Raw genomic sequence first — 288358 nt, 5'->3', positions numbered from 1 at the left:
ACTTAAACCAAACCCTAACACTAAACCTAGACCTATTCCCAGCCCTAATTTGAGTACTAACACTAACTTTAAAACTAACACTGACCCTGACACATATCCTAAAACTCAACCTAGCTCTAATAATTGCCCTCTCCTTAAACTGAACGCTAAGAATAACCCTACCAATAATTTTAGTCCTATCCCTAACCCTAAAACAAACCAAGACCTGACTCTTATCCTAAAACAAAACCTAGCTATAACTATCACCCTAAACTTTAACCTAACCCTAACACTAAACCTAATCATAACACTAAAACTAATCTACTTTTAATCCTACTTCTTATATTAGCCGTTGCCCTAATCCTATCCCTAACCCTAACACAAATGCTAGGCCTAACCCGAGCCCTAAACATAGATTTAACCCTAACTCTAACCCTAATCATAGCCCTAAACCTAGCTCTAAACCAATCCCTTAACCTAAGCAAACCCCTAAACCTAAGGGTAACCCTAGACCTACTCCTAATCCTTAGGCTAACCAAACCCTAACTCTATTAATAGCCCTATCCCTAGCTGTCATTCTAACTCTAACCCTATCCCAAATTCTAACCCTAACCCTGACCCTTATACTGACACTACCACTAAACCTAGGTCTTATTCTAACCCTAATTCTAACCCAAAACCTATGATAATCTTATTCCTAGACCTAACCCTGAAGCTAAATCCCAGCCTAGCCATAACCATAGTTCAGAACCAAACCCTTATGCTAAACATAACCCTGAAACTAACCCTAGTTCTAACCCTCACACTAACCCTAACTCAAGAACTAATCCTAACCATAACCCTAGCCATAACCTTAACTCTAACTGCATTCATTATTCTAAACAGTACCATTATGCTAATGTAACCCTAGGCCAAATCCTAACCCTATCACTATCCCCCAAACTGTCAATTACCCTAAACGTAACCTGAACCCTAAACCTAACCTTATCATTACCCTAATCCTAACCCTAATGCTAATTTGAACCCTAACCCTAAACTCAAACCTAAACCAAATCCCAACACTGACCCTGACATTAATAATTCCCCTAGCTCTAAATCTGACTAGATATTACCTCTAAATCTGGTTAGATATTACCCAATATCTAAACCGAACCCTAAAGCTTTCCCTAACCATAACCCTAGACCTGACTTTAGCCATAGCCATAATCCTAGCCCTAACCCTAGCACAAACCCTAGTCTTATCCTAGCCCTAAACATAGCCTTAATTAAAACCCTAACTCTAAACTTAGGCCTATCCCTAACACTAACACTAGCCCTAATCTTAGCCCTAATTTAGCCCTATCCAAAACCCTAACCCTTACCCTACCCCAAAGACTAACTATAACTCTCACCATAGCCCTAACTCTAGTTATAACCCTGTACTTTACTGAAAGCCTAATCCTAGCCTGAAATGTAGGCTAGCCCTATTCGTATCCCTGGCCATAACCCTAGATCTAACCCGAACTCTAAATCTAAACCTAACAATATGCCTAAGCCTAAACCTAACCCTAGCCTTAAACTTAAGGCTAATCCTAAATATAGCCCTAACCCTAGCCCTAGCTCTAAAACTAAACCAGGCAATAGACCTAACCCTAAACCTTAATATAAACAAAACCTTAATCCTACACTTAGCCCTAACCCTAGCAATAATTTGAGTCTTAAGCCGAACCCTAAAACTAACCCTCACCCTGACTCTGACCTTAACACTAACATTAGGTCTAAACATCACCCTATCCCTGAACCTAAACCTAACACTAGACGTAGTCCTAAGCCATAACACTAAAATTAGTGGTAATCATAACCCTAGTACTTACATTACCCATAACCCTAACACTAGCAATAACTTAACTCAAATCCTAGCTCTATTCTGAGCCCTAACCCTAGTTTTAACCCTAAAACTAAACCTAAACCTATCACTAATTATAACCATAACCCTTGCTGTAACCCTAGCTCTAACCCTATCCATTACTCTAACCATAACCCTAAACGTAATGCTAACCCTAGGCCTAAACCTACCCTAGCCCTAATCTACACAGTATTCATTACCCTAAATCTAACCTGACACATAAACCTAACCCTATCATTATGCTGATCCTATCCTTAATGCTAATTCGAGTCCTAAATTTAAACCTTAACCTATCCAAAACACTAATCATAATCATGACCCTAATAATATCTTTAGCTCTAAACCTGCCCTAACCGTAAACCTAATGCTTACACAAGGCGTAACCATAAACCTAAACTTAAACTCCAACCTAGACCTGAAAATAGCCCTAACCATAATCCTAGCCCTAAACCTAGCCTTATTTCTAACCAGAACCATAACCCAAGCCCTAACCCTATTTCTAACCCTCACACTAGCACTAAAACTACCTATAACCCCATCCCTTACCATAAACCTAAGCATAACCCTAAACCTAACCCTAAATCCCACCCTAACACTAGAACTAATACTAACACTAAGCCTAGCGCTAATCCTAGCTCTAATTTAATCATATTCTAACCCTAACCCTAGCCCTAAACTATAAGTCTTATCTAGCCCTAGCCCTAGTTCTATACTGAGCCCTGTCCTAAATCTAGATATAAACCTAACTCTAAATCTAAACCTAACTCTAAATTTAACTGAAATCATTAACAAACCAAACGCTAACACTACCCCTAACCATAATGCTAATTTTAAAACTTGCCCTAACCCTGGCACTAGCCATAAAAAAAGCCATATCCCTAACCCAAACACATAAACTAAACCAAACCCAAACCTTACACCTAGCCCTAACCCTAATCTAATAATTACTCTGACCCTGAGGCTAACCCTAACACTAATCTTAGCTCTAATCATCACCCTAACTTAAATTAACCGTAACACTAGTCCTAGCCTTAATCATAACCTTAAAACTAGTCTTAATTGTAACCCTAGTTTGTATGATAGTCGTTGGCATAAACCTAGCCCTAACCCTAACAAATCCTACCCCTAATTCTATTCCTAACTCTAGCTTAAGCCCTAACCTTAACCCTGACACTAGCCCTAACCCTAACCCAAACTCAAGCCCTAACCCTAGCTCTAACCCTATCCCTTACCCTACACCAAACCCTAAACAAAATTCTTACTCTAGTCCCTAATCCTTAGCCTACATTGAACACTAACAGTATTACTTATCCTAACCCTAGCCCTCATTCTAGTTCTAACCCTAACCCTGACACTCAGCTGATCCTAAAAGTAACCCTAGGTCTAAACCTGACCCTAAACCTAAACCAAACCTAACACTAGGCCTACTGGTAACACTATACTTATACCTAAGCCTAACACTAGACTTAGGCCCAAAACTAAATCCTAAATATATCTATAAATCTAGCCTTAGACCTAAACAATCCTAGCACTAACCCTAACAGTAAACCTTAACCTAAACCAAACACTTACCCTATTCCTAGACCTAAACCTAGACCTAATTCTGGCTCTAACCCTAAACCTAACCCTATCTGGAACACTAAAACTAATCCTAAACCCAAAACTAACCCTAGGCCTAAACATAAGCATAACCCTAGCCCTATCCCTAGCCCTATTTAAGTCCTATAACAAACCAAACCCTAAGCCTAGCCCTAAAACTAACTTTCTCTCCCTCTATAGCCCTATCCCTAGCTCTAACCCTGTTTTTATTATAACCCTAATCCTAGCTATAAATCTAGAACTAACACCAGCCATATCCTTAGCCCTAGACCTTACCCTAGATCTAATCCTAACTCTAAATCTAATTCTAAACCTAAGACTAGTGTTAGGGTTAGGTTTAGAAGTAGGTTTATTTCTAGTGCTAGTCTTAGGTTTAGAGATAGATTTAGAGTTAGGATTACTACACTAGTCAAAAACCTAATGCAAATCTTAAAACTAGCCCTAACCATAGTCCTAGCCCTAAAACAAAACTGAGCCATAGCCCTAACTTTAAAGCTTAACCTAAATCAAAACCTAACTCTACACCTACCCCTAACTCTAGTCCTAATTTGAACACAAACCCTAACCCTAAAACTCCCCCTGACCTTAATTTTGACCCTAATACTAACTCTAGATCTAAATATAACCCTAATATTAAACCGAACCCTAAAACTAGAACTAGTCCTAACCGCAATCTTATAAATAGCCCAAAGAGTAACTCTATTGCACACATTGCTGTAACTCTAAACCTAGCCCGAACTCTAACCAAAATTTAGCCCTCATCTGAAACCTAACTCTAGCTTTAAAACTAAACCTAATCCTAACACTAGCCCTAACCCTACCCTAAATGTAGCCCTAACCCTAGGTCTAACCCTAGTTCAAACCCTAATCCTATTACTACTCCTAACCCTAGCCCTCATTCTAGCTCTAACCACAACTCAAACCTGAACCTTATTCTGATTCTAATGGTAACCGTAGGTCTAAACCCAACCCTAAACCTATACTGAACCCTAACACTAGCACTAGAAATAAACCTATTCCTAAACCTAACTCTAACACTAGTCCTAGACCTAAACCTAATCCTAAATCTAGCCATATATCTAGCCATAGATATAAACAAAAACCTAGCCCTAGCCCTAATAATAAACCTTAACAAAACCCAAACACTAACCCAACCCTTAGAACTAAACTTAGTGATAATCCTGGCTTTAACCATAAAGCTAACTCTAATCTGAACACTGATCCTGAACCTAACACTAACTCTAAACATCACACTAACACTAACCCTAACCCTAACACTTGACCTAGCCTTAACACTAACCCCAAAACTGGCCCTAATAATTACCCTAGTTTGTACATTAGCTGTAGCCCTAACACTAGCCCTAACTTAATCCAAAACCTGGCCGTAATCTGAGCACTAAACCTAGCTTTAACCCTAACACTAACCCTATCCATAAGCCAGTCCCTAACACTTTCCAAACCCTAGCTCTTATCCTATTTGTTACCTTAAGCCAAACCATAAACCTAATGCTAACCCTAGTCCTAACCCTAATCCATAGCCTAACCCAAATCCTAACCCTATTACTAGTCCTACCCTAGCTCTCATTCTAGCACTAACAATAACCCAAAACTTAATCCTAATCCTGAAACTTATACTGACAATATAATTAAACTTAGGTCTAAATCTGACCCTAACCCGAATCTGAACCCTAACATTAGCACTACTGGTAATCCTATACCTAAACCTAAACCTTACACTAGTGCTAGACCTAAATCGAATCCTAAATCTAGCCATAAATCTAGACTAAAACCTGAACAACAACCTTGCCCTAGCTCTAACAATCACCCTTACCATAACCCAAACAATGACCCTACCTCTACAGCTAACCCTAGTCCTAATTCTGGCACTAACCCCAACACTCACTCTAACATAAACCTAGCTCCAAATCTCACCATAACTCAAAACCTAATCCTAACACTACACCTAACCATAACCCCAACCCTAAAACTAGGCCTAATCATAACCCTAGCTCTTAACTACACTTGGTCCTAAACCTAGGCCTAAAATAACACAAAACCTAGCCCTAATCCTAGGCCTAAACCAAGCCCTAAATGTAACCCTAAACTAACAGTAGCCCTATGCCTAACCCTAAACTTCCCCTTAGACCCAAGCCTAGCTCAAAGCCTAAACTTTACCCTAAACATGACCCTAGCCCTATCCCAAACCCTAACCTAAACCTAGCCCTAATCCTACCCTTAACCATATCCCTAAACATAGCTATAATTTTATATACTACCCTAACCCTAGGCCTAATCCTAACCATAACCCTAGCCCTAACCCCAGCTCTAATCCTATCCATCACCGTAAACATAATCCTAACCCTAATTCTAACACTAGGCTAAATCCTAACACTATCACAATCTCTAAACCTATCCATTACCCTAACACTATCCTGTACTCTAATCGTCAGCCTATTCATTACCCTAACCCTAACTCTAACCCTAACGCAAATTAAAGCCCTAAACTTAAACCTTAACCTAAATTGAACCATAAGCCATACACAGACCTTAATAATACATCTAGCTCTAAACTTGACCCTTACTCTAAATCTAACCCTTACAATAGACCTAACCATAAACATAACCCTAAATCTATCCCTACCATAAACCTAGACTTAACCCTAGAAACTTACCTTAACACAAACCCTAGCTCTAAACCTTATCCTAACTAAAAACTAACCCTAACACTATACAAACCCTAAATCTACACATAACCATAACCCTAGATCTTACATTACCCATACACCCAACACTAGCCATAAAACTCACACACAACCTTGCCCTAATCCTAGCCCTAAACCTAGACCTAAGCATAACCCTAACCCTATTCCTAGTACTAACCTTAACCCTAACACTGGCCCTGGCCCAAACCCTACTCAAATTCTAATCCTTATCCTAAACATAACAATAGCCCTAACCCTCAACCTAACCCTAAACCTAGCCCTAATCCTAACTTTAAACATAGCACAAATCCTAGCACAAACTGTATCCATTACCTTAAACATAAACCTAAAACTAAAGCTTTCCCAAGCCATAACCCTAACCCTAAACCTAACCGTAGCCCTGCCTCTAACTCTAACCATGACCATAGCCCTAAACCTAGCTCAAACCCAAACACTTCTGCTAAAACTAACACTAATACTAACCCTAGGCCTATCTCTAAACTGAGCCAAAATCCTAATGTTAACACAAGCCCTAACACTAGCACTAACCCTATCCTTTACCCTAAACATAAACCAAACCCAAATGATAACCCTGGGCCTAACCTAATACTATTGCTAACACTAACACTATCTATTTCTCTAAACCTAACCTGAACCCTAAACCTAACACTATCCATTACTTTAACCCTAACCCTAAAGCTAATTTGAGCCCTGACACTAAACCTTTTCCTAAACCAAACCCTAAACCAGACCCTAACCATAATAATACACCGAGCTCTAAACCTGACATTTACCCTAAACCTAACTTTCCACTAGACCCAGCCATAAACTTAAGTTAACAATATTCCTAACCATAACACTAGACCTGACATTATCCCTAGCTCTAATCCTAGCTCTAACCATAACACAAACCCTTGCCCTTATCCTAGCACTAAACCTAGCCTTAATCCTAAACCAAACACTCACCCTATTCTTATACATAATTTAAACCATCAAACTACCCCTGAACCTAGCCATAACCTAATCCCTTCCCCTAAAACTAACCATAACCCTAACACTAACACTAACACTAATTCTAGCCCTAAACATGGGCCTAACCCTAACACTAAACATAGTGCTAATCTAGCCCTAATTTAGCCCTAACCCTAAGCAAATACCTAACTCTATCCCTAAGGATAACTCTAAATCTCAATCTAGCCTATTTCTATTTCTAAACCTGTCCATTATTGTAACCCTTACCCAGACCCTAACCCTAACACTAACACTATCCCTAAACTTAGCCCTAACCCTACATCTTACCATAACTCTAAATTATGGTTATAAACTCTAAATCTAACCCTAACCTTAAGCCTAAACCTCACATTACCACTAGCCGAACACCATCGCTAATCATTAAACTAACACTAACACTAGCCCTAGCCCCCCCGAAAAAAACAAAACAAACAAACAAAAAAAACTGAGCCATTACCCTGACCCTAAACCAAACCTAAAACAAACCCTACCCTACAACTAGCCATAACCCTAGATAAAATTCGAGTTCTAGGACTATAACTAACCCTTACACTGACTCATATCCAAACACTAACCCTAGCTCTTTATATCACCCTAACCATAAAGCAAATGCTAACACCATTCCTAGTCCAAAACCTAATCCTAATAATAACCCTAATAATAACCCTAGTTCTTACATTAGCCATAGTCCTAATCTTAGTCCTAACCCCAAAACAAAAACAGCCCTAAGCTGAGCCCTAAAACTAGATTTATCCCTAACCCTAACCATTACCTTAACCCTAAACCTAACTCTAACCCTAGCTCTAAGCCTAGCTCTAACCCTAACCCTTATCCTAAGCAAAACCCTATCCATAATGCTAACCTTAGTTCTAATTGTAATCCTTAGCCTAAATCAAACACTAATCTTATTACTAGTCCAAATCTTAGCCCTCATTCTAGCTCTAAACCTAACCCAAAACCTAACCCTAAACTTCACCTTATTCTGAACATAACAATAATTATAGGTCTAAACCTGACATTAACCCTAAACTGAACACTGAAAGTAGTCCTACCAGTAAACTTTTAACTAAACCTAACCCTAACACTACCCCTAGACCTAAACCTAATCCTAAATCTAGCAATAAATCTAGCCCTAGACCTAAACAAAAACAATAACACTAACCCCAAACCTAACCCTACTCCTGATTCTGGCTTTCACCCTAACTTTAATCTGAACACTGACCCTGACACTAACACTAAACCTAGCTCTACAAATGACTCTAAACCAAAATCTAAACCTAACACTGGAACTAGCCATAACCCTAGCCCTAAAACTAGTCCAAATTAGAACTCTATATCTTATATTGCCCATAGCACTGACCCTAGACCTAAACCTAATACAAAACCTAGCCCTAATCCAAGGCCTAAACCTACCATAAACATAACCCTAACCCTAAACCTAGCCCTAACCCAAAACCTAACCTTCACCTTAGCCCTAACCATAGCTCAAAGCCTAATCTTTGGCCTAAATATAACCCTGGACTTATCCCTAACAATAACCCTAACCTTAGCGCTAAACCTAACCCTAAACCTATACATTACCCTTATGATAACCCTTTTCCCAAAGCTAATCCTATTCCTAACTCTAACCCTATCACAAACCTTAAATCTCTCCATTACCCTAAAACTAACCTGAACCCTAAACCTAACCCTATTCATTACCCGAAACCTAACTCTAACCCTAATGCTGATTTGAGCACTATCCCTAAATCTCAACCTAATAAAAACCATAACACTGACCCTGAACTTAAAAATAACCATATCTCTAAAACTGACCCTTATCCTAAACTTAACACTTACCCTAGACTAAGACATAGACCTAATCCTAAATCTTCTCCTAAATGTAACACTAGACCTGACATTATTTCTAGCCCTAATTCTAGACCTAACCCTACAACAAACCCTAGCCCTCATCCTAGCCCTTAACCTAGCCTTAATCATAACACTAAACCTAACCCTAGCCCTAATCCTAATTCTAACCCTCACTCTACCTCTAAACCTAGCTATAACACATCCCTTACCCTAAACTTAACCCTGAACCTAGCCCTAATGCTAGGACTAAGCTGAACACTAACCCTAGTTCTAATCTTGCTCTTATTTAGCCCTATCCCTAAAACTAACCATAAGCCTAGCCCTAAGACTAACTCTAACTTTCACTTTAGCCTTAGACTTTGTTCTATCCCTATCATTTAGCATAATCCTAAATGTAGCCCTAATCCTTGCCCTATCCTAAGACCTACCCCTAACCCTAGATCTAACCCTAACTCCAAGTCTTAACCTAACCCTAAGCCTAAGCCTAACAAAAACACTGGCCCTAATCTTAATGCTAATCATATAACCTAGGATAAAGACAAAACTGAACAATACGGCCTGAGGATGTGGCTCAAGCGGTAGCAATTTGGAATGGAATGCTTGGGGTGCTGGATTCACTCCTCAGCAACAATAAAAATATAATTAAAAAAATATGTTGTGTCCACCAAAATCTAAAAACTAAAAAATATTAAAAACTCTCTCTCTCTCTCTCTCTCTCTCGAAAATATTGAGCAATAATCCTAATCTTAAACCTTATCTTAAATCAAACACTAACACTACACCTAGACCTAACCCTAGCCCTAATTCGAGTCCTAACCATAACCTTAAACTAACCTTGACCCCGAATCATATCCTAAAACTCATCCTAGGTCTAAACACCATGCTAATCTTAAACCAAATCCTAACAGTAACCCTAGCCTTAATTCGAGTCATAACCCTAACCTTAAAACTAATCCTGATGCTGACTCATATCCTAATAGTCACCCTAGCTCTAAAAATAGCCCTCACCTTAAACTGAACCCTAACAGTAATCCTAGACCTTATTTGAGTCCTAACAGTTACCCTAAAACTAACACTGTCCCTGAATCATATCCTAATACTAACCTAGCTCTAAATATCATGCTAACATTAAACCTAACCCTAACACTAGACCTACACCTACCTCTAACCTTATTTGTAACCTAGTTCTTAACTATCCATTGCCATAACATTAGCCCTAACCCTAACACAAAAATTAGCCCTAATCTGAGCCCAAAATCTAGATCATACCCTAACCATAACCCTAAATCTACTCCTAACCCTAGTTCTAAGCCTATCCCTTACTCAAAGCGAAACACAAACCCTAATGGTAACCCGAGACCTATCCCTAATCCTCAAGCTAACCAAAGCTCTAACCCTATTGATAGTCATAACCCTACCCTCACTCTAGCTCTAACCCTAATCCAAACCCTAATGTTAACCCTTAACATTATTTTGACACTACCACTAACCCTAGGTCTAAACCTGGCTGTAACCCTAAACCAAACCATAACACCAGTCCTAGACCTAAACCAAATCCTAAATCTAGCCTTAACTCTAGCCATAGACCTAAACAAAAACCTATCCCTATCCCTTAAAGTAACCCTTAAACTAACACAAACACTAACCCTACCCCTAGACCTAAACCTAGTTTAATTCTGGCTGTAACCCTAACTCTAATTCAAACCCTAAAACTGACCCTGCCTTTAAGAGTAAACCTAACTCTAAACCTCACCCTAACCAAAAATCTAAACCTAATACTAGATCTAGCCAAAATCCTAACCCTGAAACTAGCCCTAATCATAACCCTAGATCTTACAATACCCACATTCCTAACCCTAGGCCTAAACCTAACACAATAACTAGAGCTAATCTTAGGCCTAAGCATAACACTAACCCTAACCCTAACCCTAAACATGAGCTAACACTTGATTAGTCCTAACCATAGCTCAAAGCCTGACCTTTATTCCAAACATAAACATATACCTATACCTAAATATACTCCTAACACTAGCCCTAATCCTAAACTTAACCCTAGCCCTAAACCTAGCTCTAAACATACCCATTATCCTAAAACTAAATCTAAATCTATTGATAAGACTAGCCCTAACACTAACCCTAAATCTAACTAGAAAACTACCACTAGACCTATCCCTAAACCTCACACTTGCATTAGACCTAATTGTAGCTCAATCCTAACCCTTACCATAAACCTAAACATAAACATAGCCCTAACCCTAAACCTAAACCTCAATCTAACACTAACCATAACCCTATGCCTACATCTAAACATATCCATTACTAAAACCGTAACCCTACACCTAATGATGATGCTAGCCCTAATCCAATTCTTACCCTAACCTTACTCTAATCTTATCCCTAGACCGAACTCTAAACCTAACCCTCACCCTAGCCCTAACTCTAACTCAAAACCTAACCCTTATGCTAAAAATAATCCTAACACTAACCCTAGTTCTAACCCTCACCCTAACTCTAACTTAAGACTTATCCCTGACCATAACCTTAGCCCTAACCTCAGCTATAACCTTATCCATTATCCTAACCATTACCCTTACCCTAATGCTAATCCTAGGCCTAACACAAATCCTATTGCTAAAACTAACCCTATCAATTACCGTAATCCTAGCCTGAACCCTAAACAAAACCTATCATTACCATAACCCTGACCCTAATGCTTATTTGAGTCCTAACCCTAAATTCTAACCTCAACAATACACTAACCTGATCCTGACCCTAATAATCCCCCTAGCTCTAAACCTGACCCATAAACTGAAATCTAACTCTTAAACTAGACCTAGCCATAAACCTAATCCTAAAATTGTCCTCTCCTCAACCGTAACCCCACACCTGACATTAGCCCTAGCGGTAATCCTAGCCCTAACCCTAACAAAAACACCAGCCTTTATAATAGCCCTAAATCTAGATTAATCCTAACCCTAACCTGTGGTGAGCCGTTCCTATAGACCGTGGCCGCCATTAGAAGATGGCACCGGCTTCCACTGTGGCCTGTGATAAACAACTCCTTTTTTGGAGAGTTGGTATGTAATCCTTTATCACCCTATGAGAAAGCTCCACGTGGCAGCTTTGCATTGGGGCTTGAGATGCTTTATTAAGGCTGGGAGGGGCATCCGAGGGGGGAGAAGAAGAAATATCAAGAACCTGAATAAACTGCTGAAAGAAGATTCCTGAGTTGCGTCTTCCTTGCGGGCAAGGGGTCGCGACACTAACCCTATCCCTAGCTCTAACCCCAATACTAACCCTAGCCCTAATCTTAGCCCTAATTTCAACTTATCTTTAAACCTAATTATAACCCTAGACCTAAGAATAAATCTAATTCTCACACTAGCCCTATCACTAAATCTAAACCTATCCCTTAACATAATCCTAACCCTAGCCATAAACTTAGTCCTAATCTTTGCCCTAAACATAGCCCAAGCACTAACCTTAGATCATAATCTATTTCTAAATCTAACCCTGACCCAAAACCTAACACTAACCCTAACACTAGCCCTAACCCTAAAACTAATCCTAAAACTAGCCCTAATTCTAGCCCTAGCCCTAAAACAAAACCAAGCCATAAGATCTTTCCCTATCTCTTAAACTAAGACAAGCCCTATCCATACACCTACCCCTAAATGTAGCACTAATTAGAGTTTTAAGCTGAACCCTAAATCTAAACCTGACACTGACTCTGACACTAACACTAATCCTAGCTCTAAACCTCACCCTAATCATAACACTAACCCTAACACTAAATCTAGCCCTAATCTTAACCCTAAAATTAGCCCTAATCATAACCCTTGTCCTTACATTAGCAGTAATGGCAATGCTAGCATTAATTTAATGCAATTCATAGGCTATTCTGAGCCCTAACCCAAGCTTTAACCCTAACCATAACCCTAACAATAGCCCTAACCCTAATCATAACCATAACACTAGACCTAACCCTATACATTACCATAACAATAAGCCTAACCCTAATTCTAACCCTAGGCCTAAACCTAACCCTATCCCTATCCATTTCTCTAAACCTAACATAAACCCTAGTTCTAAGCCTATCATTACCAAAACCCTTACCATAATACTAATTCAATCCCTAAATTCAAGACTTAACCTATTCCAAACCCTAACATATACCTTCACCTTAATGATACCCCTAGCCCTAAACCTGATCCTAACCCTAAACCTAAACCTTACACTACACTTACCCATAATACTAACCCTAAAACTATCTTTAAACATAATTCTAGACTGGAAATTAGCCATACATCTTATCCTAGCCCTAAACATAAAACAAACCCTAGCCCTTATCCTAGCCCTAAACCTAACCTTAATCATAACCCTAATCATAACCCTAATTCTAAACATCACCCTTCTAAAACTAGAATAAAACCATCCCTTACCATAAACTAAATCCTAAATCTAACCCTGATTCTATGCTTAAACTGAAACTAACCATAGACCTAATCCTAGCCCTAATTTAGTCCTATTCCTAACCCTAACCCTAACCTTAGCCCTAAGACTAACAATAATTCTTACATTAGCCCTAACACTAGTTCTAATCCTAGCCCTTATCATAACCCTAACCCTAGCCCTAACCCTTGCCCAATCCTTTGTCCTAGCCCTAAACATAAGCCTAAACCTCATGCTAACACTAAACCTAATACTAACACTAATCATAAATCTAGCCCTAACCCTACCACTAGCAGTAATAAAAAGAGCAATACCCCTAAACCTAAACCTAACTTAAAACAAAACTTAAAAATACACCCAGACCTAACCATAGCCTTAATTCGAGTCCTAACCCTAACTTTGAAAGTATACCTGACACTGACCCATATGCTAAACTCACCCTAGCTTGAAACACCATCCTAAACTTAAATCAAAAATTAACAGTAACCCTAGCCCTTATGTGAGTCCTAACCCTAACACTGAGCCTGACTCATATCCTAAAACAAACCCTAGCTCTAAATATCACCCTAAAGTTAACACTAAAACTACCCATAACCTTAACCCTAACCCTAAAACTCACCCTAATTGTAACACCAGTTCTTATATTTGCGATTGCCCTAACCCTAGTGCTAACCCTAACACAAAACTAGCCCTAATCCAAACTCTAAACCTAACTTCAACACTAACCCTAAACTTAGCTGTAACTCTCTCCCTTACCCTAAGTGAAACAGTAAATTTAATGGTAAACCTGGATCTATCACTAATCCTTAGGCTAACGAAAATTCGAACCGTATTAATAGTCCTGACCCCAGCCCTCATTCTAGCTCTAATCCTATCCCAAACCTTTATGCTAACCCTGATCCTTATTCTGACCCTAACACAAACTCTAGGTCTAAAACTGACCCTATTCCAAGACCAAACCCCAAAACTGGCTATAACACTAACTCATACTTAAACCTAACCCTAACCTAAGCCCTAAGGCTAACTCTAACTCTGACACTATCCCTTTCCCTAATTCTAAGCCTATTCATTACCATAACCCTAAACCTAGCCCTAACCCTTGCCCTATCCTTAGTCCTAGCACTAAACATAGATCTAACCCTATCTCGAATTCTAACCCTAAACCTAATCCTAAGCCAAACACTAAAATAAGCCCTAACACTAATGCTATACATAAAACTAGCCCTAACCCGAATCCTAGCAGTAAAACAAAACTGAGTAATAGCTCTAACCATAAACATTAACTTAAACCAAACCCTAACACTACACTTAGACCTAATCATAGCATTAATTTGAATCCTAAAACTAACCTTAAGTCTAACCCTGACCCTGACTCATATCATAAAACTCACCCTAGTTCTAAACACCCTCCTAACCTTAAACTAAAACCTAAAAGTAAACCTATTCTTAATTTGAGTTCTAACCCTAACCCTGACCCTGACTCATATCCCAACACTAATCCTAGCTCTAAATATCATCATATGCTTAAACCTAACCCTAACGCTAGACCTACCCCTAACCTGAACACTAAAACTAACCATCATTGTAACCCTACTTCTTACAGTAGCTATTGCCCTATAAATAGCCCTAACCCTAACCCAAAAACTAACCCTAATTGAAGCCCTAAACCTAGATATATACCTAATCCTAACTCAGCTCTAACCCTAGCTCTAAGACTATCCCTTACCCTATGAATAACCCTAACCCTAATGGTAGCCCTAGACATATGCCTAATCCTTAGGATTACAAAATCCTAACCATATTAATAGTCCTGACCTTAGCACTCATTCTAGCTCTAACCCTAACCCTAACCCTATCCCAAACCCAAATGCTAACCCTGACACTTATCCTGACCCTAATAAAACCCTAGTTCTAAACCTGACACAAAACTTAGAGATTATCCTAGGCCTTAACCTAGCCCTAAGCATAACCCAACCCTAACCCTAGTCCTAACTCAAGCCTAACCCTCGCCTTATTCCTAACCCTAGCTCAAAACCTAACCTTTACTATAAAACTAAATCTAGAACTATCCCTGAATCTAACCCTAAACCTAATCCTAATCCTAACCTTAACACAAGACCTAACCCTTGCTCTAAACTTACACATTACCCTAACCATAACCCAAAAATAATTGTAACCCTACCCTTAACCCTAACCATCATCCTAACCCTAAACAGAAAAACTAACCTTAAACCTAGCCCTAAACTAATACTGGCTATAGCTCTAACCATAAATCAAACCCTAAACCTAAACCTAAACATAACCATAGACCTAACCCTAACCCTAAAGTTAAATCTAGCCCTGTCCCTATCCCTAAACCTACATCTAACAGTATTTTTTACCCTAACCCTAAACCTAAACTTAATTATAACCATTCCCCTAACTCTAAACCTAACCCTAAACCTACCGTAATCCTATCAAAAACATACACTAAACATAACTCTGAACCTAACCCTTGCTCTAAACCTAATCATAGCTCAGAACCTAACTCTCACACTAAATATAACCCTAATCCTAAACCTAGATCTAGCCCATACCTTAATCATAACGTAACCTTAAAACTAGGCCTAACTTAAAAGCAACACTATCCCTAATCTTAGACCTAACTTAGCCCTATCCCTAACCCTAACCCTAACCCTAGCCCTAAAACTGTCTAACTCTCTCCCTTGCCCTAAAACTAGATATAACTCTATCCCTTACTGGAACTCTAAACCTAGCCCTAAACCTAGGCCTAACCCTATCCATTTGCTGAGGCTGAGTCCTAACCATAGATCTAACCTTAACTCTAAATCTAACCCTAATGCAAAGCCTAAGCCTAAACCTAACACTAAACTGAACCCTAACCCTAATGCTACTCCTAAAATATCCCTAACTCTAGTCCTAGCCCTAATACAAAACAGAGCCATAGCCCTAACCTAACCCTTATCCTAAACCAAACCCTAACCCTACACCTAGCCTAAACCTAGCCCTAATTCGAGTTTTAAGCAGAACTCTAAAACTAACCCTAACCCTGATCCTGACACTAACACTAACCCTGGATTTAAACATCACTATAAACAAAACCCTAAACATAACACTAGACCCAGCCCTAACCCTAACCCTAAACATAAAACTAGCCCTAATTGTAACCTTAGTACTTACATTAGCAATAACCCTAACCCTAGCCCTAACTTAACCAAAAACCTAGCCTAATCTGATCCATAAACCGAGCTTTAACCCTAACTGTAAACATGACCCTAAACCTAGCATTGATAATAAACATAATCATAGCTCTAATCCTAGATCTAACCCTATCCATTACCCTAAACATAATCCTAACCCTAATGCTAACTCTAGGCCTAAACTTTATCATATCCCTAATCCTAACCCTATCCATTACCCTGAACCTAACTTGAAACCTAAACCTAACTATATCATTATTCTAATCCTAACCCTACGCTAATTCAAGCCCTAAATTTAAACCTTAACTTATCCCAAACACTAATCACGACCCTGACTCAAACAATACCCTTAGCTCTAAACCTGACCCTAACCCAAAACTTAACCCTTACACTATATCTAATCTAACCCTAAAACTATCTTTAACTGTAAAGCTGGACCTAAAAATAACCCTAGCCCTAATCCTAGCCCTAAACCTAGCTTTAATCCTAACCCAAACCATAACCCGAGGTTTAACCCTAATTCTAACACTCGCCCTAGCCCTAAACCTAGCTGTAACCCATCCCTTACCTTAAACCTAACCATAATCTTAAATATAACCATAATCTTAAACATAATCATAACCCTTGTCCTAACCCTAGGCCTAACCCTAACAATAAACTTAGCAGTAACACTAATTTAGTCCTATCCTAACCCTAAACCTAGCCTTAAGACTAACTCTAACTCTTGCCCTAAACCTATCACTAATTCTATCTTTAGCAATAGCCCAACCCTGGATCTAAATCTAACTCTAAATTTAAACCTAACTCTAAATTTAACCATAAACACAATCCTAAACCAAACCCTAACAATAGCCCTAACAATAATGCTAATCCTAAACCTTGCCTTACCCCTAGCCATAGTCTTAAAACAAAACCAAGACATATACCTAACCCTAACACTTAACTTAAACCAAATCATAAACCTACAGCTAACCCTAACCCTAACTCTAAAAATAACATTGAACCTGACACTGATCCTGACACTAATCCTAGCTCCAAACATCACCCTAACCTTAAATTAATCCTAACACCAGATCTAGCCTTAAACCCAACCCTAAAACTAGTCCTAATTGTAACCCCAGTTTGTACATTCATAGTTGTCATAACCCTAGCCCTAAACCTAACACGAATCCTACCCCTAATTCTAGTCCTAACCCTAGCTTAAACCCTAATCTTAACCTTAACACTAGTCCTAACCCTAACCCTAACCCTACCCTAAATGAAACCCTAAACCAAATGCTAACCCTAGTCCTAACCCTAAATCTTATCCTAACTTAAACACTAACAGTATTACTAGTCCTAACCCTAGCCCTCATTCTAGTTCTAACCCTAAGCCTGACCCGTATTCTGATTCTAACAGTAACTCTAGGTCTAAACCTGACCCTAAACCAAACTCTAACACTGGCCCTACCAGTAAGCCTACACCTATACCTAACCCTAACACTAGATCTAGACCAAAACCTAATCCTAAACATAGCTGTAATTCTAGCTGTAGACCTAAATGAAATCCTATCTCTAGCCCTTACAATAACCCTTAACCTAAACTAAACACTTACCCAACCACGAGACCTAACACTAGTCCTAATTCTGGTTCTAACCCTAACTCTAATCCTATCCAGAACACTGACCCTGACCCTAACATAAACATATCTCTAAACCTGACCCTAACCCAAAACCTCGTACTAACACTAGACCTAACCATAACCCTAACCCTAAGAGTAGCCCTAAACATAACCATAGCCCTAACCCTATTTTAAACCTAATCTTAACTCTAACAGTAGCCCTAACCCTAACCATAGTCCTAACTCTAGCCCTAAACCTAACACAAAATCTAGCCATAATCCTAGGCCTAAAATTAGACATAAGTATAACCCTAACCTAACCCTAGACCTAACACTAATGATAAAACTAACACTTTCCTTAGACCTGAATCCTAGCTCAAAGCCAAACGCTTACCCTAAACATTACCCTAGCCCTATCCTAAACCATAACCCTAACCCTAGCTCTTTGATAACCTGAATCCTAGCTCAAACTATAGTTCTAACCCTGTCAAATACCCTAACCCTAACCCTAAACCTAATTGTAACCCTATCCCTTACACTAAACCTAATCCTAAGACTAGCCTGAATCCATACCCTAACCCTAACTCCAACCCTAAATCTAACATCCATTACACTAAAACTAACCCTAAAAGTAATGAAATCTCTAGCCATAACCCAAACCCTAAACAAAACCATAAAGATAAACATATCCCTAGACCTAAACATAAACCTAAACCTCACTCTAGCCATTACCCTAGCTCAAACACTAATCCTTACCCTAACCTAATCATAACACTAGCACTAAACCTAACCCTTACTGTAAACCAAACCTAGTCCTATCCCTAAACCTAACTCTAATTTTAGACTTAATAAAAACAATAACCTATCACTAACCCGAGCTCTAAATCTATCCATTATACTAAACATAACCCTAACCTAATGCTAGACTTAACCCTATTGCTAAACCTATCCTATACATTACCCTAAACCTTAAATGAAACCTAAACCTAACCCTATCCATTACCCTAACCTTAAGCCTAAACCTAACACTAATTCAAGCCCTAACCCTAAACTTTGATCTAAATCAAATGCTAAACCTGACCATGTCCCCAAAAATACCCTGAACTGTAAACCTTACCCTGACCCCAAACATAGCTTTGACACTAGACCTAGCCATAACCTAACCCTAAAATTATCCTTAATCATAACCCTAGACTTGACATTAGCCCTAGTCTTAGTTCTAGCCCTGAACCTAACAGAAACCCTAGCCCTAAACCTAGCCTTAATCCTAACCTAAACTCTAACCTTAGCCCTAATCCTAATCCTAATCCTCACCCTAGCCCTGAAGCTAGCTATAACCCCACCCATTCCCCTAATAAAATAAAGATGTTGTGTCCACCGAAAACTAAAAAATAAATATTAAAAACAACTAGGTTTAGGATTAGGATTAAGGCTAGGTTTTGGGTTAGGTTAGAGCTAGATTTGAGGCTACTGCTAATGTGCAAAGTAGCATTATGATTAGAGCTAGTGATAGAGTCAGGGATAGGACTATGTCTAGTGTTAGGGTTAAATTTACTGTTACAATGATGTTTATAGCTAGGTTTAATGTTAGGGTCAGAGTCAGAGTCTAGATTAGCTTACAGGTTAGATTTAGGACTAGAATTAGAGATAAGATTAGGGCTAGGAGTAAGGTTAGGGTTATGATTTGGTTTTGTTTTAGGGCTAGGGGTAGAGTTAGGGCTAGTTTTAGGATTAGGGCTAGTGTTAGTTTAAGGTTTAGGCTTAGGTTTAGGGTTAGATTTAGAGATAGGTTTAGATCTAGGCTTTGAGCTAGGGGTAAGGATAGGGGCTAAGTTTAGGGCTAGGTATAGTGTGATAATATAGGATAGGGTTAGAACGAGGTATAACACTAGGGCGAGAGTTTGAGTTAGTCTTAGGGCTAGGGTTAGGGTTGGGTTATGGATAGGGCTAAATTAGCTAAAGCTAAAGCTAACCCTGTATTATATTAAGACTAGGGTTAGTGTTAGGGTTAGGCCTAGTTTGAGGGCTAGGGTTATGGTTAGGTTTAGGATTAGGGTAAGGGATAGGATTATAGCTACTTTTAGGACTAGGGTGAGGTTTAGATTTGGTGTTATGGTTAAGAATAGGTTTAAGATTAAGGTGACATTTATGGCTAGAATGTGGGCTAAGGTTTGTGTTAGGATTAGGACTAGGATTAGAGCTAGGGATGTCAGATCCAGGATGACAGTTAGGGAGAGTTTTAGTGTTAAGTTTATAGATAGGTCTATTTTTAGGGTCAGGTTTAAAGCAATAAATATTATTATGGTCAGAGTCAGGGTTTAGAGTTCAGGTTAGGTGTAGAGTAATGGATAGGGTTAGGGTTAAGGATAGGTTTAGGATTTGGCCTATGTTTAGGAGAAGCATTAGGGTTATCATTAGGGTACTTGATAGGGTTTGAGCTAGTGATAGGGCTAGTGTTATGCTGAGGAATAGGTCTGGGTTTAGGACTAGGTTTAGGGTTAGGACTAACGTTAGGTTTATGGTTAGCTTTAGGGTTAAAGCTAGGGTAGGGCTTTGATTAGGGCTAGGATATTCAATAGGTTAGGGCTATGGCAAATGTAAGAAATTTGTTATGATTAGGGCTAATTTTAGGGTCAATGTTAGAGCTAAGTATAGTTTTAGTGTTAGTTTATGGTTAGGGTGATGTTTAGAGCTAGGGTTAGTGTTAGTGTCATGGTCAATATTCAGTTTAGGGTAATGGTTAATGTGAAAGCCAAAATTAGAACTTGGTTAACACTAGGGGAAAGGTTAGTTTTTGGCTTTAGGCTAAGGGGTATTATTAGGGCTAGGGCTAGGTTTTTCTTTAGGTCTAGAGCTAGAGTTATGAATAGACAAGTATTAGGTTTAGGTCTAGGGCTAGTGTTAGGCTTAGGTTTAGGTATAAGATTACCAGTAGGGCTAATGTTAGGGTTCAGTTTAGGATTAGGTTCGGGTTTAGACCTATGATTAGTGTTAGTGTCAGAATAAGGGTCAGCGATAGGGTTAGGGTTAGGACTTGGGTTATGGTTAGTGCTAGAATGAGGACTAGGGTTAGGGTTTGGGTTAGGTTAAGGAATAGAATTAAAATTAGTCTTAGCATTAGGTTTAGGGTTTGGCATAGCGTAAGGGATAGGGTTAGAGCTAGGGTTAGTGCTAGGGTTAGGGTTAAAGCTAAGATTAGGGCTTGGATTAGGGCTACATTTTGTGTTAGGGTTTTGGCTAGGATTAGAGCAATGGCTAATGTAAGAACTATGGTTTTTATGGTTAGTTTTAGGGTTATGGTTAGGGGTTAAACCTCTAGTGTTAGGATTAGGTTTAAGGTTAGGGTGAAATTTAGAGATAGTGTTAGTGTTAGGTTGTCAGTGTCAAGTTTAGTTTTATGGTAAGGGTTAAAACTTGAATGAAGGCTAGTGTTACTGTAAGGGTTCAGTTTAAGGTTAGGGTGGTGTTTAGAGCTAGTGTGACTGTTAAAATATGAGTCAGAATTAGGGTTAGTATTACAGTTAAGATTAGGACTCGAATTAGGGCTAGGGTTAATTCTAGATGCAGTGTTAAGGATTGGTTTAAGTTAAGGTTTAAACTTAGGGATATTGCTTGGTTTTGTTTTACTGCAAGGGTTAGTGTTAGGTCTAGTTTTATGATTAGCATTAGGGCTAGGGCTAGTGTTAATGTTAGGCATAGGCTTAGGTTTAGGGTTAGATTTAGAGTTAGGGTTAGATCTAGGATAAGGACTAGGAATAAGGATTTGGCAATGGTTATGGCTAGGGTTAGGGCTAGGTTTAGGATTAAAGTAATGGATAAGGTTAGAAATAGGGATAGGGCTAATGTGAGATTTAGAGTTTTCTTAGGTCTAAGGTTAGGGTTAGGGTTAGGGATAGGGTTAAATTAGGGCTAGGATTAGGGCTAGGTTTAATGTTCCTCTTAGGCCTAGAGTTAGGGTTAGGGTTAGCATTAAGTTTAGGGTAAGGAATGGCATTATACCTAGGTTTATAGATAAGGTGAAGGTTAGAATTAGGTTTAGGGCTATGGTTAATGTTAGGGTAATGATGAAGGATTGGTTTGGTGCTAGGATGAGGGCTATGGTATATTTTACTGTTAGGGCTCAGATTAGGGCTTGAGATAATATCAGATCTAGGGTTATGGTTAAAGAGACTTTTAGGGTTAGGTTTATGGCAACATGAAATATAAGGTTAGGTTTAGGGTTAGTGTCAGGTTTAGAGATAGGGGTATTATTAGGGTCAAGGTCTGGGTTAGAAGTTTTGGATAGGTTAAGGTTTACTTTTAGGGCTAAAATAAGCGTTATGGTTAGTGACAGTGTAATGATAGGATGAGGTTTAGGGTTTAGGTTTGGTTTACAATAATGCATAGGTTTAGGATTAGAGATAGGGTTAGGTTTAGGCCTAGAATTATGGTTATGGCAATTGTTAGAGTTATAGATAGGGTTAGGGCTAGTGTTATGGTTTTGATTAGGGATAGGGTTAGGATTAGGGTTAGGGTTAAAGCTCGGGATATGCCTTGGATTAGGGCTAGGTTTGTGGTTAAGTTAGTGCTAGGGTCAGAGGTAAGGCTAATTTAAGTACCAGGGTTAAAATTAGGGTTAAATTTAGGGTTAAGGTTAGTGGTACGTCTAGTGTTAGGTTTAGGGTTAGGGTTAGGGTGATGTTTAGTCTAGGGTTAGTATTATGGTCAGACTCAGGGTCAGTAGTAGTCCTAGTTTTCAGCTTAAAAATAGAATTAGAGCTAAGGTTAGGGTTAGGGTTAAGAGTTTGTTTAGGTTAAGGGTTAGGGTTTGGGCTATGGCTCAGTTTTTTTTTTTTTATGGCTAGGGTTAAAGTTAGATTTAGATTTAGGGTTAGGTTTAGGGTTTAGCTTAAGGTTAGGGTTTGATTTAGAGATAAAATTAGATCTAGGATAGGGATAGAGCTAATGATAGGGCTAGGGTTAGGGCTGGGTTTAGGGGTAGGATTAAGGTTCCAGTAAGGGATAGGATTAGAACTAGGGATGGGGCTAGGCTGAGAGTTATAGTTAGTCATAGGGCTAGGGTTAGGGCTAGGGTTATGAATAGGGCTAAATTAGTGATAAAATTAGGGCTAGGGTTAGTTCTTGGGTTAAGCCTAATATTAGGTTTAGGGTTAGGATTAAGGATAGGTTTAGGGCTAGGATAAGGGCTGGGGTTTCTGTTAGGTTTAGGGTTAGGATTATGGTATGGCTAATGTCAGGTCTAAGCTTATGGTTGGGGATAGTTTTAGGATTAGTGTTATGGCTAGGTCTAGAGTAAGGGTTAAGTTTAGTGTCAAAGTCATCCTTAGAACTAGGAGATTTATTAGGGTCAGTGTCAGTGTCGGAGTTTGTTTGAGGTTAGGTTTTAAGGGTTAGGGGTTGAGTTAGCACTAGGGTGTTTGTTAGGGTAATGATAGGGTTTTGTTTAGAATTTACATTAGGTTTAGGGTAATTGAGAGGGCTAGGGCTAGCTATAGGCTAATATTAGGCCTAGGGTTCACATTAGGGTAAGGGTTTTGTTTAGTATAATGTATAGGATTAGAGCTAAGTTTAGGGTTAGCATTATGGTTAAGAATAGGTCTTGAATTAGGGTTAGGTGTAGGGTTAAAACCAGGGTTAGGCTTAGGTTTATGTTTAGCATAAGGGTTGTTTTGAGCTAGGGTTAGGGCTAGGTTGAGGGTTTGGCTTAGTGTTACTTCCATGGATAAGTTTATAGTACTCATAGGGTTATGGTTAGGATTAGAGCTAGGGATATCATTAGGGATAGGATTAGGGTTACATTAATTTATACAATTAGATGTAGATTTAGGGCTATGTTTAACATTAACTTGAGGTTTAGGCTTAAATTTAGGGCTATGGTTATGTTTAGGTTTATAGTAAGGGTTAGGGTTTGAACTAGGGTTAGGTGTACGGCAAGTGTGAGTTTTAAGGTTAGGTCTAGGGTTAATTTTCCAGTTAGGTTTAGGTATTGCAATAAGCCTAGGATTATCAATAAGTTTAGGTTTAGTTTAGAGTAATGAGTAGGTTTATATCAAGGTTTAGGGCTAGGGTTAGTGCTAGGGTTAGGGTTAGATTGAGGGATAGGTTTAGGTTTATGTTAAGAGTAATGTTTAGGCTTTGAGCTGGGATTCTCACTCAGGTGATGGTTAGGTTAGGGTTAGGGCTATAGTTAGGGTTAGGGTTATTCTTAAGGCTTGATTTAGGCCTAGGATTAGCTCTAGGTTTTGTCTTAGGTTTAGGTTTAGGGTTAGGGCTGTGGGTAATGTAAGAACTAGGGTTATGTTGAGGGCTAGTTGTAGCATTAGGGTTATGGCTAGGTCTAGTATTAGGTTTAGATTTTTGGGTAGGATCAGATTTAGAGACAGGTTTACTCTAAAGGCAGGGTCAGTGTTAGATTAGAGTTAGTGTTAGGGTTACAGCCAGAATTAGGACTATGTTTAGGTCTATGGTTAGTGTTTGAGTTGGGTTAAGGATTATAATTATTGTTAGGGCTAGAGCAAGGTTTATGTTTAGGTCTAGGGCTAGAGTTAAGGCTAGATTTAGGATTTGGTTTAGGTCTAAGGCTAGTGTTAGGATTTGGTCTAGGTTTAGGTTCAGTTTTAGACCTAGGGTTAGTGTTAGGGTCAGAATAAGGATCAGGGTTAGCATTAGGTTTTGGGATAGAGTTAGAGCTAGAATGAGGGCTAGGGTTAAGACTATTAATAGGGTTAAGATTTTGATTAGGCTAAGGATTAGAGATATATTTTGAGTTACCATTAGGGTTAGGGTTTTTCTTAGGTTAAGAGATAAACTTAGAGCTAGGTTTAATGCTATAGTTAAGGTTAGGGTTAGGGTTAAATGTATGTGTAGAGCTTGGATTACAGATAGTTTTTGTGTTAGGGTTAGGTCTAGATATGCGTATTGACTAATGCAAGACCCATGGTTACAATTAGGGTTAGTTTTAGGGTAAGGGTTAGGGGTAGGTCTAGTGTTAATTTTAGGTTTAAATTTGGGTAATATTTAGAACTAGGGTTATTGCTAGGATATGAGTCAGCACCGGGTTTAGTTTTAGGGTTAGGGTTAGGACTCAAATAAGGGCTAGGTTTACTGTTAGTGTTTGGTTTAAGGTGAGGGCTGCGTTTAGAGCTAGGGTGACTGTTAGGATATCAGTCAGTTCAGGGTCAGCTTTAAGGTTTGGGTTATGACCTGAATTAGGGCCAGGGTTACTATTAGGGTTTGGTGTAAGTTTAGGGTGGTCTTTAGAGCTAGGGTCAGTGTTAGGATATGAGTCAGAATCAGGGTAAGTTTTAAGGTTAGGGTTAGACTCGAATTAGGGCTAGGATTATGTCTAGGTGTAGTGTTAGTGTTTGGTTTATGTTAAGGTTTAGGGTTAGGGCTGTTTCTAAGGTTTGTTTTAGTCTTAGGTTTAGGTTTTGGGCTAATTATAAAATTAGCATTAGGGTTAGGGCTAGTGTTAGTGTTAGGCTTTGGGTTTGGTTTAGGGTTAGATTTGGATTCAGCATCAGATCTAGGATTAGGACTAGGTTTAACTATGGGGGAAGGTTATAGCTAGGGTTTTTGTTACAGTAACAGATAGGGTTAGAACTAGGGCTATGGCTAGGGTGAGAGTTAGAATTAGTCTTAGGCCTAGGATTTTGATTAGTTTTAGGAATAGGCCTAAGTTAGAGCTAGGATTAGGGCTAGAGTTAGTGTTCTGCTTAGGCCTAGTGTTAGGCTAGCATTATAGTTAATTATAGGATGAGGTATGGTGTTATACCTAGGTTTAGAGGTAGAGTGAGGGTTTCAATTAGGGTTAGGGCTAGTGTTATGGTTAGGGTTATGATTAAGCCTAGGTTTGGTGTTAGGTTGAGGGCTAGGGTTTGTTGTAGGGTTAGGTCTAGAATTAGGGCTAGGACTAATGTCAAGTCTAGTGATACAGTTTGGGGTAGATTTAGGGTTAGGTTTGTGTCTATGTCAAGTGGAAGTGTTAGGCTTTGGGTAAGGGTCAGGTTTAGAGCTAGGTGTATTTTTACAGTCAGGATCAGGGTTAGCATTTGTTTTAGGTTAAGATTTAGGAATAGGGCTCAAATGAACATTAGGGTAAGAGTTAGGGTTAGGGTATTTGATTGGGTTAAGTTTAGTTTTCAGGATACGTTTAGGGCAATAGAGAGATTTAGGGTTAGCAAAAGGGTTAGGGTTATGCATAGAGTTAGAATTAGGATTGGAGTTATCATAAAGACAATATATAGGGTTAGATCTATGGTTAGGGCTAGAGTTAGGTTAGGATTAGGATTAGAGTTAGGTTAGCTTTGGGGTTAGGGCTAGTAACCCTAGCTTAGGGTTTGGGTTAGGGTTTTTTAGGGTAAAGGTTAGGGTTTTGAGCTAGTTTTAGTTGTAAGACGAGGGTTAGGTTTAGTGTTATGGTCAGAGTTATATTTAAGGTTAGGGCTAGGTTTTTCATTAGGTTCAGGATTAGGTTTAGGGTAATTGATTGGGTTAGATATAAGGTTAGCTTCATGGTTAAGGTTAGGTTTAGGTTTAAGTTTAGCTTTAGGGCTACGTTTACTGTTGGTTTTAGGGTAAGAGTTAGGGTTTTAGTTAGGGTTAAGGCTATGGCAATGATTAGGTTTAGGCTTAGGTCTAGGGTTAGGTTTATGGTTTTAGTTAGGGTGTTGGTTAGGGTTCGGGATAGGGTTATCATTGGGAATAGGGTTAGAGTTAAGGTAATGGCTAAGGTTAGAGCTAGTTTTAGGTCTAGGGTTAAGGTTAAGATTAGGGCTATGGTTAGGGTTATGGTTAGCGATAGTGCTAGGGTTATGTTTAGACTAAGGGTTAGGCTTTGAGCTAGGTTTAGGACTAAGGTGAGGGTTAGGGTTGGTGGTAAAACTAGGGTTAGGGTTAGGATAAGGGTTATGCTTATGGTAGGTTTAGGCATCCATTAGGATTAGGGTTATTTAAATTTTGTGTTAGGTTAGGCCTAGGTTTAGTGCTATGTGTAATGCAAGATCCAGTGTTCTGATTAGAGCTAGTTTTAGGGTTAGGGTTAAAGCGAGGTCTTGTTTTAGTTTTAGGTTTTGGGTTAGATTCAGATTTAGAGCTAGGTTTAATGTTAGTTTCAGGGCCAGTATTCAGGTTAAAGTTAGGGTTAGGGTGAAAGCAGAATAGGAGTAGGGTTAGGTCTAGTGGTAGCGTTAGTGTTTGGTTTAGGTTAAGGGTTATAGTTAGGGCTAGCACTAAGTTTTTGTTTAGGTCAAAGGCTAGAGTAATAGCTAGATTTAGGATTAGATTTAGGTCTAGAGCTAGTGTTAGGGTTAGATTTAGATATAAGTTTCCTTTAGGGCGAGTTTCAAGTTTCCGTTTCAGTTTAAGGTAAGGTTTAGACCTATAATTAGTGTTAGGGTCAGGTTAGGGTGAGATTTTGAGTTAGGGTTCGATCTCCAATGAGGGCTAGTGTAAGGACTAGTAATAGGGTTATTGTTTAGTTTTGGCTAAGGATTAGTATTAGGACTAGAGTTAGCATTATGAATAGGGTTTGGCTTAAAGTAATGGATAGGATTAGAGCTAGGGTTAGGTCTAGGATTAGGGTTAGGTTTAGTTCTAGTTTTAGGGTTAGGATTAGGTTTAAATCTAGTGTTAGAGCTCGGATTAGGGCTATTTTTGTGTTAGAGTTCGGACTAGGGTTTGGCTAAGGCCAATGTAAGAACAAGGGTTACTATTAGTTTTAGTTTTAGGGTTAGGGTTTCTGCTACGTCTTGTGTTAGCATTAGTTTAGAGTAGGGTGATATCTAGAGCTACGACTTGTGATTGGATATGAGTCAGGGTGAGGGTTAGTTTTAGGCCTAGGACTCAAATTAGAGCTCTGGTTATGGCTAGTTATGAATAAGGGTTTGGTTTAGAGCAATGGCTCGTTTTTGTTTTAGGGCTAGGGTTTGGATTAGAGCTAGTTTTAAGATTAGAAATAGTGTTAAAGCTAGTGGTAGAATGAGGTTTAGGCTTAAGATTAGGGTTAGATTTAGAGTTATGGTTAGATCTAGGGTTAGGGCTATGGCTAGGGTTAGGGCTCAGGTTAGAGCTATTGTGAGGGTTATGATAACGAATATTGTTATAAATATAAATAAGGCTAGGGTGTGAGTTAGAGTTAGTCTTAGGGCGAGGTTTAAATGAAGGGTTAAGTTTAGGGTTTAAGTAAGGCTAGGATTAGCGCTATGATTAGTGATAGGGTTAGGCCTATGGTTAGGGCTAGGTTTAGGGTTACTTTTAGGGAAAGAGATGGGTTTATATAGCTAGGTTCAGTGCTAGGGCGAGGGGTATATTTAGGGCTAGGGCTAGGATTAGGGCTAGGGTTAGGGTTCGGGTTAGGATTAAATCTAGGTTTAGTGCTAGGATGAGGGATAGGATTTGTGTTAGATTTAGGGCTATGATTAGGGCTAGGGATAATGTCAGGTCTAGGGATATGGTTAGGGATAGTGTTGGGGATAGGTTTATGGCTAGATCTCGTGAAAGGGTTAGGTTTAGTGTAGGGGTCAGATATAGACCTAGGTTATTATTAGGGTCAGAGTATGGGTTAGGGTTTGGTTTGGGTTAAGGTTTAAGCTTAGGGTTCAAATTAGCATTCGGGTTAGATTTGGGGTTAGAGTAATGGATAGAGTTAGGTTTATACTTCAGGTTAGGTTTAGATTAATGTATAGGGTTATTATTAAGGATAGGGTTAGGGTTAGGCCTAGGGTTAACATTTGGTTTAGGATAACCAAATGAATAGGTTTAGTGCTAGTGTTAGGGCTTAGGTTAAGGTTAGGATTAGGGCTAGGGTTTGGGTTGCCCCTAGTGTTAGTGTTAGGGTTAGGTATAGGGTAAGTGTTAGGGTTTGAGCTACGATTAGGGCTAGGGCAAGGGTTAGGTTTAAAATTAGGGTTACGATTAGATTTAGGTTTAGGGTTAGGGTTAGGGTTAGGGCTAGGGCTAGGGTTAGCATTAGGGTAGGGTTATGTTTAAGGTAATGGATAAAGTTAGAGCTAGGTTTGGGCTATTTTTACACTTAGAATTAGGGGTAGGTTTAGTGTTAGGTTTAGAGCTAGGGTAATGTTTAGAGTAAGAGTTAGAGTTTGAGCTAGTGTTAGGGCTAGGGCAAGCATTAGTTTTAGGGTTTGTGATACGTTTAGGATTAGGACTAGGGTTAAGTTTACAGTTGGGGTTAGAGTAGGTTTAGGGTTAGTGCTAGTGTTATTATAATGTTTATAGTTAAGGTTAGGGTAATGGGTGGGGTTAGAGCTATGTTTAGAGCTATGTTTGGGTTATGCTTATGTTTAGGGTAATGGATATGTTTAGGTCTAGGGTGATGGTTAGGATTATGGCTAGAGTTAGGGTTAGGTTTAGGTCTAGGGTTAATGTTAGTGTTTGGTGTTGGGTAAGTGTTAGGGTTTGAGGTATGGTTAGGACTAGGGCGATGGTTAGCGTTAGTGTCAGGTCTAGGTTTAGGATTAGGGTTAAGTATAGTGCTAGGGTTATCATTAGGGTTAGGTTTGTTTTCAGCATAATGGATAGAGTTAGAGCTAGATTTAGGGCTAGGATTGTAGTTAGGATTGAGTCTAGTATTAGGTTTAGGTTTAGGGCCTGTTTTAGGGTTAGGGTTAGGTTTCGGGTAATGGTTAGGGCTAGCGTTATGGTTAGGTTTAAAATGAGGTATAGGGCTCAGTTTAGGGATAGGTTTGGTGTTAGGTTAGGGCTACAGAGAATGTAAGAACTAGAGTTGTGATTAGGGCTACTTTTAATTTTACAGTTAGGGCTAGTATTAGTTTTAGGTTTAGGTATACTTTTAGGGTGATGTTAGAGCTAGGATTAGTGTAAGGTCAGAGTCAGGCTCATGGTTATTTTTAGGGTTAGGTTAGGACTGGAATGAAGGCTAAGTTTAGGGCTAGGTGAAGGATTAGGTTTTGGGTTAGGTTAAGAGTTAGGGTTAGGGCTATGGTTCAGTTTTGTTTTAGGTCTTGAACTAGATTAGGGCTAGTTATAGGATTAGTGTTAGTGTTAGGGCTAGTGTTAGTGTGAGGTTTAGGCACAGGATTAGGGTTGGACTTAGAGTTATGGTTAGTTATAGGGTTAGGGCTAGGGCTAGTGTTAGGGCTAAGGTTAGGGCACGTGCTAGGTTTATGTTAAGGGATATGGTTAGATCTAGGAATAGGGCTAGGGTGAGATTTAGAGTTAGTCTTAGTGCTAGTGGTAGGGTTAGAGCTAAATTAGGGCTAGGATCAGATCTAGGATTAGCGTAAGGGTTAAGTCTAGAGTTAGAATTAGGGTTAGCTTTGGAGGAAGGGATGGGGTTATAGCAAGGTTCCGAACTCAGGCGAGGGATAAAATTAGATATAGGGATAGAGTTAGGGTTCGGAAAAGATCAAGGCTAGGTTTTATGGCTAGAATGAAGGCTAGCATTTGTGTTAGGTTTATGGCAAGAATTAGGGCTAGGGCTAATATCAGGTCTAGGTTTATGGTTAGGGATACTTTTCAGGTAATATTTATGGCTAAGTCTAGTTTCAGAGTTAGGTTTAGGGTGAGGTTCAATTTGAGAGGTAGTGGTATTATAATAGTAAGGGTCAGGTTTTGGGTTTGGGTTAGGTTGAGCTTTAGGGTTATGGCTCAAGCTAGCAGTAGGTTTGAGTTCGGGTTAGGGTAAAGGATAAGGTTAGGTTTCGACTTCAGGTTTGGTTTATGGCTCAGTTAGGTTTAAGGTAATGGATTTGGTTAGGGTTAGGCCTAGGGTTAGCATTAGTTTTATGGTTATCATTAGGGTAATGGATAGGGTTAAAGCTTGGATTAGAGATAGAGTTATGTTTAGGATTAGGGCTAGAGTTAGGGTTAGGGATAGGGTTAAGTCTAGTGTTAGGTTTAGGGTATGTGTTAGGGTTTGAGATAGGTTTAGTGCTAAAGATAGGGTTAGGTTTAGGATTAGGTCTAGGGTTAGGATTAGGGTTACCATTAGGGTTAAGTTAATCGACAGGTTTAGATGTGGGGTTAGGGTTAGGTTTACGTATATGACTAGGGTTAATGTTAAGTTTAGCATAATTGTTTTAGTTTGAGCTAGGGTTAGCACTACAGCAAGGGTTAGATTTATGGTTAGGTATAGAGTTAGGTTTACAATTAGCGTTTGATTAGGTTTAGGATTAGGGCTAGGGTTATCATGAAGTTTATGTTTAGGGTTATGGTAATGGGTGTGGTTAGAGCTAAGGTTAAGTCTAGTTTTAAGTTGAGGATTAGGGTAAGTGTTAGGGTTAGGGTTAGGCTTATCATTTTTTATGGTTACATTAAGGTTAAGGGTCAGGGATTGAGTAAGTGTTAGGGCTAGGTTGAGGCTTCTGGTTGGAATCAGGGCCAGGCATAGAGTTAGTGTTAGTGTTAGGGTTAGGGTTAGGTTTAGCCTTAGGTTTAGGGTTATGGTTAGGGTAATGCATAGAGTTAGAGCAAGGTTTTGGGCTATGGTTATATTTAGGATTAGGGCTAGGATTGGGGTTAGGGTTTGGGCTAGGTTTATGTTTAGGGTAAGGGCTAACATTTATGCTAGTTTTGGTGATATGGCTAGGTCGAGGATTAGGTTCAGCTTAGGTCTTGGGACAAAATTATGGTAGGTTTAGGGTTAGGGTTAAGGTTAGGACTAGGGTTATCATTAGGTTTAGGATAAGGGTTAGGGTAATGGACATGGTTAGATGTAGGTTTAAGTTTAGGTTTAGATTTAGATTTAGTTTTAGAGTTAATGTTAAGGCTACCGTTATGTTTAGGTTTATGATACGAATTATGTTTTGAGCTAGGCTTAGGGCTATGGCAAGTGTTAGTTTTAGGGTTAGGTCTATTGTTAGTTTTCTGGTTAGGGTTAGGGTTACTGTTAGGATTAAAGCTAGGGTTATCAATACAGTTAAGTGTAGGGTTGGGTAAGGTATAACTTTAGAGCTAGCTTTAGGGAGAGGGTTAAGTTTAGTGTTAGGGCTAGGGTTAGGATTTAGAGTAAGGTATAGGTCTAAGTTTAAATTTATAGTAAGGGTTAGGCTTTGAGAAAGGTTTAAAACTAAGGCTAGGGTTAGGTTTAAGGTTAGGGTAAGGGTGATGTTTAGGGTTGGGTTTATGCTTAGGGCTAGATTTAGGACTAGAATTCTCTCTAGATTTTGTGTAAGGTTAAGGCATAGAGTTAGGGCTATGGGTAATGTAAGAGCTAGGATTATGATTAGGGCTAATTTTAGTGTTAGGGTTATGGGTATGTCTAGTGTTAGGTTTAGGTTTTCAGTTAGGGTTAGGTTTAGAGATAAGTTTAGTGTTAAAAGCAGGGTCAGTGTTCAGGTTAGAGTTAGAATTAAGATTAAAGCCAGAATTTGGACTACGTTTTTGTCTAGGGGTAGGGTTAGTCTTTGTGTTAAGTTAAGTGTTATTGTTAGGTCTAAGACTAGGATTTTGTTTAGGTGTAAGTCTAGAGTTAAGTCTAGATTTAGGATTAGGTTTAGGTCTAAGGCTAGTGATAGGGTCTGGTTTAGGTATAAGTTTACTGGTAGGGCTACTGTTATGGTTGGGTCTAGCATTAGGGTCAGGTTTAAACCTAGGTTAGTGTTAGGGTCAGAATAAGGGTCAGGGTTAGGGTTAAGGTTTGGGATAGGGTTCAAGCTGGAATGAGGGCTAGCGTTAGGACTATTAATATGGTGAGAGTTCTGATTAGCTTGAGGATTAGGGATAGGTGGTGGGTTACCATTAATGTTAAGGTTTTGCTTAGGTTCAGGGATACGGTTAGAGTTAGTGTTAGGGGTAGGATTAAAGCTAGGTATAGGGCTCGGATTAGGCTTGTTTTTGTGTTAGCATTAGGTCTAGGGTTAGGGCAACAGGTAATGTAAGAACCAGGGTTACAATTAGGATTAGCTTTAGGATTAGGGTTAGGGGTAGTTCTAATGTTAGTGTTAGATTTAAGGTTAAGGTGACATTAAAAGCTAGAGTTATTTTTAGGATAGGAGTCAGGGTCAGGGTTAATGTTAGCGTTTGAGTTAGAACTCAAATTAAGTTAGGTTAACTGTTAGGGTTCTGTTTATGGTTAGCGTCATGTTTAGAGCTAGGGTGTGTGTTAGGATATGAGTCAGGATCAGGGTTAGTTTTAAGGTTAGGGTTAGGACTAATTAGGGCTAACGTTAGTTCTTGTAGTAGTTTAGAGTTTGGTTTAAATTAAAGTTTAGGGTTAGGTCTATTGCTCGGTTTTATTTTAGTCCTAGGATTAGGATTAGGACTAGTTTTACAATTAGTATTAGGGTTATGGCTAGTGTTAGTGTTAGGCTTAGACTTGGGCTTATGGTTACATTTATAGTTAGTTTACATCTAGGATTACACTAGGATTAAGGATAGGGCAAGGATTAGGGCCAGGGTTAGAGTCATGGTAAGGGATAGGTTTAGAACTAGAGATAGGGCTAGTTTGAGTGTTAGAGTTAGTGATAAGGCTAAAATTAGAGTTGGAGTTTGGGATAGGGTTAAATTAGAGCTAGGATTAGGGCTAAGATTAGTGTTTAGCTTAGGCCTAGCGATAAGGATAGACTAAGGTTTAAGTTAGGGTAAAGAATGGTTTTATAGCTAGGTTTAGATATAGGGTGAGGGTTAAAGTTAGGGTTAGGACTGGGATTGGAGTTAAGGTTATGATTAAGGCTAGATTTAGGGCTAGGACGAGGTGTAGTGTTTTTTTTAGATTCAGGCCTAGGATTAGTGCTAGGGCTAATTTCAGGTATAGCATTATGGTTAAAGATAGTTTTAGGCTTAGGCTTATGGTTACGTCTAGTGTAAGGGTTAGGTTTAGGTAAGGGTCAGGTTTAGAGCTCAGGAAATTATTAGGTTTAAGATTTGCCTTAGGTAAGGATTTAGGTTTATGGCTCAATTTAGCATTAGGGTTAGGGTTGGGGTAGAGTTAGGCTTTGTTCTAAAGTTCAGGTTTGGTTTAGGGTAATTGATACGGTTAGCGTTAGTGATAGGGCTAGGGTTAGGCTTAGGGTTAGCATTAAGGTAAGGGTTATGTTTAGTAGTTGAATGGTTAAAACTAGAGTTATGGTTAGGAATATGCCTTGAGTTAGGGTTAGAGTTAGTGTTACAACTAGGGTTAGGGTTAGGTTTAGGGTTATGTTTAGCATAAAGGTTAGGTTTTGAGCTAGGTTTAGGGCTAGGTTTAGGGTTAGGTCTAGGGATAGAATTACAGTAGGTTTATGGTTAGGATGGATTTTAGGGCTAGGATGAGTATTCGGATATAGTTCAGGTTCAGGGTTATTTTTCAGGTCATGATTAGAACTCGAATTAGGTCTAGGGTTAGATCTAGGTGTAGTGCTAAGGTTTGGTTTATGTTAAGGTTAGTGTTAGGCCTGTTGCTCAGTTTGGTTTTAGTGCTATGGTTAGGGTTAGGTCTAGTTTTATGATTAGCTTATGGTTAAAGTTAGGGTTATGGTTAGGTTTAGGATTAAGGCTTGATTTAAGGCTGGGATTAGGGCTAGGTTTTGTGTTAGCTTTAGGGCAAGAATTAGGGCTTGGACTAATGTCAAGTCTAGGTTTATAGTTAGTGATATTTTTAGAATAAGTTTTATGGCTAGGTAAAATTAAATTAAAGTGTTACATTTAGGGAAAGTGTCAGATTAAGTGTTCTGGTATTATTAGGCTTAGTGTCTGGCTTCTGGTTTGGGTTAGGTTAAGGCTTAGTGTTAAGGTTCAAATTAGCATTAAGGTTAGAATTAGGGTTAGAATAATGTATAGTGTTAGATTTTGGGTTAGGTTAGGTTTAAGGTAATGGATATGGTTAGGATTTGTGATAGGTTTAGGGTTAGGCCTAGGATAAGCAGTAAGGTTATGGTTATTGTTAGGGTAATTTATAGGGTTATACCTAGGGTTAGGGCTAGAATAATGGTTAGGATTAGGGCTAGAGTTAGGGTTAGGGTCAGTGTTAGGTGAGGGTTACACTTAGCATTAGGTTCAGGATTTGAGCTAGTATTTTTGCTATGGCTAAGATTATTTTAAGGTTTGGTCTAGGGTTATGGTCATGGTTAGTGTAATGGTTAGGGCTAGAGTAATCATTAGGGTTAGGGTAATAGGTTTAGATGTCAGGTTAAAGATAGGTTTAGGTTTAGGATACTGTTAGGTTTAGGTTTAGGTTTAGAGTTAGTATTTTAACTAGCTTAGGTTTAGGGTTAGTGTTAGCTTCACTGTTAGTTCTAGGATTAGGTTTATGTTTAGGGTTAGGGTAGGTTTAGCTTTAGGTCTAGTGTTATCATTAGGGTTAAGTTTAGGGTTAGAGAAATGGGTAAGGTTTCAGCTAGGGTTAGGACTAGGGTTAAGGTTAAGGTTAAGTATAGGGGTTATGTTTAGGGTTAAGTCTTGGGTTAGTGTTAGTTTTAGATTAAGTGTAAGGATTAGGAATTGAGCTAGATTTAGGGCTTGGCCGATGGTTAGTTTTACAGTCTGGACTAGGGTAGGGTTAGGGTTAGGTTTAGGGTTAGGGTTAGCATTAGTAACGGTTATGGTTAGTATAATGGATAGAATTAGAGCTAGGGTTTTGGCTATGGTTACAGTTAGGATTAGGGCTAGAGTTAGGGTGAGGTTTAGGGTTTGGGCTAGTGTTATATTCGGGTAAGGTTTAGGGTTTGAGCTAGGGTTAGGGCTAGAAAAAGGGTTAGGGTTAGGGTTACGGCTAGGTTTAGGGTTAGATTTATGCTTAGGGTTAGGTTTAGGGTTGTAATTAGGGCTAGGGTTATGTATACGTGTAATGTAAGAGCTAGAATTATGGTTATGTCTACAATTAGAGTTCGTCTAGTATTAGAGTTTGTTTTTTGGTTAGGATAAGATTTAGAGCTAGGATTTTTGTTAGGGTAAGTGTCAGGGTTCAGGTTAGGATTAGGTTTAGTGTTAGGTCAAGAATGAGGACTAGGGTTAGGTCTAGAGGTTGAGTTAGTGTTTGGTTTAAGTTAATGGTTATTTTTAGGACTAAGGCTAGGGTTATGGCTATATTTAGGATTAGGTTTAGGTCTAGGGCTAGTGTTATTGTTTGGTTTAGGTTTAGGGTTAATGATAAGGGCTAGTGTTAGTTTTTGGATAAGGGTTAGGGTCAGGTTTAAACCTACGTTTAGTGTTAGGGTCAGATAAGTGTCAGGGTTAGAGTTAAGGTTTGGGTTAAGTTTAGAATTAGAATGAGGGTTAGGGTTAGGACTAGTAATAGGGTTTGGTTTTGGGGTAGGCATAGATTTAGGGTTAGGACTAGGGTAGAAATAGGGTGAGGGTTTGACTAAGTGTAAGAAATAGGGTTAGAGCTAGGATTAGGACTAGGGATAGGGTTAGGGTTAGGGCCAGGGTTAGGGTTAGGGTTAAAGCTAGGGTTAGGCCTTGGACTAGAGCTACGTTTTGTGTTACGTTTAGGGCTATGGCTAATTTAATAACTGGCATTATGTTTATGGGTAGTTTTAGGGTTGGGTTTAGGGCGAGGTCTAGTGTTAGGATTAGGTTTAGGGATAGGGTGATATGTAGAGCTAGGGTTAGTGTTAAGGTCAGTGTCGGGGGTAGTAATAGTTCTAAGGTTAGGGTTATAACTCGAATTAGGGCTAGGGATAATGTTAGATTTAGGGTTAATATTTGGTTTAGGTTAAAATTTAGGGTCAGTGAAATGGCTTGGTTTTGCTTGAGAGCTAGGACTTGGGTTAGGGCTAGTTTTCAAATTAGTGTTAGCTTTAGAGCTAGTGTTAGGGTGTGGTATAGGCTTAGGGTTAGGGTTAGATTTAGAGTTAGGGTTAGAACTAGGTTTAAGGCTACAGTGAAAGTTAGGGCTAGGGTTTGAGTTATCATAAGGGATAGGGTTAGAACAAGGGATAGGGCTAGGGCGAGAATTACAATTAGTGTTAGGATTAGATTTAGGGTTAGAATTAGGGCTTAATTAGAGCTAGAATTAAAGCTAAGGTTAGTATTAAGGCTGAACCTAGATTTATGACTAGTGATAGGGTTATGGTTATGGTTAGGTATGATGTTATAGCTAGCTTTAGAACTAGGGCGAGAGTTAAAATTAGGGTTAGGTCTATGGTTAGGACTAGGTTTAGGAGTAAGGCTAAGATTAGTGCTATGATTAGGGCTATAGTTTGTTTTTGGATTAGGGATTCATTAGGGCTAGGGCTAATGCCAGGTCTAGGTTTATGGTTAGAGATAGTTTTAGGTTTAAGATTATTAGGGTTAGGGTTACGATTAGGGTTATAGATATGGTTAGGTTTAGGGTTCAGGTTAAGTTTAGGTCAGTGTGTAAGTTTAGGGTTAGATATAGGTTTAGGGTTATCCTAGGGTTAGCATTAGGGTTAGGATTAGGATTAGGGTAATGGATAGGGTTACAGCTCAGGATAGTGCTAGGTTTATGGTTAGGATTAAGACTAGGGTTAGGTTTAGGTTTTTGGTTATATCAGGGGTTAGGGTTAGGGTTAGATTTATGGTAAGGGTTATGGCTAGAATTAGGGTTATTTTTAGGGTTAAAGGTAGTGTTAGGGCTCTGATTAGGGATAGGTTTTGGATTAGGTTAGGGCTAAGTTTAGGACTACAGCCAATGTAAGAACTAGGGTTATGATTAAAAATAGTTTTAGGGTTAGGGTTAGTGGTAGGTCTACAGTTAGGTTTAGGTTTAGGTTTAATTTTTGAGTGATGTTTAGAACTAGGATTAGTTTTATGGTCAGAGTAAGGGTTTTTTTAAGTAAAGGTTTGTTTTAAGGTTAGGGATAAGACTCGAATTAGAGCTAGGTTTAGGGCTCGGTGTAGGCTTAAGGTTTGTTTTATGTTAAAGGTTAGGGTTAGGGCAATGGCTCGGTTGTTCTGTAGGGCTAGGGCTAGAGTAGGGCTAGTTTTTGGATTAGCATTAGTATCATGGCTTGTGTTAGTGAGAGGTTTAGTTTAGGGTTAGGGTTTGATATAGTGTAAGAGTTTGATATATAATTGGGGTTAGAGATAGGCTTAGGGTTAATGTAAAGGCAAGTTATAGGATTATGGTAAGGGATAGGGTTAGAACTAGAAATAGGACTAGGGCGAGAGTTAGAGTTAGTCTTCGGGCTAGGATTAGGTAAGTTTTACGGCTAAATTAGGGCTAGGATAAGGTCTAGTGTTTGTATTAAGTTTAGGCCTAGTTTAGGCTTAGGTTTAGGTTTAGGGATCGGGTTAGGTTTAGGGGATGGTATGTGGTTAGATCTAGTTTTAGGTTTAGGTAGAAAGTTAGAATTCGGTTAGGGCTAGGGTTATGGTTTGGTTTAGTAATATGGCTAAGTTTAGGGCTAGAATGAGGGCTAGGGTTTGTTTTAAGTTTATGGCAAGAATTAGGGCTAGAGCTAGTGTCAGGTCTAGGCTTACATTAGGGTTAGATTGAGGATTAGATTTATGACTAGGTCTAGTGTAAGGGTTCAGTTTAGAGTAAGGGTCAGGTTTAGAGCTAGGGGTATTATTAGGGTTAGAATTAGGTTTCAGGTTTGGTTTAGGTTAGGGTTTAGGTCTAGAGCAAGAATTAGTATTAGTGTTCGGTTAGGGTAGTGATAGGTTTAGGTTTAGGGTTCATGTTAGGTGTCGGGTAATTGATACGGTTAGAGTTAGCAAAAGGGTTAGGGTTAGGCCTAGGTTTAGCCTTAGGGTTATGATTGTGCTTAGGATAATGGATAGGGTTAGGGCTAGGCTTATGATTTGTATTAGGGCTAGAGTTGGGGTTAGGCCTAGGGTTAGAGTTAGGTTTAGGTTCAGGATATGGTTTAGAGTTTGAGCTAGGATTAGCGCTAGGTCAAGGGTTAGGTTTAGTGTTAGGTCTAGGTTATAGTTAAGTTTAGGGTCATGGTTAGTGTTAAGGTTAGGGCTAGGGTTATCATTAGGTTTAGGGTATTGGATAGGGTTTGAGGTCGTGTTAGGTTTAGGTATAGGGTTAGGTTTTGGTTTAAGTTTAGGATTAGGGATAAGCTTAGGTTTAGGTTAAGGGTAATTGTTAGGGTTTGAGCAAGGGTTAGCTCTATGTCAAGGGTTAGGTTTATGGTTATGTCTAGGGTTAGGATTAGGGTAGATTTAGGGTAAGGGCTAGGGTTATCATCAGGTTTAGGATTAGGGTTAGGGTAATGGGTAGTGTTAGAGGTAGGGTTTGAGCTAGGGTTATCCTTAAGTTTAGGGTTAGAGTTAGGGTAATATGTAGGCTTAGAGCTAGTGTTAGGGATAGGATTAAGGTTAGGATTAGGGCTAGGATTAAGTTTAGGTTTAGGTTTAGGCCATGGGTTAGTGTTAGGGTTAGGTTAAGTTTAGGGGTTAGGGATTGAGCTAGTGTTTGGACTAGGACGAGGATTAAGTTTAGAGTCAGTGTGAGGGTTAGGGCTAGGGTTAACATTAGCTTTAGGGTTAGGGTTAGGGTAGTATATAGAGTTAGAGGTAGGTTTTGGCCTATGGTGATGGCTAGTTTCAGAGTTAGTAATATGGCTAGGTCTATTGTTATGGTTATTTTTTTTGTCAGGGTAAGGTTTAGAGCTAGGGTTTGTGTTAGGGTAAGGGTCAGTGTTCAGTTTAGGGTAAGGTTTTTTGTTAGGGCCAGCATTAGGACTAGGATTTTGTCTAGGAGTAGGGTTACTGTTTGGGTGAGGTTAAGGGTTATTATTACGGCTAGGGGTAAGTTTTGTTTTAGAGCTAGGACAAGAGTTATCACAAGATAAAGGATTAAGTGTAGGTCAAGGTCTAGTGTTAGGGTAAGGTTTAGTTATAGGGTTACATGTCGTGCCAAAGTTAGGGGTTGGTTTAGGATTAGAGTCAGGTTTAGACTTATGGTTAGTGTTAGGGTCAGAATAAGGGTCAGAATTAGGATTAGGGTTTCGGATAGTGATAGAACTAGATTGAGGATTAGGTTTAGGACTAGTAATAGAGTTAGGTTTTGGGTTAGGCTAAGATTTAGGTTTAGAACTAGGGTAGCTTTAGGGTGAGAGTTTGGCTTAGGGTTAGTGCTAGTGTTAGAGCTAGGGTTAGGTTTAGGGTTAGGTATAGGGTTAGGTTTATGGTTAGGGTTAAACCTAGGGTTAGAGCTTGGTTTAGGGCTAGGCTAGGTTTTATGTTAGCTTTAAGGCTATGGCTAATGTAAGAACTAGGGTTACAATTATGGCCAGTTTTAGGGTTAGTGTTATGTCTAGGTTTAGTGTTTTCTTAGGTTTAGGGCTAGGTTTATATTTATGGTAATGGATAGCTTAGGGTTAGCAAATGTGTTAGGGTTAGGCCAAGGGTTAGCATTAGGGTTAAAATTAGGTTTAGGGTTAGGGTAATTAATAGAGTTAGAGCTAAGTTTAGGGCTTGGGTTATGATTAGTGTTAGTGTTATGGTAAGTGTTAGGTTTAGAGTTAGTGCAGGATTATAGTTAAGGTTAGGTTAGTGTAAAGGTTAGGACTTGGTTTAGGTTTAGAGTTAGGGTTAAAGCTAGTGTTGGAGCTTGCATTAGGGCTAGATTTTGGGTAACATTATGGCTAGGGTTACGGATATAGCTAAAGTAAGAACTAGGGTTTGATTCAGCCTAATTTTAAGGTTAGAGTTAGGGCTAAGTCTAGTTTTATAGTTCGGTTTAAGTTCAGGGTGATGTTTTGAGCTAAAGTTAGTGTTAGGTTCAGAGTCAGGGTCAGGGTTGTTTTTAGGGTTGGGGATATAATTTGAATTAGGAGTAGGCTTAGGGCTAGATGAAGGTTTAGGATTTGGTTTAGGTTAATTTTTAGGGTTAGTGCTATGGCTCCTTATGTTTTAGGGCTAAGGATAAAGTTAAGGGTAGTTTTACCATTAATGTTAGTGTTATTGCTAGTGATAGGGTGAGTTTAGGCTTAGGGGTACATTTAGAGTTATGGTTAATTATAGAGTTAGAACTATGGCTAGGATTAGGGCTAAGTTTAGGTCTAGTGTTTGGGTTTTGGTAAGGGATAGAGTTAGAACTAGGAATAGAGCTAGGGCGATAGTTATAGTTAGTCTTAAGACTAGGGTTAGGGTTAAGTTTATGGCTAAATTGGGGCTATGTTTAAGATTAGGTTTAGGGGAAGGGATAAAGTTATATCTAGGTTTAGGGCTATGGCGATGATTAGAATTAGGTTTAGGTCTAGGGTAAGGTTTGTGTTAGAATTAAGGCTAGATTTGGGGTTACGATGAGGGCAAGGGTTTGTGTTAGGTTTAGGGCAAGTTTTAGGGATAGGAATAATGTCATGTTTAGGGTTACAGGTAAGTTTAGTTATAGGGTTAGGTTCATGGATAGGTCTAATATTAGGTTTAGGGTAAGGGCCAGGTTAAGAGTAAGGAGTATTTTTAGTGTCAGTGTCAGGTTTTGGGTTTGTGGTCGGTTAATTATTAGCTTTAGGGCTGAAATTAGTGTTAGGGATAGAATTAGGGTTAGGTTTATGGATAGATTTATGTTTAGAATCAGGTTAAAATTAGGGTAATTGGTAGGGTTAAGGTTAGTGATAGGGTTAGGATTAGGCCTTGGGTTAGCATTTGGGTTAGGGTTATTGTTAGGGTAATGAATAGCATTAGAGTTAGGGTTAGGGCTAGGGTTTTGGTTAGGATTAGGGATAGAATTAGGGTTAGGTCTAGGGCTAGGGTTAGGTTTCCTGTTAGGTTTAGGGTACAGATAAGGTTTTGAACTAGGGTTAGTGCTAGGTTGAGGGTTAGGTTTAGGATTATGTCTACGGTTAGATTTATAGTTAAGTTTAGGTTTAGTCTTAGGGTTGGGGCTAAGGTTATATTTAGAGTTATTTTAATGGATAGGGTTACATGTTGGGTTTTGGTTAGGGGTAGTTTTAGGTTTAGGTTTAGTGTTAGGGTTAGGGCTAAAATTATCATTAGATTTAGCGTAATGGATAGGGTTAGATGTCAGGTTAGGTTTAGGGGTGGTTTTAGGTTTAGGGTTAGTGTTAGGGTTTTTGCTAGGGTTAGTGTTAGAGTAAGGGTTAGGGTTTTATCTAGGGTTAAGGCTATGATGAGGGTTAGGTTTAGGGTTAGGTCTAGGATTAGATTTACAATTAGGATTAGAACTAGGTTTATCATTAGGGTTGAGGTTCGGTTTAAGGTAATGGATAATTTTAGAGATGGTATTAGGGGTAGTGATAACATTATGATTAGGGCTAGGATTAGGATTTGGTTTATGGATAGGCTAGGTTATTTTTAGGGGTCAGGTTTGGATTTTATCTAGAGTTAGGTCTAAGGTAAGGGTTAGGGTTAACGTGAGTATTAGTCTTAAGGTAAGGGATCAGGTTAGGTTAGGGTTAGGGTTATGCTTTGTGCTAGATTTAAGCCTAGGAATAGGGCTAGATTTTGTGTTAGGTTTAGAACTAGTTTTAGTGCTATGGTAATGTAAGTGTTATGTTTATGATTATGGCTAGGTCTAGTGTTAGGTTTAGGTTTTGGTTAGGGTCAGTTTTATAGCTAGGGTTAGTGTTAGTTTCAGGGTCTGTGTTTGGATTAGGGTTATGGTTAGGGCTAGAGCCAGAATTAGGATTGGTTAGGTTTAGAGGTAAGGTTAGTGTTTGTCTTAGATTAATGTTTATCATTAGAGTTAGGGCTAGATTTTTTTTTAGGTCTTGGTTAAAGATATGTCTAGATTTAGGATTATGTTTAATCTAGGGCTAGTGTTCAGGTTAGGGTTTGATATAAGTTTATGTGTAGGGCTAGTGTTAGGGTTTGGTATAGGTTCAGGGTCAGAATAAGGATCAGGGTTAGTGTTAGGATTTGTTTTGTGGTTAAAACAAAAATGAAGGCTAGGGTTAGGACTAGTAATTGATTTAGGGTTTGGGTTAGACTAAGGATTAGCATTAGGACTAGGGTTAGCAATAGGGTTGCAGTTTTGCTAGGGTAAAGTATAAGGTTAGATCTAGGGTTAGAGATAGGTTTCAGGTTCAGGTTAGGGCTCGTGTTAGGGTTAGGTTTAGGGTGAAAGCTATGGTTAAGTATCAAATTTGGGCTAGATTTGCGTTAGCATTAGTTTTAAGGTTACGGATAATGTATTATCTAAGGTTATGATTAGAACTAGTTTTAGAATTAGGGTTAGGACCAGGTCTAGTGTTAGGTTAAGTTTTAGGTTTAGGGTGATGTTTAGAGGTAGGGTTAGTGTTAATGTAAGAGTTAGGTTTAGGGGTAGATTAGGGTTAATATTAGGACTCTAATTAGGGCTAGACTTAGGGCTAGATATAAAGTTAGGGTTTGGTTTAAGTAAAAGTTTAGGGTTAGTGTTATGGCTCAGGTTTGTTTTAGGGCTAAGCCTATATTTAGGGCTAGTTTTAGGATTAGCGTTAGGGTTAGGGCTAGTGTTAGGTTTAGGTTTAAGTGTAGAATTAGGGTTAGATTTAGAGTTAGTTTAGATCTAGGGTTAGGCCAACGTTTAAGGTTAGGACTAGGGTTATTCTAGGCTATGGCTAGGAATAAGGTTATGGTAAATGATAGGGTTAGAATTAGGGCTAGGCCTAGTGTGAGAGTTATAGTTAGTCTTAAAGGTAGGATTAGGGTTAGGTTTAGGATTAGGGCTAGGGTTAGTGTTAGGGTTATTTCTAGTGTTAAGTTTGGGGCAAGGTTTAGTTTTAGTGTTAGGTTTTGGGTTAGGTTTAGGATAAGTAATGGTGTTATGACTAGATTTAGGGCTAGGTAAAGGGTTAGAGTTAGGGTTAGGGTTATGACTAAGGCTATGTTTTGGGCTAGTATGAAGGCTAGTGTTCATGTTAGGGTTGGGTCTAGGATTAGGTCTAGGGCTAGTGTCAGGTATACAGTTAAGGTTAGAGATAGGTTGTGGATAATGTTTATGATTAGCTGTAGTGTAAGGGTTAGATTTAGGGTAAGAGTCAAGTTTATAGCTGTGTGTTTTATTAGGGTCAGTGTTTGGTTAAGGTTAAGGTTTAGGTTTAGGGCTCGAATTAGCATTAGGGTTAGAGTTAGGGTTAGGGTAATGAATAGGCTTATGATTAGGGTTCACATTAATTTTGGAGCAATGGATAGGTTTAAGGATTGCAATAGGTTTAGGTTTAAGCCTAGGGTTAGCATTAGGTTTAGGATTATGTTAGGGTAATGGATAGAATTAGAGCTAGGTTTAGGACTATGGTTATGATTAGGATTAGGGCTAGGGTTAGGGTAGTTGATATAATTAGAGCTATGGTTAGGGCTATGGTTAATGTTAGGATTAGAACTAGTGTTAAGTTAGGGTTTGGGATAGGGCTAGGGTTATGTTAAGGGTAAAGGTTAGGCTTTGAGCTAGAGTTAAGTCTAAAGCGAAGCTTAGGGTTAGGGTTAGGGCTTGGGTTAGGTTGAGGGTTACACTTAGTGCTATATTCAGACCTAAAATTAGGGCTAGGTTTTGTGTTAGTTTAGGCCTAGGGCTAGGACCATGGGTAATGTAAGAGCTAGGGTTATGATTAGGGCTAGTTTTAGGGTTCAGGTTATGGCTAGATCTAGTCTTAAGATAAGGTTTTGGTTTAAGGCAAGCTTTGGACTAGGATTATGTTAGGTTCAGGCCCAGTGTTCAGGTTAGAGTTAGTGTTTGGTTTACTGCTAGAATTAGGACTAGGGTTAGGTCTAGAGGTAGGGTTATTGTTTGGGTTAGGTTAAGGTTTATGGTTAGGGCTAGGGCTAGGTTGTTGCTCAGGTCTATGGTTAGAAATATGGATAGATTTAGGATTAGGTTTAAGTCTATGGCTAGTGTTAGGTTTAGGTATAAGTATATGATTACCAGTAGGGCTAATGTTAGCATTCGGTTTCAGGTTAGGGTCAGGTTTATACCTGCAGTTAGTGTTAGGGTCAGAATAAGTGTCAGGGTTAGGGTTTGGGTTTGGGTTAGGTTGAGATCTAGAATGAAGTTTAGGGTTAGGACTAGTAATAGGGTTAGGATTGGGGTTAGACTAAAAATTAGGGTTAGTATTAGGGTTAGAATTAGTTTTATGGTTTAGCTTAAGGTAATGGATAGGGTAAAATCTAGGGTAAGATCTAGGGTTAGGGTATAGATTAGGGCTATTTTTAGGGTTAGGATTAAAACTAGGGTTAGCGCTCGGCATAGGGCCAAGTTTTGTGTTAGGTTGGGGCTAGTGTTAGGTGTACAACTAATGTATAAACCAGGGTTATGATTAGGGCTATTTGGTGTAATTGTTACAGCTAGGTCAAGTGTTAGGGTTAGGGTTACCATTAATGTGATGTTTAGAGGTAGGGTTAGTGTTAGAGTCAGGGTCTGTATTCGGGTTATAGTTAGGGTGAGGGTTAAACCCAGAATTATCACTAGAGTTAGGTCTAAAGGTAGGGGTAGTGTTTGTGTTAGGTTAAGGTTTATTAATAGGGCTAGGGCTAGGTTTTTGTTTAGGTCTAGGGCTAGAGATATGGCTACAGTTAGGATTAGGTTTAGGTCTAGGGCTAGTTTTAGGGTTAGGTTTAGGTATAGGTTTGTTGCTAGTGGTAGTATTAGTGTTCCGTTTATGATTAGGTTAAGGTTTAGACATACATTTACCATTAGGGTCAAAATAAGTGTCAGGGTTAATTTTAGGGTTTGGTTTATGGTTAGAGCTAGAATGAGGGCTAGACTTAGGACTAGTAACAGGGTGAGGGTGTGGGTTAGGCTAAGGATTAGGGTTAGGCCTAGGGTTAGCATTAAGATTAGGGTTAGCTTAGGTTAAGGGATAGGTTTAGAGCTAGGATTAGGGCTATGTTTAGGGTTAGGGTTATGGCTAGTGTGAGGTTTAGGTTTAGGGTTAAAGCTAGGGTTAGGTCTTGCATTAAGGCTAGGTTTTGGTTAGAGTTAGGGCTAGTTTTAGAGTTATGGCCAATGTATGGTCTAGGGTTACAATTTGGGCTAGTTATAGTATTAGGGTTAGGACTAGGAGTAGTGGAAGTTTAGGTATAACGTTTAGAGCTAGGGTTAGTGTTGGGGTCAAATTCAAGTTCAGAGTAGTTTTAGGGTTAGGGTTTGGTCTCGAATTAGGGCTATGGTTAGAGCTAGGTGTAGGTTTAGGTTTTGGTTAGGTGAAGTTTTAAAGTTATGGCTATGGCTCAGTTTTGTTTTAGGTTTAGGGCTTTGGTTAGGGCTAGTTTTAGGCTTAGCATTAGGTTCAAGACTAGTGTTAGGTTTAGGTTTAGGCTTAGAGATAAAGTTAGATTTAGATTAAGGATTAAATCTAGGGTTAGGTCTAGGGCTAAGGATAGGGCTACTGTTAGGTCTTGGTTTATCCTAGGATTAGGGTTATGGTAAGGGATAAGTTTAGAACTAGGTGTAGGGCTAGGGTGAGAGTGAGAGTTAGTCTTACAGCTAAGCTTAGAATTTGGTTCGGTATAGGGCTTAATTTGGGCTTGTAATAGGGCTAGGTTTACGGTTATGTTTAGGCCTAGAGTTAGTTTTTGGCTTATGGTTATATTTAGTGTAAGCAAAGGGGTTAGAGCTAGGGCTAGGGCTAGGGTAAAGGTTAGAATTAGGCTTAGGGCTAGGGTTTCATTAGAGTTTTGATTAAGGCTAGTTTTAGGGCTAGGATGAGGGCTAGTGTTTGTGTTAGGGCTAGGGCTAGGATTAGTGTTAGGGCTAATGTCAGATCTAGGGTTATGGTTAGGGATAATTTTAAGGTTAGGTTTATGGCTATATTTAGTGTGATTGTTAGGTTTAGGGTAAGGGTCAAGTTTAGAGCTAGGGGTATTATTAGGGTCAGGGTCAGATTTAGGGTTTTGTTTAGGTTAGGGTTTAGGGTTAGGGCTTGGATTAGCTTTAGGTTTTGGGTTAGGGTAATGATAAGGTTTGGTTTAGGGTTCAGGTTAGATTTAGCATAATGGATAGGGTTAGATTTAGGACTAGGGTTAGCATTATAATTAGGGTTATGTTTATGCTAATTGATAGGATTAGAGCTAAATTTAGGGCTAGGGTTATGGGTAGGATTAGGGCTAGGGTTAGGGTTATGTTAATGGGTTTGGTTTGTGTTAAGGTTAGAGCTAGACTTACGGCTAGGGCAAATGTCAGGTCTAGGGTTATGGTTAGGTATAGTTTTAGGTTTAGGTTTATATCTAGTTCTGGATAAGGGTTAGGTTTATGGATAGGATCAGGTTTAAAGCTAGGTTTATTTTATCATGGGAATGGTCAGAGTTAGTGTTTGTGTTAAGTTAAGGTTCAGGGTTAGGGCTTGAATTAGCATTATGATTAGGTTTAGGGAAGTGATACGGTTAGGTTTAGGGTTCAGGTTAGGTTTAGGTTAATAAAATAGGTTAGGGTTAGGGATAAGTTTGGTGTTAGGCCTAGGGTTACCATTAGAGTAATGGTTATGGTTACTGTAATAGATAAGTTTAGAGCTAGTGTTACATCTAGGGTGATGTTTAGGGTTAGGGTTATGTTTAGGGTAAGGTTTGGGGCTAGGTTCTGGGTTAGTGTTTGCTTTAGTGTTAGGATTATAGCTAGGGTTAATGCTCGGATTAGGGCTTGGTTTGGGGTTTGGTTAGGGCTACGGTTAGGGCTATGGCTAAGTAAGAACTAGTGTTGCAATTAGTGCTAGTTTTAGGGTTAGGGTTATGGCTAGGTCTAGTGTTATGGTTAGGTTTATGATAGGGTGATGTTTAGACGAGGGTTATTGTTAGGGTCAGTGTCAGAGTAATGGATAGTTTATGGGTTAGGGTTAAAACTCAAATTAGGGCTAAAGTTAGTACTAGCTGTATGGTTAGGGTTTGGTTTAGGTTAAGGGTTAGGTATATAGGTTGGTTTTGTTTTAGGACTAGGGCTACTGTTACAGCTAGGTTATGGATTAGCATCAGGGTTAGGGCTAGTGTTAGGTTGAGGTATAAGCTTAGAGTTAGGGTTAGATCTAGGGTTAGGGCTAGGGCTAGGGTTTGGTTGAGGGTTAGGGTTATGGTTATGAATATAATTAGAACTAAGAATATGGCAAGGGTGAGAATTAGAGTTAGTTATAGTATTAGTTTTAGGGTTAGGGTTAGGGCTAAATTAGGGCTAGGATTAGAGCTAGGGTTAGTGTTAGGTTTAGGGCTCTATTAGGGATAGGATTAGGGTTAGAGTTAGTGGGGCTAGGATTAAGGCTAGTGTTAGTGTTAGGTTTAGGGCTAAATTAGGGTTAGTATTAAAGCTAGGGTTAGTGTTAGGGTTATACCAAGGGGTTGGGCTAGAGTTAGGGTTCGCATTGGTGTTAAGGTCCAATTTAGGGGAATGAGGGGAATGAGCTAGCTTTACGGATAAGCTGAGGGTTAGAATTAGGATTAGGCCTAGGGTTATGGTTCAGTTTAGGATTAAGGCTAGGTTTCAGGCTAGATTAAGGCTAGGGTTTCTCTTAGGGTTATGGCTAAGACAAGGTCTAGGGTTAATATCAGGTCTAGGGTTAATATTAAGGATAGCTTTAGGGTTAGGTTATGGCTAGGTCTAATGTAAGAGTTAGGTTTATATTAAAGGTCAGCTTTAGGGCTAAGGTTATTATTAGGGTCAGGTTCAGGATAAAGGTTAGCATTTGGTTTAGCTAAAGGTTTAAGATTAGAGCTCGAATTAGCATTAATGTTAGGTTTAGGTGTATCATAAAGCATAGGTTTTACTTTAGGTTTCAGTTAAGGTTATGTTAAATTAACCCTAACACTATATCTAGCCTTAACCTAACTCTAAATCGGGTTAGGTTTAGCATTAGGGTTAGGGTTATGTTTAGTGTAATGGGTAGGTTTAGAGCTAGGGTTAGAGCTAGGTTATGGTTTGGATTAAGTCTATGATTAGGGCTAGGTTTAGGGTTAGGGCTAGGGTGTGATTTGGGGTAAGTTTTAGGGTTAATGTAAGTGTTAGGTTTAGGGCTATGGTTATGGTTAAGTTAGGGTAAGGGTTAGTTTTTGAGCTAGGGTTATGGCTAGGGTGAGGGTTACTTTTAGGTTTAGGTCTAGGTTAACATTTATGATTAGAGTTAGGATTAGAGTTAGGGATAGTATTTTAATTAGGGTTAGGATTAGTATTAGGGTAATGGATATTAGAGCTAAAGTTCAGGCTAGGTTTAATTTTAGGATTAGGGCTAGGTTTAACGTAAGTGTTTAGGATAGTGTTAGGTTTATGTTTAGTGTAAAGGTTAAGCTTTGAGCTAGGGTTAGGTCTAAGGCGAGGCTTAGGTTAGGGCTAGGTTTAGGGCTAGGGTTAGGCTGAGGTTTATGCTTAGAGCTAAGTTTAGTTCTAAAATTAGGCCTAGGTTTTGTGTTTGGCTTAGAGCTAGGGTTAGGACTATGGGTAATGTAAGTGCTAGGGTTATGTTTAGGGCTAGTTTTAGGGTTAGGGTTATGGCTAGATCAAGTGTTATGTCTAGGTTTTTTGTTAGTTTCAGGTTTAAAGCTAGGTTCAGTGTTAGAATCATGGTTATTTTTTAGGATAGGTTTAGGGTTCGGGTTAGATCCAGAATTAGAACTAGGCTTATGTCTAGGGGTAGGGTAAGGGTTCAGTTTAGGTTAAATGTTATTGTTAGGGCTAGTGCTAGAATTTTGTTTAGGTCTTGCGATAGAGTTATTGCTGTATTTACATTTAGCTTTGGGTCTAGGTCTAGTGTTAGGCTTAGGTATAAGTATAGGGTTACCAGTAGGGCTAGTGTAAGGGTTTGGTTTAGAGTTAGGGTCAGGTTTATACCTAGGGTTACTGTTAGGGTCAGATGAGGGTCAGGATTAAGTTTAGAGGTGGAATGAGTGTTAGGTTTAAGACTAGTATTATGGTTAGAGTTTAAGTTAGACTAAGGATTAGGATTAGGACTAGGGTTTGCATTTGGTTTAGGGTTTGGCTTAGTGAAAGGAATAGGGTTAGAGTTAGGGTTAGGGCTAGTGTTAGGGTTAGTGTTAGTCCTAGTAATAGGGTAAAAGCTAGGGATAGGGTTTGAATTAGGTGTAGAATTCGTGTTAGGGTTAGGGCTATGGTTAGGGCAATGAGTAATGTACGAACTAGGGTTATGATTAAGCCCGATTTAGGGTTAGGTTAAGGCTAGATATAGTGTTAGGGTTAATTTAAGGTTAGGGTGATGTTTAGAGCTAGGATTAGTTTTATGGTCAGTGTCAGGATCAGTGTTAGTTTTAGAGTTAGTTTTAGGATTAGTTGTAGGGTTAGGGTTTGATTTAGGTTAAGGGTTAGGATTTTGGCTATGGCTTGGTTTTGGTTTGTGGCTAAGGCTAGGGAGATGGCACGTTTTAGGATTAGCGTTATGGTTAGGTTTAGTGTTAGGGTTTGGCTTAGGCTTATTGTTACAGTTAAATTTAGAGTTAATTTTAGATTTAGATTTAGGCTTAGATCTAGGATTAGGATTAACTCTAAGGAAAGAACTATAGCTAGGGCCAGGGCAAGAGTTAGAGTTAGTCTTATGGCTAGGTTTATGGTTAGAATAGGATTAAATAAAGTCTAGGATTAGCACTAGGCTTTGTGTTAGGCCTAGGTTTAGGGATAGGGTTAGGGTTAGGTTTAGGGTATGGTTAGTTTTTGGGTACAGGATGAGGTTATAGGTAGTTTTATTCTTTGGGTGAGGAATAGAATTAGGATTAGGGCTCGGGTTATGGTTCAGGTTAGGATTAGGCCTAGGTTTAGGGCTAGGATTATGGCTAGGGCTAATTTCAGGTCCAGTGTTAAAAATAGTTTTAGGTTAGTTTTATGGCTACATCTAGTGTAAGGGTTAGGTTTAGGGTTAGGGTCAGGTTTAGAGCTAAGGGTACTCTTAGGGTCAAGGTCGCAATTAGTGTTTTTGATAGGTTAATGATTAATTATTAGGGCTTGAATTAGCATTAGAGTTAGGATTAGGGTAACGATAGTATTAGGTTTAGGTTTCAGGACACGTTTTGTGTAATGGATATGGTTAGGATTAGGGATACGGTTAGGTTTAAGCCCAGGTTTAGCATTAGGGTTAGGGTTTGGATATGGTTAGGGTAATGGATAGGGTTAGAAATAGGTTTACGTCTAGGGTTATTGTTACAATTATTGATAGGGTTAGGCTTAGGGTTAGGGTTAAATTTAGGGTTGTGGCTAGGGTTATATTTACGATTAGTGATAGCGTTAGGATTAGGGGTAAATCTAGGGATAGTGCTCAGACTAAGGCTAGGTTTTGGGTTAAGTTAAGGCTAGGTTTAGGGTAATGAATAATGTAAGTACCAGGGTTGCGATTAGGGCTAATTTTAATGTTAGGGTTAGGGCCAGGTCTATTGTTAGGTTTAGGTATATGTTTAGGGTGATGTTTAGAGCTAAAGTTAGTTTTAAGTTCCAAGTCAGTGTCAGGGTTTGTTTTAGGGTTTGGCTTAAAACTCGAATTAGGGCTAGAGTTATGGCTAAGTGTAGGGTTAGGGCTTAGTTTACATTAAGGGTTAGGGTTAGGGCTATATCTTGGTTTTGTTTTAGGGCTAGGGTTAGTGCTATTTTTAGGATTAGCCTTAGAGTTAGGGCTAGGTTTAGGTTTAGGCTAAGGGTTGGGGTTAGATTTATAGATAGGGTTAGATCTAAAATTGCTGCTAGGGCTATGAATTGGGCTAGTGTTAGATCTATGGTTTGGACTAGTATTAGGGTTCCAGTAAAGTATAGGGTTAGTACTAGGGTTAGGACTAATGTGAGAGTTGGAGTTAGTATTTGAGCTATAGTTAGGGTTAAGGTTATGTATAGGGCAAAATTAGGTCTAAGATTAGGGCTAGGGTTAGAGAAACCTAAAACCTAACCTGAAACCTAAACCTAACACTATCTTTTCCCTAATCCTAACTCTAAAGTTAGGCCTAGGGTTATGGTTAGGGTTATAATTAAGGCTATGTTTAGGGCTAGAATAAGGGTTATGGTTTGTGTTAGGATTAGGGCTAGAATCATGGCTGGGGCTAATATGAGGTCTAGGGTTATGCTTAGGAATAGTTTTAGGGTTAGTTTTATGGCTAGGTCTAGTGTAAGAGTTAAGTATAGGGTAAGAGTGAGGTTTAGAGCTAGGGGAATTTTTAGGGTCATTGTCAGTGTTAGGGTTTGATTTAGGTTTGATTTTAGGGTTATGGCTCAAATTAGCATTAGGTTTAGGGTTAGGGTAATTATTAGATTATGTCTAGGTTTCAGGGTAGGTTTAGGGTAATTGATAAGTTTGGGGATAGTGATATGTTTAGGGTTAGGCCTAAGGTTAGCATTAGGTTAAGGTTTATGTTTAGGGTAATGATACAGTTAGACTTAAGTTTAGGGCAAGGTTTATGGTTAGGATTAGGTCTTGATTTAGGGTTAAGGTGAGAGTTAGAACTAGTGTTTGGTTAAGGTTATGTTTAGTGTAAGGTTTAGGTTCTGAGATATAATTAGGGCTAGGCTGAGAGTTATAAGGTTGTTAGCACTCTATCTAGGGCTAGGATTAGGTCTAGTAGTAGTGTTAAGGTTTGGTTTAAGTTAAGATTTTGGGTTAGGGCTAGTGCTCAGTTTTGTTTTAGTCCTAAGGTTAGGGTTAGAACTAGTGTTTGTGTTCAGTTTAGGCTTAGTGTTGGGGTTAAAGTTGGAATTAGGGTTAGATCTAGGGTTAGGGCTAGAAATAAATATAGGGTAAGGGTTATGGCTAGGTTTAGGGTTACAGTAATGTAGAGTGTTAGAATTAGGGATAGGCCTAGGGAGAGAGTTTGTCTTAGGGCTAGGGTTACAGTTAGGGTTAGGGATAGAACTAAATTAGGGCTAGGATTAGGACTAGGTTTAGTGTTTATTTTTAGCCTTGGGTTAGGGTTAGTGTCAGGGTTAGGGTTTGAATTACAGTTTAGAGTTTAGGTTCAGAGTTAGGGCAAAGTTTGGGGAAAGAGATGGCTTTATAGCTATGTTTAGAGGTAGGGTGAGGGCTATAAATAGGTTTAGGGCTGTGGTTAGAGTTGGGGTTATGATTAAATCTAGGTTTAGGGCTAGGACGAGGGCTAGGTTTTTTTTTGTTGTTGTTGTTGTTGTTTGTTTGTTTGTTTGTTTTTTTTTTTGTTTTGTTTTTTTAGTGTTAGGGCTAGGATTAGTGCTAGGGCTAATTTCAGGTCCAGTATTATGGTTGAAGATACTTTTAGGATTAGGATTATGGGTACGTCTAGTGTAAGGGTTAGGTTTATGGTTAGCCTCAGGTTTAGGTCAAGGGGTATTTTTAGCATCAAGTTCTGGGGTAGGGTTTGGGGTAGGTTAAGGTTTAAAGTTAGGGCTCAAATTAGCATTAGTGTTAGGGGTAGGGTTATGGTAAAAATAGAGTTAGAAATCAGTTTAGGGCTAGGGTTATGGTTATGATTAGGGCTAGGTTTTGGGTTAAGTTAGTTCTAGGATTAGGGTTACAGCTAATGTAAGTACTAGGGTATTATTATGGGTAATTTTAGTGTTTTAGGGCTAGGTTTACTGTTAGGTTTAGGTTTAGGGTTAGGTTAGGGTGATGTTTAGATCTCGGGTTAGTGTTATGGTCAGAGTATGGTTTAGAGTTAGTTTTCGGGTTTAGCATAAAACTCAAATTAGGGCTGGGGTTAGGACTAGTTGTAGGGTTAGGGCTTGGTTTAGGTTAAGGTTTAGAGTTAGAGCTTTGGCTCAATTTGGTTTTAGGTCTAGGGTTAAGGATAATGAAATTTTTAGGAGTAGTGTTAGGGTTAGGCTAGTCTTAGATTTAGGCCTAGGCTTCGGTTTAGGGTTAAATTTAGAATTAGGTTTTTATCTAAGGTTAGTGCTAGGGCTAAAGATAGGGCAAGGATTAGGACTAGAATTTGGAATAGGGTTAGGTTTATGGGAAGGTATAGGATTAGAATGATTGATAGGGCCAATGTGAGAGTTAAATTTATTCTTAGGGCTAGGATTAGGGTTAGGGTTAGGGATAAGGTTAAATTACGGCTAGGGTTAGTGGTAGAGGTAAGGTTAGAGCTAGTTTTAGAATTAGCGTCAGGTTTTAGGCTAGTTTTAGGCTTAGGCATCAAGATAGGTTTAGATTTAAAGTTCAGTTTTGATCTAGAGTTAAACCTAGGGCTAAGGGTAGGGCAATTGTGACAAAAAGGGTTAGGGTTAGAGTTAAGGTTACATTTAGGGTAAGGGATATGGTTTTAGCTAGGTTTAGGGCTGGGGAAAGGTTTAGTATTAGTGTTAGGGCTTAGTTAGGGTTAGGGTTATGATTAAGGCTAGGTTTATGGCTAGGATGAGGTTTAGGTTTTGTGTTAGCATTAGGGATAATACTAGGGCTAGGGCTAATGTCAGGTCTAGGGTTATACTTAGGGCAAGATTTAATGTTAGGTCCAGTGTACGAATTAGGTTTAGGATCAGATTCAGGATTATACCTAGGGTTATTTTTAAGGTCAGGATCAGGTTTAGGGTTTGGATTAGGTTAGAGTTTATGTAAAGGTAATGACAAGGTTAGTTTTAGGGTTTAGGTTTGTTTTAGTATCATGGATAGGGTTAGGTTTAGGCTTAGGGTTAACTTAAGGATTAGGGTTATTGTTAGGTCATGCATTAGTATTAGGTTTAGGATTAGTAGTAGAGATGGGGTTAGTTTTTTATTTAGTTTTTTGGATAGTGTTTGTGGTAGGATTAGTATTAGGTCTTACCTAATAGGTAAGGATAGGTTTAGGGTTGGGTTAGGTTTAGGGTTTTTTTTTTTTTGGGTTAACTATTATGTTAGGGTTAATGTTACGAATAAGTGTAGGGTTAGGGTTAGGTTTAGGTTTAGTGTTAGGGTTAGCATTAAGGTAGGGCTGAGAGTTAGGCGTAGGGTAATTTTTAGTGTTAGAGTTAGCGTTAGGTTCAAGGATAAGGTTAGTGCTTGGTTTAGGTAGAGTTAGGTAAGGTTTAGGGTTAGGGTTAGGTTTAGTTTCAAGGTTAGCATTATTGTTAGGGTTTGGGTTATGGTTAGGGTTAGTGTTAGGGTTTGGTTAGGGTTACTTTTGAGCTTAGTGTCAGAATTTATGTTAGGTTTAGGGTTAGTATTAGAGTTAGGGTTAGTTCTTGGATTATGGTTATGGTTAGGGTTAGGGTTAATGCTAATATGATTAGGGTTAGGGTTATGGTTATGGTTAGAGTTGTGGTAACGGTTAGTTTTAGGGTTAGTGTTACGTTTAGGGATAGGGTTAGGGTTAGTGTTAGGGATAGGTTTTATGTTAGATTGAGGATTAGGTTTAGGTTTAGGGTTATGGTTAGTGTTAGGGTTAAAGTTAGGGTTAGGGTTACTGTTAGGGTTAGGGTTGGTTTTTGGGTTAGTTTTAGGGTTAAGGTTAGCATTAAGTTTAGTGTTAGGGTTAAAGTTAGGTTTAATATTAGAGTTAGGGTTAGTGGTACAATTAGGGTTAGGGTTTGTGTTAGGGACTGTGTTAGGGGTAAGGTTTCTTTTAAGATTAGGGTTAGCTTAGAGTTAGGTTTAGGGTTTGGGTTAGTGTTATGGTTAGGATTTGGGTTAGGGTTTGTGTTAGGGTTAGTGTTAGGGTTAGGGTTGGAGTTCTGTTTAGTTTTAGGTTTAGGGTTATCTCTAGGGTTAGTGTAAGTGTTAGTGTTAGGGTTAGGGATAGGATTAGAATTAGGTTTAGGGGTAGTGATAGGGATAGGGGTAGTGTTATTGTTAGGTTTAGGATTAGTGTTAGTCTTAGGGTAATGTTTAGGATTTTGTTTTTCATTAGTTTTATTTTTAGGGTTAGTGTTGGTTTAGGGTTAGGGTTAGGTTAGCGATAGGTTTAGGGTTAGTTTTCATTATAGGATTCATGTGAGGGTTAAGGTTAGGGTTAGTGTTAGTGTCAGGGTTACCGTTAGGTTTAGGTAAAGTGTTAGAGTTAGGGATAGGATTAGGGTAAGTTTTATGGTTAGGATTAGAGTTACAAAATTAGTGTCATGGTTAGGGTTAGAGTTATGTTTAGGGTTAGTGTTAGGGTTGGGGTTATTTTGAGCTTTAGTTTTATGGTTAGTGATAGTGTTAGGTTTAGGGTTAGGAAAGTGTTAGTGTTAGGGTTGCGTTAGGTTTAGGGTTATGGTTTGGGTTAGGGTTTGTGTTAGGATTGGGGTTAGGGTTAGATTTAGTGTCAGATGTAGGGTTAGGGTTAAATTTAGGGTTAGTGTTAGGGTTAGCATTAGGGTTAGGTTTAGAATTAGTGTTAGGGTTAGCGTTAGGGTAAGGGTCAGTGTTAGGAGTAGGGTAACTTTTAGGGTTGGGGTTAGGGTTAGTGTTAGGGATAGGTTTAGGGATAGGGTTAGGGCTTGGTTTAGCTCAAGGTTTAGGTAAGGTTTAGGGTTAGGGTTATTTTTTAGTTTTAAGGTTAGGTTTAGTGTTAGGTTTTGAATTAGGTTTAGGGTTAGGGTTATTGTTATGGTTAGGTTAGGGTTAGTTTTAGGCTTAGTGCAAGAGTTTGTGTTAGGGTTATTGTTAGTATTAGGGTTAGTGTTACAGTTTGGATTAGGTTTAGGGATAAGTTTGGGGTTAATGCTAGTGTAAAAGTTAGGGTTAAGATTAGGTTTAGTGTTAGTGTTAGGGATAGAGTTTTGGTAAGGGTTAGGTTTAGGGTTAGTGTTTGGGTTAGGGATAGAATTAGGGTTATTGTTAGGGTTAGTGATAGGGTAAGTTTTAGGGTTAGTGTTAGGCTTAAGTTCAGTGTTAGGTTTCAGTGTAGGTTTTGGTTTAGTGATAGGTTTGGGTTTATGGTTATTGTTAGTGTTAGGGTAAAGTTAGGTTTACGGTTAGGGTTTGTGTTAGGGTTAGTGTTAGGTTAAGAGTTTGTATTCGGGTTAGGATTTGTGTTAGGGTCAGGGATAGTGTTGGGTTTTTTGTTAAATTTAGGGTTAGTTTAGTGTTAGGGATAGGATATGTGTTAGTGTTAATGTTAGGGTTAGGTTTATTCTTTCATTAAGGATTAGGGTTAGGGTTATTGTTTGTGTTAAGGTAAGGGTTATTGTCAGGGTTATGGTTAGTATTAGGTTTAGGTTTAGGTTTAGGGTTAGTGACAGGTTTAGTGTTAGTGTTAAAATTAGAGTTAGTGTTAGGGTTAATGTTAGTTTTAGGGTTAGGGTAAGTGTTAGGGTTTGGGTTAGTGTAGGTTTAGGGTTAAGGTTAGGCTAGTGATAGAATAAGGGTTAGAGTTCGATTTAGGTTTTGAGTTATTGTTATGATTAGGGTTAGTTTTAGGTTTAGGGTTAAAATTAGGTTTAGGGTTAGTGTTAGCATAAGGGTTACGGTTAGGTTTATGTATAGTGTTAGATTTAGAGATAGGTTTAGGGTTAGTGTTAGATATATGGTTAGGGTTAGGGTTATGTTTAGTGTTAAGGTTAGAGTTAGTGTTAGGGTGATGGTTAGTGATAGGGTCAGGGTTAGTTCTAGCGTTAGTTTTATTGTTAGTGTTAGGTTTAGGGTTAAGGTTAGGTAAGGGTTAGTGTTAGGTTTGGGTTATGTTCAGGGTAATGGTTTGGGTTAGAGTTTGTGTTACGATTAGGTTTAGTGTTGGGATTACAGTTAGGTTTAGGGTTATGGTTAGAGTTAGGTTTAGTGTTAGAGTTAGAATTAGGGTTAGGTTTAGAATTAGGATTAGGTTTAGCTTTAGGTTTAGGGTTAGGGTTAGGGTTAGTTTTAGGGGTAGTGTTAATGTTAGGGTTGGATTTAGGGTAAGAGTTAGGGTTAGTGTTAGGGTTAGTTCTCAGGTTAGGGTTAGGGTTAGGGTAAGGTTCAGGTTTAGCGTTAGCTTTAGGTTAAGTTTAGTGATAAGGTTTGTGATAAAGTTAGGGTGAGCTTTAGTTTTAGGGTTAGGCTAGGGTTAGTTTTAGGCTTATTGTTAGGGTTTGTGTTAGGGTTAGTGCTGGTATTAGGTTTAGGGTTAGAGTACAGATTAGGGTTAGGTTTAGGGTTAGGGTTAGTGTTAGGTTTAGTGTGAAGTTTAAGGTTCATTTTAGAGTTTAGGTTAAGTTTAGAGTTATGTTAAGGTTTAGATTTAGGGTTAGTGTTATGGTTAAAAATAAGGTTAGGTTAGTTTTAGGGTTAGGGTTAGGATTTGTGTTAAAATTAGGGTTATGTTGAGTGTTAGGTTTAGAGTTATATTTAGGGTTAGGGTTAGTTTTAGTGTTTGGATTAAAGTTAGGGTTAGGGTTATGGATAGTTTTAGGGTTAGGGATAGATTTAGGGTTAGCGTTATTCTTATGTTTAGGGCTAATATTACTGTTAAGGTTAATGTTATCTTTATGGTTAGTGTTAGGGTTAGGTTTAGGGATAGGGTTACGGATAGTGTTAGTGTTAGGATAAATGTTAGTTTTAGGATTAATTTTTAGTTTTTTTTTTTTTTTTCCTTTTTTAAATTAATTTTTATTTATATATTACAGCAAAATGCATTACAACTCATATTACACATAGAGAGCACATTTTCCATATCTCTGGTTGTATACAAAGTATATTCATACCAATTAGTGTCTTCATATATGTATTTTGGATCATAATGGCCATCACATTCCACCATCATTTCATAGAAATGATTTTATTCTATTTTAATGCTAAATAGTATTCCATTTTGTATATATACCATATTTCTTTATTCATTTATCAACTGATGGGCATCTAAATTGGTTCCACAGTTTAGCTATTGTGAATTGTGCTTCTATAAACATTGATGTGGCTCTGTCCATTTAGTATGCTGTTTTTAAGTCCTTTGAATATAGACTGAGGAGATAGATAGCTGGGTCAAATGGTGGTTCTATTCCCAATTTTTTTTTTTTTTTTTTTGGTATAGATGTGATATTTTTATTGAATATTTTCTTTTTTTTAATTTTTTTTTTATTGGTTGTTAAAAACAATATAAAGCTCTTGACATATCATAGTTCATACATTAGATTCAAGTTGGTTATGAACTCCCAATTTTACCCCAAATACAGATTGCAGAATCACATCGGTTACACATCCACATTTTTACATAATACCCTATTAGTAACTGTTGTATTCTGCTACCTTTCCTATCCTCTACCATCCCCCCTCCCTCCCCTCCCTTCTTCTCTCTGTACCCCATCCACAGTAATTCATATCTCTCCTTGTTTATTTTCCCATTCCCCTCACAACCTCTTATATGTAATTTTGTATAACAATGAGGGTCTCCCTCCATTACCATGCAATTTCCCTTTTCTCTCCCTTTCCATCCCACCTCATCTATCTGTTTAATGTTAATCATTTCTTCCTGCTCTTCCTCCCTGCTCTGTTCTTAGTTGCTCTCATTATATCAAAGAAGACATTTGGTATTTGTTTTTTAGGGATTGGCTAGCTTCACTAAGCATAATCTGCTCTAGTGCCATCCATTTCCCTTCAAATTCTATGATTTTGTCATTTTTTAGTCCTGCGTAATACTCCATGGTGTATAAATGCCACATTTTTTTTTATCCATTCATCTATTGAAGGGCATCTGGGTTGGTTGCACAGTCTAGCAATTGTGAATTGTGCTGCTATGAACATCGATGTAGCAGTATCCCTGTAGTATGCTCTTTTAAGGTCTTCGGGGAAAAGTCCAAGAAGGGCAATAGCTGGGTCAAATGGTGGTTCCATTCCCAGCTTTCCCAGGAATCTCCATACTGATTTCCAGATTGGCCGCACCAGTTTGCAGTCCCACCAGCAATGTACAAGAGTACCCTTTTCCCCACATCCTCTCCAGCACTTGTTGTTGTTTGACTTCGTAGTGGCTGCCAATCTTACTGGAGTGAGATGGTATCTTAGGGTGGTTTTGATTTGCATTTCTCTGACTGCTAGAGATGGTGAGCATTTTTTCATGTACTTGTTGATTGATTGTATGTCCTCCTCTGAGAAGTATCTGTTCAGGTCTTTGGCCCATTTGTTGATTGGGTTATTTGTTTTCTTATTGTTTAATTTTTTGAGTTCTTTGTATACTCTGGATATTAGGGCTCTATCTGAAGTGTGAGTAGTAAAAATTTGTTCCCATGATGTAGGCTCCCTATTTACCTCTTTTATTGTTTCTCTTGCTGAGAGAAAACTTTTCAGTTTAAGTAAGTCCCATTTGTTGATTTTTGTTATCAACTTTTGTGCTATGGGTGTCCTATTAAGGAATTTGGAGCCCGACCCTACAATATGTAGATTGGAGCCAACTTTTTCTTCTATCAGACGCAGAGTCTCTGATTTGATATCTAGCTCCTTGATCCACTTTGAGTTAACTTTTGTGCATGGCGAGAGGAGGGGATTCAGTTTCATTTTGTTGCATATTGATTTCCAGTTTTCCCAGCACCATTTGTTGAAGATGCTATCCTCCCTCCATTGCATGCTTTTAGCTCCTTTATCAAATATAAGATAGTTGTAGCTTTGTGGATTAGTCTCTGTGTCCTCTATTCTGTACCATTGGTCCACCCTCCTGTTTTGGTACCAGTACCATGCTGTTTTTGTCACTATTGCTCTGTAATATAGTTTTAAGTCTGGTATCGTTATACCGCCTGATTCGCACTTCCTACTTAGAATTGCTTTTGCTATTCTGGGTCTTTTATTCTTCCATATGAATTTCATGATTGCTTTATCCATTTCTACAAGAAATGCCGTTGGGATTTTGATTGGCATTGCATTAAACCTATAGAGAACTTTTGGTAATATCGCCATTTTGATGATGTTAGTTCTGCCTATCCATGAACAGGGTATATTTTTCCATCTTCTAAGATCTTCTTCTACTTCTCTTTTTAGGGTTTTGTAGTTTTCATTATATAAATCTTTCACCTCTTTTGTTAGGTTGATTCCCAAGTATTTTATTTTTTTTGAGGATATTGTGAATGGAGTGTTTTTCCTCATTTCCGTTTCAGAAGTTTTGTCGCTGATATACAGAAATGCCTTTGATTTATGCATGTTGATTTTATATCCTGCCACTTTGCTGAATTCATTTATTAGTTCTAGTAGTTTTTTTGTAGACCCTTTTGGGTCTTCTAGGTATAGAATCATGTCATCTGCAAATAGTGATAATTTAAGTTCTTCCTTTCCTATTTTTATGCCTTTAATTTCTTTCGTCTCTCTAATTGCTCTGGCCAGTGTTTCGAGAACTATATTGAATAGAAGTGGTGATAGAGGGCATCCCTGTCTTGTTCCAGATTTTAGGGGGAATGCCTTCAATTTTTCTCCATTGAGAATGATGCTAGCCTGAGGCTTAGCATAGATAGCTTTTACAATGTCGAGGTAAGTTCCTGTTATCCCTATTTTTTCTAATGTTTTGAACATAAAGGATGCTGTACTTTGTCGAATGTTTTTTCTGCGTCTATTGAGATGATCATATGGTTCTTATTTTTAAGTCTATTGATGTGGTGAATAGCATTTATTGATTTCCGTATATTGAACCATCCTTGCATCCCAGGGATGAATCCTACTTGATCATGGTGCACAATTGTTTTGATGTGCCTTTGTATCCGATTCGCCAGAATTTTATTGAGAATTTTTGCATCTAGGTTCATCAGAGATATTGGTCTGTAGTTTTCTTTCTTTGAGGTGTCTTTGTCTGGTTTTGGAATCAGGGTGATGTTGGCCTCATAGAATGAATTTGGCAGAGCTCCTTCTTTTTCTATTTCCTGAAATAACTTGAAATGTATTGGCATTAATTCTTCCTTAAAGGTTTTGTAAAACTCTGCTGTATACCCATCCGGTCCCAGGCTTTTCTTGGTTGGAAGTCTGTTGATTGCTTCTTCTATTTCATCTATTGTTATTGGTCTGTTTAAGTTGTGAGTATCCTCCTTACTCAGTCTGGGTAAATCGTATGACTTAAGGAATTTATCAATGTCTTCACTATCTTCTATTTTATTGGAATATAGGTTTTCAAAATAATTTCTAATTGTCTTCTGTATTTCTGTAGTGTCTGTTGTGATATTGCCTTTTCCATCCCGTATGTTAGTGATTTGAGTTCTCTCTCTTCTTCTCTTCGTTAGCATGGCTAAAGGTCTGTCGATCTTATTTATTTTTTCAAAGAACCAACTTTTAGTTTTGTTAATTTTTTCAATAGTTTCTTTTGTTTCAATTTCACTGATTTCCACTGTGATTTTGATTATTTCTTGCCTTCTGCTACATTTGCTGTTGTTTTGCTCTTCCTTTTCTAGGGCTTTGAGGTGAAGTGTGAGCTCATTTATTTGTTGGTTTTTCCTTTTTTTGAGGAATGACCTCCAAGCGATGAATTTCCCTCTTAAAACTGCTTTCATTGTGTCCCATAGATTCCGATATGTTGTGTCTGTATTTTCATTTATCTCTAAGAATTTTCTGATTTCTTCCTTTATGTCTTCTGTAACCCATTGATCATTCAGTAACATATTGTTCATTTTCCATGTGATGTAGGATTTTTCCTTCCTTCTTTTATCATTGATTTCCAGTTTCATTCCATTATGATCAGATAAAATGCATGGTATTATCTCCACCCCTGTATATTTACTGAGGGTTGCCCTATGGCATAATATATGGTCTATTTTTGAGGAGGATCCATGTGCTGCTGAGTAAAAAGTATATCCACTTGATGATGGTTGATATATTCTATATATGTCAGTTAAGTCTAGGTTGTTGATTGTGATATTGAGTTCTATAGTTTCTTTATTCAGCTTTTGTTTGGAGGATCTGTCCAATGGTGAGAGAGGTGTGTTGAAGTCACCCATAATTATTGTGTTGTGGTCTATTTGATTATTGAAGTTGAGGAGAATTTGTTTTATGAATGTCGCAGCACCATTATTTGGTGCATAAATATTGATAATTGTTATGTCTTGTTGGTGAATGGTTCCTTTTAACAGTATATAATGTCCTTCCTTATCCCTTTTGATTAATTTAGTCTTGAAGTCAATTTTATTCGATATGAGGATGGCCACCCCTGCTTGCTTACGAGGACCGTGTGCGTGGTATATTTTTTCCCAACCTTTCACCTTCAGCCTATGTATGTCTTTTCCAATCAGATGTGTCTCCTGGAGGCAGCATATTGTTGGATTTGTTTTTTTAATCCATGTTACCAGCCTATGTCGCTTTATTGGAGAGTTTAAGCCATTAATGTTTAGAGTTACTATTGATATATGGTTTGTACTTCCAGCCATGTTTGATTATTTATCTTCTTCTTTTTTTTTTTTTTTTTTTTTTTTTTTTTTTAATTTAGTTTGTTTCTCCATGGTTAGCTTTCCCCCCGCCCTCTGTCTTTATAGAGGCACTTCCCACTGATGGTTTTGGTTATTGTTTTTCATTTCTTCCTCGTGTAGTGTTTTGCTCAAGATGTTTGCAATGCTGGTTTTCTGGCTGCAAATTCTTTTAGCTTTTGTTTATCATGAAAGATTTTTATTTCGTTATCGTACCTGAAGCTTAATTTTGCTGGATACAGAATTCTTGGTTGGCATCCATTGTCTTTCAGTGTTTGAAATACGTTGTTCCAGGATCTTCTCGCTTTCAGCGTCTGTGATGAAAAATCCGTTGTTAACCTTATTGGTTTACCCCTGAATGTAATCTGCCTCCTTTCTCTTGTAGCTTTTAGTATTTTCTCTTTGTTCTGTATATTGGATATCTTCATAACAATGTGTCTTGGCGTTGGTCTACTGTGATTTTGTGTGCTCGGTGTCCTGTATGCATCTACAATTTGTATATCCGTTTCCTTTTTTATTTCTGGAAAGTTTTCTGTAATTATTTCTTTCAGCAGGTTACTCATTCCCTTGGTTTGAATCTCTGTACCTTCTTCTATCCCTATGACTCGTAGGTTTGGTTTCTTTATGTTATCCCATATCTCTTGGATGTTTTTCTCGTGGTTTTTAACCAGCCTTTCTGAGTTGGCTAGGCTCTTTTCAAGATGATATATTTTGTCTTCATTATCTGATGTTCTGGCTTCTACTTGCTCCACTCTGTTAGTGATACTCTCAATTGAGTTTTTAATTTGGTTTATCATTTCCTTCATTTCTAGAATTATTGTTTGTTTTTTTTTATAATCTCAATCTCCTGATAAAGATGCTTAACTTCTTTTATCTGTCTATGTAATTCATTTTCAAAGTGTTCTTTCACTGTTTGAATTTGCTGTCTCGTATCTTCTTTAAGGTTCCATTCCATCTGTCTAAGGTATTCCTTGAGTTCTTTATATGACCATTTTTCTGCTGACTCTAGGTCCTCCTGAATATTTAGGCTGTCCTTCATTGTTTGTACTACTTTTCTTCCTTGCTTTTTTATGCTGCTCATGTTTCTTCTTGTTCTGTTTGACTGCTGAGTTACTGTTTACTCTTATAGATTTATTTGATGCTTGGGAGGAAAGATATTAGAAGGGAAGGGAAGAAGTCACTAAAGAGAATGAGAGTAGGCAGGTAGAATTCAAGGAAGGGGGAATAAGAAAATTGAAAAGAAATGAAAAGACAAAAGAAACAAGAATAACAAAGATTAGATAATAAAAAAAGAAAGGAAAGATGAAAAAAAATTTTTAAGAAAAATAATAGTGATAATAAAAAATGAAAATTAAAATTTAAAAAAATAATAAAATAAAAAAAAATTTAAAAAAAGAAACATTGAAAAAAAGTTAAAGAACAACAAAAAATAAAAATTGAAAATGAAAGAAAAAGAAGAGAAAAAAAGAAAACAAAAAAGAAAAAGAAAAAAAAATGATAATAGTAATAATAAATGCAGTCCTAGAGTTCTATTAACTTCTCTTCCAGTAGGTGGAGCTGTGCCCACTGGGCCAAGCTTCTCCTCTCAATAGGTGGGAACCATTCACTTTGCAGCTGCTCTTTCTCCTAGACTGGGCGGGTCTCCAATCCTGAGTGTCTAGGGCCTTGTCTTGTGTTTCCTCAAGCCAGGCCGTGCTCACCTGTGGCGCTCACCACAATACTGGCTACACGCCAGGTCTGCTGCTCCTGGGAGCCCTGTTTTCATGAACACCTGGGCTCACTCTCCCTGTTTGCCTCCCTCAGACCCTAAGTTTGTAGAGCTTGGGGCTGAGATCCCCCAGCGAATTTGCTTGCCCTCCTGTAGCCATGCCCCCGGTAGCTGGTGCAAGAGACCTCAGTTGTCAGCACTGGTGGGAGCGGTAGCCGGGAGTTCCTCGCCGCGAGTCCCGCGCCACTCCTGATTCCCTCGGTCTGGTTATTGCGTTCACAGGAGAGCTGGGAGTGGCCCTTAATTTTTCCCTGCTTTGTGGAGAGAGATGACTAGGGGATTACACACCTGTCGCGCTGGTTTCAATGCAGTTATCTCCTCCGCCCGTGACGCCGTTTCTCTGCCATGGTGATATCCCATGCAAATGGTGACCATTTGTTCCCTTTGCAGGGTGACCAATGCAACGGGTGGGTCCTGACTGTCTCTCCCAATCCCCGTTTCAGTCCTGTGGCCACTGCCTATGAAGGCTCGGTTGGCTTTTACCTCTGTAAGTTCCTAAGGGCCGGCCAATTATTTCAGCGGGATCGTTAGTGCTGAGTCACATGAAGCAGGCGAACCGGAGCTTAATTGCTTCCGATTCGGGCTCTGTGTGTGTGTTCTGAGGGGCCCAGCCTGTACACCCCAGATCCACGTCAGCTCAGCATTGCCTAGTGATCCTGAGCAAACAGCATTTAGACAGTTTACGGCTCCCTATGCCCGCGCAGTTGAAGATGTCAGAGACTTGATCTCTCTGCGCCTGCCACCATGTTACATCTCCTCAATGCTATTCATGTTGCCCTTACAGCTTCCTGGTATAAGCAAGTTCTTGGGATTATACAAACTGCTGCTTCTGTTTCCAGTCCAGATTTCTAGAAATGAAACCCTGCCGCTGTCGCTGTCTCTGGGCCACGCTTGTCTGCGACCGTAGCAGAGCCGCCCTGGCTTCCACAGCTCTTCAGCCCTGTGCCCGGCCCCAGGGGCCCAAGTGGCTGCCGCCGCGGCTCTCCGTCCCCCTCCTCCAGAGCACGGGTCCCCTGGCAGGGGGGTGCAGAATGACCCCAGAGCAGGCTCTGCCCGAAGGTGCAGCGGCGAACAGGCCACCGAGACGCTCGAGGCTGCAGTCCAGCCTTCGGAGGACAGGGCTCGGCACGCAGCCCAGCTCCAACCTCTAGGTGCGGCTGCCGGACAGTGTATACAGAGCCATCAAGACAGCAAGCAGAAAGCAAATGGCGGCTCCCGCGGAGTGGATTTTCGGCACAGAAACCACAGCCCTGCCAACAAACCCAATCCACAAACTCTCCCTGTATAAAAAGTATTCAAAAAAAAAAAGAAAAATAAAAAAAAATGCGGGGCGCACTGAGCTTTCTTTGCCTCGGGTACTTACAATCCACTGCTGATTACACATTCAGCTTCTCCGCCCGGAGCGAAGCAGATGGGAGCAAAGTGCCCGCGGCTCTGGGCAGCCAAGCGTCTCTTTTTCGATTTCTTTGTTCTTCCTGCTCCTTGGCAAAGTGGTCCGCTACAGATTAACGGTGAAATGAGCTCTAACAGAAATCTCTATTAAAGCCGCTGCTTTGAGCACCACGCTCAGCACTTCAGCAACCCCCGTACGCAGCGGCCATCTTTTTTCTATTCTAATTTTTAGTTTATGTTTATGTTTAGGTTTAGGGTTAGTGTTACTGTTAGGTTAGGGTTAGTGTTAGGTTTAGCATTATAGTTAGGTTTAGGTACAGTGTTAGGGTTAGCATGAGGGTTAAGTTAGGGTTACTGTTAGTGGTATTTTTAGTGTTAGGATTATGGTTACGTTTAGGTTTAGTGTTAGGGTTAGTGTTATTGTTAGGGTTATGGTTAAGGATAGTGATAAGGTTAGGGTTCAGGTTAGGGTTAGTATTAAATTTAGGATTATAGTTTCATTAGAGTTAGTTTTAGGGTTAGGTTTAGGGTTAAGTTTATGGTTAGTGTAGTGTTAAATTTTGGTTTGGGTTCGGGTTAAGGTTCGGGTTAGGGTTTGTGGTAGTTCTGGTTGATGGTAGTTTTAGGGTTAGGGTTACGTTTATTGTTAGGGTTAGTGTTAGGTTTAAGGTTAGTGTTAGAGTTAGGATTTTGGTTAGGGTTAATGTTAGGTATAGGATTTGGGTTAGGTTTAGTGACAGGTTTAGTGTTAGGGTAGGATTAGTATTAGTGTTAGGGTTATGGTTAGGTTTAGGTTTAGGGTTAGTCTTAGGATTACAGTAAGTGTAGATTTAGGGTTAGGGTTAAGTTAGTCAAAGGGTTAGGGTTAGGATTCGATTTTGGTTTTGAAGTAGGGTTATGGATAGTGCTAGGGTTAGGGTTAAGATTAAGTTTAGGGTTAGTGTTAAGGTTAGGATTAGGGTTATTACTTGTGTTAGTCACAGGGTTAGGGTTAAAGTTAGTGTTAGGATTAGGGTTAGGGTCCCTCTTAGTATTAGTGTTAGTGTTAATGTTAGGGTTATGGTTAGGGTCAGTGTTAGGGTTAAGGTTAATGCTAGGTATAGTGTTTGGTTTAGGGATGGGTTTAGGTTTACTTTTAGGGTTAGGATTAGGGTTAGGGTTAGTGTTATGGTTAGGGATAAGGTGAGGATTCTTGTAAGTTTAGGGATAGTTTTATCTTTAGTTTTATGATTAGCTTTAGGGTTCGGTAATGGTTAGGTTTAGGGTTGGGTTATGTTTATGTTATGGTTTGTGTTATGGTTTTTGTTAGGTTTCGGGTGATGGTTATGTGTAAGTTTAGGGTTAGGTTTAGTGTTAGTGTTAGGGTTAGTATTAGTGTTAGTTTTAGAATTAGTGTTAGGATTACCATTATATTTAGGGTTAGGGTTATGATTTGGTTAAGTTTTAGGGTTAGTGTTAGGGTTAGGGTTAGTGTTAGGGTTAGTGTTATGGTTAGTGTTAGAGTTAGGGTTAGGGCTTGGGTTAGGGTTATATTTAGGGTTAGATTTATGGTTAGGGTTAGGTTTAAGGTTAGGATTAATGTTAAGATTTTGGTTAGGGTTATGGTTAGCATTAGTGTTAGGGTTAGGGTTAGTGCTAGGGTTAGGTTAAGGTGTGTTTTAGGCTTAGTGTTAGGGTTCCTTTTAGGGTTAGTTTTAGTATTAAGGTTTGGATAATAGTTCGGATTAGGGTTGGGTTTAGGTTTAGGTTTAGCGTTAGTGTTAGTGTTCAGTTTAGGGTTAGTGTTAGGGTTAGGGTAGGGGTTAGAGTTATGATAATGTTTAGGTTTAGGCTTAGTGTTAGGGTTAGCAATAGGGTTAGGTTTAGTGTTAGAGTTAGGGTTAATTTTTGTGTTAGAGTAACGGTTTTGGTGAGTGTTATTGTTAGGTTTAGGGTTAGGTTTATTGTTAGGTTTAGTTTTAGTGTTTCGGTTAGTGTTAGTGTTACAGTTATGTATAGTGTAAGGGTTAGGGATTGGTTTAAGGTTAGTGTTAGGCTTAGGGTTTGGGTTACTGTTATGGTTAGGGTTAGGGTTAGGTTTACTGTTCAGTTTAAGTTTAGGTTTAGAGTTAGTGATAAGTTTATGGGTATGTTTAGGGTTAGTGTTATTGATAGAGTTAGGGTTGGGGATAGGTATAGTGTTAGGGTAAGTCTTAGGATTTGTGTAAGTGTTAGGGTTAGGGTTATGGTTACGGATAGACTTAGTGTTAGGTTTAGTGTTACGGTTAGAGTTATGGTTAGTGTTAGGGTTTGTGTTAGGTTATTTTAGGGTGAGGTTTAGAGTTAAGGTTAGTGTTAGGGTTAGTGTTAGGGTTAGGGTTAGGGACAGGGTTTGTGTTCAGGTTAGAGTTAGGGTTTGTGTTTAGGATTAGGGATAGGGTTAGGGTTAAGGTTATGATTAGGGTTAGAGTTAGTGTTCGGATTAGGTTTAGGATTAGTGTTAGTGTTATGGTTAGGATAATGGTTAGTGTTAATAGTTGTGGTAGGGTTTGGGTTAGTGTTAATATCATAGTCTGGGTTAGGATTTCCGTTAGGTTTAGTGTTATGGTTAGGATTAGGGTTTATGGTAGGTTTAGATTTAGGGTTAGGATGAGAATTAAAGTTATGATTAACATTAGGTTTGGGATTAGGGTTAGGGTTAGTTTTAGAGTGGGGTTAGGGTTAGGGTTAGTGTTAGGGTTAACATTATAGTTAGGATTAGGTACAGTGTTAGGGTTAGCCTCATGGTTAGGATAGGGTTAGGGTTAGTGTTAGGTTTAGGGTTAGGGTTATTGTTAGTTTCAGTGTTAGGGCTATGGTTAGGTTTAGGTTTAGTGTTACAGTTAATGTTAGGTTTACGGTTATGGTTAGGGTTAGTAATAGGGTTAGGGTTAAGGTAAGTTTTAGTATTAGGGTTAGGGTTAGAGTTTGTGTTAGAGATACTTTAGGGTTAGGTTTAGGGTTAAGTTTATTGTTAGGGTTAATGTTAGGTTTTGGTTAGGGTTAGGTTTAGGGTTCAGGTTAGGGTTTGAGGTAGGGTTAGAGTTAGAGTTAAGTTATGTGTTAGCATTAGGGTTAAGGTTAATATTAAGTATACAAATAGGATTAGGGTTAGATTTAGGGTTAGGTTTAGTTTTATAGTAGGTTTATGGTTAGGTTTAGAGTTAGGGTCAGGGTTAGTGTTAGGTTTAGGTTTATGGTTAGGGTTAGTTTAGTGTTTGGTTTAGGGTTATCGTTAGGGTTAGAATTTTTGATAGAGTTAGGGTTGTGGTTAGTGTTAGTGTAAGGGTTAGGGTTAGGTTTAGCATAATGGTAAGTGTTAGGTTTAGGGTTAGGGATCTTGTTAGGGTTAGGGTTAGGTTTAGCATAATGGTAAGTGTTAGGTTTAGGGTTAGGGATCTTGTTAGAGTTAGGGTTAGTATTAGGGTTGAGTTAGGCTTAAGTTAGGGTTAGGGTTAGGGTAAGGCTTAGTGTTAGGGTAAGTTTTAGGGTTATGGTTAGTGTTAGGGTTAGGTTTATGGTTAGAATTATTGTTAATTTTAGGGATAGTGTTAATGTTATGTTTAGGGTTAGGTTTAGGTTTCGATTCAGGTTTAGGTTTAGGGTTAGAGTTAGGTTTTGTGTTAGGGTTAAGGTTTGGTTAGGTTTAGGTTTACAATTAAATTTATGATTAAGGTTAGAGATACAGTTAGTTTTAATGTTAGTGTTAGGGTTAGGATTAGTGTTTTTCTTAGGGAATAGGTTAGTGTTATTATTTTGTTTAGGTTTAGAGTTAGGGTTATGTTTAGTACATGGTTAGTATGAGGGTTTGTGTCAGGGTTGTGGTTAATGTTAGAGTTGGGATTACAATTAGGATAGGCTTTAGGGTTAGGGTTAGAGTTAGTTGTAGGGTTAGCATTAGGGTTAGGTTTAGGGTTAGTGTTAAATTTAACCTTAGTGTTTGGGTTAGCATTGGGTTTAAAGTTTGTGTTAGGGTTAGTGTTATGGTTAGGGTTAGTGTTGTGTTTAGGATTAGTGTTAGGTTTAGAGTTAGTGTTATGTTTAGGGTTAGGGTTAGGGTTAGGGATAGGGTTAGTGTTAGTGTTAGCATTAGGGTTAGATTTAGGGTTAGTGCTAGGGTTAGCATTCGGGCTAGATTTACTGTTAATTTTAGGGTTAGTGTTAGGATAATGGTTATTGTCAAGGTTAGGGTTATGGTTAGGTTAAGTTTAGTGTTAGTATTAGGGCTCGAGTTAGCATTAGATTTAACTTTACATTTAGGGTAAAGATATTTTCAGGTTTCTGGTTCAGGTTAGGTTTATGGTAGTGGATAGGTTAGGTTTAATGATAGTGCTAGCGTCAGGCTGAGACTTAATTAGCATTAGTGTTCACGTTAGGGTTTGGGTAAGGGATAGGGTTAGAGCTAGGGTTAGGGCTAGGGTTATGGTTAGAGTGAGCACTAGGGGTAGAGTTTGGTTTAGTTTTAGTGCAATGATTAAAGTTAGGGTTAGGTATAGGTTAATGGTTAAAGCTAATTTTAGGGTTCTAGTTAGGTTTAAAGCTAGAATTGGGTCCTGGATTAGGACTATGTTTGGGGTTACATTAGGGCTCTTCTTAGGGATATGGCTAATATAAGAACTAAGGTTAAAATTCGGGCTAGTTTTAGGGTTACATTTAAGACTGAGTCTAGTTTTAGGATTAGGTTTAGGTTTAGGGTGATATTTTTAACTAGGTTTAGAGTTAGGGTCTCAGTCAGGGTCACGTTTCATTTTATGGTTAGGGATAGGACTCTAATTAGGGTTAGGCTTAAGGCTAGATTTAGGCTTCGGATTTGGTTTAGGTTAAGGTTTAGGGTTAGGTCATATGGCTCGGTTTTTTTAGGACTAAAGTTAAAGTTAAGGGTAGTTTTATGATTAGCATTAGTGTTATTGCTACTGATAGGGTTAGTTTAGGCTAAGGAGTAAATTTAGAGTTTTGGTTATTTCTAGGGTTAGGGCTATGGCTAGTGTTAGACCTAAGATTAGGGCTAATGTTTGGATTATGGTAAAGGATAGGGTTAGAACTAGGAATAGGGCTATGGCAAGATTAGAGTTAGTCTTAGGGCTAGAATTTGGGTTAAGTTTAAGGCAAAATTAGGGCTATAAATAGGTCTAGGATTAGTGTTAGGTTTAGGCATAAGATTAGGGCTATTTTATGGTAAGGTTTAGGGGAAAAGCTGCCTGATTTATTTCCACCTCTATTTTCATTTACCCATAGGTGAGTGACAAAATGAAGTGAAACCTTAAAATACAATGTGTTCATGATAATGAACCATTGAATTGAGAAGAACATACCTTGGGAGCATGTTAAGGCTAGATAAAAGATGACTCCTGCCCAGTATCAAAGAAATTTCAACAAAACTAAATCTCACCTTAACATTATCTCTAAGCCTAGTCCTAGCCGTAACCCTAAACCTAACATTTACCTTAACCTGATTAGAGAACAATTGATCCTAGAGTTCACAGCCTTAGGGAGCCTTGTGGGGCAAGCTAACTGATGAGTCCTATGCAACATCAAACAAATCTGACCAATAATTATGGGAGGTATTTCAGTACATGCATATTTTCCTGTTTTCTCCTAACGGGCTCTCAGATTAAGTGTTTTTGCATGCTTAAGCATAAGATTACTTTTACAAGGAACATACCAGAGTCCCTACAGAGAACTGATGGAGTGTGTGAAGTTTCAAGCAGCTAGCACAAACCCTGTTTGATTTTCAACTCCATTAACTTTCTCATATAGGCCAAAATTAATTGAAATCTTAAAATACAAACTGTTACTGACAGTGAACCTGTGAACGGAGAAGGCCTAAACCTGGGGAACAGAGTAAAACTAGCTAAAAGTTAAGTCCTGCCAATATCAAAGAATTTTGAATAAAACTAACTCTAACACTAACACTAGCTCTAATCCTAGTTCTTCCCCTAATTTTAACATTTTTATGAAACTTTTCACTGTAGAATATCCAAACTTGGGCAGCCTAGTGGGGAAAGCTAAGGGATGAATGCTGTGTAGTATCAAAGAAATCTGTCCAAAAAGTTCATGGAGTATATCAGTACATGCATATTTCCCTGTTATCTCCTATGAGACTCTTGGACAAAGTTGTTTTTACATTATTCAACATAGGCCTACTGTCACAAGAACAAACCAGAGATTGCTCACAGAGAATTGATGGAGTGTGATGTTTCAAGCAGCTAGCACCAATGCTGTTTGATTTTCAGCTCCATTTTCATTTACCTGTATAGGACAAAATGAAATGAAACTTTAACATACAAACTGTTCCTTCCAGAGAACCATTGAACCTAGGAGGCCCAAACATGTGGAGTATAGAAAAGATAGGAGAAAAATGAATCCTGCCTAGTATCAAAGAAATTTGAACAAAACTAACTCTAATCCTAATACTAGCTCTAACACTAGCCCTAACACTCTCCTTAACACTATCAGGTTTGAAAAACTGTTGATCCTAGAATTTTCAAACTTAGGGATCCTAGTGGGTTAAACTATCAGAAGAATTGTATGCAGTATCAAAGCAATATGACCAAATAATTGAGGTGGTATTTCAGTTCATGCATATTTCTCCATTTTCTGCTAAAGGGCTCTCTGATAAAGTTGTTTTTGCCATCTTCATCTTAGGGCTACATTCACAAGGAACAAACCAGACAGTTACCACAGAGAACTGATTCAGTGATTGAAGTTTCAAGCAGGTAGCATCAACACGATTTGATTTCAACCTCCATTTTCAATTACCTATATATGTCAATATGAAGTGAAACCTTAAAATACAGAGTGTCCTTGTTAGTGAACCATTGAAATGAGAAAGCCCAAACCTGAGGAGCATATTAAGGCTAAGTAAAAGATGACTCTGTCCAAGTATCAAAGAAATTTGTACAAAACTTACGCTCACTCTAACACTACATTTAACCCTACCCCTAACACAAACCATACAATAACCCTAACTTGATTAGGGAACCATTGATCCTAGATGTCCCACACTTGAAGAGATTTGTGGGGCAAGCTAAATAAAAAGTCCTACTCAGTATCAAACAAATATCACAAAATGATTATGAGAGGAATTTCAGTGCGTGCATATTCCCTGCTTTCTCCTAAAGGGCTCTCTGATAAAGTTGTTTTTGCATGCTTCAGCTTAGGCCCACACTCACAACGAACATACCAGAGTGTCCCCACAAAGAAACGAGGGTGTATGTACAGTTTCAAGTAGCTAGCGTAAACCCTGTTTGATTTCCAGGTCCATTTACATTTACATGTATAGGTCAAAATGGAGTAAAATGAAAACATTAACTGTTCTGGACACCAAAATGTTGGGCCAAAATACCTAAACCTGGGAAACAGGTTAAAGATGAATCCTGGATTGTATCAAACAAATTTGAATAAAGTAACTCTAACCCTAACACTACCTCTAAACTGAGCCCTAATCCTAACCCTAAACATAACATAGCCCTATCCCTAACCCCAATTTTAACCCTAATTTTAACTGTAAACATTGCCCGAACCCTAGCTCTAACTCTATCCATTACCATAACTCTCACCTTAACCGTAATGCTAAATGTATCTCTAACCCTAACATTTACCCTAGACCTGCTCTAACCCTAACCCTCGCCCTATCTCTAAATCTAGCTCCAAACATAACACTTACCCTAAACCTAACCTTAACCCTAGGCCTAAACATAACCCTAACCCTAACAGTATTCTTAATCATAACTGTAAACGTAGCTAACCCTAGTTGTAATCCTATCTTTTACCCTAAATTTAAGGCTAACACAAATGCTAAAAAGAGGACTAAACCTAACTGTATAGGTATCCCTAAGGATATTCAAAACTGTAAACCTAACCTGAACCCTAAACATAACCATATCCTTTATTCTAAACCTAATGCTAAATTGAGCCTTAAACCTAAACCTTAACCAAAACCAATCTCTAATGCTGACCTTCACCGTATTAATACACCTAGCTCTAAATTGAACTTTACCCTAAACCTAACCCTTACAGTAAACCTATTTATAACCAAAAACTACAACTACCCTTAAATGTAATAGTAGACCTGACATAATCCTTAGTCTTAATCCTAGCACTAGCCCTAACACAAACCCTCATCCAAGCCATAAACCTAGCCTTAATCCTAACCCTCACCCTCACCGTAACCCAAGACATAATCCTAACCATAACCCTAGCCCTAAACTTAACTCTAACTGTATCCATTACTCTAAACATAACCCTTATCCTAATGCTAACCCTAAGACTAACCTTAACCCTATCACTATCTGCAAAACTATCAATTATCCTAAACATAACCTAAACCCTAATCCTAACCCTATGTTTACCCTAACCCTAAACCTAACTCTAATTTGAGCCATAATCCTAAACTCAAACGTAAACCAAGCCCGAAAACTGACCCTGACCCTAATAATTCCCCTAGCTTTCAACCTTACTCTTATCTTATACCTAATCCTTACAATAGATCTAGCCATAAAACTTTTCCTAAAACTATCCCTAACTGTAACCCTAGACCTGAAGTTAGCCCTAGCCATAATTCTATCCCTAACCCTAACACAAACTCTAGCACTTTTCCTAGCCCTAAACATAGCCTTAATTACAGTCCTAACCCAAACTCTAGGCCTATAACTGACATGAATCCTAGCCCTAACGTAGCCCTAATTTATTCCTATCCCTAATACTAGTCTTAAGACTAACTCTAAATCACACATTAGACTTTTCACTTGTTCTAATCCAATCCCTTTTCCTAAACCTAACCCTAGCACTAACCCTTGCCCTATCCTTTGCCCTAGCACTTACCTTAGACAAAACCTAACTCTAAATAGAGCTCTAATACAAAGACTAAGCTAAACCCTAACACTAGCCCAAACAAAAACACTAAACCTAAAACTAGCCCTAACCCTAGCCCTAGCCCTAAAACAAAACCTAGCTATAGCTATAACTGTAAGCCTTAACCTAAATCAAAATCTAGGTTTAAAGTTAGATTTTGATTTAAACCTAGCCCTAACCCTAGCACAAACATGAGTTGTAAGCTGAACCCTTAAACTAACCCTGAACCTGAAACTGACCCTAACACTACTAGCTCTAAATATCACCCTAACCCTAAAACTATCCCTAAAATTAACTCTAGCCCTAAAACCCTATAATCAGACCTAAACATCACCCTAATACTTAGATTAGCCCTAACCCTAACCCTATCCCTAACTTAACCCCAAACCTAGACCTAATCTTAGCTTTAAACCTAGCCCCACTCGTAACCATAAACCTAGCCCTAAACCGATCTCTAACTGTATCCATTACCATAAACAAAACCATAACCCTAATGCTAACCCTGGACATGAACCCTAATGTTAACCCAATCAATTAACCTGAACCTAAATTGAACCTAAACCTAACACTATCATTACCCTAACCCTAACACTAACACTAATTCAAGCCACAACTTTAAACCTTAACCTATCCCAAACACTAAGACTAACATTGACCCTAATAATAACCCTAGCTCTAAACTTGAACATAAACATACACCTAACCCTTAGCCTATACAAAGCCATAATCCTAACCCTAAAACTATTTTTTACCATAATTCTGGACCTGAAATTAGCCCTATCCCTAATCCTAGTCCTAAACCTAAAACAAACCTTAGGCCTCATCCTATCCCTACACCTAGATTTAATCATAACCCTAACCCTCACCCTACCCCTAACCCAAATTGTAACCCTCACCCTATCTCTATACCTAGCTATAATGCCATCTCTTACCCTAAACTTCAACCTAACACCAACCCTAACTCTAGGCTTAAGCCAAACAATAAACCTAGCCCTAATCCTAGCACTAATTTAGCCCTATCTCCAATGCTAACACTAACACTAGCCCTAAGACTCAGTATAACTCTCAGTCTATACTTTTCTCTAGTTCTAACCATATTTCTTATCATAACCCTATCCCCAGCCCTAACCCTTGCCCTACCCTTAGTCAAAGCCCTAACCCTAGATATAACCCTAACTCAAATCTAACCATAACCCTAAGCCTAAGCTTAACACTTACACTATACATAAACCTAACGCTAGGACTAAACCAAAACGAAGCAATAGCCCTAACCCTAAACTTTAACTTAAACCAAACCCGAACACTAAACCTGGACCTATCCCCAGCCCTAATTCGAGTTCTAACACTAACTTTAAAACTAAAACTGACACTGACTCATATCCTAACACTCAACCTAGCTCTAAACACTGCCCTAAACTTAAACCAAATGCTAAGAATAACCCTAACAATAATTCGAGTCCTATTCTAAACCCTAAAATGAACCCTGACCTGACTCTTATCCTAACAAAAACCCTAGCTGTAAACATCACCTGAAACTTAAACCTAACTATAACAATAAACCTAACCATAACACTAAAACTAACCTAATGTTAACCCTAATTCTTACATTAGCCGTGGCCCTAATCCTATCCCTAACCCTAACACAAACACTAGCCCTAAAACTAGATTTAACCCCAATTCTAACCCTAACCATAGCCCTAAACCTAGCTCTAAACCAATCCCTTACCATATGCAAACCCCTAAAACTAAAGGTAACTCTACAGCTATCCCTACTACTTAGGCTAACCGAAACCCTAACTCTATTTGTAGCCCTAACCCTAGCTCTCATTATAGCTCTAACCCTATCCCAAATTCTAACCCTAACCCTGACCCTTATACTGACCCTACCACTAATCCTAGGTCTCATTCTAAACCTAACTCTAACACAAAACATATGGTAATCATATACCTAGACCTAACCCTGAAGCTAACTCCAAGCCTAGCTCTAACCATAGCTCAGAACCTAACACTTACACTAAACATAACCCTAAAACTAACCCTAGTTCTAACCCTCACCCTAATCCTAACTCAAGACCTAATCCTAACCATAATGCTAGCCATAACCTTAACTCTAATTGTATCCATTACCTTAAACATTACCCTTTACGCTAATGTAACCCTAGGGCAAAAACTAACCCTATCACTATCCCCAAAACTGTGAATTACCCTAAACATAGTCTGAACCCTAAACCTAAACTTATCATTACCCTAATGCTAACCCTAATGCTAATTTGAGCCCAAACCCTAAACCCAAATCTAACCAAAGCCCAACACTGACCCTGACATTAATAATTCCCCTAGCTCTAAAACTGACTGATACCCTATACCTAACCCTTACACTAGACTTAGCCATAAACCTAACACCAAAACTATTCATAAACCTAACCCTAAAACTGACTTTAGCCCTAGCCATAATCCTAGCTGTAACCCTAGCACAAAACCTAGTCCTATTCCTAGCCCTAAACATATCCTTAATAATAACCCTAACCCTAACACTAGGCCTAAGCTTAATACTAACCCTAGCCCTAATCTTAGCTCTAATTTAGCCCTATCTATAACCCTAACCCTAACCCTACCCCAAAGACTAACTGTAACTATCAACCTAGCCCTAACTCTAGTTCTACACTTATAATTTACTGGAAGCCTAATCCTAGCCTGAACCATAGGTCTAACTCTATACCTATTCATATCCCTGGCCATAACCCTAGATCTAAACCTACCTCTAAATCTAACCCTAACAATAAGCCTAAGTGTAAACCAAACCCTAGCCCTAACGCTAGCTCTAAAACAAAACCAAGCCATAGACATAACGATAATACTTACATAAACCAAACACTAAGCGTACACCTAGCCCTAACTTAAGCAATAATTTGAGTCTTAAGCCAAACCCTAAAACTAACCCTCACCCTGGCTCTGACCTTAACACTAACCCTAAGTCTAAACATCACCCTAACCCAAAACCGAAACCCAACACTAGACCCAGTCCTACCCCCTAATATTAAAATTAGCCCTAATCATAACCCTAATACTTACATTAGCCATAACCCTAACCCTAGCCCTAAATAACTCAAATCCTAGCCCTATTCCGAGCCCTAACCCTAGCTTTAACCCTAAACCTAACTCTAACCCTATAACTAATTGTAACCATAACTCGAGCTCTAACCCCAGCTCTAACCCTATCCATTACCCTAACCATAACCCTAAACCTAATGCTAACCCTAGGCCTAAACCTAACCCTATCCATAATCTTCACCCTATCCATTACCCTAAATCTAACCTGAAACCTAAACCTAACCCTATCATTACACTGATCCTAAACTTAATGCTAATTCGAGTCCTAACTTGAAACTTTAACCTATCCAAAACACTAATCATGACCATGACCCTAATAATACCCTTAGTTCTAAACCTGACACTAACTCTAGACCTAACACTTAAAAAAGGCGGAGCCAAAAATCTAAACTTAAACTATCTTTAACAGTAAACCTAGACCTGAAATTAGCTCTAACCATAATCCTAGCCCTAAACCTAGCCTTAATCCTAACCCAAAACATAACCTGAGCCCTAATCCTAATTCTAATGCTCACGCTAGCCCTAAACCTACATATAACCCCATCCCTTACCACAAACCTAACCATAACCCTAAACCTAACCCTAACTCCCACCTTAACCCTAGGTCTAATACTAACACTAAGCCTAGCACTAATCCTAGCCCTAATTTAATTCTATCCTAACTCTAACCCTAGCCCTTAGACTAACTAGAACTCTTGCCCTAGCCCTAGCCCTAGTTCTATCCTTAGCCCTATCCTAACTCTAGATCTAAACGTAACTTTAAATCTAACTCTAAATTTAACCAAACCCTAACAATTCCCCTAACCATAATGCTAATCCTAAAACTTGCCCTAGCTCTGGCCCTAGCCATAAAACAAAACCAAGCCATATCCCTAACCCAAACCCTTAACCTAAAACAAATCCAAACCTTACACCTAGCCCTAACCATAACTCTAAAAATTACTCTGTCCCTGACGCTGACCCTAACACTAATCCTAGCTCTAATCATCACCCTAATGAAATTAATGCTAATACTAGGACTAGCCTTAACCATAACCCCAAAACTAGCCTTAATTGTAACCGTAGTTCACACGTTTTTCATTTTCATTAGCCCTAACTCTAACACAAATTCTACCCCTAATTCTAGTCTTTACCCTAGCTTAAACCATAATCTTAACCCTAACACTAGCCCTAACCCTAATCCTAACCCGGGTCCTAACCCTAGCTCTAACCCTATCCCTTACCCTAATCCAAACCCTAAAACAAATGCTTACCCTAGTCCTAACAATAATCCTTAGCCTAACTTCAACTCTAACCATATTACTAGTCAAAAACCTAGCCCTCATTCTACCTCTAAAACTAACCCTGACCCTCATCTGACCCAACAAGTAAACCAAGGGCTAAAACTGCCCCTACACCTAAATCAAAATCTAACACTAGACCTACCGGTAACCATGTATGTATACCTAAGCCTAACACTTGACTTAGACCCAAAGCTAATCCTAAGTATATTTATAACTCTAGCCCTAGACCTAAACAAAATCCTAGCACTAGCCCTAACAATAACCCTTAACCTAAACCAAACACTTACCCTACACCTAGAACTAAACCTAGTTCTAATTCGGGCTCTAACCCTAAACCTAACCCTATCCTGAACACTGATCCTGATCTTAACACTTAAACTAGTTTTAAACCTAACACTAACCCAAAACCTAGACCTAACACTACACCTAGCTATAACACTAAACCTAAAACTAGCCCCAAACATAAACCTAGATATTACATTACCCATAATCCTAACCCTAGCCCTAAACCTAACACAAAACCTAGAGATAATAGTAGGCCTAAACTTAGCTCAAAGCATAAACCTAAGCCTATCCCTAACCCTAAACCTAACTCTAAACCTAACCCTCTCCTTAGACATAACCCTAGCTCAAAGCCTAAACTTTACACTAAACATAACCCTAGACTTATCCTAAATTCTAATGCTAACCCTAGCCCTAAACCTAAAATTAACCCTAGCCCAAACTTTAGCTCTAATTATATCCATTACCCTAACCCTAACCCTAATCCTAATTAAAACCCTATCCCTAACACTAAACCTAACTCTAACCATAATCTTGAACTCAGAAGTAAACCTAAACCTAACCCTTGCACTAGCCCTAACCCTAGCTCAAACACTAACCCTTATCTTAACCTAATCATAATCTTAATCCTAAGCTAACACTTACTCTAACCCTAACACTTACCCTAAACCAAAACTTAGCTCTATCCCTAAACCTAACCCTAATCCTAGACTTAATCCAAACCATAACCTAGCACTAACCCTAGCTCTAAAACTATCTATTACACTAAACATAATCCTGACCCTAATGCTAACCCTAATCCAATCATTGAAACCTAACACATCCATTACATTAAACCTTAACTAAAACCTAAAGTAAACACTTCCATTACTTTAACTCTAAACCTAACAATAACGCTAATTCGAGCCCTAACCCCTTAACCTTAACATAAACCTAATGCTAACCCTGACACTGACCGTGACACAAATAATAATTCTAGCTCTAAAGCTGACCTTTAACATAAACCTAACCCTTACACTAGACCTAGCCATAACCTAACCCTAAAACTTTCCTTAACCATAACCCTAGACCTGATATGATCCCTAGCCCGAGTCATAGCCCTAACCCTATCAGAAAACATACCACTCATCCTAGCCCTAATCCTAGCCTTTATCCTAAACTGAACCATAACCCAGGGCCTAAACCCAATTCTAACCCTCACCCTCTCCCTAAACATAGCTATAACCCCACCCATTCTTCTAAACTTAACCCTAACTCCATTGTTAACCCTAATCCTAACCCAACACTGAGGGTTAAACCTAACACTAATCCTAGTCCTAATTCTAGCCCTAATTTAGCCCTATCACTAATCCTCACCCTAGGCCTACTCCTAATAATAAATCTAATTCTCAAACTAAACGTATCCCTAGTTCAAATCATATTATTTACCATAACTCTAAACCTAGCCCTAACCCTAGCATGAGCCCTAACTCTATACCAACCCTAACCCTAAATCTAAGCATAACTCTAAGCCTAAACTTCACTCTAACACTAGCCCTAACCCTGACACTAATTTAAAATCTAGCCTTAACCCTAGTACTAGCCCTGAAACAAAACTGAGCCATAGTCCTAACCATAACCTTTAACCTAAACCCAAACTGAACCCTACACTTAGCACTAACTTTAGCTCTAATTCAAGTCATAAACCTAACACTAAAACTAACCCTGACCCTGACACTGACCCTAAATATACTCATGCTATAAATATCACCCTAACCCTAACCCTAAAACTGGCAATAATTTTAATAGGAGTTCATACATTAGCCATAGCTCTAACTCTAGCCCTAACCAAACACCAAACCTAGCCCTTATTTGAGACTTAACCCTAGGTTTAAATTCTAACCCCAAACCTACCCCTAAACCTTACCCTAACCGTACCCAGAATCTTAACCATAACACTAGACTTATCACTAGCTCTAACCCTATCCATTATCCTAACCATAACCATAACCCTAATGGTAACCCTAGGCCAAACCCTAACCTTATCGCTAACCCTAACCTCATCCATTAACCTAAAACTAACCTGAACCCTAAACATAACACTATCATTACCCTTAGCCTAAACCTAATTCTACTATAGCCCTAATCCTAAACTTTACCTAAGCCAAACCCTAACTCTGACCCTTCCTGTAATAATATACCTAGCTAGAACCCTGAACATACCCCTAAACCTAACCCTTATACTAGACCCACCAATAAACCTAACCATAAAACTATTCTTAACATAACCATAGACCTGATATTTGCCCTAGATCTAATCCTAGCCTAACCTTAACACAAACCATAGCCCTAACCCTAACACTAACCCTAACCTTAGCCCTAATCCTATCCATAACCCTAGCCCTAAACTTAGCTCTAACCCTACCAATTACCCTAAACATAGCCCTTATTCTAATGCTAACTCTAGGCCTATATCTAAACCTATGCCTAACCGTAACCCTATCCATTATGCTAAAATTAACCTGAACCCTAAAACTTACCCTATCATTACCCTAACCAAACCCTAATGCTAATTTGAGCCCTAAACCTAAACCCTAACCTAAACAAAACACTAAACATGACCCTGACCCTAATAATACTCCTAGCTCTAAATTTGACCCTTACCTTAAATCTAACCCTTACACTAAACATAATCATAAATCTAACCCTAAAACTATCCCTAACCATAACCCTAGAACTGACATTTACCCTAACACTAATCCTAGACCTAACCAAAACACAAACCCTAGCCCTCATCCTAGCCCTTAACCTAGCCTTTATCATAACTCTAATGAAACCCTAGCCCTAAACCTAATTCTAACTTTAGTTCTAGCCCTAAACTTAGCTCTAACCCCATTATTTACACTAAACCTAAACCTAAGCCCAAAACTAACCCTAGGCCTAAACATAAACATAAACCTAGCCCTATTCCTAGCCCTAATTAAGCCCTATACCTAACCAAACACTAAGACTGTCCCTAAGACTCTCTGTCTCATCCTAGTCCTATCCCTAGCCCTAACCCTATTTTTATCATAGCCCTAATCCTAGCTATAAACCTAGAACTAAGGCTAGCCATATCCTTAGCCCTAGACTTACCTTAGATCTAACCCTAATTCTAAATCTAACTCTAAAAGTAAGACTAGTGTTAGGGTAAGGTTTAGGAATAGGTTTATTTCTATTGCTAGTTTTAGGTTTAGAGTTAGATTTAGAGTTAGAACTACTAAACTACTCCTAAACCTAATGATAATCTTAAAACTAGCCCTAACCATAGCCCTAGCCCTAAATCAAAACCAAGCTATAGCCCTAAATTTAAAGCTTAACCTAAACTAAAACCTAACTCTACACCTAGCCCTAAGCCTAGACTTAATTCGAGTCCAAACCCTTACCCTAAAACTACCCTTGACCTTAATTTTGACCCTAATACTAACCCTAGCTCTTAACATCACCCTAAGTTTAAACCTAAACCTAGATCTAGTCCTAACCACAATCTTATAACTAGCCCAAACTGTAACTCTTCTATAAATATTGGCTGTAACTCTAAATCTAGCCGTAACTCTAACTAAAATGTATCTCTAATCTGAAACCTAGCCCTAGCTTTAACACTAAACCTAATCCTAATACTAGCCTTAACCCTACCCTAAATGTCTCCCTAACCCTAGGTCTAACCCTATCCCTTACCATAAGCCAAACCTAAACCTAATATAACCCAAGTCCTAACACTAATCCTATTGCTAGTCCTAATCCTAGCCCTCATTCTAGCTCTAACCATGACTAAAACCTGACACTTATTCTGACTCTAATGGTAACTGTAGGTCTAAACCTGACACTAACCCTATACTGAACCATAACACTAGCAAAAGAAATAAATCTATTCCTAAACCTAACCCTAATCCTAAATCTAGCCATATCTCTAGACCTAGACATAAACAAAAACCTAGCCCTAGCCCTAATAATAAACCTTAACCTAACCTAAACACTAACCCTACACTTAGACTTAAACCTAGTGATAATTCTGGCTTTAACACTAAAGCTAACTCTAACCTGAACACTGACCCTGACCCTAACACTAACTCTACCTCTAAACATCATGCTAACATGAACCCTAACCCTAACACTTGACGTAGCCAAAAAACCAACCCCCAAACTGGCCCTAATCATAAAATTAGTTAGTACATTAGCTGTAGCCCTAACACTAGCCCTAACCTAACACAAAACCTGGACCTAATCCAAGCACTAACCCTAGCTTTAACCCGAACACTAATCCTAGCCATAATCCAGTCCCTATCCCTTCCCTAACCCTAGCTCTTATCCTATTTGTTACCTTAAGCCAAACCATAAATCTAAAGCTAACCCCAGTCCTAACCCTAATCCATAGCCTAACCCATATCCTAACCTTTTTAATAGTTCTAACCCTAGCCCTCATTCTAGCTCTAACCATGAACCAAACCCTAATCCTAACCCTGAAACTTATACTGACCCTAACACTAACCGTAACTCTAAACTTGACTCTAACCCGAACCCGAACCCTAACATTAGCCCTACTGGTAATCTTATACCTAAACCTAAAACTGACACTAGTCCTAGACCTCAACCTGATCCTAAATCTAGCCAGAACTCTAGCCCTAGACCTCAATAACAACCTTGCCCTAGCCCTAACAATCACCCTTCACATAACCCAAACACTAACCCTACTTCTAGACCTAAACCTAGTCCTAATTCTGGCACTAACCCCAACACTCACTTTAACATGAACACTGACCCTGACCCTAATATCAGCCTAGCTCCAAAGCTCACCCTAACGCAAAACCTAATCTTAACACTACACCTAGCTATAACCCTAAACCTAAAAGTAACCCTAAACATAACCCTAGCTCTTAACTACCAATGGCCATAACCCTAGGGCTAAAATAACACAAAACCTAGCCCTAAACCTAGGCCTAAACATAGCCCTAATTGTAACCCTAAACTAACCAAAGCCCTTCTAACCCTAACGATCCACTTAGACCTAAACCTATTTCAAAGCCTAACCTTTACCCCAAACATAACCCTAGCCCTATCCCAAACCCTAACCTAACTCTAGCCCTAATCCTACCTTTAACCATAGCCCTAACCATAGCTCTAATTCTATTCACTAAAACTAGCCTTAATCCTATTCATAACCCTAGCCCTAACCCTAGCTCTAAACCTATCTATTACCCTAACCATAATTCTAACCCTAATTCTAAATGTAGGCTTAACCCTAACACTATGACAATCTCTAAACCTATCCATTATACTAAAACTAACCAGTACCCTAATCCTAAGCCTATTCATTACCCTAACCCTAACTCTAACTCTAATGCTAATTAAAGCCCTAAACATAAATCTTAGCCTAAATTGAACTGTAAGCCATACCCTAAACTTAATAATACATCTAACTCTATACTTGACCCTTACCTAAATCTAACCCTTACACTAGACTTACCATAAACGTAACCCTAAATCTATCCCAAAACATAACCCTAGACTTAAATCTAGACACTTACAATAACACAAACCCTAGCTCTAAACTTAAAGTTAACAATATTGATAAACATAACCCTAGACCGGACATTAGGTGTAGCTCTAATCCTAGCTCTAAACAAAACACAAGCCCTAGCCCTCATCCTAGCCCTAAACCTAGCCTTAATCCTAATGCGAACACTTACCCTATTCCTATACCTAATTTTAACCCTCACCCTAGCCCTGAAACTAGCCATAACCTCATCCCTTCCCCTAAAACTAACCATAACCCTAACACTAACCCTAATTCTAGCCCTAACCATGGGCCTATCCGTAACACTAAACCTAGAACTAATCAAACCCTAATTTAGCCCTAACCCTAAGCAAATCCCTAACTCTAGCCCTAAGAATAACTCCAACTCTCAACTTGCCCTATTTCGATTTCTAAACCTGTCCATTACTGTAACCCTAACACTAGTCATAACATTTGCCCTAACGCTAGATCTAACCTAACTCTAATTTATGGTAATAAACTCTAAATCTAACCCTAAACTTAAGCCTAAACCTCACCCTATGACTAGCTGAACACTATCGCTAATCATAAAACTAAACCTAACCCTAGCCCTAGCCCTAAAACAAAACCGAGCCATTACCTTACCATAAACCTAACCTAAACCAAACCCTAACCCTACAACTAGCTGCAATCCTAGCTCAAATTCGAGTCCTAGGACTAAAACAAGATTTTACCCTGACTCATATCCAAACACTAACCCTACCTTTATATATCACCCTAACCATAAAGCAAATGCTAACACCATTCCTAGCCCAAACCTTAACCCTAAAACTAACCCTAATAATAACCCTAGTTCTTACATTAGCCTTAGTCCTATCCCTAGCCCTAACCTTAAAACAAAAATAGCCCTAATATGAGCCCTAAAACTAGATTTAACCCTAACCGTAACCCTAGATCTAAGCCTAGCTCAAACTGTATCCCTTATCCTAAGCCAAACCCAGTCCTAATCATAATCCTTAGCCTAAATAAAACACTAACTCTATTCTATTCCAAACCCTAGCCCATATTCTAGCTCTAAAGCTAACCCAAAACCTAACCCTAATCTTCACCCTTATTCTGACCATAACATTAATTATAGGTCTAAACTTGACCCTAACCCTAAACTTAACCCTGAAACTAGCCCTAGCATTAAACGTTTACCTAAACCTAACCCTAACATTACAACTAGAACTAAGCCTAATCCTAAATCTACAATAACTCTAACCCTAGACCTAAACAAAAACTTAGTCCTAGCCCTAACAATAACCCTTAACCTAAACCAAACAATAACACTATACCCAGATCTAACCCTACTTCTGATTCTGGCTTTCACCCTAACTCTAATTTGTGTGTATGTCTAGTGTAAGTGTTAGGCTTAGGGTAAGGTTCAGGTTTAGAGCTAGGTGTATTTTTAAGGTCAGGATCAGGGTTAAGGTTTGTTTAATGTTAAGGTTTAGAAATAGGGCTCAAAAGAGCATTAGGGTTAGAGTTAGTGTTAGGCTTATTGACTGGGTTAGGTTTAGGTTTCAGGGTAGGTTTAGGGCAATGGAGTTTTAGGGTTAGCAAAAAGGTTAGGGTTATGCCTAGGGTAAGCATTAGGATTAGGGTTATCATAAGGATGATATATAGGGTTAGATCTATGGTTAGGGCTAGGGTTAGATTAGTTTTGTGGTTAGGGATAGTAACCCTAGCTTAGGGTTAGGGTTAGGGTTATATTTAGTGTCAAGACTAGGTTTTGAGCTAGGGTTAGGTCTAAGATGAGCGTTAGGTTTAGTGTTATGGTCAGGGTTAAGTTTAGGGTTAGGGCTTGGGTTTTCTTTAGGTTTAGGATTAAGTTTACGGTAATAGATTGGTTTGGATGTAAGGTTAGCTTTATGGTTAAGTATAGGTTTAGGTTTAAGTTTAGTTTTAGGGCTAGGTTTACTGTTGGTTTTAGGGTAAGGGTTAGGGTTTGAATTAGGGTTAAGGCAATGGCAAGGTTTAGGTTTAGGGCTAGGTCTAGCGTTAGGTTTATGGTTTGGGTTAGGGTTTCAGTTAGGGTTGGGGATAGGGTTATCATTAAGTTTAGGGTTAGAGTTAGGGTAATGTCTAGGATTAGAGCTAGTGTTAGGTCTAGGGTTAAGTTTAGGATTAGGGCTACTATTAGGGTTATGGTTAGGGATAGTGCTAGGGTTATGTTTAGGCTAAGGGTTAGGCTTTAAGCTAGGGTTAGGACAAAGGTGAGGCTTAGGGTTAGTGTTAGGACTAGGGTTAGGGTTTGGGTGAGTGTTATGCTTAGGGTAGGTTTAGGCCTCAATTAGGGTTAGGGTTATTTAAGTTTTGTGTTAGGTTTAGGCCTATGTTAAGTGCTATATGTAATGTAAGATCAAGGGTTTTGATTAGAGCTAGTTTTAGGGTTAGGGTTACGGGTAGGTCTACTTTTAAGTTTTGGTTTTGGATTAGGGTCATGTTTAGAGCTAGGTTTAATGCTAGTGTCAGGGTTAGAGTTCAGGTTAAAGTTAGGGTTAGGGTGAAACCAGAATGGTACTAGGGTTAGGTCTATTGGTATGGTTACTGTTTGCTTTAGGATAAAGCTTATTGTTAGGGCTCACACTAAGTTATTGTTTAGGTCTAGGGCTGGAGTAATAGCTATATTTAGGATTAGGTTTAGGTCTGGGGCTAGTGTTAGGATTAGGTTTAGGTATAAGTTTACTGATAGGGCTAGTTATAGGTTTTGGTTTCGGTTTAGGGTCAGGTTTAGACCTATAATTAATGTTAGTATCAGAATAAGGATGAAGGTTAGGGTGATGATTTTGGTTAGGGTTAGTTCTAGAATGAGGGCTAGTGATAGGACTAGTAATAGTGTTATTGTTTGGGTTTGGCTAAGGATTAGGATTAGGACTAAAGTTAGAAATATGAATAGGGTTTGACTTAGGGTAATGGGTATGATTAGAGCTAGGCTTAGTGCTAGGATTAGGGTTAGGTTTAGGGTTAGTTTTACGGTTAGGGTTAGGGTTGAATCATTTGTTAGGGCTCGGATTAGGCTATTTTTGTATTAAAGTTAAGGCTAGGTTTTGGCTAATGCCAATGTAAGAACTAGGGTTATAATTACAGTTAGTTTTAGGGTTTAGGTTTCGGCTAGGTCTAGTGTTAGCATTAGTTTTAGGGTTAGGGTGATATCTAGAGCTAGGGTTTGTGTTTGGATATGACTCTTGGTGAGGATTAGTTTTAGGCCTAGGACTTGAATTAGAGCTTGGGTTATGGCTTGTTATGGGTTAGGGTTTTGTTTAGAGAAATGGTTTGGTTTTGTTTTAGGGATAGGGCTTGGATTAGGGCTAGTTTTATGATTAGCAATAGTGTTAGAGCTAGTGGTAGAATGAGGTTTAGGCTTAAGTTTAGTGTTAGATTTAGAGTTATGGTTAGTTCTAAGGTTAGCACTCTGACTAAGGTTATGGTAACGAATAGGGTTATAAATAGAAATAGGGCTAGGGTGTGAGTTAGAGTTAGTCTTAGGGCTAGGTTGAGGGGTATGGTTAAGGTTAGGGTTCAAATAGGGCCAGGATTAGCGCTTAGAACAGTGTTAGGGTTAGACCTATGGTTAGGGCTAGGGTTAGGGTTAGTTTTAGGGGAAGGGATGGAGTTATATAGTTAGGTTCAATGCTAGGGTGAGGGGTATATTTAGAGCTATGGCTAGGGTGAGGGTTTGGGTTAGGATTAAGTCTATATTTAGGGCTAGAATGAGGGTAGGGTTTGTGTTATGTTTAGGGATAGGATTAGGGCTAGGGATAATGTGAGGTCTAGGGTTATGGTTAGGGATAGTGTTAGTGATAGGTTTATGGCTAGGTCCAGTGTAAGGGTGAGGTTTAGTGTAGGGGTCAGGTATAGAGCTAGGTTATTATTAGGGTAAGAGTATGGGTTAGAGTTTGTTTTGGGTTAGGGTTTAAGATTAGGGCTCAAATATAGCATTAGGGTTAGGTGTAGGATTAGGGTTAGAATAATGGATATATTTAGGTTTATAGTTCTGGTTAGGTTTACAGTAATGTATAGGATTATTGTTAGGGATAGGGTTAGGGTTTGGCCTAGGGTTACCATTTGCTTTAGGCTTATGTTTAGAGCAATGAATTGGTTTAGTGCTACTGTTAGTGTTTAGGCTAAGGTTAGTTTTAGGCCTAGGGTTTGGGTTACTCATAGGGTTAGTGTTAGGATTCGGTTTAGGGTAAGTTTTAGGGATTGAGCTAGGGTTAGGGCTAGGTTGAGGGTTAGTGTTAGATACAGGGCTACGGTTAGGGTTATGTTTAGGGTTAGGGCTAGGGTAAGAATTAGGGTTAGGGTTATGTTTAAGGTAATGGATAAAGTTAGAGCTAGGATTTGTGCTATGGTTACACTTAGGATTAGGGATAATATTAGGGTTACGGTTAGAACTACAGTTATGTTTACAATAAGGGTTAGAGTTTGACCTAGGTTTGGGGCTAGTGCAAGCACTAGGTTGAGGGTTTGTGCTAGGGTTAGGGTTAAGGTTATGCTTAGATCCAGTTTTAGGGCTTGTATTAGGGCTAGGTTTTGTGTGAGGTTTATGGCTAGTATTAGAGCTATGGGTAATGTAAGAGCTAGGGTGATGATTATGGCTAGTTTTTTGGGTTAGGGTTATAGATATGTAGAGTGTTATGTTTAAGTTTTGGGATTGGTTAAGGTTTAGAGCTTATAGATATGTCTAGTGTTAGGTTTAATGTTTGGCTTTGAATAAGGTTTATAGAGTTAGGGCTATATTTAGGATTAAGTTTACATGTAGTGCTAGTGTGTTATGATTAGTTTTATGTTTAGATTTACTGGTAGAGCTAGTGTTAGGGTTTGGTTTAGTGGTAAGGTCAGGCTTTGACCTGGGTTAGTATTAGGGTCAGAATAGAGAGTTTCAAGTTGAGAGCTAGGGGTATTTTAATAGTCAGAGTCAGGTTTTGGGTTTGGGTTTGGTTGAGATTTAGGGTTATGGCTCAAATTAGCATTAGATTTGTTTAGGGTTAGGATAATGGATATGGTTATGTTTAGACTTCAGGTTAGGTTTAAGTCTCAGGTTAGACTTAGGGTAATAAATAGGGTTAGGGTTATGCCTATGGTTAGCATTAGGTTTATGGTTATCATTAGGGTAATGGATAGGGTTAGAGCTAGGGTTACAGCTAGGGTTATGTTTAGCATTAGGGCTAGAGTTAGGGTTAGGGTTAGGGTTAAGTCTCGGGTTAGGTTTAGGGTATGAGTTAGGGTATGAGCTAGGGTTAGTGCTAAGGATAGGGTTAGATTTAGGATTAGGTATAGGGTTAGGATTAGGGTTACCATTAGGGTTAAGGTAATGGACAGGTTAAGGTGCCAGGTTAGGGTTAGGGTTAGATTTAAGTTTAGGACTAGGTTTAGTGTTAAGTTTAGCATAATTGTTAGAGTTTGAGCTAGGTTTAGGACTATGGCAAGGGTTAGGTTTATGGTTAGGTCTAGGAATAGGTTTACAATTAGGCTTAGGCTATATTTAGGGTTAGGGCTAAGGTTTTCATGATGTTTATCGTTAGAGTTAGGGTAATGGGTGGGTTTAGAGCTAAGGTTATGTCTAGTTTTAAGTGTAAGATTAGGGCTAGGTTTAGGGTTAGGCTTATCATTGTTTTACGGTTAGGTTAAGGGTAAGGGTCATGGATTGAGTAAGTGTTAGGGCAAGGTTGAGGCTTCAGGTTACAGTCATGGCTAGGGATAGAGTTAGGGTTAGGGTTAGGTTTAGGGCTAAGTTTAGCATTAGGTTTCGGGTTATGGTTAGAGAAATGAATAGAGTTAGAGCTAGGGTTTGAGCTATGGTTACAGTTAGGATTATGGCTAGGATTGGGGTTAGGTTTTGGGCTAGGGTTATGTTTAAATTAAGGGCTAGTGTTTGAGCTAGAGTTAGTCATAGAGCTAGGTCGAGGATTAGGTTCAGCCTTAGGTCTAGGGAGAGGATTATGGTAGATTTAGGGTTACGGTTAAGGTTAGGGCTAGGGGTATCATTAGGGTTAGGATAAGGGTTAGGGTAATGGATATGGTTAGATGTAGGTTTAGGTTAGGGTTTAGGGTTAGATTTAGTTTTAGGGTTAATGTTAAGGCTACGGTTATGTTTAGGTTTATGGTACGGGTTAGGTTTTTGAGCTAGGGTTAGGGCAATTGCGAGTGTTAGTTTTAGGTTTAGGTCTTTTGTTAGTTTTCTGGTTAGTGTTAGGGTTATGGTTAGGGTTAAGGATAGGGTTATCAATAGAGTTAGGTGTAGGTTTAGGTAAGGTGTACGTTTAGAGCTAGGTTTAGGGATAGGATTAAGTTCAGGGTTAGGGCTAGGTTTAGAGTTTAGAGTATGATATAGATCTAAGTTTATATTTATGGTAAGGGTTAGTCTTTGAGTAAGGTTTAAGACTATGGCTAGGTTTAGGTTTAAGGTTAGGGTTAGGGCTAGGGTTAGTGTTGGTGTTACACTTAGGGCTATATTTAGGCCTAGAATTCACTCTAGGTTTTGTGTTAGGTTAAGGCATAGATTTAGGGCTATGGTTAATGTACAAGCTAGGGTTATGATTAGGGCTAGTTGTATGGTTAGGGCTAAGGCTATGTCTAGTGTTAGGTTTAGGGTTTTGGTTAGGGTCTAGTTTAGAGATAGGTTTAGTGTTCAAAGCAGGGTCAGTGTTCAGGTTAGATTTAGAGTTAAGTTTTCAGCCAGAATTGGGACTAGATTTATGTCTAGGGGTAGGGTTAGCCTTTCCATTAAGTTAAGGGTTATTGTTAGGGCTAAAGCTAGGTTTTTCTTTAGGTCTCGAGCTAGGGTTAATTCTAGATTTAGGATTAGGTTTAGGTCTAGGGCTAGTGATAGGGTCTGGTTTAGGTATAAGGTTACTGGTAGGGCTAGTGTTATGCTTTGGTCTAGCATTAGGGTCAGGTTTAGACCTAGGTTAGTGTTATCATCAGAATAAGTGTCAGGGTTAGGGTTAAGGTTTGGGAGAGGGTTCGAGCTAGAATGAGGGCTAGGGTTCAGACTATTAATATTGTGAGAGAGTTTATTTGGATGAAGATTAGGAACAGTTCTAAGGTTACCCTTATATTTAGGGTTTTGCATAGGGTTAGTGATAGGGATAGAGCTAGTGTTAGGGGTAGGGTTATGGTTATGGTTAGGGTTAAATCTAGGTGTAGGGCTCGGATTAGGGCTAGTTTTTTTGTTAGTGTTAGAGCTAGGGTTAGGGCAACAGGTAATGTAAGAACCAGGGTTACAATTAGGGTTAGCTTTAGGGTTAGGTTTAGGGGTAGTTCTAGTGTTAGTGTTATATTTAATATTAGGTTGATATTTAGAGCTAGATTTATTTTTAGGATAGGAGTCAGGGTCAGGGTTAGTTTTAGGGTTTGAGTTAGGACTCAAATTATCCCTAGGTTTACTGTTAGGGTTTGGTTTAATGTTAGTGTCATGTTTAGATCTAGGTTTAGTGTTAGGATATGAGTCAGGATCAGGGTTAGTTTTAAGGTGAGCGTTAGGTCTCGATTCGGGCTAGGATTAGTATTTGTAGTAGTTTACGGTTTGGTTTAAGTTAAGTTTTAGGGTTAGGTCAATTTCTCAGTTTTGTTTTAGTCCTATGGTTAGAGTTAGGGCTAGTTTTACAATTAGTATTAGGGTTAGGGCTAATGTTAGTGTTAGGCTCAGACTTAGAGTTAGGGTTACATTTATAGTTAGGATAGATCTAGGATTAGGCTAGGATTAAGAATAGGGCAAGGGTTAGGGCCAGGGTTAGAATTATTGTAAGGGATAGGTTTAGAGCTAGGTATATGGCTAGTGTGAGTGTTAGAGTTAGTGATAGGACTAAAATTAGAGTTAGGGTTTGGGATAGGGTTAAATTAGGGCTAGGATTAGGGCTAGGATTTGTGTTCAGCTTAGGCCTAGCTATAGGGATAGAGTTAGGTTTAAGTTTAGGATAAGAATGGCGTTATAGCTAGGTTTAGACGTAGGGTGAGGGTTAGAGTTAGGGTAAGGCTTGGGGTTGGGGTTAGGGTTATGATTAAGGCTAGGCTTAAGTCTAGGATGAGGGCTTGTGTTTGTATTAGGTTCAGGGCTAGGATTAGTGATAGGGCTAATATCAGGTCTAGGGTTATGTTTAAAGAAAGTTTTAGGGTTAGGCTTATGGCTACGTCTAGTGTAAGGGTTAGGTTTAGGGTAAGGGTCCTGTTTATAGCTCGGGGAATTATTAGGATTAGGATTTGGCTTATGTAATGATTAAGGTTTATGGCTCAAATTAGTATTAGGTTTAGGGTTAGTGGTATAGTTAGTGTTTGTTTTAAGGTTCAGGATTGTTTTAGGGTAATTGATACAGTTACTGTTAGGGATAGGGCTAGGGTTAGGCTTAGAGTTAGCATTAGGGTAAGGGTTATGTTTAGGGTAATTGATTGGGTTAGAGCATAGGTTAGAACTAGAGTTATGGTAACGGATATGCCTTGAGTTAAAGTTAGTGTTAGGACTAAGGTTAGGGTTAGGTTTAGGGTTATGTTTAGCATGAAAGGTTAGGTTTTGACCTAGGTTTAGGGCTAGATTTAGAGGTAGGTCTAGGGATGGGATTACGTAGGTTTAGGTTTAGGTTTAGAGTTAGGGCTAGGGTTATCATGAACATTAATGTTAGGGTTAAGGTAACAGATAGGATTAGGTTAAGTTTAGATTTGGTTTATAGTAAGAATTAGTGATAGGGTTAGGATTAGGGCTATGGTATGTTTAGGTTTATGGCGAGTTTTATGGTTTCATCTAGAGTTAGGGATATGCTGAGGTTAATTTTAGGGTTATATCTATGGTTAGTTTTCCAGTTAGGGTTAGAGTTAACATTAGGTTTCGAGCTAGGATTATCAATAAGTTTTGGTTTATGGTTAAGGTTTTGGGTAGGTTTAGAATCTACTTTTAGGGCTAGGTTAACTTTAGGATTTGGACTAGTGTTAGGGGAGAGTTAGGGATAGGTCTAGGTTTATGTTGATGGTAAGGGTTAGGTTTTGAGCTATCTTAGGACTAACGTGAGGTCTAGGTTTAGGTATATTGATAGTGTTAGGGTTAGGGTTATTCTTAGGGCTAGGTTTAGGCCTAAAATTAGCTCTATGTTTAGAGATAGTTTAAGGCCTAAGTTAGGGATTTGGGTAATGTAAGATCTAGGGTTATGATTAGGGCTAGTTTTAGAGTTAAGGTTATGGCTTGGTCTAGAATTAGGTTTAGGTTTGGTTAGTTTCAGGTGTAGAGTTAGGTTTAGTATTAAAGCCAGGATCATTGTTTGGGTTAGAGTTAAAGTTAGGGTTAAAGCCAGAATTAGGACTAGTTATAGGTAAAGGGAAGAGTTAGTGTTTGGGTTAGGGAAAGATATTTTTAGTGCTAGAACTAGGATTTTGTTTAGGGCTAGAGCTAGAATTGAGGCTAGATTTAGGATTAGGTTTAGGTATAGAGCTAGTGGTAAGGTTAGGTTTAGGTATAAGGTTACAAGTAGGCCTAGTGTTAGGGTTTGGTTAAGGTTAGGGTCAGGATTAGACCTAGGTTTTATGTTATGGTCAGAATAAGAATCAGGGTTGGGGTTTGGATTTGGGATAGCATTAGAGCTAGAATGAGATCTAGTGTTAGGACTATTAATTGGGTTAGGATTTGGTTAGCCTAAGGATTAGGGATAGGTCTAGGGTAACCATTAGGGTTAAGGTTTTCCTCAGGTTAAGGCATAGGGTTAGGGCTAGGGTTAGGATTATGGTTAGGGTTAAAGCTAGGTTTAGGGTTCAGATTAGAGCTAGTTTTTGTGTGAGGTTTAAGGCTGTGGTTAGGGCAATGGCTAATATAAGAACTAGGGTTACAATTAGGGTTAGGGGTAAGGGTATGTCAACTGTTAGGGTTAGGTTTAAGATTAGTGTGATATTTATAGCCAGGGTTAGTGTTAGGATATCAGTCAGGTCAGGGTTAATTTTAGGGTTAGTGTTAGGACTAGAATTAGGGTTAGGTTTACTTTCAGAGTTCAGTTTAATTTTAGGGTGGTGTTTAGAGCTAGGATGAGTGTTAGGATATAAGTCAGGTTCAGGGTTATTTTTAAGGTTATGATTAGGACTTGAATTAGGGCTAGGGTTAGGTCTAGGTGTAGTGCTAGTGTTTGGTTTAGTTAAGGTTAGTGTTAGGCCTGTTGCTCGGTTTTGTTTTAGTGTTATGTTTAGGATTAGGGATAGTTTAATTATTAGCTTTAGGGTTAGGGCTAGTGTTATGGTTAAATTTAGTATTAAGGCTAGATTTCAGGCAAGGATTAGGGCTATATTTTGTGTTAGGTTTAGTGCAAGAATTAGGGCTAGAAGCAATGTCAGGTCTAGTTTTATAGTTAGTGGTATTTTTAGGGTTAGGTTTATGGCTACATCAAATTAAAATGTTATGTGTAGGGAAAAGGTCAGATTAAGAGCTGGGGTATTATTAGGGTCAAATTAAGGCTTCGGGTTTCAGTTAGGTTAAGGTTTAGGTTTAAGGCTCAAATTACTATTAAGTTTAGAATTAGTGTTAGGGTAATGGATAGGGTTAGGTTTAGGGTTCAGGTTAGATTTAAGGTAATTGTAGGGTTTGTGATAGTTTTAGGGTTAGTCCTAGGTTTAGGATTAGAGTTATGTTTTTTTTAGGGTAATTTATGGGGTTAGACCCAGGGTTAGGGCTATGATAATGGTTAGGATTAGGGCTAGAAGTAGGGTTAGGGTCAGTGTTATGGTGAGGGTTACACTTAGGATTAGGTTAATGTACAGTTTAGGGTTTGAGCTATAATTTTTGCTATGGCTGAGGTTAATTTAGGGTTTGGTCTAGGTTTATGTTCATGTTTAGTGTTACAGTTAGGGCTATGGTTATCATTAAGGTTAGGGTAATAGGTTTAGATGTCAGGTTAAAGATAGGTTTAGGTTGAGGTTAGCATTAGTTTTAGGTTTAGGATTAGGGTTAGGGTTTTAGCTAGCTTAGATTTAATGTTAGGGTTATGTTCACTGTTAGTTCTAGGGTTAGGTTTATGTTTATGGTTAGATTAGGTTTAGCTTTAGGTCTAGTTTTGTCATTATGGTTACGTTTAGGCTTAGGGTATTGGGTAGGGTTCGAACTAGGGTTAGGGCTAGGGTTAAGGATAGGATTAGGGCTTGGGTTAGGGTTAGGGTTAGGCCTTGGGTTAGTGTTAGGGTTAGGTTAAGTGTAACGGTTAGGGATTGAGCTAGGTTTAGGGCTAGGGTGAGGGTTAGGGTTACATTCTGTTCTAAGGTAGGAATAGGGTTAGGTTTAGGGCTAGGGTTAGCATTAGTTCTAGGGTTATGGTTAATGTAAAATTAGAGCTAGGGTTTGGGCTATGATTACAGTTAGGATTAGAGCTAGAGTTAGGTTGATGTTTACTGTTTGGGCTAGTGTTATGTTGAGGGAAAAGTTTAGGGTTTGTGGTAGGGTTAGGGCTAGAATGAGGGTTAGGTTTAGGTTTAGGGCTAAATTTATGGTTAGGGTAATGCTTAGGGTTCGCTTTAGGGCCAGGTTTTGTGTGAGGTTTAGGGCAAGAGTTAGGTATATGGGTAATGTAAGAGCTGGAGTTATGGTTATGGCTAGATTTAGAGTTCGTCTAATGTTAGGGTTAGTTTTGGGGTTAGGATAAGGTTTAGAGCTAGTGTTTTTGTTAGGGTAAATGTCAGGGTTCAGGTTAGGATTAGGTTTATGGTTAGGTCCAGAATGAGGACTAGGGTTAGGTCTAGAGGTAGAGTTAGTGTTTGGTTTAAGTTAAGGGTTATGGCTATATTTAGGATTAGATTTAGGTCTAGGGCTAGTGTTAATATTAGGTTAGGGTTAGGGATACTGGTAGGGCTAGTGTTAGGTTTCGGATAAGGGTTAGGTTCAGGTTTAAACCTAGGTTTAGTGTTAGGGTTAGAATAAGTTTCAACATTAGTTTTACGGTTTTGTTTAGAGCTAGAATGAAGGCTCAGTTTAGGACTAGTAATAGAGTTAGGTTTGGGGTTGGACTAGGGTAGCAATAGGGTGAGGATTTGACTAAGTGTAAGAAATAGGGTTAGAGCAAGGATTATGACTAGGGATAGGGTTAAGGTTATTGACAAAGTTAGGGTTAGGATTCAAGCTAGGGTTAGGCCTTGGATTACGGCTAGGGTTTGTGTTAGGTTTTGATATATGGCTAATTTAAGAACTGGCATTATGATTATGGCTAGTTTGAGGGTTAGGTTTAGGTTGAGGTCTAGTGTTAGGATTAGGTTTAGAGATAGGGTGATGTGTAGAGCAAGGGTTAGTGTTAAGATCGGAGTCAGGGTTAGTATTCGTTCTAGGGCTGGACTTAAGGCTCAAATTAGGGCTAGGATTAGGGCTAGGTGTAGGATTAGGTTTTGGTTTAGGTTAAGATTTAGGGTCAGTGCTATGGCTCAGTATTGCTTGAGGGCTAGGACTAGGGTTACAGCTAGTTTTCAAATTAGTGTTAGGGTTAGATCTAGTTTTAGGGTGTGGTAGAGGCTTAGGGTCAGGGTTAGATTTAGAGTTAGGGTTAGATCTAGGTTTAGGGCTACAGCAAAGGTTAGCACTAGGGTTAGGACAAGGGTTTGAGTTATCACAAGGGATAAGGTTAGAACTAGGGATAGGGATAGGGCAAGAGTTAGAGTTAGTGTTAGGGTTAGATTTAGGGTTAGAATTAGGGCTTAATTAGGGTTGGATTAGAGCTAGGGTTATTATTAAGGCTGAGCCTAGGTTTATGGCTAGGGTTATGGTCATGATTATGGTTATGTATGATGTTATAGCTAGCTTTAGAACTAGGGCGAGTGTTAAAATTATGGTTAGTTCTGTGGTTAGGGTTAGGTTTACTATTCATGCAAAAATTAGGGCTAGGAATAGGGCTAGAGTTTGTTTCAGAGTTAGGGCTTCATTAGGGCTAGGGCTAATGTCACTTCTAGGGTTATGGTTAGAAATAGTTTTGGTTAAGATTATTAGGGTTAGATTAGGTTTATGGATATGGTTAGGTTTTAGCATTCAGGTTAGGTTTCGTGTAAAGTATAGGTTAAGAATTAGGAATAGGGTTAGGGTTATCCTATGGTTAGCATTAGGGTTAGGATTAGGATTATGGTAATAGGGTTATAGCTCGGGTTTGAGCTAGGTTTATGGTTAGGATTAAGGCTAGGGTTAGGGTTAGGTTTGGGGTCATGTCAAGAGTGAGGGTTAGGGTTAGGTTTAGGGTAAGAATTAGGACTAGAATTGGGGTTATGATTAGGGTTAAACAGTGTTAAGGCTCTGATTAGTTATAGGTTTTGGGTTAGGTTAGGGCTAGGATTAGGGCTATAGCCAAAGTAAGAACTAGGGTTACATTTAGAAATAGTTTTAGGGTTATGGTTAGGGCTAGGTCTAATGTTGGGTTTAGTTGTAGATTTTGAGTGATTTTTAGATCTAGGGTTAGTGTTATTGTCAGAGTCAGCATCAGGGTTTGTTTTAGGGTTAGGAATAGGTCTTGAATTAGAGCTAGCATTAGGGCTAGGTGTAGGCTTAGGATTTGGTTTATGTTAAATGTTAGGGTTTGGGCTATGGCTCTGTTGTTTTGTAGGGCTAGGGCTAGGGTAGGGCTAGTTATAGGATTAGCATTATTATTATGGCTTGTGTTAGTGAGAGGTTTAGCTTTGGGTTAGGGTTAGATTTAGAGTTAGGGTTAGATATAGGATTATGGCTAGTGCTAGTGTTAGGGCTAATGTAAAGGCAAGTGATAAGATTATGGTAAGGAATAGGTTAGAAATAGAAATAGGACTAAGGCGAGAGTTAGAGTTAGACATTGAGCTAGGGTTAGGTTAAAGTTAGCGCTAAATTAGGGCTATGATTAGGTCTAGCCTTTGTATTAGGGTTAGGCTAGTTTTAGGCTTAGATTTAGGTTTAGGGGTAGGGTTAGGTTTAGGGGAAGGGATGTGGATAGAGCTAGTTTTAGGGCTAGGTAGAAGGTTAGAATTCGGTTAGGGCTAGGGTTATGGTTTGGTTTAGTAATAAGGCTAGGTTTAGGGCTAGGATGAGGGCTAGGGTTTGTTTTAGGTATATGGCAAGAATTAGTGCTAGGGCTAGTGTCAGGTCTAGGGTTACGTTAAGGATAGATTGAGGGTTCAATTTATTGCTAGGTCTAGTGTAAGGGTTTGATTTAGGGTAAGGGTCAGGTTTAGAGCTAGAGGTATTATAGGGTTAGAGTTAGGTTTCGGGTTTGGTTTAGGTTAGTGTTTAGGTCTAGAGCTTGAATTAGCATTAGTGTTGGTTAGGGTAATGATAGGTTTAGGTTTAGGGTTCATGTTAGGTGTAGGGTAATTGATAGGGTTAGAGTTAGCAAATGGTAAGGGTTCGGCCTAGGTTTAACCTTAGGCTTATGGTTGTGCTTAGGATAATGGATAGGGTTAGGACTAGGGTTATGGTTTGTATTAGGGCTAGAGTTGGGGTTAGGCCTAGGGTTAGCATTAGGTTTAGTTTTAGGTTATGGTTTGGAGTTTGAGCTAGGATTAGCGCTAGGTTAAGGGTTAGGTTTAGGTTTAGGTCTAGGTTATAGTTATGTGTAGGGTCAAGGTTAGTTTAAAGATTAGGGCTAGGGTTATAATCAGGTTTAGGGTATTGGATAGGGTTTGAGGTCATGTTAGGTTTAAGGTTAGGGTTTGGTTTTGGCTTAAGTTTAGGATTAGGGATAAGCTTAGGGTTAGGTTTAGGGTAATGGATAGGTATTGAACAAAGGTTTGCTTTATGGCAAGGGTTAGGTTTATTGTTATGTCTAGGGTTAGGGTTATGGTAGATTTAGGGTAAGTGCTAGGGTTATCATCAGGGTTAGGGTTAGGGTAATGGGTAGGGTTAGAACTAGGGTTTGGGCTAGGGTTATCATTAAGTTTAGGGTTAGAGTTAGGGTAATATGTAGGCTTAGAGCTTGCCGCAGTCTGGCTGGGCACAAATCATGAGCCACTGAAGCAGGAACAAACTTTATTTTTAAACTGCAGGAAAACACTTCACACAGCTCCCGGGGAATCCTCCCCAAACGCCACAAGGCTTGTCCAGGAACCCCCAGCCGGAAATATCTCTCCTGGAAATCTCTCCTCCTGCACTTCCCCAACCAATGGGAACTCTCGGGGAATCCCCAGAAATCCCCAGAGAACTCCAAAATAGTGCGAGAACTCAAAAGTTGCTGCAGAGGCATATAGTAATGACTCGCCTGTCAATCAATACTGTTGGCAAAATGCCAGGGGCCATACAGACTCGCGGTGGCTCTCAGCATCTCCCCCTTTTTGTTTAATTAAACAACAAGCAATGTGGCTTAGGGACCGTGCCTGTTAGGCAGTCCAATTCAACATATGGTCCTTACCCGTCATTGGATGAACTGACCTCTAGGCGTCAGCCTCCTGTTTTAGGTTGGTACCACTGCAATTGGATCATACCCGTCACTGACTACCGGTCCAGCATACAGCCATACTTGTGGATAGGCCTTTGCACCAGTGGGGGGGTGAGGTTCTTTGCCTCACCTCTGTTGGCCCCCAAATTTTAGACCATCACTAGTAGAAGGGAGGAGGATGCAAAATGCCATGACACTAAGCCAATTGAGGGCTCCTTTAAAAAATTGTACCACCGGTGATACCATCAGCAAAAATACTCCAGCACTACCACAATTCGCTGTAGCAACAGATAGTTCACAATGCATACTAGTGATACATAGTCCAGGCAAGGTCTGCAAGCAATTCAAAGCGGAGGAATCTGTCAATAGGTCCATTTCCTCCCAAAGTAAATTGACTCCTTAATTGAGCATTACTTGTTGAGTTATTATTCTTTGATGCATCAGTTTTTACAGTTTGTTGTGATAACTATCGAAGAAGCTGTAGTTTGGTTTTATCTTTATCTTCACTGGCACTGGGATGAAGATAGGAATTCTGGCAATGATGCTAAGAAAAAAATTATGTAACATTCCAACAGGCACTAAGAAAACAATTTTTTAAACAATTTACATTATCCTGAACAGAATTATTAAATATAATGAGAAGGAAAGGTGAAAGTAAACAAACAGATCTGTTAACCTCCTTATTTGTTCACATATTAAAACAATTTTCAACAGCTGTTTACCTAATCTAAATTAAACCATTAAAATCACGTGAATAAAAAAATTCAGACCCATTTATTCATGAGCGCTCCTCATATATGATATATGGACATACGCACATACAGACATACAACACAAAACAGAAGTGTGCACACATAACATACAACACATAAGACAATAGTAAAGGCCTTGTAGCTTTACCTAGGTGAAATCTCCATTGCAATGCTTAAAAACTCCACAGTCAAAAAATAAAACTGATCAGAAAAACATTAACCTAGGTCTGTATGAGCTCAAAAATAAAATAGAACTTTATGATGTGGGAAAAGGCAAATAATAAAATAAATATTGAAAAAACATCCTGGTTAATCACTGTCACAGATGTAAGAATATCCAAACTGGAGTTCTGGATGTGAGCTGTTATGGATTTGAGTCAAATCATCTTCCTTTTGGCCTGTAGAAATTGTTTTAGTTAATCTCTCTGGAATCCAAATTGGCTGCTGTTCTCCCTGTGGAAAAACACAAACAGAACCCCAACTCCAGACAATCACTGGGTCAGGACTTTCCATTTTCCTGTTAGAATATCCTTCCAAAGTACCTTAGGCTTATGTACATTTTTTGGACACATATGCCTTTCCGCAGCACTAAGCCCTGAGGAATCCAAATTTAAAAAGTTGAGAGTGAAAAGGGTTATTTTAAGTTTATCTTTGGGTGACATATACCCCTTTCCAATTCCCTCTTTTTGCTTTAGTAAGTACATTTTAATAGTTTGATGAGCTCTTTCAACTATGCCTTGTCCCTGTGGATTGTATGGAATTCCTGTTATATGAGTAATGCCAAATGATGAGCAAAATTGTTTAAAAGAGATAGAAGTATAACCAGGACCATTATCTGTTTTTAACTGTTTTGGAATGCCCACAGTGGCAAAATTTTGTAAGCAATGAGCTATAACATCTTTAGTTTTTTCTCCGGAATGAAGGGAGCCCATCAAAAATCCGGAAGAAGTATCAACTGTAACATGCAAATATTTTAATTTTCCAAATTGTGGCAAGTGTGTGACGTCCATCTACCAAATATGGTTAGGTATCAGTCCTCTAGGATTGACTCCAAGATTAACTTGTGGAAAAAAGGTCACACAATTTTGACATTGTTTTATTATTTGTCTAGCTTGTTCCTTAGTTATTTTAAAACGCTTTTGTAAAGTATTAGCATTGACATGGAACCTTTTATGAAAATGTGTAGCTTCTTCTAGTGTAGAGAAAATATGTATGTCATGTGTAGTTTTATCTGCTAAATCGTTGCCCAAACTAAGGGCTCCAGGCAATCCTGTATGTGCTCTGATATGTCCTATAAAGAATGGATCTTTTCTGTCCCAGATTAGACTTTGTATAGCAGAAAACAAAGAGAAAACAGTAGAGGAAGAGGAAATCCTGCCAGCATCTTCAAGGGATACTATAGCATTAACTACATACTGACTATCAGAGAATAAATTAAATACAGAACCTTTAAACATCACAAAAGCTTGTAAAACTGCATTAAGCTCTACCTTTTGAGCTGATTGTTTGGGTACTAAAAATGTAAAAGTTTGATCAGGGGTAACTACTGCTGCTGTACCATTATTTGACCCATCAGTGAATACATTTGGAGCATTCATGATAGGGGTTTTTCTTGTCATTTTTGTAAAAACTACAGGATGTGAAGACCAAAAAGACAACAAAGGATTAGATGGTAAGTGATTATCAAATGAAACATTAGATTTACACATGATTATTGCCCAAGTATTTAACTCATTAGCTAACTCATCAATTTGATCCATAGTATATGGAGTAATAATTTTATTGGGAGAAATTCCAAACACTCCCTTTGCTGCTTTTATTCCTTTGAGTGTTAATTGTCCTACAGCCTCAGGATACCTAGTAAGAATAGTGTTAGGAGAATAAGATAAATGTATCCACAATAATGGACCTTCTTGCCAAAATACTCCTGTAGGAATATTTTTTGTTGGTATTACAATAAATAATAAAGGCAAAGTTATATCAATTCTATCCAAATGCATATTTTCCATATATGTTTCAATAATTTTTAATGCCTTTCTTTCTTCAGGCATTAACATGCGGGGTGAATTTGGATCTGATGGACCTTTTAGGATATCAAATAAAGGTCCCAACTCCCCTGTTGGTATGCCTAGATAAGGCCTTATCCAATTTATGTCTCCTAATAACTTTTGAAAGTCGTTAAGTGATTTGAGTTGATCTACTCGTATTTGAATTTTTGGTGGACGGACCATGGTTGAGGATAATAGAACTCCTAAATAATTAATTGGAAAATTTAATTGTACTTTATCTATTGCTATCTCTAGATTATAATTTTTTAATAATTTTTTAAGTGTGGCATAACATTCTAGCAATGTGTTTTTATCTTTGTGTGCTAACAATACATCATCCATATAGTGAAATATTTGTAGTTTAGGATTTTGATTTCTAAGTGGCTGGATTGCTTTGTTAACATAAATTTGACACATAGTTGGGCTGTTAGCCATCCCTTGAGGGAGTACTTTCCATTTATATCTCTGATCAGGACCTTCATGATTCAGTGCAGGGATAGTAAATGCAAAACGTGGACTATCCTCAGGATGAATTGGAATTGAAAAAAAAACAATCTTTAATATCTATAGCTAAAATGTACCAGGTTTTTGGCAAAGCAGACAATTGAGGAATCCCCGATTGAGCAGGTCCCATAATAACCATCTCATTATTAATGGCTCTTAAATATTGCAATAATCTCCATTTACCAGATTTCTTTTTAATGACAAAAATGGGAGTATTGTAAGGAGATACGGAAGGTTGTATATGTCCCTCCGCTTATTGTTGTTTGACCAGGTCATGGGCTGCTTGTATCTTTTCTTGAGTCAGGGGCCACTGAGGAACCCATATTGGTCTATCTGATTTCCAAGTAATTTTTATTGCCTCAGTGACCCCTTCTGAAAACCCAGTCCATGTCTATTTATTCCCTGATCTATTTGAATTTGTGCTGCTATGCCTTGTTCTTCTAATCTTTTTTCTTTCCTGAAACCCTGTCTAGCCCTAATAGTGGGCGCATTTGGATTGATGTTATTTGTTAATGTCAAACCTAATTGATCTAGGACATCTCGTCCCCATAAATTTATAGGAAGATGATCCAATACATATGGCTGTATAGTTCCTTCACATCCTTCAGGATCCTTCCAATCTAATACCATTGCACTTCTATGGGGATTAGTTGCCACTCCTAGGCCTCGAAGCATTTGAGTGGCTTGTTGTAACGGCCAATGTTTTGGCCATTCTTGATGAGATATGATGCTAAGGTCTGCACCTGTATCCAGTAGCCCATTAAATTCATGTCCTTGAATATTTAGTTTTAGCATGGTGCGAGAATCTAAATTTAAAGACAGCATAGCCCAATCTACTCCTGTGGAGCCTAATCCCCTGGAACCTCTTTCTATAGTACCACTGGAAAATTTATCATGTAGGCTGGGTATTATTAATAGCTGTGCTATTCTATCTCCTGGTGAAATTACTGATATACCCTTTGGAGAACTAGCTATAATTTTTATTTCACCTTCATAATCGGGATCAATTACCACGGGACTTATCATAAGTCCTTTTAGCGTAGAAGAACTGCGTCCTAACAATAAGCCTACTGTTCCTTGGAAAAGAGGTCCTTTTACTCCTGTGGGAATGATTTGAACTCCCATCTCTGGAGTTAGTACTGCTCTGGCAGAGGCACAGATGTCCAACCCTGCACTCCCTCTGGTTTGTCTGATGAGAGATCTGATGGATAATGTGTCCTGGGCACTACCCTGATGGTGTTGCTGGGTTCCTCCATGGTGTTTCTGGGTTCCTCCAGTGCCCCGTACATTTGTGGTCGTGGGCCCCAGAGCATTGGGCCCCCCTGTCCGTTTTTTGGCAATGGAGCCCGATGCCTTTCTCCACGATATCGTGGGTAAACACTTGGTCCTTGTCTGTTTTATGATAAATGAATACCCTCTCTGGTGGTTTGAGAACAGCATTCATTAGCCCAATGTTTCCCTCTATGGCATCATGGGCAAATACCCGGTATTCTATTCATTTGATATCTAGCTTTGTTAAACCCTCCTCCTATGGGGCAACTCCTTTTTAAAATGTCCTTTTTGATCACAATTATAGCATGTTTTTGGCCTGGCATCTAAAGCCTGTTGTACTGCTGCTAAGACTTGCCCTTGTTCATTAATGTCTCTACATAATTTAATATATGTGTTTAAATCTTCATGTCTCCATGGTCTAATGACCTCTCTGCAACAACGATTTGCTTGGTCATAAGCCAGTTGTTTTATAAATGGCATTGCCTGTTCTGTATCCCCCAAAATTCTGGAAGCTGCTTGAATAAGCCTATCTTCAAATTCAGCGTAAGGTTCATTAGTTCCTTGTATTACCTTAGATAATTGACCTTGTAAACCTCCATGCCCCTGTAAAGTTTTCCATGCCCTAACCACATCTACAGCAATTTGTGTGTATACGCCAGGATCATATTCAATTTGTTGCCATTGACCCTCATAAGGTCCTTTTCCTAACAACATATCTAGATTTCTTTGAGGGTAACCGGCTGCTGCATTTCGTCTAGCTGTCTCCCTGCAAAATTCCTCATTGGCAACCTTCCATAACAAATATTGTCCTCCATTTAGCACAGATTTACACATACTAGCCCAATCTGCTGGCGTCATGTCCAAGTTGGTAATGGATTCGACCATGCTTACAGTGAACGGTGCTTGAGGACCATAGGTTGTTACAGCCTCCTTTAACTGCTTCACTGTTTTGAAATCTAAAGCATGGTGAATTCGCTGCCCTCCTGCCTGGTCAAGTACAGGGCATGCTAATCTTTGAGGTCCTGTCTCAGGATCCCATCTATCAACTACGGGGTTTGAGGGCCACTCAGCTATCTCCATAGGGGGAGCTGTTGGTTGAATTACGCCCTCTGGTGATAGAACGGTGTTAGTAGCAGCCTCCTGTTGTAGCTTTTTCCCTAATAGCTGTTTCTCCTCTAAGCTTTCTTCCTTTAAATTTTCTTCCTCTGTCTGACTAGCTTGAGAGACCTTCTCTTTTGCTTGATCTAAAATGTCTTTCTCCATGGTCTGAACCTCTAACAATTTACTTAACACTCTTTCAGTTTGTTTTTCACTAATTTCTAATCTGTTATAAAGATAACGCAACCCAATAAGATAACACAAAACAAAACTGAAACAGAATGAAACAAAAACGGAACAAAAAATCGTTGTATCAATTTTCCTATTTTCTTGACATGTGCATTTGTGGTCTATTTCTATCTCTTCCTCAGGGGTGAACAACTTCAAACCTTGAGCCAACCATTTTTCCCAATCTGCCTGAGAAAATTCTAGGGATAGGCAGCTTGAAACAAACACAAAACAAATCAAAACAAGAACACATTGTTTTTTAAAATGGTCACCCATTCTCTCGCCTTCCCTTAGGGGCAAGCAATTTCACTTACCCCGAAGCTTCAGACGTTCACCTCAAGGGCCGCCAAATGCCACAGTCTGGCTGGGCACAAATCACGAGCCACTGAAGCAGGAACAAACTTTATTTTTAAACTGCAGGAAAACACTTCATACAGCTCCCGGGGAATCCTCCCAGAACGCCACGAGGCTTGTCCAGGAACCCCCAGCCAGAAATATCTCTCCCGGAAATCTCTCCTCCTGCACTTCCCCAACCAATGGGAACTCTCTGGGAATCCCCGGAAATCCCCAGAGAACTCCAAAATAGTGCGAGAACTCAAAAGTTGCTGCAGAGGCATATAGTAATGCCTCGCCTGTCAATCAATACTGTTGGCAAAATGCCAGGGGCCATACAGACTCCTGGTGGCTCTCAGCAACAGCTAGTTTTAGGGATAGGGTTAAAGTTAGGATTTGGGCTAGGGTTAAATTTAGGTTTAGGTTTAGGCCATGTGTTAGTGTTAGGGTTAGCTTAAGTTTAAGGGTTAGGGATTGAGCTAGTGTTTGGACTAGGACGGGGATTAAGGTTACAGTCAGTGTAAGGGTTAGGGCTAGGATTAACATTAGGTTTAGGGTAATGGATAGAGTTCGAGGTAGGATTTGGCCTATGGTGATGGCTAGTTTCAGAGTTAGTAATATGTATAGGTCTTCTGTTAAGGTTATGTTTTTTGCCAGGGTAAGGTTTAGAGCTAGTGTTTGTGTTAGGGTAAGGGTCAGTGTTCAGTTTAGGGTAAGTTTTATTGTTAGGGGCAGCATTAGGAGTATGGTTTGGTCAAGGGGTATGGTTACTGTTTGGGTTAGGTTAAGGGTCATTATTAGGGCTAGGACTAAGTTTTTGTTTAGGGCTAGTCCAAGAGTTACCACTAGATAAAGGATTAATGTAGGTCTAGTTCTAGTGTTAGGGTAAAGTTTAGTTACAGGGTTACAGGTAGTGCCAATGTTAGGGCTTGGTTTAGGATTAGAGTCAGGTTTAGACCTATAATTAGTGTTAGGGTCAGAATTAAAGTCAATGTTAGGGTTAGGGTTTCGGATAGTGATAGAGCTAGATTGAGGATTAGGTTTAGGACTAGTAATAGAGTTAGGTTTGGGTTAGGCTAAGAATTAGATTTAGAACTAGGTTAACTTTAGGATTAGAGTTTGGCTTAGGGTAAGGGATAGGGTTAGTGCTAGTGTTAGGGCTAGGGTTAGGGTTAGGGTTAGGTTTAAAGCTAGGTTTAGTGCTTGGATTAGGGCTAGGCTAAGTTTTGTGTTAGCTTTAGGGCTACGGCTAATGTAAGAACTAGGGTTAATTAAGGCCAGTTTTAGGGTTTGTGTTATGTCTAGGTTTAGTTTGGTTAGGTTTAGGTTTAAGGATATGTTTAGGATAATGGGTAGGTTAGGGTTAGCGAATGTGTTAGGGTTAGGCCATGTGTTAGCATTAGGTTTAGGATTAAGGTTAGGGTTAGGGTAATGGATAGGGTTAGAGCTAGGATGAGGGTTAGGGTTATGGTTAGTATTAGTGTTAGGTTAAGGGTTAGTGCAAGGATTAAAGTTATGGTTAGGTTTAGAGTAAGGGTTAGGGGTTGTTTTAGATTTAGAGTTAGGGTTAAAGCTAGGGTTGGGGCTCGCATTAGGGCTAGATTTTATGTTACATTGGGACTAGTTTTAAGGACACAGCTAATGTACAAACTAGGGTTATGATTAGGGCTAATTTTAGGGTTATGGTTAGGGATAAGTCTAGTTTTGTGGTTAGATTTAAGTTCAGGGTGATGTTTTGAGCTAGGTTTAGTGTTAGGTTCAGAGTCGGGGTCAGAGTTAGTTTTAGGGTTGTGATAGGACTCGAACTAAGCGTAGGCTTCGGCTAGATGTAGGGTTAGGATTTTGTTTAGGTTAAAGGTTAGAGTTAATGCTATGCCTCCTTATGTTTTAGAGCTAAGGATAAAGTTAAGGGTAGTTTTAAAATTAACGTTAGTGTTATTTCTATTGATAGGGTGAGTTTAGGCTTAGGGGTATATTTAGAGTTATGTTTAATTCTAGGGTTAAGGCTATGGCTAAGTTTATGGCTAAGGTTAGGTCTAGTGTTTGGGTTAGGGTAAGCGATAAGTTTAGAACAAGGAATAGAGCTAGGGCAATAGTTACAGTTAGTTTTAAGGCTAGGGTTAGGGTTAAGTTTAGGGCTAAATTAGGCTAGGAATATGTCTAGGATTGGTGTTAAGATTAGGCCTAGGGTTACGGCTATGTTTAGGATTAAGTTTAGGGTTAGGTTTAGGGGAAGGGATTGGGGTTATAGCTAGGATTAGGGCTAGGGCAATGATTAGAAGTAGGTTTAGGTCTAGGGTTAGGTTTGTGTTAAAATTAAAGCTAGATTTGGGGTTAGGATGAGGGCTAGGGTTTGTGTTAGGTTTATGGCATGTTTTTGGGATAGGGATAATGTCAGGTTTAGGGTTATGGCTAGGGATAGTTATAGGGTTAGATTCATGGCTAGGTCTAATGTTAGGTTAAGGTGAGGCCCAGGTTAAGAGTAAGGTGTATTTTTAGGGTCAGTGTCAGTTTTCGGTTTTGTGTTATGTTGATTATTAGGGTTAGATCTCAAATTAGCATTTGGGTTAGAATTAGGGTTAGGTTTATGGTAGGTTTAGGTTTAAGATTCAGGTTAAGATTAGGGTAATTGGTAGTGTTAGGGTGATTGATAGGATTAGAGTTAGGCCTAGGGTTAGTATTTGGGTTAGGGTAATTGTTAGGGTAATGAATAGCATTAGAGCTAGGGTTAGGGCTAGGGTTTTGGATAGGATTAGGGCTAGAGTTAGGGTTACGTTTATACTAGGGCTAGGGTTAGGTTTTGGGTTTGGTTTAGGGTACAGGTTAAGTTTTGAGCTAGAGCTAGTTCTAGGGTGAGTGTAAGGTTTAGGATTATGTCTAGGCTTAGATTTAGAGTTAGGGTTAGTTTTAGGGTTAGGGCTTTGGTTATATTTAGAGTTAGGTTAATTGATAGGGTTAGATATCAGGTTAGGGGTAGAGGTAGTTTTAGGTTTTGGATTAGTGTTAGGGTTAGGGCTAAGGTTAGTGTTAGAGTAAGGTCCACCGTGCGACCAGCACCCTGGTTTCGTTAAAGAGGTTCGTAGCATGGAATTTAACTAGTGAGATTGAAATAAACACACAGACTCAATTACCTTTTTCTATGACCAGGTCCGAGACAGCTCTCCCCTCTGGCTCTCACCTTGAACCACCCAGTGGGGAAGCAAGACTTACTCAGGACTAGCAGGAGAGAGAGAGAGAGAGCACACCAGGGAGTGGCCTTTTATTGGGGAACAAGAAATTCAGGGGAAAATTCCATCCAACGAAGGTCAAGGGGGGCAGCATTCCAAGGTCAGGGTCAGTGATTGGTCTCAGGGTCAATGGTCAGTCACACACCCACACGGACAGGCTCTCGCACCTGCAGAGGGTGGCAATTAGCTCCGACATAGTTTGGCCAGAACACCTCACACCGAATCAGGGAGGTGCCCAATCACGTGCGAGAATGGCTTCCCACATATTCTCCCTTTTTTCTCTTAAAATTCTGGTGGAGGTTCACTCTTTCGAGTTTCTGCATTCTTGTTCCGAAGACTCGCCATCCTATAATTACAACACAAAAGAGAATTAACAGCAAAGACAACAATCCAATAATGTACCAGGCCTAGTGGTTAAGAATATTTCCAGGGTTAAATCCATTTAACTCCTTCAGTATTTGGTTAGCCAAAGAAGGAGGATCTGAAAAATCAACTCTATTATTTTTAAAGTCTTGGATATGGTGATGAAGTTCCAAAAGATCCAAGCTATTATTATTATTTTGCCAAATACCTAACTAATTGTTTTTAACCTTCTCCCAATCAGAGAGAAGCATTGTACTTGCAGCTTTAACACACACATATTTATAATTTGTGTGGCATTTATCCTTTCTTTAAATTTTAAAGCTGAAAGTTCATTACCTGTGTCTATAACAGTCGCCTCTAAGGCATTTAATTTAGTCTCAATCCTTTCATCAATATTTACTTGTTTACGCAGAGCCTTGGAAGTATTTTGAGCTAAATTATTAAGAAATTTTGCATGTTGCATATTTTGAGACATTGTCAGAGATGCAGAAAGAGTGGATACAATGAAAGAGACTAACATCAAAACACCAACAATTATAATTCCAATAGTAGGTTTAGGTCTCGCTAGCTGGGAATGAATTTGCTGCAAGACTTGTAAACCAGTATCAGCATACCATGGCTCTGAAATATTAGCAGGTAATAAAACAAAAGAGGGCTGATGAAGTATAAGAACTCCTTTTCCTCCATTATACCTAGTAATACAATTGGTTAGGTTACATTTGTCATATGTGACAACATATCTCTCATCTATTCATTTAACTTTTACATTTCCAATAATTAAAACACAAGGAGATTGGACACAGGGTCATAAGCCATAGCAAGATCCCCCCCTTACAGTTCTTGCCAACAAATTTTGGTAAATGCTTGTCTGTAAAATGTAAGAATTCTGAGGCAGCAATAAGCGCCAAACATGCTTTTGAATACCACCCTCACTGTAAGTCAAAATATTACTAACAAATCCTGCAGGTGTCATAGAAATTTTTTTTCATAATTATCTCTTATCAATTTTGGAGAACATTTTAAAATATACCCACTATCTTTAGACACCTTATATTGCACAGGAAAAGTATTTACACAATCCATCCATCTAGGAAAGGTGCCAATCTCAATTGTAGAACTATTTGGACAGTGAGATATTGGTGGAGGTTTTGCAGAAATGACTGGCTTGTTATGTGAAAGTCCTATCTTAATTACTGATCTAGTATAATGTTTTATGTCTCCATAAATAGAATTATTTGTCAGTCTAGGTCTACTAATCGCTGTCTTTTCCTTGAATGATACTTTCAGACAGCCAGCATGTTTATCATGGGACCAACAAAAAGGTAATTGGGCACTGTAGCCAGAATAATTAAATCTAGTCACATAATTGGGAGTAATATGAGTATCTGTAAATCCTCCCATCATGAATGATTCATTAGTAAACACTGGGATAGATTCTCCAGTCCACACAGCTGGATGTACTAGGGGTGGATCTGGGAAATATGTTCAGTAAGTGTCTATCAAATTCTCCTTTACCTGACAGCCCAGCAGGGCAATTACTGTAGCTACCATTAAGACTGGGGTCCTATTCTTTCCTAGGAATCAAATTATTTGGGAAGCCTGTGTTGTTAGCTTCTTCACGTCTTCCCATGAAATCAGCTTTTTGGCTGGGTCAATCTGGATTCTCTTTGTCTTTTTCCGATATCTCTTCCTTTTGGATGGGGGCTTCTTCGGGTCGATCTTCAGTCACTTGAATCTCGGTTCTATCCCTTCCATGTCTGATTCTGTGTTCAGGCACCCAGATAGGACGAAAAGCACCTTCTGGAAAAATACAAGCAAGACCTCTGCCCCACATAACCACTGGGTCTGGGGCTTTCCATTAACCATTCTGTAAATCTTTCCACAAAACTCTGCCTAAAGTGCCTGTTACTGAGGGAGACAATTGCCTCTCAGCAGAAGTGTGACTTTTTACGTCACAGTTTAAAAAATTTAAAATGGACGAAGCATGATTGAGGCTATTTTGGGGAGTCATAAACCTATTCTCCCCTTTTAATTTTTGTAATTGAAGCTTAATAAATAAATGAGCTCGTTCCACAATGGCTTGACCTTGGGGGTTATAATGAATTCCTGTTTTATGATTAATTTGAAATTCTTGGCAATATTGTTGAAAAGAAGAGCTTACATAAGCTGGTGCATTATCTGTTTTAATCTGCATAGGGCACTCTAACACAGAAAAAGCTGCTAGGAAATGAGAAATTACATGTTGAGTATTTTCCTTAGTACGTGCTCTGGCAAAAATAAATCTGCAATATGTGTCATCTATGACATGTACATAACATTGTTTACCAAATTGAGGAATATGAGTTACATCCATTTGCCATATCTGATTTGGTTTTAATCCACGGGGATTTACCTCTGATGGTGAAGATGGAGTGTGAATAACACACTTAGGGCATTGGCTTACAATTTGAAGAGCTTGTTCTCTTGTAATATTAATTTTTTTTAACATAAGTTAGAAGCATTTTGATGATGCAAGGAATGGGAAGTGTATGCACAGTCATATGAACATATCTGTTGACAAAAAGCTACTAATTTATCAATTTTGTCATTACCTGAAATGAAAGGTTCTGGAAGATTAGTATGAGCCCGTATGTGTCCTATGTAACATGGGTATTTTCGCATTAGCACTGCCTTCTGTAAATTATGAAATAATTTAAAAAACTCTTGTGATGAAGTATACCCAATAACTGAAGTTTCAATATTTTTGATAACTCTAACTGCACATAAGCTGTCAGAATAAATATTAATAGGCTCATTTGCAAAGTAATTTAAGGCACAAATCAGAGCTTGAAGCTCTGTTCCTTGGTCAGAAGTATATGAAATTTGCATTACCTCTGTGTGAAAACGACTATAAAAACCTGCTCTACCTGAGCTTGAACCATCAGTGAACACTGATAAACCTTCATCTATAGGACGTGCATGTACAATCTTTTGAAAAATAAGTGACATTAATGATGTAAATTGGATAATCTTATCATGAGGGTAATGGCTATCTATCTGGCCAGGAAAATCAGCATAAGTTATCTGACATATGCTATAAGTTTGAAAAAGCCAATTAGTCTGTTGAATAGAAAATGGAATAATTATGATATCAGGCTCAGATCCAATTAATTGTAAAATCCTAGTTATATCTTTAATTACTAATTGAGCAATAGAGTCATGAAAAGGGATTAATGTTTTTTGAGGGGAGTGGAATAAATGAATCCACTCAATAACTCCTAATCTTTGCCATATGGCTCCTGTTGGTGTATGCTTAGTTGGAAATATTAATAAATACACTATTTACTTAGGATCAACTCTAATAAGTTGTGTATTTTTAATTGCATTTTCAACCCTTTTTAAGGCTGTTCTAGCCTCTAAGGTCAGCTGACATGGAGAGGTTGGAGAAGGATTTCCTTGTAATATCTGAAACAAAGGACTTAACTCAGAAGTAGTTAGTTTTAAGGATGGCCTCAGTCAATTAATATATCTTAATAGCTTTTGAAAATCATTAAGGATATTTAACTCCTTAACTCTTTTTTGAAGCTTTTGAGGACAGATTGTACATCCTCGAATTATCTGACCTAAATATTGAAAGGCAGGCATCTTTTGAATTTTTTGAAGAGCAATGCATAAACCCATTGCTGTAAGTGAAGCCTCTAATTTAGTAAAAATTTCTGAAAGTACCTCTGGATTAGCATGAGCCAACAATATATCATCCATAAAATGAATATTATATACATTAGGAAAGTTATTTCTTATGGGCGCTATCACCTGATCTACATATTTTTGGCATAAGGTAGGACAATTACGCATTCCCTGGGGGAGTACTTTCCAGCAATGTCTTTTAATAGGTTCCTTAAAATTAATTGCTTGGACAGTGAAGGTGAAATTTTTCACAATCTCCATGACTCTACCTTATAGAGAAAATCAATATTTTAAATCTGTTACCATCAAGCTATATTTTAAAGGGATGGCTATGGGGGAAGGAAGTCCTGGCTGTAACGATCCCATAGGCTGAATTGCATGATTTATTGCCTTTAAATCCTGTGGCAATCTCCAATTTCCTGACTTTTTCTTAATAACAAAAATATGTGTGTTCCAAGGACTGAGTGTTGGTTCTATATGACCAGCCTGAAGATGTTCCTCAACTAACCTATGAATTATTTTAAGTTTTTCCCCTGAGATGGGCCACTGAGAAATTCATATAGGTTCCTCTGTGAACCAGGTAATTTTTTCAGCTGTCTTTAAGATTGGGGAAACATTCAGGGAACCTAGTAAAAACTTTGGCTTGTAGCATTTATTAATCTTTGCCGTGGAGACTGGTTTGTAAACAGATACTCTTCCTGAAAGTTCTCCTTATCATCTCCAGGAAAAAATATCTGATTAACTTCCTCAATTGATCTTATAGAATTTGGAGTTACTAATAACAATCCCATTTTTGATAAAATATCCCTTCCCTATAGGTTTGCTGGTAAAGACTCTAACAATAAGTTTTAAAAACTCCACTGTTTCCATCAGAATCTTCCCAACGGAGATAATTTGCACTTTGAGGAGGCTGTGAAATTTGTCCAATTCTCTCTAGGTTAGCTGGTGCTACATGTAAGGGCCAATTTCTAGGCCAGAATCTACTAGAAAAGACAGAAATATCTGCACCTGTGTCGAGAATTTCTCTGAAATTTGTATGATTAATTTTAAGTTCCAATAAAGGGTGCTCTTATTGCACTAAATGAGACCAGTAAACTCTGTCTGGCGGTTTAGAGACTGAATTTACTTGCGGGTGTTTATCCGAATCACAGGGCAATAAAATCAATTGGGCAAATTCATCCTTTGGAGTAAGCCTTAGGGCATAATTGGACCTTACAGCAACATTTAATTGTCCTTTAAAATTTGAATCTATCACTCCAAGTATTACCTCAATGCCTCTTTTCAAATTATTACTTCCCAAAATTAAACCTACAGTATTATCAGGAAGCGGCCCGAAAATCCAAGTAGGGATTTTTTTGGCCCTGATTCATATTCAATTCAATTGTCATTGAGGGTCTTAAGGAAACTGTCTGTGATTTATGTTCCCGTAAAAATGGTAGGCCATCCTTGTGGGCACCAGTGACGTCACACTGTGCAACCCCTCCTAGAATTTCCAGTATTTTTGCTCGGCCCAGGGAGGGGCCGACCAGAAGTTTTTTGTTCTCCCTTTTAGGAGGAAATGACAGCGACAAGGCAGGCTGATCCATGCCACCTTGATCTGCCACGTGGGGTTGAGTCCTGCAATATCTATTATCAACAGTAGATGAAGCCCTGAACTTAAAATTACACATGTGACATTCTCGCGCAAAATGAATATTTTTCCCGCAGAGATAGCATCTTCCGTTGGGTTTTCGTACTAATTTCTGCGGTTTTAAGGTTTCTTTTAGGGCCGCGGCTAGCGTTACTGTCTGCAAATGGGTGGGATCAATCTCAGAACACAAGCAGATAAACTCAGAAACTGTTCCTTTTTTACGATGCAGTCTAAGAATATCCTGACAATATTTATTTGCATTTTCAAATGCCAATTGCTTAACAATAAACTCACACCCTGCTGGGTCTCGGATACACCTATTTGCTGTCTGATACAATCGGGCTACAAAATCCAAATATGGCTCACTGGCACCTTGCTTGACTCTGGTGAGAACTAAATTGGATTGGTCCTTGGAAACTATTTGTTTCCAGGCACGTTTAGAACAGTCAGTTATCTGATCATACACTACAAATTCATAATTTAAATGTCTTTCCAAATCAGCAAATTCACCCGTTCCTAAAAACATTTCTACTGAGGTCTGTAAATTTTGTTTTCTATTCCTTCCTGCTTGTTCAGTACAAAAATCAGCCCAATAAGAACACCAAAGTAACCCCCACACACACTCAAACAAGATCTGGCTAACGAAGTCCAATCACTCGGTGGAAGTGGTTATGAGGATATAGTATAGATTAAGTTTTGTATAAAAGGTGTATTTGGACGATATGTCTCACAAGCACTTTTCAATTCCTTAATAGTCTTAAATGGAATTACAGCATGAACTCGAACTCTCTGGTCTTGGTCATTAACCTGTTCAAAAACAGGGAAAAGTTGAAAACCGCTAATGTCTTCCCCCACCTCCTGGGCCATCTTAATACCTCACTGGAACAGGGTAAGAAAAGTCATTGTTAATTCAGAGTACCTGTTAAATTTTGTCCTTTTAGCAGATAATGGCCAAATTCTAATAGCCTGGGCAGGCGGTGTTAAACGCAGTATGTTAAAATTTCTCCGTAAGTCCTGAATTTCAATGTCTGATTCCTCTCCCTCAAACTGCAAATCGTGTGAAGAATCTCCACTATAGCTATTTTGAAATTGGGCTTCTAAGCCAAGTCATGGAGAAGGGCTCTGTGCCTCTCTAAGAATTTTTTCTGGATTTTCCTCTCCGGAGGACTTTCTATGACTACAGAAGTTCCCTCTCTATGACCTTCCTCTCTATGATCTTCTTGCAGGCTACCTTGATCTCCTTCTTGCAAGTTTGAAGTCACATTCCTAGCCCCAAGAGCCTTTGTTTTTAAATGGTTCAAGGTTAAAGAAATTAATTTAGCCTCAGGTGGATTTTCCATTTGAATAGACCTAATAGCTCTCTGAATGCCTTTCAAAAGATCTTCAGGGGGCCATGAACTCTGGCCCATATATTCAAAAAGACAAATTTCCAGAGCCGTCCATGTTTTCTGCATATTTTCTATGCCTTCATGTAATTCATTAGAAAGGCAAATCTTTTGTAATTTCCTCCCTAGTTTCTACCAAGTAAGTAAATTTGGGGATTCTTGTTCACAAAACCAAGGGCAAAATTTGCCTACAACCTTTAAGAATTGTAATAACTGTGGTTTTCTTAACTGTTTTCCTTTCTCATTAATTATGGTGTTTAGGATAGTCAGATACATCTCCTTATCCGTAGAAGTTGAATTTCACATTTTTATTAATTTAACGTCTCATTTTTTCCGGTACCTCCAGGTACTTTTGTGATGCAAAATTGTCACCAATTCCTTTATCTTTGTAGCACATTCCCACTCAATCTAGTTAAGCTAAAATGCCTCCTCATTAGGCACAAATTCCACCACGCGACCAGCACACTGGTTTCAGTAAAGAGGTTCATAGCATAGAAGTTAATTAGTGAGATTGAAATAAACACACAGACTCAATTACCTTTTTCTATGACCAGGTCCAAGACGGCTCTCCACTCTGGCTCTCACTTCAAACCACCTGGTGGGGCAGCAAGGCTTATTCAGGACTAGCAGGAAAGAGAGAGAGCATGCCAGGGAGTGGCCTTCTATTGGGGAACAAAAAATTCAGGAGAAAATTACATCCAATGAAGGTCGAGGGGGGCATCATTCCAAAGACAGGGTCAGTGATTGGTCTCAGGGTCAATTGTCAGTCACATCCCCACACAGACAGGCTCTCGTACCTGGAGAGGGCGGCACTTAGCTTAGATACAGTTTAGCCAGAATGCCTCACACCCAATCAGGGAGGTGCCCAATCACGTGCGAGAATGGCTTCCCACAGTAAGGGTTAGGGATTTATCTAGGTTTAAGCCTAAAATGAGGGTTAGGTTTAGGGTTAGGTCTAGGAATAAGTTAAAAATTTGGATTAGAGCTAGGGTTATCATTAGGGTTAAGATTTGGTTTAGGGTAATGGATAATTTTAGAGATAGTATTAGGGCTAGTGTTAACATTATGATTAGGGTTAGGATTAGGATTAGGTTTAGGGATAGGGTTAGGGTTATGTTTAGGGTTTGGTTTTGGGTTTTATCTAGGGTTAGGTCTAAGGCAAGGATTAGGATTAGAGTGAGGGTGAGGCTTAGGGTAAGGGATTAGGTTAAATTAGGGTTAGGATTACGATTTTGGCTAGATTTAGGCCTAGGATTAGGGCTAGGTTTTGTGTTAGATTTAGAGCTAGTTTTAGTGCTATGGTCATGTAAGGGTTATGTTTACACTTATGGCTAAGTCTAGTGTTAGGTTTAGGTTTCGGTTAGGGTCAGTTTTATAGTTAGGGTAAGTGTTAGTGTCAGGGTCTGTGTTTGGATTAGAGTTAGGGATAGGGCAAGAGCCAGAATTAGTATTGGTTAGGTCTAGAGTTAAGGGTAGTGTTTGCTTAGGTTAAGGGTTATCATTAGAGCTACGGTAGGTTTCTTTTTTGTTGTTGTTTGTTTGTTTGTTTTTTTGTTTGTTTTTTTAGGTCTTGGTTAAAGATATGGCTAGATTTAGGATTAGGTTTAATCTAGGGCTAGTGTTCGGGTTAGGTTTAGATATAGGGTTATGGGTAAGGCTAGTGTAAGGGTTTGGTTTAGGTTCACTGTCAGAATAAGGGTCAGGGTTAGGGTCTTATGGTTAAAACAAGAATGAGGGCTAACGTTAGGATAGTAATAGGGTAAGGGTTTGGGTTAGAGTAAGGATTATCATTAAGACTAGGGTTAGCATTAAGGTTGGGGTTTGGCTAGGGTAAAGGATCAGGTTAGAGCTATGGTTAGAGCTAGGGGTCAGATTAGGGTTAGGGCTAGTGTTAGGGTTAGGGCTAGTGTTAGGGTTAGGGTTAGGATGAATGCTATGGTTAGGTCTCAGATTTGGTGTAAGTTTTGTTTAGCATTATGTTTAATGTTACGTCTAATGTATGATCTAGGGTTAGGGTTAGGTTTACGATTAGGGCTAGGGTTAGTGTAAGGGTTAGTCCTAAAGTTAAGGTTAGGGCTAGGTTTAGTGTTAGGGTTAGGGCTTGGGTTAGGTTTAGGGTAAGAAATGGGATTATAACTAGGTTTAGGGCTATGAAAAGGGTTAGAATTAGGGTTAGGTTATGATTAAAGGTAGGTTTTGGGCTAGGATGAGAGCTAGTGTTTCTGTTAGGATTAGGGCTATGATTAGGGCTAGGGATAATGTCAGGTCTATGGTTACAGTTAAGGACAGGTTTCAGGTTATGTTTATGGTTAGGTCTCGTGTAAAGGTTAGATTTAGGGTACGGGTCAATTTACAGCTATGTGTATTATTAGGGTCATTGTACGGCTTAAGGTTTGGTTTAAGTTAAGGTTTAGGTTTAGGGCTCAAATTAGCATTAGGGTTAGAGTTAGGGTTAGGGTAATGAATAGGCTTAGGATTAGTGTTCAGTTTAGTTTAGGGTAATGGATTGGTTTAGGGAATACAATAGGGTTAGGGTTAAGCCTAGGGTTATAACATTAGGGTTAGGATTATGGTTAGGGTAATGGATATAATTGGAGCTAGGGTTAGGGCTAGGGTTGGATTAGGGCTAGGGTTAGTGTAGTGGATATATTTAAAGCTGTGTGTAGGGCTATTGTTATGGTTAGGATTAGGGCTAGTGTTTGGTTAGGGTTTGGGATAGGGCTAGGGTTATGTTAAGAGTAAAGTTTAGGCTTTGAGCAAGGGTTAGGTCTAAAACAAGGCTTAGAATAAGGGTTAGAGCTAAGGTATGCTTAGGATTACACTTTGGGCTATGTTCACGCCTAAGATTAGGGCTAGGTTTTGTGTTAGTTTAGGCCTAGGGTTAGGGCTATGGGTAATGTCAGAGCTAGGGTTATGATTAGGGCTAGTTTTAGGTTTAGGGATATGGCTAAATCTAGTGTTAGGATTAGGTTTTAGAGTTAGGGTGAGCTTTGGAGCTAGGATTATGTTAGGGTTAGGGCCAGTGTTAGGTTAGAGTTAGTGTTGGCATTAGTGCCAGAATTAGGATTAGGGTTAGGTCTAGGGGTAGGGTTAGTATTTGGGTTAGGTTAAGGGTTATTGTTAGATCTAGGGCTAGGTTTTTCAGATCAAGGCTAGAGATATGGTTAGATTTAAGATTTAGGTCTAGGGATAGTGTTATGTTTAGGTTTAAGTATAAGATTACTAGTTTAGGTTTAAGTATAAGATTTGGGTCCAGTTTCACATTAGGGTCAGCTTTAGGCCTACGGTTAGTGTTAGAGTCAGAATAAGTGTCAGGGCTATGATTTGGGTTCGGGTTAGGGTTAGAGCTAAAACGAAGTTAAGAATTAGGACTAGTAAGAGGGTTAGGGTTTGGGTTAAGCTATGGATTAGGGTTAGGACTAGGGTTAGCATTAGGTTTAAGGTTTACTTTAAGGTAATGGATAGGGTAAGAGCCAGGATTAGAGCTAGGGTTAGAGTATGGGTTAGGGCTAGTTTTAGGGTTAGGAATAAAAATAGGATTAGCACTCAGATAAAAATAGGATTAGGCCTAGGTTTAGCATTAGGGTTAGAGTTGGCTAGTAAGTGATAGGATCAGAGCAAGAGTTAGGGTTATGTTTAGGGTTAGGGCTAGGGCTAGTGTTAGGTTTAGGTTTAGTGATAAAGCTAGTGTTAGGTCTTGCAGTAAGGCTATGTTTTGGTTAGAGTTAGGGCTAGGTTTAGAGTTATGGCCAATGTATGGACTAGGGTTTTAATTTGGGCTAGTTATAGGATTAAGGTTAGGACTAGGTCTAGTGGTAGGATTAGGTATAATATTAGGATGATGTTTAGAGCTAGGGTTAGTGTTAGGATCAAATTCAAGTTCAGAGTAGTTTTAGGGTTAGGGTTTGGGTTCAAATTAGGGCTAGGGTTAGGGCTAGGTGTAGGGTTAGGTTTTGGTTTAGGTTGTTTTAAAGTTAGGGCTATGGCTCGGTTTTGGTTTTGGACTAGGGCTATGGTTAGGGCAAGTTTTAGTCTTAGCATTAGGTTTAGGGCTAGTGCTAGTTTTAGGTTTAGGCTTAGGGTTAATGTTAGATATAGATTTAGAATTAAATCTAGGGCTAGGTTTAGCCCTAAGTATAGGGCTACTGTTAGGTCTTGAATTATGGCTACGATTAGGGTTATGGTAAGGGATAGGTTTAGAACTAGGAATAGGGCTAAGGTGAGAGTGAGAGTTAGTCTTATGGCTAAGCTTAGTTTTTGGTTAGGTATAGGGCTTAATTTGGACTAGGAATAGGGCTACGTTTATGGTTAGGTTTAGGCCTAGGTTTAGTTTTAGGCTTAAAGTTAGGTTTAGTGTAAGCAATGGGGTTAGAGCTAGGGATAGGGCTAGGGTGAAGGTTAGAATTAGGCTTAGGGCTAGGGTTAAATTCAAGTTATGATTAAGGCTTGGTTGAGGGCTAGGATGAAGTCTAGGTTTTGTGTTAGGGTTAGCAGTAGGATTAGTGTTACAGCGAATGTCATATCTAGGGTTACATTTAGGGATAAATTTAGGGTTAGGTTTATGGCTATGTTTAGTGTAAGTGCTAGGTTTAAAAGAAGGATCAAGTTTAGAGATAGGGGTATTATTAGGTTCAGGGTCAGGTTTAGGGTTTGTTTAAGGGTTAGGGCTCGAATTAGCATTAGGTTTTGGGTTAGGGTAATGATAGGTTTTGGTTTAGGGTTCAGGTTAGATTTAGCATAATGGACAGGATTGCGGTTAGGGATAGGGTTAGATTTAGGACTAGGGTTAGCATTATAATGAAGGTTATGTTTAGGGAAATTGATAGAGTTAGAGCTAAGTTTAGGGCTAGGGTTACGGATAGGATTAGGGCTAGGTTTAGTGTTAGGGTTGTGGGTTTTGTTTTTGTTAATTTTAGGGCTAGACTTAGGGCTAAGGAAAATGTCAGGTCTAGGGTTATGGTTAGGGTTACTTTTAGGTTTAGGTTTATGGCTAGGTCTATTTTAAAGTTTAGGTTTAGGGGTAGGGTCAAGTTTAGAGCTAGGTATATTATCATGGGAAGGGTCAGAGTTAGGGTTTGGGTTAGGTTTAGGTTTAGGGTTAGGGTTCAAATTAGCATTAGGTTTTGGGATAGGGTAATGATAGGGTTAGTTTTAGGGTTAAAGTTAGGTTTAGGTTAATAAAATAGGTTAGGGTGTGAAATAAGTATAGGGTTAGGCCTAGGGTTACCATTACAGTTATGGTTATGGTTAGAGTAATGGATATGGTTAGAGCTACTGATAGGGATATGGTAATGGTTAGAATTCTGGCACATGTTATGGTAAGGTTTACGGCTAGGTTCTGGGTTAGTATTAGAGTTAGGGTTAGTGTTAAATCTAGGGTGAAGGCTCAGATTAGGGCTTGGTTTTGGTTTTGGTTATGGCTAGGTTTTGGGCTATGTCTAATATATGAACTAGTGTAACAATTAGTGCTAGTTTTAGTGTTAGGGTTAGGATTATGGCTAGGTCTAGTGTTACAGTTAGGTTTAGGGTTAGGATGATGTTTAGAGCAAGGGTTATTGTTAGGGTCACTGTCAGAGTCAGGGTTAGTTTTAGGGTTAGGGATAGAACTCGAATTATGGTCAAAGTTTGTACTAGGAATATGGTTAGGGTTCGGTTTAGGTTAAGGTTTAGGAATGTAGGTTGGCTTTTATTAGGGATAGGCCTTCACTTATGGCTAGATAATGGATTAGCATCAGGGTTAGGGCTAGTGTTAGGGTGAGGTTTAGGCTTAGAGTTAGGGTTAAATTTAGAGTTAGGGTTACATCTAGGGTTACGGCTAGGGCTAGGTCTAGTGTTAGGGTAAGGGTTAGGGTTATGGTAATGAATATGATTAGAACTAGGTACATGGCTACGGTGAGAATTAGAGTTAGTCTTACTAGTAGTCTTAGGGTTAGAGTTAGGGTTAGGGTTAGGGTTAGGGCTAAATTAGGGCTGGGATTAGGGCCAGGTTTAGGGCTAGGGTTAGTGATAGTGTTAGGCCTAAGTTAGGGCTAGGATTAGGGCTAGAGGTAGGGTTAAGTTTAGGGCTAATTTAAAGCTAGGCATAGGGATAGGGTTAGTGTTAGGTTTAGGGCTAAATTAGGGCTAGTATTACGGCTAGGGTTAGTGTTGGAATTAGACCAAGGGATTGGGCTAGATTTAGGGTTAGCATTGGTGGTATGGATACGTTTAGCGTAATGGGTGGGGTTATACCTAGCTTTAGAGCTAGAGTGAGGGTTAAAATTAGGATTAGGGCTAGGGTTTCAGTTTAGGATTAAGGCTAGGTTTAGGGCTAGGTTAAGGGCTAGGTTTTCTGTTAGGGTTATGGCTAGGACCAGGTCTAGGGCTAATATCAGGTCTAGAGTTAATATTACGTATAATTTTAGTGTTAGGTTATGGCTAAGTGTAGTGTAAGAGTTAGGTTTAGGTTAAAGATCCGCTAAGGGCTAGGGTTATTATTAGGGTCAGGTTCAGCGTCAGAGTTAGCATTGGGTTTAGCTAAAGGTTTAGGGTTAGGGCTCAAATTAGTATTAGGGTTAGGTTTAGGGTTAGCATAATGGATGAGGTTTAGTTTAGGTTTCAGTTAAGGTTTAGGGTAATGGATGGGTTAGGTTTAGCATTTCTGTTTGGGTTATGTTTAGTGTGAATGATAGGTTTATATCTAGGACTAGGGCTAGTTTATGGTTAAGTTTAGGATTAGGGCTAGGTTTAGGGATAGGGCTACGGTGTGATTTAGGGTAAGTTTTAGAGCTAGGGTTATGGTTAGGTTAGGGTAAGGGTTAGTGTTTGAGCTAGAGTTAAGGCTAGGCTTAGGGTTAGGTTTAGGTTTAGGTCTAGATTTACATTTATGGTTAGAGTTAGGTTTACTGTTAGGGATAGAGTTTTAATTAGGTTAAGGTAAGGTTTAGTGTAATGGAAATGGTTAGAGTTAAAGTTCAGTCTAGGTTTAACATTAGGATTAGGGTTAAGATTAGTTTTAGGGTTTAGGATAGACCTAAGGTTATGTTTAGTGTAAAGGTTAGGCTTTGAGCTAGGGTTAGGTCTAAGGCGAGGCTTGTGTTAGGGCTAGGTTCAGGGCTAGGGTTAGGCTGAGGGTTATGCTTAGAGCTAAGTTTAGGCCTAGAATTAGGGCTAAGTTTTGTGTTAGGTTTAGGACAATGCATTATGTATGAACTAGGGTTATGTTTAGGGCTACTTTTAGGGTTATGATTATGGGTAAGTTTAGTGTTAGGTCTAGGTTTTGGGTTAGTGTCAGGTTTAAAGCTAAGTTTAGTGTTAAAAATCAGGGTGAATTTTGGGGATAGGGTTAGGGTTAGAGTTAGAGCAAGAATTACGACTAAATTTAGGTCTAGGTTTAGGGTAAGTTGTAGGGCTAGAGTTTAGGTATAAGGCTAGAGTTATAGCTATATTTAGGATTAGCTTTTTGTCTAGGTCTAGTGTGAGGCTTAGGTATAAGTATAGGGTTACCAGTAGTGCTAGTGTTAGTGTTCGGTTTAGGGTTAGGGTCAGGTTTATACCTAAGGTTACTGTTAGTGTCAGATGAAGGTCAGAGTTATGTTAGAGGTAGAATGAGGACTAGGGTTAAGACTAGAATTATGGTTAGAGTTTAAGTTAGGCTAAGGATTAGGATTAGAACTAAGGTTAGCATTTGGTTAGGGTTTGCCTTAGTGTAAGGAATAGGGTAAGAGTTAGGCTTAGGGCTAGTGTTAGGGTTAGGGATAGTACTAGTATTAGGGTTAAAGCTAGGGTTAGGTCACGGATTAGGGGTAGAATTTGTGTTAGGGTTAGGGTGACAGTTAGGATAATGACTAATGTACGAACTATGGTTATCATTAAAGCTAGTTTTAGGGTTAAGTTAAGGCTAGAAATAGTGTTAGGGATAATTATGGTTAGGGTGATTTTTAGAGCTAGAATTACTGTTAGGGTTAGTGTCAGGGTCAGGGTTAGTTTTAGGGCTACTTGTAGGGTTAGGGTTTGATCTAGGATAAGTGTTAGGATTAGGGCTATGGCTTGATTTTGGTTTATGGCTAGGGCTAGGGCTAGGGCATGTTTTAAGATTTTTAGTGTTATGGTTAGGTGTAGTGTTAGGATTTGGTTTAGGCTTATTGTTACACTTAAATTTAGAGTTAAGATTAGATTAGACTTACACTTAAATCTAGGATTAGGATTAAGGTCAAGGATAGAACTAGGACTAGGGCTAGGCAAGAGTTAGAGTTAGTCTTATGACTAGGTTTAGGGTTAGGTTAGGATTACATAAAGTCTAGTATTAGCACTAAGCTTTGTGTTAGACTAGGATTAGTGTGAGGATTAGGGTTAGGTTTAGGGTTATGGTTAGTTTTTAGGTACATGATGAAGTTATAGGTAGATTTAGTACTAGGCAAAGAATAGAATTAGGGTTAAGACTCGGGTTAGAGTTTGGGTTAGGATTAAACCTAGATTTGGGGCTAGGATTACGGCTATGGCTAATACCAAGTCTAGTGTTATGGTTAAAAGGAGTTTTTGGGTTAGGTTTATGGCTACATCTAGTGTAAGGGTTAGGTTTAGCATTAGGGTTAGGTTTAGAGCTGAGGGTACTATTAGCATCAGGGTTGTGATTAGTGTTTTGGATAGTTTAATGCTTAATGTCAGGGCTCGAATTAGCATTAGAGTTAGGATTAGTGTAAAGATAGTGTTAGGTTTAGTTTTCAGGTTAGGTTTAGGGTAATTGATAGGGTTAGAATTAGGGATACTGTTAGGTTTATGCCCAGGTACAGCATTAATAGGGTTATGGTTAGGGTAATAGATAGGTTTAGAGATAGGGGTAGAGCTAGGGTCAATGCTATGATTATTGATAGGGTTCGGCTTAGGGTTAGGTTTAGGGTTAAATCTAGGGCTGTGGCTAGGGTTATAATTATGATTAATGATAGGGTTAGGGTTAGGGGTAAATCTAGGGGTAGTGCTCATAATAAGGCTAGGTTTTGGATTAAGTTAAGGCTAGGTTTAGGGTAACAGGTAATGTAAGTACCAGGGTTGCGATTAGGCTAGTTTTAGTGTTAGGATTAGGGCTAGGTCTATTGTTAGGTTTAGGTATAGGGTTAGGGTGATGTTTAGAGCTAGGGTTAGTGTTAAGGTCAGAGTCAGGGTCAGGGTTAGTTTTAGGGTTTGGCTTAAAACTCGAATTAGGGCTAGGGTTATGGCTAAGTGTAGGGTTAGGGCTTAGTTTATATTAAGAGTTAGGTTTAGGTCTATGGCTTGGTTTTGTTTTAGGGCTAGGGTTAGTGCTAGTTTTAGGATTAGCATTAGGGTTAGGGCTAGTGTTAGGTTTAGGTTAAGAGTTAGGGTTAGATTTATAGTTAGGGTTAGATCTAGGGTTGCTGCTAGGGCTATGAATAGGGCTAGTGTTAGACTTTCGGTTTGGGCTAGGATTAGGTTTCCAGTAAATTATAGGGTTACAACTAGTGTTAGGACTAAGGGGAGACTTAGAGTTAGTCTTTGCACTAGGGTTAGGGTTAAGATTATGGATAGGGCTAAGTTAGATTCAAGATTAGGGCTAGGGTTAGTGTTAGGCATAGGCCTAGAATTATGGTTAGGGTTATAATTAAGGTTATGTTTAGGGCTAGGATAAGGGCTAGGGTTTGTGTTAGGGTTTGGGCTACTATCATGGGTAGGGCTAATATCAGGTCTAGGGTTATGCTTAGGCATAGTTTTCATGTTAGTTTTATGGCTAGGTCTAGTGTAAGGGTTAGTTATAGGGTAAGAGTGAGGTTTAGAGCTAGGGAAATTATTAGGGTCAGTGTTAGGGTTTGGTTTAGGTTTGAGTTTAGGGTTAGGGATAGAATTAGCATTAGAGTTAGGGTTAGGATAATAATTGGATTAGGTATAGGGTTCAGGAAGTTTTAGGGTATTTGATAAGATTGGAGATAGTGATATGTTTAGGGTTAGGCCTAGGGTTAGCATTAGGGAAAAATTATTTTTAGGGTAATGATATAGTTAGACTTAAGGTTAGGGCTAGGGTTATGGTTAGGATTAAGTCTTGATTTATGGTTAGTGTGAGAGTTAGAACTAGGGTTAGTTTAGGGTTATGTATAGGGTAAGGGTTAAGTTCTGAACTATGGTATTGGCTAGGCTGAGAGTTAGGTTCAGGATTAGGACTAGGGATAGGATTATGGTAGATTTTGGGTTAGGGTTAGTGTTAGGATTAGACCTAGGATTAGTGGTAGGGTCAGTAAAAGTGTCAGGGTTTGTCTTAGGGTTTTGGATAGGGTTAAATCTAGAATGAGGACAAGGGTAAGGGCTATTAATAGGGTGAGTGTTTTGGTTAGCCTAAGGATTAGGGATAGGTCTAGGGTTACCCTTCGGATTAGGGTTTGGCTTTGGTAAGGGATTTTTTTTAGTGCTAGGGTTATGGCTAGTATTATGGTTAGAGTTAGGGTTAAAGCTAGGTTTAGGGCTCGGATTAGGCCTAGGTCTTGTGTTAGGGTTAGGGCTAGGGTTAGGGCAATGGCTAATGTAAGAACTAGGGTTACCCTTAGGATTAGTTTTATTGTTGGGGTATGGCTTTGGTTAACTGTTAGGGTAGGTTTAGGGTTAGGGTGATATTTATAGCTAGGGTTTGTGTTAGGGTAGATGTCAGGGTTAGGCTTAGTTATAGGGTTAGAGTTAGGACTCGAATTAGGCCTAGGGTTACTGTTAGAATTCAGTTTAATTTGAGGGCGGTGTTCAGTACTAGGATGAGTGTTAGGATATAAGTCAGGGTCAGGGTTGGTTTTTATGTTAGGGTTAGGAGTCGAATTAGGTCTAGGATTAGGTATATTTGTAGTGTTAGAATTTGGATTAAGTTAAGTTTTAGGGTTAGGGCTCTTACATGGTTTTGTTTTAGTCTTAGAGTTAGGGTTAGTGCTAGTGTTAGTGTTAGGCTTAGATTAATTTTAGGGTTAAATTTGGAATTAGGGTTATATCTAGGGTTTGGGCTAGAACTAAGGATACTGCAAGGGTTATGGCTAGGTTTAGGGTTATGGTAAGTGATAGGGTTAGAACTAGGGCTAGGGCTGGGGCAAGAGTTAGTCTTAGGGCAAGGGTTAGGGTTAGGTTTAGAGACAGGGCTAAAATAGGGCTAGGATTATGGCTAGGTTTAGTGTTTAGTTTAAGCCTAGAGTTAGGGTTAGGGTTAGGGTTAGGGTTAGAGTTTAGAGTTACAGTTTAGAGTTTAGGTTTAGAGTTAGGGCAAAGTTTGGGGTAAGGGGTGACTTTATAGCTAGGTTTACAGGTAGGGTGAGGATTAGAATTAAGGTTAGGCCTGTGGTTAATATTAGGGTTCTGTTTAAGCCTAGATTTAGGGCTAGGATGAGGGCTAGGTTTTTTTTTTTTTTTTTTTTTTTTTTTTTTTTTTTTTTTTTTTTTTTAGTGTTAGGGCTAGGATTAGTGCTAGGGCTAATTTCAGGTCCAGAATTAAGTTTAAATATATTTTTAGGTTTAGGATTATGGGTATGTCTAGTGTAAGGTTTAGGTTTAGGTTTAGTGTCAGGTTTAGAGCTAGGAGTATTGCTAGAGTCAAGTTCTGGGTTAGGGTTTTTGACAGTTTAAGGTTTAAATGTAATTCTTGAATTAGCATTAGGGTTATGGTTAGGGATATGGTAATGGATAGATTTGGAAATAAGTTTAGGGCTAGGTTTATGTTCATGATTAGGGCTAGGTTTTGGGTTAAGTTAGTGCAGGGTTAGGGTTACGGCTAATGTAATTACTAGGTTTATGATTATGCCTAATTTTAGTGATTTAGGGCTAGGTTTACTGTTAGGTTTAAGTTTAGTGTTAGGGTGATGTTTAGACCTCAGGTTTGTCTTATTGTCAGAGTGAGGGTCAGGGTTAGTTTTAGGGTTGTGCTTAAATCTGGAATTAAGGCTGGGGTTAGTGCTAGTTATAGGGATAGGGCTTCAATTAGGTTAAGAGTTAGGGTTAGAGCTTTGGCTCGGTTTGGTTTTATGGCTAAGTTTAGGGTTAGTGAAATTTTTAGGATTAGTTTTAGGGTTAGGGCTAGTCTTAGATTTAGGCTCTGGCTTTGGTTTAGGGTTAAATTTAGAGTTAGATTTTTATCTACGTTTAAGGCTAGGGCTAATAATAGGGTAAAGATTAGGACTAGGATTTGGAATGGGTTAGGTTTATGGGAAGGTAGAGGATTAGAATGAGTGATAGGGCCAATGTGAGCGTTAGAGTTATTCTTAGGTCTAGGGTTAGTGTTAGGGCTAGGGATAGGGCTAGTTTTAGAATTAGCATAAGAGTTAAGGCCACTTTTAGGCTTAGGCATCCAGTTACGGTTAGATTTAAAGTTAGGTTTCAATCTAGTGTTAAAGCTATGGTTAAAGATAGGGCAATTAAGACTACAAGGTTTAGAGTTAGAGTTAGGGTTACATTTAGGGTAAGGGATGTGGTTTTTGGTTGGTTTAGGGGTGGGGCAAGGGTTAGTATTAGAGTTAGGGCTTAGTTAGGGTTAGGGTTATGATTAAGGCTAGGTTTATGGTTAGGATGAGGTTTAGGGTTTGTGTTAGTTTTAGGGATAGTATTAGGGCTAGGGCTAATGTCAGGTCGAGGGTTAAAATTAGGGCTAGATTTAGTGTTAGATTTATGGCTTGTTCTAGTGTAAAGTTTAGGTTTAGGGTAAGATTCAGGTTTATATCTAGGGTTATTTTTAGTGTCAGGGTCAGGTTAAAGTTTAGGTTTAGGGTAATGATAGGGTTAGTTTTAGGGTTTAGGTTTGGTTCAGTGTAATGGATAGGGTTAGGGTTAGGCCTAGGTTTAGCTTAAGGGTTAGGATTATTGTTAGGTTAATGGATAGGTTTTGACCTAATGTTAGGCCTAGGGTTATGTATAGGATTTGTGCTAGTTTTTGGTTAGGATTAGGTTTAATTTTAAGGTTAAACCTAGGTTTAGGACTAGGATTAAGGCTAGGTTTTTGGTTAGGTTAGAGCTAGGGTTAAGGCTATGGCTAATGTATGATGTAGGGTTATGATTATCACTAATTATAGGATTAGAGTTAGGTCTAGGTCTAGTGTTATGTTCAGGTTTATGGTGATGTTGATATTTAGAGCCAGGGTTAGTGTTAGGTTCAGAGTCAGGGTCAGGGTTAGTTTTTGGGTTAGGGTTAGGACTAGAAATAGGGGTATTGTTAAAGCTAGGTGTAGGGTTAGGGTTTGGTTTAGATTAAGGTTTAGGGTTATAAGTATGACTCACTTTTGTTTTAAGGCTAGATCTAGGGTTAGAGCTAATTTTAGGATTAGCATTAGTGTTAGGGCTAGTGTTAGGTTTAGTTTTAGGGTTAGACTTATTGTTAGGGTTAGATCAAGTGTTATGGCCAGGGCTATGAATAGGGCTATGGTTACACCAAGGGTTAGGACTAGGATTAGGGTTCTAGTAAGTGATAGAGTTAGAATTAGTGTTAGGGTTTGGGTGAGAGAGTTAGTCTTTGGGCTAGAGTTAGGGTTAGGGTTAGGGGTAGGTCTAAATTAGGGCTAAGATTAGGGCTAGGGTTAATGTTAGGTTTAGGCCTAGGGTTTGGGTTAGGGATAAAATTAAGGCTATGTTTATGGCTAGGATAAGGGCTAGGGTTTGTGTTAGGGTTAGGGCTAGGATTCAGGCTAGGGTAAATATCAAGTCTAGGGTTAAAGTTAGGAATAGTTTTAGGGGTAGGTATATGGCTAGGTCTAGTGTAAGGATTAGGTAGGGTAAGAGTCAGATTTAGAGCTAGGGGAATTATTAGGGTGACGGTCAGTTTAGGGTTTAGGTTTGAGGTTACATTTGTGCTTGAATTAGCATTAGTGTTAGGGTCAGCACTTAATTATTGGGTTAGGTTTACGGTTCAGGGTAGGTTTAGGGTAATTGATAGTTTTGGGGAAAGCGAAGGGTAGGGTTAAGCCTAGGGTTAGCATGATGGTAAGGGTTATTTTTAGGGTAATGAATACAGTTATAGTTAAGGTTAGGGCTGGGGTTATGGTTAGGATTAGGTCTTGTGTTAGGGTTAAGGTGAGGTTTAGAACTAGGATTAGGTTTAGGGTTATGTTTAGCGTAAGGGTTAGGTTCTGAGCTATTATTAGGGCTAGGCTGAGAGTTAGGTTCAGAGTTAGGTCTAGGGATAGGATTATTATAAATTTTGGGTTAGGTGGGGGGTTAGGGATAGACCTAGGTTTAGTGTAAGGTTCAGAGAAAGGGTCAGGGTTAGGGTTAGGTTTTGGGATAGTGTTAGAACTAAAGTGAAGGCTAGGGTTAGGATTATTTATTAGGTTAGTGTTTTGATTAGTATAAGGACTAGGGATAGGTCTAGGGTTACTCTTAGGTTTAGGGTTTTGCTTAGGGTAAGTGATTGATTTAGATCTAGGGTCAGGGCTATGGTTAGGGTTAGAGTAAGTGTTAAAGCTAGGTTTAGGGCTCGGTTTAGGACTTGTTTGTGTGTTATGGTTAGGGCTAGGATTAGTGAAAGATCTAATGTAAGAACTAGGGTTACCATTATGGTTAATTTTAGAGTTAGGGGTAGGGGTAGGTTGAGTGGTAGGGTTAGGTTTAAGGCTAGGGTAATATTTATAGCTACGGTTCTTGTTAGGATAGGAGTCAGGGTCAGTTTTATGGTTAGTGTTAAGGCTCGAATTATGGCCATTGTTAATGTTAGTGTTTGGTTTGAATTTAGGGCGGTGTTTAGAGATAGGGTGAGTGTAAGTATATGAGTCAGTGTCAGGATTAGTTTTAAATTGAGGCTTAGGACTCGAATTCGGGCTAGGTTTAGGTCTAGGAGTAGTGTCAGTGTTTGGTTTAAGTTAAGGTTTAGGGTTAGGGCTATTATTCAGTTTTGATTCACTGCTAGGATTAGTGTTAGGGCTAGATTTATGATTAGCATTAGGATTAGGGCTAGTGTTAGTGTTAGGCTTAAGGTTAGATTTAAAGTTAGGGTCAGGGCTGGGACTAACTTTAGGGCAAGTGATAGGGCTAGTGTTAGGTTTACGGTAGTGTATGGGGATAGAACTATGGATAGAGCTAAGGCAAGATTTAGAGTTAGTCTTAGGGCTAGGGTTTGGATAGGGTTAGAGATAGAGCTAAATTAGGGCTAGGATTAGGGCTAGGTTTTGTTTTTAGCTTAATCCTAGGGTTGGGGTTAGGGTTAGGTTTAAATTTAGGGTAAGGGATGACATTATATATAGGTTTACAGGTAGAGTGAGGGTTAGAATTAGGATAAGGTGTAGGGCTAGGTTAGGGTTATGGTTAAGACTAGGTTCAAGGCTAGGATGAGGGCTAAGTGTGTTTTTAGGGTTAGGGCTAGAATTACGGCTAGAGCTAATTTCAGGTCCAGAATTATGGTTAAAGATACTTTTAGGATTAGGTTTATGGCTACGTCTAGCTTAAGGGTTTGGTGTTGGGTTATGGTCAAGTTTAGAGCTAGGGGTATTATTAGGGTTAAGGTCTGTGTTAGGGTTTGGGATAGGTTAAGGTTTCAAGTTTGAGCTTGAATTAATTTTAGGATTAGGGTTAGGGTAATGATAGGGTTAGGTTTATGATTCAGGTTAGATTTAGTGTAACATAAGTGTTAGGATTCGGGATAGGGTTAGGTATATGCCAGGGTTATCATTATGGTTATGGTTATGGTTATGGTAATGGATAGAGTTAGAGATAAGTTTAAGGTTAGAGTTATGGTTAAAATTAGGGCTAGTGTTAGAGTTAGGTTAGGTTTAAAACTATGGTTAGGTTTGGATTCGGGCTAGGTTTTGGGTTATGTTAATGCTAGGCTCGGGATTACAGCTAATGCAAATACCAGATTTACAATTAGGGCTAGTTTTAGGGTTTTAATGCTAGGTTTAGTGTTAGGGTTAGGTTTAGTGTTAGGGTGATGTTTAGAGCTGGAAGTGTTAGGGTCAGTGTCAGGGTCAGGGTTAGTTTTAGGGTTCAGCTTCCAACTCAAATTAGGGCTAGGTTTAGGTCTAGGTGTAAGGTTAGGGTTTGTTTTAGGTTAATGGATAGGGTTAGAGCTATAGTTCAATTTGATTTTAGGGCTAGGGCTATTGTTAGGTCTCGTTTTAGGATTAGTATTATGGCTTGGGCTAGTATTAGAGGTAGGCTTAGGCTTCAGGTAAGGGCTAAATTTAGAGTTACATTTTGTCTAAGGTTAGTGCTAGGGATAAGAATAGTGCAAGGATTTGTACTAGGGTTATGGCTAGGGTTAGGGTTATGGTAAGGAACAGGGTTAGAAGGAATGATAGTTCTAGTGTGAGAGTTAGAGTTAGTCTTAGGGCTAAGATTAGGGTTAGATTTAGGGATAGGGCTAAATTATGGCTAGTGTTATGTTAGGGCTAGGGTTAGGGGTAGTTTTAGGATTAGGCTTAGGAATCAAGTTTGGGTTAGATTTAGAGTTAGGGTTTGATCTAGGGTTATTGATAGGGCTAAGAATAAGGCAAGGGTTAGAGTTAGAGTTAGGGTTTAGTTTGGGCTAAGGATGTGGTTATAGCTAGTTTTAGGGAAATTTGAAGGTTAGTATTAAGGTTAGAACTAGGGTTAGGGTTAGAGTTATGATTAAGGCTATGTTTAGGGCTATGATGAGGACTAGGATTTGTTTTAGTGTTAGGGATGGTATTAGTGCTATGGTTAATGTCAGGTCTAGAGTTAGAGTTAGGGATAGATTTAGTGTTAGGTTTATGGCTTGGTCCAGTGTAAGAGTTAGGTTTTTGGTTAATGTCAGATTTAAATCTAGGGTTATTTTTAAAAATCAGGTTCAGGATTGGGGTTTAAGTTAAGTTAGTGTTTAGGTGCAGAGCTCAAATTAGTGTTAGATTTAGGTTTAGGGTAATGACAGGGTGAGGTTTAGGGTTTAGGTTTGGTTTTGGGTAATATATAAGGTTAGGATTAAGCCTAGAGTTATCAGAAGGGTTAGGATTATCGTTTGAGTAATGAATAGGGTTAGCCCTAAGGTTAGGGCTTGGGTTATGTATAGGATTAAAGCCAGTGTTTTGGTTAGTGTTAGGTTTAAGTTTATGGTTAAAACTAGGTTTAGGACTCGGATTAAGGCTAGGTTTTGGGTAAGTTTAGGGCAAGGGTTAAGGCTACCACTAATGTATGAAGTAGGTTTATGATTACAGCTAGTTATAGAGTTAGAGTTAGGTCAAAATCTAGTGTTAAATTTAAATTTATGATTATGATGATGTTTAGAGCCAGAGTTAGTGTTAGGGTCCGAGTAAGGGTCATGGTTAGTTTTTGGGTTTGGGTTAGACTATAATTAGGGATAGGGTTAGGGCTAGGTGTAGGGTTAGGTTTTGAGTTAGGATAAGGGTTAAGGTTAGGGCTATGACTCGGTTTCATTTTAGGGCAAGGAGTAGGGTTAGGCTAGTTTTATGATTTGTCTTAGTGTTAGGGCTATTGTAACTGTGAGATTTAGGCTTAGGTTAAGGATTAGGGATAAGAGTAGAGTTATGGTTAGATTTAATCTTAAGGTTAGGGTTAAATTTAGAGTTAGGTTGAGATATCGGTTTTGAGATAGGGCTAAGTATAGGGCTAGTGTAGGGCTACATTTAGGGCTAGGTGTATGGTGATGGTAAGGGGTAGGGTTAGAACTAGGTATAGGGCTAGTTTTAGAGTTATAGTTCGTCTTAAGCCTAGGGTTATGGTTAGGGATAGGGCTAGGATTAGGGTTAGGGTTTGTGATAGGGTTAGTGTTAGGTTTACTGTTACTGTTAGTTTTAGGTTAAGGGATGGGAATATAGCTACATTTAGGACTAGGGTGAGATTTAGGGTTAAGGTTAGGGCTGACGTTAGGTTTAGGATGTGGGCTAAGTTTTGTATTAGGGTTAGGGCTAGGATTAGAGCTAGGGCTAATGTCAGGTCTAGGGTACAGTTAGGGATAGATTTAGGGTTATTTTTATGGCTACGTCTATTGTAAAGTTTAAGTTTCTTATTAGCGTCAGGCTTAAAGCTAAGGGTATTATTAGATTCAGAGTCAAGTTTAGGGTTTGTGTTAGGTTAATGTTTAGGTTTAGGGCTCAAATTAGTCTTATGTTTAGTTATCAGGTAATGACATAGTTAGGTTTAGGGTTCAGGTTAGGTGTAGGTTAATGGACAGGGTTAAGGCTAGTGCTATGATAAGGGTTCCGCCTAGGGTTAGCATAAGGATTATAGTTATCTAAGAGTAATGAATAGGGTTAGAGCTAGGGTGAGGACTAAGGTTATGGTTAGGATTAGGTCTAGGGTTAGGCTTAGGGCTATAGTTAGGGCTAGGGTTATTGTTGGGGCTAGCTTTTGTGATAGGTTAAGGCTATGGCTATTGTAAAAACTAGTATAATGATTAGGACTAGTATTATGGTTAATGTAAGGCTAGGTGTAGTTTTAGGGTTAGTTTTAGGGTTAGGATGAAGTTTAGAGCTAGGGTTAGTGTTAGTGTCAGAAACAGTGTTCAGGTAGGTTACTGCTTAGGGTTAAAGCCAGAATTAGGACTAGGCTTAGGTCTAGAGGTAGGGTTAGAGTTTGGATTAGGTTAAGATTTATTGTTAAGGCTATGTCTAGTTGTCTTTAGGTCTAGACCTATAGTTATGGCTAGATTTAGGATTAGGTTTAGGTCTAGGTCTAGTATTAGGGTTAGGTTTAGGTATAAGATTACCAATAGGGCTAGTGTTAGGTTTTGGTTTAGGGTTAGGTTTAGATTTAGAGCTAAGATTAGTGTTAGGGTAAGAATAATTGTCAGAGATAGGATTAGGGTTTGGGTTATGGTGAGACTAGAATAAAAGCTAGGGTTAGGACTAGTTATAGAGTTAGGTTTTGTTTAGGCTAAGGATTAGTGTTAAGAATACAGTTAGCATAAGGTTGAGCGTTAGGCTTAGGGTAAGGGATAGGGTTAGATCTAGGGTTAGGACCAGGGTTAAGGTTAGGTTTAGGGTTAAAGCTCGTTTTAGGGCTTGGATTAGGGCTAGTTTTATATTAGGGTTAAGGCTAGTGTTATGGTTACGGCTATTGTAAGAACTAGGGTTACAGTTAGGGTTAGTTTTTGGGGTAGGTCTAGTGTTAGGGTTAGGTTGAAGGTTAGCATGATTTTTAGAGCTAGGTTTAGTGTTTGTATGAGTCAGGGTGATGGTTATGTTTAGGGTTAGTGTTAGGTTTCAAATTAGGCATAGGGTTAGGGCTGGTGTAGGGTTAGGGTTTGGTCTAGGGTAAGGGTTAGTGTTAGGGGTATGGCTCAGTATTGTTTTAGGGCTAAGGCTGGGGGTAGGGCTAATTTTAGGATTAGCATTAGGGTTAGAGTTAGTTTTAGGGTTAGGCTGAGGCAGCAGGTTAGGGTTAGTTTTAGAGATAGGTTTCAATCTAGAGTTAGAACTGGGGCTAAGGATAGTGCAAGGGTTACAACCAGGGTTAGAGCTTAGGTTAGGGTTACTGTAATGGATAGGGTTAGAAGTAGGGATAGGTCTTGTTTGAGAATTATAGTTAGTCTTAATTCTAGTGTTAGGGTTATGATAGGAATAGGGATAAATTAGTGCTAGGGTAAGGGCTAGGTTTAGTGTTAGGTTTAGGGCTAGAGTTAGTGTTGTGGTTAGGGTTAAGGCTAGTTTTTATGTTAGGGTAAAGGTTAGGGATTAAGCTATTGTTAGGGCTATGGCGAGTGTTAGTTTTAGTGTTAGGTCTTGGTTAGGGTTATGGTTATGGTTAGGATTAGGGTTGCGGTTAGGGCTAGGGTTTTCATTAGGGTTAGGATTATTTTTAGAGTAATGGATTAGATGTAAGATTAGGTTTAGGGTTAAGTTTAGGTTATGGTTAAATTTATGTTTAGGGATAGGTTTAGTTTTGATTTATGGTAAGGGTTACAGTTAAGTTAATGGCAAGGGTTAGGTTTAGTGTTAGGTCAAGTTTTAGGTTTATGATTAGGGTTAGGGATAGGGTTAGGTTTAGGGCCAGGGTTATAATTAGGATTAGGTGTAGGGTTACGGTAATGTTAGGGTTAGAGCTAGTGTTAGTACTAGGGTTAAGGTTTGGATTATGTCTAAGTTTAGGTTTAGGTTTAGGAATTGGGCTAGGGTTATGTTTATGCTAAGGGTTAGGCTTTTAGCTATGGTTATGTGTAAGGCAAGGGTTAGGTTTATTGCTACATTTAGGATTATGGTTATGCTTAGGGTAGGTTTAGGCCTCAGATTAGGGCTAGGTTTTGTGTTAGGTTTAGGCCGAGGATTAAGGCTATGTGTAATGTAAGATCTAGGGTTCTGATTAGAGCTAGTTTTATGGTTACAGTTATGGCTATGTCTAGTGTTAGGTTTAGAGTTTTGGCTAGGTTCAGTTTTACAGCTAGATTTATTGTTAGTGTTAGGGTCAGTGTTCAGGTTAGATTTAGGTTTAAGTTGAAAGGCAGAATTAGGACTAGAGTTATCTAGGGATAGGATTAGTGGTTGCTTTAGGTTAAGGATTAGGTTAGGGCTAATGCTCAGGGTTTTTTTTTAGTCTAGGTCTAGTGTTATGGCTATATTTAGGATTAGGGTTAGGTCTAGGGCTAGTGATAAGGTTAGGTTTAGGTACAAGTTTACTTGTAGGGATAGTTTCAGAATTTGGTTCAGGGTTAGGGTCAGATTTAGACTGAGAGTTTTTGTTAGGGTAAGGATTTGACTTAGGGTTAGAGCTAGAATGAGGGCTAGAATTAGGACTAGTAATAGGGTTAGGGTTTGGATTAGTCTATGGATTAGAATTAGGACTAAGGTTAGCATTATGGATAGGGTTTGGCTTAGGGTATGTGATAGAGTTAGACCTAGGGTTAGGGTTACGGCTAAGGTTAGGTTTAGGTTTAGGTTTACTTCTAGGGTTAGTGCTCAGATTAGGGCTAGTTTTTCTGTTAGGTTTTGGACTATGGTTAGGGCTATGGCTAATATAAAAACTAAGGTTATGATTAGAATTAGTATTTGGTCTAGATCTAGTGTTAGTGTTATCTTTAGGGTTAGTGTGATATTTAGAATTAAGGTTAGTGTTAGAATATAAGTCAAGGTCAGGGTTAATTTTAGGACTAGAACATGAATTAGAGCTAGAAGGTTATGGCGAGGCTTAGGGTTAGGGTTTGGTTTAGGTTAGTATTTAGGGTTAGGACAATGGCTCGGTTTTGTTTAAGGGATAATGCTAGGGTTATAGCTAGTTTTAGGATTAGCAATAGTTTTAGGTCTAGTGGTAGGTTGAGAATTAGGCTTAGGTTTAGGGTCAAATGTAGAGTTATGGTTAGATCTAGGGTAGGGTCTAGGGCTAGGGTTAGGGTAAGTTTAGGGCTTTTGTTAGGTTTATTGTACTGGATAGGTTTAGAACTAGAAATAGGGCTGGGGAGAGTTAGAGGAAGTCTTAGGCCAAGGTTAGGGGTAGAGATAGGGTTGGGGCTAAATTAGGGCTAGGATTTTTGCTAGGGTTAGTGTTAGGTTTAGGCCTATTGTTAGGGCTAGAGACATGGATAGTGTTAGGGTTAGAGTTAGTGATAGGATTAGGGGAAAGATGGGGTTATACCTAAGTTCAGGTCTAGGGTGAGGTTTAAAATTAGAGGTAAGGCTAGAGTTAGGTTTTGGGTTAGGTTTAAGGCTAGTTTTAGGCTAAAATGTGGACTAGTGTTTGTGTCAGGGTTAGGGCTAGGATTAGGGATGGTGCTAATGTCAGGCCTGGGTTTATAGTTATGGTTAGTTTTAGGGTTAGGTTATGGCTAAGTCTAGTGTAAGGTTTAGGTTTAGTTTAAAGGTCAGGTTAAAAGCTAGGTGTATTTTTAGAGTTAGGGTTAGAGTAGGGTTTTGTTTAGGTTAAGATTCAGGGTTAAGGCTTGAATTAGCATTAGAGATAGGGTTAGGGTACAGTTTTAGGGTAATTGATAGGGTTAGGTTTAAGGTTCAGGTTAGGTTTAGAGTAATAAATGGGGTTAGTGTTAGCAATAGTGTTAGTGTCATGCCTAGGGTTAGCATTTGGGTTAGGCTTATCTTTAGGGTAATGGATAGGTTTAGAGCTAAGGTTAGGGATAGGGTAAATTTTGAATTAGTACTAGGATTATTGTCCAGGTTAGGGTAATTGATATGGTTAGGTTTAGGGTTCAATTTAGGTTTAGAGAAATGAATAGTGTTAGTGTTAGCAATAGTGTATTAGGGCTAGGACAATAATGATCGCTTTAGGCCTAGGGTTAGCATTTGGGTTAGGCTTATCTTTAGGGTAATGGATAAGGTTAGAGTTAAGGTTAGAATTAAGGTTACAGTTAAGATTAGGGCTAGAGTTAACTTTAGAATTATGACTCGGGTTAGGGTTAGGCCTTAGGTTCATGTCAGGGTTAGGTTTGGGGTAAGTGTTAGCATTTTAACTAGGTTTAGGCTAGTGTGAGGGTTAGCGTTAGAGTGAGGGCTTATGTTAGGGTTAGGGTTAGGGTTATGTTTAGATTAAGGTTAGAGTTTGAGCTAGAATTATGGTTAGGGAGAGGTTAATGGTTAGGGTTGAGTCTAGGCTAATGGTTAGGGTTACAATAAGGGCTAGGTTTAGGGCTAGGATAAGGTCAATATTTTGTGTGAGTTTTATGTGTAGCATTAGGGCTATGGGTAATGTAAGAGTTAGGAATATGGTTATGGCTAGTTTTAGGGTTAGGGTTATGGACAAGTCTAGTGTTCTATTTAGATTTTGGGTTAGGATAAGATTTAGATCTAGGATATTTTTAGAGTAAGGGTCATTGTTTGGGTTAGGATTAGGTTTAGGGTGAGGGCCAGATTTGGGATTAGTGTTGTGTCTAGGGATAGAGTTAGTCTTTATGTTAGGTTAACAATTATTGTTAAGGCTAGTGCTAGGTTTTTGCTTAGGGCTAATGCTATATTTATGACTCTATTTAGGGTTAGGTTTGGTCTAGTGATAGTGTTACTGTTAAGTTTAGGTATAGGTTTACTGGTAGGGGTAGGGTTAGGGTTCACTTTAGGTGTCAGCTTTAGACCTAGGGTTAGTGTTAGGGTCAAAATAAGGTTCAGCGTTAGAGTTAGAATTAGAGCTAGAATGAGGGCTGGGGTTATGAATAGTAATAGAGATAGGGTTTGAGATAGGCTAAGGATTATGGTTAGGACTACGGTAGCATTAGGGTGAGGGTTTGGCTTAGGGTAAGGGATAGGGCTACAGGTAGAGGTAGTGTTAGTGTTAGTGTTAGGGTTAGGGTTAGGGCTAGGTTTAGGGTTAAACCTAAGTTTAGGGCTTGAAATAGAGCTAGGATTTGTGTTAACATTAGGGCTACAGCTAATGAAAGAACTAGAATTCCGATTAGGGTTAGTTCTAGGGTTAGTGTTGGGGCAATGTTTAGAGCTAGGTTTACTCTTAGGGTCAGAGTAAGCGTCAGGGTTACTTCTAGGGTTAGAGTTAGTACTCAAATTAGGACTACGTTTATTGCTAGGTTTAGGGTTATTGTTTGGTTTAGTTTAAGGGTTAGGGTTATGGTTATGGCTCGATTTTGTTTTAGGGCTAGGGTTCTGTTTGGGCTAGTTTACCAATTAGCATTGCTGTTAGGGCTAGTGTTAGGGTGAGATTTAGGCTAAAGTTTAGAAGTAGATCCAGGTTTAGGGCTAGGGTGAAGGTTAGGGCTTTGGTTGGGGCTAGGGATAGGGATAGGATTTGGGTTATGGTAACGGATAGGTTTTTGAACTAGGGATAGGACTAGTGTGAGAGTTACAGTTAGTCTTAGGGCTAGGGATAGTGTCAGGTTTAGGGATAGGGCTAATTTAGGGATAGATTAGAGCTATGGTTAGTGGTAGGTTTAGGCCTAGGTTTAGGGTTAGGGTTAGGGTTAGCATTAGGGTTAGGGTAAAGTATGATGTTACAGCTACATTTAGGGCTAGGGCAAAGCATAAAATTAGGGTTAGCACTAGGGTTAATGTTAGGGTTAGGATTAATGCTAGGCATAAGGATAGGATTAGGACTAGGATTTGTGTTAGGGTTAAGGCTAGGATTAGGGATAGGGCTAATGTCAGGTCTAGGGTTATGGTTATGGATAGTTTTAGGCTATGAATTATGGCCAGGTGTATTGTAAGTGTAAAGTTGAAAGTTAGGGTCAGGTTTACAGCTAGAGGTATTATTAGGGTCAGAGTCAGGGTTAGTGTATGGATTAGGTTAAGGATTAGCCTTAGGGCTCTAATTAGCATTAAGGTTGGTGTTAGGGTTAGGGTAATGGATATGGTTAAGTTTAGGGTTAAGGATAGAATTAGAGTAATGGGAAGGTTTAGGGTAAGGGATAGGGTTAGGTTTAGGCCTAGGGTTAAACTTAGGGTTAAACCTAAGTTTAGGGCTTGAAATAGAGCTAGGATTTGTGTTAACATTAGGGCTACAGCTAATGAAAGAACTAGAATTCTGATTAGGGTTAGTTCTAGGGTTAGTGTTAGGGCAATGTTAGTGTAGGGTTAGTGTTAGGGTTTAGGTTAAGGTTATGTTTAGGGTAATAGATTGGATTAGAGCTACAGTTAGGACTAGGGTTATGTTTAGATTGGAGCTGTGATTAGGGTTAGGCCTAGGGTTAGAATTTGGTTAGGGTTATGGCTAGGTTAATGGATAAGATTAGAGTTAGGGCTAGGGCTAGGATTATGATTAGGATTAGGGCTATGCTTTGGGTTAATTTTTGGGTTAGAACAAGGTTTAGTTTTATGGTGAGGTTTAGGTTAAGTGTTAGGACTAGGGTTAGGGTTAGGGCTAGGGTTAAAGCTAGGGTTAGGGCTCTGATTAGGTCTGGTTTTGAGTTAGGTTAGGGATATTTAGGACTAGGGCTAATGTTAGAACTAGGGTTATGATTAGGACTAGTGTTAAGTTTAGCATTATGTCTAAATCTGATGTGTAGATTAGGTTTAGATTTAGGTTTAGGGTGATGATTAGAGATAGGGTTCATTTACCATTAGAGTCAAGATCAGTGTTACTTATCAGAGTTAGGGATAGACTCGAATTAGAGTTAGGGTTAAGGCTAGGTGTAGGGTTAAGGTTTGTGTAAGGATTAGGGTAAGAATTAGGGATAGGTCTAATGTCAAGTCTAAGATTATTGTTTGGTTAGGGTTAGCATTAGGGCTTTGTCACAGTTTTGTTTTACAGCTAGGGCTACTTTTAGAATTAGTGATAGTGTTGGTGCTAGTGGTATGGTGAGGTTTAGGCTTAAATTTACTGTTATGGTTAGATCTAGGTTTAGGGCTATGGCTAGGTTTAGGGCTAAGTTTAGAGCTAGTGTTAGGGTTATTAACGGATAGAGTTAGAACTAGAAATTGGGCTAGGGCGAGAGTTAGCATTAGTCTTATGGCTAGGGTTAGGGTTAGGTTTAGGATTAGGAATAAATTAGGGCTAGATTTAGAGCTAGGTTTAGTGTTATTGTTAGGGCTAGGGTTAGGGTTAGGTTTATGGGAAGGAATGGATTTATTGCTAGGTTTTAGGGCTAGGGCAAGGGTTAGAGTTAGGGTTAGATATATGAGGATTAAGGCTATGGTTAGTGCTAGGATAAGGGTTTGTGTTAGGGCTAGGGCTAGGATTAGGGATAGGGCTAATGTCAGGTCTAGATTTATGGTTAGTGTTAGTTTTAGGGTTAGATTATGGCTAGGTCTAGTGTAAGGGTTAGGTTTAGGTAAGGTCAGTTTTAAAGCTAGGTGTATTATTAGGGTCAGGGTCTGGGTATGGTTTGGTCTAGGTTAAGTTTTAGTGTTAAGGATTGAATTAGCTTTAGGGTTAGGGTTATGGATAGGGTAATGGATACAATTAGGTTTACGGTTCAGGTTAGGTTTAGAGTAATGGATATGTTTAATGTTAGTGATAGGGTTATTGTTAGGCCTAGGGCTAGCATTTGGGTTAGGCTTATTTTTATGGTAATGGACAGGGTTAGAGCTAAAGTTAGGGCTAGGGTTAAGGTTAGGTTTAGGGTTAGGCCTAGGGTTAGGCTTAGGGTTAATGTTAGGGTTAGGTTTAGGGTAAGTGTAGGCATCTGACCTAGGGTTAGGGGTAGGCGAGGGTTAGGTTTTGAGTCATGGTTAGGGTTTGGCTTAGTGTTAGGTTTATCTTTAGTCTAAGGATTAGAGTTTGAGCTAGGTTTAAGGCTAGGGTTCAGGTTAGCATTAGGGTTAGGTCTATGGTTATGGTTAGGGGTATGATTAGGGCTAGGTTTAGGTCTATGATAAGGGCTAAATTTTGTGTGATGTTTAGCCCTAACGTTAGGGCTATGGGTTATGTAAGAGCTAGGGATATGGATATGGCTGGTGTTAGGGTCAGGATAATGGATAAGTCTATTTTAGGGTTAGGTTTTGGTTTAGGATAAGGTTTAGAGCTAGGGGTTCTATTAGGTTAAGTGTCATTTTTGGGTTAGGATTAATTTTACGGTTAAGGCCACAATTAGTACTAACAATTGATCTAGTGATATGTTTAGACTTTTCGTTAAGTAAAGGGATATTTTTATGGCTAGTGCTAGGTTTTTTTTGACTAAGGCTAGATTTATGACTCTATTTAGGTTTAGGTTTGGTCTAGTGCTAGTGTTACAGTTAGGTGTAAGTATAAGTTTACCAGTAAGGGTAGTGTTAGTGTTCGGTTTAGGGTTAGGGTCAGATTTAGATCTAGGTTTAGTGTTATGATCAGAATAAGGGTCAGGGTTAGGATTAGGGTTAAAGCTAGAATGAGGGATAGGTTTAGGACTAGTAATAGAATTAGGATTTGGGGTAGGCTAAGGATTAAGGTTAGGACTAGGGTAGCATTAGGGAGAGGGTTTGGCTTAGGGTAAGTGATGGGGTTAGAGGTTGGGCTAGGGTTATGGTTAGAGTCAGGGCTCGGATTAGGCTAGGATTTATGTTAGCATTAGGGCTACGGCTAATAACAAAACTAGTTTTCTGTTTAGGGCTATTTCTAGGGTTAGCATTAGGGCAATGTTTAGAGCTACGGGTACTGTTAGGGTCCCAGTCAGGTTCAGAGTTATTTCTATGGTTAGAGTTAGTACTCAAATTATGGCTAAGTTTATGGATAGGTGTAAAGTTAGTCTTTGGTTTAGGTTAAGGGTTAGCGTTAGGATTATAGCTTGGTTTTGTTTTAGACCTAGGGTAGAGTTAGAGCTAGTTTTCCAATTAGCATTAGATTTAGGGCTAGTGTTAGGGTGAGGTTTGGGCTTAAGGTTAGGGTTTACAACCAGGTTTAGGGCTTGGATGATGGTTAGAGTTAGGGTTTGGGCTAGGGATAGGGCTAGGTTTTGGGTTATGGTAAAGGATAAGTTTAGAACTTTCGATAGGCCTAGGGCGAGATTTAGAGTTAGTTTTAGGGCTAGGGATAGGATTAGGTTTAGGATTAGGTCTAAATTAGGGCTAGGATTAGCCCTAGGGTTAGTGTTAGGTTTTGGCCTAGAGTTAGGGCTAGGGTTAGGGTTAGTGTTAGGGTTAAGGTAAGGAATTATGTTACAGCTACATTTTGGGATAGGGCATGTGAAGAAATTAGGGTTAGGGCTCTTGTTAAGATTAGGATTAGGATTAAGGCTAGGCTTAGGGCTAGGATTAGTGGTAAGGTTTGTGCTAACGTTATGGCTAGGATTAGGTCTAGGGATAATGTCAGTTCTAGGGATTTGGTTAGGGATAATTTTAGGTTTAAGTTTATGACCAGTTCTATTGTAAGGGTTACCTTGAGGGTTAGGGTCAGGTTTATAGCAAGAGTTATTATTAGGGTCAGAGTGAGGATTAGGGTATGTGTTATGTTAAGGTTTAGGGTTAGGGCTAAAATTAGCATTAGTGTCAGTGTAATGGATATGGTTAGGTTTCAGGTTCAGGTTAGGTTTAGTATAATGGTCAGGATTAGGGTAAGGCATAGAGTTAGAGTTAGGCCTAGGGATAGAATTTGGTTAAAGATATGGTTCAGGTAATGGATAAGATTAGAGCTACAGTTAGGACTAAGATTATGGTTAGGTTAGGGCTATGGTTAGGGTTAGGCCTAGAGTTAGAATTTGCTTAGGGTTATGGAGAGGGTAATGGATAAAATTATATCTAGATTTAGGGCTAGTGTTATGGTTAGGAATAGGGCTATGATTCGGTTTAGGTTTTTCCTTAGGTCAAGGTTTACATTTAGGGTTAGGTTTAGGTTAAATGTTAGGGCTACGGATAGGGTTAGGGCTATGATTAAAACAAGAGTTAGGGTCTCAGATTAGGACTAGGTTTTGGGTTAGGTTAGGGCTAGTGTAGGACTATGGCTAATGTAAAACTAGGGTTATGATTAGATATAGCATTAGGTCTAGGTCAAGGTCTAGTGTTTAGATTAGGTTTAGGTTTAGGGAGATGATTAGAGATAGGGTTAGTGTTAGGTTCAGAGTCAGGATCAGGGTTACTTATCAGGGTTAGAGATAGGACTCAAATTAGAGCTAGGATTAAATCTAGGTGTAGGGTTAGGTTTTGTGTTAGGGTTAGGGTAAGAATTAGGGATAGGGCTAAGGTCAGGCCTAGTGTTACCATTAATCTAGTGTTAGTTTAGGGCTATGGCTCAGTTTTGTTTTAGAGCTAGGGCTAAGGTTAGGGCTAGTTTTAGGATTAGCGATAATGTTAGGGCTAGTGGTAGCATGAGGTTTAGGCTCAGATTTATTGTTATGGTTAGATCTAGGTTTAGGGCTAGGGCCTGCATTAGGGTAAGGTTAGGGCTAGTGTTAGGGTTATGGTAGTTATGGTGTTAGACCTAGAAATAGGACTGGGTTGCGATTCGTGTTATTCTTTTGGCTAGAGTTAGGGGTAGGTTTAGGGTTAGGGCTAAAATAGGACTAGGTTCAGAGCTAGGGTTAGTTTTAGGGTTAGGCCTAGGGTTAGGGGTAAGATTATCATTAGTGTTAGTGTTAGGGTTAGGGTTAGATTTAGTGGAAGGGGGTTATTGCTTGGTTTGGAGCTAGGGTTTGGGTTAGAATTGGATTTAGGGCTAGGGTTAGGGTACAGGTTAGGATTAAGGCAAGTTTTAGTGCCAGGATGAGGGTATGTATTAGGGCTAGGGCTAAGATTAGATCTAAGGCTAATGTCAGGTCTGGGTTCAAAGTAAGTGGTAGTTTCATGTTTAGGTTATGTCTAGGTCTAGAGTAAGTGTTAGTTATAGGGTAAGGGTCAGGTTTAGAGCTGCGTTTTATTAGGGTCAGTGTCCAGGTATGGTTTGGTTTGGTTAAGGTTTAGGGTTAAGGCTTGTGTTAGCATTAGGGTTCTGTTTAGGATTCGGGTAATGGATAGGGTTAGTTTTAGGATTCAGGTTAGGTTCAGAGTAATGGATATGGTTATTGTTAGTGATAGGGTTAGCGTTAGGCCTAGGGTTAGAATTTGGTTTAGGTTTATCTTTAGGGTAATGTATAGGGTTAGAGCTTAGGTTAGGGCTAGTTTAAGGTTAAGTTTATGGCTAGGGTTTGTGATAGGCCTAGGGTTGGTGTCAGGGTTCGATTTAGGTAAGTATTAGGGTTTAAGCTAGGGTAGGTCTAGGGAGAGGGTTAGGGTCAGAGTCACGGCTAGGGTTATGGTTAGGATTAATGTTATGATTAGGGAAACGGTTAGAGTTTGAGCTGGATTTGGGACTAGGTCGAGGGTTAGGGTTATTGTTAGGTCTAGTGTTATGGTTAGAGTTACAATTAGGGCTAGGTTTAGGACTAGGATAAGGGCTAAGTTTCTGTGCTATTTATGGCTAGCGTTAGGGCTATGGGTTATTTTTATGGATAGTTTTAGGGTTAGAGTTATAGATAAGTATAGTGTTAGGGTTAGATTTTGGGTAAGGATAAGGTTTAGAGCAAGGGTTTGTGTTAGGTTAAGTGTCAGTGTTTGGGTTATGGTTAGTGCCAGAATTAAGAATAGCGTTGGGTCTAGGCATAGGGTTAGACTTTGTGTTAGGTTAAGAGTTATTGTTAGGGCTCGTTCAAGGTTTTGGTTTAGGCCTAGGGTAGATTTATGACTCTATTTATAATTAGATTTTGTCTAGTTCTCGTGTTAATGTTAGGTTTTTGTATAGGTTTACTGTTAATGGAAGAGTTAGGGTCTGGTTTAGGGTTAGTGTCAGGTTTAGATCTCGGGTTAGTGTTAGGGTCAGAATAAGGGTCAGGTTTTGGGTTAAGGCTAGAGCAAGAATGAGGCCGAGATTTTCCAACTAGTAAAAGAGTTAGGGTTTGGAAGAGGATAACGATTAGTGTTAGAACTAGGGTAGCATTAGGTGAGTGTTTGGCTTAGGGTAATGGATAGGATTAGAGGTAGGTTTAGGATTAGGGATAGGGTTAGGGATCGGGTTAGCATTAGGGTTACTGTTAGGATTATGTTTAGGATTGGATTTGTGGCTTGAGTTAGTGTTAGGGTTAGGGTTATGATTAGGAATAGTGTTAGTGTTTGGGTTAGGTTATAGTTAGGTTTAGGATTAGTGTTAGGTTTAGGGTTATTTTTATTGTAAGGTTTAAGGTTAATATTAGTTGAGTGTCAGGGTAGGGTAAGGATTATAGTTAGGGATAGTGTTAGGGTAAAGGTTAGGGTTAGAGACAGGGTTAATTTTAGGTATAGAGTTAGTTTTAGGGTTAGGGTTAGGGATAGTGTTAGGGTTAATGTTAGGTTTATTGTTAGGGTTTGTTTTAGGGTTATTTTTTGGGTTAGGCTTAGGGTTACAGTTAAGATTAGGGTAACACTTAGGGTTAGGATTAATATTAGATTGAGGGGTAGATTTAGTGTTAGGATTAGTGTTAGGTTTAAGGTTAGTGTTTGTTTTAGGGTTATGTTTAGGCTTAGGGTTTAGGTTAGGGTTAGTTTTAGAGTTAGGTTTAGGGTTCATATTAGGGGTAATGTTAGGGTTATTTTTAGGGTGAGTGTTTGGTTAGGGTTTGGGTTTTTGCTAGGGTTTGGGTTAAGGTTATCATTAGGTTTAGGGTTAAGAGTAGAGTTAGAATTAGGGTTAGGGTTAGGGTTAGGTTATGTTTAGGGTTCGGGTTAGTTATAGAGCTAGAGTTGGGGTAAGGGTTAGTGTTAGGGTTAGGGTTAGGTTTAGTGTTAGGGTTAGTGTTAGGGTTAGGTTTAAGATTAGGTTTAGGTAGGGGTTAGGTGTAGGATAGGGTTAGGGTTACGGTTTTGTTAGGGTTTGTGTTAGGGTAAGCATTAGATTAAGGGTTTGTGTTAGGGTTAGGGTTTTGGTTAATGTTAGGGTTAAGGTTAGTATTAAATTTAGGTTTCCTGTTACAGTTATGGTTATGGTTAGGGTTAGGGTTAGGTATAGGTTTATGGTTAGGGTTAGGGTTAGTGTTACAGTTAGGGTTAGGTTTTGGGTTAGAATTACTCTTTGGGTTAGAGTTAGAGTTAAGTTTATGGTTAGTGTTAGGGTTATTTGTAGGTTTATGTTTAGGGAAGGGTTAATGTTACAGTTAGTGTTAGGTTTAGTGTTAGGATTACTCTTTGGGTTAGTGTTAGAGTTAGGTTTAGGGTTAGTGTTAGGGCTAGGTTTAGAGTAAGTGTTAGGGTTAGGTTTAGAGTGTTAGGGTTAGGTTACGTTTGTGGTGAGTTTTAGTGTTAGTGTTATTGTTAGTGTTACTTATAGTGTTACGGTTAGGTTTAGGGTTAGTGTTAGGGTTAGGGTTACGTTTAGGGTTAGGTTTAGTGTTAGGTTAAGGGTTATATTTATGAAAGTATTAGGGTTAGGGTTAAGATTAGGGTTAGGGTTAATGTTAGGGTTAGGGTTCGTGCTAGGGTTAAGCTTTGTTGTAGGGTTAGGTTAGAGTTAGTGTTAGGGATAGGATAAAGTTTAAGATAAATGTGAGGGTTAGGGTTTGGGTAGCATTAGTGTTAGAGTTACGTTTAGGTTTAGTTTTAGGATTAGGGTTAGGGTTAGAGTTAGGGTTAGTTTAGGTTTAGGGATAGTGTTAGGGTTAGGTTAGGGTTCGTGTAAGGGTTAGGGTTAGGGTGAGTGTTAGGGTTAATTTAGTGTTAGGGTTAGTGTTAGTGTTACGGTTAGGTTTTGGGTTAGGCATATTACTAGGGTTAGGGTTAATTTTAGGGTTAGTGTTAGATTTAGGGTTAAGGTTATGGGTAGTGTTACAGTTAGGTTTAGGTTAGGGTCTTGTTTAGTGTTAGGGTTATGGTGAGTGTTAGTATTAGGATTACGGTTAGTGTTAGGTTAGTCCTAGGGTAAGGGTTAGCGTTAGGGTTAGTGTTAGGCTTAGAGTTTGGGTTAGGTTTAATGTTAGGGATAAAGTTACGGTTAGGCTTATGGTTAGGATTATTGTTCGGTTTAGGGTTAGGGTTAGGATTAGAGTTAGGGTTTGTATTAGGGTTAGGGTTACAGTAAGATTACGTTTAAAGTTAGGGTTATGGGGTGTATAGGGTTAATTTTAGGGTTAAGTGTAGAATTAGGGTTAGTGTTAGGGTCAGTGTTAGGGTTACAGTTAGGGTTAATGTTAGGTTTAGCTTTAGGGATATGGTTAGTTTTAGTGATACGGTTAGGGTTGGGGTTAGGGTTAGTGTTAGGGTTAGTGTTAGTGTTACATAAGTATTAGGTGTAGGGTTAGAGTAGGTTTAGGTTTTATAATTGGATAAGGGTTTGTGTTCAGTTTAGGAGTTGGTTAGAATTAAGGTGACAGTTAGTGTTAGGATTAGTATTAGTGTTAGGGTAGGGGTTAGGGTTTGTGTTAGAAAAAGGGTTAGGTTTAGGATTACTGTTTGGGTTTGGATTATAGATAGATTTAGGGTTATTGTTAGGTTTAAAATAAGTTTTAGTGTTAGGGTAAGTCTTAGACTTAGGTTACTGTTAGGGTTAGGCTTAGGTTAAAAATCGGGTTAGTTTTAGGAATAGGATTAGTGTTAGGGTAAGTTTTAGTGTTAGGGTTAGGGTTAGGGTTAGGTTAGGGTAATGATTAGGGTTAGGGTTATGGGCATGTTAGGGTTAGATTTAGGGTTATTGTTAGTTTTAGGTTTAGGGTTAGGTTTAGAATTAGCATTAGGGTTATGATTAGGTTTAGGGTTAGTGATAGATTAGGGTGAGAGTTCCTTTAGGATTAGAGTTAAGTTTAGTGTTAGGGTTATGGTTAAATTTAGGGTTTTGTTAGGATTAGTATTTGTGTTTTGGTTAGGTTTAGTGCTAGGGTTAGTGTTAGGGATAGAGTTAGGGTTAGTGTTAGGTTAGGGAAAGGTTTGGTTTACTGTTAGTGTTAGAGTTAGGGAATGGTTTAGTGTTAGGGTTAGGGTTAGCGAAAGGGTTAGTGTTACAGTTAGGGTTTGCGTTAGGGTGACTGTTAGGGTTAGGGTTAGTGTTAGGTTAGGTTTACTGTTGCAGTTAGGGTTAGTTGTAGAATTAGGGTAAGTTGTAGTGTTAGGATTAGGGTTAGTGTTAGGGTTAGGGTTAGCATTAGGGTTAGTGTTAGAAATACTATTAGTGTTTTTGTCAGGTTTAGGTTTAGGGTTAGTATTACTTTTAGGGTTGGGGTTAGTGGTAGGTTAGAGTAAGGGTTAGGGTTTGGGTTTTGGTTAGTTTTAGTGTTAAGGTCAGTGTTAGGTTTAGGGTAAGTTTTAGGGCTAGGTTTAGGGTATGAAAAAATTTAGTGTTAGGGTTAGTGTTAGGGTTAGGTTGAGGCTTAGTTTTAGGGTTAGTTTTATTGTTAAGATTGTGTTAGGGTTTGTGTTAGGGTTACGGTTAGGGTTAAATTTAGTGTTACCATTACATTTAGGATTCAGGTTAAGGTTAAAGTTCGGGTTAGAATTAGATTAGGGTTACAGTTAGGTTTAGAGTTAAAGTTAGGCTTAGGGTTAGGGTTTGTGTTAGGGTTAGGGTTGGGTAGGGCTTACGGTTACAGTTTAGATTATGGTTACAGTTAGAATTAGGGTTAGTATTAGTATTAGGGTTAGGGTTAATGTTAGTGTTAGGGTTAAGATTAGGGTAAGGGTTAGCGTTAGGTTTAGGGTTATTGCTAGTGTTTGTGATATGGTTAGATTTAGGCTTAGGGGTCAGGTTAGGGTTAGGTTAGTTTTAGAGTTAGGTTTAGGGTTGGCATTAGGGTTAGGTTTAGGGTTAGTGTTAGAGTTAGTGTTCGGTTAGGGTTAGGGTTTGTGTTAGGGTTAGAGTTAAGTTTATCATTAATGTTATGGTTAAGATTAGATTTAGAATTATAATTAGGGTTGGGGTAAGGGTTAGGGTTAGTGTTAGGTTTAGGATTAGTGTTAGGGTTAGTGTTAGGTTTAAGGTTAGATTTAAGCTGAGGTTTAGAAATAGGTTTAGGGTTAGTGTTAGGATTAGAATTATTGTTAGGTTTAGTGTTAAGGTTAGGGTTAGATTTATGTCAGGGTTAGAGTTACATATCGTTTAAGGTTAGGGTTAGTCTTTGGATTAGGGTTAGGGTTGGGTTTAGTGTTAGGGTTAGAATCAGGGCTAGTGTCTGTTTAAGGTAGTGTTATGGTTAGGGTTAGCGTTAGTGTTCGGTTTAGGGTTACGGTTCATTTTAGATTTAGGGTTAGGGTTTGATTTAGAGTTACATTGAGGTTACTGTGAGGGTTACGGTTAGAATTATGGTTAGAGTTAGTGTTAGGATTACTGTTTGGGTAAGTGTTACTTTGGGGTTTAGGCTTAGTGTTAGGGTTAAGGTTAGGGTTAGGGTTAGGGTAAGGGTGAGTTTTAAGGTTAGTGTTAGGGTTAGGGTTATGGTTAGGATTACAGTTATGGTAAAGATTAGGTTTAGGGTTAGGGCTAGGTTTAAGTTAGTTTTAGGGTATTGCTAGGGTTACAGTTAGGATTAGTGTTAGGGATAGGATTAGGTTTAAGTTTAGGTTTAGTGTTAGGGTTAGGGTTAGGGTTAGTGTTAGTGTCAGATTTATGGATCATGTAAATTTTAGGGTTAGTTATTGTTAGGGTTAGGGTTACAGTTAGTGTTAGGTTTATGGTTATTTTAAGGGTTAGGGTTAGGGTTATGGTTAGGGTTCGCATTAGTGTTATGGTTAGTATTAGGGTTAGACTTAGGTTTAGGGTTACGTTTAGTGTTAGTGTTTGGGTTAGGTTTAGGAATATTATTATGGTTAGGTATAGGTTTAGGGTTAGTTTTAGGGTTAGGGCTAGGTTTAAGGGTAGGTTTAGTGTTAAGAATAGGTTTAATGTTAGGATAATGGTTCATGTTAGGTTTAGGGTTGGGTTATTATTAGGGATAATTTTAGAGTTAGGGTTAGGGTCATTGTTTGGGTTAGGGTTGGGGTTAGTTTTAGAGTTAGAGTTAAGGATAGGGTTAGTGTTAGGATTAGTGTTAGGGTGAAAATGTTGTTTGTGTTAGGGTAAGGGTTAGGGTTAGGGTTTGTGTTAGGGTTAGGATTGGGGTGAGGGTTTATGGTAGAGTTTTGGTTAGGGTTAAGGTTCATGGTAGGGTTGGGTTTAGGGTTAATATTAGGTTTAGTTTTAGGTTTAGGATTACTTTTAGTGATAGGATTCGGGTTTGTGTTAGGGTTAGGATTAGTGTTAGGGTTAGGGTTAAATTTAGGGTTAGGCTTAGTGTTAGTGTTAGGTTTATGTTTAGGGTTAGTATTAGGGATAGTGTTAGCGTTAGGAATAGGTTTAGGGTTAGAGTTTGGATTAGGGTTTAAAGTAGGCTTAGTGTTAAGTTTAGGGTTAGGGTAAGTGTTAGCGTTACAGGTAGTATTAGGGTTAGAAAAAGTGTTAGGTTTAGAGTTAGTATTAGGGTTAATTTTACGGTTAGGTGTATGATTAGTGTTAGGGATAATTTCAGGGTTAGACTTATGGTTAGTTTTAGGGTTAGTGTTAGGGTTAGGTTTAATTTTAGGTTTAGTATTAGGGTTAGGGTCAGTTTAGGGTTAGTGTTAAGGTTAGCGTTAGGTTTAGGGTTAGTGTTAGGGTTAGGGTTATGTTTAGGCTTAGGGTTAAGGTTAGGGTTAGTTTTAGAGTTAGGTTTAGGGTTTGTGTTAGTTTTAGGATTAGGCTTTGTGTTAGGGTTATTTTTAGGGTTAGTGTTAGGCTTAGTGTTAGTGTTACAGTTAGAGTTAGGGTTAAGTTTAGGATTAGTGTTTAGGTAAGGTTTAGAGTTAGTTTTAGGGTTAGTGTTAGGGTTACAGTTAGGTTTAGTGTCAGGGTTAGGTTTAGGTTTAGGGTTAGGTTTAGGGTAAGTTTTAAAGTTAGGGTTAGGGATGAGAGTTTGAGTAAGGGTTAGTGTTAAGGTAAGGGTTATTGTTAGCTTTAGGGTTAATACTTGGCTTAGATAAGGGTTAGGGTAAGGGTTAGGGTTAGTGTTTTGGTTGGGATTAGGGTCAGGTTTAGGGTTAGAGTTAGGGTTAATGTTAGGTTTAGGGTTAGGAAAAGGTTTAGTGATAGGCTTAGTTCAGGTTTAGTGTTATGGTTAGTGTTAGGGTTAAGGTTAGGTTTAGGGTTAGTGTTACTTTTAGGGTTTGGATATGGTTTAGATTTAGAGTTAGTGTTAGGGTTATGGTTAGGATTACGTTTAAGATTAGTATTAGGTTTAGGTTAAGGTGAGGGTTAGCTTTATGGTTAGTGTAAGGGTTAATGTTAGGTTTAGTATTAGGATTAGGTTTTGTGTTTGTGTTAGCATTAGGGTTAGGGTTAGTGATAGGTTTAAGTTTAGGTTTAGGGTTAGTGTTAGTTTAGGGTTAGGGTTAGGGTTACGTTTAGATTTAGTGTTAAGTTTAGGTTTAGGTTTAGTGTAAGTGTTAGGGTTATGGTTAGTGTTTGTTTTAGAGTTAAGCTTAGGGTTAATGTTAGGGTTAGGTTTAGTTTTAGTGTTAGTGTTAGGCTTAGGATTAGGTTTAGGTTTAGTGTTCGGGTTAATGTTAGGGTTAGTATTAAGGTTAGGTTTAGGGTTCATGTTAGTGTTAGGGTTAGCCTTAGTGATAATTTTAGGTTTAGGTTTAGTGTTAGTTTTAGGGTTAGGGTTAGTGATAGTGTTAGGGATAGGTTTAGTGTTAGTGTTAGGGTTAGGGTTAGGGATAGTGATAGGGTTAGGGATAGGTTTAGTGTCAGTGTTAGGGTTAGGGTTAGTGTTAGGGTTTGAGTTAGTGTTAAGTTTATATTTTAGGGTTAGTTTTAGTTAGGGTTAGGGTTATGTTGAGTTTTAGGATTAGTGTAAGTTTAGGGTAAGGGTTTCTTTTAGTGTTAGGTTCAGGGTTCATGTTAGCATTGGTTAGGGTTAGTGTTAGTGATAGAATTAGGTTTGGGGTTAGCTTTAGTGTTAGTGTTAGTGTTAGGTATAGGGTTAGGGATAGTGTTAGGGTTAGGGATAGTTTTAAGTTTAGGGCTAGGTTTAGGATTAGGGTTAGTGTTAGGTTTAGGGTTAGGCTTAGTGTTAGGCTTAGTTTTAGAGTTAAAATTAAGGTTATGGTTACTGTTCGTTTTAATGTTAGGTTTAGTTTTGAGTTACGTTTAGGGTTAGATTTAGAGTTAGGTTTAGGGTTACGGTTAGTGTTAATATTAGTGTTAAGGTCAGGGATATGTTTTTTGTTAGGATGAGTTTTAGGTATAGGGTTTCTGTTAGGGTTAATGATAGGTTTAGGATTAGGGTTAGGGTTAAGATTAGAGTTAGAATGAGGCTTAAGATTAGGTTTATCATTAGTTTTAGTGTTATGGGTAGGATAAGTTAGTGTTAGTGTTACTGTTAGTGTTAGAGTTAGAGTTAGGGTATTTGTTAGGGTAAGGGTTAGTTTGAGGGTTAGGGTTAGTGTTACGTTTAGTGTATATGTTAGTGTTAGTGTTAAAATTAGGGATTGAGTTAGGGTTAGGGATATGTTTAAGGTTATTTTTAGGGTTAGGGTTAGGGTTAGGGCTAGAATTAGTGTTACAGTAGGGTTAGGGTTTGGTTAATGTTAGGGTTAGGGTTAAGTCTATTTTGGGGTTAGAGTTAGAGTTAGGTATCAGGTTAGGGTTAGGATTAGTTTTAGGTTTGTGTTAGGGTAAAAATTATGGTTTGTGTTAGGGTAAGGTTTAGGTTTAGAATTTCTTTAAGGGTTAGGTTTAAAAGATAGGTTTAGTGTTAGGGTTAGGTTTAGGCATAGTTTTATGTTTAGGATTATGTTTAGGTTTAGGATTATTGTTTGGGTTAGTGTTATACATAGGTTTGGGGTTAGTCTTAGGGTTAGAGTTAGGGTTAGTGTTACAGTTAATATTATGGTTAGAAAGAGGGTTAGAGTGAGGCATAGGTTTAGGGTTAGGGTTTGTTTTATGGTTATGGGTAGGCTAGGTATAGTGTTAGGGTTAGGATTAGTGTTACTGTTAGTGTTATCATTAGGGTTAGGATTAGAGTTAGTGACAGTTACATTAGGTTTATGGTTAGTAACAGGGTCAGTGTTGGGTTTAAGATTAGTGTTAGATTAGGGTTAGGGTTAGTGTTAGTGTTAGTGTTCATGTTAGGGTTACAATTATGATTAGATAAGGGTTAGGTTTAGTGTTAGGTTATAGATAGGGTTATATTTTGCTGTAGGGTTTGTGTTAGTTTTGTGGATTGGGTTAGGGTTAGCATAATGATAGGTTTCAGATTAGAATTAGGGTTAGGGTTAGGGTTAGCATTAGCATTAGTGTTAAGGTTAGAGTTAATGTTAGGTTTAGGTTTAGTGTTAAGGTTATGGTTAGTTTTAAGGTTAGTGTTAAGGTTAGGGTTAGTGTTAGGGTTAGGTTTAGGATTAGGATTAGTTTTAGGTTTATGGTTATGGATATGAGTCATATTATGTATAGGATTAGGGTGAGTGTTAGGGTTAGGTTTTGGGTTAGGTATAGGTTAGGGTTAGTGTTACGTTTAGGTTTATCAGGTTAAGTTTAAGATTAGTTTTTGGGTTAGTGTTACTCTTAGATTTAGGGTTAGTGTAGGGTTAGAGTTAGAATTAGTGTTACAGTTAGGGTTAAGGTTATGGTGAGGCTTAGATATAGTGTTAGGTTAGTATTAGGGTTAGGGTTAGAGTGTTAGGGTTAGGGTTAGAGTTCGGTTTAGGCTTATTATTAGGATTAGAATTAGATTTAGGTTTAGGATTAGGGTATATGTTAAGCTTAATATTACTGTTAGGGTAAAGGTTTCTGTTAGGGTTAGCTTTAGTGTTTGTGTTATGGTTAGGTTGAGGGTTAGTGTTAGGGTTAGGGCTAAGGTTAGTGTTAGGGTTATGTTTAGTTTTAGGATAGGGTTAGGGTTTCTGATAGGGTTTGTGTTAGGGTTAAGTTTAGGGTTAGTGTTAGGTTTAGGTTTAAAGTGTTAGGGTTAGGTTTAGAGTTTGGTTTAGTGTTATTGTTAGGATTAGGATTAGGTTTGGGTTTAGGATTAGTGTTCGTGTTTAAGTTAAAATTACTGTTACAGTAGGGTTTGTTTTAGGGTTACTTTTAGAGTTTCTGTTAGGGTAAGTATTAGGGTTAGTTTTAGGTTTACGGCTACGTTAGTGTTAGGGTTAGTATTAGGGTTAGGATTAGTATAAGATTTATATTTTATTTGGTTAGATTTATGGTTATTGTTAGGGTAGGGTTAGTGTTAGTTTTAGGATTATGGTTAGGGTTAGTTTTATTGTTATTTTTAGGTTTAGGGTTACGTTTAAGTTTAGCGTTCATGTTAGGGTTAGGGTTAGTGTGAATGTTAGGGTTAGGGTTAGGATTAGGGTGAGGCTTAAGTTTAGTCTAACCCTAACAGTATCACTAACACAAACCCTAACCCTACACCTAACCCTCACACAAACCCTAACCAAACCCTAACCTACCACTAACACTAAGCCTAACACTGATCCTAACACTAACCCTAACCCTAACAAAAACCCTAATGCTAACCATACCCTAACACTAACTTGACCAAAACCCTAACTTAAATGTTACCCTAAATCTAAACCTAATCTTAACACTAACCCTAACCATAACCATAAAATGAAACCCAATCAGAACCCTAAATCTAACACTGTCATATACTTAACACTAACGTTAAACCTGCTCTAACCCTAATCCTTAGACTAACCCAAAACCTAAACCTACAAATAAACCTAAATCTAACACTAATCCTAACCCTAACACTAACCCTGTCTCTAACCCAAATCCTAACATTTAATTTAACATTAACTGTAAACCTAACCTTAACCTTAACACAAAACCTAAACCTAACCCTAACACTAAACCTAAACCTAATCCAAACCGTAACACTAACCATAATCCTAACCCTACACAAAACCTAACTACAAAAATAACCCTTATCCTAAAATAATTCTAAACCTAACCTAACCCTTATCCTAACCCTAGTATTAACTCTAATCCTAAACATTACTCTATCACTAACCCTTAGCCTAACCCTAACCCTAAAAGTAACACTAACACTAATCCTAATTCTAACCCTAACCCTAACCCTAAATGAAACACTAAGCCTAACCCAAACCGTTAACATTAACGAAACCCTAAACCTAACACTAAAATAAACCTAATCTGAACTGAAATCCTAACTGTAATGCTGACCCTAACAGAAATCTTAACCCTAACCCTAACACTAACCCTAAGCCTCATCCTAAACCTAACTAACCCTAAACCCAATCATAACCCTAACACTAACCCTAAACCTAACCCTAACACTAACACTAACCCTAACCCTAACACTAATATTAACCCTAATGCTAACACTTACACTAACCGTAAACCTAACCCTAATCCTAACTGTAACACTAAACCTAACCCTAACTCTAACCATAAACTTAAACGTATCCCTAACCCTAAACCTAACACTAACCATAACCCAATTGCTAACACAAACTTTAACACTAATATAAACACTAACTCTAACCCTAAACCTAACGTAACCTTTACCCTAATCCTATCCCAACCCTAACACAAAACCTAAACTTAACCCTAACACTAACCCTAATACAAATTCTAATCCTAAATCTAAACCTAAACTTCACCCTATCCCTAAAACTAGCCCTAACACTAACAAAAAACCTCAGGCTAACCCTAACCCTCATTTTAACCTAACCCTAACCCTAAACTAACCTAAACCTTACCCTAAACCTAACCCTAACAATAAACCTAAAACTAACCTTAACCTAAATCTAACAATAATACTAACAATAAACTTATCCCTAATCCTAACCCTATATCTAACCCTAACACAAACCTTAATCTTAACACTAACCCAAACCTAACCATACCACAAAACTAACCCTAATCTGAATTCTAACCATAATCCTAACCCTAAACCTTACCCCCACCCTAACACAAACCCTAACACTATCCCTAACACAACCCTAATCCTAATCCTAACCTTAATCTTAACCCTCACACTAACTCTAACCCTAACACTAACACTGACTCTATCCGTAAATGTAATCTTAACCATAATGCTTATCCTAACACTAACCTTAACCCTATTCCTAACACTAACACTAACACTAATCCTAACCCTACCCAAACACTAACGCTAACACCAACCCTAACCAATCACTAAAACTAACCCTAAACATAAACCTAACACTAACACTAAATGCATCCCTAACCCTAACACTATCCATAACCCTAAACCTAACACTAACACAAACACAAAAACTAACTGAACCCTGACCCTAACCCTAACCCTAACACGAACCCTAATGCTAACACTACACTAACCCTAATTCTATCCCTAACCCTAAAACTAACCCTAAAGCTAACCCTTAACATAACTCTAACTCTAACCTAACACTAATCCTAACACTAACCTAACCCTAACCTGAACATTAACACTAACATTAACCCTAACCCTAACCCTTACCCTAACCCTAACCCTAATCCGAATTTTAAACCTTACCCAAAAACAAACCCTAACACTAAGCCTAAAACTAACCCTAACCTAACTCTAACTCTAACCCTAACGCTAACTGTAACCCAAACCCTAACACTAAACCTAACCTAAACCTAAACCAAACCCTAATCCTAAATCTGACCCTAACCCTAACCCTAAACAGAACACTAACCCTAAACCTAACCGTAACACTAAACCTAAACCTTAACCTAACCCTGACACTAACCCTATACCTACACCTATCCCTAAACTTAACAGTATCCCTAACCCTAACCATAATCATAACACTAATCCTAACCCTAATCCTAAACCTATACCTAACCCTAACACGATCCCTAAACCTTATCCTACCATTTGCCCTAACCATAATCCAAATTCTAACCCTAATCCTAACACTATTTTAACCTTAACACTAACCATTATCCTAATACTAACCATAATTACAACCCTAACCCTAACCAAAACTGTACCCAAAACCCTAACCCTAATCCTTATACCAACCTAAACCTAATATTAACACTAACCCTAACCCTAACCCTAACCCTAACATTAACCCTAACCCTAACCCTAAACCTAACACTAACCCGAACACTAACCCGAACATTAAAACTAACCCTATCCAGATTGCTAATACTAACCCTAAACCTCACCATATCCCTAACCCTAATCCTAATATTAAAACTAAATCTAATACTCACCCTAACAAAAGCATTTATTCTAACACTAAACCTAACCCTAATCCTAAACTAAACATAACACTAACACTAAACATATCCCTAACACACACCCTTAACCTTAACCAAAACTATAACACAAACCCGAACCCTAAACCTAATCTTAACCCTAACTTGAATCCTAACTGTAACTGTAAACATAACCCTAAACCTAAACCTCACCATAACACAAACCCTAACACTAATCATAAAAACAATTCTATTCCTAACACTACTTCTATCTGAAACCATAAACATAACCCTAACACTTACCCTAACCCTAACCCTAACCCTAAACCTAAACCTAACCCTAACATAAACCCTAACACTAACCTTAACCCTATCATTAACACTAACACTAAACATATCACTAATCATAAACCTAACCCTAATGCTAACTCTTATGTAAACCTAACCCAAAACTAAATGTGACACTAACCCTAACCCTAAAACTAAATGTAAACTAAAAACTAACCCTAAAAATAACCTTAACTTAACACTAAACCTATCCCTAAACCCAACCCTAACACTAACCCTAAAACTAACACTAACCTTAACCGTAATATTAACCTTAACCCCAGCCTAACACTAACCCTATATCTATCCCTTACTCTAACATTATCCATAACTCAAAACCTAACATTAACTCAAACACTAAAACTAACCCTAAACCTAAACTTAATCCTAACTCTAACACTAACACTCACCCTAAATGTAACCCTAACACGAACCCTAACCTTAATGCTATCACTAACCCTAACACTATCCTTAATCCTAACACTAACTCTAAACCTATTCCTTACCATAAATCCAACCCTAACACTAACACTAACTCTAACACTAACTCTAACCCTACCTGCAACACCCTAACAATAAACCTAACTCTAATCCGAACTGTAACCCTAACCCTAATACTAACCCAAACCCTTACACAAACCCTAATACTAAACCTAAAACTAACCCTAACCTAACCCTAACACTAACTTTCACCCAAACCGTAACCCAAAAACTAACACTAAACCGAACCATAAACCTAAAACTAACCCTAATGCTCAACCTTACTCTATAACTAACCCTAACCTGGGCACTAAACCTAACCCTAACCCTAACCCTAACAGTAACTCTAAAACTTGCCTTAAACATAACCATAACCCTAACACTAACACTAATTCTAAACCTTGCCTTAACTTTAACTCTAATATTAATCCTAACGTTAAACCGTAATCCTAAACCTGACTTTGACCCTAACCCTAACACTAATCCTAACACAAACCCTGAACCAAACCATAACCCTAAACCTAACCCAACCCTAACCCTAACCCTTACCTAAACCTAAAACTAACCCTAATATTAACCCTAACACTAACCCAAACCCTAACTTTAACCATAACACTAAACATAAGCCTAACCCTAGAACTAACCCTAAACTTATTTCTAAACCTAAAACTATACCTAAACCTAAACATAACCCTAACACTAAAACTAACCCAATCACTAAACCTAAACCTAACACTAAACCTAACCCTAACAAAAAACCTAATACTAATCCTAACACTCACCCTAACCCTAACACTAACAGTAAATCTAAACCTAAACCTAACCCTAACACTAACCCTAAATGTAACCCTAACAAGAAACCTAATCCAAACCATAACCCTAATTCTCTAACTAACCTAACCCTGACCCTCATCCTACACTAACCCTAAACCTAAGACTAACCCTAACCCTAAAACTAACCATAAACCTAACACTAACACCAATCCTAAACTTAACATTATCCTGTCACTAAACCTAAACCTAAAACTAAAACTAACTCTAACTCTAACCCTAACACTAACATTAAACCTAACCCTAACCCTAACACTAACAATAAACCTAACCCTAGCCCGAAATGAAACACTAACCATAATCCTAAACGTAACACTAACCCAAACCCTAATCCGAACACTAAACTAATTAACCATAATCTGAATTCTAACCATAATCTAAACTAACCCTAATCTTAACAGAAACCCTAAACCTAACCCTTATCCTAACACAAACCCAAACCCTAACCCGAACACTAACCCTGTAATCTTAACCTTAAAACTAACCCTAATCCTAATCCTAACCCTAAAACTAAACGTAACAATAACCCTAAAACTAACCCTAACCCTAAACCTAACACTAAACCTAACCTTCAACCTAAACCCAATTCAAATGTTAATACTAATCCTAAACCTCATGCTATCGCTAACCCTAACCCTGAAACAATGCTACACCTAAAACTAACTATAACACTAATTTAAGCCTAACCCTAACAGTCACAATAACCCTAACACTAAATCTAAACCTAACACTAACCCTAAACATATCCCTAACACTAACCCTAACCCTAACACTAACCATACAGCTAACACGATCCCTAATCCTAACCCTAAACCTAACACGAATCATAAACCTAACCCTAAGACTAATAATAACCCTAAACCTAATCCTAACCTTAACACTAAACCTAACCCTAACCCAAATACTAACTCTAACACTAACACTAACACTAACCCTGACACTAACCCTAAAACTTTCACTAGCCCAAAACCTAACCCTAATCCTTGCCGTAACACTAACACTTACCCTATTCCTATCACTAATCCTAACCCTAAACCTATCCCTAACATTAAGACTATCACTAATCCTAACCCTAACAATATCCCTAAAACTAACCCTAACACTTATTCTAAACCTAATCCTAATTGTAAACCTAACTCTATCACTAACCCTAACACAAAACCTATCCCTAACCCTAACACTAACTCTAACACTTTTACTAACCCTAAACATAACCCTAACCCTAACACTAACCCTAACCTTAACCCTAACCTAACCGTAACCTAACACAAACAATAATCCAAATACTAACCAAATATATTGCTAACGATAACCCTAACCCTAACCTAAACCTAACTCTAAAGATAACCTAAAACGTACCCTAACCCTAATCCTGACACTAATCCTAAAACTAACCTTAATCTAAATCTAACAATAACCCTAACAATAAACATAACACTAAACCGAACTCTAAATCTAACCCTAACATGAACATTAACCTTAACCCTAATTTAAACCTAATCCTAACCCTAAATCTAACCCTATTCTGAATCCTTATCATAACCGTAACCCTAACCCTTACCCCAACACAAACAGTAACACTAACACTAACACTACATTTAACATTAACCCTACATCTAACCCTAATCCTAACCCTAAACCTAGCACTAAAACTAACTCTATCAATAATCATAACCCTAAGTATAACAGTTACCATAACTCTAACCTTAATCCTAACCCTAACCCTAACACTAACTCTAACCCTAAAACTAACCTTAACCCTATCCCTAACACCATCATGAATCCTAAAATAAATCTTAACCCTAATCCGAACACTAACTGAAGTGACAACCAAAACCCTATCATTAGCACTAACCTAAACATAACCTTAAACTTATCACTAACCACAACCCTAATCCTAACCCTAACCCTATCTCTAACACTAAACCTAAACATAACCCCAAACCATTCACTAAACCTAATCCTAACCCAAACCCAACACTAACACTAACCCTAACCCTAACCTAAACTAACAGTAACATTAACCCTAACTCTAAAACTAAACTTAAAATTAACACTAACCCTAACACTAACACATATCCTAACACTAACCGTATCCCTGACCCTAACCCTAACACTAACTCTAAACCTAACCCTAAACCTATCTTTCACCCTAACATTCATATCCCTAACACTAACCCTATCTGAAACACTAAAACGAACCCTTCCGTAACTCTAACCCAAACACTCACCCTAAACCTAAACCTAACACTAAACCTAATCTTAAACCTAAGCCTAACCCTAACCCTAAACCTTACCCTAACCATAACACTAATCAGAACATTTACCCAAACCATAACCCAAAACCTAACACTAAACCTAGAACTTACCCTAACCCTAACCCTAAAAATAACACTCACACTAACACTAAAACTAATTCTAAACCTAACCCTAACTCTAACCCTAACTTTAACCCTAACCTTAACACAAACCATAACCCAAACCATAACTCTATATGTAACCCAACCCTAACCCTAACCCTTACCTAACACTAATACTAACCCTAAGAGTAACCATAAAACTAAAGTTGAAACTAACCCTAACCCTAACTCTATCCATAACTCTAACTCTAACCCAAAAACAAACACAAAATCTAACCCTATTCCTAAATTTAACCGTAACCCTAACCCTAACACTCACCATAAACCTAACCCTAACACTAACTCTAACCATAACACTAAATGTAAACCTAATCCTATCCATAATTCAAACCCTACCCTAACACTAACACTAACCCTAACCCTAAACCTAACACTAACATTAACCATAAACCTAACCCTAAACCTAATCCGAACTGTAAACCTAACCATAATACTAACCCTAACGCTAACACAAACCCTAACACTAAGCCTAAAACTAACTTCATCTTAACCCTAACACTAATTCCAACCCTAAAACTAATGCAAACACTAACACAAATCTAAACCCTAACCCTAACACTAACCCTAACCATAACCATAACACTAAACCTAAACCAAACCCTAACCCTAAACCTATCACTAACATAACCCTAACCTTAAACCTACCCTAGCCCTAACCATAACCATAACCCTAACACTATTGCTAATCCTAACCCTAATACTAACCATTTCACCTACCCTAAACGTAACCCTAAACCTAACACTAAACCTAAACTTAACGCTAACCCTAAACCTAAAACTAAACCTAACACTAACCCTAACCCTAATGTTATCCCTAACATTAACACTAACCCTAACCCTAACCCTAAACCTAACAATAAACCTCATAAAGACCTTAACCAAAACCATAACCCAAACCCAAACTAACCCTAAACCTAACTCTTATATAACCCTAAACCTAACAATAACCCTAATACAAAACTTAACTCTATCACTAAACCTAAGCCTAACCCTCACCATAAACTTAACACTAACACTATTTCTTATCCTAACCCTAACCCTAACATTAACTGTATCCCTAATCCTAACCATAACACTAACCCAAAAACCTAACCTTAACACTAAGATAACCCTAATCTCAAATGAAACTCTAACCCTAATCCTCACCTAACAGAAACCCTATCCCTAACACTAACACTAACCCGAATCCTAAAACTAAAATTAAACCTAAGCCTAATCAAAACCCTAACACAACTCTTACCCTACCACTAACATTAACACTAACCCTATCACTAACCCTAAACCTAAATCTAACCCTAACCATAACACTAAACCTAAACGTAACCCTAACCCAAACATTAACCCTAAACCTATATCTAACATTAACACTATTTCTAACCCTAACCCTAGCACTAACCCTAACACTAACCCTAACCCTAAACTTAAACCTACCCCTAACATGAATCCTAAAATTAACTCTACCACTAACCCTAAACCTAAACTAAATTCTAACCCTTACTATAACACTAACCATAAGTCTAACCCTAATCATTAACCTAATACTATCCCAAACACCAATCCTAACCCAAATCCAAATCATAACCTAATCCTAAATCTAATCCTTACACAAACCCTAACCTTAATCTTAACCTTAACACTAACCCAAACTTTAACCCTAATTTTAACCCTAACACTAACCCTATCCCTAAACCTAAGGCTCACCTGAAAGCTAATACTAACACTAAAACTCACCCTAACAATAACACTAACACTAAACCTATCTCAAACATTAATCCTAACCTTAATCCTAAACATAAACATAACACCAAACCTAAACTTATCCCTAACAAGAAACATGAACCTTTCCCTAAATGTAAATTTAACACAAACTTTAACCCTAACACTAACCCTAAAACGGAACTTAATCCTAACCCTAACCCTAACGCTAACTCTAAACCTAATGCCAACCCTAACACTAAACATAGCCCTATCCCTAACACTAACATAACCCTAATCCTATGCCTAACATTAACAATATTCCTAACCCTAACCCTAAACCTATCCCTAACCAAAACAAAAAAACTAACCCTAATTCTAACACTAACCATACAAAACCCTAACCCTAACCCAAAATCTAAAAATAACCCTTACCATAACCCTAAAACTAACACTAACCCAACACTGACACAAACCATAATGCTCACCATAACCCAAACTCTAACATAACCATAACCCTAATCCTAACCTAAACCTTACCCTAACACTAACCCTGACAATAATCCTAAAATTAACCTTAACCTAAATCTAAGGATAACCCTAAAAATAAACGTAACCCTAAAAATAACACTAAATCTAATCCTAACCCAAACTTTAACCTAACTCTTATCCTATAATAAACAATAAACTTAACCCTAAACATAACACTAAATCTATAATAAACAATAAATCTTAAATAAACAATAATATTAACCCTAAACATAACACTAAATCTATCATAAACAATAAATCCTATAATAAACAATAAACTTAACCCTAAACATAACACTAAATCTAATCCTAAACCAAACCGAAACTAACCCTAAAAGTAATCATAACACGAATCCTAACCATACACATAACCCTAACCCTAACACTTACACTAACACAAACCATAACACAAACCCTAACACTAACCCTTATACTAATCCTAACCCTATCCTTATCACTAATCCTAACACAAATCCTAAACCTAACCCTAACACTAACACTAACTCTATCCATAATTGTAACACTAAACCTAAAACTTACCCTAAACCTCACCCTAACCCTAACACTAACACTAACCATAACACTAACCTTAACCTATTTCTAACACTAACACTAACCCTAAATCGAATCCTAAGCCTAATCTGAACAATAACCCTAACCCCAACCCTAACCCTATCACTAACACTAATCCTAAACATAACCTTAAATGTATCACCAACCATAACCCTAACCCTACAACTAAAACTAACTGTAATCTTAACCCTAACTTAACAGTACGCAACCCTAACCCTAACCCTAAATGTAAACTTAACACTAACCCTAACCCAAAACCTGACCCTGACACCAACACTATTTCTAACTATAATCCTAACACTAACCTTAAACCTAGACCTAACCCTAACCATAACACTAACCCTAACCCTAAGCCTAACACTAACCCTAACCCTAACCCTAACCCCAAACCTAACCCTATCATTAATCCAAACCTAAACCTAACCCTAACACTAACACTAATCATAACCCTAACTAAAACCTTAATTCTAAAACTACCCATAACCCTCCTTGCCACCCTGAAACTAACCCTAAACCTAAAACTAAACCTAACTTCAAGCCTAATCCTAAATGTTACTCTAACCCTAACCCTAAACTTAACACAAAAACTATCCATAACACTTACCCTAAACACAGACCATAACCCTAACCCTAACACTAACCTTAACAATAACCCTAATCCAAACCCTAACACTAACCCTAATACTAAAAGTATCCCTAACCCTAATTTGAAACCTATCACTACCCCTAACACTAAACCTAACACTAACCCTCAAAATAATCCTAACCTAACACTAACCCAACCCCTAAACTTTACCCCAACCCTTACCATAATACTAACCCTAAACCTAACCATAGCCCTAACACTAAACCTAAAAATAACCATAAACAGAACCATAACACTAAATCTAACAATAAACCTAACACTAACCTTAACCCTAACAGTAAACCTATTTCTAAACCTAACCCTAACCGTAGCCCTAAACCTAAGCCTAATTCAAAACATAACGTAAACCTTAACCAACATCATAACCCTGAACCTAACGTAACCCTAATCCTAAACATAGCCCTAATCCTAACCCTAACCCTATCTCTAACACAAACAGTGACACTAACCCTAACCCTAACCCTAAACCTAAACCTAACACTAAGCCTAATAGTAACCCTAATGCTAATCCTAATCCTAATTATAACCCTAATCCTACCCCTAAGCTTAACCCTTACATTAACGCAATCCCTAAACCTGGCCATAACCCTATCACACATCATAACCCGACCCCTAACACAAACCCTTAAATTAACATAAAGCCTACACCTAATTCTAAAACTAACCCTAACCCTAACACTAACCCTAAACCTAACTCTAACCCTAAAACTTAACCTAATTCCAAACATAACCTTAATCTGCAACCTACCTCTAAACCTGAACCTAACACTAAACCTAACCATAATCTTAACCCTTACCATAAACATAACCCTATCACTAACACTAACCCTAAATCTAACCCTTAATTTAACACTAACCATAACATTAAGCATAACCCTAACACTAACCCGAACCCTAACCCGAACCCTGACCCGAAACCTAAACTTGCACCTAACCCTAAAACTATTCCTAAACCTAAACCGAACATTAACTTTAACCATAATCCTAAACTTAACTCTAAATATAACATGATCCCTAAACCTAAACCAAAAACAAACCCTAACCATAACGTGAACCCTAACCCTAAAAATAATTGTAAACCTAACGTTAACACTTATACTCACCCTAACCTTAACACTAACACTAAATCTAACCCTAACCCTAACACAAACCCTAACCTAAACCATAACCCTGACCCTAATGTAACCCTAACCCTAAAACTTACCTAATCCTAACCCTAAACCTAATCCTAACCCTAACCCTATCACTAAACCTAACACTAATTCTAACTCTAAAAATAACAATAACCCTAACCCTAACCCTAACACGAAACCTCACCCTAAATCTAACACTAAAGCTAACCTTAACCCTAAAAATAACTCTAACCCTAACCCAAACACTATCCCTAACACTAACTCTAACACAAACACTGACACTAACACTAATCCTAATCCTAACCCGAATCCTAACCATAACCCTAACAATTACAGTAACCCAAATCCTAAAAAAATTCTAACCCTAACCCTAACACTAAATCTAAATCTAACCCTAACCATAACATTAACCCTAATCCTAACACTAACCGCAACCCTGAACTTAACACTAACACTAACACTAACATTAACCCTAACCCTTACCTAACCCTAACCCTAAACCTAACCATAACATTAACCTTAACCATAACCCTAACACTAACCTTAACCCAAAACCATAACCTCTCACTAACACTAACCCTAACACTAACCCTAAACCTAACATCAACCATAACCCTAACCAAAACCTTTACCCTAAAACTACCAGTAACCTAAAATTAAACCTAAATCTAACACTAAACTTAACTGTAACCCTAATGCTATCCATAACACTAAACCTAACCCTAACACTAAAACTAACCCTAACCCTAACCCGAAAGAAAATCCTAACCCTAACACTAAAATTAACCCTAACCGCAAACCTAACCATAAACCTAACACTAATCCTAACCATAAACTTTAACTTAACCCTAACACTAACCCTAACTCTAACCCTAACCCTAACATTAAACCTAACCATAAACCTAAAACTAACGCTAACCCTAACACTAATCCTAACCATAAACTAACCCCAAAACTAACCCTAAAACTAAACCTAAACCTATAATGATGCTATCTTTAACTCTAACCCTAACACTTACCCTAACTCTAACCCTAACCCCTACCCTAAACCTAACAATAACCTTAAAACTAAGCCTAATACTAAAACTAACCCTAACCGAAACCCTAACACAAACTCTCACCCTAACAAAAACCATAACCTGAACCCTAACACAAAACCTAACACTAACCTTAAACCTACTTTTACTTGAATCTTTTCCTCTGTCTGACTAACTTGAGAGACCTTCTCTTTTACTTGAATCAATATGTCTTCTCCTTCCTCTACCATTGTCTGAACTGAAGGCTTTGGACTAAGCAAACAAGATACGAATGTCCACAATGGCAATGTGCCAACTGGCAGAGTCCCTGGGCTTTTATTTTCTATTCTTTTAAAATCTTCATCATGATGGTTCCATTGTGATATATTTAACAACTCCTTCTTAAAAAGCCATGGGCTATGCCCTGACTGCTCTTGATTTTACTGGGATGCCTAGTTCCTCTAACAATTTACTGAACACTCTGTTGGTTTGTTTTTTACTAATTTCTGATCCCATATTTGTACTATAAAACAACCCAACAAGATGACGCCAAACAAAGCCGAGGCAGAATGAAACAAAAATAGAACAACACAAAATCATTATATCAGCCTTTCTATCCTCCTGAAATGTCCATCCGTCCTTTCTCCCTATCTGTTCTTCAGACACAAACAGTTTTTCCTCAGATGTGAGCGGTTTTTCTTCCGACTCACTCATCTCCAGGGACAGGCAACTTAAAACAAAAGCAAAACAAAACAAAAGAAGAATCTTAAAATGGCTACCCATCCTCTCGCCCTGCCCTCAGGGGCGAGGAGTTTACCTTATCACTTACCCTCAGTCTTTCCCCGTGCAGCACACCAAATGCTGCAGTCTGGCTGGGCACAATTCAGGAGCCACTTGTCAAAAGAAACAAACTTTATTTTTAGAACACACACACCACACCACACAGCTCCTCAGGAAAACATTCAGAGCCCAACTGCCACCACTGGCTTCCCACAAGCCTCTCAAACTCCCTCTCACCTCCTGCTCTTGAGGCTGATTGGCTGGTTTGCGTGGGTGGAGCTAAAAAAATTCCCCCAATGAGCAGCTCCGTGGTCTGAAAGGGCAGGGAAACAGCCCAATGAGCATGACTGCAGAGGAGCCAATCAGTTGGCAGCTAGAAATTTGCTGGGGCTGCTGTGAGCCAATCATCAGCTGGAAGCTGGACGTTTGCTGGCAGCTGGAAGTTTGCTGGCAGCTGGAAGTTTGCTGGGGCCCTTTCGGCTGTGGCTCTCAACATTAACCCTAATACTAACCCTAAACATCGCCCTATACCTAACTCTAAATTTTACCCAAACACTAGTCATTACCCTAACCCTAACCCTAACATAACACTAACCCTAACCCTAATGCTAACCCTAACTCTTACCCTAACACTAACCGTAACTCTAACCCTAACCCTAACACCAACTCTAACCATAAGCCAAACCCTAACCATAAAACATACCCTAAACCTCACCATAATTCAAACCTTAACCCTAACACAAATCTAAACCTAACCCCAACCCTAACACTAATCCTAACACTAACCCTAACCCTAACACAAAGTCTAAATTTAACCCTAACTCTAACACAAAACTAACCCTAACCCTAACCCTAACCCTAACCCTAACTGCAACTCTATCCCCGAACCTAACCCTTAACTTAACCCTTACCATAAAGCTAACCCTAACTCTAACCCTAATATAACACTAACATTAACCCAAACTTTATTGCTACAACTAACCCAAACCCTAACCACAACCCTAACAGTAACCATGCCCTAACCCTAACCCTAATTTTAACACTAACCCTAATCAGAAAACTAACTATAATACTAACCCTAAAACTATCCCTAAACCTAATGCTAACCCTAAAACTTAAGATAAACCAAACACTATTACTAATCCGAATGCTAGCCCTAACACTAAACTTAACCCTAACCCTAAATCTAACACTAACCCTAAGCCTAACCCTAAACCTAACCCTTACTCTAACTGTAACACTGTCTCTAACAATCACATTAACCCTAACCATACATAATTCTATCCCTAACCCTAGACTTAACACTTACACTAACACTAACCATAACCCTAACACTAACCTAACACTAAAACTAACCCTAACCCTAAATCTAACCCTCCCCCTAAAATTAACAATAACCCTAACCCTAAAAAAAACATGAAACCTAACCCTTCTTCTAACCCAAACCCAACTCTAACACTGAACCTCATCTTAACACTAACCCTAACCCTAACCTTAACATAAACCCTAAACCAAATACTAACCTTAACCTAACACTAACCCTAAATTCAACCCTAAATCTAACTCTAAATCTAAACCTAACCCTGACACTAACCCAAGCCTCACCCTAACACTAATTTGAAACCTAACACTAACCCTAACCCTAACACAAAACCTAAACCTAACTCTAACCTTAACCCAAACACTAAATTTAACCTTAACCCTAACTCTAACCATAAAACTAATCTAACCGTAACCCTAACCCTAACACTATCATGACCCTTAACTCTGTCCTAAGCTAATTATAACCGTAACCCTAAACCTATACCTAACACTAACCCTAACCCTAACCCTAAACCGAAAACTAACACAAACTGTAATCCTAAACCTAACACGAACTGTAACCCTAACACTAACCCTAATGTAACCCAAACCCTAACCCTAATCCTAACACTAATCTTAAACCTAACACTAACCCTAACCCTAAAACTATTTTTAACCCTAAACTTAAACCTAAGCCTAACCTAACACTAAACCTCAACCTAACTCTAACCTTAATCCTAACCTGTATCATAACCCTAACTATAACGCTAAGCATAACACCTACACAAACCCTAACGGTAAACCTTACACTAAACTAAATACTACTTTTGACACTAACCCTAACCCTAACATTAACATTAACTCTAACTGTAAACCTAAACCTAATCCTAAATTCTACCCTAATCGTAACCCTAAACCTAACACTAACACTAACCCTAAACCTAATCCTAACACAAGCCCTACTGTAACCCTAATCATAACCTTAAAAGAAACCATAACCCTAACCCTAAAACTAACCCTAACACTAAAACTAATCCTAACTATAACCCTAATGCTAATCCTAAACCTAAACCTAACCATAACAATATCTCTAAACCTGACCCTAAAATTAAAGCTATCCCTAAACATAACCATAATCTTAACACTAACTCTAAAACAAAATATAACCGTAACCCTAAATCTATGCTAACCCTAAACATAACCCTAACCATAAACCTAGAGCTACCACTTACCCTAACCTTAACCCTAACACAAACCCTAAAACTAACCCTAACCCTAACCTAACCCTAAACCTTAACCTAACTTTAATATTGACCCTAATCCTAAGCCTTACCCGAACTCTAACACTAACCTTAACCCTGGCCTAAACCTAACCTAACCATAAACTAAACCTAACGCAAATCCTGACCCTAACCATAACCCAAAACATAATCCTAACTGTAACCCTAACACAAATGCTACACCTAATCCTAAAACTCACCCTAACACTAATCCTAACACTAACACTAACCTAAACCTAACCTTAACCCTAACACTAACCCTAAAATTAGCAATAACCATAGCACTAAACCTAAGTCTAACCCTAACCCTAACCTAATACTTTCCCTTACAGTAATCCTAACCCTAAACCTAACCCTAAACCTAATGTAACCCTAACCTAATCATAACAATAACCCTAACACAATCCCTAACCAAAAACAAAACCTAAACATAACCTAAATATAACCCTAAACACCAACCCTAACTTTTACCTAACACTAACCCTAACACTAACACTAACATTAACACTACCACTACCACTACCACTAAAACTAACCCTAACACTAACACTAACCCTAAACGTAAATAACCCTAACCATAAAAATAATACTACATGAACCATAACACTAACCCTAACCATAACCCTAACCCTAACACTTAACCTAACACTAACCCTTACTCTAACCTTAACGCTAACACTAAATCTAATCCTATCACTAACACTAATCCTTACACTAAACCTAAACATAAACCTAGCCCTAACACTTTCCTAATCCTAAACCTAACTCTAACCATAATAGCAACCACAAATCTATCCCTAACACTAACACTAAACCTAACTAAATAACTAACCCTAAACCTAACCCGAACCCTAAATCTAACACTTACCCTAACCCTAACTGAACCATAACCCTAACCATTACCTAACCCTCAGCCTAATCCTAAACCTAACACAAACCCTAACACTAAACCTAACCCTAATCCTAACACTAACCAAACCCCAACAATAACCCTATTACTAACCCTAACCCTAAACCTAACTCTAAAGCATACATTAACACTATTCCTGACATTTAATTTAACTCTAACCTTAACACTAAACCTAACCCTTATGCTAACACTAAACTTAAACTACCCATAACCCTATAACTAATCCTAACCCTAACCCTATGTGTCACACTAACCCTCTTTCCAATCATAACCAAAACCCTAATTTTAACTCTAACCCTAACACAAAACCTAAACCTTACCCTAACACAAACCATAATTCTTACCCTAACATTAACCTTAACACTAACCCTAACCCAAACCATAACCCAATTTCTAAACCTAAACCTAAATCTAACCAGAACCCTAACCCCAAACCTCACCCCAAAACTAACCTTAAATGTAAACATAACCCTAACCCTAACACTAACCCTAAACCTAATCTTAATAATAACACTAATCTTAACCCTAATTCTAAACCTAAAACTAAAAGTAATGTTAATCCTATCCCTAATCTTAACACTATCCCTAAATCTAACCCTAAAACTAACACTAACACTGAATCTAAATCTAAACCTAACCCTACTCATAACCCTAATTCTAAACCTTACCCTAACACAAATCCTAACCCTAACCCTAACACTAATTCTAACACTTACCCTAACACTAACACAAACCTACAAGTAACCTTTAAACTAACCCTAAACCTAACACTAACCCTCACTATAACCCTAACCCTAACCTAACACTATCCCTTACAGTAATCCTAACACTAACTCTAACCCTAAACCTAACATAACACTAACCCTAACCATTACCATAACCCTAACAAAATCCCTAACACAAAACATAACCCTAAACATAATCTAAACAAAACCCTAAATATGAACCCTAAGTTTTACTTACACTAACGCTAACACTAACACTACCACTACCTCTAACACTAACCCTAAACGTAACATAACCCTAATTATAACATTAACACTACATGAACCATAACACTAACCCTAACCATAATTCTAAGCATAACCCTTAACCTACCACTAACTCTAACATTAAAACTAATCCTATCCTGGACACTAATCCTTACACTAACCCTAACCACAAACCTAGCCCTAACACTTACCTAAACCTAACCCTAACTCTAACCGTTACACTAACCATAAAACTATCCCTAGACCTTAAAACTAAACCTAACCCTAACCCTAACTCTAACCCTAAACCTAACACTAACCCTAACCTTAACTGAACCCTATCCCTAACCCTAACTCTTACCTAACCCTAAACCTAATAATAACCCTAACACTAAACCTAACCCTAATTCTAACACTAATCATAACCCCAACAATAACCCTATTATTAACCCTAAAACTAGGCCTAACTCTAAACTTAAAACTAGCTCTATCTATGACTCTTACTTTAACCCTAACTGTAGCACTAAACCTAACCCTTACGCTTACACTATACCTAAACTACCCGTAAACCTAAAACTAACCCTAAAGCTAACCCTAAGGCTCACTCTATCCCTCTTTCCAATCATAACCAAAACCCTAATTTTAACTCTAACCCTAACACAAAACCTAAACCTAACCCTTGCCCTAACACAAACCGTAATTCTTACCCTAACACTAACCTTAACACTAACCTTAACCCAAACCCTAACAACATTTCTAAAACTAACCCTAACCCTTACCACATCCCTAACCCTAACCCTAACCCCAAAACTAACCTTAACCATGAACATAATCCAAACCCTACCACTACCCTTAAACATAACCATAACACTAACCTTAACCCTAATTCTAACATTAAAACTAAAAATAACCCTAATCCTATCCCTAACCATAACACTATCCCTAAGGCTAACCCTAAAACAAACACTAACACAGAATCTAACCCTAAACCTAACCTTACCCATAACACTCACTCTAAACCTTATCCTAACACTAATCCTAACCCTGACCCTAACACGATCCCTAATCTACAAGTAACCCTTAAAATAACCCTAACCCTAAACCAAAACCTCACTCTAAACTTAATCTTAACCATGAACCTAATGCTTATCCTAACACACACCATTTCCCTCATATGAACACTAATCCTCACCCTAACCCTAACCCTAACACTAAAACTAAACCTAAACCTAACCTTAACTCCAACCCTAACCCTAGAACTAACCCTAAATATAACCCTAAGCCTAACCCTAAAATAAAAAAAAAAAAAAAAACTAATCCCAACCCTAAATGTAACACTAAACCTACCCCCAACCTTAGCCCTAACCCTAAACCTATCCCTAACCCTAATACTCTCAATAACCCTAACACTAACACTAGAGCTAAACATAAACCTAACACTAATCCTAACACTAACCCTGAAACTAATCCTAACCCTAACCCTTGCACTACCCCTAAACCTAACCCTAAACCTAACACTAACACTAAACTTAACCCTAATACTATCATTACCCCTAACTCTAACACCAAAACTAACCCTATCACTAACCCTAACCCTAATCCTAACCATAAACCTAACAGTAACCCTATCCGTAACCCTTACTTTAACCCTAACACTAGCCCTAACCCTAATGCTAACACTATACATAAAGTACCAGTAACCCTAACTCTATGCCTCAATCTAATGTTCTTTCTAAAAGTAACCAAAACCCTAATTTCAACTCTAACTTAACACAAAACCTAAACCTATCCCTTACCCTAACACTACCATAATTCTTACCCGAACACTAAGCTTACCACTAACCCTAACTGAATCCCTAAAGCTAATTCTAAAACTCACCCTAACCCTAACTTGAACACCAAACCTAACCCTAAACCAAAAACTATACTTAAACATAAACATAAATCTAACCCTAACACTAACCCTAAGCATAAACCTAACTCTAACCATAGCACTATCCCTAAACTTAATTCTATCCCTAAACCTAAAAGTAAACCTAAACAATTCTGTAACCTTAACACTATTCTTAACTCTAACCCTAACATTAATCCTAACACTGAACCTAACCCTAAACCTAACCCTACCACTAACCCTCACCCTAAACCTTACCCTAACACAAACCCTAACTTTAACCCTAACACTAATCCTAACCCTTAACCTAACACTAACCCTAACCTACAAGTAACCCTTCAACTAACCCTAAACTTAACCCTAAGCCACACTCTAACCCTAATCCGAACCATAACCTTAACACTTACCCTAACACATAACACATCTCTCACATGAACTCTAATCCTAACATTAACCCTAATACTAACACTAACCCTAACTCTAAAACTAAACCTAAACCTTACCCGAAACCTAACCCTAAGCCTAATCCTAGAACTAATCCTAAACATAACCCTAACTTTAAACCTAAAATGAAACCTAACCCTAACACTAAGAGTAACACTAACCCTAACCCTAACCTTAGCCCTAATCCGAAACCTAACCCTAGCCCTAATATTCTTCCTAACCCTAACCCTAACACTAACACTAAAGATAACATTAAACCTAACCCTAACCATAACACTAACCCTGAATCTAATCCTAACCCTAACCCTTACACTAACCCTAAGCCTAACTCTAACTCTAACACTAACCCTAACCCTTATCCTAAAACTAACCCTAAACACAACACTAACCCTATCACTAACCCTAACCCTAAGCCTAACTCTAAACCTAAGAGTAACCCTATCCCTAACCCTTACTTAAACCCTGAAACTAACACTAACCCTAACCATAATGCTAATACTATACCTAAACTACCCCTAATCCAAAAACTAACCCTAAATCTAACCCTACACCTCACTCTAACATTCTTTCTAATCATAATCAAAACCGTAATTTTAACTCAAACCTAACACAAAACCTAAACCTAACCCTCATCCTAACACAAACCATGATTCTTACCTGAATGTTAAGCTTAACACTAACCCTAACTGAAACGCTAACACTAATTCTAAAACTAACCTTAAACCTAACTTGAACACTAACCCTAACCCTAACCCCAAAACTAATGTTAAATATAAAACTAACCCTCACCCTAACAATAGGCCTAACCCGAACTATAACACTATCCCTAACCCTAATTCTAACCCTAAACCTAAAAGAAACCCTAAACCTATCCCTAACCCTAACACTATTCCTGACCCTAACCCTAACACTAACACTAACACTGAACCTAATCCTAAACCTAACCCTACCCCTAACCCTCACCCAAGCCTTACCCTAAAACAAACCCTAAACCTAAACCTAAACCTAACACTAATTCTAAACCTTACTCTGACACTAACCATAACTTACAAGTAACCCTTAAACTAAACCTAAACCTAATCCTAAGCCTCAATTTAACCCTAATCCTAACCATAAACCTAACCCTTACCCTAACACAAACCATATCCCTCATATGAAAACAAATTCTAACCTAACCCTAACCCTAACTCTAAAACTAAACCTAAACTTAACCCAAATGCTAACACTAACCCTAACCCTAAAACTGACCTTAAACCTAACCCTAATCCTCAACCCAAAATGAACCCTAAACCTAACCCTAACTGTAACACTATCCCTAACCCTAAACTTAGCCCCAACCCTAAACCTATCCCTAACCCTAACACTCTCCCTAACCCTAACACCAACACTAAAGCTAACCCTAAACCTAACCCTATCCCTAACACTAACCCTGAAACTAATCCCAACCCTAACCCTTACCCAGACCCTAAACTTAAACTGAAACCTAGCACTAACTTTAATACAAAACCTAACCCTAATACTAACACTTACCTAACCCAAACACTAATCCTATCACTAAACCTAACCCTAAGCCTAACCCTAAACCTAACAGTAACCATATCCCTAACCCTTACTTTAACCATAACACTAACACTAACCCTAACACTAATGCTAACACTACACCTAAACTACCCGTAATGGTAAAACTAACCCTAAACCTAAACCTACACCTCACTCTAATCCTCTTTCTAATCTTAACCAAAGCCCTAATTTTAACTCTAACCCTAAGCCTAACCCTACCTCTAATCCTATCCCTTGCCCTAAGCCTAATCCTCACCCTAATGCAACCGTAGTCCTAACACTAATCCTTAGCCTAACCCAAAATCTACCACTGTTACTATTCCTAAACCTAGGTCTCATTCTAGCTCAAGCCCTAACCCAAACCCTGACCCTTATTCTGACCCAAACATTAACCCTAGATCTAAACCTGACACTAACCCTAAACTGGCTCCTAAATCTACCCCACCAGTAAACCTATACATAAACCTAACAGTAACACTAGCCCTAGACGAAACCTAATCCTAAATAGAGTCATAAATCTAGCCCTAGACCTAAACAAAAACCTTGAACTAGCCCTAAAAATAACCCTTAACCTAACACAAAGACAAACCCTATCCCTAGACCCAACACTATTCCTAAATCTGGCCCTAACCCTAACCCAAACACTGACACATACCCTAACACAAACCCTAGCTCTAAACCTTATCCTAACCCAAAACCTAACCCTAACACTAGACTTATCCATAACCCTAACACTAAAACTAGCCATAATCATAACTCAAGCTCTTACATTACCCACAGCACTAACACTAGCCATAAACATCACACAAACCTAGTTCTTATCCTAGCCCTAAACCTAGCCCTAATTGTAACCATAACTGGAACCCTAGACCTAACACTAATCCTAACCCTCTACCTAGACCTAAACCTAGCTCAAACTCTAACCCTTTCCTTAATCATAACACTAACCCTAACCCTAACCCTAGCCCTGTTTCTTACCCTAACCCTTGCCCTAGACCTAACCCTAGCTCAAACACTAATACTTACCCTAAAACTAACCCAAAACTAACCCTGACACTAACCCTATGCCTAACCCTAACCCAAGCCATAATCATAACCTTAACTCTATCCATAACCTTAGCTCTAACCCTATCTATTACCCTAAAGATTAGCCTAAACCAAAAGCTAACCCTAGGCCTAAGGCTAACCCTATCACTAACAATAACCCTAACCATTACTCTGACATTAGTCCTGAAACTAACCCTATCCATTACCCTAATCCTAAACCGAACCCTAATGCTAATACAATAATTAACCCTAAATCTTAACCTAAACCAAACCATACCCGGACCCTGACCCTAATAAAACACCTAGCTTTAAACCTGACACTTACCCTAAACCTAATCATTACACTACAACTAGCCGTAACCTAACAATTAAAAAAAAAAAATACACTCACTTTGAAACTAGACCTGATATTAGCCCTAGCCCTAACACATACCCTCATCCCGGCACTACACCTAGCATTAGTCCTAACCCGAACCCTAACCCTAGCGGTAAATCAAATTCTAACCCGAACCCTAGCTCTAAACCTACCTATAAACCCATCCCTTCCCCTAAATCTAACCCTAACCCTAACACTAACACTACCATAACCCTAGCCCTAACCCTAGGCCTAATGCTAACTTTAACCCTAGTGCTAATCCTAGCCCTAATTTAGCCCTAAACCTTAAGCTATCCCTAACCCTAGCCCAAAGAATAACTCTAATGGCACCCCAGTCCTATATCTAGTTTTAACCCTATCCGTTACCGTAACCCTAACACTAGCCCTAACCTTAATCCTAATGCAGGCCCAAGCTCTAAAGTTAGATCTAACCATAACAATAAATCTAAGCCTAAATTTCCTTCTACCACTAGCCTTAACACTATCTCTAATCCTAAAACTAGCCCTAACCCTAGCCCTTGCTCTAAAACAAAACTGTGCCTTAGCCCTAACCCTAACCCTAGCCTAACAGTAATGCTAGACCTGACATTAGCCCTATCCCTAATTCTTTTCTTAACCCTAACACCAAACATAACCCAACACCTAGCCTTAATCCTAGCCCAAATTCTAATCCTATCCCTAACTCTGATCATTAACACTGATCCTGACTATAACTCAAACACTAACCCTATCTCTAATCATATTCCTATACCTAAACCTAATCTAAAAACTAGACGTTGACCTAGGCCTAATGCTATCTCTAAAACTAAACTTAATCTTAAACCTAGTTCTTATCATAGCCGTAGTCCTACCTTATACATAACCTAAAGAAAAACCTAGTCCTAATCTGATCCCTAATCCTAACTCTAGCCCTATCACTTAACCTAAAACTAGCTCAAAAATTAAACATTGAACTAGCCTGAACCATGGCCCTAATCCTAAATATACCCAACCCTAAACCTAGCTCTAATCTTATTTATTACACTAAACTTAACCCTAACAGAATTCTAACCCTAGGCCTAACACTAACCATAGCCCTAACTTAACAATAACCCTAGCCCTAACTGTAGCTCTAATTTTATCAATTACCCTAACCATAACCCTAACTGAATTCTATCCTTAGGCCTAACCTTAACACTATCCCTAACCCTAAGTCTGTCGATTACCCTAAACCTAAACTGAACCCTAAACCTAACCATATCCATTACCCTAACCCTAACATTAACTCTAATGCTAACTAGAGCATTAACCCTAAACCTTAACCTAAAACATACCCTAACCCTGATTCCTACCCTAATAATACCCTAGCTGCAAAGCTGACCGTAACATCCAACCTAACCATTACAATACATCTGGCTATAAACCTAAAACAATCCTAACCATAACCCTAGACCTGACATTAGCACTAGCCATAATTCTAGTCCTAACCCTAACACAAATCCTAGCCCTAATTCTAGCACTAAGCCTAGCCTTAATCCTAACCATAACCTTAACCCTATCTCTATCCCAAATTTTGTCCCTTGACCTAGCCCAAAGCCTAGCTGTAACATCATATTTTACACTAAACATAGCACTAAAACTAGGCCTAAATTTAACACTAATCCTAGCACTAAACCTAGCCCTAATTTAGCACTAATGCTAAACCTAACCCTATTCCTAGCCCTAAGAATAGCTCTCTCACCCTAGCCCTATTTATAGTTCTAAACCTATCCCTTACCATAACTCAAACTCTAGCCCAATCCCTAGCCCCAACCTTAGCCCTAACTTTGCCCTAGCCCTAAAAGTTAATATAACCCTAACCTTAAGCCTAAAGCTCAACCTAACACTAGCCCTGTCCCTAATGCTAATTTGAAAACTAGTGCTAAGAGTAACCTAGTCCTAAAACAAAACTGAGCCATAAACCTAACCCTAACTCTTAACCTAAACCAAACAGTAACACTAAACCTAGCCCTAAACCTTGCCATAATTTGAGTGCTAAACCTAAACCTAGAAGTAACTCTTACCCTGACTCGGATCCCAACACTAACTCTAGCTCTATTCATTGCCCTAACAGTAACCCTACAACTAGCCCTAAAAATAAACCAAGTTTTATCGTTAGCCTTAGCCCTGAAGCTAACACAAATCCTAGCGCTAATCCAAGCTCTAAACCTAGGTTTACCCCTTAGACTAACCCTAACCCTAACCCTAGCCCTAAAGCTAACCCTAAACCTAATCCTACCTCTAAACCCATCCCTTTCCCTAAGCCAAACCCTCACCCTAATGTTACCTAGTCCTAACCCTAATCCTTAGCCTACCTCAATCCCCAACTCTATTACTAGTCCTAACCCTAGCCTTCTTTCTAGTTGTAACTCTAACCCAAATGCTGACACTTATTTAGACTAACCCTAAACCTCACACTAACCCTAAACTGGACCCTACCACTACATCTACCAGTAACCCTGTACCTAAACCTAACAGTAACACTTGAACTAGACCAAACCTAATCCTAAATATAGTCATAAATCTAGCCCTAGCCCTAAACAAAAACTTTGCAGTAGCCCTAAAAATAACCCTTAACCTAACCCAAAAACTAACCCTATCCCTAGACCCAACACTAATCCTAATTTTGGCCCTAACTCTAACCCATCTCTAATCCTAAAAAATAGCCCTAATGCTAGCCATAAACACCACACAAACATAGCCTTATCCTAGCGCTTAACCTAGCTCAAATCATAACCCTAACCATAACCCTAGCCCTGACTCTAATCCTAAACATCACCTTAGCTCTAACCCTAACTCATATTCTAACACTTACCCTAAACCTAACCCTGACACTAATCCTAGGCCTAAACCTTACCCAAGCCCTAATCTTAACCTTAACCCTAGCACTAACCTTACCTCTAACCTTATGCATTAACCTAAAAATAAGACTAACTCAAATGCTAACCCTAAGCCTTATGCTAACCCTAGGAATTACACTAACCCTATCACTAACACTAACCCTATCCATTACTCTAAGCTTAAATTGAACCCTAAACCTAACCCTATCCATTACCATACTTCTAACCCTAACCCTAATCCTAATTCAACCCTCAACTCTAAACCTTAAACTCAACCAAACCCTAACCGACCCTGACCCTAATAATATGCCTAACTCTAAACCTGACCCTTACCCTAAATGTAAACCTTACACTAGACCTAGCCATAACCTAACCCTAAAACTATTCCTAAACAAATCCCTAGACATGACATTAGCCCTATCCCTAATCCTAGCCCTAGCCCTAACACAAACCCTCAAACATAGCCCTTAAAGTAGCCTTAATCTAACCCGAACCCTAACCTAGCCATAATGCTAATTCTACTCTGGCTCTATCCCTAAACCTAGCTTTATCCCCATTCCTTTTTCCCTAAACCTAACTCTATCGCTAGCACTAACACTAACTCTAACCTAGCCCTAATACTAACACTAACCCTAGCGCTAATCCTAGCCCTAACCTTAAACCCACCCTTATCCCTAGCCCTAAGACTAATTCTAACTATCACCCAAGCCCTATTTCTAGTTGTAACCCTATCTGTTATCATAACCATAACACTAGCCCTAAATTTAGCCCTAACAATAGCCCTAGTCCTAAACCTAGATCTAACCATAACAATTAATATAAGATTTAACCTCAAATTACTACTAGCCCTAATGCTATCTCTAATCCTAAAACTAGCCCTAACCCTAGCCCTAGCTCTAAAACTAAACTGAGCCGTAGCCCCAACCCTAACCCTAATCTAAACGTAATCCTAGACCTGACATTAGTCCTATCCCTAATTCTTACCCTAACCCTAACACAAAACCTAACCCTACACCTAGCCTTAACACTCACCCTAATTTGAGTCCTATTCCTAATCCTAAAATTAACACTGATCCTGACTCTGACCCTAACACTAACCCTATCTCTAATCATCCCCCTAAACCTAAAGATAATATAAACACTAGACCTAGTCCTAATACTAACCCTAATACTAGCCCTAACCGTAACCCTAGTTCTTACATTGGCCTAGTCCTACACTACCATGACCTAACCCAAAACCTAGCCTTAATCCAAGCCCTAACCCTAGATTTAATCGTAGCCCTAATCCTATCCCTAGCCCTAACACTTAACCTAAACATAACCCTAAACCTAAACCTTGTCCTAACCTAAAATCTAAACCGAACCATAGCCGAATTCCTAAGCATAACACTAGCCCTCAACCTAGATATAATTTTATCCATTACCCTAACCATATCCCTAAGCAAGTTCTAACCATAGGCCTGACTCTAACCATAGCCCTAACATAAACATAACCTTAGTCCTACCTGTAGCTCTAATCCTATCCATTACCTGAATCATATCTTCAAACAAATTCTATCCCTAGGCATAATTCTAACCCTATGCCTTCTCCTAACCCTGTCCAGTATACTAAACCTAATCTGAACCTGAAATCTAAACATATCCATTACACTAACCCTAATGCTAATTTTAGCCCTAAGCCTAAACTTTAACCTAACCCATACCCTAACCCTGACTCTGACCCTAATAATACCCCTAGCTGTAAACCTGACCTTAACACTTACAATAGACCTTGCCATAAACATAAAAGTAAAATTATTCCTAACCATAACTCTAGAACTGACATTAGCCCTAGACCTAATCCTAGCCCTAACACTAACACAAACCCTACCCCTAATCCTAGCGCTAAGCCTAGCCTTAATTTTAGTCCTCACTTTAACCAGAGCCCTAACCCTAATTTTATCCCATATCTTAGCCGAAAATATACCTGTAACATCATATCTTACCCTAACTATAACGCTAACCCTAAACCTAGCCCTAAATCTAGCCCTAAATCTAGGCCAAGACCTAACACTAACCCTAGGGCTAATCCTAGCCCTAATTTAACCCTAATCCTAAACCTAATTCTATCCCTAGCCCCAAAACTAACTCTAACTCTCTCCCTAGCCCTATCCAAAGTTCAAAACCCATCCCTTACCATAACCCAAAACCTAGCCAAATCCCTAGCCCCAACCCCAACTCTAACCATCACTCTAGCCCTAAACCTGGTTGTAAACCGTAAACTTAAGCCCAAACCTCACCCTAACACTAGCCCTAAAACTAATGTTCATTGGAAATCTAGCCCTAACCCTACCCTAGCCCTAAAACAAAACCGAGCCATAATCCTAGCCCTAACCCTTAACCTAAGCCAAACACTAACTTTATACCTATCCCTAAACTTAGCTCTATTTTGAGTCCTATCCCTAACAATAAAAATAACCCTGACCTTGAGTCAGACCCTAACAGTCCCCATAGCTCTAAACATTGCCATAATGCTAACCCTAGAACTAGCCCTAATCAGAAAACTACTTCTGTCATTAGCTGTAGCCCTAATGCTAACACAAATTCTAGCCCTAATCTGAGCCCTGACTCTAACCCTAACCCTAATCGTACCTCTAACCCTATGCCTTACCCTGAGAAAAACCCTCTCCCTAATGCTACTCTAGTCCTAAACTTAATCCTTAGCCTACCCCAAACCCTAACTCTATCACTAGACCTAAACCTAGACTTCATTCTAGCTTTAACCCTAATCCAAACCCTGACACTTATTCTGACCCTAACACTAACCTTAGATCTAAACCTGACCCTAACCCTAAACCGAACCCTAACACTACCCCTACCGGTAAACCTATACTTAAACCTAACGTTAACACTAGCAGTAGATCAAACCTAATCCTAAATAGAGTCATAAATCTAGCCTTAGCCCTAAACAAAAACCTAGCACTAGCCCTAACAATAACCCTTAACCTAATGTAATGACTAAACCTATCACAAGACCAAACGCTAGTCCTAATTGTGGCCCTAACCATAAAACTAACCCTAACCCAATGATGACCGTTAATCTAAAAGAAACCCTAGCTCTAAAACTTATACTAAACCAAAACCTAACCCTAACACTAGACTTATCCATAACCCTGATCCTAACAGTAGCCGTAACCATATCCCTAGCTCTTACATTGCCCATAGTCCTAACGTTAGCCCTAAACATCACACAAAACCTAGCCCTTATCCTAGCCCTAAACCTAGACTAATCATAAACCTAACCATAACCTTAGACCTAACACTAATGCTGATGCTCACCCTAGAACTAACCCTAGCTCAAACTTTAATCCTTAGTCTAAACATAACCCTAAACCTAAACCTAACCCTAGACCTGAATCAAAACCCAAAATTTGCCCTAGACATAACCCTAGCTCAAATGCCTACACTTACCCTAAAACTAACCCTAATATTAACCCTAGGCCTAACCCTAACACTAATGCTAAACCTAACCTTAAGACTAGCCCTAACCTTAGCTCTAATGCTATCCATTACCCTAAAGTTAAGCCTAACCCAAATGCTATCCCTAGGCCTAATGACAACCCTAGAGCTAACACTAACCCTATCCATTACTCTAAACCTAATGGGATCCATAAATCTAATTCTATCCATTACACTAACCCTAAACCTAACCCACTGCTAATTCAAGCATTAACCCTAAATCTTAACCTAAACCAAACCCTACCAGGACCCTGACCCTAATAACACACCTAGCTCTAAACCTGACCCCTATGTTAAACCTAATCCTTATATTAGACATAGCCATAAACTAACACTAAAACTAATACTAACCATGACCCTATACCTCACAATAGCCCCAGCCCTAATCCTAGCCATTGCCCTAACAAAAACTCTCAGCTTAACCCAAAACCAAACTTAATCTTAACCCAAAACCTAACCTCAGTCCTAAACCTAATTCTAACCCTTGCCCTAGCCCTAAACCTAGCTATAAACATATCTCTTCCACTAAACCTAATCCTAACCCTAACATTAACACTAGCCCAAACCCTAGGCCTAATCTTAACACTAACCCCAGTGTTAATCCTAGCCCTAAATTAGGCCTAAACCTAAACCTACCCCTAACCCTAGCCCAAAGACTAACTCCAACTCTCGCCCTAGCCCTATTTCTAGTTCTAACCCTCTCCTAACCCTAACACTAGCCCTAACCTTAGCCTTAACCCTAGCCACAGCCCTAAACCTAGATCTAACCATAACAATAATCTAAGCCTAAACTTCACCCTACCACTAGCCCTAAAGCTGTCGCAAATCATAAAACTAGCCCTAACACTAGGCCTAGTTCTAAAACAAAACTGAGCAATAGCCCTATCCCTAACATTAGTCTAACCTTAACCCTAGGTCTGAAATTAGCCCTATCTCTAGACCTAATCCTAGTTCTAAGCCTAGCCTTAATCCTACACTTTTTTTTAACCCTAGCCCTATTCCTAATTTTATCCCTTGTCCTAGCAGTAAACATAGCTGTAATATCATACCTTACACTAACCTTAATGCTAACCCTAACACTAGCCCTAAACCTAGCCCTAAATCTAACACTAACCCTAGCACTACTCCTAGCCCTAATTTAGGCCTAACACTAAACCTAACCCTATCCCTATCCCTAAGACTAACTCTAACTCTTGCCCTAGCCCTATCCCTAGTTCTAAACATAACCCTTACCATAACCCAAAAGCTAAGCCTATCCCTAGCCCCAAACTTAGCTCTAACCTTCACCCAATGCTTGAACCTGGATCTAAAACTAAACTTAAGTATAAACTCACCTGAACACTAGACCCAACCCTAATTCAAATTGGAAAACTAGCCCTAAATCTACCCTAAAACTAAAACAAAACCGAGCCATAACCCTAAACCTTAACCTAAACCAAAACCTAAAGCTACACCTAGTCCTAAACCTAGCACTAATTGAGTCCTATCCCTAACACTAGAAATAACCCTGACACTGACTCGGCCCCTAACACTAACCCTAGCTCTTAACATTGCCCTAACACTAACCCTAGAAATAACCCTAAATAGAAACCTAGTTCTTTCATTAGACATAGTCCTAATGATAACACAAATACTAGACCGAATCTGAGACCTAAACCTACTTTTTAACTTTAATCATAACCCTAACCCTAGCCCTAAAACATAACTCTAACCCTAACCCTACCTTAATTCCTATCCCTTTCCCTAAGTTAAACCCTAACCCTAATGCTACCATGGTCTTAAAATTAATCCTTCACCTACCCCAAACCCTAACTCTATTACTAGTCCTATCCTAGACCTTATTCTAGCTTGAAACCTAACCCTAACCCTGACCCTTATTCTGACCCTAACACTAACCCTAAGTCTAAACCTGACCCTAACACTAAACAGAAAACTAATACTTCCCATACCGGTAAAACTATACTTAAACCTAACAGTAACAGTAACACTAGACAAAACCTAATCCTAAATATAGTCATAAATCTAGCTCTAGCCCTAAACAAAAACCTAGGACTAGCCCTAACAATAACCTAGCTTAAAGACTAACACTATACCTAGACCCAACACTACTCGTAATTCTGGCACTCACCCTAAACCTAACTTAATCCTGAACAATGACCCTTAACCCTAAACAAACTCTGGCTCTAAACCATATCCTAACCCAAAATCTCACCCTTACACTAGACATATCAATAAATCTGACCCTAAAACTACCCATAAACATATTCCTAGCTGGTATATTTCCCATAGCCCTAATGTTATCCCTAAACCTCACACAAAACCTAGCCCTTATCCTAACCCTAAACCTAGCCCTAATTGTAACCCTAACTATAATCCTACACCTAAGCCTAATCCTACACTTGCCCTAGACCTAAACCTAGCTCAAACTCTAACCCTTACAATAAATATAAACCTAAACTTAACCCTAGCCCTGACTCTAACTCTAACCATCGCCCAAGACCTAACTCTAGCTCAAATGCTAATACTTACCCTAAAACTATGCCTGACACTAACCCTGGGCCTAACCCTAACCCTAGCTCTAATCATAACTTTATCCCTAGCTCTAACACTTAGCTCTAACACTATCCATTACCCTAAAGATGAGCCTAACTCATATGCTAATCCTAAGCGTAATGCTAACCCTATTGCTAACAGTAACCCTATCCATTACTATAAACCTAACCTGAACCCTAAACCCAGTCCTATCCATTACCCTATCCATAACCCTAACCCTAAAGATAATTCAATCCTTATCCATAAAACTTAACCAAAACAAAACCCTACCCAGACGTTGACCCTAATAATTCACCTAGCTTTAAACCTGATACTTAGCTAAACCTAACCCTTACACTAGACCTAGCTGTAACCTAACCCTAAAACTAACACTAACCATAAATCTATACCTGACAATAGCCCTATCCCTAATCCTAGCCCTAGCCCTAACAAAAACCCTCATCGTAGCACTAAACATAGACTTAATCCTAACCCTAGCTCTAGCCCTAAATCTAACACTCGCCCTAGCCCTCAACCTACCTATAACCCCATCCCTTCCCCTAAACCTAACCTTAACCCTAGGCCTAAGGCTAAAACTAACCTAGCCCTAAATCTAGCCTTAATTTAGCCCTAACCCTAAACCTAACCCTAACCATAGCCCTAAGACTAATTCTAACTCTCGCCCTAGCCCTATTTCTAGTTCTAACTCTATCCGTTAATAACCCTAACACTAGCCCTTATCTTAGCCCTAAACGTAGCCATATGCACTAAACATAGATCTAATAATAACAATAAATATAAGCCTAAAAATTGCCATACCACTAGCGTTAACACTATCACTAATCCTAAAGTAGCCCTAGCTGTAAAACAAAACTGTGACAAAGCCCTAACACTAACCATAACCAAAGCATAATCCTAGAGTTGAAATTAGACCTATACCTAATTCTGATTAATTCTAAACATTACACAAAGCCTAACCCTACACTTAGCCTTAACCCAAGCCCTAAATCTAGTCTATACCTAACTCTGATCAGTAATACTGATCCTGAGTCTGATGGTAACATGAACCCTATCTCTAATCATCACCCTAAACCTAAATGTAATCTACACACTAAATTTAGACATAATGCTAAACTTAACACTAGCATTAATCATAACCCTAGTTCTAACATTAGCCCAACTCCTAAATAGCTCTAACCTAACTCAAAATCTAGACATAACCAGAGCCCTAACCCTAGGTTTAATCCTAGCCCTAACCTTAACCCTTGGCCTAATAATTTACCTAAACCTAACCATAAACTTAAACCTTGTCTTAACCCCAAATCTAACCCAAACCACAGCCCTAATCCTAACCATAATCCTAGCCCTAGCCCTAACTCTAATCATATCCATTACTCTAACCATAACACTAACCAAATTCTAACCCTATACCTTACCCTAACCATAGCTCTAACCTAACGATAGCCCTAGACCTAACTGTAGATCTAATCCAATCTATTATCCTAACCATAACCCTTGCCGAATTCTATTCCTAGGCCTAAACCTAACCCTATCCCTAAACCTAAATCTGTCCATTACTGTAAATCTAACCTTAATCCTTAACTTAACCATATCCATTACCCTAACCCTAACACTAACCCTAATGCTAATTTGAGCCCTAAGGCTAATCCTTAACCTAAAACACACCCTAATCCTGACTCTGACCTTAATAATACTCCTAGCTGTAAACCTGAACCTATACTTCAACCTAACACTTTCAATAGGCCTGGCCATAATCCTTAGCCTAAAACTATCCATAACCATAACCATAGACTTGACATTAGCCCTATCCCTAATCCTAGCCCTAACCCTAACACAAATCCTAGCCCTAATCCTATCCCTAAGCCTAGCCTTAATCCTAACCCTAATATTAACCCTAGCCCTAACCCTAATTTTATGCTTTGTGCTAGCCCTAAATGTAGCTGTAATATCATACCTTACCCTAACCCTAATGTTAACCCTAATCCAAGCCCTAAACCTAGGCCTAAACCTACCACTAACCATAGCTATAATCTATCCGAAATTTAGCTCTAACCCTAAACCTGACACTATCCCTAGCCCTAAGACTAACTCTAACTCTCGTCCTAGCCCTATCCCTAGTTCTGAACCAATCCATTACCATAACCCAAACCCTATCCCTATCCCTAGCACCAAATCTAGCCCTAACCTTCACCCTAGCCCCAAACCTGGATGTATCCCTAACCTTTAGCACAAAGGTCACTCTAACACTAGCCCTAACCATAATAATAATTGGAAAACTAGCCCTAACAGTACCCTAGCCCTAAAACACTATCGAGCCATAACCCCATAACCCTAAATTTTGACCTAAACCAAACTCTCACCCGACACCTAGCCCTAAATGTAGCCCTAACTTGAGTCCTAACCCTAATCCTAGAAGTAATCCTGAGCCTTATTCGGACCCTAACAGTAACCCTAGCTCGAAACATTGCCCTAAATCTAACCCTAGAACTAGCCCTAATCGGAATCCTAGTTCTTTCATTAACTCTAGCCCTAATGCTAACACAAATCCTTGCCCTATTCTGAGGCCTCACCTAGGTATAACACTAAATCTAATCCTAACCATAACCCAACCCTAACTCTACCTCTAAACCTATCCCTTACCCTAAGACAAACCCTCACCCTAATGCTACCCTAGTCCTAAATATAATCTTTAGCCTACCTCAAACCCTATCTCTATTACTAGTCCTAAGCCTAGCCCTCATTCTATCTCTAACCCTAACTCTAATACTGACATTTATTCTGACCCTAATACTAACCATAGGTCTAAACCTGACACTAATCCTAAATCAAACCCTAACCCTACCCCTACTGGTAGACCTATACCTAAACCTAACAGTAACACTAGAACTAGACCAAACCTAATTTTAAATAGAGTCATAAATCTAGCCTTAGACCTAAGCAAAACCTAGCACTAGCTCTAATAATATCTGTTAACCTATCGTAAAGATTAACTCTATCACTAGACCCAACGCTAGTCCTAAATCTGGCCCTCACCCTAAACCTTACCCTAACCCGAACAATGACCATTACCCTAAAACAAACCCTAGCTCTAAATCTTATCCTAACCCAAAACCTAACTAGAACACTAGATATATCCATAACCCTAACCCTAAAACTAGCCATAACCATAACTGTTACATTACCCATAGCCATAATGATAGCCATAAATCTCACACAAACGTAGCCCTTATCCTAGCCCAAAACCTAGCCCTTATTTTAACCCTAACAAAAAGCCTAGACCTAACCCTCACCGTAAACCCCACCCTAACCCTAATTCTATCTCAAACTCTAACCTTAATCTAAACATAAACCTAACCCTAACCTTAACATTAGCCCTGACTCTAACCCTAACCCTCATGTTAGCCCTAATCCTAGCTCAAACACTAACACTGACACCAAACACAAATCCTAGGCCTAACCCTGTCACAAACCCTAGGCCTAACCCTAACTCTAATCCTAATTCTAACCTTAACCCTAGCCCTAAACTTAGCTCTTACCCTATCTATTACCCTAAAGATAAGCCTAACACAAATGCTAAACCTAGGCCTAATGCTAACACTACTGCTAACACTAACCCTATTCAGTACTCTAAACCTAACCTGAACCCTAAACCTATACCTATCAATTATCCTAACCCAAACCCTAACCCTATCCCTAATGCTAATTCAAGCCTTAATCCTAAATCTTAACCTAAACTAAACCCTACTCAATCCTTGACTCTAACAATACACCTAGCTTTTAACCTGACTCTCAACCTAAACCTAACCCTTACACCAGACCTAGCCTTGACCTAACCCTAAAACTAACCATAACCATAAACCCAGACCTGACATTAGCCCCAGCCTTACTTCTACCCCTAATCCCAACACAAACACTAGTCCTCATATTAGGCCTATAACTAGCCTTAATCTTAACCCAAATCTTAACTCTAGCCCTATCTCTAATTTTAACCCTCATCCTAGACCTGAACTTAGGCATAACTCCATCCTTTGCCCTAACCCTATCACTAACTCTAACCTTAATACTAACCATATCACTAGCCCTAAACATAGGACTAACCATAACACTAAACCTAGAACTAATCCTACCTCTAATTTAGCCCTAACTTTAACTCTACCCCTAACCTTGTCCTAAGACTAACTCTAACTCTCCCCCAGGCCTAATTCTAGTTCTAAACCTATCCATTACAATAAACCTAACACAAGCCCTAATCTTAGCCAGAACCCTAGCCCTAGACCCTACCCTAGATCTAACCATAACTCTACATTTGACCCTAAGCCTAAACCTAATCCTTAATTTACCACTAGACCTAACACTATTGCTAATCCTAAAACTAGCTATAACCCTAGCCTTATCATTTAACCAAACAGAGCCATTGTCCTAAACCTAAATGTTAAACTAAACCAAACCCTAACCATAAACCTAGCCCTAATCTTCTAACTCGAATTTATGTCCTAGTCCTAAAATTAACCCTGACCCTGACACTTATATTCTAACACTAACCTTAATTCTAAATATGACACTAACCCTAAATATAACACTAACACTAGATATAGACCAAATACTAACTCTAATCATGGCCTCAGTTCATATATTAGCCATAGCCCTAATCCTAGCCCTAAACCTAATGAAATAACTAGTCCTAATCTGAGCCTTAACCCTAGAAGTAAACCTAAACCTAAACCAATCCCTAGCCCTAAACCTAACCCTGAACCTAGCCCTAACCCTAGCTCTAACTCTATCACTTACCCTAAGCCAACCCTATCCATAATGCTAACCTTAGTCCTAATCCTAATCCATAGCCTAATTCAAATCCTAACCCTATTACTAGTCCTAACCCTAGAACTCATTCTAGCTCTGACTTTAATTCTAAACCTAATTCTAACTTGAACATTGACCCTAACACTAACACTAAACCTAGCTCTAAACCTAAACCTAACCCAAAACCTAAACCTAACACTAGACGTAGCCATAACCCTAACCCTAACCCTAAAACTAGCTCTAAAAAGAACCCTAGATATTACATTACACATAGCCTTAACACTGGGTCTTAAACTAACACAAACCATAGCCCTAATCCTAGGCCTAAACCTACCCTAAGCATAACCATAATCCTAAATGTAGCCCTAACCCTAACCCTCGCCTTAGACATAACCGTAGCTCAAAGCCTAAACCTTAGCCTAAACATAACCATAGCCCTATTTGTAAACATAAACCCTATCCCTAATCTTAAGATTAATTCTAGTACTAACCCTAGCTCTAACATTACCCTAACCTTAACCCTAACCCTAATAGTAACAATAGCCATAAACCGAACCTTATTTCTAACCCTAATCATAAACCTAATCCTCTACCTAACCCTTAACGTAACCCTTGCCATAAACTTAACCCTAAACCTTCCCATTAATCAAAACTAAAAGTATCCCTAAACCTAAATTTAATAATAACCTAAACTTAACCATAAACCTAATCTCATATCTAATCCAATACATTATTCTAGAACTAACCCTAACACTAATGTAAACCCCAGTGCTAAACCCAACCCTAACCATAACCATATCCATAACCATAACCTAGATCTAACACTAAACATAACACTCTCCTTAGCCCTAACCATAGCTTAAACCCTAAACCTTACCCTAACCCTAACTCTAGCCTTAACCCTAAAATAAAACCTAGCCTTATTCCTAGCCCTCATATAGCCCTATTTCTATCCCTAAAGCAAACCCTAGAATTAAGACTAAGTATAATTCTCACTCAAGACCTATCCCTACATCTAACCCTATCCCTTACTGTAACCCTAACCCAAGCTCTAACCCTAGTCATAACTCTTGCACTATCCTTAGCCCTAGCACTAACTCTAGATTGAAACCTACCTCTAAAACTAACTCTAACCTGATGCCTCAGCCTAACCCTGAAACTAGCTTTATCCCTTATGCTAATCCTAAAATTAGCCCTACCCTCAGCCCAAACCCTAAAACAATACTGAACCATACCCCTAACACTAACCCTTACCCTAGACCAAACCCTAACCCTACACTAGCCCTAAACCTAGCCCTAATTTGAAACCTAACCCTAACCCTAAACATAACCATAACCCTAAATCATATCCAAACACTAAATCTAGCTCTAAACATCAACCTAATCTTTAACCTAACCCTAACACTAGAACTAGCCCTAAACTTAACCCTAAAACTAACTCTAATCGCAATCCTATTTTTTACAATAGCCATAACCATAAAACTAGCCCTAACCCCTTACAAATCTAGCCTTAATGCAAGCCCTAACACGAGCTTTAACCCTAAGCCAAACTCTAACTCTACTCCTAACCCTAGCTCTAACCCTATCCCTTACCCTAAATAGTATCCTCATTGTAATGCTAACTGTATTCTTAGCACTAATCCTTAGCCTAACGAAAACCTCTATCTACAACTAGTCCTAACCCTAGCCTTCATTCTAGATCTAACCAGAACCCAAACCCTAACCTTATCCCTGACATTATTCTGACCCTAACACTAATCTTAGGTCTAAATCTAAACCTAATCATAAACCAAACCCTAACATTAGCCCTACTGGTAACCTAACCCTAACCATAACACTAGCTCTAGACCTAAACCAATCCTAAATCTAGCCATAAATATAGCTGTAGACATAAAGACAAACTAGACCTAGTATTAACAATAATCCTTAATCTAACCCAAAATCTAACCCTACCTCTAGACCTAAACCTAGTCCTAATTCTGGCTTTAACCCTAATCATTACCCTACCCGAATATTGTCACTGACACTAAAACTAACCCTAGCTCTAAACTTCACCCTAATCCCAAAACTAACCTAAAACTACACCTAGCCTTAACATTAACCATAAAATTAGTCTCAATCATTACACTAGTTCTTACGTTGGCCATAGCCCTAATCTATCACAAAACCTAGCCCTAATCCAAGCCCTAACTTAGCTTTAACCCTAAACTAACCCTAACAATAACCCTTGCCCTAACTATAGCCCTAAGGCTAACCCTAAACCTAATCCTAACCATAACCCTAGCCCTAACCCAAGCTCTAACCCTATTCATTACCCTAAGATAACTATAATCCTTATGCTAAAGCTAGGCGGGACGGTAATCCTAGCACTAGCCTTAACCCTGTCCATTAACCTACACCTAACCTAAACCCTAAACCTGTGTCATTACCCGATCCCTAAACATAAGACTAATTTAAGCCCTAAACCTAAACCTTAACCTAACCCTAACCCTAAACTTGACCCTGACTCTAATAATACCCATAGCTCTAAACCTGACCCTAGCAAGAAACCCAACCTTTATAATATAACTAGCCATAAACCTAACCCTAAAACAATCCCTAACCCTACTCTAGATCTGAAATTAGCCCTAGCTCTATTCCTAACCCCAGCCCTAATACAAAATTTGGCCAACATACTAGACATGAACCTCGCCTTAATCATAAACCTAACCCTAATGTTAATCCTAACCTCAACCCTAAATCTCACCCTAGTCCGAAAACTAGTTATATTATCATTTCTTACCCTAAACCTAACCCTAGGCCTAAACCTAACACTAATCCTATCACTAACCCTTGGCCTAAACCTAAAACTAACCCTAGTCCTAATCCAAGCCCTAATTTATCCTTATCCCTAACCCTAACTCTAGCCCTAAGACTAACTCTAACTCTCACACTAGCTCTATACCTAGTTCTAACCCTATCCATTTCCATCACTATACATCTAGCCTTAAACGTAGCCCTACCCTAGCCCAATACTTAGTCCTATCTCAAAACCTAGATCTCAACGTAACTCTAAATTTAACCTTAACCCTAAGACTAAATCTAGCCATAACTCTACTCCTATTCCTAACCCTTAACATAAGCCTAAATATCACACTTACAGTAGCCCTAACCCTAATATTAATCTTAAAACTAGCCCTAACCCTACCCTTAGCCCTAAAACAAAACGGAGTCATAGCTCTAACCTTAACCCTGAACCTAAACCAAACCATAACCATACACCTAACCCTAATCTATCCCTAATTATAGTCTTACTCTAACACGAAGACTAACCCTGACCCTGGCTCTGACCCTAACACTAATACTGGCTCTAAATATCATCATCACCGTAAACCTAACCTTAATACTAGACCTAGACCTAACTCTAACTTTAAAACTAGCTGTAATCCAAAACCTACTTCATACAGTAGCGGTAGCCTTAACCCTAGACCTAACCTAACCTAAAACCTAGACTTAATCCAAGTCTTAAACCTAGCTTTAACCCTAAACTTAAATCTAACTCTCACCTAAACACTACCCATAATCCTATACATAACCCTAACCCTAACCTTAGGGTTAACCCTATCCATTACCTTAATGGTAACCCTAACCCTTCTGATAACCCTAGGCCTAAACCTAACCCTATACATTACACTAAACCAAACCTAAACCCTAAATCTAAACCTTTCATTACCCTAAACCTAAATCTAACACTAATTTGAGCCCTGCACCTAAACACTAATTTGACCCAGACCCTAATCCTGACCCTGATTACATCCTAGGTCTAAACTGGACCCTAAACAAAAACCTAACCATTACACTGGACCAAGCCATAAACCTAATACTAAATATATCCATAACTGTAACCCTAGTCCTGACATTAGCAATAGCCCTAATACTATCCCTAACCCTAAAACAAATTCTAGTCCTCATCGTAGCCCTAAACATAGCTTTAATCATAACCCTAATCCTAGTTCTAACCCTAATACTAACCCTCGACCTTGCCCTAAATCTAGCTATAACCACATGCCTTACCCTAAAATAAACTGTAACTCTAACCCTAACCCTAGTGGTAACCCTTGCCTTACCCTTAGCCCTAGAACTAACCCTAGATTGAAATCTAACTCTAAATCTAATCCTATTACAATGCCTAAGCCTAATCCTAAAACTAGCCCTAACCCTAACCCTAACATAACCCTAGCCATAATTTAGCCCTATCCCTAAACCTTACACTAACCCTATTCCTAAGACTAACTCTAACTCTCACATTAGCCTATCACTCGTTCTATCCCTATCCTTTACCATAACCCTAACCCTAGCCCTAACCCTAGTGCAAACCCTTTCCCTATCCTTATCCCTAACACTAACCTTAGGCAAAATTTAATTCTAAATGTAGCCCTATCCCGAAGCCTAAGCCTACCCCTAACACAAGTCCAAACCATAAAACTAATAATAAAATGAGACTTAACACTAGCCCTATCCCTAAAACAAAACCAAACCATAGCTCTAACCCTAACCATTAACATAAACCAAAACCGAATTTTAAACTTAGACCTAATCCTAGCCCTAATTCGAGTTGGAAGCCGAAACCTATAACTATCCCTGAACCTGACACTGACCCTAACACTTCTAGCTCTAAACATCATCCTAACAGTAAACCTAACCCTAACACTAAACCTAGCACTAAAACCCTAAACTAGCCCTAATTGTAAACCTATTAATGGCATTAGCTGTAATCCTAACCCTAGCCCTAACATAACCCAAAACCTAGCCCTAATCTGAGCCTGAACCCTAGCTTTAAACCTAAACTAACCCTAACACTAGCCCTAATTGAAACCATAACTTTAGCCTTAAACTGATCTCTAAATCTATCCATTAACATAACCATAACCCAAACCATAATGATAAACCTAAGCATAAACATAACCCTATCCCAAATACTATCATTTCCATTACCTAAACCTAACCTGAATCGTAAATCTAACATTATCATTACCCTAACCCTAATCCTAAAACTAATTCAAGCCCAAACTTGAAAATTTAAAAAAATCCCAAACCCTAACCCAGAGCTTGACCCTAGGTCTAAACTTACCATAACCCAACACCTAACACGTAGCCTAGACGTAGCCATAAACCTAACCCTAAAACTATCTTTAACCATAATTCTGGACCTGAAATTTGTCTAGCCCTAATCCTAGTCCTATCCCTAAAAACACACCTAGCTCCCATCCTAGCTCTAAATCTAGCCTTAATCATAATCCAAACTCTAGCCCTACACCTAACCCTAATTCTAACCCTCACCGTACCTCTAAACCTAGATATAATGTCATCCTTGACCCTAAATTTAAACCTAACCCTAACCCTAAACCTAGGATTAAGCGAAACCCAAAACCTAGCCCTAATCCTAGCACTAATTTAGCTCTATCTCTAACCCTATCCTAACCCTAGCCTTCAGACTAACTCTAACTCTTGCCCTAGCCCTATAATTATCCCTACATCTATCCCTATTTGCTACTGTAAACCTAACACTATCCCTAACACTTGCCTTAAAGTTAGTCTCAGCATTAACCCTAAATCTAAATCTAAACTTAAACCTAAGTTAGGCCTAAGCCTAACACTAATACTAGCCCTAACCCTAATGATAATTGTAAAACTAGCCCTAACACTAAACCTATCAGTAAACCAAAACCAAGCAATAGCCCTAACACTAAACCTTAAATTAAACCAAACACTAACACTATACTTAGACTTATCCTAGCCCTCATTTGAGTCCTAAGCCTCACCTTAAAAGTAATCCTGACCCTGACTCATATCCTAACACTCACCCTGCATCTAAACACCGCCCTAAACTCAAACCGAACACTAACATTAACAATAGCCCTAATTCGAGTCTTAAAGTTAACCCTAAAACTAACCCTGACCCTGACTCCTATCCTAACAAGAACCGTAGCTATAAATATCACCCTAACATTGAACCTAATCCTAGCACTCAAACTACTCCAACCCTAACCCTAAAACTAACCATAATGGTAACCCTAGTTCTTACATTAGCCATTACCCTAATCCTAGCCCTAAGCCTAACACAAAAACTAGCCCTAAACTGAGCCCTAAACCTAGTTTTAACTCTAATTCTAATGCTAAGCATAGTCCTAAACCTGGATCTAAATCAATCCCTTACACTAAGCGAAACCCTAACCTAAGAGTAAACCTAGACCTATCCCTAGTCCTTAGAATAACTAACATCCTATCGCTATTAATACTCCTAACCCTAGCTTTCATTTTAGTTCTAACACTATCCCAAACCCTAACCCTAACTCTGACCCTATTTCTGATTGTAACACTAAACCTAGGTCTATCCCTAACCCCAACCCTAACCCAAAATTTATCGTAATCCTATCCCTAGTCCTAACTCTGAACCTAACACTCAGCCTAGTCCTAGTCATAGCTCAGAAACTAATCTTTACACTAAATATAACTCTAAAACTAAACGTAGTTCTAACCCTCGCCTTAACCCTAACACAAGACCTAATCCTAACCATAATCCTACCCCTAACCTTAACTCTAACGGCATCCATTACCCTAAACATAACCCTTACCATAATGCTAACCCTAGGCTTAACCCAAACCCTATTGTTTCCCCAACCCTAAACTAAACACTATCATTATGCTAACCCTAAATCTAATGTTAATTTGAGCCCTAAATCTAACGTCAAACCTAAACCAAACCCTAACACTGACCGTGACCCAAATAATTTACCTAGCAATAAACCTGACTCTTACCCAACCTAACCCTTACACTTGATCTAGCCATAAAGCTAACCCTAAAACTATTCCTAACATTAACCCTAGACCTGATACTAAACCTAGCCATAATCTTAGCCCTAACCCTAACACAAACATTAGCCCTTATCCTAGCCCTAAAAATAGCCTTAATTTTATCCCTATCACAAACCCTAGGCCTGACCCTAACACTAATCCTAGCCCTAATCTTAGGCCTAATTTAGCCCTATACCTAACCCTAACTCAATCCCTAGCCCAAAGACTAATTCTAACTTTCACAGTAACCCTAACTCTAGTTCTAACCCTATCCCTTAATAGAACCCTAATCTTAGCCCTAACCCTTGGTCTAACCAAAGCCCTATTAATAGGCCTGGCCATAATCCTAAATCTAACCCTGACTCTTACCCTAACATTAACACTGGCTCTAAACATCATCATCACCATTGATCTCAACCTAACACTAGACCTAGCCCTAACCCTAATCCTATATCTACAGCTAATTATTACCCTACTTAATACATTTGCCGTAGCCTTAACAATATCCCTAACCTAACCCAAACCCTAGCTTAAACTGAGTCCTAAACCTAGCTTTAACCATAAACTCAAACCTAACCCTAACCCCAAACTACCCCTAATCCTACATATAACCCTAGGCCTAACCTTAGGTCTAAACTTATCCATTAACATAACAATAATGCTAAACATTAAGCTAACTTAGGCCTAACACTAACCGTATCCATTACACTAAATCAAACATAAAACATAAAAGTAACCCTGTCATTACACAGAATCTAAACTCTAACCTAACCCAAACCCTAACCCTGACACTGACCCTAAAAATAACCCTAGAGATAAACCTGAATCTTACCCTAAACCTAATCCTTACACTGGACCAAGTCATAAACCTAACACTTAATCTAGCCCTAACTATAACCCTAGACATTACATTAGACCTAGTCCTAATTCTATCCCTAAACCTAACACAAAAACCTAACCTCATCCTAGCCATAAACCTAACCTTAATCATAACCCTAACACTAACTAAACCCAAACTCTAATATTAACACTTGCCCTAGCATGAAATCTAGCCAAAACCACATCCCTTACACTAAACATAACCCTAACTCTAACCCTAAACCTTTTTGTCACAATTACCCTAACCTTTGCCCTAGCTTTAACACTAGGTCTAAACCTAACTTTAAATCTAACCCTAACTCGATGCCTAAGCCTAAAACTAGCCCTAAACCTGATGCTAATTCTGAAACTATCTCTAACCCTAGCCGTAACACTAACCCTAGCTGTAATTTAGACCTATCCCTAACCCTAACCCTAACCCTAGCCCAAAGAATAACTCTAACTCTCACATTGGCCCTATCACTCATTCTAATCCTATACCTTCCCATAAACTTAACCCTATGCCAAACCCTAGTTCTAATCCTTGAAATATCTTTAGCCCTAGCACTAAACTTACATAAAAACCTAACTATAAATTTAACCCTAAACCGAAGTCTAAGCCGAAATCCAAGACTAGCCTAACCCTAACACTACTCCTAAATATTTTACTAACCCTAACCCTAGCCCTAAAACCAAACTGAGCCAAAGCTCTAAACCTAAACCTTAATCTAAACCAAGCCCTAACCATACACCTAGCTGTAAACCCAGCCCTAATTTAAGTTTCAAGCCAAACCCTAAAAGTAACCCTAACCCTTACTCTGACCATAACACTAACCTGAGATCTAAACATCACCCTAACCTAAACCTAAACCTAGCCCTAAAACACTAAAATTATCCGTAATCATACCCTAGTACTTACATTAGCCATAACCCTAATCGTAGCACTAACTTAACACAAAACCTAATCCTAAACATAAACATAACCCTAGCCCTAAACTGATTTCTGACTCCATCCATTACCATAACACTAATCCTAAACCTAATGCTAATTTGAGCCCTAACTTTAAACCTTAATCTATCCCAAACCCTTCCCCAAACTTGACCCTAATAATACCCCTAGCTCTAAACCTAACACTAACCATAAACATAAACCTTACACGAGATGTACCCATAATCCTAATCCTAAAACTATCTTTAACCATAAATCTGGACCTGAAATTAGCCCTAGAACTAATCCTAGCCCTAACGCTTAAAAAAAAAAAAAAAAAAAAAAAAAACTAGCCCTCGTCCTAGCCCTAAAACTCTCCTTAATCATAACCCTAACCCTATACACAACCCTAACACTAATTATAACACTCACCTACTTCTAAACATAGTTATATAGCCATTCTTACCCCAAACTTTGCCCTAACTCTAAACCTAAATTCTAAACTCTAATTCTAACCCCTAACCCTCACCCTAATCCTAACCCTAGGCTTACACTAAACACTAAACCTAGACCTATTCCTAGCCCTAATTTAGTCCTATCCCTAAACCTAATCCTAACGCTAGCCCTAAGACTTACTCTCTCCCTATCCCTATCCCTATCCCAAATTCTAACCCTATTTCTTACCATAACCCTAAACCTAGCCATAACCTTTGCCCTATCCTTAGTTCTAGCCCTAACCCTAGATCTAACCCTAATTCCAAATTCAACCCTAACACTAAGCCTAACACTAATACTAGCCCTAAACCTAACCCTAGGACTAAAACAAAACCATGTGTTAGCCCTAACCCTAAACCTTAACTTAAACCAAACACTAACACTACTACTAGAACTAACACTAGACCTAGTTCGAGTCCTAACCCTAACCGTAGAAACAACCCTGACCCTGACTCATATCCTAAAACTCACCCTAGCTCTAAACACTGCCCTCACCTTAAACTGAACCCTAACAGCAACCCTAGCCCTAATTTGAGTCCTAACTCTAACTCTAAAATAAAGCCTTACACTGATTCCTATCCTAACACTACCTCTAGCTATAAATATCACCCTAACCTTAAACCTAACCCTAACACTAAACCTAACCCATATCCTAACACTAAAACTAACCCTAATGGTAACCCTAGTTCTTAAATTAGTCATTGCCCTAACCCTACCCTAAACCTAACACATAACCTAGGCCTAATCTGAGCCCTAAACCTAGCTTTAACACTAACTCTAACCATAACCATAGCCATAACCCTAGCTCTAAACCAATCCCTTACCCTAAGCAAAACCCTAAACCTAAGGGTAACCTTAGACCTATCACTAATCCTTAGGCCAACCAAAACACTAACCATATTAATAGCCCCTACCCTTGCCCTCATTCTAGATCTAAATCTATCCAAAACCCTAACACTAACCCTGATCCTTTTACTGACCCTACCACTAATCCTAGATCTAATAGTAACCATAACCCTAACCCAAAACCTACCGTAATCCTATCCCTAGATCTAATCCTGAACCTCACACTCAGCCTAGCCCATAGCATAGATCAGAACCTAAACCTTACACTAAACATAACGTTAAACAAACGCTAGTTCTAACTCTCACCCTAACCCTAAATCAAGACCTAATCCTAACATAACCCTAGCCCTAAATTTAAGTCTAAATGTATCATTACCCTAAACATAAAACTTAACCTAATGCTAACCCTAGGCCTAACCCTAAACATATCACTATCCCCAAACTTAACAATTACCCTAAACCTACCCTGAACCTAGTCCTAATCTATTCATTACCCTAACCCTAACCCTAATGCTAATTTGAGCCCTATTCCTAAACACAAACCTAAATCAAACCCTAACACTGACACTGACCCTAATAATTCCCCGAGCTATAAACCTCACTCTTGCCCTATACCTAACCCTTACACTAGACTTAGCCATAAAACTAACTCTAAAACTATTCCTAAGCATAACCTCAGACCTGGTATTAGTCCTAGCCATGATACTAGCCCTAACCCTAACAGAAACCATAGTCCTTCTCCTAGCCCTAAACATAGCCTTTATTATAACCCTAACCATAACCTTAGGCCTAACTTTAGAGTTAGGATTAGGGTAAAGATAGTGTTAGGTTTAGGTTTCAGTTTAGGTTTTAGGTTTCACTAACCCTAGCCCTAATCTTAGACCAATTTAGCCCTATAACTAACCTTAATCCTAACTATCACTCAAAGACTAACTCTAAGTCTCACCTTAGTCCTAACGCTAGTTCTAAACCCTATACTTAACTGGAACCCTCAACATTAGCCCAAACCATAGATCTAAAACTAGCCTTATTCACATCCCTAGCAGCAATCCTAGATCTAACCCTAAATCTAAATCTAACCCTAAACCTTGGACTAAACCTAAACCTAACCCTAGACCTAACACTAAGGCTAATCCTAAAACTAGCACTAACCCTAGCTCTAAAACAAAACCAAGCCATAGACCTATCCCTAACCCTTAATATAAAAGAAGTCCTAACCCTAAATTTAGCCATAACTCTAGCCTTAATTCGAGTTTTAAGCCAAATCTTAAAACTAACCCTGACCCTGACTCTGACCTTAACACTAACTCTAGCTCTAAACATCACCCTAACCCTATACCTAAATCTAACAATAGACCTAGCCCTAAACCCAACACTAAAATTAGCCCTAATGGCAACCCTGGTACATACATGACTCGTTACCCTAAACCTAGCCTTAACTTAACCCAAAACTTAGCCTTATTCTGAGTACTATCCCTAGATTTACACCTAACCCCAACCCTATCATTAATGATAACTATAATCTTAACCATAAACCTAGATTTACCCCTAACCCTAACCCTAAGCCTAATCCTATCAATAATCATAACAATAACCCTAGCCATACCCCTATCTCTAACCCTATCCACTACCCAAATCATAACCCAAACCCTAATGCTAAACCTGGGGTTAAACCAAACCATATCCTTAATCCTAAACCTATCCATTACCCTAAACCTAACCTAAAACGTAAACCAAACACTATCTTTAACCTAATCTTAACTCTAATGCTAATTTGAGCCCTAACATTAAGCATTAACCTATCCAAAACACTAATCTTGACCCTGACCCTAAGAGTACCCTTAGCTCTAAACCTGACCCTAACCCTAAACCTAACCCTTACACTAGATGTAGCCATAAACCTAATCCTAAAACAATTTTAACCATAACACTGGACCTGAAATTAGCCCTAGCTGTAATCCTAGCCCTAAACCTGGGCTTAATCCTAATCTGAAACTTTACCAGAGCCCTAACCCTAATTCTATTCCTCAACCTTGGCCTAAACCTACCAATAAACTCATCCTGAACCCCAAAACTAACCATAACCCTAAACCTAACAATAACCCTCGCCCTAATCCCAAGCCTAACACAAAGCCTAGTGTTAATCCTAGCCTTTATTTAATCCTATCCTAACCCTAAACCTAGCCATAGGACTAACTCTAACTGTTGCCCTGGCCCTAGTCCTAGTTCTATTCTTCACCGTAATCCTAATCCTAAATCTAATCCTAAATATAAATCTAAAGCTAACTCTAAATTTAACTGCAACAATAAAACTAAACCAAAACCATAATACTACCCCTAACCATAATGCTAATCCTAAAACATGATCTAGCCCTAGCCCTAGCCATAAACATAAAACAAGCCATAGCCCTAATCTTAACCCTTAACCTAAATAAAACCCTCACCCTACAATTAACACTAAAATTAACTCTGAAACTATCCCTGAACCTGACACTGACCCTAACACTAATCCTAGCTCTAAACATCACCCTAAACTTAAATTAACCTTAACACTATATCTAGCCTTGACCTAACCCTAAATCTAGCATTAATCATAACCCTAGTTAGTATATTAGACATTGTCTTAAACATAGCCCTAACCCTAACACAAATTCTACACCTAATCCAAGCCCTAACCCTAGCTTTTACCCTAATCCTAGGCCTAACCCTAATCTTAATACTAGCCCTAACCCTAACTGTAACTTTAACTCTATTTCTTACATTAAGCCAAACCCTAACCCAAATGCTAATCGCAGTCCTAATCCTAATCCTTCACCTAATTAAACTCTAATCATAATACTAGTCTTAACCCTAGCCCTCATTCTACCTCTAAACCTAACCCTGAACCTCATTTGACCCTAACAGTAACCCTAGGTCTAAACGTGAACCTAACCCTAAACCGAACCCTAACACTAGTGCTACTTGTAAACCTATACCTATACCTAAGCCTATCACTAGACCTAGACTCAAAGCTAATTCTAAATATAGCTACACCTCTAGCCCTAGACATAAACAAAAACCTAGCACTAGCCCTCACAATAACCCTTAACCTAAACTGACCACTTACCCTACCCCTAGACCTAAACCTAGTCCTAATTCTGGATCTACCCCTAACCTTAATCCTATCCCCAAAAATGAGCCTGATTCTAACACTGAACCTAGCTTTAAAACTGACACTAACCCAAAACCTAGACCTAACACTAGACCTAGCCATAACCCTAACCCTAAAATGAGCCCTAAACATAACCGTAGCTCTTAAATTACCCATAGTCCTAACCTTAGCCCTAAACCTAACACAGAACTGAGGCCTAATCCAAGGCCTAAACTTAGCTCTAAGCATAACCTCAACCTAACCCTAGCCCTAAACCTAACCTTAACCTAAGCCTGTCCTTAGACTTAACCCTAGCTCAAAGCCTAACCTTTACACTAAACATAACCGTAGCTCTATCCTAAACCCTAACCCTAACCCTAGCCCTAATCCTAACATTAAACCCAGACTGAACTTTAGCTCTAACCATATCCAGTACCCTAACCCTAATCCTAACCCTAATTAAAACCCTATCCCTAACACTAACCTACCTCTAATCATAAAGGTAAATCTAGACCTAAACTTAAACCTAACCCTCACTCTAGCCCTAACCCTAGCTCAAGCACTAACCCTTACCCTAACCTAACCATAATCCTAGCCCTAAACCTAACACTTACCTTAACCCTAAAACTTACCCCGAATCATACCCTAGCCCTATCCTTAAACCTAGCCCTATCCTTAAACCTAGCCCTAATCGTAGACTTAATCCAAAGCATTACATAACCCTAACCCTAGCTTTAAACCTATCCATTACACCAAACATAACCCTAACCCTAACGCTAAACCTAACCCGATTGCTAAACCTAACCCATACATTACCCTGAACCTTAAATGAAACCTAAACTAAAACCTATCCTTTACGATACCCAAAAACCTAACCCTAATTCTAATTAGAGCTCTAATCTTAAACCATTAGCCATACCAAATACTAACCCTTATCCTGACCCTGACCCTAATAATTACCCTAGGCCTAAAGCTGACCTTTAATCTAAACTAACTCTTACACTAGACCTAGCCATAACCTAACCCTAAAACTATCCTTAACATTAACACTATACCTGATATTAGTCCAAGACCTGGTCCTAGCCATAACCCTAAGAGAAACACTAGTCCTTATCCTAGCTCTAAACCTAGCCTTAATCCTAAACTGAAAAATAACCCTTGGCCTAATCCTAATTCTAACACTCACCCTAGTCCTTAACCTAGCTATAACCCCACTCATTCCCCTGAACTTAACCTTAACACAAATGATAACCCTAACTCTAGCCCAACACCTTGGTCTAACCCTTACACTAACCCTAGCTTTAATACTAGCCCTAATTTAGCCCTAAACCTAACACTGAAACTAGCCCTAAAACTAGCCCTAATTTAGCTCTAAGCTTAACACTAACCCTAGCCCTAATCCTAGCCCTAATTTAGCCCTAACCCTAACACTAACCCTAAGACTACCACTATGACTAACTCTAATTCACACCCTTGCCATATTCCTAGTTCTAACCATATTTGTTCCCATAACTTTAACCCTCACCCTAACCCTAGCCCTAGGCCTAGCCCTAACCCTAGATCTAATTTTAACTCTAAATCTAACACTAACCCTAAGCCCTCAACCAAACACTAGCCCTAACCCTGATGCTAATCCATAATTTAGCTATAACAGTAGCCCTAGTCCTAAAACAAACAAAAAAAAAACTTATATCCCTAAATCTTAACCTAAACCATACCCTAACCATAAACCTAGTACTAACTTTATCCCTAATTTGAGTTCTAACCCTAACCCTAAAACTATCCCTGACTCTGACAATGACCCTAAAAATAACTCTTGCTCTAAACATCACACTAACCCTAAATCTAACCATAACACTAGACCTAGTCCTAACCCTAACCCTAAAACTAGCACTAATTGCAACACTAGTGCATACATTAGCCATAGCCCTAACCCTAGCCCTAGCCAAATGCCAAACAAAGCCCTAATCCGAGCCTTAACCCTAGCTATAATCCTAACACTAAACCTAACCCTAAGCAAGAACCTAGCCATAAAACTTACCCTAACACTAGCAAGAATTCTAACCATAAAACTAGCCGTATCACTAGCTCTAACCCTATCCATTACCCTAACAATAACCATAACTCTAATGGTAACCCTAGGCCTAAACCTAAACTTATCCCTTACCCTAACCTATTTCATTAATCTAAACCTAACCTGAACCCTAAAAGTAACCCTATCATTACCCTAACCATAACCATTATGCTAATTCAAGTCCTAAACCTAAACCTAACCCAAACCCTAACGCTGACCCTTCCTGTGATAATATACCTAGCTGTAACCCTGAACCTACCCCTAAACCTAACCCGTATACTACACCTAGTCATTAACTTAACCCTAAAACTATCCATAACCATAACCCTAGACCTGACAGTTGCCCTAGCTGTAATTCTAGACCTAACCTTAACACAAAACAAACCCATAAACTTAACCCTAACCCTAGCCCTAATCCTATCCACAACCCTAGCCCTAAATTTGTCTCTAACCCTATCAATTACTTCAATAGATGAATGGATAAAAAAAATGTGGCATTTATACACCATGGAGTACTACGCAGCACTAAAAAATGACAAAATCATAGAATTTGCATGGAAATGGATGGCACTAGAGCAGATCATGCTTAGTGAAGCTAGCCAATCCCTAAAAATCAAATACCAAATGTCTTCTTTGATATAATGAGAGCAACTAAGAACAGAGCAGGGAGGAAGAGCAGGAAGAAAAGATTAACATTAAACAGATACATGAGGTGGGATGGAAAGGGAGAGAAAGGGAAATTGCATGGTAATGGAGGGAGACCCTCATTGTTATACAAAATTACATATAAGAGGTTGTGAGGGGAATGGGAAAATAAACAAGGAGAGAAATGAATTACAGTGGATGGGGTAGTGAGAGAGGATGGGAGGGGAGGGAGGGGGGATAGTAGAGGATAGTAAAGGTAGCAGAATACAACAGTTACTAATAGGGCATTATGTAAAAATGTGGATGTGTAACCGATGTGATTCTGCAATCTGTATTTGGGGTAAAATTGGGAGTTCATAACCAACTTGAATCTATTGTATGAAATATGATATGTCAATAGGTTTATAATGTTTTGAACAACCAATAAAAAAATAAATTAAAAAAAAAAGAAAGTATGATCACAACTATATGACAGACAAAATACCATTAGGAAGAGTCAAAACAGATGAAACCCTACAACAGACAGTAACTGAACAGTCTAAAACTTAAGTTTAGTCAAAAAGATTTGAAAAAGATCCAGAAATAAAAACCTAAAAAAAAAAAATTACCCTAAACAAAACCCTAATTATAATGCTAACCCTAGGCCTAAATCTAACCCTATGCTTAACTGTAACCTTATCCATTATGCTAAATCTAACCTGAACCTTAAACCAAACCCTATCTTTACCTTAACCCAAACCCTAATGCTAATTCAAGCCCTAACCCAAAAACCTAACGTAAACAAAACCCTAAATCTGACCCTGACCCTAATAATACCCCCAGCTCTAAACTTGAACCTTACCCTAAACCTAACACTCACACTACATATAGCCATAAATATAACCCTAAAACTATCCCTAACCATAACACTAGATCTGATATTTGCCCTAACACTAATCCTAGCCCTAAACCTAACACAAACCATAGCCCTCATCCTAGCCCTAAACCTAGCCTTAATCATGACTCTAATGAACCCCTAGCCCTAACACTAATTCTAAATTTCACTCTAGCCCTATTCCTAGCTCTAACCCCATCGCTTACACTAAACCTAACTCTAAGCCTAAAACTAAACCTAGGCCTAAACATAACATAAACCTAGCCGTATTACTAGACCTAATTAAGCCCTATACCTAACCAAACTCTAAGCTTAGTCATAAGACTAACTCTCACTAACACTGTAACCCTATTTCTAGTTCTAAACCTGTCCCTTACCATAACCCGAATCCTAGCCATAAACCAAGACCTAGCAGTAGCCCTATCCTTAGCCCTAGACCTAACCCTAGATTTAAGCCTAAATCTAAATCTAACTTTAGCCCTAAGCTTAAACGTAAACCTAACACTAGCCTTAATAATAATGCTAAGCCTAAAACTAGCACTAACCATAGCCCTAGCCCTAAAACAAAAGTGAGCCATAGCCCTAACTTTAAAACTTCACCTAAACCAAAACCTAACCTTCAAATCCTGCACCTAGCCCTAACCCTAGCCCTATTTTGAGTCCAAACCCTAACCCTAAAACTACTCTGACCTTGAATTTGACCCTAACACTAACCCTAGCTCTAAACGTTATACCTAACCCTATCACTAGACCTAGTCCTACCACTAATCCTATAACTAGCCCAAATTGTAACCCTAGTACATACATTGTACATAACTCTAAAACTAGCCCTAACTCTAATCAAAACCTAGCCTGAATGCAAGAACTAACACTAGCTTTAACCCTAAACTTAAACCGAACACTAGCTCTAACCCTAACCCTAAACATAGTCCTAATCCTAGCTCTAATCCTATCCCTTACCATAAGCTAAACCTAACCCTAATGCTAACCCTAGGCCTAGCCCTAATTCTTAGCCTAACCCAAACCCTCACCCTATTACTAGAACTAACCCTAGCCCTCATTATTTCTCTAGCCATAACCCAAATCCTAAACTTAAACCTGACACTTATTTTGACCCAAACAGTAACCATATGTCTAAACCTTACCTTAACCACAAACTGAACCCTAACACTAGCACTAGCAGTAAACCTATACCTAAACCTAACCCTAACACTAGCCCTAGACCTAAACCTAATCCTAACTCTAGCCATATCTCTAGCCGTAGACCTAAATAAAAACCTAGCCCTAGCCCTAGCCCTAATGATAAATCTTAACCTAACCCAAACAATAACCCAACCCCTAGTCCTAACTCTAGTTATAATTCTGGGTTAAATCCTAATCCTAACTATAACCCGAATACTGAACATGACCCTAACACTAACCGTAGCTCTAAACATCACGCTAATGGTAACCCTAAACCTAACACTTGACATAGCCGTAACACTTACCCAAAAAGTAGCCCTAATCATAACCCTGGTTTATACATTAGTTGTAGGCTTAACACTAGCCCCAACCTAAACCAAAACCTGGCCCTAAGTGGAGCCCTAACCCTAGTTTTAACCCTAACCCTAAAAATAGCCCTAATCCATACCCTAACCCTACATCTAACACTAGATTTTACCCTATCCATAACCTTAATCTAAACCCTAAACATAAATCTAACCCTAGTCCTAACATTAATTTTTAGCCTAACCAGAACCCTAACCCTATTACAAGTCCTAACCCTAACTTTCATTCTAGATCTAACTCTAACCCAAACCTAAACCCTAACCCTGACATTTATTCTGACTCTAACACTAACTACAGGTATAAACGTGACTCTAACCTGAAACCAAACCCTAAGATTAGCCCTACCGGTAATCATATATTTAAACCTAAACCTAACACTAGCACTAGACTTAAATCTAATCCTAAATCTAGCCATATCTCTAGCCCTAGACCTGAAAAGAACCTAGCCCTAGCCCTAACAATAACCCTTAACCTAACCCAAACACTAACCCTACACCTAGACCTAACCCTAGTCCTAATTCTGGCACTAAATCCAACACTAACTCTAACCTGAACACTGGCCCTGACCTTAAAATAACCCTAGCTCCAAAGCTCACCCTAAACCAAAAGCTAATCCTAACACTAGAACTGCCATAACCTGAACTCTATAACTTGCCCCAATCATAACCCTAGCTCTTACATTACCCATGCCCCTAACACTAGGCCTAAACTAACACAAAATCTAGCCCTAATTTTAGGCCTGAACATAGCCCTAAGTGTAACCCTAACCCTAACCCTAGTCCTAACCTTAATCCTAAGCCTCGCTTTAGACCTAACCCTAGCTCAAAGTCTAACCTTTACCCTTAACCTAACCCTAGCCCTATCCCAAACCCTAACCTAACACTAGCCCTAATCCTAACATTAACCATAGCCCTAACCATAGCTCTAATTATACCAACTACACTAACGCTAGCCCTAAACCTAACAATAACCCTAGCCCTAACCCGAGCTCTAATTCTATCCATATCCTTAACATAATGCTAACCCTAATGCTAACCCTAGGGTTAAACCTAACCCGTCACAATTCCTAAACCTATCCATTGCCCTAAATATAACCTGAACCCTAATCCTAAGCCTATTCATTACCCTAACCCTAACTCTAACCCAAATGCTAATTCGAGCCCTAAACCTAAGCCTTTACCTAAACTAAACCTTAAGCCAAACACTGACCCTAATAATACACACAGCTGTAACTTGACCTTACCCTAAATCTAACCCTTACACTAGACCTAATCATAAACATAAACCGAAACCTATCTCTAACTGTAACCCTATACCTGATATTAGCTCTAGCCCTAATCATAGCCCTAACCCAAACACGAACACTAGCTCTCATCCTAGCCCAAAACCTAGCCTTAATCATAACCCTAATCCTAATTCTAACCCTTTCTCTAGAACTAAACCTAGTTATAACTCCATTGCTTACCCTAAACCTAATCAAAGCCCTAACCCTAATACTAAACCTATCCCTAACCTTAACCCTAGGACTAACCCTAACACTAACCCTAGCCCTAATCCTATATCTAACCCGAATCCTAGCTTAAGACTAACTATAACTCTCGTCCTAGCCCTAGCCCTAATTCTACCCCTATCACTTATTGTAACCTAATTCCTAGACATAGCCTAGAATAACCCTAGCCCTAACCTTACACCTTGCCCTAACACTAGATCCAAACATAACTCTAAATCTAACCCTAATTCTACATCTAAACCTAACCCTAACACTAGCCCTAACCATAGTGCTAATCCAAAAACTAGCCCTAACACTAGGCTTAGCCCTAAAACAAAACTGAGCCATAACACTAACCCTAAACTTTTACCTAAAACCAAAACCTAACCTTATCTCTAGCCCTAAGCCTAGCCCTAATCTGAGTCCTAGTCTTAATCCTAAATATACCCCTAAATCTGTCTCTGACATTAACACTAACCCTACCTCTAAACATCACCCTAAACCTAAACCTTAACCTAAAACTAGACCTGGTCCTAACCCTAATTCTAAAACAAGTTCAAATCATAACCCTAGATAATACATTAGCCATAATCTTAAACTTAATTCTAACCAAAACCTAGCCCAAATCTGATACCTAACCATAGATTTCAACTTAACCCTAACACTAGCCCTAAATTACTAACCCGAACCCTAGCTCTAACCCTAGCTCTAACCATATACTTTACCCTAGCAAAACCCCAACCCAAATGCTAAACCTAGTCCTAAAACTAATCCTTAGTCTAACGTAAACACTAACCCTATTACTAGTCCTAACCCTAGCCCTCTATCTTGTTATAAAAATAACCCTAATTCTAACCCTATCCCTGACACTTATTCTGACCCTGAACCTAATCCAACCCTAAAACTAGCACTACCATAACCCTATATCTAAACCTAACCCTAACACTAGTCCTAGATTAAACGTAATCCTAAATCTATCCATATCTTTAACCAAGACTTATACAAAAAACTAGCCCTAGCATTAAAGATAAGCCTTAACATAAGCCAAACACTAACCTTACCTCTAGACCTAACCAATCCTAATTCTGGCTCTAGCCCTAACTGTAACCCTAATCTAAACACAGACCCTGACACTAATACTAACCCTAGCTATAAAACTGTCCCTAACCAAAACCTAAACATAAAACTAGACCTAGCCATAACCGTAAACCTAACCCTTACATTACCATAGCACTAAAACTAGCTCTAAACCCAACACAAAACCTAATACTAATCCTAGGCCTATATCTAGCCCAAAGTGTAACCCTAACCCTAACCTAACCTTATTCCTTAACCTTAGCCTAACCCTCATGCTAACCCTAACCCTCACCTTAGACCTAACCCTAGATAAACTCCAAAACCGAATCCTAAACATAACCCTAGACGTATCCCTAAATCTAATCTTAATCCTAGCCCTAATCATAATGTTAACACTAGCCCTAATACTATCACTAAAATTATCCATTACCCTAAACCGAACCTTAACTCTAATGATAATCCTAGCTCTAAACCTAATTGTAAACCTAATCCTAGACCTAACCCTAAACCTAACCCTCATTATAGCATTAAGCCTAAATAAAACCCTAACACTAACTCTAGTCCAAACCCTAGAACTAACCCTAAACTTAAAACTACCCCTAACCCTAACCTGACATCTAACCCTATCCATTACCCTAACTCTAAATATAACCTTAGCACTAAACTAAAACTAACTCTAACCTTAACTGTAAATCTAACCCCAGACAAAATCCTAAACATAAACATCACCATAGCACTAACCCTAGCTCAACTAACACTAGACCTAAAGCTAAACCTACCCTAACCCTAAAAATAAACCTAACCCTAGAACTAAAAGTCAACCTAAACATAACCCTAAACCCAAGCTAGCTCAAACGCTAACCGTAATCCTAAAACTAAACCAAACACTAACCTAAACCTAAACCTATCTTTAACCTGACATCTACAGCTATTACCCTAAACCTAATAATAACCCAAGCCCTAACCATTATACTAACCATGACCATAACCCTAAACCAAACCCTAAATTAATCTCAGCCATAGCAAATATCCTAGCTCAAACCCTAAACTGTACCCTAAACCTAATCCTAAGTGTAACCCTCGCCCTCACCCTGACGCTAACCCTAACTCTAGCCATAATTCTAACCATTATCCTAGCCCTAATCCTAGTTCTAAGCCTAAAAATTTCCCCAAAGTTAACCATAACCCTAATGCTAACCCTAGGCCTAACCCTAATCCTATTATAAACCCTAACCATATCCATTACCTTAAACCTAACCTGAACACTAAACCTAACCCTATCCATTACCCTAATCCTAATTCTAACCTTAATGCTAATTTGAGCCTTAACCCTAAACCTTACCCTAAATCAAACCCGAAGCCTGACACTGACCCTAATAATACCCCAGCTCTTAATCCGACCCTTTCACTAAATGTAGCATTTTAATTTGACCTAGCCATAAACCTAACCCTAAAAATATCACTAACTATAAACATAGACCTGACATTAGTCATAGCCCTAATTCTTGCCCTAAACTTAACAAAAAAACCTAGTCCTAATCCTCGCCTGAAAACTAGACTTAATCCTAATCCTAACCATAAACCTAGCCCTAACCCTAAAGCTAATCATAAAACTAGCCCTAATCCTAACCATAGCTAAAACAAAACCGAACAACAGGCCTAATACTAACCTTAACTTAAACCAAACCGTAGCACTACACCTAGATCTAACCCTATTTTGAGTCCTAATCATAACCTTCAAAATAACCTGGAACCTGACTTATATCCTAACACTCATCCTAGCTCTAAACACCACCCTAACCCTAAACCTACCATAATACTATCCCTAGACCTAACCCTAAACCTAGCCCTAAACCTAGCTCAAAACCTGAACTTTATGCTAAACATAACACTAAAACTAACACTCACCCTAGGTCTAACACTAACTCTAACACTAACTCAAGGCATATTCATAACCATAAGTAGTTCTAACCCTATCAATTACCACAAACATAAATCTTATCCGAATGCTAACCCTAAGCTTAACCCTACTCGTATCACTAACACTAACCGTATCAATTACCCTAAACCAAACCTGAACCTTAAAACAAACCCTAACTATACCCTAAACCTAACCCTAATGCTAATTTGAGCCATAAGTCTAACTCCTTACCTAAGCCAAATCCTAAGACTAATAAATCCTCGAGCTCTAAACCTGACCCTTACCCTAAAAGTAACCCTTACACTACACGTAGCCATAAGCCAAACCCTAAAACTATCTTTACCATAACCCTAGATCTGATATTAGCCCTAGCACTAATCCTAGCCCTGAATCTAAGACAAAGACTATACCTCATCCTAGCCCTAAACTTATCCTTAATCATAACCCTAACTCCAACCCTAGCCCTAACATTAACTTTAACCCTCTCCCTATATCTAAACCTAGCTATAACACTATTCTTTACCCTGCACTTAAAACTACCCCTATCCATATCACTAGGCCTAAGCTAAACACTAACACTAGTCCTAATCTTAGCCCTAATTTAACCCTATCCCAAACCCTAAATCTAATTTTAGCCCTATCACTTACTCTACCTCTCACATTAGCCCTATCCCTAATTCTAAACCCTTTCCCTTACAATAACTCCATCCCTGGCCCTAACCTTTGCCTTATCCTTAATCCTAGCCTAAACCTAGATGTAAACCTAACTATAAATGTAACCCTAAACCTAAGTCTAAGGCTAACACTTACAGTAGCCCTAACACTAATACTAATTGTAAAACTAGCCCTAAACCTAACCCTAGGACTAAAACAAAATATAGCAATAGACCTAACCTTAAACCTTAACTTAAACCAAACCCTAAACTACTACAAGAACTAATCCTAGCCGTAATGGAGTCCTAACCCTAACGTTAAAACTAACCTTGACCCTGATTCATATCCTATCACACATCCTATGTCTAAACATGATGCTAACCTTCAACAGAACCCTAACAGTAAACCTAGCCCTAATCCGAGTTCTAACTCAAACCCTAAAACTAACCCTGACCCTGACTCCTATCCTAAAAAATAACTCTAGCTCTAAATATCATCCTAACCTTAAATCTAACACTAAGACTAGACCTACCCCTTACCCTAACCCTAAAGCTAATACTACTTCTAACCCTGGTTCTTATATTACCTGTTGCCCTAACCCTAGCCCTAATGCTAAAACAAAAACTAGCCCTAATCTGTGCTCTACACCTAGCTTTAACCGTTTCCCTAACCCTAACACTAACACTAGCTCTAACCCTATCCCTAACCATAAGCAAAACCCTAACACTAACCCTAACCCTAACCTATCCCTAATTCTCAGGCTAATCAAAACTCTCATTAATAGTCCTAACCCTAGCCCTCATTCTAGCTCGAATCCTATCGCAAAACATACCCCTAACCCTGACCCTTATTCTGACCATAACACTAACCTAAGTCTAAACCTGACCCTAACGCTAGACCAAACCATAACACTAGCCCTACCAGTAACCTTATACCTAAACCAGACCATATCACTAGCCATGGACCTAAACCTAATCCTAAATCTAGCCTTAACTCTAGCTCTAAACCTAAACAAAATTCTACCCTTAGCCCTAACAATAACACTGAACTTAATGCAAATTCTAACCCTACAACTAGACATAAGCCTAGTCCCAATTCTGGCTTTAATCTTAATTCTAACTCTAACCTGAACACTGACCCTGCCTTGAACACTAAATCTATCTCTAAACCTGACCCTAACTGAAAACCTAAACCTAACACTAGACATAGCCATACACTAACCCTAACTAGCACTAATCATAATCCTAGCTCTTACATTACCTAAGCCCTAAATCTATGCCTTAACCTAATACAAAACCTAGAACGAATTCTAGGCCTAAATCTAGCCCTAAGCGTAACACCAACCTTGACACTCACCCTAACCCTAACCTTAAACCTAACCCTATCCTTAGTCTTAATCCTTATTCAAAACCTAACCGTTACCAGAAATATAAACTTAGACCTATAAAGTACTCTAAACCCTAACCCTAGTCCTAACCCTAAACTTAACCCTAACCCTAAACCTAGCTCTAAACCTACACCTTAACCAACCCTACACCTAATTGTATTGATAACCATAGCCTTAACCCTAACTGTAACCCTAACCCTAACCAGAAATAGACCTAACCATAAAAATAACACTCGCCATAGCCCTAACCCTAGCTCAAAAACTTAACCCGTACCATAAACCTAATCATAACCGTAGCCTAAAACTAAATCTAACCCTAAAACCTAAATCTAAACCTATATCTAACCATATCCATTATCCTAACCCTTATCCTAACCATAATGATAACCCTAGCCCTAACCTTAACCCTTACCCTAAACCTACCTTAATCCTGTCCGAAGACTTAAGACTGAAACTAATCCTCGACCTTACCCTATCACTAACACTAGCTCAAAACCTAGCCCTTAATCTAAAGATAACCCTAGCCCCAAACCTAACCCCAATCCTAGCCCTAACCCTAAACATAACCATAGTCCAAACCCTAGCTCAAACTCTATCCATTACCCGAACAATAACCCTAAACCTAAGCCTGCACCTAACCCTAATGCTAACTCTATCCCTAGCCCTGATTCTAACCAGAAGCCTCAACCTAGCCCTAAAACTTACTCAATCCCTGACCCTTACCCTTAATCTAACCATAAGAAAATGATAAGCCTAACCCTTACCCTAACACTAGCCCTAATCCTAAACTTAAAACTAGACTTAACCTTATCTGTAACCCCACCCATCACGCTAAACCTAAACGTAAACATCATGATAACTCTAGCCATAACCTTAAACCTACTATAACCCTAACTATAAACCTAACCCTAAAAATAACCATAAACCTAACCCTGCCTTAGCCTAATCCTAGCTCAAACTCTAACAGTTATGCTTAACTTAACACAACACTAGTCCTAAACCTAAGACTAACCCTAACTCTAAATCAACATCTAAACCTGTCCATTACCTTAACCCTAATGGTAAACCTAATCCTAACCCTAGACCTAATCCTAAACCTAACCCTATCCTTAGCACTAACCCTAGCTCAAACCCTAACCCATACCCTAAACCTAACCCTAGACTTAACCCTAACCTTAACCCTAACTATAGCCCTAATCCTTAACATAACTCTAGCCCTAACTCTAGATCTAACCCTATCCATTACCCTAATGATAACCATAAACCTAATGCTAACCCTAGGCCTAACCCTAACCCTATCTATTACCCTAAACCTAAACTGAGCCCTAAACCTAAACTGAAGCCTAAACCTAACCTTATCCATTACCCTAACCCTAACACAAACCTAATGCTAATTTGAGCCATAACCCTAAACCTCAACCTAACCCAAACCCAAAACCTGACTCTGGACTATTATGATACCCCTAGCTCTCAACATGAACCTCACCATAAACCTAAATCTTAAAATAGATGTAGCCATAAATCTTACCCTAAAACTATCCCTCATCATTACCCTAGACCTGATATTAGCCCTAGCCCTAATTTTTCCCATAACCCTAAAACAAACGCTAGCCTTCATCCTAGCCATAAAATCTAGCCTTGATCCTATCACAAACTCTAACTCTAGGCCTATCCCTAATTTTATCACTTTTCCCTAGTTTTGAACTTGCTATAACCCCATCCCTTCCCCCAAATCTAACCCTAGTTCTAACTCTAGACTCAACCCTTACACTAATCCCAGACCTGATCCTAGCCCTAATTTAGCCCTAACCCTACCACTAGCACTAAGACTAACTCCTAACTCTCACCCTAGCCCTATTCCTAGATTTAACCCTATCCCTTAAAATAACCCTAACACTTGCCCTAACCTTAGCCCTAACACTAGCCCTAGTCCTAACCCTAGAACTAACTATAACTCTAAGTGCAACCCTAACACTAAGCCTAAATCTCACACTAACACTAGCCTTAACACTAACACTAATCCAAAAACTAGCCCTAATCCAGTTGAAGCCCTAAAACAAAACCGAGCCATAGCCCTAACCTTAACCCTTAACCTAAACCAAAATCTAACCCTAAACTTAGCCCTAACCTTAGCACTAACTCCAGTCCTAAACTAACGCTAAAACTAACCATGAGCCTGACTCTGACCTTACACTAACCCTAGCTCTAACAAAACCCTGAAAGTATATCTAAGCCTAAAAGTAATACTAGCCCTAACTGTAACCCTAAAATTAGCCCTAATCATAACTCTAGTTCTTATATTAGAATTAGCCCTAACCTAAAACAAAACCTATCCCTAAACTGAACCCTACACCTCGTTTTAACCCTAAACCTAACTCTAGCCTTGACCATTACTGTAAAACTAACCCTAACCTTTAAACTGGCCCTAAACCTAAACTTAACACTAGACTTAATCCTAATTATAATCCTATAACTAAATCTATCTCTAACCCTATCCATTATCCTAAAAATAATTCTAACCTTAATGATAAACCTAGCCTTAAACTTAAACCTAATCCTAAACCTAGACCTGACACTCATCATAACCGTCGCACTAGCCCTAACCATAGCTCAAACCCTTACACTTACCCTGAAACTATCCCTAACACTAACCATAGACCTAAACCTAACCCTAACCCTAACACTAATCCTAACCATAACCCTAGACCTAAATCTATCCATTATCCTAAACATAAGCATAACCCAAACATAGCTCTAAACATATGTTTAACACCACCCATTACTATAACGTAACTATAAACATCATGATAACACTTTCCCTAACAATAAACCTACTCTAACACTAAGTGTAAACTTAACCCTAGTCTTAACCCTAAACTACACTAATCCTAAATGTAAACCTAACCCTAGACATAACCGTAAAACTAACCCTTGCCATAGTCCTATCCTAGCTCAAACCTTAAGAGTTATGCTAAACCTAACACTAACCCTAGTCCTAAACCTCAATCTAACCTTATCCATTTAGGCCTAACCCTAAAACTATCACTAGCACTAGCCTTATCTTAACTAAACCTAAACAGAATACTAAAGCTAACCCTATCAATTACTCTAACCCTATTTCTAACCCTAACCCTAATGCTAATTTGAGACTTAAAACTAAACCAAAACCTATTACAAACTCTGAACAAGACACTGACTCTAATGACACACCTAGCTCTAAACTGACCCTACCCTAAACATAACCCTTAAACTAGACCTAGCCATAGAACTAACCCTAACAGTATCCCTAACCATAACCCTAGACGTGACTTTAGCACTCTACCTAATTCTTGCCTTAAACCTAACACAAACCCAAACCCTCACCTAGCCCTAAACCTAGCCTTAATCCTAACCCAAACCCTAACCCTAGGCCAAATCCTAATTTCAACCCTCACCCCACTTTTAAACCTAGGTATAACCACATCCTTTCCCTTATCCCTAACCCTAACCCTAAGACTATCACTAACACTAACCGTAGGCCAAACCCTAGGCCTAATCCTAACACTAAACATAGCTCCAATCCTAGCCCTAATTTATTAAATATATAATTATAATTTATTAATTATATAAATATAACGCTAGCCCTAAGACTAACCCTAACTCTAGCCCTAGACCTATTTCTAGTACCAACCTTATCTATTTCCTAACCCTAACACTAGTGTGAACTTTAGTCCTAACCCTAGCTATAGTTCTAAACCTAGATCTAACTCTAAATCTAAATCTAACCCTAACTCTAAACCTAAACCTCACCCTAACACTAGCCCTAACTCTAATTCTAATTTGAAAACTAGCCCTGACCCTAGCCATAGCCCTACAAATAAAACTGAGCTGTAGCCCTAATCTTAACCCTTATCCTAAACCAAATCCTAACTCTACACCTAGTCCTCACCCTATCCCTAAAATTAATACTGACTGAGACTCTGACACTAAAACTAACCCTACCTCTAAACATCACCCTAATCCTTAACCTAACACAAATACTAGACCTAGCCCTAATAATAACCCTGAAACTATCTCTAACCATAAAGCTAATACTTACATTAGCCAAAGCCCTAACCCTAACACAAAACCTAGCACTAATCTAGGCCTCAACCCTAGCTTTAACCCTAACCCTAACACTAATCCGAACCCTAACACTAACCCAAAACCTAGCTCTAAACTTATTCTTTACCCTAAGCCAAACTCTCACCCTAATGCTACCCTAGTTCTAACTCTAAATCTTAGCTTACAGCAAACCCTAACTATATTACTAGTCCTAACACGAACTCTCATTTTATCTCTAACCCTAACCCTAAGCCTAAGCCTAACCCTTATCCTTATTGTGACCCTAACACTAATCCTAGGTCAAAGCCTGACCTTAAGACTAAACCAAACCCTAACACTAGCCCTACTAGTAAACCTATACCTAAACCTAACCATAACACTAACACTATACCTAAACTTAATCTTAAATATAGCCATAACTCTGGCCCTAATTCTAAACAAAAAACTAGCCCTATTCCTAAAATAACCATTAACCTAACTCAAAGACTAACCCTAGCCCTAGACCTAACTTTAGTTCTAATTCTGGCCCTAAACATAAACTCAATGCTAGCCCGATCACTGATGCTTACCCTAACACACACCCTAGCTCTAAAACTTACCCTAACCCAAAAATTGAACTCAACACTAGACATATCTATAACCCTAACCCCCCCCAAAAAACTAGCTGTAACCATAACCCTAGCTGTTACTTTACCCATAGCCCTAACACTAGCCATAAACCTCACACAAAACCTATCCCGAATACAAGCCCTAAATCTAGACATAAGCATAACCTTAACCCAATCCCTAGCACAAATCCTAAACTTAATGCTTGCCCTAGCCCTAACCCAAGCTCAAACTCTAACCCTTACTCTAAATATAACCCTAGCTCTAAACAAAACCCTAACCATATGCCTAATCCTAAGTGAAACCATATCCCAAATCCTAGCTCTAACTTTATCCATTAGCTTAAACATAACCATAACCATAATGATAACCCTAGCCCAAACCCTAACCCTTAGCCAAACTGTAGCCCTTATTCTAACCCTAACCCTCGCCCTAGCATTAAACCTAGCTCAAACCCTAACACTTACCCCAAACGGACCCTAAAACTAACCCTAGGGGTAACCCAAAACCTAGCCCTAATCTTAACCTTAATGTAAGCCTAACACTAGCACTAAACCTATTCATTTGATTAGCCAAAACCAAATGCTAACCTAGGCCTAACCCTAACCCTATCCCTAACACTAACCCTATACATTACTCTAAACCTACCCTGAACTTTAAACCTAACTCTATCCTTTACTCTAACCCCAACTCTAACCCAAAACTAGATATAACCCTAGCTCTAATTTGAGTCCTAGGCCTAAAACTAACCCTCACTCTTACTCATATCCAAATACAATACCTAGCTCTAAATATCACCCTAACCCTAAAACTAATGCTAACACTAAACCTAGCTGAAACCATAACCCTAAAACTAACCCTAATCATAACCCTAGTTCTTACATTAGCCTTAGCCAAACCCTAGCCCTAACTCTAACACAAAAATGCCCTAATCCGAGCCCTAACACTAGATTTAACCCTAATCCTAAAACTATACCCTAAGCCTAACCCGAATCCTAGCCATAACCCTAGCTCTAATCCTATCCATTACCCTAAGCCAAACTCTATTCGTAATGTCAAATCTAGTCCTAATCCTAATCCTACTCCTTAGCCAAACCCAAACAATAACCCTATTACTAGTCCTAACACTAGCCCTCATTCTAGATCTAACCTTAAGCCCAAACATCACCCTAACCAGACCCTAAAACTAATTAAAGGTCAAAACATTACCTTAAACTATAAAAAAAAAAAAAAAAAGAAAAACCTGAATCCAGCCCTACCAGTAAACTTATACCTAAACCTAACCCTAATACAAGCCCTAGATCTAAACCTAATTCTAAATCTAGCTATTACTCTAGCACTTGACCTAAACAAAAACTTAGTGCTAGCCCTAACAATAACTCTTAATCTAAACCAAACCCTAACCATACCACTAGACCTAACCCTAGTCCTATTATGGTTCTCACCGTAACTCTAACTTTAACATAACACTGGCACTGAAACTAACATTAAACCTACCTCTAAACCTGACCCTAACACAAAACCTAAACCTAACACTAGACCTAGCCATAACCTTAACCCTAAAACTAGCTCTAATCAGAACCCTAGATCTTACATTACACATAGCACTAACCCTAGGCCTAATCCTAACACAAAACTTAAATAACCCTAACCCTAATTGAGGCCTACACCTACCCTAAACATAACCCTCACCCTAACCCTAAACCTAGTCACAACCCGAGCCCTAACCCTGAACTTAGTACTAATCCTAGCTCAAAGTCTAACCCTTAGCCTAAACATAACCCTAGCACTATCCCTAACGATAATCTTAACCGTAGCCCTAATCCTAAGATTAACACTAGACCTAACACTAGTTCCAAAGCTAGCCATTACCCTAACTCTAACCCTAAACCTAATGATAACCCTATCACTAACCTTAACCAAAACACTAACCAAAAGTTTAAACCTAACCTTAGACCTAACCCTAAAACTTGCCATAGCCTTAACAATAACTCAAAAACTAACTCTTACCCTAAAACCAACAATAAACCTAGCCCTAAACTAAACTTAAAACTAATCCTAACCTTAACCATGAAGCTAAAGTTATATCTAATCCAATCTATTACCCTAAACCTAATTCTAAACATAATGAAATCCTAACTCTAAACCTAACCCTGACAAAAACACTAAACCTAACCATCGTCCTAGACCTAACCATAGCTCAAAAACCTAACTTTTACCCTAAATCTAACCCTAACCCTACCCTTAACTATGGTTAGTAGCCCTAACGCAAAACCTAACATAACTCTAGCCCTAATCCTAACCTAACCCTAGAGGTAACCATAGAACTAACCCTATATAATATCCTTATGATAACCCTAATCATAATGCTAACCCTAGTCATAAACCTAATTCTTTGGCTAACCCTAATGCTCTCCATTGCTCTAAACCTACCCTGAAAGCTAAACTTAACCCAATCAATTACTCTAACCCTAATCCTAACCCTAAAGCTCATTTGAGCCCTATCCCTAAACCTTAACCTAAATCAAAACCTAACCCTGATCCTGACCCTAAAAATACACCTATCTCTAAACCTGACCATTACCCTAAGCCTAACACATACACTAGACCTAGACACAAACCTAACCCTAAATCTACCCCAAACAGTAACACCAGACCTGACATTAGCCCTAGCCATAATTCTAGACCTAACCCTACAAGAAACCCTAGCCTTCATCCTAGCCCTAAAATTAGCTTTAATCATAACCCCAACCATAACCCTAGCCCTAACCCTAATTCTAAACCTCACCCTACCTCTAAACCTAGCTATAACACCATACCTTACCGTAAAATTAACTATACCCCTAGCCCTAATACTAGGACTAAGCTGAACACTAAACCTACTCCTAATCTAGCCCTAACTAACCAAAACCCTAGGCCTAAGACTAACTCTAACTCTCACCCTAGCCCTAGTTCTAACCCTAACTGTTACCATAACCATAATCCTAGCCCTAACCTTTGCCCTATATTTAGACCTAGCCCTAATCCTAGATCTAATGCTAAATCCAAATCTAACCGTAACCCAAAGTGTAAGCATAACACTAATACTAGCTCTAACCCAAATGCTAATCTTAAAACTAGTTCAAACCCTAACCCAATGACTAAAACAAAACTGAGCAACAGCCCTAACCCTAAACCTTAACTTAAACCAAAACCTAACACTACTTCTAGACATAACCCTAGCCCTAATTCAAGTCCTAACACTAACCTTAAAAGTTACCCTGACCCTGACTCATATCCTAACACTGACCCTAGCTCTAAAGACCACCCTAAACTTAAACCAAACATTAAAAATAACCCTAGCCCTAATTCAAGTCATAATCCTAACCTTAATGCAAACCCTGACCATGACTGATATCCTAACAGTCAACCTAGCTCTAAACAGAGCCCTCACCTTAAACCAAACACTAACAGTAACCCTAGACCTTATTTGAGTCCTAATCCTAACCCTAAAACTAACCCTGATGCTGACTCATAACCTAACACTAACCGTAACTCTAAATATTACCCTAACCTTAAATCTAAACCTAACACTAGACCTACCCCTAACCCTAATCCTAAAAATAACACTAATTCTAACCCTGTCTCTTACATTAGCCAATGCCCAAATCTAGCCCTAACCCTAACACAAAAACTAGCCCTAATCTGAGCTCTAAACCTATATTTAACCCTAACCCTAACCCTAATGCTAGCATTATCCATAGCTCTAAGGCTTTCCCGTAACCTAAGAAACACCCTAACCCTACAGGAAACCCTAGACCTATCTCTAATTCGTAGGCTAACCAAAACCCTAACCCTATTAATAGTCCTAAACCTAGCCCTCATTCTAGCTCTAACCCTATCCCAAAACCTAACTCTAATCCTGACACTTATTCTGACACTAACACTAACCCTAGGTCTAAAACTGTCCCTAAACCTAGACAAAACCCTAACACTAGCCCTGAACCTAAACCGAATCCTAAATCTAGCCTTAACTTTAGCCCTAGACCTAAATATAAACCTAGCCCTAGCCCTAACAATAATCCTTAATCTAACTCAAAACTAATCCTATCCCTAGACCTAAACCTAGTCCTAATTCTGGCTGTAACCTTAACACTAACTCTAACCCAAACACTTACTGTGCTTATAGAGTAAACCTATCTCTAAATCTGACCCTACCCAAAAATCAAAACCTAACAATAGACCTAGACATAACCCTAACCCAGCAACTAGCCTTCAGCATAACCTAGCTATTACACTATCCATAGCTCTAACCCTAGGCCTAAACCTAACACAAAACCTAGACCTAATTCTAGGCCTAAATCAAGCCTTAAGCATAACCCTAACACTAACCCTAGCCCTAACCCTAACCTAACCCTCGCCTTAGTCCTAATCCTAGTTCAAAGCCTAAATATTACTCTAAACATAAACCTACACCTATCCCTCAATCTAACCCTAACCTTATCCCTAATCCTAACCTTAACCCTAGCCCTAAACATAGCTCTAAACCTAGCCATTACTCTAAACCTAAACCTAAGCTTATTGATAATCCTAGGCTTAATGCTGAACCTAAACCTAAATGGAGACTAAACCTAGACCTGATCATAAACCTCACACTTGCCATAGACCTAATCCTAGCTCAAACCCTAACCCTTACTATAAACCTAAACAAATCATAGCCCTAACTCTAAGCCTAAACCACAGTCTAATATTAATTATAGCCCTAAATCTAAATTGAATCGTATACAATACCCAAACCCTAACCCTATCCCTAATGATGTCCCTAGCTGTAATCCTAACCCTAACCCTATGAGTACTATAATCTTATCCCTAGAAGTAACCATACACCTAACCCTCACCCTAGCTGAAATCCTCCCTCAAAACCTAACCCTTACGCTAAACATAAACCTAAGACTAACCCTAGTTTTAACCCTAACCCTAATTCAAGACCTATTCCTAACCAAAAACCTACCCCTAAACTTATCTCTAATCCTATCCATTATACTAAACATAACCCTCATCTTAATGCGAACCCTAGGCCTAAACTCAACCCTATCGCTAACCCTAACCCTATAAAATACCTTAAACATAATGTAAACTCTAAACAAAACATTATCATTACCCTAACCCACATCCTAGTGCTAATTCAAGCCCTAACCCTAAACCCTAACCTCAACCTAACTCTAACACTGACCCCAACCCTAATATATCTCCTAGCTATAAAGCTGACTTTTACAGTAAACCTAACCCTTACTCAAGACCTAGCCATAATTCTAATCCTAAAACTATCCCCAACCATAAGCTTAGACCTGCCATAAGACATAGCCCTAATTCTAGCCCTAAACCTGACACAAACCCCAGCCCTTATCCTAGCCCTAAACCTAGCCTTAATCCTAAGTCCAAACCTAACTTTAGGCCTAAACCAAAAACTTACCCTAGTCCTAATTGTAGCCCTAATTTAGTCCTGTTTCTAAACCTAGCCCTAAGCCTAGCCCTACAACTAACTCTAACTCTCACCCTAGCCCCATCCCTAGTTCTAACCCTATCACTTACTGGTACCCTAATCCTAGCCCTAAACCCAGACCTAACCCTAGCCCTATCATTAGCTCTAACCCTAACCTACATCTAATTTTAACTCTAAATCAAACCCTAAACCTAAGCCTAAGCCTAAGCCTAACCCTAACCCTAACTCTAAATCTAACTTTAAAACTAGCCCTAAAACAAAACCGAGCCATAGCCCTAACCCTAACCCTTAAACTAAACCAACCCTTAACCCTAACCCTAATCTTAGCTATAATTCTCATTTTAAGCTGAAAACTAGAACTAACACTGACCCTGACTCTGACCATAATACAAACCCTAGTCTAAACATCACCCTAACCTAACACTAGACCTACCACTAACCCTAACCCTAAATCTAACCCTAATTGAAACCATGGTATTTACATTACCCTTACGACTAACCCTAGACATAACTTAACCCAAAACCTAGGCCTAATCCAAGCCCTAACCAGAGCTTTAACCCTAACCCTAATCCTAAACCTAACCCTAATCAAAAACATAACCCTAGCCCTAACCCTATTTCTAACCCTATTTATTGCCATAACCATAACTCTAAGCCTAAAACTAACACTATCACTAATCCTAAACCTATGCATTATTCTAAACCAAACCTAAACCCTAAACCTCATCCTCTAATTACACTATCATTACACTAACACTAGCCATAATGCTAATTCGACCCCTAATTTTAAACCTTAACCTATTCCAAACTTCTAACCCAGACCTTGACCCTAATAATACCCCTAGCTCTAAACCTGAACCTAACCATATATCTAACACTTACATTACATGTAGCCATAAACCTAACCCTAAAACTCTCTTTAACCGTAACCCTAGATCTGATATTAGCCATAGCCCTAATCCTAGCTCTAAAAAAAAATATAATTCATAGCCCTCATCCTAGCCCCAAACCTACCCTTAATCATTACCCTAACCCTAACAATAGTCCTAACCCTAATTCTAAACTTCACCTTATCACTAAACCTAGCTTTAATGCCATTCCTTACATAAAACTTAACCATAACTCTAACTCTAGGCCTAAGGGGAACACTGACACTAACCCTAATCCTAGGCCTATTTTAAACCTATCCCTAAAACTAATCCTAACCCTAGACTTAAGACTAACTATAACTCTCACACTAGCCCTATCCCTACTTCTAGCCCTATCCATTACCATAATCCTAAACCTAGCCCTCACCCTAGACCTAAACCTAGGCATAACCATTGCCAAATCCTTATTTTTAGTCCTAACCCTAGATCTAAAACAAACTCTAAATTTAACCCTAAACCTAAGCCTAAACCTAACGTTAACACTACCCCTAGCCCTAATGATAATCATAAAACTAGCCCAAACACTAACCCTTGCAGTAAAACAAAACCGAACAATAGTCCTAACCCAAAACCTTAACTTAAACCAAACCTTAACACTACACCTAGACCTAATCCTAGCCCTAATTCAAGTCAAATCTTAACCTTAATACAAATCCTAACTCTGACTCATGTAATAACACTCACCCTAGCTCTAAACACCATCCTAACCTTAAACTGAACCCTTACAGTAACCCAGCCTTAATTCGAGTCCTAACCCTAACTCTAAAACTAAAACTGTCCCTGACTATTAACCTAACATTAACACTAGCTCGAAATTTCACTCTGACCATAAACCTAATCCTAACACTAGAGGTTTAACCACTAACTATAACCCTAAAACCAACCCTAAAATCCATAGTTCTTACATAACGCTAGCCATAACCCTAACACAAAAAACTAACCCTAATCAGAGCCCTAAACCTAGCTTCAACCCTAACCCTAGCCCTAACGCTAGCTCTAACCTATCCCTTACCCAATGCCAAACCCTAAATCTAATGCTAATCCTAATCCTAATTCTATTCCTTAACCAAACCCTAACCCTATAAGTAGTCCTAAAACTAGACCTCATTCTAGCTCTAACCACACCCCAAACCCTAACCCTAACTCAGACCATTATTCTGACTTTAACACTAATCATAGGTCAAAACCTGAACCTAACCCTAAACAGAACCCTAACACTAGCCCTACTGGTAACCTTACACCTAAACGTAACCCTAACACTAGCCTTAGACCTAAACCTAATCCTTATCTATCCATAGCTCTAGCCCTAAACCTAAAAAAAAAAAAAAAAAAAAAAAAAAAAACTAGCTCTAGCCCTAATAATAACACTTAGCCTAAAAGCAAAAAAATAACCCTTCCACTAGTCTTAACCCTAGTCTTAATTCTGGCTTTCACATTAACCATAACCCCAAACTGAAAACTAACCCTGACCCTAACACTAACCCTAGCCCTAAACATCATCCTACAGTTAAACCTAACCCTAAAACTATACTTTGCTCTAACATTAACCCTAAAACTAACCCAAATCCTAACAAAGTTCTTACATTTGCCATATCCCTAACCTATTAAAAAACCTAGCCCTAACCCAAGACCTACGCTAGCTTTAAACCTAAAGCTAACCATAATCCTAACCTTAGTCCTAACACTAAACCTAGGCCTAACCCTAGATATAATGCTAAGCAAAACACTAGCCCTATCACTAGCTCTAACCCTATCCATTACCCTAATGATAACCCTAATGCTTCTGCTAACCCTAGGCCAAACCCTAAACTTATCGTTAACCCTAACACTATCCATTACCCTATACCTAACCGTAACTCTAAACCTAAAACTATCATTAAACTATCCCTAACCACAATGATAACTCGAACCTTAACCATAAACCTTAATATAATAAAAACCCTAACACTAACCCTGACCCTAATAATACCCATAGTTATAAACCTGACCATAACAAGAAACCTGACCCTTACAAGAGACCTAGCTATAAACTTAACCCTAAAACTCTCCCTAACTGTAACCCTAGAGCTGACATTAGCCCTAGCTATAATCCTAGTCCTAATCCTAACACAAACCTTAGCCCACATTCTAGCCATAAACCTTATATTTATCATAAACCAATACCTAACCATAACCCTAAATCTAATCTTCACCCTAGTCCTAAAAGTAGCTATAATCCCATCCCTTAACCTAACCCTAACCCTAACACTAACACTAACCCTAGCCCTAAACCTAGGCCTTACCCTCACACTAACCCTAGTCCTAATCCCAACCCTAATTTAGCCCTATCCTTAACCCAACCCTAACCCTAGCCCTAAGACTAACTCAAACTCTCGCCCTAGCTTTATACCTAATTCTAACCCTACCCATACAATCACCCTATACCTAACCCTAAACTTAGCCCTAATCCTAACCCTATCCTAACCCCTATCTCAAAGTCTAGATCTAAACCTAAGTCTAAATCTAACCCAAAACCTCAGCCTAAACCTCATACTAACACCAGCCCTAATTCTAAAACTAGCCTTAACTTTACCACTAGCCCTAAAATAAAACCGAATCATAACCCTAACCCTACACCTAGATGTAATCCTATCTCTAATTCTAGTCCTAACCCTAACCTGAAAACTAATCTGGACTCTGACTCTGACCCTAACATTAAACCTAGCTCTAAACATCATCGCAACCATCAATTTGACCCTAAAACTAGACATAGCCCTATACCTGACCCTATCACATTCTCTAATCATAACCCTACTTTGTACATTTGCCATGGCCTTAAACCTAGTCCTAACCTAACGCAAAACCTATCCTTAATTCGAGTCCTAAACTTCGTTATTTTAATATTTATTTTTTAGTTTTTGGTGGAAAAAACATCCTTATTTTATTGGTATGTGGTGCTGAGAATCAAACCCAGCGCCCTGCGCATGCCAGGTGAGTACGCTACTTCTTGAGCCACATTCCCAGCCACTAAACCTAGGTTTAACTCTAAATGTAAATCTAACCGTAACCCCCAAAATGTCATAATCCTATACATAAACCTAACCCTAAACTTAGGTCTAACCATATCCATTACCCTAATGATAACACTTATGCTAACCCTAAGCCTAACCCTAACTCTATCCATTAAACTAAACCACACCTAAACCCTAAACTTAACCCTTTCATTATGTTAACCCAAAACCCTAATGATAACTCAAGCCATAAACCTAAACCCTAACCTAACCCAAACCCTCACATTGATCCTGACCCTAATAATAACCCTAGATATAAAACTGACCCTTAGTATACACCTAACCCCTAAACTGGACCAAGCCATGAACCTAACACTAAATCTATCCCTAACTGTAACCCTAGACCTGACATTAGCCTGAGCCCTGTTACTGGCCCTAACTCTAACACAAACATTAGCCCTCATCCTTGTTCTAATATTTATTTATTTATTTATTTATTTATTTTAGTTTTTCGTGGACACAACATCTTTATTTTATTGGTATGTGGTGCTGAGTATCAAACCCTTGCCGTAAACCTAGCTTTAATAATAACCCTAAACCTAAACCCTAGCCCTAACCTTAACACTAACCCTTGCCCTAGCCCTCAAACTAGCTATGAACCAATACCTTAACCTAAACGTAATCCTAACTCAAACCCTATCCCAAGATCTAAACCTAACAGTAACACTAGCCCTAATTTAGCCCTATCCCTAACCCTAACCCTAACCCTAATCCTAGCCCTAAGACTAACTTTAACTCTCATACTACCCTATCACTAGTTCTAACCCTATCCCTTACCATAATCATACCTAACCAAAACCTAAGTCCTAACCCTGGCCCTATCCTTAGCTCTAGCCCTAACAATAGATCAAAACCTAACTCTAAATCTAACCCTAACCCAAAGCCTAAGCCTAACAAATATAAATACATTTATATTTACACTCTGTGTCTACAGATGTTGGCTTCAATTATTATTTAGAATATAGTCATTAGTTTCATAAAAGGCATACCATTTCTGGTGGTGTATAGAGAACTGAGGGTCAAGGGGTAGGATGCTATCTTAAGAGGAAAAGGAATGAGGGTATGTGATTAATCTATCTTAGCAACTTTGGAGGAGAACTCTACTGAATAGACAGGGGGAATTTATGAAAGAAGGTATAAATTCACACTCCTTATCTGTATTCATAAAATTACCCTATGTATAAATAGTAAAAGTTATGAGGCTGAAATTGGCATAGAGGGAGAAAGAAAAAAGAAGAAGAAATAACAAGGAAAGAACGAACGAGAGGGATAAAGAAAATAAAAGCAAATAAAGAGGTGGGGCCTATGCAATCCTTGTATATTATACAATACTAGTGATTCAGTTCTTAAAGTCCAATTTCATAGAAAGTTCTTGGTTTCACATATGTTGAGGTTGTGAGGACAAAAGGGGGAAGGGTAGAGGAGAATGGATGAGAAGAGCAAGAAAAGAAAAGTAAGAAAGAAAAGATAATCTCTTAGAACTCTGTTTTCTTGTTGTAGGTGGAGTTGTCGATTCTTAGCTTGAGTCTCTGTGCTCAGGGTGAGAGGGCTTGAGCTTCTACCTGGAGCCTCCCTACTCTTAGTCTCTGAATTGGAAACCAGGTGCCAGTAGAGTTGCTGTTCCACACTGATAGCTACACCCCCCAAAACCTTGTGAGAAAAATCTTGAGTTATCACAGCTGGAGGAAGGGGAGTTGGAAACCAGGTACCTGATAAGCTGAAGAACCAAGATGGTAGCCACACCCACTGATAGATGGCGTGTAAGGTTTTGCAAGATGGATTCCATCTATTACCCATGTATTGTGATTGGTGAGGTGGGTGGTTCTGGAGTGAGCTTGTGCTGTGTCCAGAGCTTGGTCTGGTGACATGCAAGCAAAGCCTTTGTGTTCTGTGCTGCCTTCCATCTGTGCAGAGAGAGCATATGCGGATGAGAAAGCTGTATGAGCCCAGAGAAACTATGCAGACTAGCCTTTCTTCTGCACCGAGACCACCCATGCAGCCCTAGTTTTATTCAAATTTCTATGATACTGGGCAGTATTCATCTTTTACTTAACCTTACTATGCTCCTCAGGTTTGGGCCTTGTCAGTTCAATGGTTCACTGTCAGGAACAGTTTGTATTTTAAGGTTTCCCTTCATTATGGCTTAATGATGTGAATGAAAATTGAGCTGCAAATCAAACAGGGTGGAAGGAGGTGTTTGAAACTTCACACAATCAGTTCTCAGTGGGCATTCTCTGGTTTCTTTCTTTTGAAGGTAGGGTCAAAGATGAAGCATGCAAAGGAAGCTGTATCTGAGAGCCCTTAAGGAGAAACCAGAAAAATATGTATATACTGAAATAAGTCTACCAATAATTTGATCAGATTTCTTTGATACTACACAGTATTCATCTTTTAGCTTGCTCCACTTGGCTCTCCAAAGTTGGCACTTCTAGGATCAATGGTTCTCTAAACAGGTAAGGGTTAATGTTATGGTTAGGGTTAGGGCTAGCTTTAGAGCTAGTGTTAGGGTTAGAGTTTGTTTTGTTCAAATTTCTTTGATACTGGGAAGATTTGTCTTTTACCTAGCCTCACTTTGGGCCCCAGTTTTGGGCCTTCTCACTTCAATGGTTCGCTGTTGGGAATAGTTTGTTTTTAATGTCTCACTTCATTTTTACCTATATGTTAGCGTTAGGCCTAGGGTTAAGGCAAAGGTTATAGTTATGTTTCAGATTATGGTTAGGTTTAGGGTTATGGTTAGGTTTAGGGTAAGGGATGGGGTTATAACTAGGTTTAGGGCTAGGATGAGTGTTAGAATTAGGTTTAAACCTCGGGTTATATTTCGGGTTAAGACTAAAGCTAGGTTTAGGGCTAAAATTAGGGCTAGGTCTAATTTCAGGTACAGCTTTACAGTTAAGGACAGTTTTAGGGTTAAGTAAGGTGTAGTGTAAGGGTTAAGTTAAGGGTTAGGGTCAGGTTTAGAGCTAAGGGTATTGTTTGGGTCAGGGTCGTGATTAGTGTTTGGGATAGGTTAAGGATGAAATTTAGGGCTCAGATTAGCATAGGTTTAGGATTAGGGTAATGATATAGTTAGGTTTAGGTTTCAAGTTAGGTTTACGGTAATGGATAGGGTTAGGATTAGGGATATGGTAAGGTTTAGGCCTAAGGTTAGCATTAGGGTTAGAATTATGGTTAGGGTAATGGATAGGGTTAGAGCTATTGTTAGAGCTAATGTTATGGTTATTCTTAGTGCTAGGTTCAGGGTTAAGGTTAGGGTTAGGGTTAAAGCTAGGTTTAGGGTTCAGATTAGGCTAGGTTTTGGGTTAAGTTAGGGCTATGGCTAATGTAAGTATTAGGGTTACAATTAGGGCTAGTTTAGGGTTAGGGTTAGGCTTAGGGGTAGGTCTAGTGTTTTGTTTAGGATTATGTTTAGGGTGATGTTTAAAGCTAGGGTTAGTGTTAGCATCAGAATCAGGGTTAGGGTTAGTTTTAGGGTTCTGCTTAAAACTCAGATTAGGGCTAGGTTTAGGGCTAGGTGTAGGTTTAAGGTTCAGTTTAGGTTAAGGGTTAGGGTTATGGCTATGGCTTGGTTTTGTACTAGGCCTACGGCTAGAGTTAGGGCTATTTTTAGGAGTAGCATTAGGGTTAGTGTTAGGTTTAGGCTTAGGCTTTGATTAGTGTTAGATTTAGAGTTAAGGTTAGATCTAGTGTTAGGACTAGGGCTAAGGAAATGGCTAGGGTTAGGTCTAGGGTTGGGGATAGGTTTAGAGTTACAGTAAGGAATAGAGTTAAAACTAGTTTTAGGGCTAGGGAGAGAATTAGACTTAGTTTTAGGGCTAGGGTTAGGATTAAGGTTAGCGTTAGGGATTGGGCTAAGTTAGGTCTAAGATTAGGGATAGGGTTGGTTTTAAGTTAGGCCTAGGTTTAAGGTTAGGGTTATGATTAAGAGTATGATTAGGGCTAATATGGGCTAGGGCTTGGTTCGGGTTAGGGCTATGATTATATCTAGAGCTAATGTCAGTTCTAGGTTTATGGTTATAGATAGTTTTAGGATTAGGTTTTTGCTATTTGTAATTTAAGGATTTGGTTTATGGTAAGGGTTAGGTTAGAGCTAAGAGAATTATTAGGGCCAGGTTCATGGTTAGGATATTTTTTAAGTTTGACTTTAGGGTTTTGGCTGAAATTAGCATTCAGATTATGGTTAGGGTAATGATAGGGTTATTTTTAGGGTGAAGGTTAGGTATAGGGTAACTGATAGTGTTGGGGTTAGTGATAGGTTTAAGGTTAGGCCTAGGATTAGCATTAGGGAAAGGGTTACGTTTAGGGTAATGGAAACAGTTAGAGTTAAGGTTAGGGCTAGAGTTATGGTTAGGATTAGGTCTTGAGATAGGGTTAGGCCTAGAGTTAGCAATGGGGTATGGGTTATGATTAGGGTATTGGATACAATTAGAGCTAAGTTTATGGCTAGAATTATGGTTAGGATTAGGTCTTGAGTTAGTGTTAGGGTATGGGTTAGAACTAGGATTAGGGTTACTATTATGTTTAGAGTAAGGGTTAGATTCTGAGCTATGATTAGGGTTATAGTGAGTATTAGTTTAGGGTTAGGTCTAGGGTTATTTTTCTGTTTAGGGTTAGGATTATGGTTAGGGTTAAGGCTAAAGTTAAAATTAGGTTTAGGGTTGGGGTTAGGGTAATGGGTTTAGAGCTAGTATTAAATCTAGGCATAAGGTTAGGATTAGGACTAGGTTTAGGGTTACATTCAGGGATAGTTCTAGGTTTATGTTTATAGTAAGGGTTAGGTTTTGAGCTAGGGTTGGGACTAAGGTGAGGTTTAGGGTTAGGTTAGGGCTAGGGTTATGTTTGTGGTTATGCTTAGGTCTAGGTTAAGGCCTAGTATTTGCTCTAGGTTTTGTGGTAGGTTTAGGCCTAGGGTTAAAGCTGTGTGTAATGTAAGAGCTAGGGCTATGATTAGGGCTAGTTTTAGGGTTATGCTTATGCCAAAGTCTAGTGTTAGGTTTAGATTTTCAATTAGGGTCAGGCTTAGAAGTAGATTTACTCTTAAAGGCAGAGTCAGTTTTTTGGGTTAGAATTAAGGTAGGGTTACAGCCAGAATTAGGACTAGGTTTAGGTATAGGCGTAGGGTTAGTGTTTGTGTTAGGATAAGGGTTATTGTAAGGCCTAGGACTAGGTTTTGTTTAGGTCTAGGGCTAGAGTGAAGGCTAGATTTAGGATTAGGTTTAGTTCCAGGGCTAGTGTTAAGTTTTAGTCTAGTGTTAGGGTCAGGTTTAGAACTAGGGTTTGTAGTAGGGTCAGAATAAGGGTCAGGGTTAGTGTTCGGGTTTGGGATAGGATTAGAGCTAGAACGAGGGTTAGGGTCAGGACTATTAATAAGGTTAGGATTTTGGTTAGCCTAAGAATTAGGCATAGGTTTAGGGATACCGATAGGTTAGGGTTATTCATAGGGTAAAGATAGCCTGTGCTAGGGTTAGTGCTAGAGTTAGTGTTAGGATTTAAATATAGGTTTAGGGCTTGGGTTAGAGCTAGTTTTGGGGTTAGGGTTAGGACTAGTGTTAGGGCAATGGCTAATGTAAGAATTAGGGTTATGATGAGGATTAGTTTTAGGGTTAGGTTTAGGGATAGGGGTAGGTCTACTGTTAGTGTTATGTTTAACTTTAGGATGATATTTAGAGCTAGGGTTAGTGTTTGGATATGAGTCAGGGTCAGGGCTATGGTTAGGACTTGAATGAGGAATAGGTTTACTTTTCGATTTCAATTTAAGGATAGGAGGGTGTTTAGAGCTAGGGTGAGTGTTAGGATATGAGTCAGGTCGGGGTTAGATTTAAGGTTAGGGTTAGGACTCTAATTAAGTCTATGATTAGGTCTAGGTGTAGTGTAAGGATTCGGTTTAAGTTAAGGTTTAGGATTAGGGCTATTGCTCAGTTTGTTTTAGTGCTAGGGTTAGGGTTAGGGCTAGTTTTACGAATAGCATTAGGGTTAGGGTTAGTTTTAGTGGTAAGCTTAGGCTTAGGTTTAGGGTTAGATTTTGAGTTAGGGTTATATCTAGGGTTAGGGCTAGGACTAAGGATAGGCCAAGGGTTAGGGCTATGGTTAGGCCTAGGGTTAGGGTTACTGTAATATATAGGGTTAGAACTAAGGACAAGGATAGTGTGAGAATTAGAGTTAATGTTAGGGCTAGGAATAGGGTTAGGTTTAGGTATAAGTTTGTTGGGCCAGTGTTGGGGTTTGCTCTAAGGTTATGGTCAGGTTTAGACCCAGGGTTTGTGATAGAGTCATTATAAGGGTCAGGATTAGCATTAGGGTTTGGGATAGGGTTAGAGCTTGAATGAGGGCTAAGTCAGGACTATTAATATTGTTAGAATTTTGGTTAGCCTAAGGATTAGAGATAGGTCTATGGTTATCATTAAAGTTAGGGTTTTATTTTGGTAAAATCTAGGTTTAAAGCTAGGGTTAGGGCTAGGGTTATGGTTAGGGTTAAAGTTAGTTTTAGTTATCAGATTAGAGCTATTTTTTTTTGTTGTTGTTGTTAGAGTAAGGGCAAAATTTAGGGCAATCACTAATGTAAGAACGAGTGTTACAATTATGGTTAGTTTTAGGGTTCGGGTTAAGGTAGTTCTATTGTTAGGGTTAGGTTTAAAGTTAGGGTGATAATGAGAGCTTGGGTTAGTGTTAGGATATGAGTCAAGTTCAGGGTTAGGCTTAGGACTCAAATAAAGTCTAGGGTTATTTTTTAGGTTTTGGTTTAAGGTTAGGATGGTGTTTAGAGCTAGGGTGAGTTTAAGATATTAGTCAGGGTCAGGGATACTTTAAGGTTACTGTTAGGACTTGAAATAAGGCTAGGGTTAGGTCTAGGTGTAGTGTTAGTGTTTGGATTAATTTAAGGTTTAGGGTTAGGGCTACTGCTGGGTTTTGTTTTACTGCTAGGGCTAGGGTTAGGGTTATTTTTATAATTAATATTAGGGTTAGGGTTAGTGTTAGTGTTAGGCTTAGGCTTAGGTTTAAGGTTAGATTTAGATTTAGGGTTAGATCTACGGTTAGGGCTAGGACTAAGTATAGGGCTTGGGTCAGGGCTACGGTTAGGGTTATGGTAAGAGATAGGATAGAACGAGCAATAGGACTAGTTTAAGAATTAGAATTAGTCTTCAAACTAAAGTTAGGGTTAGGGTTACTGATAGGACTTGAATTAGGGCTAGGATTAGGGTTAGGGTTAGTGTTCAGCTTAAGCATAGAGTTAGGGTTAGATGTAGGATTAGGTTTAGGGTAACGGATGGTGTTATAGCTAGGTTGAGTGTTAGGGAGATGTTTAGAATTATGGTTAGGTCTATGGTTAGGGTTAGGGTAATAAGTTTAGGTATAGGGAAATATAAAGGCTAGGGTTTGTTTTACTGTCAGGCCTAGGATTAGAAGTATGGCTAATTTCAGGTCTAAAATTATATTTAAAGATAATTTTAGATTTAGGATTATGGCTACGTCTAGAGTAAGGTTTATGTTAGGGTCAGGTTTAGGGATAGGCCTATTACTAAGGTCAAGGTCTGGGTTAGGGTTTGGGATAGGTTAAACTTAAAGTTAGGGATACAATTAGCTATAGGATTAGTGTTATGATAATGTTAGGCTTAATATTAGTATTCATGTTAAGTTAGGGAAATGGATAGGGATAGCTTTAGAGATAGGGTTAGGTTTAGACCCAGGGTTAGCTTTAGGGTTAGGGTTATGGTTATTATAATGGCTAGAGTTAGAGCTAGGGTTAGGGCTCGGCTTATGGTTATGATTAGGGCTAGGTTAGGGTTAGGGTTAGGGTTAGGTTTAAAGCTCAGTTTAGGGCACAGATTAGGGCTAGGTTTTGTGTTAAGTTAGTACTAATGTTAGGTTATGGCTAATGTAAGTACCAGGGTTAAGATTAGGGCTAATTTTAGGGTTGAGATTAGGGCTAGGTTTAGTGTTAAGGTTAGGTTCAGGGTTAGGGTGATGTTTAGAGCTACGGTTAGTGTTAGTGACAGAGTCAGGGTCAGGGTTAGCTTTAGGGTTTGGCTTATAACTAGAATTAGGGCTAGGGTTAGAAGTAGGTGTATGGTTAGGGTTTGGTTTAGTTTAAGGGTTAGTGTTAGAGCTATTGCTCGGTTTTGTTTTAGGGCTAGGGCTAGGGTTAGGGCTAGTTTTAGGATTAGTGTTAGGCTTAGGTCTAGTGTTAGGGTTAGGCTTAGGCTTTGGGTTAGGTTTAGATTTAGAGTTGGATTTTGATCTAAGGCTAGTGCCAGGGCTATGTATACAGCAAGGGTTAGGATTAGGTTTAGGGCTTGGTTTAGGGTTATGGTAAGGGATAGGTTTAGAACTAGTGATAGGATAGTGTGAGAGTTAGAGTTATTCTTAGGTCTAGGGTTAGGGTTAGGAATAGGGAGGAATTAGGGCTAAGATTATGGCTAGGATTTGTATTAGGGTTAGGGTTAGGGTTAGGATTAGGGCTAGGTTTAGTAATATAATAAGGACTGGAGTTTTTGTTAGGGTTAAGTCTAGGATTAGGGCTAGGGCTAATGTCAGGTCTAGGGTTACAACTGAGAATAGTTTTAAGGTTATATTTGTTGCTAGGTCTAATATAAGGTTTAGGTTAGGTTAAGGTTCAGGTTTAGTACTAGGATAATTATTAGGGTCAGAATCAGGGTTAGAGTTTCTTTGAGTTTAGGGTTTAGGTTTAGAGCTCGAATTAGCTTTATGATCAGGGTTAGGGTAATTATAGGGTTTTGTTTAGGGTTCAGGTTAGGTTTAGGGTAATTGATAGGGTTAGGGTTAGTGATAGTGTTAATGTTAGGCCTAGGGTTAGCATTAGGGTAGGGGTAATGGTTAGGATAATGGATAGGGTTAGAGCTAAGGTTAGGCTAGGGTTATAGTAAGAAATAGGTCTTGAGTTAGGGGTAGGGTTAGGGTTAGAACTAGGGTTAGTTTTAGTATTATGTTTAGCATAAGGGTTAGGTTTTGAGCTAGGGTTAGGCCTAGGGCTAGTGTTAGGTTTAGAATTAGGTCTAGGGATAAGATTACAGTACATTTAGGGTTAGAGTTAAAATTAGGGCTAGCGTCATCATTAGGGGTAGGGTTAAGGTCAGAATAATAGATATGGCTAGATGTAGGTATAGGGTTATGGGTATGTTATATTGAGGATTAGGTTTAGCATTAGGGCTATGGTTACGTTTAGGTTTATGGAAAGGTTGAGGGTTTGAGCTACAGTTAGATCTATGATGAGTGTGAGGTTTAGGGTTAGCTCTAGGGTTAGTTTTCAGGTTAGGTTCAGAGTTATGGTTAGGCCTAGAGTTATCAACAGGTTTAAGGTGAGGTTTAGGATAATTGGTAGGTTTAGAGCTAGGGTTAAGTGTAGGATTAGGGCTAGTGTTAGGGGTATATTTAGGGATAGGTGTAGGTTTATGTTTAGGGTAAGGGTTAGGCTTTGAGCTAGGGTTAGGAAAAATCAAGTGTTCGGTTAGGGTTAGACTTAGGGTTAGGGTTACGCTTAGGGCTAGGTTTAGACCTAGGATTAGCTCTAGGTTTTGTGTTAGGTTTAGGCCTAGAGTTAGGGCTGTGGGTAATGTAAGAGCTAGGGTAATGATTATGGCTAGTTTTAGGGTTAGGGTTATGGCTAGGTCTAGTGTTAGGTTTAGATATTCGATTAGGGTCAGGTTTAGAGGTAGGTTTACTTTTAAAGGCATGGTCAGTGTTTGGGATAGAGTTAGAGTTAGGGTTCCAACCAGTATTAAGACTAGGTTTAGTTCTAGGGGTATAGTTAGTGTTTGTGTTAGGTTAAGGTTTATTGTAAGGGATTTGGCTAGGTTTTGTTCAAGTCTAGGGATAGAGTTAAATCTAGATTGAGGACTAAGTTTAGGTCTATGGCTAGTGTTAGTGTTTCGTCTAGGGTTACGGTCAGGTTTAGACCTAGGATTAGTGTTAAGTTCAGAATAAGGGTCAGGGTTAGAATTAGGGTTTGGGAAAGGTTTAGATCTAGTGAGGGCTAGGTTCAGGACTATTAATAGAGTTAGGTTTTTGGTTGGCCTAAAAATTAGAGAAAGGTCTAAGGTTTCCATTATGTTTAGGGTTTCACTTACGATAAGGGATAGGCTTAGAGCTAGGGTTAGGAATAGAGTTAGGATTAAGGTTAGGTTTAGGTCTCGGATTTGGGATAGTTTTTGTGTTAGGGTTAGGACTAAGTTTAGATAGAGCAATGGCTGATGTAAGAACTAGGGTTACAATTAGAGTTAGAGTTAGGGGTAGGTCTAGTGTTATGGTTAGGTTCAAAGTTAAGGTGATGTTTATTGCTAGGGATAGTGTTAAGATATGAATCAGGGACAGTATTAGTTTTAGGGTTAGGGTTAGGACACAAATTAGGGCTAGAATTACTATTAGGGTTTGGTTTAAGATGAGGGCTATGTTTAGAGGTAGGGTGACTGTTAGGATATGGGTTGGGTGAGGGTTTTTTTAAGGTTAGTGTTACGACTCAAACTAAGGCTTTGGTTACTTTTAGGCTTCTGTTTATGTTTAGGGTGGTGTTTATAGCTAGGGTGAGTGACAGGATATGAGTCAGGGTCAGGTTTAGTTGAAGGTTGGTGTTATGACACCAATTAGGGCTAGAGTTAAGTCTAGTTGTGTGTTAGGGTTTAGATTAAGTTAAGGTTAAAGGTTCAGACGATTGCTCAGTTTTGTTTTAGTCTTAGGCTTAGGGTTAGGGCTAGGTATAAAATTAGTATTAGGGTTAGGTGTAGTGTTAGTGTTAGGCTTAGGCATAGACTTAAGTTAAGATTTGGAGTAAGGGTTAGATCTAGGGAAAAATAGGTTTAGGGTAATGTATAGGGTTACTTTTAGGGTTCACTGTTGTTTTTGAGTAATGGAAAGATTTAGGGTTTGTGATATGGTTAGGGTAAGGCCTAGGGTTAGCATTGGAAATAGGGTTATCATAAGGGTAATGTATACGGTTAGAGCTAGAGTTATGGTTAGGACTAGGGATAGAGTTAAGTTTAGAGATTGGATTAGGGCTAGTAACCCTAGTTTAGAGTAGGGTTATAATTATAGTTAGGCTAAAGGTAATGTTTTGAGCTAGGGTTAGTTATAGGTTGAGGGTTAGATTTAGTGTTAGGTCTAGGGTTAGTGTTATAGTAATTGTCAGGGTTAGGTTTAGTGTTAGGGCTAGGGTTTTCATTAGAGTTAGGTTTAGGTTTAGGGTAATAGATTGGATTAGATGTAAGGTTAGCTTTAGGGTTGAGTTTAGTTTTAGGGCTAGGTTTACTATTGGTTTTAGAACAAGGGTTAGGTTTTGAGTTAGGGTGAGGTTTATGGCAAGGATTAGGTTTAAGTTTAGGTCTAGGGTTAGGTTTATGGTTTGGATTAGGGTTTCAGTTAGGGTTAGGGCTAGTGTTACCATTAGGGTTAGGGTAATTTTTAGGGTTTGGGCTAGGGTTAAGGTTAGGTTTAGGACTAGGGTTAGGGTTATTGCTAGTGATAGGGCTAGGGTTTTTTAGGCTAAGGTTTAGGCTTTGAACTAGGTTTAGGACTAAGGTTAGGGTTAGGGTTAGAGTAGGTCTAGTGGTATAGTTACAGTTATGCTTAGTGAAGGTTTAGGCCTCTGATTAGGACTAGGTTTGTGTTAGGTTTAGGCCTAAAATTAGTGCTATGAGGAATGTAAGATCTAGGGTTCTAATTATACTACTTTTAGGGATAGGGTTATGGCTAGTTCTAGTGTTAGGTTTATATTTTGATTTAGTGTCAGTTTTATAGCTAGGTTCTTTGTTAGTGTCAGTGTCAATGTTCAGGTTACAGTTGGGGTTAGGGTGAAAGCCAAAATTAGGACTGCGATTAGTCTAGGTGTAGTGTTAGTGTTTGGTTTAGGTTAAGTGTTATTGTTAGGGATAGGACTAAGTTTTTTTTTAGGGCTAGGGCTTGAGTTATCACTAGATTTAGCATTAGGTTTATGTCTAGGGATAGTGTTAGGTTTAGGTTTAGGTAAAAGTTTACTGGTAGGGCTAGATTCAGAGTTCAGTTTAGGGTAAGGGTCAGGTTTAAACCTATAATTAGTGTTATGGCAGAATAAGGGTGAAAGTTAGGGTTAGGTTTTGGGTTAGGGTTAGAGCTAGAATGAGGGCTAGGGTTAGAACTAATAATAGGGTCAGTGTTTGCTTTAGGCTAAGTATTAGGATTAGGACTAGGGTTAGCATTGTGGATAGGGTTTGGCTTAGTTAAGAGATAGAGGTAGAGCTAGGGTTAGGGCTAGTGTTATGGTTAGGTTTAGAGTTAGGGTTAGGTTTAGAGTTAAATCTAGTATTAGGGATCAGATTAGGGCTATTTTTGTGTTTGGGTTTGAGCTAGGGTTAGGGCTAGTGTTACGGTTAGGTATAGTGCTAGGGTTTGGGATATGTTTAGAGTTAAATCTAGTGTTATGGCTCAGATTAGTGCTACTTTTGTTTTAGGGTTAGAGCTAGAGTTAGGGCTATGACTAATGTAAGACATAGGTTTATGATTAACGTTAGATTCAGAGTTAGGGTTTGGCCTAGGTCTAGTGTTAGCATTAGCTTTACGGTTAGGATGATATTTAGAGCTAGGGTTAGTGTTTGGATATGAGTCTGGGTCAGGGTTAGTTTTAGTCCTATGACTCAAATTTGAGCTAGAGTTATGGCTAGTTGTAGGGCAAGAGTTTGATTTAGGTTAACATTTAGAGTTAGAGCAATGGTTTTGTTTTGTTTTAGGACTACAGCTAAGTTTAGAACTAGTTTTAGGATGAGCAACAGTGTTCAGCTAGTGGTATGGTGAGTTTAGGCTTAAGGTCAGGGTTAGATTTAGAGTTATGGTTAGATCTAGGGTTAGGGCTATGCCTGGGGTTAGGGCTAAGTTTAGGGCTAATGTTAGCGTTACAGTAATGGATAAGGTTAGAAATGGAAATAGGGCTAGGTTGATAGTTAGAGTTAGTCTTAGAGCTAGAGTTAGGAGTTCACATAGGGTTAGCACTAAATTAGGGCTAGGATTAGCACTAGGTTTAGTGTTAGGTTTAGGCCTATGAATAGGGTTAGTGTTAGTGTTAGGTTTAGGCTTAATGTTAGGGGAAAGGATGGGGTTATAGCTAGGTTCAGGGCTATGGCAAGAGTTAAAATTAGGGATAGGGCTAGGGTGAGGGTTCAGGTTAGTATTAAGGCAAGGTTTAGGACTAGGGTGAGGGCTACAGTTTGTGTTAGGATTAGGCCTATATTAGGGCTAGGGCTAATATGAGGTTAAGGTTATTATGGTTAGGGATAGTTTCAGGTTTAGGTTTATGGCTAATTATAGTGTAAGTATTAGGTTGAGGGATAGGGTCACTTATAGAACTAGGGTATTGTTAGGTTCAGTGTCAGGGAATTTGTTTAGGTTAAGGTTTAGTGTTAGGGCTCAAATTAGCATTAGGGTTAGGTTTAGGCTTAGGGTAATAGATGTGGTTAGGTTTAGGGTTCGGATTAGGTTTAGGGTAATGGATAGGGTTAGGGTTATAAATAGGGTTAGGGTGATCCTAGGGTTAGCATTAGGGTTAGGGTTAGGGTTAAGGTAATAGGATTAGAGATAGGATTAGGGCTAGGATTATGGTTAGTACTAAGGCTAGGTTTAGAATTTGGATTAGGTTTAAGGTTAGCATTAAAACTAATGTTAGGGTTAGGATTAGGGCTAAAATTTATATTAGGTTAGGGCTAGGGTTAGGGCTATGGCTAATGTAAGATCTAGGTTTATTATTTGCGTTAAAATTAGGGGTAGTGTTTGACCTAGGTCTAGTGTTAGCATTATCTTTAGGGTCAGTGTGATATTTATAGCTAGGGTTGTTTTTAGGATATAAGTCAGTGTCAGGGTTAGTTTAAGGCCTAGGACTCAAATTAGAAAGGAGGTTATGGCTAGGTGTAGGGTTACAGTTTAGGTTAAGGTGTAGGGTTAGGGTAATGGCTCTGTTTTGTATTAGGGCTAAAGCTAGGTTTAGGGATAGTTTTAGGATTAGCAATAGTGTTAGGTCTAGAGATAGGGTGAGGCTTTTTTTGGGTTAGACTTAGATTTAGAGTTATGGTTAGGTCTACGTATTGTTCTCGGACTACGATTAGGGCTAATGTTAGGGCTTTTGTTAGGGTTATAGTAACTGATAGGGTTAGAACTAGAAATAGGGCTTGGGTGAGTGTTAGAATTAGTTTTAGGCCTAGGGTTAGTGGTAGGTTTAGGGCTAAATTAGGGGTAGAATTATCGCTAGGGTTAGTGTTAGGTTTAGGCCTAGCATTAGGGCTAGAGTTAGGGTTAATATTAGGGTAAGGGTTAGGTTTAGAGTTAGGGGAAAATTGGGTTATAGCTAGGTTTAGGGATACGGTGAGGGTATACTTATGGTTAAGTCTAGGGTTAGGATACATTTTAGGATTAAGGGAAGGTTTAGGGCTAGAATGAGGGTTTGTGTTAGGGCTAGGGCTAGAATTAGGGCTAGGGCTAATATCAGTTCTAGTATTATGGTTAAGGATAGTTTTAGGAATAGGTTATTGCTAGGTCTAATGTAAGGTTTAGATTTAGGGTAAAGGTCAGGTTTAGAGCTAGGTGTATTATTAAGGTTAGGGTCAGTGTAGGGATTGGTTTAGGTTAAGGTCTAGGGTTAAGGCTCGAATTACCATTAGGTTTTGGGTAATGGATCAGGTTATATTTAAGGTTCAGGTTAGGTTTAGGGTTTTGAATAGTGTTAGGGATAGCTATATGTTTAGGTTTAGTCCTATTGTTAGCATTTGTGTTAGGCTTATGTTTAAGGTAATGGATAGGATTACAACTAGGGTGGGAGCTAGGTTTATGGTTAGAATTAGGGCTAGAGTTAAAGTTAGGGTTAGGGTTATGCTTAGGGTTATGGGTAGGTTTAGGGAAAGTGTTAGGATTTGAGCTAGGTTTAGGTCTAGGGCAGGGTTAGGGTCAGAGCAGGTATAGGGTAAAAGTTAAGGTTAGGGCTACAGTTACTACTAGGGTTAGGGTTAGGGTTATGTTAATGGATAGAGTTAGAGATAGGGTTTGGGCAATGGTTACAGTTAAATTAGGGTTAAAGTTATAGTTAGAGATAGGGCTATGTTAATGTTTAGGTTTAGGATTAGGCTAGGTTTAGAGGTAGTGATAGGGTTAGAGTTACTTACTTCAAATTTCTTTGATACAATCCAGGATTCTTCTTAAACTAACCTTACTCTGTTCCCCAGGTTTAGGTCTTTTGGTCCAACTGTTTGGTGTGAGGAACAGTTAATATTTTCATTTTACTTTATTTTGACCTATACAATTAAATGGATATAGACCTTATGGATACTAGGCAGAATTTATGTTTTTCCTATTCTTAGTATGCTCACCATATTTGGCCCTCCTAGTAAGAGGGTTTGCTCTCAGGAACAGTTTTAATTTTCATGTTTCACTTCATTTTGCCCTATAGGGGTGAAGGGAAATGGAGCTGGACTCAAACAGGGTTTGTGCAAGCTGCTTGAAACTTTACAAACTCAATCATTTCTCAGTGCACATTCTCTCATTTGTTTCTTGTGGTAGTAGCCCAAGCTGAATTAGAAAGAAAAAGCTTCATCTGTGAGCACTTCAATAGCAAGCTTCAATTTTTTTTGGTTGATTGCTTTGATCCTGTACAGGATTCATCATTTTCTGGGTCTTACTATGATCACCAAGTTCGAACCTTCAAGGTTGCTGGTTCACTGTCAGGAACAGTTTGAATTTTTAGGTTTCACTTTATTATGGCCTATAGATGTGAATGAAAATGGAACTGGAAATCAAACAGAGTTAATACTAACTGCTTGTGGGCACTCTCTCGTTGTTCCTCGTGAACGTACCTTAAACTGAAGCATGAAAAAATAATTCATCCAAAAGCACATTAGGAGAAAACATGAAAATATGCACATACTGAAATGCCTCCCCCAATTATTTGGTCAGATTTTTTTTTTTTATTCTGCACAGGATTCATCTGTTAGCTTGCCCCACTAGGCTGCTTTATTTGGGGAATACTATGATCAACGGTTTTCTAAACAGGTTAGGTTAGATTTAGTATTAGGTTCGGGATAGGGTTACAGCTAGAGTTTTGTTAGATTTAGTTTTGTTCATTTTTTTTAATACTGGGCAGGATTCAACTTTTACTTAGCCTTACTATATTCTTTAGGTTTGGGCCTCTTGGGTCAAGGGTTTGCTCTCCTGAATAGTTTTTATTTTAAGTTTTCATTTCATTTTGACCTATGCATGTAAATGGAAATGGAGCTGGAAATCCAACAGGGTTGATGCTAGCTACTTCAAACCTCACACACTCAATCAGGTTTCTATGGACATTCTCTGGTTTATTCCTTGTAAATGTAGCCCTAAGCTGAAGCATGTAAAGCAGCTTTATGTGAGAGCACTTTACCAGAAAACAGAGAAATATGCATGTATTGAACTACCTCCCTAATTATTTGGTCAGATTACTTTGATATTGTTAAAAATTTATCTGTTAGCTTACACAACTTGGCTCCCCAAGTGCGGGACTTCTAGGATCAAAGGGACTCTAAACAGGTTAAACTTAGTGTTAGGGTTATTGTTAAGTTTAGGATTAGACCTATTGTCAAGATAAGAGTTAGTTTTTTGTTTGTTTGTTTGTTTTTCAAATTTCTATGATACTGTGCAGGATTCATGTTTTTCCTATTTTGACTAAACTCTAAATGTTTGAGCCTCCTACATAAAGGGTTTGCTTTCAGGAACAGTTTCAATTTTCATGTTTCTCTTCTTTTTGCCTTGTAAGGGTTAGTGGAAATGAAGCTGGAAATCAAACAGGGTTTGGGCTAGCTGCTTGAAACTTCACACACTCCATCAATTTTCAGTGAGCATAATCTGGTGTTTGCCATGAAAGTAGCCCTAAGATGAAGTATAATGTAACAGCTTTATCTCTGGGTGCTTTAAAAGCAATCAGAATCCACATGTAATGAAAGAGCTTCAATTTTTTTTGGTTGGATTAATTTGATACTCTACAGGATTCATCTGTGACCTAGCCTTAATAGTCTCCCCAAGTTTGGGGCTTCAAGGTTCAATGGTTCAGTGTCAGGAACAGTTTGAATTTTTAGGTTTCACTTCATTATGGCCTATAGGTGTGAATCCAAAGGAGCAGGAAATCAAACAGTGTTGGTGATAGCTGAATGAAACTTCACACACTCAATCAGTTTCTGTGGTCATTCTTTGGTTTTTCTTTCTGAAAGTACCTTAAGCTGAAGCACGAAAAACAATTTATCCATGAGCACTTTAAGAAAAAAAGACAGGGAAATATGAATGAACTAAAATACCTCCCCCAATTTTTCATCAAGTTTCTTTGATACTGTGCAAGATTAATCTGTTATGTTGTGTCTCTAGGCTCCCCTATTTTGGGACTTCTATGGTCATAGGTACTCTAAACAGGTTAGAATTAGGTTAGGGTTGGGTTAGATCTAGTGTTAGAGTTAGAGTGAGTTTTGTTCAAATTAATTTGATACTTGGCATAATTCAACTTTTACCTAGCCTTACTATTTTCCCTAGGTTTGGGCCATATCCCTTCAATGGTTTGATGTCAGGAACAGTTTGTATTTTAAGGTTTCCTTCATTTTGACCTATAAGGGTAAATGGAAATGGAACTTGAAATCAAACAGGGTTGGGGCTTGCTGCTTAAAACTGCACATACTCAATCAGTTCTATGTGGGCACTCTGGTTTCTTCCTTGTGAAAGTTGCCCAAAGCTGAAGCATGCAAAAACATCTTTATCCAAAACTACTGTTGGAGACAACAGGGAAATATACATGTACTGAAATACCTCCCCAAATTATTTTGTCAGATTTCTTTGTTACTGCACAAGATATATCTGTTAGCTTGCCCCATTTGGCTCCCTTAATTTGGGACTTCTATGATAAAAGTTTCTCTAAACAGATTAGGGTTAGGTTATTATAGTTATAGTAAGGGCTAGGTTTAAACCTAGTGTTAGGGTTAGAGTCAGTTTTATTCATGTATCTTTGATACTGGGCAGGATTCATCTTTTACCTAGCCTCACAATGTTCCCTGCTTTGGACCTTCTCGGTTCAATGATTCGCTGTCAGGAACAGTTTGTATTTAAGGTTTCACATTATTTTGAACTATTTTGTTGAAGAGAAATGGAGCATGGAATCAAAAAGTTTTGGTGCTTGCTGCTTGAAACTGCACACACTCAATTATTTCTCTGTGGGCACTCTCTGTTTTTTTCCTTGTGAATGTTGCTCTCAGCTGAAACATGCAAAGCAAATTTATCCCAGAGCACTTTTGGAGAAATCAAGGAAATATGCCTGTACTGAAACACTTCCCCCAATTATTCGCTCAGTTTTCTTTGATACTGTGCAGGATTCATCTGTTAGCTTACCCCACTAGGCTCCCTTAGTTTGGGACTTCTATGATCAAAGGTTCTCTAAACAAGCTAGGGTGAGCTGTAGGGTTAGGATTAAGGATAGATCTAGTGTTAGGTTTACAGTAGTTTTGTTCAAATTTCTTTGATACTAGGAAGGATTTATCATTTACCTAGCCTTACTGTGTTCCCCAGGTTTGGGATTTCAAGGTTCACTGGTTTGCTGTTAGTATTTCAGTTTTATTTTAAGGTTTCACTTCATTTTGACCTATATGGGTAAATGGAAATGGAGCTGGAAACCAAACAGGGTTTTTGCTAGCTGTTTGAAACTTCACACACTCAATCAGTTCTCTGTGAGGATGCTCTGGATTTATCCTTGTTAAAGTATCCCAAAGATGAAGCATGCAAAAACAACACTATGCGAGAGCATTTTAGGAGACAACAGGAAAATATGCATGTACTGAACTACCTCTCCCAATCATATGGTCAGATTTCTTTGATACTGGGCAGGATTCATCTGTTAGTTTGCCCTCCTAGACTCCTCAACTTTGAGACTTCTATGATCAAAGGTTCTCTAAACAGGTTATGTTAGAGTTAGGTCTAGTGTTAGAGTTAGAGTTTGTCTTGTTCAAATTTCTTTGATACTTAGCAGGATACATTTTTACCTAGCCTTACTATGTTCCTCATGTTTCAGCATTCTTGGTTCAATTCTTTGCTGACAGGAACAATTTGTATTTTATGGATTCACTTCATTTTGAACTACATGGATAAATGAACATGGAGATAGCTGAAATCAAACAAGTTTCATGATAACTTCTTGAAACTTCACACTCTCAATCAGTCCTCTGTGGGCACTCTCTGGGTTCTTCCTTGTTAAATTAGTAATAAGCTAAAGGATGCAATACAAATTTATCTGAAAAACACTTTAGGAGAAACGAAAATATGCATATACTGAAATAGCTCCCACAAATATTTTGTCAGATTTCTTTGAAACTGACCATAATTCATCTGTAAACTTGCCCCACTGGACTCCCCAATTCTGAAACTTCTATGATCAAAGCTCCTCTAAACAGATGAGGTTTAGGGTTAGACTTAGTGTTAGGACTAGGTTTAGACCTGGCGTTAGGGTTAGAGTTAGTTTTTTTAAAAAATTTCTATGATACTGGGCAGTATTCACCTTTTTCCTATTTTTACTATACCCAAATGTTTGGGCCTCCTATTTAAAAGTGTTAGGGAGGGTTTCAACTTTCATGTTTCTCTACTTTTTACACTATAGGGGTGAATGGAAATGAAGCTGAAAATCAAACAGGGTTAGTGCTAGCTTCTTGAAACTTCACACACTCAATTAGTTCTCAGTGAGCATTATCTGGTTTGTTTCTTGTGAAGTATCCCTAAGCTGATGTAGAAAGAAACAACTTTATCTCTGAGTGCTTTAGAAGCAACCAAAATACACGTGTACTGAAAGGGCTTCAAATTTTTTTGGTCAGATTACTTTGATACTGTACAGGATTCATCTTTGACCAACCTTAGTAGGCTTCCCAAATTTGGGCCTTCATGGTTCAATGGTTCATTGTCAGGAACAGTTTGAATTTTTAGTTTTCACTACATTATGGCCTATATGTGTGAATGGAAATGAAGCTGGAAATCAAACAGTGTTGGTGCTAGCTGCATGACACTTCACACACTCAATCACTTCACTGTTGGCATGCTCTGGTTTGTTCCTTGTGAAAGTACCTTAATCTGAAGCATAAAAAAACAATTTATCCAAGAGCTCTTTGGGAGAAAAAAAGGGAGAAAGGCATGTACTGAAAAACCTTCCCCAATTATTGTTCAGAATTTGTGATACCGGCAGGATTCATCTGTTACCTTGCCCTACTAGGCACCCAAAATTTTGACTTTTATGATCAAGCTCTATAAACAGGAAAGGTTTAGTTTTAGGATTAGGTTTAGGGCTAGGGTAGAACTAATGTTTGGGTTAGAGGTAGTTTTGTTCAAATTTCTTTGATACTGGTCAGAATTCATCTTTTATCTAGCATTAACATGTTTCCTAGGTTGGGCCTTCTCGGTTCAAGGTTCACTGTCAGGAACAGTTTGTGTTTTAAGGTTTCACTTCATCTTGACCTCCATGGGTTAGGGTTAGTTTTAGAGCTATTTCTCGGGGTGGGGGGTTTTTTGTTTGTTTTGTTTTGTTTTGGCTAGTTCTAGGTTTAGGGCTAGATTTTGAATTAGTGTTAGGTTTAGGGCTAGTGTTAGCCTGAGGTTTGGGCTTAGAGTTAGTGTTAGATTTAGAGTTAGGTTTAGATCCAGGGTTAGGATTAGGGCTAGGGTTAGTGTTACGGTAAGGGATAGGGTTAGAACTAGGGAAACAGCTAGGACGAGAGTTCACTTTAAATTTAGGACTAGGCTTAGGCTGAGGGTTAGTGTTAAAGCTAAATTATGGCTAGGATTAGGGCTAGGGTTAGTGTTAGGGTTATTCCTAGGGGTAGGACTTGGTTTAGGATTAGCATTGGGGTTAGGATTAAGTTTAGGGGAATGGGTAGAGTTATAGCTAGCTTTAGGGCTAGGGTGAGTGTTAGAATTAGGATCAGGGCTAGGGTTAGTGTTTAGGTTCAGATTAAGGCTAGGTTTGGGCTAGGTTTTCTGTTAGATTCAGGGCTAGAACAAGGGCTACGGCTAATGTCATGTCTAGGGTTATGATTAAGGATAGTTTTAGAGTTAGGTTATGGCAAGGTCTATGTCAGAGCTATGTTTAGGGTAAGTGTAAGGTTTAGAGTTAGGGGTATTATTAGGGCCATGGTCAGGGTTAGTATTTGGTTTAGGTCAAAGTTTCGGGTTAGGGCTTGAATTAGTTTTAGGTTTAGTCTTAGGATTAGGGTAATGGATGTGGTTAGGTTTAGGTATTCAGTTAATGTTTAGGATAAAGGATGGTTTAGGTTTAGTAATAGGGTTAAGGTTAGCATTAGGTTTGGATTATTTTAAGTATAATGGATAGATTTAGAGCTTGGGTTAGGGATAGGTTATGGTTTGGATTAAGTGTAAAATTAGAGTTAGGTTTAGGGTTAGTGTTAGGGTTAAGATTATGATTTCATCTATGGTTAGGACTAGAATTAGGGGTAGGATTAGTGTTAGGGTTAGAGCTAGGGTTATGAAAATGTCTAATGTACGAACTAGGGTTACAATTAGGGCTAGTTTTAGTGTTAGGGTTAAGGGTAGGTCCAGTGTTATGGTTAATTTAACGTTAGGGTGATGTTTAGAGCTAGGGTTAGTGTTACGATCAGTGTCAGGGTCAAGGTGATTTTTAGAAGTTAGGGTTAGGTTTATGGTGTGTTTTAGGTTAAGGGTTAGGGGTAGGTATATGGCTTGGTTTTGTTTTAAGGATAATGCTAGTGGTAAGGCAAGGCTTAGGATTAGCACTATTTTTAGGGCTAGTGTTAGGGTTTGGTTTAGGATTATGGTAATGTTTAAGTTTAGATTTAGGTTTAAATTTAGAGTTAGTTTTAGATCCAGGGTTGGGCTAGGGCTAAGGATAGAACTAGGGATAGGGCTAGGGCGAGAGTTAGAGTTAGGCTTAAGGCTAGGTTTAGAGTTAGGATAGAATATATTAGGGTAAGTGCTAGGCTTAGTGTTAGGGTTAGGCCTAGGTTTGGGGCAAGTGTTGTGGTTAGGTATAAGATTGTGGTTAGGTTTAGGGTTATGTTTAGGTTTAGTGTAAGGAATGGGGTTATAGCTAGGTTTAGGGCTAGGGCAAGGGTTAGAATTAGGGTTAAACCTCAGGTTATGGGTTGGGGTAGAATTAAGGCTATGTTTAGGGCTAGAATTAGGGCTAGGAAAATTTCAGGTCCATGATTACAGTTAAAAATAGTTTAGGGTTAAGTTAGATGTAGTGTAAGAGTTAGGTTTAGGGATAGGGTCAGGTTTAGGGCTAAGGGTATTGTTTGGGTCAGGGTCATGATTAGTGTTTGGGATAGGTTAAGGTTTAAATATGGGACTCAAATTAGCATAGGTTTAGGATTAGGGTAATGATATAGTTAGGTTTAGGTTCCAAGTTATGTTTAGGGTAATGGATAGGGTTAGGATAAGGGATATGGTAAGATTTAGGCCTAGGGTTAGCCTTAGGGTTAGGATTATGGTTAGGGTAATGGATAAGGTTAGAGCTAGGATTAGAGCTAAGGTTATGGTTATTCTTAGTGCTAGGATTAGGGTTAAAGTTAGGATTAGGGTTAAAGCTCGGTTTAGGCTCAGATTAGGCTAGGTTTGGGGTTAATTTAGGGCTAGGTTTAGGGTTATGACTAATGTAAGTACTAGGTTATAATTAGGGATAATTTTAGAATTAGCGTTAGGGTTAGGGCTAGGTCTAGTGTTATGTTTAGGGTGATGTTTAAAGCTAGGGTTAGTGTTAGTGTCAGAATCAGGGTTAGGGTTAGTTTTAGAGTTCTGCTTAAAACTAGAATTATGCTAGGTTTAGGGCAAGGTGTAGTGTTAGGGTTTGCTTTAGGTTACGTGTTAGGGTTAGGGCTATGGCTCGGTATTGTATTAGGGCAAGGGCTAGAATTAGGGTTAGTTTTAGGAGTAGCATTAGGTTTAGGGTTAGGGTTATTGTTAGGTTTAGGCTTATCTTTGCATTAGGCTTATATTTAGAGTTAGGTTTAGATCTAGGGTTAGGGCTAGGGCTTAGGAAATGGCTAAGGTTAGCCCTAGGGTTAGGGCTAGGCTTAGAGTTCCAGTAAGGGATAGGGTTAGAACTAGTTTTGCCGTAGGGAGAGTGTTAGACGTAGTTTTAGGGCTAGGGATAGGGTTGGGTTTAGGGATAGGGCTTAATTAGGTCTAAGATTAGGGATAGGGTTTGTTTTAAGTTAGGCCTAGTTTTAAGGTTAGGGTTATAAATAAGGCTATGTTTAGGGCTAATATGGGCTAGGGTTTGTATTTGGGTTAGGGCTAGGATTATATGTAGGGCTAATGTCAGGTCTAGGGTTATGGTTATGGATAGTTTTAGGGTTAAGTTTTGGCTAGGTCTAAAGTTAGGATTAGGTTTAGGGTAAAGGTTTATGTTAGAGGTAGGGGAATTGTTAGTGTCAGGGTCATGGTTCGGGTTTCTTTTAGGTTTGTGTTTAGGGTCAGGGCTCAAATTAGCATTAGGATTAAGGTTAGGATAATGATAGGGTTAGATTTAGGGATCAGATTAGGTTTAAGGTAATTGATATAGGTTTGGGGTAGTGATAGGTTTAGGGTTAGCCCTAGGGTTAGCAATAGGAAAAGTGTTATGTTTAGGGTTAGAGTTAACATTAGGGTTATGGTTATGGGTAGGATTAGGTCTTGAGATAGGGTTTGGCCTAGCATTAGCATTAGGATATGGGTTATAATTAGGGTAATGGATACAGTTAGAGCTAAGTTTATGGCTAGATTTATGGTAAGGATTAGGTCTTGAGTTAGTGTTAAGGTATGGGTTAGAACTTGGGGTAGTGTTAGTGTTGTTTTTAGTGTGTTAGGTTCTGTGCTATGATTAGGTTTAGAGCAAGGTTTAGGTTCAGGGTTATGTTTAGGGATAGGATTATGGTAGTTTTAGGGTTAGGGTTAGGGTTAGAGGAATGGTTATAATTAAGTTCAGGTTTAGTGTTAGGGTAATAAATACAGTCAGATGTAGGTTTAGTGTTAGGGACAGGGCTAGATGTAAGTTTAGGGTTAGGGTTAAGTCTATGGTTATGTTTAGGTTTATTGTAAGTATTAGGGTTTGATTTCTGGTTAGGGCTATAGAGAGTAATAGTTTAGGGTTAGGTTAGGGTTAGTTTTCTGTTTAGGGTTAGGATTATGTTTAGGGCTAAGGCTAGGGTTACAATTAGGGTTAGGGTTAGGGTTAGCATATGGGTAAGTTTAGAGCTAGAGTTAGGGCTTGTGTTAAGGTTAGGATTAGGACTAGGTTTAGGGATAGATCCAGGGATAGTTCTAGGTTTCTTTTGATATTAAGAATTAGTTTTTGAGCTAGGGTTAGGACTAAGGTGAGGGTTATATTTGAGTTAGGGGTAGGGTTAGGGTTAGGGTTATGATTAGGCATAGGTCTATAGTTATCATTAGGGTTAGGGTTTTGCTTTAGGTAAGGGATAGGCTTAGAGCTAGGGTTAGGGCTAGAGTTAGGGTTAGTGTTAGGGTTAAATCTAGGTTTAGGGCTCAGATTAGGGCTAATTTTTGTGTTAGGGTTAGGGCTAGTGTTATGGCAATGGATAATATAAGAACTAGGGTAACAATTAGGCTTAGGGGTAGGGGTAGGTCTAGTTTTAAGATTATGTTTAATGTTAGCATGATATTTATAGCTAGGTTAGTATTAGGATATGATTCAGGGAAAGTGTTAGTTTTAGGGTTAGCGTTAGGACTCCAATAAGGGCTAGGATTACTGTTATAGTTCAGTTTAAGGTGAGGGTGGTCTTTAGAGCTAGGGTGACTATTAGGATATGAGTCAACATCAGGGTTAGTTTTAAGGTAAGAATTATGACTTGAATTATGGCTAGAGTTACTGTTAGTGTTCTGTGTAAGTTTAGGGTTGTGTTTAGAGTTAGGGTGACTCTTAGGATATGATTTGGGGACAGAGTTAGTTTAAGGTTATGGTTAGGACTTGAATTAGGGCTAGGGTTAGGTCCAGGTGTATGTTAAGATTTGGTTTAAGTTAAGGTTTAAGGTTAGGATTATTGCTGTTTTTTTATTTTATTTTTTTTTTTTTAGAAAGAGAGAGAGAGAGGGAGAGAGAGAATTTTAAATTTTTTATTTTATTTTATTTTATTTTTATTTTTTTAGTTTTTGGTGGACCCAACATCTTTTTTTCTTTAATTATATTTTATTGTTGCTGATGATCGAATTCACCACCCTTCTCATGCAAGGCCAATGCGCTACAGCTTGAGCCACATCCTCAGCTCCTATTGCTCATTTTTGTTTTAGTCCTAGGTTTAGGGTTAGGGTTAAGGCTATTTATATGATTGGCTTTAGGTTTAGGGCAAGGGTTTGTGTTAGGCTTAGGCTTAGGTTTAGGTTAAGAGTTGGTGTTAGGTTTAGATCTAGGGTTAGGGCCAGGTCTAAAGATATGGCAAGGGTTATGGCTAGGTTTAGGGTTATGGTAAATGATAGGAATAGAAGTAGGGTTAAGGCTAGGGCAAGAGTTAGAGTTAGTCTTAGGGCTGGGGTTATGGTTAGTTTTAGGGATAGGGCTAAATCATGGCAAGAATTAGAACTAGGGTTTATGTTCAGCTTAGGCTTAGCATTAGGGCTAGTTTTAGTGTTAAGTTTAGGGTAAGGGAGGTGTTATAGCTAGATTTAGAGGAAGAGTGAGGGTTAGAATTAGGATTACAGCTAGGGTTAGAGTTTAGGTTATGATTAAGGCTAGATTTAGGGCTAGGATAGGGCTAGGGTTAGTTGTAGTGTTAGGTTTATAATTAGAGCTAAGGATAATGTAAGGTCTACTGTTACAGTTAGGAGTAGATTTAAGATTAGTTCTATGTCTTAGTCTAGTGTAAGTGTTAACTTAAGTAAGGGTCAGTTTTAGAGCTAGGGGTACTTTTAGGTTCAGGGTCAGTGTTATGGTTTGTATTAAGTTCAGATTTAGGGATAGGCTCAAATGAGAATTAGGGTTAGAGTTTGGTTTCAGGTAATGAATAGGGTTAGATTTGGGGTTGAGGCTAGGTTTAGGTAATGGAGAGAGTTAGGGTTTGTGATAGGTTTAGGGTTAGGCCTAGGGTTAGCTTTAGGAATAGAGCTATCATAAGGGTAATGTATAGGCTTAGGGTTATGGTTAGGGGTAGGGATAGTTCTAGATTTATGTTTAGGCAAAAATGTTAGGCTTTGAGCTATGCTTAAGTATAAGGTGAGAGTTAGGCTTAGGGTTAGGGCTAAGTTTAGGGTTAGGGTTATGCTTACGATAAGTTTAGGCCTTGGATTAGAGCTAGGTTTTGTGTTAGGTTTAAATCTAGGGTTAATGCTATGGGGAATGTATGGTCTAGGGTTTTAATTAGTGCTAGATTTAGGGTTAGGATTATGGCTATGTCTAGTGTTAGGTTTAGATTTTGGTTTAGAGTCAGTTTTAGAGCTAGGTTTAGTGTTAGTGTCAGCTTCAGTGTTGAGATTCGAGTTAGGGTGAAAGCCAGAATCAGGAGTAGGTTTAGGTCTAGGGGGAGTGTTATTGTTTGGTTTAGGTTAAGGATTATTGTTAGGGCTAGGACTAAGATTTTGTTTTGGCTAGGGCTAGAGTTATCACTAGATTTATTATTAGGTTTAGGTCTAAGGGTAGTTTTAGGGTTAGGTTTAGGTAAACGTTTACTGGTAGGGCTAGTTTCAGGGTTAAGTTTAGGGTTAGGGTAAAGTTTAGACCTACAATTAGTGTTATGGTTAGAATAAGGGTGAAGGTTAGGGTTATGTTTGGGTTAGGTTTATAGCTAGAATGAGGGCTAGGCTTTGTACTGGTAATAGGGTTAGTGTTTGATTAAGGCTAAGGATTATGATTAGGACTAGGGTTACCATTATGTATAGGGTTTGGGTTAGGAAAAGGGATAGGGTTAGAGTGAGGCTTAGAGCTAGGATTAGGGTTAGGTTTAGGGCTAGGGTTAGGGTTAGAGTTAGGGTTAAATTTAGTTTTAGGGCTCAGATTAGGGCTATTTTTTTTTTTTTTGTTTTGGGGTTAGGACTAGGTTAGGACTATGGCTGATGTAAGAACTAGGTATGTTTTTAGGGTTTGTTTTAGGGTTAGGGTTTGGGCTAGGAATGGTTTTAGCACTTGCTTTTTGGTTAGGGTGATATATAGAGTTAGGTGTAGTGTTTGGATATGAGTCAGTGTAGGGTTTGGGTTAGTCCTAGGACTCGAATTTGAGCTAGGGTTATGGCTGGTTGTAGGGTTAGGTTTTGGATTAGGTTAGGATTAGGTTTATGGTAATGGTGAAGTTTTGTTTTAGGGCTAGGTCTAGGGTTAGGGTTAGTGTTATGATTAGCGATAGTGTTCAGCTAGTGGGAGGGAGAGGTTTAGGCTTATGGTTAAGGTTAGATTTAGAGTGTATAACCATAATTTAGAGTTATGGTTAGATCTAGGGTTAGGGCTAAGGTTAGGGCTAGTGTTAGAGTTATGGTAATGTACAGGTTTAGAAATAGAAATAGAGCTAGGTTGAGAGAATTATTCTTAGGGCTAAAGTTAGGGATTTGCTTAGGGTTAGGGCTAAATTACTGCTTGAATAGCACTATGTTTAGTGTTAGGGTTAGGCCCACGGTTAGGGCTAGAATTAAGGTTAGTGGTAGTGTTAGGGTTATGGTTAGTTTTAGGGGAAGGGATGTGATTATGGCTAGGTTCAGGGCTAGGACGAGGGTTCAATTCAGGTATAGGAATAGGGTGAGTGTTCGGGTTACGATTAAGGCTAGGTTTAGGGCTAGGTTGAGGGCTAGAGTTTGTGTTAGTGTTAGAGTTAGGGCTAATGTCAGGTGTAGGGTTATGTTTAGGAATAGTGTTAACTTTAGGTTTATGGCTAGGTCTAGTGGAAAGTTAGGTTTAGGGTAAATGTCAGATTTAGAGCTAGGTGTATTATTATGGTTAGGTTCTGGTTTAGGGTTTGATTTAGGAAAAGGTTTAGTGTCAGGGTTCAAATTAGCTTTAGGGTTAGGGTTAAAGTAATGGATAGTGCTAGGTTTAGGGTTCAGGTTAGGTTTAGAATAATAGATAGGGTTAGTGTTAGTGATAGGATTAGGGTTAGGCCTAGGGTTAGCATTTGGGTTTATTTAGGATAAACATAGGGTTAGTGCTGGTGTTAGGGCTTGTGTTAATGTTAGGATTTTGGCTAGGTTTAGAGATATGCCTAGGGTTAGTGTTAGTGTTAGGTTTAGCAGAAGTGTTAGGGTTTGAGCTAGGGTTAGGTCTAGGGAGAGTGTTAGAGTTAGATTCAGGGCTACAGTTACTGTTAGGGTTAGGGTTATGGCTTCGGTTAGCATTATGGTTAGGGTTATGTTTAAGGTGATGGATAGAGTTTGTGCTAGGATTTCTTCTATGGTTACAGTTAGAATTAGGCCTAGTTTTAGGGTTAAGTTGAAGGTTAGTGGTATTATTATGTTTAGGGTAAGGATTAGAGTTTGAGCAGGGTTAGGGCCAAGGCAAGTGTTAGGGTTAAGGTTAGTGCTAGGGATAGGGTTAGGTTATGCTTAGATCTAAGTTTAAGGCTAGGATTAGGGCTCGGTTTTGTGTGAGGTTGAGGGCTAGTGTTAGGTGTATGAGTAATGTAAGAGATAGGGTTATGGTTATGGGTAGATTTAGGGTTTGTCTAGTGTTAGTGTTAGATTATCAGTAAGGATAATTTTAGAGCTAGGGTTTGTGTTAGGGTAAGTGGCTAGGGTTAAGTCTAGGGTTATGTTTAGGGATATATTCAGGGTTATGTTTATGGTTAACTCTAGTGTAAGTGTTAGTTTTAGGGTAAGTGTCAGGTTTAGAGCTAGATGTATTATTAAGGTCAGGGTATGGTTTATGGTTCAGTTTAGTTTAAGGTTCAGGTTTAGGGCTTTAATTAGCATTAGGCTTAGAGTATAGGTTAGGGTAACGAATAAGCTTAGAATTAGGGTACACATTAGCTTTAGGGAAATGGATAGATTTAGAGATTGTGATAGTGTTAGTGTTAAGCCTAGATTTAGAATTAGGGTTAGGATTATATTTAGGGTAAAGGATAAGATTAGAGCTAGTGTTAGGGCTAGGGTTATGGTTATGACTGGGGCTAGGGTTAGGGTAGTGTACAAATTAGAGCTATGGTTAGGGTTATGGTTAAGGTTAGGATTGGGGCTACGGTTAGGTTAGGTTTTGAGCTAGGGTTAGGTCTAAGGGGAGTGATAGGGTTAGGGTTAGGGTTAGGACTAGGGTTAGTTTAGGGTTACAAGTAGTGCTAGGTTTAGGCCTAGGATTAGGGCTAGGTTTTGTGTTAATTTAGGCATAGGGTTAGGGCCATGAGTAGTTAAGAGCTAGGGTTATGATTGCGGCTAGTTTTAGGTTTAGGGTTATGGCTAGAATTAGGTTTGAGTTAGGGTGAGCATTGGAGCTAGGTTTCTGTTAGGGTCAGGGTCAGTGTTCATGTTATCGTGAGTGTTTTGGTTAATGCCAGAATTAGGACTAGGGTTAGGTCTAGAAGTAGGGTTAGTGTTTGGGTTATGTTAAGGGTGATTGTTAGGGCTAGGGCAAGTTTGTTGTTCAGGTGTAGGGCTAGAGTTATGGCTAGATTTAGGATGAGGTTTAGGTGTAGGACTAGTGTTACATTTCGGTTTAGTTATAGGATTACCAGTAGGGCTAATATTAGGATTCGGGTTCGAGTTAGAGACAGGTTAAGACCTATGTTTAGTGTTAGGTCAGTATAAGTTTCAGGGTTAGGATTAGGGTTTGGGTTATGGTTAGAGCAAGAATGAGGGCTAGAGTTAGGACTAGTAATATGGTTAGGGTTTTGGTTAGGCTTTGAATTAGGGTTAAAATTAGGGTTAGCATTAGGTTTAGGGTTTGGCTTAAGGTAACAAATATGATAAGAGTTAGGTTTTAGGAAGGGTTAGGGACTGGCTATGGCTAGGGTTAATGTTAGGGTAAAGGCTATGGTTAGCGCTCGGATTAGGGCCAGGTTTTGGGTTTGGTTAGAGCTAGTGTTAGGGATACAGCTAATGTATGGAATAGGGTTATGATTAGGGCCAGTTTTTGAGATAGTGTTATGGCTAGGTCAAGTGTTAGGGTTAGGGTTAGTGTTAGTGTGATGGTTAGAGCTAGAGTTAGTGTTAGAGTCAGGATTATTGTTCAGGTTAGAGTTGGTTTTGGGGTTAAAGCCAGAATTATCACTAGGGTTAGGTCTAGGTGTAGGGTTAGTGTTTGTGTTAGGTTAAGGTTTATTATTAGGGCTAGGGCTAGGTTTTTGTTTATGTCTAGGGCTAGAAATATGGCTAGATTTAGGATTAGGTTTAGGTCTAGAGTTTAGGTTTCGGAATAGGTTTATTTCTACTGCTAGTGTTAGGGTTCAGTATAGGATTAGGGTCAGGTTTAGTTCTATGGTTACTATTAGGGTCAGAGTTAGTGTCAGATTTTAGTTATGGTTAGAGCTAGAATGAGGGTTACTGTTAGGACTAGTACTAGGATTAGGGTTAGGACGAGGGTTAGCATTAGGTTAGGTTTGGCTTAGGGTAAGGGATAGGCTTAGACCTAGGGTTAGGCCTACATTTAGGGTAGGGTTAAGGCTAGTGTTAGGATTAGGTGTAGTGTTAAAGCTAGGGTTAGGTTTCAGATTAGGGCTTAATTTTGGTTAGAGTTATGCTAGGTTTAGTGTTACAGCCAATGTTTGCAGTAGAGTTATGATTTGGGTTAGTTATAAGATTGGGGTTAGGACTAGGTCTAGTGTTGGTGTTAGTTTTAACATTAGGGTGATGTTTAGACCTAGGGTTAGTATTAGGGTCAAAATTACGGTCAGGGGAGTTTTCAGGTTACAGTTTTGACTCCAATTAGGGCTAGGTTTAGGGCTAGGTGTAGGGTTAGGTTTTTGGTTTAGGTTAAGTTTTAAAGTTAGGGCTCTGGCTCGTTTTTTGGGGAGGGAGGGGCTAGGGCTATGGTTAGGGCTAGTTTTAAGATTAGCATTAGGTTTAGGACTAGTGTTATGGTTAGGTTTAGTTTTAGGTTTAGAGTTAGATTTAGGGTTAGGATTAGATCTCGGTTAGGTATACGGCTAAGGATATGGGTAATGTTAGTTTTAGGTTTATAGCTAGTATTAGAGTTTTGATTAAAAATAGGGTTAATACTAAGAATAGGGCTAGGGTGAGAGTGAGAGTTAGTCTTAGGGATAGGCTTAGGGATTGTTAGGTATAGACTTAATTAGGGCTAGGAATAGGGCTAGGTTTATGTTTATGTTTTGGCCTAGGTGTAGTTTTGGGCTAAGGGTTAGGTTTAGTGTAAATATGGGGTTAGAGCTAGGTTAGGGCTAGGACGAAGATTAGAATTAGGGTTAGGGCTAGCATTTACTTAGAGTTATGATTAAGGCTAGGTTAAGGGCTAGGATGACGGCTAGGGTAATGATAGGTTTAGGTTTAAAGTTCAGGTTAGGTTTAGCATAATGGATAGATTTACATTTAGGCATAGGGTTAGATTTAGGCCTAGGGTTAGCATTAGAATTAGGGCTAGTTTAGGGTAATTGGTGGGGTTAGAGCTATGGTTTGTGTTAAGGTTAGGGCTAGGATTACTGCTAGGGCAAATGTCAGGTCTATGGTTACGTTAGGAATAGTTTTAGGGTTAGGTTTATGGCTAGGTCTTGTATAAGGGTTATGTTTAGGGCTAGGGTCAGGATTAGAGCTAGGTATATTATTATGGGAAGGGTCAGAGTTAGGGTTTGGCTTTGGTTAAGTTTAGGGCTAAAATTAGAATTAGGTTTAGGGTTAGGGTAATGATAGGGTTAGGTTTAGGGTTCAGGTTATGTTTAGGTTAATTAATAAGGTTAGGGTTAGTGATAAGGTTAGGGTTAGGCCTAGGGTTACTCATATGGTTACTGTTATGTATGGGGCTCGGGCTAGTGATAAAGGCTAGGGTTATGATTAGAATTCTGGCTAGGGTTATGGTAAGGTTAAGGCTAGGTTTTGGGTTAGGTTTAGATTTAAAACTAAGGTCTCAAATAAGGACTATGTTTTGGGCTTAGGGCTAGGGTTAAGGCTATGGCTAATGTATGAACTAGTTTTTAAATTAGTGGCAATTATAGGATTAAGGTTCGGGTGATGTTTAGAGCAAGGGTAATATTTAGGGTCAGAGTCAGGGTTAGTTTTAGTGTTAGGTTTAGGAATTGAATTTGGGATAAAGTAAGTGCTAGGTGTAGGATTAGGTTTTGATTTAGGTTAAGGTTTAAGGATAGGCTATGGCTCAGGTTTGTTTTAGGTCTAGTGCTAGGGTTAAGGCTAGATTTTGGATTAGCGTCAGGGTTAGGGCTAGTGTTAGAGTGAAGTTTAGGTTATGGGTTAGGGTTAGATTTAGAGTTAGGGTTGATCTACAGTTATGTCTCATTCTAGGATTAGGACTAGTATTAAGGTTATGGTAAGGAATATTTTTAGAACTAGGGATACGTCTAGGGTGAGAATTAGAATTATTCTTAGGAGTATGCTTAGTGTCAGCGTTAGGGTTAGGGCTAAATTAGGGCTAGGATTAGGACTACGATTAGTGTTAGGGTTAAGTCTAAGGTTTGGGCTGGTGTTAGGGTTAGCACTGGGCTTAGGATTAAGTTTAGAGGAATGGGTGGGGTTATAGTTAGGTCTAGGGCTAGGGTGAGTGTTAGAATTAGGATTAGGCCTAGGTTTATGGTTCAATTTAGGATTAAGGTTAGAATTAGGGCTAGGATGAGGGGCAGGTTTTCTGATAGGGTTAGGGCTACGACTTGTGCTAGGAATGATATCATGTCTAGGGTTATGGTTAAGGATACTTTTAGGATTAGGTTATGGTTAGGTCTAGTGCAAGGGTTAGGTTTATATTAAAGGTCAGCTTTAGAGCTAGAATTATTATTAGTGTCACGGTCAGGGTCAGAGTTAACGTTTGGTTTATGTTAAGGTTAAGAGGTTAGGGCTCGAATTAGCATTAGGGTTAGGTTTAGAGTCAAGGTAATGGAATGGCTTACTTTAGGTTTTAGTTAAGGTTTAAGGTAATGGATGAGTTAGGTTTCAGTGATCGGGTTAGGGTTAGCATTATGGTTGGGGTTATGTTTAGTGCAGTGTACAGTTTTAGAGCTAGGGTTAGGGCTAGGTTATGGTTTGAATTAAGTCTAGGATTAGGGTTAGGTTTAGGGATACGGCTAGGGTTTGGTTTAGGGTAAGGGTTAGGGTTAGGGTAAGCATTAGTTTAGGGTTAAGGTTATGGTTTGGTTAGGGTAAGGGTTATTGTTTGAGCTAAGGTTAGGGCTAGTGTGAGGGTTAGGTTATGTTTATTTCTGAGTTCAAGATTATGGTTAGAGTTAAGTTTAATGTTAGTGATATGGTTATAATTAGGGTTAGGGTTAGGGTTAGGGTAATGGATATCATTAGACTAAAGTTTGGGCTATGGTTAAATTTAGGATTAGGGCTAGTTTTAGGATTAGGATTTAGGATAGAGCTAGGGTTATGTTTAGTGTAAGGATAAGGGTTTGAGCTAGGGTTAGGTCTAAGGAGAGATTTTTGGGTTAGAGTTATGATTAGGGTTAGGACAAGGCTTAAGTTTATGTTTAGAGCTTAGTTTAGGCCTAGGATTAGCTCTAGGTTTTGTGTTAGGTTTAGGGTTAAGGTTAGGACTATGGGTAATGTAAAAGCTAGGGTTATGTTTAGGGCTAGTTTTAGGATTAGGGTTAGAACTAGATCTTGTGTTAGGTCTAGGTTTCAGGTTAGTGTCAGGTTTAAAGCTTGTTTAAGTTTTAGGATCAGAGTCAGTTTTCGGGATATGGTTAGGTTTAGGGTTAGAGCCAGAATTAGGACTAGGTTTATGTCTAGGGATACAGTAAGTGTTTAGAATAGGTTAAGGATTATTGTTAGGGCTAGTGTTAGGAATTTTGTGTAGGTCAAGGGCTAGAGTTATAGCTATATTTAGCATTAGCTTTGAGTCTAGGTCTAGTGTTAGGCTTAGGTATAATATAGGGTTACCTGTAGGTCTAGTGCTAGGTTTTGGTTTAGGTTTAGGGTCAGGTTTAGACCTAGGGTTACTTTTAGGGTCAAATGAGGGTAAGGGTTAGGTTTAGAGGTATAATGAGGGCCAGGGTTAAGACTAGTAATATGGTTAGAGTTGAAGTTAGGCTAAGGATTAGGGATAGGACTAGGGTTAGAATTTGGGTTAGGGTTTGGTTTAGGGCAATGGATAGGGTTAGAGTTAGGTTTAGGGCTAGGTTTAGGGTTATGTTTAGGGCTAGTGTAAGGGTTAAGATTAGGGTTAAAGCTATGTTTAGGGCTTAGATCCAGAGTAGGATTAGTGTTAGTGTTAATTCTAGGGTTAGGACAATGACTAATGTACGAACTAGGGTTACAATTAAGGCTAGTTTTAGGATTACGGTTAAGTCTAAGTCTAGTGTTAGCCTTAATTTAAGTTAGGGTGATGATTAGAGCTAGGATTAATGTTAGGTTCAGCATTAGGGTCAGAGTAATTTTTAGAGTTAGGGTTAGTGCTAGGTGCAATGTTTGGTTTTGGTTTAGGTTAAGGGTTTGTGTTAGGGATATGGCTTGGTTTTGTTTTATGGCTAGGGCCGGGGCTAGGGCAAGTTTTAGTATTAGCATTATGGTTAGGTGTAGTGTTAGGGTTTGGTTTGGCTTATGATTACAGTTAAATTTAGAGTTAGGTTTAGACTTAGAGTTAGGTTTAGATATAGATTTAGGATAGGGCTCAGGATAGAACTAGGGCTAGGGCTAGGGCAGGAGTTCTAGTTAGTGTTAGGGCTATGGTTAGGATTAGGATAGGATTAAATTAGTGTTAAGATTAGTGCTAGGCTTAGTGTTAGTATTATGCCTAGGGTTAGGGTGGGGTTTAGGGTTAGGGTTAGGGTTATGGTTAGGTTTATGGTAAGGGATGGGGTTATAGGTAGGTTTAGGGCTAGGGTGAGTGTTAGAATTAGGGTTAGGGCTCGGGTTATGATTCGGGTTAGGATTAAGGCTATTTGTAGGACTAGGACTATGGTTAGGGCTAATTTCAGGTCTAGGGTTATGGTTAAATATATTTTAAGTTAGTTTTATGGCTACGTCTTGTGTAAGCGTTAGGTTTAGGGTTAGGGTCAGGTTTAGCGCTAAGGGTATTATTAGAGTCATGGTCACGATTTGTGTTTTGGATAGGTTAAGGTTTAAAGTTATGACTCGGATTAGCATTAAGGTTAGGATCAGCATAATGATAGGGCTAGGTTTAGGTTTCAGGTTAGATTTAGGGTAATGGATAGGGTGAAGTTTAGGGATAGGGTTAGGTTTAGGTTTCAGGTTAGATTTAGGGTAATCGATAGGGTGCAGATTAGGGATAGGGTTAGGTTTAGTCCTAGGGTTAGAATTAGGGTAAGGGTTTTGGTTAGGGTAATGGATAGGGTTAGAGCTAGGGCTACAGATAGGGTTATGGTTACAATTAGTGATAGGGTTAGAGTTAGGTTTAGGGTTAAAGCTAGGGTTAGGGCTCAGAATAGGGCTAGGATGTGGTTTAAGTTAGGGCTAAGGTTAAGGTTACAGCTAATATAAGTACTAGGGTTATGATTAGGGCTAATTTTTGTAAAAGGGTTTAGAACTAGGTCTAGTGGTAGGTTTAGGTTTAGGGTTAGCGTGATGTTTAGATCTAGGGTTAGTGTTAAGGTCAGAGTTAGGATGAGAGTTAGTTTTAGGGTTCAGCTTAAGACTCAAATTAATGCTAGTGTTAGGGCTAGGTATAGGATTAGGGCTTGGTACATGATAAGGATTAGGGTTAAGTCAATGGCTCGGTTTTGTTTTAGTACTAGGGCTAGGGTTAGGGCTACTTTTAGGATTAGCCTTAGGATTAGGGCTAGGGTTATTGTTAGGGTAAGATTTAGAGTTAGGGTTAGATCTAGGGTTACATCCAGGGATATGAATAGGGCTAGGGTTAGACGTAAGGTTCAGGCTAGGATTAGGTTTCCAGTAAGTATAGGGTTAGAACTAGATTTAGGGCTAGGGTGAGAGTTAGAGTTAGTATTTGGGCTAGGGTTAGGATTAGGGTTAGAGATAGGACCATATTAGGGCTAAGATTTAGTGTTAGGTTTAGGCCTACAGTTAGGGTTAGAGTTATAATTATAATTAAGGCTATGTTTATAGGTAGGAAAAAGACTAGGGTTTATGCTAGGGTTAGGGCTAGGATTATGGCTAAGGCTAAATTCAGGTCTAAGGTTATGGTTAGAGATAGTTTTAAGGTTAGGTTTATGGCTAAGTCTAGTATAAGGGTTAGGTATAGGGTAATAGTCAGGTTTTAAGCTAGGGGAATTATTAATGTCAGAGTCAGTGTTGGGCTTTGGTTTAGGTTTGTTTATGGATAGGGCTCGAATTAGCATTAGGGTTAGCATTAGGGTAATGATAAGGTTAGGTTTAGGGTTCAGGTAAGTTTTAGGGTAATTGACAGTTTGGGGGATAGTTATAGGGTTAGGGTTAGGCCTATGGTTACATTAGTGTAAGGGTAATGTTTAGGGTAATGGATACACTTAGAGTTAAGGTTATAGCTAGGGTTATGGTTAGGATTAGGTCTTGAGTTAGTGTTAGGGTGAGGGTTAGAAGTAAGGTTAGGTATAGAGTTATATTTAGCATAATAGTTACATTATGAGCTAATATTAGGGCTAGGCTAGGAGTGAGCTTCAGGGTTAGTTCTACCAATAGGATTACCATATGTTTTGGGTTAGAGTTAGTGTTAGAGTTAGACCTAGGTAGGTGGTAGTGTCAGTATAAGAGTCAGGGTTAGGGTTAGAATTTGGGATAGGGTTAGAGCTAGAATTAGAGCTAGGGTTATGGCTATTAATAGAGTTAGGGTTTTGGTTAGTCTAAAGATTAAAGATAGGTCTAGTGTTACCCTTGGGTTTAGGATTTTGCTTATGGTAAGGGATTGGTTTATTGCTAGGTTTAGGGCTATGGTTAGGATTAGAGTTAGGGTTAAATCTATGTTTAGGGCTAGTGTTTGTGTTAGGGTTAGGGATAGGATTAGGGCCATGGCTAATGTAAGAACTAGGGTTAAAATTCAGTTAGTTTTAGTGTTATGGTCAGGTTTAATGTTAGGGTTAGGTTTAAGTTTAGGGTTATATTTATAGCTAGGGTTTGTGTTAGGATAAGTGTCTGGTCAGGGTTTATTTTAGGGTTAGGGATAGGACTCAAATTATTGTTTGGGTTATTAGCATTTGTTTTAAGGTGAGGGCGGTGTTTAGAGTTAGGTTGAGTGTTAAGATATGAGTCAGGGTCAGTGGTAGTTTTAAAGTTAGTGTTAGAACTCGAATTAGGGCTTGGGATAGGTCTAGATTTAGTGTTAGTTTTTGGTTTAAGTTAGTGTTTAGGGTTAGGGCTATTGCTTGGTTTTGGTTTAGTCCTAGGTTTAGGTTTAGGGATAGTGTAAGTGTTTAGCTTAAGCTTAGGGATAGGGTTAGATTTGAACTAATGTTATATCAAAGGTTAGGGCTGTTACTAAGGATAGGGAAAAGGTTATGGATAGGGATAGGGTTATTGTAAAGGAGAGGGTTAGAGCTAGGTATAGGTATAGGGTGAGAGTTAGAGTGAGTCTTAGTGCTAGGGTTAGTGTTAGGATTAGAGATAGGGCTAAATTAGTGCTAGGATTAGGGATAGGTTTATTGTTTGGCTTAAGCCTAGAGTTAGGATTAGGGTTAGGGATAAGCTTAGGGTAAGAGATGGCATTATATCTAGGTATAGAGGTAGGGTGAGTGTTACAATTTAGGTTAGGGGTAGGGTTAGGGTTAGGATTGTGATTAAAGCTAGGTTTAGGGCTAGGATGAGGGCCAGGGTTTGTTTTAGTTTTAAGACTAGGATTAGGGCTATGGCTAATTTCAGGTCCAGAATTATGGTAAAAGTTAGTTTTAGGGTTAGGATTATTTCTACATCTAGGGTAAGGGTTAGGTATAGGTTTATGTTCAAGTTTAGAGCTAGGGGTTTTATTAGGGTCAAGGTCTGGTTTAGGGTTTGGGATAGGTTAAGGTTTAAAGTTAGGATTTAATTAGTGTTAGTGTTAGAGTTAGGGTAATGATAGGTTTAGTTTTAGATTCAAGTTAGGTACAGGGTAATAAATTGGGTTAAGATTAGGGATAGGTTTAAGTTCATGCCTACTGTTAGCATTAGGTTTATGGTTTGGGTTATGGTAATGGATAGAGTTAGAGATCGGTTTAGGGTTAGGGTAATGGTTACGAATAGAGCTAGCATTAAAGCTAGGATTAGGGATAGTGTTAGGGTTAGGGTTATGGTTAGGCCTAGGTTTATGGTAAGGTTTTGGGTAAGTGTTATGGTTGGAGCTAGATTTAGGTCTAGTGCGAGGGTTAGGGTTAGAGCAGGTCTAGGGTAAATGTTAGGGTTAGGGCTACATTTAGCAATAGGGTTAGGGTTAGAGTTATGGTAATGGATAGAGTTAGAGCTAGGGTTTGGCCAATGGTTACAGTTAAATTTAGGGTTAGGGATAGGTCTATGTTAATGTTTACGGTTAGGATTAGTGCTCAGTTTAAAGGTAGTGTTAGGGTTAGAGTTGCTCTATTCAAATTTCTATGATACAATACAGGATTCATCTTTTACTAAACTTATTCTGTTTCCCAGGTTTTGGCCTTTGGTTTCAAAGTTTTGTTTTCTGGAACAGTTAATATTTTCATTTTACTTCATTTTGACCTATATGAGTAAATGTAAATGGACCTGGAAATCAAACAGGGTGTATGCTAGCTGCTTGAAACTGCACACACACCCTCAACTCTTTGTGGGGACACTCTGGTATATTCCTTGTGAGTGTAGGCCTAAGATGAAGCATACAAAAACAACTTTATCTGAGAGCCATTTAGGAGAAAGCAGGGAATATGCATGCACTGAAACTCCTCCCATAATTATTTTGTCAGATTTGTTTGATACTGTGTAGGATTCATTATTTAGCTTGCCCCACAAAGCTCTCTAAGTGTGGGACATCTAGAATCAATGGTTCTCTAATCAGGTTGGGGTTAGTGTTATGTTTAGGGTTAGGGCTAGGTTTAGATGTAGTCTTGGGGTGAGAGTAAGTTTTGTACAAATTTCTTTGATACTTAGAAGGAGTCATCTTTTACCTATCCGTAATATGCTCCTCAAGTTTTTGGCCTTCTCATTTCAATGGTTCACTAACAGGGACAGTCTGTATTTTAAGGTTTCACTTCATATTGACCTATATAGGTAAATGACAATGGAGGTTGAAATCAAGCCGGATTGGTTGTAGCTGCTTGAAACTTCAAACACTGAATCAGTTTTCTGTGGGAACTCTCTGGTTTGTTCCTTGTGAAAGTAGCCCTAAGATGAAGATGGGAAAACCAAATTTATCTGAGATCCCTTCAGTAGAAAACAGAAATATGCATGAACTAAAATACCACCTCAAATATTTGGTCATATTCCTTTGATACTGTAAAGGATTCATCTGATAGCTTATCCCACTAGGCTCCCCAAATTTGGGACTTCCAGGATCAACAGTTTTTCAAACTGGTTAGTGTTTGTGTTAAGGATAGTGTTAGGGCTAGTGTTAGATCTAGTATTAGGGTTAGAGTTAGTTCTATTCAAAATTCTTTGATACTTGGAAGGATTTATCTTTTAGCTAGGTTTAATCTGTTCCCCAGGTTTAGGCCTTCTCCATTCACAGGTTCGCTGTCAGGAACATTTTGTATTTTAAGATTTCACTTCATTTTGACCTATACTGGAAAGTTAATGGAGTTGAAAATTAAACAGGGTTTGTGCTAGCTGCTTGAAACTTCATGCACTCCATCAGTTCTCTGTAGGGATTCAGGTATGTTCCTTGTAAAAGTAGGCCTCTGCTTAAGCATGCAAAAACAACTTAATCTGAGAGCCCTTTAGGAGAAAACAGGAAAATATACATGCACTGAAATACCTCCCATAATTATTTGGTCAGATTTGTTTGATGTTGCATAGGATTCATCACTTAGCTTGCCCCACAAGGCTCCCCAAGGGCAAAAATTCTAGGATCAATTGTTCTCTAATCAGGTTAGGCTTAATGTTAAGTTTCGGGTTATGTCTAGGGCTTGGGTTAGAAGTAATGTTAGGTGAGAGTTACTTTTGTTCAAATTTCTTTGATATTGGCCAGAAGTCATCTTTTATCTAGCCTTAGTATGCTCCCAAGATATGTTCTTATCAATTCAATGGTTCACTATCATGAACACATTGTATTTTAAGGTTTCACTTCATTTTGTCAAATATGGGTAAATGGAAATGGAGATGAAAATCAAACAGGCACCTCTTCCCCTAAACCTAACCCTAAACCTAACAATAAAATAGCCCTAATCATAGGCCTAAGCCTAACACTAAGCCTAGACCTATTCCTAGCCCTAATTTAGCTCTAACCCTAACACAAACTCGAGGCCTAAGACTAACTAAAACTCTTGCCAAAGCCCTATTCCTAGTTCTAACCCATTCTTTACCATAACCAAAATACTAACCTGAATCTTAGCTCTAACTCTAGCCATAGCCTGAACCCTAGAATTAACCATAACTCTAAATTTACTCCTAAGTCTAAACTCACCCTATCAGTAGCAATAACACTAACGGTAATCATAAAACTACTCTTAACTTCACCTTTAGTCCTAAAAAAATTCAAGCCATAGGACTAACCCTAAACTTTAACCCAAACCAATCCCTAACCCTACATCTAGCCCTAATGCTACCCCTAATTTGAGTCCTATCACTAATCATAAAATTAAATGTGACCCCGATACCCTAACACTAACCCTAGTTGAAAACATCACCCTAAACATAAACCTAACACTAAAACTAGACTCAGTCTTAAATGTAACCCTAAAACTAACCCTAATTGTAACCTTAGTTTATACATTACCGTATCCCTAAGAAGAGACCTAATGTAACCCAAAACATGGCCTTAATCCAAGACCCAAACATAGCTTTAACCCTAACTCAAACCCTAAACCTAGCCCTAACCCTTACCCTAAACCTAACCCTAACTTTAATCCTTGCACTAAACCTAAACCTAACTCTACCCCTAGCCCTGACTCTAACCATAAATCTAGCTCTAACCCTAGCTCTAACCCTATTACCCAAACCCTAACCCAAACCCTAATGCTAATCCTTAGACTGACCCTAGCACTATCATTAAACCTAACCTATCCATTATCCTAAACGTAACCTGAACCCTAACCATAAAAATATAATTACCCTAAGTGTAACCTCAAACTTAATGATAACTCAAGCCCTAATACTAACACTAATCCTAACCATAACCATAACCCTAACCCTGACACTAACCCTAATCCTAACAATAACCCTAAAAGTAACACTAAACCTAAACTCAATGCTAACACTAACACAAAACCTAAAGCTAAACCTAATGCCAACACTAACACTAACCCTATCCATAACCCTAACACAAACCCTAACTCTAAACATAATGCTAACCCTAAACCTAACACTAACCCTAACAATAACCATAATCCTAATGATAACACTAACCCTAACACAAAATTTAACATAAACCCTAATCCAAACACTAAGGCTAAACCTACCACTAAACCTAAACCTAACCCTAAAGCTAACCATAATACTAACCCTAACTCAAACACTACCCTAACACTAACACTAAACCTAAATTAAAATCTAACACAAACACTAATTGTAACATTAACACTAACACTAACACTAACCCTAACCCTAATGCTAACCCTAAAGCTAATCCTAATTGTAAGCCCAATCCTAACAATAACCATAACCCTGACACAAACACTAATACTAAACATAAGACTAAATGTAACCCTAACCCTAAACCTAAACCTAATATTAACATTAACGCAATCCCTAACAGAAACACTAATCCTAACCCTAACCCTAACATTAAACTAACACTATCCCTGAACCTAACCATAATTTTAACCAAAAACCTAAACCTAACCTAACCCTAACCCCAACACAAAACCTAACCCTAACATAAACATAACCATAACACAAATCCTAACACTCCCTCTAACACTAAATCTAAGCTTAACTGTAACCGTAAACTAAAGCTAACCCAACCCAAATCAAACACAAACAATAACCCAAACCATACCCTAACCCTAAACTAACTTTAATGCTAACCTTTACCTAACCCTTACTCTAATCTTAAACCTAACACTAACCCTCACACTAACCATAAATGTAAAACTAATACAAACCATAAAATTAACCATACCACTAAGCCTAACTCTCACCGAAAGACTATCCCTAAACCTAACACTAACCCTAATACTAACACTATTCCTAATCCTAACACTAACACTAAGCCTAAACCTAAGTATAACCCAACCAAAACAATAACGCTAACCCTAAACCTAAAACTAACACTAACACAAACCCTAATCTTAACCAAACCCTAAAGTTAACCTAACACTAATCCTAAGTCTAAACCTAACCCTAACCATAACTCTAACACTAACCTAATTCTAACCCTAATACTAACACTAATCTTAACCCTAACCCAAAACCTAACCTACACTAATCTGACACTTACCCTAATCCTAACCATAACTGTAACCCTAAACATAACCCTGAAACAAACCCTAACGATAACCGTACAAATAATCCTAACCCTAACCCTAATTTTACACTAACACCAATTCTAACCATAACCCTAAACCTAACTCTAAATGTAACCTAACCCTAACCCTAAACTTAAACTTAATACTTAATTTAACCCTAACCCTAATTCTAAACCTAATCCTAACCCTCAACATAACACAAACCCTAACTCTAACCATAACCCTAACTTTAACCTAACCTTAACCCTAACCCTAACCTAACCCTAACCCTAACCCTAAACCTTAGCCTATCACCAACCCTAACATTAACCCTACCCTAAACCTAACCCTAACCGTAACACTTACCCTAACTCTAATCCTAACCCTATCACTAACACTAATCCTTATCCTAACCCTAAGACTAATCCTAACCCTAACCCTATAACGTACCCTAACCATAACTGTAACACCAGTACTAACACTAAACTTAAACCTAATTACAACCCTAAGCTATGATTAACCCTAAACCTAACACTAAACCTTTCACTAACCAGAACCATAACCCTAACTCTAACATGAACTCTAATCTTAAACCTAACACTAAACATGAAACTAACTCTAACACTAACCCTAACACTTACCCTAAGCCTAACCCTAAAACTAACCTTAAGGTTAACCCTAAATGTATCCCTAAACCTAATAATAACCCTCACCATAACCCTAAATCTAAACCAAACACTAACCCTAACCCTAACTCTAAACCTAAAACTAAGTATATCCCTAACCCAATCACTAATGCTAAACCTAACCCTAACCTTAAAACTACCTCTAATCCTAATCCTAATCCTAAACCCAAACCTAACAGTAACCCTAATCCTAACCCTAACATGAACCATTACTGAAACACTAATCCTAACCTAACCCTAACCCTAACCTTAACCCTAACACCAATCCTATTCTAACACTAACCCTAACCCATAAGCTAATCGTAATCTTAACCCTAATCCTTATCTAACCCTAACCCTAACACTGAAACTAACACTAACCCTAATTCTACCCGTAACCATAAAATCAACCCTAAACCTAAACCTAACTCTAACATTAATCCTAAATGTAATGCTAATGTTAACCCCTAACCATAACCCTAACATAAAACCTCACCATAACCATATCTCTAACAAAAACCTTAACCCTAACCCTAACCCTTACCTAAACCTAGCCATAAACCTAACCCTAACACTAAACCTAACACTAACCCTAACACTAACAGTAATCCCAACACTAACCTTATAACTTATACTAAGTCTAATCATAACTCTATACCTAACACTAGCCATAATACTAACCCTAAGCCTAATTTTAACCCTAACCCTAACCCTAGTCCTAACTCTAATGCTAACCATAACCCTACCCTAACAAAAACCATTATTTGAACCCTAAAACTGACCCTGACACTAATCCTAAAACTACAAGTAACTCTAAAATGAACACTAAACCTAACCCTAATTCTAACCCTAACCCTTACACTAATACTAACCCTAATTCTAACCCTAATTTTAACATTAACCCTAACTCTAACCATAAACCTAACAATAACCCTAAACCTATCCCTAATATTAACAGTATGTCTAACACTAATCCTAACCCTAACACTAACCATAAGAATGAATCTAACCCTAATGCTAACACAATTTCTAAATCTAAACTTACCAGTAACCCTAACCATAATCCAAACTGTAACCCTAACACTAACACTAACCCTAAACCAATCCCTAATAATAACACAAACACTAACCCTTAACCTAACCCTAAACCTAAACCTAACACTAACCCTAAACTTAACCCTAACTCAAATCCTAACATTAACACTAACTCTAAACATAACCCTAACACGAATCCTAATCAAAACCATAACGCTTACCAAACCTAACCCAAACTCTAACCCTCACTTAACCCTAACTCTAACCCAAACACTAACCCTAACCTTAAACTAAACCCTAATACTACCCCTAAACCTAACTGAAAACCTAACCTAATCCTAAACATAACTCTGAATCTAACCGTAACCCTAATTCTATTCTTAACACTTATCCTATTCCTAATGCTAACCCTAACTCTAAAATGAACTCTAAACCTAACCCTAACACTAACACTAACCCTAACATTAAACCTAACCCTAACCCTAACTCTAAACCAAATATTAATCCTAACCCTAACTCTAACCCTAATAATAAACCTAACCCTAACCCTAACCTTAACACTAATCCTAACCTTAAAAAGAATCCAAACCCTAACCATACCAGTAACCCTAACCCTAAACCAAAACCTAAACCTAACCCTAACACTAACCCTAAACCTAACCCCATTCCTAACACTAACACTAACACTAACTCTAACCCTAACCCTAACACAAACCCTAACCTAATCCATAACCCTGACCCTAACATAATCCTAACATTAAACCTAACACTAACCCTAACACTAAACTTAAGAATAACCCAACCCTAAACATAACACTAACCCTAACCCCAACCCTAAACAAAATCCTAACACAAAACCTCACCCTAACACTAACACTAAAGATAACCCTAACCCTAACATTAAATCTAACCATAACCCTAACACTATCCCTAACACTAACTCTAACACAAAACCTAACACTAACACTAATACTAACCCTATCCCTAATCCTAACCGTAACCCTAAAGATTACACTACCCCTAACCATAACCCTAACACAAATCCAAACCCTAATCTTAACACTAACCTTAAATCTAACCCTAAACCTAACAGTAATCCTAACCCTAAACCTAACCCTAACCCTAACACTAACCTCAACCCTATCCTTAACCCTAAAACTAATCCTAACTTTAACCCTAACTATTACCAAACCCTAAACCTAAAACTAATTGTAACAGTAACCATAACACTAACATTAACACTAACCCTAAAGCCAACCATAAACTCTCATTAACCCTAACCCAAACACTAACCCTAAATTTAAACCTAACCCCAACCCTAACACTAATCCCAACCCTAACTAAAACTCTAAACCTAAAACTAAGTATAACACTACACATAACCCTAAAACTAACCCTGAACCTTACACTAAACCTAACTCTAAGCCTAATCTGAACCTAACTCTAACTCTAAGCCTAACTTAACACAAAACCTATCCATTACACTAACCCTAACACAAACCATAACCCTAACCCTATCACTAATCATAGATATAACCCTAACCCTAAACTAACCCTAATACTAAAACTATCCCTAACCCAAATCAGGAACCTATCCCTAATGCTAACACTAAACCTAACACTAACCCCAAACATAAGCCTAAATCTAACACTAACCCAACCTCTAAGCCTAAACCTAACCCTTACCCTAATACTAACCCTAAACTTAACCATAGCCCTAACACTAAACCTAAAACTAACCATTCACATAACCCTAAAAAAAATTACACTCAATCTAACACTAACCCTAACCGTAAACCTATCCCTAAACCTAACCCTAATTGCAGCACTAAACCTAAGCCTAATCCTAACCCTAACATAAACCGTAACCCACCTAATTACCCTTAACCTAACCTAACCCTAATTCTAACCATAGCCCTAACTCTAAACCTAATCCTATCTCTAACATGAACAGTGACACTAACCCTAACCATAACACTAACACTAAACCTAACCCTAAACCTAACCCTATCACTAAGGCTAACCCTAACACTAACACTAAACCTAACCCTAAACCTAACCCTATCACTAAGGCTAACCCTAACCCTAATCCTAACATTAACCCTAAACCTAACCCTAACCGTAACACTTACCCTAATACTAAACCTAAACCTAATCTGCAACCTAACCCTAAACCCTAATCCGAACACTAACCCTAACCCAAACCTTAAATCTAACCCTAACCCTATAACTAACACTAACCATAACTCTAATCCTAACCCTAACACTAACCATAAATTGAACCCTAACCCTAACACTAATGCCAACCCTAACCCTGACATTAACCCTAAAGTTACCCCTAACCCTAACACTATTCCTATCCCTAACCCTAACTCTAACACTAACTCTAACCCTAACAATAATCCTAACACTAAACATAACATGATCCCTAACCCTAAACCAAACACTAACCCTAACCCTAATGATAATCTTAGACCTAACCCTAACCCTAATATTAACCCTAATCCTAACACTAACACTAAATCTAACCATAACCTTAAAACATACCCTAACCTAAACCATAACCCTGACCCTAAAGTAACCCTAACCCTAACCCTTACCTAACACTAACCCTAATTGCAACATTAGTTCATACATTACCATAGCCCTAAATCTAGCCCTAACCAAACACAAAACCAAGCCTAATCTGAGCCTTAACCCTAGCTTTAAACCTAACCGTAAACCTAACCCTAACCCAGAACATTGCCCTAAACTTTACCCTAATCCTAGTCAGAATTATAACCCTAACCCTAGCCCTATCACTAGCTCTAACCCTATCCATTAGCCTAAACATAACCATAACTCTAATGGTAATCCTAGGCCTAACCCTAAACTTATCCCTAACTCTAACCTATTTCATTAACCTAAACCTAAACTGAACCATTAACCTAAACTTATCATTACCTTAACTCTAACCCTAATGCTAATTCAAGCCCTAACCCTAAACCTTAACCCAACCCAAACTCTAATTCTATCCCTTCCCATGATAATATACCTAGTTCTAACGCTGACCCTCCCCCTAAACCTAATCCTTATACTAGACCTAGCCATAAACCTAACCCTAAAACTATCGTTAGCCATAATCCAAGACCTGACATTTGCCCTAGCCCTAATTTTATCCCTTAACTTAACACAAAACAAACCCATAAACCTAATCTTAACCTTAGCCCTAATCCTATTCCTAACCCTAACCTAAATATTTGCCTCTAACCCTTTCATTTACCTTAAGCATAACCCTAATTATAATGCTAACCCTAGGCCTAAATCTAACCGTATCCCTAACCGTAACCCTATCCATTATGCTAAATATAACCTGAACCTTAAACGAAATCCTATCATTAAATTAACACAAACCTAATGCTTATTCGAGCGATAACCCTAAACCCTAACCTAAACAAAACCTTAAACCTGACCCTGACCCTAATAATACCCCTAGTTCTAAATTTGACCCCTACCCGAAACCTACCACTTACACTAAACATTGCCATAAACCTAATCCTAAAACTGTCCCTAACCATATCCCTCGACCTGACATTCGCTCTAAAGGTAATCCTAGCCCTAACCCTAACACAAACCCTAGCCCTCATCCTAGCCCTAAACCTACCCTTAATCATAACTCTAATGAACCCCCAGCCCTAACCCTAATTCTAACCTTCACCCCAGCCCTATTACTAGCTCAAATCCCATTGTTTACCTGAAACCTAAACCTAAGACTAAAACTAACCCTATGCCTAAACATAAGTATAAACATAGCCCTATTCCTAGCCCTAAACATAAATAAAGATTAAGCTTAGCCATAAGACTAACCCTTACTCTCATCATAGCACTATTCCTAGTTCTAACCCTATCCCTTACCATAACCCTAATCCTAGCCAAAAACCAAGACATAATAGTAGCCATATCCTTAGCCCTAGAACTAACCTTAGATTTAATCCTAAATGAAAATCTAACTTTAACCCTAAGCCTAAACCCACTAGCCCTAAACCTAATACTAACCCTAAAACTAGACCTAACCATAGCCCTTGCCCTAAAACAAAACCAAGCCATAGCCCTAATTTTAAAACTTCACCTAAACCAAAACCTAAACCTACACCTAGCCCTAACCCTTGCCCTAATTTGAGTTCAAACACTAACCCTAAAACTACTCTGACCTTGAATTTGACCCGAATATTAACCCTAGCTCTAAATGTTATACATAACCCTACCACTAGACCTAACCCTAACCCTAATCCTATAATTAGCCCAAATTGTAACCCTAGTCCATACATTGGACATAACTCTAAAACTAGCCCTAACTCTAACCAAAACCTAGCCTTAAGGCAAGATCTAACCCTAGCTTTAACCCTAAACCTAAACCGAACACTAGCCCTAAACATAATCCTAAATATAGCCCTAATCCTAGCTCTAAACCTAGCCCTTAACCTAAGTTAACCCTAACCCTAATGCTAACCCTAGGCCTAACCCTAATCCTTAGCCTAACCCAAACACTCACTCTATTACTAGTTCTAACCCTAGCCCTCATTCTAGCTCTAACCGTAACCCAAACCCTAAACCTAACCCTGACACTTATTCTGATCCTAACAGTAACCAAATGTTTAAACCTGACTCTAACCATAAACTGAACCTGAACACAAGCTGTAGCAATAAACCTATACCTAAACCTAACCCTAACACTAGCCCTAGACAAAAACCTAATCCTAACTATAGCCATATCTCTACCCCAGACTTAAACAAAAGCCCAGCCCTAGCCCTAATGATTAAACTTAACCTAATACAATCACTAACCCTATCCCTAGACCAAACTTTAATAATAATTCTGGGTTTAACCCTAACCCTAACTATAACTGGAACACTGACCCGGACCCTAACACTAACCCTAGCTCTAAATATCACTCTAACGGTAACCTTAACCCTAACACTTGAACTAGCCATAACACTTATCCTTAAAGTAGCCCTAATCATAACACTGGTTTATATATTAGTTGTAGGCCTAACACTAGCCCCAACCTAACCCAAACCCTGGCCCTAAGCCGAGAGTTAACCCTTGTTTTAATCCTAACCCTAAAAATAGCCTTAATCCATACCCTAACCCTAGATCTAGTGTAGCTTTTACCCTATCCATTACCTTAAGCTAAACTCTAAAACTAATGCTAACCCTAGTCCTAACCCTAATCCAGACCCTAACCCAAACCCTAAACCTATTACTAGTCCTAACCCTAAACTTCAGTCTAGCTCTAACCCTAACCAAAACTGAAACCCTAACCCTGAAAATTATTCTGACCCTAACACTAACCGCAGATATAAACCTGACCCTAACCCAAAACTGAAACCTAACCTTAGCCCTACCAGTAATCATATACTTAAATCTAAGACTAACACTAGCCCTAGACTTAAACCTGATCCTAAATCTAGCCATATCTCTAGCCCTAGACCTGAACAACAGGTCTAACTTGTTGTTAGCCCTAGCCAGAACAATAACCCTTAACGTAGCCCAAACACTAACCCTACCCCTAGACCTAACCCTAGTCCTAATTCTGGCACTAAAACAACATTAACTCTAACCTGTACACTGGCCCTGACCCTAACATAATCCTAGGTCCAAAGCTCAACCTAAACCAAAACCTAATCCTATCACTAGACCTGGCCATAACCCTAACCCTAAAACTAGTCCTAATCATAACTCTAGCTCTTACATTACCCATGGCCCTAACCCTAGGCCTAAACTAACACAAAAGCTAGCCTTAATTTTAGGCCTGAACATAGCCCTACTTGTAACCCTAACACTAACCCTAGCCCTAAACCTACCCTAAGCCTCACATTAGACCTAACCTGCTGGGAGCCATTAGCCAAGTAGGTATGACAATTTCCTTGCCAGCATACCCCATGTTGCAGTGACATTGAATGTCAAGGACCAGGGCGGATCCGGGATTAGGGTGTTCCTGGTTTAGGATAATGGAGTTTAGGGCATTCCAGGTTTAAGATTATTCTTTCTGGGAATAGGGTGTATACTGCTGCCTAAGTTCCCCTTGAGTTCTCACGGGATTCAGACAGTATTTTTTGGGAGACAGAAGCCCAGTGGAGGTGGATTTGGGCAGAGAACGTGGATTTCCCCAGAACGTGATTGTAGACGGCTGGTGTGAGTTCGGGAATAAAGAGTTGCTGTTTGAATCTACAAGCTGTGTGGTGGCTCGTGATTGTGTGCCCAGCCAGACTGCGGCATTTGTGCCCAGCCAGACTGCGGCACTAAACCTAGGACAAAGCCTAACTTTTCCCCTTAACATAACCCTAGCCATATCCCAAACCCAAACCTAACACTAGACGTAATCCTAACATTAACCATAGCCCTAAACATAGCTCTAATTATATCAACTACACTAACTCTAGCCCTAATTCTAACCACAAGCCCAGCACTAACCCTAGCTCTATTTCTATCCACTATCTTAACCATAATCCTAAACCTAATGCTAACCCTAGGTTTAACCCTAACAGTATTGCAATCCCTAAACCTATACATTGCACTAAATCTAACCTGAACCCTAATCCTAAACCTATTCATTAACCTAACCCTAACTATAACCCTAATGCTAATTCGAGCACTAAACCTAAACCTTAACCTAAACCAAACCTTAAGCCAAAAACTGACCCTAATAATAAACATAGCTATAAACTTGACCCTTACCCTAAATCTAACCCTTACAGTAGACCTAACCATAAACATAAACTGAAACCTATATCTAATGTAACCCTAGACCTGACATTAGCTCTAGCCCTAATCATAGCCCTAACCCTAACACAAACACTAGCTCTCATCCTAACCCAAATCTTAGCCTTAATCATAAACCTAACCCTAATTCTAACCTTTCCCTAGCCCTAAATCTAGTTATAACCCCATTGCTTACACTAAACCTAACCCAAACCCTAATCCTAACACTAAACCTAGTCCTAATCTTAACCCTAGGACTAACCCTAACACTAACCCTAGCCCTAATCCTAAACATATCCCTAATCCTAGCTTTAAGACTAACTATAATTCTTGCCCTAGTTCTAGCCCTAATTCTAACCCTTGTACTTACCATAATCTTATTCCTAGCCATAGCCTATAATAACCCTAACCCTAACATAACACCTTACCCTAACCCTAGCTCTAAACCTAACTCTAAATCTAAAACTAATTCTACAAGTAAACCTAAACCTAAAACTAGCCCTAACCCTAACGCTAATCCTAAAACTAGCCCTAACCATAGGATTAGACCTAAAACAAAACTGAGCCATAACACTAACCCTAAACATTTAACTAAACCAAACCCTAAACTTATATCTATCCCTACGCCTAGCCCTAATTTGAGTCCTAATCTTAACCCTAAATCTACCCCAAAACCAGGCTCTGACATTTAAATAACCCTACCTCTAAACATCACCCTAAACCTAAACCTTAACCTAACACTAGACCTTGTCCTAACCCTAATTCTAAAACTAGTTCTATAAACCTAGATCATACATTAGAAGTAACCTTAAACATAATGCTAACCAAAACTTAGCCTAAATCTGAGACCTAACCCTAGCTTTCACCCTAACACTAACCCTAATACTAGCCCTAACCCTAATTCAAACCCTAGCTCCAACACTAGTTCTAACCTTATACTTTACCCTAGCCCAAACCGAACACAAATGCTAACCTTATTCCTAAAACTAAACCTTAGTCTAACCCAAACCCTAACCCAATTACTAGTCCTAATTCTACCTTTCATTCTTTTTATAATCATAACCCAAATTCTAACCCTAACTCTGACACTTATTCTGATGCTGTACCTAAAGCAAACACTAACACTAGCCCTACCCATAACCATATATCTAAACCTAACCCTAACACTAGCCCTAGATTAAACCTAATCCTAAATCTAGCCATATCTTTAACCAAGACCTAAACAAAAAAACTAGCCCTAGTTCTAATGATGAACCTTAACCTATGCCAAACATTAACCTTACCTCTAGATCTAACCAATCCTAATTCTGGCTATAGCCCAAACTCTAACCATAATCCAAACACAGACCCTGACACTAACACTAACCCTAGCTATAAAACTGACCCTAACAGAAACCTAAACCTAACAGTTGACCTAGCCATAACCAAAAACATAACCCTTACATTACCATAGCAACTAAACTACCTCTAAACTTAATACAAAACCTAGACCCCAATTCCTAGGCCTTAATCTAGCCCAAAGCGTAACCCTAACCCTAACCTAACCTTATCACTTACCTTAAGCCTAAACCTCAAGCTAAACCTAACCCTCGCCTTAGACCTACCCCTAGATAAAACCCAAAACTGAACCCTAAACATAAGCCTAGCCCTATAACTAAACCTAATCCTAATCCTAGCCCTAATCATAATGTTAACACTAGCTCTAATACTATCTCTAAAATTATCCATTACCCTAAACAGAACTTTAACTCTAATGATAACACTAGCTCTAATCCTAAATGTAAACCTAATCCTAGACCTAACCCTAAACCTAACCCTCATCATAGCCTTAACTCTAGATAAAACCCTAACCCTTACTTGAACACGAACACTAGCCCTAAACCTAAAACTACCCCTAACCCTAGCCTGACATCTAACCCTATCCATTACCTGAACTAAAATAATAAACTTAGCCCTACCTAAACACTAACCCTACATCTAAAACTACCCCTAAACCTAACTCGACATCTAACCCTATCCATTAACCTAACTCTAAATATAACCTTAGCCCTAACCCTAACACTAACCCTAACCTTAACCATAAATCTACACCTAGACATAATCCTAAACCTAACCCTCACCCTAGCACTAACCCTAGCTCAAAACCTACCCTGTACCCTAAACCTAATCCAAACCCTAACCGTTGCCCTAGTACTAACCCTAACTCTAGCCCTAATCCTATCCAAAACCCTAGCCCTAATCCTAGCTCTAATGCTTTTCATTACCCTAACAATAACCATAACCCAAATGCTAACCCTTGGCCTAACCCTAACCCTATCACTAACCCTTAACCTACCAATTACCCTAATCTTAACCTGATCCTAAACCTAATCCTATCCATATACCTAACCCTAATTCCAACCCTAATGCTAATTTGAGTCCTAACCCTAATAATTAACCTAACACAAACCTGAAACCTGACCCAGACCCTAAAAATACACCTTACGCTTAACCTGGGCCTTACCCTAAACCTAATATTAGACCTAGCCATGAATCTAACCCTATAACTATCCCTAGCTGTAACCCTAAACCTAACATTATCCCTATCTCTAAAACTTTCTCTAACCCTAACACCAACCCTAGCCCTCATTCTAACCCCAAATCTAGCTTTAATTCTAACACAAACCTAACCCTAGACCTAAACCTAATTCTAATCATCACTGTAGCCCTAAAATAGGTATAACCCCATCCCTTCCCCTATACCTAATGCTACATCTAACCTTAAACACAGCCCTAACCCTAGGCCTAACACAACACCAATCCTAGACATATTCCTAGCCCTAATTTAGCCCTAAACTTAATCCTAACCCAAGCCTTATGACTAACTCTAACTATTACCATAGCTCTATTCCTAGTTCTAACCCTATCCCTTACCATAACCCAAACAGTAGACCTAACCTTAGCCCTACCCTAGCCATAGCCCTAACCCTAAAATTAACCATAACTCTAAATGTACCCCTAAGCCTAAACTCATGCTATCACTAGCAATAACACTAAAATTAATTGTAAAACTACCCTTATCTTTATCCTTAGCCCTAAAACATAATGAGCCATAGCACTAACCCTAAAACTTAACCTAAACTAAATCCTAACCCTACATTGAGCCTTAAGCCTACCGCTAATTTGAGTCCTATCCCCAACCCTAAAACTAACCCTGACCATGACACTGAACCTAACACTAACCCTAGCTGAAAACATCTCCCTGAACTTTAACTTAACCATTAAACTAGACTTAGACCTAACCGTAACCCTAAAATTATCCCTTATCATAACCCTAATTCTTACACTAGCTGTATCCCAAACACTAGCCTTAATGTTACCCAAAATCTATCCATAATGAGAGCCTCAACCCTAGATTTAATCCTAACACTAAACCTAAACCAAGTCCTAACTCTTACCCTATACCTAACCCTAACTTTAATCCTTGTACTAACCCTAAACCTAAGACTAATCCTAACACAAACACTAACGATTACTCTAGCCCTAATCCTAGCTCTAACCCTATCCATTACCCTAACTCTAACCATAATCCTAACCCTAATGTTAACCCTTGGCCTAACCCTAACACATTCGCTAACCCTACCTATCCATTACCCTAAACATAAACCTAACCCTAAACCTAACGAAGCACTAAAACTAGACTTAACACTAACCCTAAAAAGAACCCTAATTTTAACCCTAGTTTTTACATTAGCCATAGCCCAAAGGGTAACAAAAAACCTAGCCTAGCCCTAATCAGAGATCTAACCCTAGCTTTAACCCTAACACTAAACTAACCCTAGCCCTAACCCTAATCCTAATCCTGGCCCTAACACTAGTGCTAACCCTATCCATTACCTTAAGCCAAACTCTAATCCTAAAGGTACCCTAGTCCTAAATCTAATTCTTAGCCTAACCCAGAACCTAATTTCATTACTTTTCCTAAGCCTAATCCTCAGTCTAGCTCTAGCACTATCCCAATGCTAACCCTAACACTGACCCTTATTCTGACCCTAACACTAACCATAGGTCTAAACCTGACCCTAACCCTAAACCGACCCCTAACATTGGCACTACCTGTAACCCTATAACTAAACCTTACCCCAACACTAGACCTAGATCTACACTTAATCCTTTATCTAGTGATAACTCTAGTGCTAGCCCAAAACAAAAACTTAGTCCTAGCCCTAATAATAACCCTTAACTTAACCCAAACACTAACCCTACCCATAGACCAAAACGTAGTCCTAATGCTGGCCCTAACAATAAACCTAACCCTAAACCGAACACTGACACTTACCCTAACAAAAACCCAAGCTCTAAACCTTATCCTAAAAAGAACAAAACCCTAACACTAGACCTAGCCATATCACTAACCCTGAAATTAGCCATCACCATATGCCAAAACCCACCTCTAATGCTATCAATTAACCTAACCCTAACCCTAATGCTAACCCTAGCCTTAACCCTCACAGTGACTCCAACCCTAATCTTCGTCTTAGTCCAAACACTAGCTCAATTCCTAACCCTAAAACTTAACCTAAACCTAACACTAACCCATGGCCTAAACCTAAACCTAACCTTAACCCTAGCCATAATCCTAACTTTAACCCTACCCCTAACCCTAGCTCTAAGCCTACATATTACCCTAACTCTAACCCTAACCTTAATGATAACCCTAGCCTTAAACCTAGCCCTATCGCTACCCATTAATCCACCCTAACCCTGATGATAACCCTAGCCCTTACACTAAATCTACCCTAACCCTAACCCTAGACATAACCATAAACCTAACCCTTGCCATATAGTTAACCCTTGCTCAAACCCTAACCATTACCCTAAACGTAACACTAAACATATCCCTAACCCTAACCTTAAGCCTAAACCTAACCCTAACAACCCTAAACATAACACAACATCAAACCCTATCCAATACACTAAACTTAATGATAACCCTAGTC

This window comes from Marmota flaviventris, chromosome 9 (genome assembly GCF_047511675.1).
Source record: "Marmota flaviventris isolate mMarFla1 chromosome 9, mMarFla1.hap1, whole genome shotgun sequence".
Taxonomy (NCBI): domain Eukaryota; kingdom Metazoa; phylum Chordata; class Mammalia; order Rodentia; family Sciuridae; genus Marmota; species Marmota flaviventris.
This window is presented reverse-complemented; position numbering follows the sequence as displayed.